The 241851-nt window shown below is 40.3% G+C and overlaps 6 protein-coding genes across 22 annotated transcripts in view; 3 read left to right on the forward strand and 3 right to left on the reverse strand.

Annotated features, from left to right (window-relative positions):
- MACROD2 (mono-ADP ribosylhydrolase 2) overlaps positions 1-12513 on the reverse strand; it is a 1339842-nt gene extending 1327329 nt beyond the window's left edge. For 2 of the 3 annotated variants that reach the window (XM_070732608.1, XM_070732606.1), the window contains exons 1-2: positions 12236-12476; positions 9433-9549 (exon numbers count right to left, since the gene is read on the reverse strand). In XM_070732608.1, coding sequence (XP_070588709.1) covers positions 9433-9549; positions 12236-12281 — 163 coding nt within the window. In that variant the 5' untranslated portion in view covers positions 12282-12476. Of the gene's footprint in view, positions 1-9432; positions 9550-12235 lie in introns of all 3 variants that reach the window. The other variant, XM_070732607.1, reaches the window with a different exon arrangement.
- A 5613-nt stretch (positions 12514-18126) lies between these two features.
- SEL1L2 (SEL1L2 adaptor subunit of SYVN1 ubiquitin ligase) lies at positions 18127-68835 on the forward strand. 8 transcript variants are annotated; one of them, XM_070732609.1, is made up of 20 exons: positions 18127-18425; positions 21723-21772; positions 29215-29278; positions 40585-40666; positions 43397-43559; positions 46552-46605; positions 46696-46755; positions 46851-46932; positions 48567-48715; positions 50028-50084; positions 50905-50973; positions 51167-51244; positions 55066-55128; positions 55396-55483; positions 55584-55732; positions 59336-59501; positions 59588-59662; positions 62582-62751; positions 64818-64946; positions 68639-68835. In XM_070732609.1, the coding sequence occupies exons 1-20, from the start codon at positions 18371-18373 to the stop codon at positions 68756-68758; spliced, it is 1923 nt and encodes a 640-aa protein (XP_070588710.1). In that variant the 5' UTR covers positions 18127-18370; the 3' UTR covers positions 68759-68835. The 8 variants fall into 8 exon arrangements, with proteins under 8 accessions (XP_070588710.1, XP_070588711.1, XP_070588712.1 ...); XM_070732610.1 differs by having other exon boundaries at positions 48570-48715; XM_070732613.1 differs by lacking the exon at positions 18127-18425 and adding an exon at positions 18448-18669.
- A 7534-nt stretch (positions 68836-76369) lies between these two features.
- On the reverse strand, positions 76370-112555 carry LOC139156693 (uncharacterized). 4 transcript variants are annotated; one of them, XR_011557368.1, is made up of 18 exons: positions 112417-112555; positions 103375-103502; positions 103043-103169; positions 101091-101176; positions 100171-100331; positions 98738-98833; positions 92739-92838; positions 92335-92439; positions 91841-91911; positions 90811-90906; positions 87524-87623; positions 87120-87224; positions 86626-86696; positions 85596-85691; positions 84106-84280; positions 80383-80587; positions 78212-78246; positions 76370-76631 (listed from the first exon to the last, which is right to left on the reverse strand). XR_011557368.1 is itself a non-coding variant. In XM_070732619.1 (17 exons), exons 1-17 carry the CDS (start codon positions 112509-112511, stop codon positions 76512-76514), a joined length of 1794 nt encoding a protein of 597 aa, XP_070588720.1. In that variant the 5' UTR covers positions 112512-112554; the 3' UTR covers positions 76370-76511. The 4 variants fall into 4 exon arrangements, 3 of the variants coding, with proteins under 3 accessions (XP_070588720.1, XP_070588719.1, XP_070588721.1); XM_070732619.1 differs by lacking the exon at positions 84106-84280 and having other exon boundaries at positions 103375-103499; positions 112417-112554; XM_070732618.1 differs by lacking the exon at positions 84106-84280 and having other exon boundaries at positions 112417-112553.
- Positions 112556-114154: 1599 nt separating this feature from the next.
- Positions 114155-227043, forward strand: ESF1 (ESF1 nucleolar pre-rRNA processing protein homolog). 4 transcript variants are annotated; one of them, XM_070732622.1, is made up of 14 exons: positions 114155-114235; positions 171688-172291; positions 179693-180099; positions 183745-183858; positions 185684-185784; positions 186967-187119; positions 190256-190370; positions 193717-193861; positions 200196-200354; positions 206952-207073; positions 218910-219003; positions 220892-220962; positions 223655-223801; positions 226447-227043. In XM_070732622.1, the coding sequence occupies exons 2-14, from the start codon at positions 171718-171720 to the stop codon at positions 226732-226734; spliced, it is 2490 nt and encodes an 829-aa protein (XP_070588723.1). In that variant the 5' UTR covers positions 114155-114235; positions 171688-171717; the 3' UTR covers positions 226735-227043. The 4 variants fall into 4 exon arrangements, with proteins under 4 accessions (XP_070588723.1, XP_070588724.1, XP_070588722.1 ...); XM_070732623.1 differs by having other exon boundaries at positions 114219-114231; XM_070732621.1 differs by lacking the exon at positions 114155-114235 and adding an exon at positions 167654-168256.
- On the reverse strand, positions 138927-166584 carry NDUFAF5 (NADH:ubiquinone oxidoreductase complex assembly factor 5). 2 transcript variants are annotated; one of them, XM_070732627.1, is made up of 11 exons: positions 166250-166584; positions 163013-163053; positions 160802-160865; positions 159859-159906; positions 159654-159757; positions 158488-158527; positions 155200-155397; positions 150429-150489; positions 148734-148817; positions 146168-146250; positions 138927-140069 (listed from the first exon to the last, which is right to left on the reverse strand). In XM_070732627.1, exons 1-11 carry the CDS (start codon positions 166496-166498, stop codon positions 139980-139982), a joined length of 1062 nt encoding a protein of 353 aa, XP_070588728.1. In that variant the 5' UTR covers positions 166499-166584; the 3' UTR covers positions 138927-139979. The 2 variants fall into 2 exon arrangements, with proteins under 2 accessions (XP_070588728.1, XP_070588729.1); XM_070732628.1 differs by lacking the exon at positions 155200-155397 and having other exon boundaries at positions 139646-140069; positions 166250-166580.
- On the forward strand, positions 140303-143314 carry LOC139156696 (tigger transposable element-derived protein 1-like). Its single transcript, XM_070732625.1, has 2 exons — positions 140303-141124; positions 141868-143314. Exons 1-2 carry the CDS (start codon positions 140332-140334, stop codon positions 143286-143288), a joined length of 2214 nt encoding a protein of 737 aa, XP_070588726.1. The 5' UTR covers positions 140303-140331; the 3' UTR covers positions 143289-143314.
- Positions 227044-241851: the final 14808 nt, after the last annotated feature.

Raw genomic sequence — 241851 nt, forward strand, 5'->3', positions numbered from 1 at the left:
CCGCTTGATCTTGCTGGCGCCCTGGGCGACGAAAGGACTGCGTTTTGGTAGCCTTTTTTGTGGTTGGACCCAAAACTTTCTTCTTATCCGTGGTTTCCGTGAGGAGTGGATCCAGAAGATCACCGAAGAGAAGGTCGCGCTTTAAGGGACCCTGGGATAACTGCCACTTCTGGCGAACTCCCGCTTGCCAAGGGCGAATCCATAGGAGTCTTCTTGCCGTTGTAGAAGCTGCAATAGACTTAGCAGAAAATCTAGTAGATTGCAAGGTGGCATCAGCCACGTACTGGGCAGCTGCAAAGACCTTGTTGAAGTCTTGTTGACCTCTCAAGTCATCGGGAGGAATATGCTGTTGAAGTTGGCGAAGCCACAGCAGCATGGCTCTGGAGAAAAAGGAAGCCGCTGCAGAACTTTTAATGGCCCAGGAATCAGCGGTGAATCCTCTTTTGAGCATTTGCTCAATGCGCTTGTCCTCTGGGCGGAGGACTTCCTCCGCCTCGCCTGGCACAGCCGCTGCCGAGTGAAGGATCTTGACAGGTTCATCCGGTTTGGGAAAGGATAGAAGCTCTTCATAGGAAGAGGAAAGTTTGTACAACTTTCTGTCCTTGGTGGAGGGATTAAGGCCAGAGGCTGGAAATTCCCACTGTTTGAGTAAAGCATCTTTAAACAATTTAGGCATAGGAATTACCTCGTTATCCTCCTGTTCCTCTGTGAAGTAGGGTAAATTCTCCTCCGGGGGATCAGTGGAAGTGGAGGCTTGTTTCTCCTGGGCCGCTAATCCCGTAGAAATTCTAGCTTTGAGGAGGAGAGATTTGAATAATTGAGAAGGAAAAATAGTAATTGGAGAAGGAACCTTTATTTGGGATTCCTCATCATCTGATAAGCCTTGAAAAGGATCCTCATCATCCTCCATATCCTCATATTCGTCCTGGGAGGAATCTGAATCATCCTGAATAGGAGCTCTGACCGCTGGGGAAGAACCCAAGGGGCGGGAGGGACGAGAAGGAGGAGGAGGTAAGGGAAGCTCATTGATGGTGGAGAGTTTGGCATCAATGGCTTTGGACAACACAGCAAAAATAGATTGGAACTCAGGAGGTAAACTGGAAATATCAGCAGAAATGGCAGAAGAATCCCTAAAGGCCTGGGAGGATCCTGGCTGGGGGGAATCTTCAATAATATCTGGTTCCTCTGGACCTATGCCCCATAGGTTAGGTTGGGGTCTGTCTAGGTTTGGCTCATCCAGAGATAACACAGGGACCCCAGAAGGAGGTAGACTAGAAGCCTCTGGGGGGTCTTGACTACTGATTACTTGGGCCTGCACTTTCAAACGTTTTGCTGATTTGTCATGAATTTTTTGTAGGGCTAGGTCCCTTCTCTTCTCGGCCCTGGTGACCTTGGTCGAGGGGCGGGCCCCTGGAGAAGAGGAGGAAGAGGCCTGGGGGATACTAGTAATCTCATCGCCTGTAGGCCTGGCCTCTCTGGGACCTTTAGTTGTGCCTCTCTTGGGAAAGGTAGCCATAGTCTGACAATTAACAGAAGACAAGGCTGAGCCAATAACTGAATAATAAGGAGAAGAATTTCAAGGACTTCCCAAGAGGAATGGATCCTGCTTCGAGGCCTCGAAGCTGCTGAAACTTGAGGACAATCTGGGCAAACCCAGAGTTCGTGCCCCCAAATCCAGCGGGGCCAGCCTCCCTAAACTTTATATTAAGTAAACCAAGGCACTCTGGTTGGAGGCTTAGCCGGTGGAGAATTTAGCCTGGGACCCCCAAGGCCCGCTCCGGGATCCACGCGGTGGACTGAGGCCTACGCGGCTGGCAGGAGGCCAACACGAGAGGCCTAGATTTAAAAAGGGCGCGAAGGCCTTCGCGCCGAAAAAATCGCTCCGTAAGATTTCTTAAAGGGGAAGCGATCGACTAAGTCCAGGAGACTAGAAGGCGTCTCACTCCGCAGGAGGTATTTATTAAGCCCTTAAATATTTGTATACAATAAATAATCAATAAATCGATAGATTAATACTTGCACCAGGACCTCCAGGCCAAAGGATTAGAAGAATCCACAAGCGGCCGCTGGGATCGTAACCGGCAAAACCGCCGGGGGAAAACGAAACCGCAACTTCTCCAAAGGAAAAAAGCCGAGCCGCAAACGGCTGGCGCTATTAGTGCAAGTAAATAATAATGATAAAACAAATCTTACTACTTTTGAAGAAAAAGATCGAAGGGAAGGTGTTAGAATGTTGAACGAGCTATCACAATACAACCGCAGGATATGCGAACTGAGCGAATTCTGGGGAAGGGGCGGATCCGGCAAGCTTTTTAATACTAGGCTCAGTTCCACCGGATTGGACATGAGCAACCCATGTGACTGCTGGACCCGCTCCTTCAGTACGGAGAATTGAGGAAAACAGCAGTAGTCAACGTAAATGAAGGATTAGCAAGCACTGGAGGCTACATTTCTTTAGTTGCATTGGCAGGATAGAGTTTGTCACACCAGAGTTCTGTATTCCCTGACATGTGAAGAATGCCTGTAGGTATCATCACTCCCGCTCTGTCACTTTTGTTTCAAGTGAAAGAAAGGCAGCATTCTGTAGTAAGGGAAAAGATAAAGAGGTTCCCACATATCTTAAAATGAGTTTTTCTGCTGTTTAACAGTGTTAGAAGTGATCCCCCTCTTAAAAAAACAAAGCAAAACAAGCTTCTATGTAAGTTAATCCATGGTACTTCACTGTCAGTTTATGATTACTCTATTTTAATGTTTCAGTCAAGTGCCACTTTCAATGCAAACATACTTTACAATACTGTCCCTAATACTTCAGTGCCTCAGGCATTAAATCCTGAATGATTTTGGTCATAAAAATGTACACTATACTTTTATAAAGTGGCAAGTAGCAACCATATTGAATGCATGCATACGTATCTGAAAAAATAGGTTTCAGGTACTGAAAAATGTTATTAATGGAGAAAAATACCTATATGGAACAGTATTCCAAAATACTGTATTTCCATTCCTAAGGGACTCAAACTCTAAAATTTGAAAATTCAAGCATTTCAAAAAGGTACTGACTCCATCCTATGATTAATTTGTAATTTTCAGCCCATGCCCCAATCCATCTTAATTCCTTGTCATCACTACCATTTTAGACAGTTTTTCTAGTGAAGTTACAGTATCAGTAAGCATATTGCTCATCTTCATATGAATGTATTATCATAAACCTGGTAATCTAGGACACATCTTCTCACTAAAAATCACAATAGTGACCCCACAATGCCCCCAAAGGCTGAGGGTGCTAAATTTCACTTCCAAAGTTTTATCACACAATGAAATCCAAAATGGGGAAGAAAGAAAAAGAGATAGTTGCTATCCAGGGTATGCTTTAAAGGATACAGTGATACCTTGTCTTACAAACTTAATTGGTACCAGGACGAGGTTTGTAAGGTGAAAAGTTCCTAAGACGAAATAATGTTTCCCATAGGAATCAATGGAAAAGCGATTAATGCCTGCAAGCCCAAAATTCACCCCTTTTGCCAGCCAAAGCGCCCATTTTTGTGCTGGTGGGATTCCCCTGAGGCTTCCCTCCATAGGAAGCCCCACCTCCGGATTTCTGTTGCCAGCGAAGCACCCATTTTTGCGATGCTGGGATTCTCCTGCTGGGATTCCCTTGCAGTATCGCAAAAACGCGGATGTCTGGAGGTGGGGTTTTCCATTGAGGGGAGCCTCAGGGGAATCCCACCAGGGCAGAAACGGGCGCTTTGCTGACAACGAAAGGTCCAGAGGTGGGGTTTCCAAATGAGAGGAGCCTTCGCCTGGCAACGGAAGTCCGGAGGCGGGGCATCCCAGCGGTGGCGGCGGGTTCATAAGGTGAAAATAGTTCAGAAGAAGAGACAAAAAAATCTTAAACCCCAGTATCTTGAAAAGTTCGTATGACAAGAGGTTCGTAAGACGAGGTATCACTGTATATTCCTTCTGAAAAACAAGACAGTTAACTAATCCTGCCAACCACTGTCTTGAGATACCCAGGTTAATGTTTCCATCTTTTCAGAATACTCTTTGCATAAAAGTTTCTTTTGCTTCTGATCAACTTCCTTGAGGTTGATAAATAGTACAATAATACAATTCTGAAAAGTTAAGGAAAGCATTAAAAAGACATGTGTGAAGTAGAGTAGCCTAGAAGAAAGACAGAGCAATGGTTACATTCTGACCAAGATTAGAACAAAAAAAATTGAAAGAGTTGTAAAGAAGCAAATTACAGCTATAGGATTGGATGCTATCCTATAGCAATCATTCTTAAAGCTAAATTGATTTTAAAGTAGTGATTGTCTAAATTGGTAGACATCAGAATATTACACCCATCCCTCACATAATAACTTCATCAACTTAAGTGACCATTCACAAATACAACACTAATAAAAATTTTACTTTCCAAACAACCAATGCAATCATGACCAAATTTAAGACACCTAACAACACACACTGGAGTAATAGTACCATGACTTTACAAAACACCTTTTCCGGTAGTCCTTGATTTACAACAATAGTGCCTGCCCATTATGGCAGTAATTAGTGATGGTCAAAAGGCAGATAATCATATGAGCAACCTGATTTTATGTATTTTTGTACTGTGACCATTAAGCAATTCACCATGGTCATTAAATTAATCCATAGTCAATAAGTGAATGCCACAATCATTAAGCAAACCCATGGTTTGCTACGGGATGTTCTTCCTAAAGAGCAGATATAAATGCACAGTTTTGGCAAAAATGTAGTAAATCAGATATTTAACCATGAGCCGCTCTAAACAGCTGTAAATTCAGGCTGGTTTCCAAGCACCTGCAATGCAGTCACTTAATGGGGGAGGGGGGGAGAGAGAGAAGGAAGAAGGTGGCCATCAGAAACTGATCATAAGTATCTTTTAGAGGGTCCATTTTAACTTTAAATGGTCACTAAAAGATTACTCATCAGAACTATCTGTAGCTGAATGAGATGGCAGAAGCCAGTGATCTTTGTAGCATCCCTTTTTCATATGTTCACTTAGTGACCGTTTTGCTTAATGACCTAATTGACAGAACAGAATATCGAGTATATGTATATGTATATACACAATTCTGAGCTCCATTGTGGGGAAAAAAAGAACTGATGTGTTGTAAATATGATAAAGCACAGTAGGTTTTCTGGAAAATTGACTTGATCAGAGTGACCTGAACATAGTATAAAGCATTTGGATGGAGACTCTCTGGCTGACTCTTTATACATACGACATTTATTTATTTATTTATTTATTTATTTATTTATTTATTTATTTATTTATTTATTTATTTTATATATATATATATATATATATATATATATATATATATATATATGTCACATGTTTAAGCTGAATTTGAAAATTAATTGATATAATTAATATATATAATTTAGATTTGTATGCCACCCCTCTCCGCAGAGTGGTAAGTTATCAATCACGTTGACTATTAGAATATTGAATGAATTTAAGTCATAATAGTTTGTTTTGGTTTAGAACACTGAACACAGCTTCATGATATTTGGTCTGACCTATTAGTTCAACATTTGAAGGGCAAAAACTACACAGCTCTCAACCTAAACAATGTCCACATATTGCACAGGAAACCATGAACAAAGCTGTCTGCCTCTATGACCTACAAATATCACTGTTCATTTACCGTGGGCAGTAACTGTCACATCTTTACCACGTATCTAAACAACCGTGCACAAAGAAAACTGCTCAAAGCAAAGTTTGTACATTCCAGGATTAAAAGGATGGGTAAAAATGCTGATAGTTCAATGTAAGCTAAGATGACAGAAGTTGGCTTTAAGCTAGAACCTGGATGTTTAAAATCTGGACAAAGAGATCTAGTACCAGGGGAAGCACACAAATATTAAAAACACCTTATAACAATTTTTCGAGTAAAAAGCAATATTAAAATAGGGGGGGGGGAGTCTTCTCAACTAAATACTTGATGTTTTGAGAGCATCTATCAGGAAAGAATAGAAAGTCTTCATATAATTACTGTTTTACATGTGGATTGTAAACATGTAAAATTGTACATATCAATGGAGATGATCAGTTATCCAGGTCATAATTGTCTCAAAGTGTCTAAAGGCAACTAGACTGATTTTTCCTTGAAGAAGATGTTTTGCTTCTCATCCAAGAAGCTTCATCAATTGTGATTAGATGGGGAGTGAAAAACTTGTACTATATGTTTTCATATAAGGAACTGAAACATGTCCAGTAGCCCTCAATTCCAGAACTAAGAAATAGCAAATTAACAAAATGTATATGAATTATTTAAGCTGAATTCACACATCAAAATAAGCCATAGCAGTTTCTTTAGTTTTGATTAAGTATGATATGTAAATCCATACATGGCCTAGCACTATGTACGAATCAAGCTAGTATGGATTATTAAACTACATTTTACAACATGACTTAGTATGGTTAGTATTGCATCTTTACCATTTTCTTTGGCCTCTGGTCTTCTCCAAGTTCTGTTAGGGGCTGCATAGAATATTAGTAGCAATAACTAAGTACTGTTGCTAGGTTACTGTCATATCAACATTAGATCATCATCCAAAAGAAGCCAACAGAGGCTACTATATTCACTACAAAAACACCAAACTGTTTAAAAAAATACTTTCTTCCAGCCTTATTTTTACTCTTCCCAAATACTACTGAAATTGCAGAAGCCACTGGAGCAGTGGTTCCAAAAGTGAGGCCCATGCCCCATAGGGGGTCAATTTGATTTTTAATGGGGACAATTGGAAACTTGTTTAAACCAAGTAAGCGGCCTTTTAGGTTTTCTCCACATGTGAGTTGTAGGAGTTCATTTTTGGAATAGTAATAATTTTATGTGACAGGGGTGGGGATAGAATTTTAGGGATGTTTATATGGGGCATTGCCAAAAAAGATTATGAACCACTACACTAGAGTCAATGACTATGAACATCTAACCAGAATTCAAAAAGTAATTAGGCACTTGTCCTAAAGAGGCTAAAAAGAAGAAGAAAGGATAAACTATCTTTAAATAGCAGTGATACTTTTAACATAATTCTCTCTATTTAGTCAACTAATGACAAAATATCTTTTGTTTTATTTTCAGTTTATGTTTGACTGTCATACTGTAAGATGTTAGTTTGATAAGCATTGATACCAAAGACATACTGGTAGTGTGACATTTCCACAGGATCGAGCAATAATTCAGCTTTTGAATAATTATCACTTCTTTTCCACTCTGATCTTAAACATTTGACTGCAATTCCTGTCAATACTTAATGAACGTTAAGGTATATATCTATATCTATAGATCTGGAACGGTATCTATCATCTATCTATCATGTATCATCTATCTATCTATCTATCTATCAACCTATCAACCTACCTACCTACCTACCTACCTATCTATCGGGTTATCTTCCCAATAAAGGAGAATATTTGTAGCTCAGAGTTGACATAAGGGGTCCTTAGCGCTTTCTGTGCTTGTTTTCTTGCATATGTTTCATTACCCAAACTCAGTAACATGATGTTACATGATCTTACCAAGTTTGGGTAATGAAAAGTCTACAAGAAAATGAGCAAGCTCAAAGAGCACCAAGGACCTCTCAAAGTAGTCCTTGCTGGGAAAAAATAAGCAGTAAAATTTTCTAAACAGGAATTTCTTTATTGAATTTTGTGAATGTGAGCATCTTCTATTTTATGTATTTATTAAATTTATACACCAGCTATCTCATTCTGCAAAGCGATTCTGGGCAGCTAGTAATATTCAATAAAGTGTTGCAGTATGGCAAACCACTTTTACTTTATTGCCAAGAATACAACAAGGATATGTCCATCTGGTACAAGGCTAGAACATGACTCAGAGGACTTATTCAGTGGAAATATAGAATTCTCCAGCAAATATTTATCTATTTCCCTAATGAAAACTGCTAGTTCTGGGTAATCTGTGCAATTCCTATATAATAACAGCAAAAATAGAACTGATGCTTCTCTATCTAGAGTAATCTTCTTTAGTTATCATTTCCTTGAATGCAAGATTGATATCAAAATTGCAGGTTCCTGAATATACTAAATCTGCAGATCCCAACATAGGTCCATAGACATCTTGCTTGCTAAGCCTCATCCCTCTTCGTTGTTTTATGGCTTCTCAAGTATCATCACAGCCATAATGCTTTCAGTAACCACTCCAACCCATAAGATAGCAAACTCCTGTACTGTCACATAAAATCAAAATAAATCAAATTGATCATAAATACTACAGCATTGAGATATTGAGTCATTTGCAATTTTATCTGTTCTCAGCTATTTTATTCTGGGTTATTTTTAAAACTTTTTGGGATCTCCAATTCAAGCAAAATACAAGAAGAGCTGGATTTGATTTAAAAATGTATTATATACACAGTATAATGTACTATATATAGTATAATTACTTATTATATCCCATCCAAAAATTATATACACCATCAAAATTGAGAATATTAACAATTATAAATAATATTAATCAAACCCCTGACAAGACAGACTCCAGTGACAACCGGGGCAATATGATGATGTGTGTTTTGGCACTCAATTGTCCTTTTAGACTTGCATAAACAGGGATATATTATTAAGAGACAAAAAAAATTAATCAGTGTGCTAGCTCTAACTAAAGTTTGCATTACAAGAACAAGCAGTAGCAAATTTGCAAATATGCTCCCTATCCCAACATAAAAGCAACATATGTGCTGTCAGTTCATTGGTTATTAGTTGAGACTACTTCATAAACATGATTTCATTTCATAGCTGCCAATATTTGATTGCAATCACAGTTAGTCATAGTTATTCACACCTCTGTCCACCAGCTGCCAACCCACCAACCTTATATTTTAAGTAAAAAAAGCAAAGCAAAGCGCTAGCAGCATTATTTTTATTTCCAGGAATGCTGCTGTGCTTTACGGATATAAAAAGTGTTCTTAGAAAATAAAGAGATCGATGAATAAAAATTAGCTTTGTTTCTTTGGTTGGAAATATGCCACCTGCCCAGAAACTACACAAAGGGAAACGAGTAATCTATTGGTAACAGATGGAAGTGATGGTAAGAGTCATTTAGTAAACTGAATATATCTTTCACAACAGTTATTTTAAAACTTATCAAGATTTCATAGAAGTTATTTTGTGAGATTCCCAAAGTACTGAATAGATGGATAAAATTGGGGAGCCCTAGACTACAGTAAATTAAGTAACAAAACCTATTACATCTGTTTCAGGTTCAACTTCACAAGACAGCTTTTGTCACCTTGGTCCCCTCAAGTTGTATTGGATTACAATTTCTTCCACCAGCCATCTATGAATTATGAGATGTTTGATAAAATATACTTAGAAGCCAATACATTGATGAAGCTGTAAAGCATAAGTGCAAATGAAAATGTAATAAGATGTCTTACCGTCACTTTGGGCTTTGTTTTTCATTTCTTCCTTCCATGTTGGAATATCTTTCAAGGATACATAATCCCGTAAATATTCTTTACGTCTCTCTTCCAATGTCATTTTCAACAAACGTTCTATCAGAAAGCACATGAATATGTTTTAGCAAAATTATGAAGCAGATTCCTGTGTAGCATGAATCAATTATGGAGTTTACATGCTACTGTTCTGTAGTAGATTAAATGCTACTGTTCTGTAGTAGATATTAACACAATTTTTAAATTACCGGTATATAAGTTATTATAAGCCATTTAAGCATGATAATCGTCATTCCTCACTTGCAATGCTACCAGAGACAGTTCCTGATACTATGGTTAACAAATCCCACAAGCTATTACATCATGTTACAACTTGAAAGAGTTTTTGAAATTATTTTATTAATGGTTATTTCATAATTTAGAACTTATCTTCCATTAGCATTAGACATTTAAATATTTGTCCAAGAAATAGCATATAGTACCTACATTAGTAACCTCCACTACTGTATCAAAGTGATTAAATATATGTGTAGCACTTATGGAATTAATAAAATACAAAAACTACCACTTGAGTTATCAGTGACATTCATCATAGACGTTGCTATGGAAGCATGAATACTGTTTATCTGTACTGGCAATCCCATTTCTAGCATTAATAAACTGTTTATTAAAGCAATCCTAAAGGAAGCTCTAGTGTTCAAGATTAGATTTTCTTCAAAACTACAAGATAAATTTATCACACCAGAAACATATAAAACATAAAACTTGTTGTAGCCTGAGAAAGATAGTTTAACCTGAAAAGTTTTACTTAATGCAAGTAACTAATAATTCTTAATTTGGGCAATATTTTATGTATATACATTTCAATTTAATCTCTAATTATAAATACTTAAAGTTTAATGCATACAGTGTTATATTCTTATAAGTATCTTGTAACAATGTTTAGAAATCAACCAAATTTCTATACTAAGTGATACACTTCACACAGCATGACTTAGGATAGTTATGTGGAAAAACAGGTATTTCCCATGCCCACAAAATATACTTATCTGTGATGAAGTTAGGGGCTTCAACTTTAGAAGTACAGAATGTAAGGTACTTTAAAAGATTTTTAACAGCACTAATGACATACTACAAAAGGACTTTTTTAAAAAGCTCACAGTGCAAAGATCTAGTTTCTGTTAGTTTAATCAATATAGATTATGTAAAACTGACATACCAGTTTATATTATGCATTTCAAACAGTCTAATCTAAATCTACAGGTAAGGGCATGAGAGATGGTCAATCCCAAACAGATAAATACTGTGAGTAAAAATATGTCAATAGTTCGGGGGTTTTCTCCTTACGGATAGATGGACATTTGAACTTCACATCAGTCATTTTATTCTTCCATGTCTTTGATATTATCTATACAGCGTAAGAATTTACACTGTACATTTCATATGAAACTCACACCAAAAGTTCACTTTATTTATATGTCAAATTTAAAGATCCCCATCTTATGGAGTGACTCCAGTTTAACCAAAGAATGTTTATCAAATATTGTATTAGGAAAAGGTAATTACCATTTAACCATTAGAAGTTCTGGTATTTTACCAAGTGAATCCTCAAAATTTAAAATGACTGGGTAAAGTTGATCCAATAGATGTTGTCAACTCTCACAACTTTCACACAGTACGCAAACAATACCCATGCTCTTTTTGTTTTGCAAATACAATACGTTTATCTTCCCAAAGGCCCAAAGATCCAGGCTTTAGCAGTCCTGTCACATTTTTTTAAACCCCCTTCACAATAGGCAGCACTGGAGTGAGAGGCAAGTTGAAATTCATTCAGCCAGCAATAGGGACAGCAGCTTCCATCCCAAGCATTTTGAAACCGATTCACAAGGCGAGCAGACAAAAGAGAAACCTCACTTTCATTTCCAAAGTGGCACTTCACAACAACTCTTGAGATACGTCAAGCGCACAATTTGCAACCGGAACTCCCGTGGAAAGTGCATTCCAGATTGACAGCTTTGCTCTGGGTTAATGCACCCCGGGACTAAGGGGAAACAAACTATGATGACCTGGCAGAAAATAACTTTTTAAAAAAGAGGGGTACCCAAGGAATAAACAAAAGGTTCACCAAGCGGTGAAAAGGAAGTTAAGAGGAAGGTAACCAACTCTGAAACAGAACAGACTTAAACCAAAATACACACATGCACACACAAAGGAAAACAACCTTCCCCATTGATCAGCTCCTATCGGGGGGGGGGGGGGTGTCCTGGACCCGTCTAGGTAAGGCTGACCCAGGAACCCTTGCCAAGGTCGCAGCACCTGAGTAGCAAGAGAGGCCTGGGCCCGTTAGGATTACCCTAAGCTGCCCTTCTCTTGGGTGGGGTTGCCCCCCTAACCAGGCTGCTGCGAGGGGTGTTCAGAGGATGCCGTCCCTACTTAACCCCGGAGAAGAAAGGGACAGAGAGAAATGGGGAGGGGGGGACCGCCAGCTAAAGTCAGGAGGATAAGCGTTGCAAAAGCAAGGGGAGGAGCGCGGCTGTCCTGCCAGGGTATCGCGGCGGAAGCGGGAGAAGGAAAGCAACGTCGCTCAGGTGAGAGCAAGGCAGACTCGCGCGGAGGAGGAGGGGGAAAGGAGGGACGGCAGCCTTTTTTATTTTTGCCCGCACGCCTCGCGAAGGAAACACGAGTGGGAGAGGCGGCGTTGTTGTTGGGAGGGGGGAGGACTGCCCGCCCCTCACACCCTCCGCTCGCCCCGGGAGGCGCTTGTCCAGGTGAAGGAGGTCAGTACCTTTCTCCTCCCGCCAGAGCTTTTTCCGCTTGTTCCCGGGGTACATGGTGCTGTGGCTAGCGGCGGCTTTGAGCTGCAGGTTCCCCAGGCTCACGGGCGGAGGGAGAAGCACGCTGACCCGGCTGGGCGACGGCACCGCTGGGGGGGGGGGGGTAGCGAGAGTGGCGGCGTCGGCGGCTGTTTGGCACCTCTGCCTCCTTCCCCACTACCCTCGCCTTCCAGCGCGCGTCAACTGGGTCACGCCTCGTTCTAACCCGACAGACACCCCCGCAACGCCCGCCTCCTCGCCCGCCGCCCGTTGGCCTTGCGAGACGCCGTTCAAGCGACGCGCCCCGCCCACTTGCGCTCTGGAGTTGGCGGGGAGGGGGGGAGGCTTTTTTTTTTTAAAGGGGCAGGAGGACGCGTCGAACGGGGAGGAAGAAGCGCGCTAAAGGGGCTCGGGGCGGAGCACGAAGAAAAATAAACGCCGCGCCCCGGGCGGAAGTTCGCTCCTGTGTTGATTGAGAAGAGAAATGGCGGGCTTTTGGGAGGGTTTTGTCACCTTGGAGTGGGTGGCTCCTTTGGGGCATTGCTTGCTCGTTCGCTCTCGTGTAAGTTTCAACTGGTGTGTCCCAAAGGTGCTTTTTGCAGGAGGCAAGTCGACTTTCTAGTTTCCTGTCAGAGCTGAAGAAGCCTCTTGGATGAGGAGCGAAACGTCTTCAAAAGAAAAAGAAACAACAACAAGAAAGTCCAGTTGCCTCCTTGAAAAAGCACCTTTGGAACAGCTAACTGGATTACTTGAGAATCCCTACGGACTTTTATCTATACAATTTCGGGTAAACAGCTTTGGAATTGAATGGGAGTTGGAATGGATTTCCAGAGAAAAACTGCAGCTTACAGGTGCCAGGAGATTCAGATGACCCTGAAGATATAGATAAACCTCCAAGTGCTTCAACACCCCCTAAAAGCATGCAAATGACCAGCTGTCTGCAAGGAACATAAATCCTTCCATTCCCCATGATCCTGTCAGAACTGAAGAAGCTTCCTGAATGAAAAACAAAACCGTCTTCAAGGAAAAAAACAAAGTCCAGTTGCCTCCTGAAAACGCAGCTTTGGGACAACTATGACCTAGATGACTGAGAATCTCTACAGCAATGATTCCCAACCATCTTTTGCCCATGCCCCATCTAAGCATCTCTAAAATCATCCCCGCCCCATTACACATAAGTCTTACTATTCAAAAAGTGAATTCCTACTCCTGGAGGAAGCCTAAAAAGGCCATTAACATTTAAATAAGTTTCCAATTGTCCCTATTAAAAATCAAATTGCCCCCCTGTGGGGAGTGGGCCTGACATTGGGAACCAGGGTTCTAAAGGCTTTCTACTGTGTGGGTCTCCTGCTTGGGCATGGGGAGGGGTTGGACTAGATGACCTACAAGGTCCCTTCCAGCTCTGTTAATTTGCTTGCTCCAAATCAGCGTGTGCCTGCAGTTATTGGAGGGAGGTGACAGACCCACTGAACACCATGGGACTTTCCTCAGTTTCTTGTTGATTAATAAAGCTTTCTGTGGGTACAGTGTAGGGTGGTTTTGCAACTTCTGAATAAATGTGGTTTGCGCTTTGCTTAATTTTATCACCCACACTCAGTGTTTTGAGTAATGTTTACCTGCATAAAAATCTTCCCCTTAAGGGAAGTTTAAGAACATTAAGAAACATAATAACACCATTATCAATAATATTATAAGTAAAACACCTCTGGGAGCAGGTTTACATTTTTCCATTCCATGGGATGCTTTTCATTCACCTTCCACTCCAGATTTTCTCTGGTACAGTGGTACCTCTACTTACAAACGCCTCTACTTACAATCTTTTCTAGATAAGAACCGGGTGTTCAAGATTTTTTTGCCTCTTCTCAAGAATCATTTTCTACTTACAAACACCGAGCCTCCGAAACTTTAACCAGAAAAGGCAGGGAGAACCCTCCATGGGGCCTCTGTAGGAATCTCCTGGGAGGAAACAGGGCCGGAAAAGGTGGGGGAAAGGCTCCATGGGGCCTCTCTAGGAATCTCCTGGGAGGAAACAGGGCCTCCACCCTCCCTGCCCTTTCCCTAATCACACACATTATTTGCTTTTACATTGATTCCTATGGGAAAAATTGCTTCTTACAAACTTTTCTACTTAAGAACCTGGTCACTGAATAAATTAAGTTCATAAGTAGAGGTATCACTGTATCTTTTATTCCCAATATAGCTGAACCTGCGCTAGGTACATTCTCACAAGAGCCTTTGGGGGGTAAAGTTTGTATTTGGTGATACATTCACTATATTTGAAGGGTTAGGAGCAGCAAAGTAATGCAAATGTTTTTTTGTGGATCTTAAACCAAGTCCTTTCAGAAATTTACCAACAATCTTGCTTTGCTCAGTTGCTCAGTTTATTAGCTTTAGCACACTTGGCCAGAGCCCTCAGTCTCTGTCTTTCGGGAACACATAGTCCTTGACTTAGAACAGTTAATGACGTTTCAAAGTTACAACAGCACTGAAAAACCATTTTTCACACTTATGACCACTGCAGCATCCCCATAATTAACTTAACCGCAGTGATTCACTTAACAACTGTTGCAAGAAAAGTCATTAAATGGGGCAAAACTCACTTAACACTTTTCACCTAGCAACTGAATTTTGGGGTTCAATTGTCATAGTAAATGGAGGACTAACTATTCATTTCTGGCTATTTCTGTGTGCCACTGTAGAACATGAACTATTGTTCAACTTCTTTTTTTTTTTTTTTTTTAAACCTCAATATCTTTCAGTTTTTCTGAATTATTTCTGGATAAAAAGCAGTGATCTCCAAACCAACTTTTCTAAGCTAATAATAGACAGATTGGAAATGTTGAGAAGATTTTGTTTTTAATCTACCATACTGGATGCCTGTTCATTCAATGTTGTTAAAATGATGTAATTCTCTCTTTCTCTCTCTCTTGCTTTCTCTCTCACACACACACTCTCTCTGGGATATCTAAAATTATTTACACTTTCTTCTGCATCAAAATATGATACAATAAACTTGAATATTATGTCAACTCAATCAGTGTGATTTATGGTTTCATCTGCTGTGTGATACTAGCTAATTGTGGTTTACTCAATAATAAAACATGATTTCATAGAATATGGTTTAGCGTCCTATTTAAACTCTGCATGACTGTTTGATAAACAGGCCCATATATCTGGAGGGTCTCATCATGACTTACAATAATCTTTTCTGTTAGTATTGATTGATGTTACTTTCATAAAAGAGAGACACAAGTTACTTTTGTGGTCATATCTTCTTCATAAAAGATTAAGAGAATTTGCATAGCCATTATTGTCTGTGATAGAAGTTCCTGAAAAGAAATAAAAGAAATAGTACTAACATTTACTTGAACAAACAAATCAGGAATAGAAACCTATATGAACTTTGGATATAAATGAGTTTTGATTATTTAGTTTAATTTTCTGAAGTTGTGTCCATTCTTATTTTATATAGGCAACCTGTGATACTCCATATGTTTTAACAGTAGCCAGAAAAAAACACTCTCTCTAAATTAGATCATTAAAATCAAGGAGCAAAGGATGTAGGGGTATGTATCCAAAGGGATATTGACTTATATTTCAATTCTGGTACACAAGTTAATTAACTCTTCAATTGACTGTTTTTTCCAGGTACATTTTTCTGTTTTGCTAAATAATATACTTGTTGGGCTGACCATTACAGAAACACACTTATATTATACCATGAATCACACTGAATTTAAACATGTTCATTTATTCATTCTATTTCATTGCTGCTCTGTTCCATATCTATTTTGAACAATTCACATTGTCATCTTAAAGTATATTTAACAGAACGTCTGGGTATCAATTCAGAGGAACTTATTCTCAGATAGATGCTTAGATGTTCTAGAATCTAGAATCCATGTTGTGGATTCTAGATAATGACCATAGAATTGTTATATGGAAAATAATGAGGAGGAAGGATTATTAGGTATATTCTGATCTTGAATTATTTAAAAGATAAATTATTTAAAATATAATAGAATTCTTTATTGGCCAAGTGTGATTGGATACACAAGGAATTTGCCTTTAGTGCATATGCTCTCAGTGTACATTAAACAAAAAGGATAACAAAGATAAAGATGGAATAAAAATTAAACTAGTAGACATCTGAAATATTTTGTCACTATTACAGATAGAAATAGGAGACAGGAATCTGACCTACAACAAGTCAGATTCAGCTGTTTCTTCTGACAACGCCTAAAACAAATGATTTACAGGCCCTAAACCTGAATCACTTTTCAATTGCCTCTTCCTTTATATTGCTTTTCTGGGTTAATTCTTCCAAGGTGCTGGAGCATTCATGGATCCCACTGTCCTCTATCAATATATATCATACTGCCATTCCCTCTTTCCCTAATACATTTAAGGAAACACATTTACTGATGGAAGGAAAAAAGAGCAGGAAAGGTTGTTATAAATGGAAGAAAATATTGTTTAACCCTCTTCCTACCCCTTTCACAAATGATAACGATAATCGCACAATATATCATACTGAAGTATCCCAGATACATGAACTAGTTTAACCAAACCACTGTCATCTAAATACAAATCTAAATAATAATAATAATAATAATAATAATAATAATAATAATAATAATAAAAATAATAAAAAAATTGCATTGGCATCCTTCAGTCTTGAAAGACCATGGTATCATGGTATCATGCTCTGGATTCCCCAGAGCATGAAGCCTGGATAGGTATAATTGATTAACTTTGAAAAAAAACAATGGAAGAATAATGGAAGGCAACATTCTTTACAGAACCTTTTATTTCACCACATTCTCAGTTGTTTTTCTTGCCATGAAAAATCATTTAAGAAGGGAACAATAAAATGTTTTATTTAATTGATAGCACTAGGGTCTTCTGTGAAAGAGGTTTAAAAGTTCATCTACCTTTTGGTATCAGAGGCCATAGACTACCTATAGTCACATTTTAGCTTACCATGTTGCATGAAACCATCCTGTGTAGCTCTTTGTGGCCATTGTATCAACCCAAAATATTGATTTAGGAAAGGCACAGTTCCATTAATCATTGGTAACCATATTGTGCGAACAGTCAAATATGCATTTGGGGTGCTTTATATTCTCTCCTTCCACTCTAGATTTTGTCTCTTATTATTTATATTTCACTCCAAATATGTCTATACTGTACCTGCTTTAAATACATTCTTATAAGACCAGCTCAACTTCTGGTTCTACATGAATAGTTTCATGTTTTCCTGGTATTACAGTGAAGTAGTTTGCCCTGCTTCAAGATTTTTCTTTTAAAACTTTTCAATCTTATGCTCATCTTTCCAAGTACTGGGCAATTCCAATTTAAAAGCCCCCTGCTAGGCTAATTGCAATTTTTGTTTTCTACAGCCAAATTTCAAATACTATAGAGAAGAAAAGAAATTGATTCCTAATGAGATGAAGAAAAGACAGGGAAAAGACAAGAGCACATGAGGAAAAAAGATTACAAGCAGAAGGAATGATTTTTTTTTTAAACTTTTTAATATATCCTGCACGTTCATCTATTGACTTCCCTTGGAGTCCCAAAGCTGAAGCTCCCTAAGCTATCTTTAAAAGGGGCATATAAAAAATGATCTCGCTTAAGATGTTACAACAGGGAGAGGAGGACACTGAGCAATTCAGGTTTCGACTGAAAGTAAGCTGCTGCTGCTGCTGTTATTTGTGGCCGCAGGTGTTCCTGCCCAGGAATAACTGCGAAGGCTGAAGATCCTGCCTGCTTTTTCCGGGTAGCGGTTCAGCAGGAGACTGAAACACATGATTGGCTAGCTGGTGTATAAAGAAAAATAGTTGCTAGGTAACCGCATCAACTTGGAGAAAACCGAGAAGCAAAAGGAGGCGCTGCGTAGCAGGGACGGGACACGAGAGCTCCTAGTAGAAGTCATTTCCCAATATGCTATGATAATATTGAGGAATCGCTTCAGGTGGTATTATGTATATGGCGCCGTATCTCATTACTTAAGCAATCGGGAATTCTAAGATCGTCCCCGATCGCGCCTGTTCAAGGAAATTCCCTCACCCCGCCCCTGCAAAGGCTTACATTGGGATTCATTTGAGATGAAGACTCAGTTTTTAGTGCTGTGTTTGATGCACTTCTGGATCGCCGTTTCTAGTATGTATCTGGGATTCGGCTTCCTCCTTTTTGCGAGCGTGGGGAGCCGGGAGGGTTGCCGATTGCCATTAAGTGTTTATTCGCAGAAAGAATGAGGTAAACGGCCAGGCTAGAAAGCAGGAGACGCTGAGTTCAAGTTCTTAGCCCTGAAAGTCAGCTTGGGTGACTTTGAACCAGTAGCTCTGTCCCAGCTTAATCCACCTCACAGGGTTGTTGTTGTTGTTGGGAAAATAGGAGGAAGAAGGTATGTTATGACCACCGCCTTGACTTTTTTGTGAAAATAATAGGGATGTAAAATAATAAAATCAAGAGAGGCTATTACACTGTTCTCATGGATGTCCATCAGATATTTGTTTTAAAAAATCAGATGTAACACATGGTCCATGGTCCATCCACAAACAGATTGTCATAAGAACATAAGAGTATAAGAAGAACTGTGATGAATCAGGCCAAAGCCTATGGAGTCCAGCATTCTGTGTCACACAGTGGCCCACCAATTGTACATGGGGATCTTGAGCAGAAAGAGAAGCCAAAACCCTCCCTTTCCCTTGACCCCCCCAACAAATGGTACCCAAGGGATGTCAGTCATGATTTTCATGGATCAAAAAGCCTGGTTTTCATAATAAAACATTTGAAACAGATTCCAAAATATATTTATCATTTGCAGCATTTTTCTAGAAGACCTCCAAGGCCCCTTCCAATTCTGTGGCAGTATTTTGTTTGTTTCAATGTAATGAAACAGGCTTCATTGTCCCCAAGATAATGTCTTAGATATCTAGTTCGTGACTCTGCCAGCCATATGTAAATAAATAAATAAATACATCTCTGATTGTATTTTATAATGCTCTACATCTGCCCTCAGGTTCATATTGTCCTGAAATGCTCTGCAGAGTTAAATACATGTTAGTGCATAAGCTTTTATTTGTGTCAGTACACAAATGAATAAATTCTTTTTTTGCTTCCTCTTTGAAAGCTGAATGTTTTCCCTTCTTACCCTGCACATGTTATGGCTTGCAACTTCAAGTTGTAAACGTTTCCTACAAATACTGGGAAACTTAATCAACATTGTTCCATTCCAGTGCCATTCCTTACATATATTTAATCAGACATTCTCATGAAAGTGTGTAAAGAAACTTTCAGAAATTTATCTGGTACCCTCCAGATAAATTGCACAACAATTGACATATTCATACCTTCACCAGGCTAATTAGAAATAATATGATTTATCAAAACACCAGATTTGGAAGGTCTGGCATATAGGATTGCAAGAGCGGAGTTTTAACTGTATTTTTTCAATGGAGAATTTCAAATAAGTGATGGTTGCAATAATTTTGTTCTGACCTTTTCCTGCTTAATAGTTGAAACCTCCCCACTTATTTCTTACTCTCCTAGTAGAGTCAGGAATTGGGTCAGTTATAGTTTCCTTGTGAACCACTCATTGATGTGAACAGCAGGTGATTTTATAGCTTTTGCTTTTATTTGGCTGACTCTCAGTAAATTGTCCAAAGGACTCCATTAATAGGTCAACCTTATTTTTGACTGAAGTTAAAAGTTTGAAGATGGAGATAATCAGCTGTGCTTTTAGTAGGTATTGTCTAGTTGTAAAGTCTCTACATTCTCTCTTTTTAAGTTCATATAATTCCCATCTTAAATAAGCAACACGGCTTTTGAACAAACGGCAGTAGGGGAGCATCCTCCACTAGGAAAAAGTCCCATAAGCTGTTGATTTTCAATCTCTGTTTATAGAATCCATTCCAAAGAGTTATAGAAGTTATAAGTACCCGGAGGGTTAATAGAGTGAGTAGAGTCAGAGTTACAGGTACCCTTTGCTTTGCAACCTTTCATTTAGTGACTCTTCAACAACATTGTAAAAAATGACTTATGGCCATTTTTCACACACACAACCCTTGCAGCATCCCCATAGTGATGTGGTTAGAATAGAATAGAATAGAATTCTTTATTGGCCAAGTGTGATAGGGCACACAAGGAATTTGTCATTAGTGCATATGCTCTCAGACACTTGGCAACTGTCATGTATTTATGACCGTTACAGTGTCCCGAGGTGATAATCTTTTGCAAACTTCTGACAAGCAAAGATAATGGGGAAGCCATTTTTACTTAATAATCATGTTAGTAACTTAACACCAGCAGTGATTCACTTAACAATTGTGGCAAGAAAGCTCATAAAATGATGCAATACTCAATGACTTTCTTGCTTAGCAACAATTGAGCTCAATTGTGGTCATAAGTTAAGGACTAATTATATTTTATGTTGAAAAACCAAGCAATTGGATCAAGGTAGTATTGAGGTGAAAAACCATTGGGAAGTCCAAATGTTCTAGATTAAGTTGGGCACAAATAATTTTTTTAAAGTCCTAGAAGGCAATGCCATATCATTTTTGCACTGTTGTTAAGAAGACAACTTGGGTGTGTGTTAGATTTGTTACATTGTCATATTGTTATTATTGTTGTGAGCCACCCCGAGTCTGCGGAGGGGGCGGCATACAAATCTAATAAATTATTACTATTATTATTATTGATGGATGCAATGTGATTCAGTGTTCCAAATTATACTTGCTTCCTATGTAAATATCGTATACCTTAGTCTTTTAAATATGGCTTTGGTTATGTCTACTAATGTTTAATCGTTTTGAAGTATAGCAAAAAACAATGAACTTGGTTGCTGAGAAACTGGAAGTCTCCTATAGGGCAAATCACTAAATATTCCTACTTTTGTGTTATTTGTGGATATATCATTCTCTATGTTTTGGAATAAATATCCTAAAACTAATACTTGATTGCTGTTCTAAGTTGAATATATTCTATAGCTGAAGTACTTTAATGATAAATTTGACCTTTCAGAGGATGAAATGACTATCCATTCATTTCACATGTATGGGGTTTTATAAAAATGTCCATAAAAGCTAAATACATAGTGCAGTCCTAATATATAGACTTTTCACTGATATGGAATTTTCTTTTCTGGCAAAGAGATAAGGCTTACTTATTCAAAGTCAAACTTAGTTCTTCCATATTCTTAGAAATCTAATTGGAATATTCTTTTCTCTCAGTATGAATTGATACATAAGTGGGAAAATGTCTTATATTTTAAGCATCTATAGTCAGGCAGTTCTTTTATTAGAGTCAAATAATAAAATAATCTGACATTCAAGATAGTTTGTGGTCAAAATTATATTGCCAAACTGTAGATTATGAATTGTTTTTACTTATACTTCAATTTGGCTTCCTTTTTGAGAAACTTGTAATAGATTAGAGGAGTATGTTTTCTTCTTACAGAAACAGAAGATAATCCCGATGATCAGAGAGAAGATGACTTTTCAGAAGAGGTAATTAGCACTGTTTAAAATGTATCAGTTTTTATATATCATTTTAATTACGGTATTAAAAATAATATTAATGATCAAGTAAAAATAATTTTATGGTTATTTCATATGCAAGGGCAATAAAAATTTCATTTGATCTGGAAAAATATAACATTGTATAGGGCATATCATTCTTGAAATCGATACATTTTAAAATAGCCACATGTTGAATTCTAAGTTTACCTGAAAAGCGAATATTCTGAATTGCATTGGCATCCTTCAGTCTCGAAAGACCATGCTCTGGATTCCCCAGATATTCTGAATTCATATAAGGTGTTATTCAGATCTATTCTGAATAAGGTGTTACAAATTGATGCTCAGATACAATCACACTCTGCCATCTTTTCAAAGCTATAAGCAAGTGTTTAATTGTTCTTTCAGGTTTGTTTGTTTGTTTGTTTGTTTGTTTATTTGTTTATTTATTTATTTATTCAATTTTTATGCCGCCCTTTTCCTTAGACTCAGGGCGGCTTACAACATGTTAGCAATAGCACTTTTTAACAGAACTAGGCTATTGCCCCCACAATCCGGGTCCTCATTTTATCCACCTCGGAAGGATGGAAGGCTGAGTCAGCCTTGAGCCGGTGATGAGATTTGAACCGCTGACCTTCAGATCTATAGTCAGCTTCAGTGGCCTGCAGTAAAGCACTCTACCTGCTGCGCCACCCCGGCTCAGGTTCTGGAATGGAATCATAAAATCAGAGAACGTTGGCTCTTAAAGACAATCTAGTTCAAGCCCAGGTCCATTGGAAGAATCTACAATTGAACCTAAAACACACATGTTTTTAAAACTGCATTTTTTTTCCTAGTGCCAAAAAAGTCTTCAATCATGGGTCTTTATTAATTATTGTCAGGTTGCACTTACGTCCATCATTTTGAAAGACTGATAAAAGACTTTGTTGTATCCAGCCTCCTTCCAGCATTTGACTCACTTCAGTTTGCTTACCATCCGAATGGTTCCACAGAGGATGCTATTTCTTCTGCTTTCCATCTGAACTTGGTGCACTTCAGTTCGGCATTTAATACGATCGTTCTTCAGCATTTAGTAGACAAACAGGTCCTTTTAGGCTGTAATACTCTTTTGTGCAAATGGATTCCTTAATTTTCTCACAGATAGGTCCCAGTATGTGTGAGCTGGGACTAATATTTATAACACTGTTCCTCAGGGCTGTGTCCTAAATCTGCTGTTGCTCAGCCTGTTGCCCCATGCGGTGCAAGATTCCCCACCAACTATATTATGAAGCATGCAGATGACACCACAATAGGGGACCTTATTCAGGATGACAAGGAGGGTGCTTACAGAGAGGAGGTAGAGGGTTTGGTGGACTGCCTCTTCTAAATGTAGGAAGAACAAAAGAGATCATTGTCAATTTTAAAAAAGGCAGGGACAGCCACATACCTCTGTGTATTAATTATTCAACTGTGGAGGTGGTTAGAAGTATCTAGTTTCTGAGTATGCTGCTAATGAGTAGATTAGCTTAGTCACTCAACAGTGAGACACTGATGAAGTGTGCACAGCAGTGGCTGCATTTTCTGTGTCATATGAGAAGAGCAGATCTTCCTACCCTTGTCTTTACTACTTTCTATAGAGGGATGATTGAAAACATCTCGTTGTATTGTATTACTGTTTGGTTTGGAAGTACAGTGATGCCTCATCTTACAAACACTTCGTCATACAAACTTTTCGAGATATAAACCCGGGATTTAAGGGTTTTTTTGCCTCTTCTTACAAACTATTTTCACCTTACAAACCCACTGCCGCAGCTGGGATGCCCCGCCTCTGGATTACCGTTGCCAGTGAAGCACCCATTTTTGTGCTCATGGGATTCCCCTGAGGCTCCCCTCCATGGGAAACCCCACCTCCGGACTTCCATGTTTTTGTGATGCTGCAGGGAAATCCCAGCAGCACAAAAATGGGCGCTTCGCTGGCAATGGAAGTCCGGAGGTGGGGTTTCCCAGCGAGGGGAGCCTCAGTGAAATTGCAGCATCACAAAAACACGGAAGTCTGGAGGTGGGGTTTCCCATGGAGGGAAGCCTCAGGGGAATCCCAGCAGCACAAAAACGGGTGCTTAGGCTGGCAAAAGGGGTGAATTTTGGGCTTGCACGCATTAATCGCTTTTCCATTGATTCCTATGGGAAACATTGTTTCGTCTTACAAACATTTCACCTTAAGAACCTTGTCCTGGAACCAATTAAGTTTGTAAGACAAGGTATCACTGTACTACTTTTTTCAGGCAGGAGGGCTGTGCAGAGAGTGGTGAGGATGGAAGAAAAGATTTTTGGAAGTTCACTTCCTTCTATCCAAGACATGGCACATAAGTGCTGCTTTGACCAGGTTCTGCAGTATTGTCAGGGTCGCTAAACATCCTCTCCATGACCAGTTTTCTTTGTAACCTTCAGGGAAAAGGCTTAGTGGTATCCAAGGCAGAATTAGATTATGTAATGGCTTTGTACCATATAGTATCAACTTTGGTAACTCTCAAGACTCTTTCCTCTGCTATGTATTCAAAATAGTACTACCAATAGCATTTAGACTTACTGCATATACTGCTTCATAGTGTTTTACAGTCCTGTCTAAGTGGTTTACAGAATCAGCATATTGCCTCCATCCCAAAAAAAATCTGGGTCCTCATTTTTACTGACCTCAGAAGGATGGAAGGCTGAGTCAACCTTAAGCTGGTCAGGATTGAATTTGTGGCAGTAGAATTCAGAGTTTGTCTGCAATACTGCATTGTAATCACTACACCACCATGACTCTGAACTGTTTACAGCTGTTTATAAATTGTTCTCTGCTCACAAAAAAGCTGAACTGTTTATATATACACTGGTGTGTGTGTGTGTGTGTGTGTGTGTGTGTGCAAAGGTATACAGGATGTGTTCCAAAAGTAGTGCAATTATTTTTTTTAAAGTAATTTATTGAACAGATTTTCACAAACACTTAAAATTCTTCAAAGTACTGTCCTTGGGCCTCTACACATTTTTTCCAGCAACTCTGCCATGACCGGTATGCACTCTGAAAGGCGTCTTTGGGGACCTCTCACAAGGTCTTCGTCACGGCTGATTGGATCTCTTCTATGGACGAAAAACGCACCTTGCTACGAGTCCACGAGTTCCTGGCCAAACACCAGGTACCAACGCTGCCCCACCCACCCCTATAGTCCTGACGTCACTCCAGCAAACTTCTTTTTGTTCCCAGCCCTGAAAGGAACCCGTTTTTTGTCCATAGAAGAGATCCAATCAGCCGTGACAAAGACTTTGCGAGAGGTCCCCAAAGACGCCTTCCAGGGCGCGTATTGGTCATGGCAGAGTCACTGGAAAAAAATGTGTAGAGTCCCAAGGACAGTACTTTGAAGAATTTTAAGTGTTTGTGCAAATCTGTTCAATAAATTACAGTGATCCCTCGAGTATCGCGAGGGTTACGTTCCAAGACCTCTCGCGATACTCGATTTTTCGCGATTTAGTGGTGCGGAAGTAAAAACACCATCTGCGCATGCGCGCCCTTTTTTCCATGGCCGCGCATGCGCAGATGGTGGAGCCGGGGAGCGATGAAAGTGCGGAAGCCGACAAAGATTGCTTTGAATGTCGGCTGCCCCCACCCCCCCAGCGTGTCCGGCGCCCTCGCTGCTACTGCCCGCTCGCCGCTCACCCGCCCGCCCGATCCACCCCTCTCACCGGCTTTCGGGTCCTCCTGCAGCAGCGCTGCCGAGCAGATCAGCTGCTGGGCGGCCGAAGAAACCTTCCCTGGGTCTTCCCCGCCGCCCACGCAAAGGGGAAACCCCAATCTTCAGCTCCTCGCTGCTGCCGCGCTGCCAAGCAGATCAGCTGCTGGGCGGCTGAAGAAACCTTCCCTGGGTCTTCCCCGCCGCCCACGCAAAGGGGAAACCCCGATCTTCGGCTCCTCGCTGCTGCCCACCCGCCGCTCGCTCGCCCGCCCGCCGCTCGAGAGCAAGAGGGGGAGAGATAGAGAAAGAGAGAGAAGGAAAGAAAGAGATGAGAGAGGGAGGAAGAGAGTGTGAGAGAGGAAGAAGCAAGAGAGAGAAAGAGAGAGAGAAAGAAAGATGAGAAAGGAAGGAAGAGAGTGACGTCATCGGGTGGGAAAAACCGTGGTATAGCAAAAAAACCGTGGAGTATTTTTTAATTATTATTTTTTGAAAAATCATGGTATAGCCGTTTCGCGAAGATCGAGATTGCGAAAATCGAGGGATCGCTGTACTTTTTAAAAAAATGCATTATTTTTGGAACGAACCCTGTATATATCAGGGATGGGTTCCACTTACCTTCCCTACAGGTTCGCATTGCATCAGGGAAATGACCCTCTGTGAATGCAATGATCAGAGAAATGGTTCAGGCACATGGCCAGTATTGCTGGTCCAGTGAGCGGGTGAAAATTTCCACCACCGGTACAGTTGAACTGGTCTGAACCAGTAGCAACCCACCACTGATATATATGTATATGTACATGTACATATATACCTACACACACACATTATTTTGAGAGTGGGCATCAGAATTTCACTTTTAATGTGTGTCAATGTGTCCACAGAAAAAGTGACAATGAAGATTATTTTATCTACTACTGTATCTTTCTTGCCATCTGCCCAAAATATCTTTGTAACTTCAGTTCAGGGAACTTTACCTATTCCATTAATAAAATCCAAGAATGTCCTACCTATCAGTCCTGCCAGGTAGTCCAGACAAGAAGCACACCATGGAGCACTAGCGCTATTTTTATTGTAAGATTACATTAACAGAGTTTTGCAAATTGGAAAGTAACTTTTGTATCCTTTATTTTTACCCTTCCAAAAGCAGGTCCCTTCTGAGAAGTTTTTGCACCCCCCTTTTACACTCAAATTTCATTTATTAAACTCCTGTCTAGATTGGCTGTTACTCTTTGAATTGTGACCAGGCTTTCCCAGATATGCCCATGTCACATCAACACTCCGCAGTCTGCATTGGTTGCTGATCAGTTTCCAGTCACAATTCAAAGTGTTGATTATGACCTATAAAGCCCTTCATGGCATCGGACCAGAATACCTTCGGGACCGCCTTCTGCTGCACGAATCCCAGCGACCGGTTAGGTCCCACAGAGTTGGCCTTCTCCGGATCCCGTCGACAAAACAATGTCATCTGGCGGGATCCAGGGGAAGAGTCTTCTCTGTGGTGGCCCCGACCCTCTGGAATCAACTCCCCCCAGAGATTAGGATTGCCCCCACCCTCCTTGCCTTTTGCAAACTTCTCAAAACCCACCTTTGCCGCCAGGCATGGGGAAATTTATTCCCCCGGCCCTGTTTTACGTATGGTCTGTTTGGGTTGTATGATTGTTTTTTAATTAAGGGTTTTTAACTGTTTGTTTTTAATCGTTGGATTTGTATTCTGTATTGTTGTTGTGAGCCGCTCCGAGTCTTCGGAGAGGGGCGGCATACAAATCTAATAAATTATTATTATTATTATTATTATTATTATTATTATTATTATTATTATTATTACTCCTGCTTCCCGTGGTCATTCCCACATACCATAATACTAGATGAAGAGGGAGACAACTCAAAGATAACATAATAAGCAAAGATAATTTGATTTATGTGTAATTGTTATTTATATATATATTATATATTTTATTCTGTCTCCTTTCATACTTAAAATTCACTGGGTTTCTATGAGTTGAAGTTCAGCAATAGAGCTACAGATTCAGGAATTCTAATAACAGTGACTCTCTTTTTCATTAGTAATAAAAAGTGGGTTTCTTTCATTTCTTCCAGACAAATTAAGAATACAGAACATCCATTATCTAAAAATGGTATTATAACATTGTGCTGCTGTAAATCAACAATCAGTCTCACTTTTGTGGTTTCTTTATAGATTACTTTCAAAACCATCTGAAGAATATGTTTTTAACTCCAGATGTATTTTGATTTTAAAAAATTTTTCCCCCATAGATGAAAAGATGAGGCTATATTTCCTTAATCCTTTTTCCACCTGCAAATCCCATGAACCTATATGTCTTGAAACCTATTTCCATGGAGGACAAAAGATCCATTGGAAAAATGAAATTAGCATATTAAAGGGAATATAGTTAGATCACTAAGTCTCGCAAACAAAAGGTTATGATTGAATTCCGTCTAATTTATTATCACTGAGGTTTTCAGGCTGATAACTAATCCACATAAAAGGAATCACTTATTTGGCCAAAACCTCTGAGTTTCCAAAAATGTATGTCAAAATGGTAATGGCAAATTTGTAAATTTGTTTCATTGCAATTCCATGGACACTACCATACAATAATGTTTTTGAGAAGTTTTTTGTGGGGAGGAGAGCAATTTTTACTGAGATGGTTTCCTACCCTTCTTTTGAAATGCTTTTGACTTCCCAGTCCAAGCTTCAGATCTTGAATTTTCTGGTGGTGTCCCAACTAAATACTATTTACAGTACAATAATGAAGTTATGACTATTTAACCTCTGAGCTTAGATGTGAATGGCCTGCTGCTGCCATCTGTTGATTCAAGTGAGTCCAGTAATAATTATTTATGTCAAAGGATTGCAGAATTTACTCAGCTTAATTGCTTAAATAATTGTCTTATTCATTGATTGCAATATCTTTTTTTCATTAAGAATGGCCTTTTCTTCCTATGGTGAAGTTGGTTTTACTTTTTCCCAACCTAAATGACAGATGATGCATCTAATGAATGGGAGGCTTGGTTTTTATCTTATTCTGGTACATTGTTTCTACTTCTAGGAAAAAATAATCTGCTGCAAAGTGAGTCATTTCATTCAAAGAAGAATCTAAATTGGGGATAAAAGATGCTTATACTGTATGTGTTCTTCCTTGAGTTACTTAAATTAAAAGATAGGAATATACCTTCTTGTGTAATTGTGAAAGGCTATTTATTTTTAGAGGTAAAAATGAAGTAAAGCCCTAAAAAGAGTTTATTTTCTGAAAAACAAAAGGGAAGCAATCTTGGCAGGTATAGTTTACACAAATAGCTAGGCAAACAATCTTTTGCAAAGATGTGAGCAGGATGTGATAGGTCAGACCATTGAAAACCTATTTTTGTCATTTGTGTAGAAAGCTTAGTATTGTAATGACCACTTAAAATCAGTTGAAATTATTGGGGTCAGTTGGAATTGTTAAATTAACAAAAAAAACCCATTATTTGTCATTGGTAATGTGACACAATTATTTTCTAAATTTCAATGCCAATAATCAATGAACTACTGAAACATTTTCTCATGCCCCTTAGCCTAGCAGACTAATCCCGTGTATAATGTTCTTTTAAAAACAAACTAGTTTGTGTACTATTATGTGGCACCCCACAGTCGGTTACCATCACCTAAACATGTACCATAAAACAATTTCTAGGTCAATTTCTTTCAATATTGAAAAATGGTTTAATTAAACTATTTTGCAGGAGTTGCTGAACATAATCCAAAGAGGACTAATGCTTCTTAGAAAAGTTTCTTTTCCAAGCCAAGGTAATAATCTCACTTCAAGGGTAGTGAGCTTTAATTTACACTTTTACGATACAGTGAGCAGACCTTCGTTTACTGGAATTTGGATGCAGCAGGGAAAATCTGTTCTTATACTCTGTGCCTATGCCCATGCATAAAATGTATAAACTACATAAAATATACATACATAAATTTCCATTCCCATTTATGCATGCATAAACAGTGTAAAAATGCATGGGTAAAATCCCATTTGGATTTAACAATATTCTGCTTGAACAACCTCTTTATTTCACCATTAGTTTGTAAATCAAGAATGTGCTGTATTATTAACAAGTGTTAAATAATCAAAGCCATAACAAGTGGTAGAGGACTCTATCTAAGAGTCTATCTGGTGATGGAGATGGCATTTGAACAATTGTGTCTTGAAATATAAGAGGAATACATGGTAAAGAGCATGAATTAAGAAATAGGTAAGTTATCTCTGAAATTTAAGAAAGGGATAGGAGGAAATAAGTCTGAATGAAGGTGGGCTGTTCTCATAGAGTTGATGAATACATTTATTTTATTCATTATTAATTGTCACTCATATATAAGATACAGTAAGAATATAAACATACAGTATATACATGGGATGATTTTGAGTACATGGTGACAATTTTGAGATTGAGTACTTGCAGTTATCATTCACATGATTGACAGTTGAGTGCTACAGGGCCTATCAGGTTTCTTTATCTTCTAATGCATGTAATTAGATGGTTGTATGTATTGAGAATCAGAGGTGAAGACAAGGATGTGAGCTGGAGAGACTAGTGGGGTGAATAAGGTGGATCATAGTATCTCAATGTTGTCAGGTATGGGGAGATGTAATTGTGGGAGACAGCAGTCTATTTATTGGAAATACAAGTGCCCAACACTTGTGTTCCCAAGAAATCCCTTATATTACTGTGTTTGCATTCCATCTCCTTAAGTTCAACTCATTTGTCCAAGTTTTAAACTGGTGTATTTAAATCCCAGATCTATCTGTAATATGGCTCCTCTTATTGTCAGAGGAAGGGGTCCCTCCCTCAGAAATGTCCTAGCTGGGTATAGTGCCTCATCCACACGCACTACAAATGCAACATGCTTACATCACATCCGGTGGGCTGGGTCACCCGCAATCAGCGCTACTAGTTCACCAATCCAGATAGAACCAGCCAAATACCACCAATGCAGCAGACCATTACCTCCTAGCTATTGGGAGTGATTGGAAGGGAAAGACTAGGAAAATAAGAGGAACAATGTTAGATGCAATTAACTAATAGATGGGAGACAAAATAATTAATAATATATTTCATGTGGAAACTGATTCAGACAGTAAAGAGCTCTAGAAGAAATTAAAAATATTCAAACAGGTCCTATCTTAATGAACTCAGTAAAATGAGGGCCGGAAGTTCCTAATATAATATCCAAGATCTTGTACTTTACCCCTAATCTTTATATTAAAACTTTCTTATTGGAATCTGCATGTAGTGCACTACAGTGAGTAATGTTAAAAGTGAGTCTTGGAAGAAATCAATATGGAAGAAAAAGAATACAAGTGGTGAAAATATGACAATAAAAAAACTGCAAGAAGAGACAATATCCACGTATTAAGGAGTAATAGAAAAAGGAAAGGAAGAAAGATATGAAAAGAGCAAATGCAGAACAATTCTCATGTAAATTAAAACATAATTTTTTAAAAAATATGAAAGAGGGCTAAACAAGAAAACTTCAGCAGAATGAATGGAATTGAAAAAGACAAAGTAATTAAATGATTTGCGATAAAATTGAAGTAAGTACAACAATTCTAGAGACCTGCATTGAAATAATATTAACATGTAAAATTGAAACTAATGCTATAAGTATTAGTTTCTCAGAGAAATACAGGAAATCAGAAAACGTAGGAATGAGTTTAATAATTAAGACTGGATGGTTTAAACATGTTAAAATATAAATTCGCTTAGGAATGGCAGTGACATTTCTTTATGCATGTAATGTATGCAATGATTGTGCTTAACCATTGGAAGAAATGCAATTATGTTCTGGTGTAAAATAAAGAGAAAATTATCAAGAACGAAAGCAAAAATAACAGGGATTAGCTATTATCTATTCCTAAAAAGAGGTTACCGTATATACTCGAGTATAAGCCGACCCGAGTATAAGCCGAGGCACCAATTTTTGCCACAAAAACTGGGAAAACGTATTGACCCGAGTATAAGCCGAGGTTAGAAAATGCAGTGGCTACTGGTAACTTATAAAAATGGAAAACAATAAAATTACATTAATTGAGACATGCTTTAGAATATTTATTTTAAAGAAAACCAGTAAACTAGCTCTGTAAATTTAAAAGAGGGTAAACAAATTAACAATATTAACAATAAATTAAAAAGTAAAAAAAGTAGCTCGATCAGGAACAAAGCTAAAACCTAAGAGTTAAAATCCTTCAAAACTGGATTCCTTCTCATCATTAATTGGATTTACATTATTGTTCTGTTTTTATATATGCTGTGAGCCACCCTGAGTCCTTGGAGAGGGATTGCATACAAATCCAATTAAACAAACAAACAAACAAACAAACAAATAAGTGTATCCAAAGAAGAGCTTCAGCATTAGCTGCTGTGAGGTTATCAGCATAGAACAGTGTTTCCCAACCTTTTTTGAGCCGCGGCACATTATTCGTATTTTCAAAATCCTGGGGAACACTGAAAGGGGGGGGGGGGCGGGCTAAAGAAAAGTTTGGACAAAAAAACCCTCTCTCTTCCTCCCTTTCACTCTATTTCTCCCTCTTTCTCTCTTTTCCTTCCTTCCCTTCATTCTCTCTCTCCATCCCTCTTTCTTTCTTTCTTTCTTTCTTTCTTCCTCTCTTTTTTGCTCTCTTTCTCTCTCCCTCCTTCCCTTCCTCTATGTCTTTCTCTCTCCCTTGCTCTCTCTCTCTGTCTCTCTTGCTATCTCTTTCTTGCTTTTTTCTCTCTCTCTTGCTCTCTCTCTCTCTTTCACTGTCTTGCTATATGTCTCTTTCTTTCTCTTTGCCTCTCTTGCTATCTCTCTTTCTCTCTCTGTCTCTCTTGCTATGTCTCTCTTTCTTTCTCTTTCTCTCTCTCTCTGTGCCTCTCTTGCTAAGTCTCTCTTTTTCTCTTGCTATGTCTCTCTTTCTTTTTCTCTCTCTCTGCCTCTCTTGCTATGTCTCTCTTTCTCTCTCTCTTTCTCTATCTCTCTTTCTCTGCCTCTCTTGCTGTCTCTCTTTCTTGCTCTGTCTCTCTTTCTCTGCCTCTCTTGCTATGTCTCTCTTTCTCTCTCTCTCTGCCTCTTATATGTCTCTCTTTCTCTCTCTCTCTCAGCTGACTGCAAGCGGGAGCCCTGACGGCGGCAGCTGGACGTGGTGCTGGACACCGCATATGCCAGGCACGCAGCGCCAGCATGTACGACGTCCAGCAGAACATCCAACCGCCACCGTCAGGGCTCCCACTTGCAGTCAGCTGAGAGAGAGAGAGAGAGCGATCCCTCTCGCCGCCGCCATCTCCCCCGACGGCCACCACCACCCCCGCTCCCATCGGACACTTGCCGTCGACGAAAGAGGAGCTCCAGCTGGGCGGGGCGCTGCCGGTACTTCCGTCCTGGGGCTCCCGCTCGCAGCTGTCCCCCGCCTCCTGCTCGATGCCGCGGTTTTCGGCATCGAGCAGGAGGCGGGGGACAGCTGCGAGCGGGAGCCCCAGGACGGAAGTACCGGCAGCGCCCCGCCCAGCTGGAGCTCCTCTTTCGTCGACGGCAAGTGTCCGATGGGAGCGGGGGGGCGGTTTTCGGCGCTCTCCTGCTGGGCCCCAAAGAAAGAAGGCGGGAAAAAGGTGCGAAGAATGGAGCTCTCCTTCTTCCTGCCTTCTTTCTTTGGGGCCCAGCAGGAGAGCGCCAAAAACCGCGGCATCGAGCAGGAGACAGCTACGAGCGGGAGTAGCGGCAGCGCCCCGCCCAGCTGAAGCTTGGCGGCACACCTGGCCATGTCCGGTTGGGAAACGCTGGCATAGAAAACCAAATAGATAGATAGATAGATAGATAGATAGATAGATAGATAGATAGATAGATATAGATAGAAAGATAGACAGACAGACAGACAGACAGACAGAAAAATAGATAGATAGATAGATAGATAGATAGATAGATAGAAATAGATAGATAGATAGATAGATATAGATAGAAAGATAGATAGACAGACAGACAGATAGAAAAATAGATAGATAGATAGATAGATATAGATAGAAAGATAGATAGACAGACAGACAGACAGATAGAAAAATAGATAGATAGATAGAAATAGATACAGATAGATAGATAGATAGATAGATAGATAGATAGAAAGAAAAATAGTTAGATAGAAAAATAGATAGATAGAAATAGATACAGATAGATAGATAGATGATAGATAGATAGATAGATAGACAGATAGATATAAAGATAGACAGACAGATAGAAAAATAGATAGATAGATAGATAGATAGATAGATAGAAAGAAATAGATACAGATAGATAGATAGATAGAAAAATAGATAGATAGAAAAATAGATAGATAGAAAGATAGACAGATAGAAAAAGAATTCCTGTCTAGCTCTGCCTCATAACACATTATTAGATCCTATCCAAGCAAGGACAGCAACTACCACAAAATACCATTTTTTAAACAGTTTAAATCCTTTCAAAGGAGGGGGAGGAGAATCTGACAGCAGGGGGCTTTTTTAATCCGACTCACCATTGCAAATGGCTGCCTTCTTTGCTTGAGCTAGGGAGAGGAACTACGGCGTGCCAGAGGGGACAAAAGCTGGTGCCTCCTCGCTCTGGCTCAAGCAATGGCGCCCTCGTGTGGTGACTTTGTCAATGACCCGAGTATAAGCCGAGGCTGTGTTTTTCAGCCCATTTTTGGGGCTAAAAAACTCGGCTTATACTCGAGTATATACGGTAACTTTTTTTTCTTAAAAAAATGTAAGGATGGAATGAAGAAGCAGATCAGATCCTTCTTCCAGAAGGTGACTAATAAATGTATGTAAGTGAGAAAATGTATTATGTTTGTTCATTGCCTCATTGAAGAGTAAAACTTCTTCAACCAGTTCCTGTTGAATTGTCTGCATTCTTCATCAGCTTCGGTTCCTAAGCCCCTGTGTCACACATTCCTGTGCCTAGCCAGTATCTTTCGAACGTGTAACTCGGACAGAGACTTATAAAGTGGTGCTCAAGGGGACAAGATGTGCGTATCATGTTGCCTTGATTGCATCTGCAGAATCCTGCCCAGCCGCCCTGTTTAGGGTGACTCCCTCCCTCCTTAATTGGGGGGGCAGAGGGGTTGATGAACCCTTGCAAGGTAGTGCTGAGGATTTTGATGTTTTTTGCAGATAAAATCACCCCGATCTGGACAGACCTTGACTCCAATTGGAATGCGGTTTCGGCTGACAGCGAGTCAGTCAAGGTGACAGGGGCATGTCTTAGTCCTGTTGTGTGGGAGGAGTTTAACCTGGCAGATGCCTGATGAAGTGGACAAGGCCATGGGAACTGTCAGTTCCACCACCTGCTTATTGGACCCCGTGTCCCTCCTGGCTGGTTTCAGAAATTTTTCATCTGGCTTGATTGTATGTGATTATTGCTTACAATATGTTCTAGTGTGATTCTAGACTCCTTTCCAGCTGCTATTGGGTGTCAATATAGACTCAAGGCAACTTCCTGGAGAAGTTTATGCTCTTACGATGTAACGAATTTTCAAAAGTGTTTTGCCATTGACGCCTTCTTCCTAAGACTGAGGAAAACTGGCCCAAGGTTATGGCCCAGCTGGCTGAGGGGACTTGGAAAACTAGATCAATGTTTCAGTGTTATTTGGTGAAAGAAGCATTAGCCTTTCAGTTAAACAACCTTAATGAAAAAGTTCAAGCAATTCACAGAATCCCTCTTAATTTATGGATAACACTGTACAGTACAATAATTTTTCCCCTAAGTTTTGCTTCTTGAAAAACTTTTGGTGACTATGATAGACCCCTTCAAACTGAACACAAATATAATTTCAGTATGACTAATACTTATGTATTTTTTTTATTTGTCAAAAGTGTACAAGATAATAAAAAGCAAAGTAGATACTGTATAGATAAATTTGGTCAATAGGACAGTAACAGTGGGCACGATGGTACGCTTATCCACACCCTTTACAGACCTCTTAGGAATGGTGTGAGGTTGACTGTAGACAGTCTAAGATTAAAGTTTTTTGGGGGTTGGGGAAGAAACCACAGACTCAGGCAGTGCATTCCATGCATTGATTACTCTATTGCTGAAATCGTATTTTCTGCAGTCTAGTTTCGAGCAGTTTACATTGAGTTTGAATCTATTTTGGGTGCATGTGTTGTTGTGATTGAAGCTGAAGTATTCATTGACAGGTAGGCTATTGTGGTAGATGATTTAGATCAGATCAAATGTGACATAGCTCTAGATTATCTAAATCCAAAATTTCAAGTCTGGTGGAATAAGGTATTGTGTTGCAAGTAGAGGAGTGGAGGACTCTTTTTGTGAAATATTTCTGGATTTTAAAAAATGTATTAATGTCCAATATGCAGTGCGGATTCCAGACAGGTGAGCTGTATTCGAGGATTGGTCTGGCAATATGTCATGTAGGAATCTTGAGAAATATGAAATCAATATATCAAATCAATATATCAAATACAGTATATATAACATACAAACACACACACACAATATATATATTTAATATATATATTATTATATATATACATACACACACACATATATATAAAACACAAAATATAAAATCAATATATCATGTAGGAATCTTGAGAAATATGAAATGAACTTTAATGACTTTTTAATATACCGTATTTAATTGCCTAAAGTATCTGACATGTCACATCAGTTCAACAGGGACAAAAGTGTTTTGCTGCTCATTTTCATTTGCAGTCAGTTTCTTATGCGACTCACTGCAGGGTCCAATAATAGTCAGCTAGCATTGATGGATTACAGTTGGCACGATACCATTTTTCTATTGTGGCAATGTCCTAGGGAAAACTTTCATTATGTTCGACACTGACTGCACTTAGATTTTCAGGAAAGAAGTCCAAATGTGAAGGCAGAAAATGAATCCTCAGTGACATGTTGTGTTTCCTGGTCTTGTATGCTGTAAGCAATTTGCCAACCAGCTCAATGTATATTGCTCAAAAAAATAAAGGGAACACTCAAATAACACATCCTAGATCTGAATGAATGAAATATTCTCACTGAATACTTTGTTCTGCACAGAGTTGAATGTGCACAACAGCATGTGAAATTGTTTCTCAATCAGTGTTGCTTCCTAAGTAGACAGTTTGATTTCACAAAAGTTTGATTTACTTGGAGTTAAACTCTTGTTTAAGTGTTCCCTTTATTTTTGTGAGCAGTGTAGATTATTTTCTCTGGCCTCGTTAACAGATCTTTGAAGCATTTATCATTGATGATGCATCTGATCCATGGACCAATAAAAATTCCTTAATTGTGGCATCAATTATAACACCTTTCTCTTCATTGTGCATCACTTTTATGAAATTTTCATCAATCCGATCATTCACAACAGAGGCAAAATTAATTTTGTTGAGTCAACAAGTGGTCCATGTGCCACAAAATTTTCTATTGCTGAGCGAGACATTTAATGAGTTTTGACTCATTTTACAGCCTATTTTGCCACAATTGTTAAGCGAATCCCTGCAATTATTATTACTGGTAAGTTTTATTATTAGAAGGTTGTAAATGCTGATCACATGATCCCAAGACACTGCAACTGTCATAAATATGAATAAGTTGCCAAGTGTCTGAATATTGATCACATGACTATGGGGATGGTGCAATGGTCATAAATGTGAAAAGCGGTCATAAGTCAATTTCTTTCAGTGTCATTATAAATTCAGACAGTCACTAAATGAACTGTTGTAAATCAAGGACTACCGGTACCTTTAGATCACCACAGATATTCCAGTTATACTTGATGTGCTGGCTGTAATTCACTAACAGTCCCATGTTTTTGTATGTTCCTTTCATATGTGCAGCATAGTCAACAAATACTGAAGGATGCATATTGCCATTGTGTAAAAACAGACAATATGATGGTTAAAGGTTATTTTCAAGAGTACAAGCCCAAAATTTGTTAAGATACATCCAAAAGTGTTCAGGAAGCAAACTCTTTGTGGTTCAATATAAAAGGGGACTGCAGTTTTACCTATTCATTTTCCAAGATTCTGTAACCTTGCTCTCTCTTTCTTTCTCAGGATTAAACTTGATTAATGAAAATATGTGTGAATGTTACTCCTCTGATAGTGTGTGACTCTTTAAAAGTTTGTCATAATGTAAGGATCAAGATCAGACATAAGGAGCCTGAGACCAGACAGGTCTATTATTATAGTAATGCACAAATTTTAACTTCTCTTCCTAATGAGAAACAGTTGGCTCTCAGTGTCTACGGAAGTTCTTGGTCATCCAGGTCATGGTTGTCCCAAAGGTGTTTTTTCCTAAGGCAACTGGAGTTTCTTGTTTTGCTTTAGAGATGTTTCGCTTGCCATCTAAGAAGCTTCTTCAGCTCTGACAGGATGGTGGGCTACAGAAGGATTTATATTCTTTGCAGAGAGATGGTTATTTGCATTATTTTAGAGAGTTGTTGAGGCCACTTGTGTATTTGTCTGTGTCCTCAGGGTCACCTGTGTAGTGCAAATGGGTGTGTGGCGCCTTCTTGGAACTGCTGAAAAGACTGCGTGTGGCGCTGTGCTTTCTGCAGGATGTTTTCTTCCCTGTATCCCTTCATTGTTGAATATGACATAGACTGTGGGGATGAATCTGTGTTGTTTGCCTCCCAAACTGAAGTGCAAATGGTTCCTGTAGTCTGATTTCAGGGGTGGGGTGGGGGAATCTGTTCATACCCCCACACCATTCAAAGGGTGTTCATCCCAAAGTACATAGTCAAAAGTCAGTAGAGATTCTTAGCATAGTTCCCTCTAAGCTGAGCAGTGAGCAATCGCTCACTTAAAAATCATCATCAACTCAGAGTTTTTCAAACCTGCCCAGAAGCCAAGAGGGAAAGAATGAGAGGGAAGGAGAGAGAGAGGAAGAGAGGAAGAGAGAGAAACAGATAGAAAAAGGAGAGGAAGAAAAAGAAAAAGAATGGGAGTAAGGAAGAGAGAAAGAAAATCAAAATCTAGTTTGAAACTAGCTCAACTATTTAAGTGGCATTTTGATATTGATAGAGTTGCCCTATTATGAGCTCACTGTTATAGACACACAGTACAGTATTTTATTTTGAAATTCTCTGAGGCAAAACAGGGTGGGGGTTTTTGTTTGTTTGTTTGTTTGTTTGTTTATTCTTCTATGCCGCCCAGTCCCAAAGGGAGTCGCTCAGACACTATACTTTTTCGCCCACACCGGAAAAAAATTAGAGAGTACATTGATTCTTAGTCATCCAGGTCATGGTTGTTCCAAAGATGCTTTTCCCAGAGGCAATTAGACTTTCTCATTTTTCTTTGGAAAAGTTTTGCTTCTCATCCAAGAACTTTGACTCAGACAGAGATTAGATTAGGATAGTAAATAGGTGATAGGCACATATTCCATCCTCTAGATTACTTCTCCTAACCCAGTTGAAGTTTTTGTAACTGCAGCGGTTTTTTGTTTTTAAACAAAAGAGAATGAAGCAAAGTTGGGAAAATTTGATCATAGCTTTCTCGTGTCATACCTTTTTGGCTGTTATATATAGAGCGAAAGCTTAGCAGATGTGGAAGGGGAAATAGGCCCTAGAAGAATAAGAAGAATTATCAAGCTAAATTTAGTTCACTGAGTGAAATGGAGGTCTATGGTTCTAAGAGTGACTCTATGATACACATCATTTGTAGAAGGGGACATGTATCCAAAGAAGAGGGCATGGCCATACTGTGTGTGAGGAGTTGCAAAAACAATGACAGAGCAAATTGTGAGATTAATGAGTAATTAGAGAAACTGGACAGTAGAACTTCTTGTTATTACAGTTTTAGAGAGTGTTAACCTCTGGGTAGGTAGATTAAAAGACTGGGGTTTTCAGGAAAAGATCTTTATAAATATTTCATGGGATTCTGCAGTGCAAGCTATCTTTTGTAAGCACAAACTGCCTGACTCTGAAAGCACCACATTTGAAATATGTCTCAATTAATGTGCAAATTTTACTTGAAATCTATATTTCAATTCCATTCTAGTCTTCATTGGAATAGGGCAGAAGTAGGCAAAGTTGGCTCTTCTATGACTTGTGGACCTCAACTCCCAGAATTCCTGAGCCAATCATGCTAGTTCAAGAATTTTGGGAGTTGAAGTCCACATGTCATACAAGACCCAATTTTGCATATCTCTGGAATAGGATAATAGTAATAACTAGCAGCCACGACAGGTTTGTTAAAAATAGATCATGTCAAACCAATCTTATTTCATTCTTCAACGCTGTGACTAATCAGTTAAACGTCCAACGTATTTAGATGATTATGTATGCTAATTTATACACTGAACTAAAAGGGAAGGTATATTATGTCCTGAGAAGCTGGGAAGTTTTCATTCCAGTCTGACAAGGAAGCGGAGCAGGGAAATTCTGATTGGCTCCTTCCCAAAAGCGCTCCCTATTTAATCCCCTGCCAAAAGCAGGTATGGGCTGATGTTTGCTCACTATAACCAATAAAGAGATGAAGTCTCACTGCCAGTCTCCTGCCTGTTTAGTATCTGAACTGAACAGTCACCACATTACAAAAAATATGTTGAGAGGAGAGCAACCAAGATGATCAGGGGACTGGAAACTAAAACAAATGAAGAACCATTGCAGGAACTGGGCATGGACAGCCTAGCAAAAAGAAGGGTCAGGAGAAACATGATAGCTGTGTTCCAATATTTGAGGGTCTGCCACAAAGAGGAGAAAGTCAAACTGTTTTCCAAAGGATCTTAATGACAGACAAGGAATAATGGATGGAAATTGATCAAGGAGGAACTTTCTGGCAGTGAGAACAATCAAGCAATGTAACAGCTTGCTCTTGGAAGTTGTGGATCTTCATCACTCGGACTTTTAAGAAGAGATTGGACTGCCATTTGTCAGAAATGGTGTAGTATCTCTGCTTGATCAGCAGGTTGGACTAGATGACCTACAAGGTCCTTTCCAACTTTGTTAATTTATCTAAGGGTCATTAAATTATAACAGATAGATATTCATTTAGATGGCAAACATAAGAAAGATTGCTATGATGACCAAAATGGCATTTTTTTCTAAATCTGATTTTATTTTTATTTTTTTCTGGTCAAATTTCGAATAAAAGAGGACGTTGGAAAAAAGAAGAGTATTTCTCAGAGTAGCCAGAAAATACTGGGGCGTTTGAAAAATGGCAAAGATAAGGTAGAGTAAGTATCCATTCATTTGTTTTGATGGCAGAACAAACACGTATCAGTAGGAAATATGGCACATCACTGATTATTAAAAGAACCACAATTCTGAAATGTGCACTCTTCACTGCCTATTTCCACAAGCAAAAAGTTATTGAAATGATTGAATAATAATACTTTATTAAATAAACAATTTAATGGTAGTAAATTGTTTTAAATAATAAATTATTTTAGTTCAGGGGAACCACACAAATCAGTGGGAAAAGATGAAAGTGAAGTCAGCTTTTGAAAATCACCTAGATAAATTTCTTAAGAATGCCTATATACAACTATTATATGAATAAATCTGATACTTCGGTCCACTGGATTAGTAGGTAGAAGAGGACTTACAACCTGTCAAAATTTATGTATCAGAACAATTTGACCAAATCCTTGTTTTGCCTTTTGATGCAAAAATCAAATAAAATCAAATTAATTTTGGTCCACAAGAAAATGTTGGTGGTACGCAGAAAAATTATTTGCATTATTTATATTGCACTGAATCAGGGATGCTCAAACTACAACCCCCTTGGCTGGATACCTGCAATGTATCATGTTTGCGTTGCTACTAGAAAGTCCCCCATTTGGGGTCTTTTTGTACGGGGCAGAGGGGGACAGAAATTCCGACTTGGGGTCTGCTTCAGCCTGCTGGTATGGGGCTTTGGGGCTGGAGGGCAGTGCCTCTGGTGGCGAAAAGCTGAAGGACTTATTCCAGTGGGATTGCATCATGGCCTGGAACTGGCTGATCATTTCAGCCTGCTGAGCTTCCGGGCACCAGTACCTGGCCTTGCCCTCCCGCAGGTCTTCCCTCTGCTTGGAAAGCCTATGCTCCTAGTCATCAGTGAGGTGCTTCTGCTGAGCTTCCTCCTCGGTCTGATCCAATTTGAAATGAGCTGTTTTGCCAATTCTTTCTCATGGTAGCTGCTTGGCTCCAAGAGCTGCTTCCTTTTGGGGCACTAAGAAGCTTGGGTGGGCAGGTAGGAAGAGGCAAGTAGAGGCCGGCAAGGCATACCTCAATATGAATGACATTGAGTTGACTACTGTATGTCCACTGTTACATGATCACCTAGCTACAACCACCCAACCGGTCATTAGACGGATCATATTAGTGGTCTGCGGGATTTAATGAATTTAGTAGTCCCTGAGGATTGGAAGGTTGGTGACCCCTGATCTAGGCAATACACATGCCACCTGTTTATTCCTCTTTGGGATATATCAGTGATATGGAGAAATCACAGGAGGGCCATGGGACAAATTTACATTTCTAAAATAGTATGCTTGCAAACACATTGAATTTATATAAATATGTACTATATAGATATATGCACACAAAAGTAATAAAGTGTTGGATAGCTGAATTCAGCAGGAGCTTTGATTAGAAGATGTGCCCTGAACCAAAACAGATACTGGGTAATTAAATACCAGAACATGTTAATTAAAGGTGAAATGTTCATAATAAGATTGCTTTGGATGCAGAGCTAAGGCTTAACCCAGCTATCAATGAATGTTAATTGACATTCTTTAATTTGAAGTAAGCGGTAGATTAATTAAGAAATATATAGAATAAGAAATCCTCACGGATTCTAAATTACATCTTGGAGAGAGATAATAATTGGGGGTGACGGGTCGGGACAGAAAGCTCCATCATCTTTAAAGCACTCTTCCCTTATTTGCTTTTTGCCCAATACAGATGTTTCAAATATCAAATATGGGTTAGACCAGCTATCAATTGAGATTAATTATATATATATATATATATATATATATATATATATATATATCAGCTAAAAACATTTGATTGAGATATATACATACATACATACATACATACATACATACATACATACATACATACATACATACATATATATATATATTATGTCGGATCACCCTGGTATATTGAAGGAACGTCACAGCTCCTTTTTGCCTCTAGGCCCAACCCAGGACCATTTCAAGGCAGTTAATTTATTTATAGCCGACAACTATATTCTGTATGTGTCCAGCTAAAAACATTTAACATATATATATTTAAAGAGATGGGAGTATGAGAGACAGGCAGACAGACAGCAAATTTCCTTTTCATCATAAATACAGATTTATCTAATTAACAATAAACTAGATCGAAACTAGACCTAGGGACTGCTGAGGTGAAGAGACTTCTCTACATCTATGTCTTGCCGTTTTTCCAGTAGTCAAAATAGCTCATTATACACTAAGTTGACCATCATCAAATTCTAAATGAGACAGTGAATTTGTAATTGACCCAGTTAGTACACATCAAGAGGTAGGAACTTCACATGGCAGCAGAGGTGGTACTCAACAGGTTCTGACCAGTTCTGGAAAACTGGTAGTGGTAATTGTGAGTAGTTAAGAGAACCGGTTAATAACACCTCTGACTGGCCCCGCCTCCATCTATGCTCTACCTCCTGAGTCAGCAAATCCGGAGGAAATAAGGATTTTGCAGTAACCTTCCCCTGCAGTTGGGAGGGAATGGAGATTTTACAGTATTCTTCCCCTGCTATGTGTACCAAGCCACACCCACCAAGCCACACCACGCCCACTAAGCCATGCCGATGAACTGGTAGTAAAAAATGTTTGAATCCTACCACTGCATTGCAGCTACTGTTTAATATTTATATTCATGCTTTTATATATATGGGAGAGACTAACACAACTGATTAAATTTGAAATGTGTATATTTTGAACCAGAAATCACCAGCGTCATCTTGGGGCAGCAGAAAAACAAAGCCAAAAAGTTATGGAACAACTGGCAGCTGATATGCTCTTCGGATATAATGGTCCCCAAAATGTAAAAGCAGCTGTATCACTGTACAAGCTTTTAGCAGAAGAAGGGTCCCATAGAAGCCAGACTGTATGTGGTTCTTTAATTAACTGCAGCTTTAAATAATTAGTAGTCTGTTTAAAATGAATAATGAATAATTGAAAAGAAATAAACATGAAACAAAGAGATCTCAACTAGGTGGTAAGTAAATAATGAATTCAGTTGACTAATTTTACAAGGGTGGTTGCGTGTATGCATAAAATATACCCACAAATTTATTGACTGATCAACAAGTTAGGGAAAGATCTAAGTCTGAATTCTCTGAAGACAGTGTATAGTTGGAAATAATTTCCCCAAGCTAAATGTATATTTATAAGAATGTTAAAAAGCCAGCTGTACATTCCCTCCCCAAATGATATCAGAGAAGATGGTGTTCAATCTATGTGTAATGCTAGAGGACTGGTGAAGGAATAAAATTTAGATTGCATAAATTTGAGAAAGATGGAGTTTGAATGGTACTGAATACAGGGATGGAGAAAGCTGGAATGTAGAGTTGGCTTGGAAGTCTACTATTTTGGTAAGACTACAAAAGCAGTAGAGCCACTGGAGAGGGTTGTTTGACCTACAGACAGTTGCATGATGACAGGAATGGAGCTTTCAATCTGGAGCAATGGTTGTTGTGATAACAACTCTGCTACAGTAGTAGTCATTACTAAAGGGAGCAGTCTGGGTTTAGAGTGGCAGCAGCAATGGCCAGGCATGGTGGATACCATTGCCACCATTGCTGGAGATGTTGGAGTATTAACAAGGAATGGCACACAGGTGGATTAGTAGCAATTGTGTAGTAGGGTTGGCAATGGAGAAGTGCAGAGACCGCTGCCAATAAGGACTTTCAGCTGGTGCTGGAATGACATTAATAACAGTAACACAAAGAGAGAAGTAGAACATGATAGCCATTGTTGCAAGGATTGGCAGAAATAACAGCAAAGGAAATTTGTAGTGAAGTTATGGTCAAGTTAAGAAGGATAGACTAAAAGGTTAAAGAATGGATTTAAGAATCATCTGGGAATGTGCTTTCTAATAGGGCTGGAGATGGTGTGAATGATTTACCAGAATGCTGTGTTCCACCTGTAGGGTGGTTGTAGGATATAATAGGGTTTGGAAAGTGGAGCTTGATTGGTAAGCTTAGACAATAAATAAATTTATTGTCACTTAGAATGTACATTAATGGGCATACATTAAAATGAAATTTCATTGCATGCAGCTCTTAAAGGGTCTCCATCTCTAATATACACTACATAAACATGACAACATAAATAAATAAATAAATAAATACATACATACATACATACATACATACATACATACATACATACATACCCACCCACATACATATACCCAGAAACAACCCAGTCTAGTTCAGGTGTATACATGTACATGGCGAGAGAAATGAATCTTACAAATTTACCACATATTGACATCTATGCTGGTTGAATAGACAGATTGGATTATGGAAAGCAACATGGCTGTCCTATTGAATAGTCAGAATGAGCTTGCACTAGTTTTCTTCTATGAAACCATGTCATTTAGTGGGACCCAGGAAGTATGGTCCGTCTCTTATGTGCTTGACCTATTGCACAATATCACCCTGAATCTAGATGGCAGCAATCCTGTTAGTTTTCTGGAAAGCCTTGGATCCAGTTTTTTTATCAGACATTGGGGCCAGGCTGTTAATTGAGCTCTACATGGGTGGAATGTTCATTATAAGAGAACTTTTTGAGAACCTTGGTTCCATTATGATGTTTTATAAATATGTTTGTTATTGTGAGCTACAATGTTTTGAATTGCAAAGTTGAGATAGGCAGCTGTAATATTTCAATCAATAAATGATCCCAGATATTTCTATTTAGCTTCCACTAGAACATCCATAGGGAAGGAAAATTCACTGCCTCTCTAGGCAATTGATCCCATGGTTAAACTGTTTCCCAAACACTCATCACCGGCTCAAGGTTGACTCAGCCTTCCATCCTTCCGAGGTGGGTAAAATGAGGACCCGGATTGTGGGGGCAATATGCTGGCTCTGTTAAAAAGTGCTATTGCTAACATGTTGTAAGCCGCCCTGAGTCTAAGGAGAAGGGCGGCATAAAAATCGAATAAATAAAAGAAAAATAAATAAATATTTCTACGTAACAGATCCATGAGTCCAAGTTATGAGCCCTGGAATGAGTGAAACAGGATATTTTTTGCCCAAATGTTTGTATTGAAAAATAAGAATTTATTTTATTGGCTTTGTGGGTGAGCGAAGATCTCACCCTTTTGTCTGTGGCAAAATAATTACTATTTGTGTGATATTTATTTGTTTATTCATTCATTCATTCATTTATTCATTCATTTAGTTAGTTAGTCTAGGATGTATTAGATAACAGATATAGGTATAAACATGGTTATTAATACATGACATGGATTTGAATAAAGGGGGATTTTAGGACAGGGACGGTAGGCACGTCGATGCGCTTATGCATGGCCCTTGGGAATTGAGTGAAGTCAACAGTAGATAGTCTAAGGTTAAAATTTGGGGGGGCTGGGGAAGAAACCACAGAGTCAGGTAGTTTTCTTTAGCTTTCCCTTCAACTGCCAAAATTATTCTTACTTTCCTTAGCTTATCCTTTATCTATTACTGAATAGGTTGTCTCCTCTTTCAGATTCAACATGATCTAAATTAGGACATCAGAGAAATTTAGATGAACCTGATCCCAAGTATCAGTAGGGGGAGGCAAATTGCTTATTGTCCAACTTTAAAAAGTTGTCTTTGCTGTAGTAAAATCACTTACGTGAAGAAGCATTTGATCAGAAATAATATAATTGAGTTTTACTGTGCAAAAACTTTCCCTAAATTTGCCATAGTAAGGTAAATATGCCAATTAACTTTTTACTTTGGAATAAATCAGAGCTAATCATTGCAGTAAATTCTGATAAAACCACATCAAAGTAACTTTGTCATATTAAGATTTTAATTTAACAAATTTTGTTAACAAGTTGGTTGGTAAAAGGATTTTTTGTTATTGCTGTCTTGGTTCTATAGGCATTAGGATTCTTATCATCATATGGAATAGGAGTGGAATATAACCAGGCAAAGGTAAAAGGAAACTTTCTGGTCTATTAAATGTAATCTAAAATGGCATTTGAAATGTATTTCTATCATAATAATATTCATTTTTTTCCTTAGGCACTGGTATATTATACATTTGCTAGTATTGGAGGAAATCTTGTATCTCAGATGATCATGGTTTGTAAAACATGTACCGTATTTCAATTATTTCCGGTTCTAAATTCCTAAATAGCAAGGAAAATAATTTAGATTTTTCTTTTTTCTTTTTTTAGGGTTATCGTTACAGGTTAGGAATCAATGTTCCAATGAATTGTGAAGCAGCGTTAAATAATTATAAGAAAGTTGCAAAGTTCGGTGAGTGCTGTTGATCTAAAACTGTGATGGCGAACCTATGGCACGGGTGTCAGAGGTGGCACACAGAGCCATATCTGCCGGCACGGGAGCTGTTGCCCTAGCTCAGCTCCAGCATGCATGTGTGCACCAGCCAGCTAATTTTTGGCTTGCACGGAGGCTCTGGGAGGGCATTTTCAGCTTCCAGAGGGTCTCCAGGGGGATGGGGAAAGGTGTTTTTGGAGCCTGGGGAGGGTGAAAAACAGGCATACTGGGCCAACTAGAAGTTGGGAAATGGGCTGTTTCTGGGCTCCATAGGCCTCCGGGGGGCAGGGGAGCAATATTTGCCCTCCCCAGGCATTGAATTATGGATGTAGGCACTCAAGCAGGTGCGATAATGTGTGTGCATGTGTTTTTGGCACCCGAGGGAAAAAAGGTTCGTCATCACTGATCTAAAATGTATCTACTTTAAGAGGCTTACTGGTCTTGGGTGGAGGATCTCACTTTACACAATATAAAAGGGGGAAATTGTTTAAAAAAAAATTGGGATCTGTTTATCCCAGGGGTGGGTTCTTTCCGATTTGGACTAAATGGCCTAAACCAGTAGCGACCCGCTGGTGATGTCACTGAACTGGATCATCTGGTACCAGTCTGTGGGTGCCGCCATCTTTAAAAAAAACATTTTGTGAAATGTTTTTACTCTTTTGAAGGTTTTTCCTTTTCTGCTACTTGTAAAACAGCCCTCCCGCCTGCCCCTGGGTTTAAACTGACATTTATTCCTTCACCCAAAGCATAGCTGATCAGATTCTCAGCTGTGTTTTAGGCCGATTCCAGCTACTGAGCATGTGCAGAAGCCAAATTGCATGAGGGAACATGTGCACACAAGCAGAGCAAGTGCTTCTTCTTAATTCTAAGTGTGTGCGTGCAAAATGTTGCAATGCAAAACGGTGGTGAAGGTAAGTGGAACCCAATTCTGATTTAGTCATAATACAAAATGGTACTTAAAGGCAGTCATAAGTTCCAAGAAAGAATGGAAAATTCTCACTTCTGAAATGCCCTTGAGCAGAACAGTTTAAAAAAGCTTTTTTTTTTTGCACATCAATTATCCAATGATAGCTTATCCAGAAATTCTCAACTTTGCAGCCAGAATACAAGAATATAATTCCTTCCTTCCTTCCTTCCTTCCTTCCTTCCTTCCTTCTTTCCTTCTTTTCCCATCTCAATATCAAGCAACTCTGGACATTTTTATTTACTTTAAATCATTACCCTCAAAATTATGTAACTCTGGCATGTATTCTACTTTTGGTTTAGTTAAAATTCTTTGAATATTGCCTTCCAATATGGTATCCCATTTCAATGTCCACCACATGTTCTTTTCTGATTGCAACCCATTCAACATTTTTGATAACTATAGATTATTTGTGCTAATCTAGTTGGAATTAAATGCATGATGTAATGTGTTCCAGATCACCTTTTGTATTGAAACTGATTTTAAAAAGCACCTGATTTCCAAAGTATTGTCAATTTTTTTTCCTTCCATTTGTTTTACTAAATCAACAGTTGTTCATTTTCTCTGTCCTTGAAGGATGATTTTGTAGCATTTATATCTTACAAACTACAGTAACTGTTTTAATAATGTGAGTTATTGTTATCAATAGTAGCTAACGAATTAGAAAAAAATGAAGACATACCAGTTGAAAGAGTGAACTTAATGCCAGAAAATCTGAGTAATAATGAAGAATTTGTGGATTGGGACTTACATCAATATTTAAAGTTTTTGGCTGAAAGAGGAAACACAAAAATACAGGTAAGAAAATTTTCCTATATGTCTTACTCCTTGGCTTGCTTCACATAAGAATTAATTCACTTTCTGAATTCACAAAATACAAACAATCTAATGGTCTGGGTTTCCACAATACACTAAGATAGGTAGGTAGGTAGGTAGGTAGGTAGATCAATTGATCGATCAATCGATTGATTGATCGATCGATCGATAGACAGGCAGACAGACAGACAGACCAACAACAATAATAGTGTTCTGTTGGACTCTCTGGTAGACTCCTCCCAAAAATTCACAGGTACAAATTTCAGACACACACACACGTTTGAAAATTCAAAACAATGTTCTTTATAATAAAAATTCACTTAAACCAAGCCCTCTTTTTGTATAGCAAAAAGCACTGATCTCCAAACAAACTGGTAATTTGTACAAGTCCCTTATCAGTTCTGTGATACTTAGCTTGCAGCTGTGAGGCAATTCACAGTCCTTCTTCTTTCACAAAGTGAAACACACTTTGCTCTGGTTTATTTTCAAAGCGGGGAAAAATCAGCACACAAAAGGTCAAAGTCAGTAAAGCAGTCACGAAACACAAAGATCAGATAATCCTCCACAACGGCCAAACCCACAGGCTGCTATTTATAGCAGCCTCACTAATTACCACAGCCCCACCCAACCACAGGTGGCCTCATTTTCTTTGATAATAATCTCTCAGTTGTTGTTGCCTATGCATCGCTCTCCGCATGCGTGGCTGTATCATTAACTCTTGTTCTGAATCCAAGGAGGAAAGAGATAATTGATCTCCTTCTGAGCTGTCTGCCACACTCTCCTCCTCCCTGTCACTCATGTCTTCTTGGTCAGAGGAGCCTTCATCAGCAGATTCCACCGGGGGGGGGGGGCGCAAAACAGGCCTGCAGCATGTGGATGTCTCCCCCACATCCACAGTCTTTGGGGCAGGAGCTGGGCCAGAGCTAACCACAACAAATAGTAATAATATCAAATGCACACAAAGCCAGAATTAAGAAGACAGCAATAGATAGGAAGTGCTGCCTATACAAAAAAACTGAAGAAACAGTGATCACCTAAGTTACCATATTTTTGGGACTATAAGATTTACTCCCCTCCTCAAAGTGGGTGGAAATGTCTGTGTGTCTTATAGAGTGAACTATATAAAGCCCTTCAAACTTTACAAATTAATGATCCATGAAGAGATTACTTAGTATAATTGCAGGATATAATTGCTATGGGGATTTCATACTTCTATATAGTTCTCCAAGGTCTTATTCTTTTGCCATTATGTATAGTTCATTCACTTTGCATACCAACAATTCCTTTTCCCCAGCTATATCTTGGACAGCTGCATCTTTTTGGAAGAAGAGGACTAGAAAAAGATCATGCTGTATGTATATTTGGATTTTAGGGATGAACGCTGTTCCTTTAACATTAATTAATATGCACATTCTCAATTTTCAGTATGTTTAAAAACACTTTTTTAATCCCAATATCCTAAAGTTAGATTAAAAGTCCAAGAATTACCACCTAAAGGCTATCCTGTCTAAACATTTTTAATGAGTGGTAGTTGGAATGTAGCAAACATGTATACAGATTATTTTAAAGTTCTGTTCCTTTTTAAAATTCTTGAATGTTCCAAATGCAGTTGAAAAAGTTGATGCTAATTTTTTTCAAATGGAGTAATGGCAACGTAAGAAATGATGGCAATGTGGGAATTTCATCAGCATTATCTGAGCAGAATAAACCTTGGCTTCTCTTTTGGGATCCCACCTAGGAAACATTGTGCTTTTATTTTCATATCATATTGCAAGTTGAATTTTTCAAACGGAAATGGGATTTCCTAAAATTGGGAGAGAGAGAGAAAAACTCAGAATCAAACCCCAACTTTCTTAACATTACAAACAGATCCCAGTGCACTAACAGCATCTGAAACCGCTGTCAGTTTTAGAATCATTGAGGATTAATCTGATCTTGTAGTACTTTTTGCTAAATAATTAAAAACTACTTTTATTCAAATCCATTTCATTAAAAACTACTGCCAGAGAAGATACATTGTTTCCAAGAACTTTTTAACACTTTTTTAAAAAATTCTCATTTTCTCAATTTTTTTCTCTTTCTATATGAAAGTAATAAAAAAAATTCTAAAAGCTCAAATTAGAAAGAACTGTTTTAGACATGCTAATTTTTCCTTGCTGTTTTTCCATCAGAAAGCTTTCTACTACTTCCTAAAAGCAGCAAATGCTGGCAATGCAAATGGGATGGCATTCATTGGAAAGGTACATACCGTTATTTTGTTTCTTGAGATAAGTTTGGGCTCATATTATTTTCTGTTCCTCCCTATAAATAAAACTAGGTCAGCTACAAAATACAGAAAATAAAAAATAGAACCATGCATAACAGTTCCTTTGGGAATTTTAGTTAAGGTAGTATATATCCATCAGCTGAACTGTATTCTTTTAATATATGCAGATGTATTTAAAAGGAAGTACTGTTGTGACTCAGAGTAATATTATGGCTTTGAAGTTCTTCACCATGGCAGCAAATAAGGTAATGTACTAATTTTTTAAAATTTTGTTTGAACTGCATGGATTTCAAAGAACTTGCAAAAATGCTCCTTTAATTTAGCTGAAAAGTCTTGCAGAAAGAGAAGGAGCAATATGAAAGTTTGAACTGCATGGATTTCAAAGAACTTGCAAAAATACTCCTAGCTGGGAAGTGTTGCAGAAAGAGAAGGAGAAATATGAAAGTGTATGTGAATGTAGCACTTGTACATTGACACCATGAGCACACAGTTGAACTTATATAATACCATACCAATAATCCTATTGGTCTATCCTCCATACTAACCTACCTGGGCTTCATGCTGTGGGGAATCCAGAGCAGGATACCATGGTATTTTGAGACAGAAGAATGCCAATGCAAATAATACTGAGATTAAATGGTATTGGGCCAGAAATGGATGATGTAAAAGGAAAATAGTTTATTTAACTTCGGTGGGCAAAAGTTAATTGAAAACTAATATGGAGGAATTTGTAAAATAATTAAGTTTAGGATCAGAAGAAAATGCGATCTTAAGAAGATCACATGTAGCTAAAGGAATTGGATCAATGTAAAAGTTGAGAAGTTAGAAAACATCAATAAATTCTGCTTTTTAAGTGACAAAGATCTTTGTTGTGGGACATCCAGTCATTACAGTTTCTTTTTTGTTTTCTTGAGGAGGTTATGAAAATGGACAGGATATGGCACTTTGTTTTGTTTTTGTTTAATTTTTATTTTCTCCACTATACATCCAGACCTATAATTTGTAACAAAATACTGTATATATAATTATATATTTCTATTCAATGAAACATCTGTATCCATATTTATATATATACCTTGTATTTTCCTAGGTATATTAACTACTATCTCAATGCTGCCTCCTCAACTATCTAACTTTGTCACCAGGATCTACCACCTTCAACTTCTCTAATTTTCTACAATTTACTCAGTGTTATTTGTCTTCATATTCATTTTCTAATCAATCTTTTACTCATATTCATCACCAATCCTCTAATATATGCTTTTGCTGTGTCCCATACAATTTGAAGTGAAATATGACTCTATTTTCTTTAAAGAAAAAGTCAATTTCTTTTCCTATAAGTTGTTGAAATTCTTTTTCATTCATTATTTCTTGATTTAAAGTCCATCTAGTTCTTTTCTTTTGACCTTTCCAAATAGTTGTAATCGGGTTATGACCAACCCACATACCAATTTCAATGCTTACATTTTGACATTTGCTAATAAGTCTGTTGACATCCACAAAATAATAATAATAATAATAATAATATAATGATGATGATGATGATGATGATGATGATAACAGAGTTGGGAAGGATCCTGGAGGTCTTCTAGGCATGTCTCCCCTGGTCCTTCTTTTCTATATCATGTCTCCCCTGGTCCTTCTTTTCGTTAAACTAGCCATGCCCACTTCCTGCAACTGTTCTTCATATGTTTTAGCCTCCAGTCCCTTAACCATTTTTGTTGCTCTTCTCTGCACTTATTTTAGAGTCTCAATATCCTTTTTGCTTCATGGCAACCAAAACTGAATGCAGTATTCCAAGTGCCTTATAAAGTGGTATTAACACTTCATGTGATCTTGATTCTATCCCTCTGTTAATGCAGCCTAGAACTGTGTTGGCTTTCTTGACAGCTGCTTATCTATATACAGTACAATATATTCTTATATACATATTCTTCACCAGGACATATGGCCATCTCCACCCCCATCCCTGTCATAAGTGGCGTTCCCCAAGGAAGCGTACTAGGTCCTACCCTCTTCATTCTCTACATAAATGACCTCTGTGACCATATCGAAAGCAACTGTGTTCTTTTTGCCGAAGATGTGAAACTTTTCAACACCACTGACAACACACTCACTCTCCAAAAAGACCTGGACTTTGTTTCAGACTGGTCTAACACCTGGCAACTTCAAATATCAACCAACAAATGCTCTACACATTGGCAAAAAGAATCCAAACCGCACATACGAACTGAATAAACAATCTCTCACTGCCAACCCACACTCAGTAAAAGACCTTGGAATACTAATATCGAATGACCTAAGTGCTAAAGCTCATTGCAACAATATCGCCAAAAAATCTTCTAGAGTTGATAACCTGATCCTACGCAGCTTCTGCTCAGGCAATGTCACACTACTCACAAGAGCCTACAAAACTTTTGCCAGACCCATCCTAGACTACTGCTCATCTGTCTGGAACCCATATCACATCTCAGACATCAACACCCTTGAAAATGTCCAAAGATATTTCACCAGAAGAGCCCATCACTCCTCCACTCAAAACAGAATATCCTACGAAAATAGACTAACAATCCTGGGCCTAGAAAGCCTAGAACTATGGCGCCTAAAACACGATTTGAGTATTGCCCATAAGATCATATGCTGCAACGTCCTACCGGTCAATGACTACTTCAGCTTCAACCGCAACAACACAAGAGCACGCAACAAATTCAAACTTAATATTAACTGCTCCAAACTTGACTGTAAAAAATATGATTTCAACAATCGAGTTATCGAAGCGTGGAACTCATTGCCGGACTCAATTGTGTCAACCCCTAACCCCCAACATTTCTCCCTTAGACTCTCCACGATTGACCTCTCCAGGTTCCTAAGAGGCCAGTAAGGGGTGTACATAAGTGCACTGGTGTGCCTTTCGTCTCCTGTCCAATTGTCTTTCCTTTCTCTCACTTACCATATATATTTTCTTTCTTTCATATATCCTCTCCTCTAAGTTCACTTTACCCTTATATATATTACTACATGTTTATTTTTCTTCCTATGTATTTGTGCATTGGACAAATGAATTAAATAAATAAATAAATAAATAAATAAATAAATAAATAAATAAATAAATAAATAAATAAATAAATAAATAAATAAATAAATGTTTATTGGACATAAAATGTATATTGTTTCTTTGATGGAAATTTCCCCCTCCATGTTTCAAATATATTTAATTCCTCTACTATAATAAAAATGATTTTGGTAATATATTTTTAATGTAGGGGAGGGCCTTCTCTGTTGCTGCCCCAACTTTATGGAATCAACTCGCCCCTGAGGTCCGTATGGCCCCCACCATAAGGCCACAAAGACCTGGCTATGCCAGCGGGCTTGGGGGCTCTAAATCAACCACTAGCTTGTCCATGTGTCTGAATTGGTATGAATATTAGTACGTTTGCTGTTGAACTGTCTGACGTTTTAATTAGGATTTTAGAAATTAGTTTTTTTTCTTGATTTCTTTTTATTCTGGTTGTTATTTGTAATTTTATACTGTTGTAAGCCGCCCTGAGTCCTTCAGGATTGGGCGGCATAAAAGTAAAATTAAATAAACAGACAGACAGACAGACAAATAAATAAATAAATTCTTATTCTTTTTTGACGTTTTATAGTCCAATCTTTCTTGCTTCTCCTGCAGTTTTTAATGTTAAACCATGGGTATTACCTCAGAGGCAAGTAGAGACAAACAATTACCTCAGAGGCAAGTAGAGACAAACAATAAAACAACCATTGTGACATCATAGAGCAAACTCTGCTGCTTTAATATATGTATGTGTTTTATTACATTGCATGCATTTGGGAAAGGAGTAGATTCTTTGTATTCTGACACTCACGATTGGTTGGCTGCCTCTTTATTGCACTGTGATCTTAGTCATGGACCTTCTGAATAGTTTGTACTTTGGACATTACTGTCGCTTCAATATTACCTATTGTGGAAGGTAGAACTGTGAACAATCACTTAGTATTTCTGTCAGTTTTATTGATGAAGATTATCCTATGTCTAAATGGAGCTATCTCTCCTATTGTTTAGGGTAATTCTATCGGACTCTGGGGGCTTGGTATCCTTTCTTTAAAAGGTAGAGGTGTCCCACTGGTAAGTCTTAATTTCATTAGGCCTCTTTCATATCCTACATATTAATGGGTAAAATCATGGGAACAAGTTCAGTCTAATGTAGGGTAACATCCCATAAGAGTTCAAAAACAGTCAACAGGTGCAGACTTTGAATATAAGACTGAATCCTGTTATAATCAGTTTTCTAATAATTTTGCTTTAAATAGTTTTTGAGGCATTGATAGAGCAATGCAAAACTGGAGAAGAATTAGAACTGCTGTGAATCATCAAAATTGATTCACTTTTCAGAATTACACTGGAGCTTTTCAGTATTTTCAAAAAGCAGCGGAGAAAGGATATGACAATGCCCAATTTCAGCTAGGAGTCATGTATTACGGTAAGTCATAAATCCTTCTTTCCCTCGTCCCCTCCCCTCCCTCCCTTGCTCTTTCTTTCCTACTGAAAATCCAAAACTCCCAAATTAAATTTTGTTTCAGATGGTTTAGAAGTGAGGAGAGATTTTAAACTTGCCTACAAATATTTTTACTTGGCATTTGAAAATGGCCATCTTCTTGCAATGTACTATTTGGCTCACATGTATGCTAAAGGAACGGGGGTGTTTAAATCCTGTCAAAATGCCGTTGAAGTAAGTAGCAGCAATCATCTGCTTACGATGACCTCTATCTATCTATCTATCTATCTATCTATCTATCTATCTATCTATCTATCTATCTATCTATTATCTATCTATTATCTATCTATCTATCTATCTATCTATCTATCTATCTATTATCTATCTATCTATTATCGATCTATCTATCTATCTATCTATCTATCTATTATCTATCTATCTATCTATCTATCTATTATTTATCTATCTATCTATTATCTATCTCTATCTATCTATCTATCTATCTATCTATCTATCTATCTATCTATTATCTATCTATCTATTCATCTATCTATCTATCTACCGTGTTTCCCCGATAGTAAGACAGTGTCTTACTTTCTTTTTACCCCCAAAAGCCCCACTAGGTCTTACTTTCGGGGTATGTCTTACATACCCCCCCCCCACCGTTTCCCGCCTCCACTCACCAAATTGACAGGGTGAAGTCGGGAAGACCCAGGGAAGGTTTCTTCGGCCGCCCAGCAGCTGATCTGCTCGGCAGCACGGCAGCAGCCCTGGTGGCGGTTCCCTCTGCTTTGACGGCGCTGGTCCGCTCGCTCGTCCCCGCAACCGACCCGCTTCCCCGACACGCGTCTGGAGGGGAGGAGCCGCTCTGCGCAGTTGGGCAGCCCTGCCTGCCGGAAAGGAGGCGAGCGAAGGAGGGCGCAGCTCCGGCCGCCCGCTCGGCTCGCTTCTACAACTTCGGACCAGCGCCGTCCTTCGCCTCGCATTTCCGGGTTGGCGAGCCTGGATTGTTTTTCCTGCGAGCGCTGGTCCCCGCTAAGCCTTCTGAGCCTGACTCGGTGAGGCGAGAGGGAAGAAGGAGAAGCGCAAGTGGATGTGGAGCACCCGGGAGGCATTTATCCTTCCTTCGCTCCGCATCCACTTGCGCTTCTCCTTCTTCCCTCTCGCCTCGCCGAGTCAGGCGCAGAAGGCTTAGCGGGGACCAGCGCTCGCAGGAAAAACAATCCAGGCTCGCCAACCAGGAAATGCGAGGCGAAGGACGGCGCTGGTCCGAAGTTGTAGAAGCGAGCCGAGCGGGCGGCCGGAGCTGCGCCCTACTTCGCCCGCCTCCTTTCCGGCAGGCAGGGCTGCCCAACTGCGCAGAGCGGCTCCTCCCCTCCAGATGCGTGTCGGGGAAACGGGTCGGTTGTGGGGACGAGCGAGCGGACCAGCGCCGTCAAAGCGGAGGGAACCGCTGCCAGGGCGCCGCGAACTGCTCCAATGCTTCCCTCGCTTTTAGTACCGTGTTTCCCCGAAAGTAAGACATATGTCTTACTTTCGGGGTATGGCTTATATTAACCGACCCCCCTGAAACCCCCCATATGTCTTACAATCGGGGGGGGTCTTACTATCGGGGAAACACGGTATCTATTATCTATCTATCTATCTATTATCTATCTATCTATCTATCTATTATCTATCTATCTATTATCTATCTATCTATCTATCTATCTATCTATTATCTATCTATCTATTATCTATCTATCTATCTATTATCTATCTATCTATCTATCTATTATCTATCTATCTATCTATCTATTATCTATCTATCTATCTATTATCTATCTATCTATCTATCTATTATCTATCTATTATCTATCTATCATCTATCTATCTATCTATCTATCTATCTATCTATCTATCTATCTATCTATCTATCTATCTATCTACTGCCCAATGTCCGTACTGCTCCCACCCTGCTGGCTTTTCGTAAAGCCACACAGACCTGACTTTGCCGGCAGGCCTGGGGACCATAAATTTACATCTTTGATGTCCAACTGTATGAATGGTATGCATGTATACGATTGTGACTGTCCTTTTTATAATAACTTTTTTCATGGTGTTTTAGTTTTAGTTAATGTTTTAGTCTTAAATAATGTTTGACTTCTTTTTATCATTTTGTATCTATTTATATTGTATTTATATTGTTGTTGTAAGCCGCCCTGAGTCCTTCAAGATTAGGCTGCATGGAAGTCGAAATAATAATAATAATAATAATGACAACAACAACAACAACAACAACAATATCTATCTATCTATCTATCTATCTATCTATCTATCTATCTATCTATCTATCTATCTATCTATCTATCTATCTGACGTATCCCTTCTACGAAGACCCAAAGCAGCTCACAACATATAGAAAATACAAAACAATTCAAAAAGCCCAATTTTAAATGATCTAAAAACCCCAAGTTAGAAACCATCCAACTACATTTATATACACCACAGTCATACTGATGGCCGGAGCAATATGTTAAAGCTCAATGGCCCCAGGCCTTCTGTCGGCATAGGTGAGTTTTAAAAGCCTTCTGGAAGGCCAGGAGAGTGGGGGGAGTTGGTTCCAGAGAGTCGGAGCTGTCACAGAGAAGGCCTTTCCTCTAGGTCCCCCCAGACAGTATTGCTTGACTGACCGGACCTGGAGAAGGCCAACTCTATGGACACATGAGGCTGGAGACATGAGGCTGAAGACCATAATCTGGTCTTTACCAGTAATTGAACGACAGCTGTTGTCATGTTATCCTCTTATTGTCCTGTAATCAATTATTCGGGAGAGGGGAGAACTGATTTCACCAACATAAGACTATATGAATACAACACCATACAACAAAATCAGATTATTGTAACAGGATCAAAAAAGCTGGAAGATGCTTTGGGATGTAGGGAGAATCCTTCCTTCCAAATTTAGTCCTGTAATGTTCTTTGAATTGTTCTATGGTGTCTAATGCAATGTTCAGGAACAGGAACACTAAACACTACAGCAATCAAGGTGAACATATTTACACTGTGCACCTGCATATGCATTGGGAAATAAGCCCCATTCCAACTTACACAAATTCCCTTTATAGATGTACTATAGGAAAGGGCATTTATTTTAAGCAGCTTCCTTTATCTTCTCCATATTTCTCATGGTGTGGAGCAGTGTTGGGAAGGCTGTACTACTGGACTGAAATATTAATTGAGAGAAAATATACTGACTGTACTTATAGTTGGTTTTTTTAGGAGTAATATTCAGTTTATGCAGTGACATATTTTTTCCTCTCCTTTTTTTCCCTCTCCTTTTTTCCTTTTATTTATTTTATTTATTTTATTTTTTTTATTTTTTTATTTTTTTTATTTTATTTTTATTTTATTTTATTTTTTTATTTATTATTTTTTTATTTTATTTTATTTTATTTTATTTGTTTATTTGTTTATTTATTGGATTTGTATGCTGCCCCTCTCCATGGACTCGGGGTGGCTAGATTTCCAAGATTCTGTTACTGTAACCTTACAATAAAGGTAATGTTAATAGCCTATACTCATGGTTGGTGCTTCTTATCTGAATTACCTTGAAGCTCTGACACAGCGACATCTTCACTCAAATCTTCACTTCCAGTGTATAATTTCCAATAGATCATCACTCTTTTTTTCAGTGTAACCATTTGCAAAGCGGGTTGTATGCCATTTATTTGATCTCAGGTCTCTGCAAGTAAGGTAGGAAATGAACACAAGATTTCTTAATCAAGACAGGAGAGGCCAGATACTCCAAGGATTATTTGCTCGATTTTTAAAAATAGATTTCTTTGTGCTCCTCAGCTTTATAAAACTGTATGTGAGCTAGGAGGATGGTCAGAAATGTTCCGGACAGCATATTTTGCTTACCAGGCTGGTAATATAGACTCATCTCTAGCCCAATATGCCTATCTAGCTGAAATGGGCTATGAAGAAGCTCAGATTAATTCAGTTTACATCATGGAATCTGGTAAGGGAATTTCCTATTATGCTCATTCTTGCATTCTGGAAAAGATGGGCTGCCTTAAGATATGTGACACCACAATTTTGTTACAGAAAAAGTTAAACTTCTACATAGAAATCAAGTGTATCCATTGGCTCTTCTCTTATTGAAGCAAGCTGCAAGCCAAGGTATGTACGGAGTTAATAACAATAACTTTTATTAACATAATTTCCTCTCTTTGTGCTATTAAAACTAAGTAGCAAGAAATTCTTACAGAATACAGAATAACAAAATTGGAAGGGACCTTGGAGGTCTCCTAGTCCAATCCTCTGTTCAGGGAGGATACCCTATACCATTTCAGACAAATTGCTGCCCAATTTCTTCTTAAAAACCTCCAATGAATATTCACAACTTCTGGAGGCAAGGTCTACTGATTAATTATAGACTCTTCTCTTGTGCAATATGCCTGTATCTATCTCTCCTTGATTACGAGTTTCCATCCATTACTTCTTGTTTTCCCCTCAGGTGCTTTGGAGAATAGCTTGACTCCCTCTTCTTTGTGGCAACTCCTGATATATTGAAACACTGCTGTCATGTCACCGCTAGTCCTTCTTTTCATCAAACTAAACATACCCAGTTCCTGCAACCATTATTTATATGTTTTAGTGTCCAGTCTCCTATTAATCTTTTGCACTGTTATGTTATTATGTTAAGCCCATCCCAAAGAAACATGTAGTGTTTGGGATACAGAATAAGCAGATAACACTAAAATAATATTAAGATGGCATTTTCGCACACTCATTTTATGTTAAAACTCTTATATTTTTATTTGTTTATATCAGTTTTGTGTCTGCTCAACTCTATAGTGAGTCTAGGCTGCTTACAGAGAAAACTTAAATAAAAAAAATACAGCAAGGAAAAAAATATAAAAGAAAAAAACCCCAAATGCCTATTGGGGCTTCATTCCTCCTTCCTTGTTTTTGTTTGGCCTATTTTCGTGATTATAGCCATTTTAACCAACAGTTGAAATCAGTTCAGGGAGAAAAAAAAACACAGTTCCAGTCAATTTTCACTTAATGACTTTCTTATTGCCTCCCATTTTATTTTTAGTAGGGAGAAGATAGTCTTAAAAGCTTTAAATTGCTTTACTTTATTGTTATTTCAATCATGCAAGTCATTTCATTCTATCAGAAAAAAAGAATGTTTTGTTTGTTAGATAAAGTTATTTATTCAGTTCCTTGACCTGCCTCTTAAACTTACTGTGTGAGTGTTCAAAACACAGAAATAAACATATGGAAGAATGAAGAGTTAGCTAGGTACTATAATATGTCTCTTCCTTTTTGGTGTCCTGATGATAACTACATTTTATAAAAGGTAAGCAGACAAGTGCTATAAATCTGCCACACTATCTTAGATTTAATTTATGCCAGCCTGCTTGGAAGAAAGAGATGGCAAACTACTTCCATATTATTGCCAAGAGATTTCATGGTTTTCTCGTGTAATCAAGAGATGTCCAACTCCTCATAGTAAGGAACCCATTTCATTTCTATTACCAGAGAGAGAGAGTATGTCAAATTTCATTCCCCCTCCCTAATGGACTAGAACATTTTAACAATGCTCTCTGCCTAATAGATTTTATATTAATAACATTGCTTTAGAACAATGCTTCATCATAACTATTGAATCATTTCTCTTTATAAAATAGATAAAATCCACTCTCCACTCAGTGTAGATTCTGTGAATTGCAAGTGGTAAAAGATGACCTCCTTTGCATAAATGAGTTGAATTCTACAAATTGCTGATCAAAACTATCACATGGATTGCAATGGTTGTACTTCATGTAATGACAAATTCTGTTGAAAGTTTGCAACATAAATGGAATGCAATCACTCTGCTTTGAAAGCCTAACATTTTCAGAAATCAAATGTTTGAGGATTTTATGGATTTAAATGGAATTGAATTTTATATATGGAGAGACAATAAGTCAATTCTACTCCCTATCAGAAGGCCCATCTTGATTAATAAAACCTAAGATTATAAGATCAGCCAGCAACCTTAAACAGTTTCTCACCTTCTGATTCGGAGGTCTCCCTGTTGGTGCGTGGAGGAGATCCTCTTCCTGAATTGCTTCCATCCACGAGCTCTTAGGGATAATTGTGGAGATATTCACTGTTTTTTTATCAGTATTTTTTTTATTTTTCTCCACCCTAAAAGCATAGATAAATAACAACATATATACCTTCAATGAATAACAACATGTTTGTAAAATCTGTTATATAAAAAAATAGTAAAGTATCCTAAATCGCTTTTCAAATCACAAATTATTCAGTCTGTCTAAGAAAAAAAATGAAATACGATTTCAGTAACTAATTTTAATTTAATAAATGACAGACTAAGCAATTTTTCTTTACTTTTCAATTCTAATAATCATATTCTTAAATCTTTAATTCCATTTCCAACCTGTTCTAGTTTAATTTGAAGTATATGTTACATAAATATCTAATGCTGCCTCCTTTTCTCTTTTTTTCAACCAGGTTCTCTCAATCATATTTCTCATTTCTTTATCTCTTTATATTAAATTTACATTAACTTTTTTATCCATTTTTGTTTTCAATCCATTCATAAAATATCCCCCAAATTTTATAAAACTCTGAATCTTCTTTATCCTTAATTTTCCTTGCAAGTTAATTCATTTCTGCATAGTCCATACTCTTCCTGAGTACTTCTCTTTCTGTTGGCATTCTATTCAACTTCCAATTTTGTGCCTGTTATGGAGGTATTAGTTTTATATTTCAAGTGTTTGTTTTATGTATTTTATTATCTTTAGCTGTCCTCAAATCCTTATGGATAGAATGGTAGAATATAAATAATTTAAAATAAACATGTAGGATATATGTTTGCATTTTTTCAAGATTCTTCAAAAGACAGTGGAAAAAGTGACTTTGAAAGGTTTATTGTCACATTTCAAGACAATGTGCAAATAAAATCTCCTCCTCCTCCTCCTCCTCCTCTTCTTCTTCTTCTTCTCCCCTCCTCCTCCTCCTCCTCTTCATCTTCTTCCTCCTCCTCCTCTTCTTCTTTATTCCTTCCACACGTTTGTTTTTCAGGCAATGCATTTGCCAAAGTTAAAATTGGAGATTATTACTTCTATGGCTTTGGAACAACAAAAGATTATGTTTCAGCAATAACTTATTATACTCTTGCTGCAAATCAACTCAACGCTGAAGCCATGTTCAATCTGGCCTACATGCATGAGAATGGTTTAGGGGTTCCTCAGGTAAAGTAACCAATCATTAAGGTTGTTTCAAAAACTAATGTTAAAAAAACTAATGTCAAAACAAAACAATTTTAGTGATGTGCTTTAAGCAATTAAGAACCAACTGGCTACTTTTGTAAGTTAAAATGTTAATGATAACTTGTGGACTATAGAAATTATAAAACATTAAGAAATAAGTGTACCATGACATTTGCAAGTTCAGTTATAGAATACAAATTAGTAGACTGTAGAGTGCAAATTAGAATTGAAAATTCAGAAAAATCCAGATTTGGACAAGTTATTCTAGCCCATTCCTGGCACAGTGGAGTGACTAAAAATTCAAGGCTTTTTCATGATGCCTAAAATGTGTTGCCTGAGTATAGTGCTTCATTTTGTGTAGAAGCATTTTTGTCTCCCAGACAGGAATCACTAATTTGGGTCCTGGACATTAGCAATTGGAAAACTATCACATAAATTAGAACAAATTATATGTAGGGCTTTGGCTTTTGATTTCCTTATCATACCATGTCTAGAAAATAATGATAGAATCCAAGTAAGTAATGGCTCATAACTAGAACCGTCTGCTGTCTGATGTTTTTCAACATTAAACATCTGAAGGTCTTTGGTTCATATTCAATACTGACTCTTCAGGACATTCAAACAAAATGACCCTAAAAAGCTCTACAGTTATGTTATCTCTAGAAAGTTCAGGCATATGTCTAGCAAAAGCGTGCTTGGAGGATGGGCAGCAGGTGGCCGCTCACTTAAGGAGGGTCTTTGGACATGGCTTCTCTCCTGCCCTAAGGATCTGGCCATTCCCTTGCCTTGATGTGTCCCATCCTGTTCCCCACCCCACAGCTCTTCAGCCAAGAGGGGTGAGCTCCAGCCTGAAGTGGCAGGAAACAAAGACTGCCTTTGCTCTGGTGATCCTCCTCCCACTCCTTGTCCTCCCGTGCGGGATTGTGGGGGGGGCAAGGCGATAGCTAGATCCTTAGGGCAGGAGAGAAACAGCCCTGTACTTGCCTTCGCATTACATTTGTGTGAAAGGCAGCCTTCACTTCCTGCCACTTTGGCCTGGAGGTCACGCTCTCTGTTATGTATCTATATAAATAATAATATGTAAATAGGTTATGTAAATAGGTGTTTAAACTAGCTCATATACATACCAGCCACGGGAAAATCCAAACAGCTGTCAAAGCCATGCCTACGATGAACAAGCCCTTTAAAAAGAGAGAGCCGAGCCGCGTACCTTGTTTTTTGCCACGAACCTCAAATATACACTTCTTACTTGTTATACCTTACAAGAGATGATTCCTAATAAAGAAAAATCAGGTAACCATGTGTCCTTCCATTTATTCAGATCTAACACCCTTCACCCTCGGTCTAAGAGCTGCAAGGGGGTAGTAGGAGATGGGACATGACAAGGCAATGGCTGGATCCTTAGGACAGGAGTGAAGCCGTGTCCAAAGACCCTCCTTAAGTGAACAGCCCCCTGCCACCCACTCTCTGCGTGCACCTTTGGGCCTTAAGGAGGGTCTCCCCATATGCACCACAGCCAGCCAGGGAGTTGCAGGAGGGGGAGGGGGGTCACCCGAAGAGAAGCTGTGAGTGGAGATCATTCCTCAGCACACACACAGGAGACAGAGGGAGAAAAAGAGAGATGGGAGAAAGAGATGAAAGAAGGAGGGAGAGGGATGGGTGTGGAGGAAGAGAGAGTGGGGAGGGAGAGAGGGAGAGAGGAAAAGAGAAAAAGAAAAATGAGAGGGAGAAAAAGAGAGGGAGAGAAAGAGATGGAAAAGAGAGACAGATACCCTTTTCTCATAGAAAACAGACCCACAAACCCTGGATAGGCGTAACTGGGGGGACTCAGTGGGAGTGACGTTGAGTTGCCAAGCCTACCTAGGCTTTGTGGCTCCAGCTATTTTGTTTTCTTTGGGAAATGGGTCCAAATGGCTCTTTGACTTTTTAAGGTTGCCGATCCCTGTTCTATATAGAAGTAAAGCCTAACTAAGATTAGTTGCAGTTTCTAGTTGCTATATTTTACTAAAGCAATTTGCTATTTTTAGAAATTATTTTTTTATGTTTAGGATATACATTTAGCTAGAAGATGGTATGACTTGGCAGCTGAAACCGCTCCAGATGCTATCATGCCAGTGTTCCTAGCATATGTAAAACTTGAGACTATGCATGTGCTTACATGTGTGCCACTTCTCAATGTAAGTCTGGTTTATATAACTTATAACATTCTAATAATGTTAGCTAGTCTTAGCTGTTTCAGAATACGTTGTTTATGAAACAGATGTTGCTTTACATGTATAATCAGGGGCGGGCTACTGCCCAGACAGTGGAGAACACAGTGGGGTAGTGGAAAAGAGCTCCACCCCAGAGCACCCAATTTGCACTGAAAGATGTTGAAAGAAAATGCAGGGCATCCTGCATAAGCCACGCTCACACAGGAGAGGCGGGGCAGGCATTCCCAAAGCGCTCGGAGAAAGCGCTCTTGCACTGCTTCGCTGGGAGCGCTTTCTCCGAGTGCTTTGGGAACGCCTGCCTAGCCCTCTCGCAGCCCCTTCGCTGGGATCGCTTTCGTCCAGGGCTGTCAGCAAAGGGGCTGCAGGAGAGACAGGGCGGGCATTCCGGAAGAGCTCGGCGAAAGTGCTCCCAGCGAAGCAGCTGCAAGAATGCTTTCCCTGAGCGCTTTGGGAATGCCTGCCCCGCCTCTCCTGCAGCCCCTTTGCTGACAGCCCTGGATGAAAGCACTCCCAGTGAAGGGGCTACGAGAGGGGTGGAGCGGGCATTCCCAAAGCACTTAGAGAAAGCGCTCCCAGCGAAGCTGCTGCAAGAGCGCTTTCTCCAAGCACTTTAGGAATGCCCACCCTGCCTCTCCTGCAGCCCCTTCACTGACAGCCCTGGATGAAAGTGCTCCCAGCAAAGGGGCTGCGAGAGGGGAAGGGCGGGTATGCCCAAAGCACTCACAGAAAGTGCTCCCGGGGAAACGACTGCGAGAGTGCTTTGGGAATGCCCGCCCCGCCTCTCTTGCAGCCCCTTCACTGGGAGCGCTTTTGTCCAGGGCTGTCAGTAAAGGGGCTGCAGGAGAGGCAGGGCGGGCGTTCTGGAAGAGCTTGACAAAAGCGCTACCAGCGAAGCGGCTGCGAGAGCGCTTTCTGCGAGCACTTTTTCTGAGCGCGGAATCCCGGCAGGGGCTGTAATCAAATGGGAAATCCCGGCGGTGACAATCACAAGGTAGGGAAATCCCTGCGGCAGTCAGAGAGCGCACGTGCAGTACAAGAGCACATGCACACTAAGAGAGCACACGCCCCAGGCTCGGTTTGAAAATGAAAATGGTTCTTAAGACAAGGCAAGCAAATCGTAAACCCCAGGTTCATATCACAAAACGTTCGTATGAAGGGGCGTTTGTAGGATGAGATATCACTGTATTTGGCATATATGCAGACATCCACCAGCTGTGTTGAACGTGTATAAACCAAACTGAAACCTACCGATAGACAAAAACCTTTCGTTTTCATATTTTTATTAGACTGCTGCTGTAGCTTCTTCTTTATACCATTTTTCCTTTTTTCTTTTTCAATTGCCTGCCTCTCTTCCAACTTCCATGATTATATATATACAATAATTATGTATGTGCAATAATTCAAAACCCTTAGCTTAATAAAAGGAAGGCTGCAAATGACACCAAAAGCTTGAGAAAACTGCATTCCAAATCTGCATGGCTTACCACCTATATATACTAGCAGAAATTCATTGTTTACTAATAAAAAAAAATCACTGAACGATATTCAGGAAATATGCACTTTAATTTTTAATATCAATATGGCCTTTTTTGTTAGTGTATTTGATTACTCAACATATAAAGTTGATACTGTTAGACATTATTGTTTAATATTAAATCAGTGTGTCAGATTGTTGTCAAAACAGCAAGCAATGATGCCTTTACTGTTTCCATTAGATACCCAGAAGGAAAGGCAAGGAAGGAAATTGACATTTATACTAGATTAAGCTGAAGGGGATCATATGAAGGATCAAGCAAGGTTTTAACATTCATTAACACCTTTAATTAGTAAATGAATTCAGGGTGTTAAAGGGAAAACAAAAAACCTGAGATTATTCCTGGCATAAGCAATAGCTTCAAGAAAGATGGTTAGGATGTAAAAGCACTGAGGCTAGTGTCAATGTCAGTGGCAAATTACACAGTATATAAAGATGATTATAGGAGAAGAGAATATTATCAAATTCATATTACAAACATTGACTTTAACACAATTCCTCATCTGTGTTTTATGCATAGCTTGGTTTTTATGGTTTGTAGACCATGATTTATCTAGTGCATTGTCCAATGTTCTTAAGCATGGATTAACAAACCATGACTTTATATTATGCTAAGTCAGGATTGGAAAGATATTTGTGGAGTCACTGGAGTGGTTCATACATCAATCTGTTATGTATCTTTCCCTCCTGGAAATTGGTGGGTGGAAGGAGTTGCAGGAGAGGTCCTTTCTTACAACCCAAGATTTGACAGTTCCTTTGTAGCACAGAAAGGAGCAGTCACTAACTGTGGGTAATGATGCATACAAAGTAAGCAGATGATGCATTTCGAAGGAACTTGAAAACTTGTAAATGCCCATGGGTTGGCAGAGTCAGCATTACCAGGGGCTGATTTCTCCCAGTTTGGACCAGATTAGCTGAACACATAGCGACCCCCTTTGATGTCATGATGATGTCACCGACCCGGTCGGTATTGGTCCGTGGACATTGCCATCTTTGGGGGGGATTTTTTTCCTGAATTCTTTTACTGTTTGGAAATTTTTTCTCTGCTGCTGCCTGAAAAAGGGTCTGACTGCCCACCTTTATTCCTTTGCCCGAAGCACAGCTGATCAGCTCCTCAGCTATGTTTTGTTTTGTTTTGTTTTGTTGTATTTATTCATTTATTTTGTCAAGTACATATTGGTAATAAATAGATATACCGTTGTTTATATACATGAGATGGGTACTGATAAGAGGGAACATTAGGACAGGAATGGTAGGCACGTTGGTGCACTTATGCACGCCCCTTACTGACCTCTTAGGAATTGAGTGGATTATAACACTCTTTAATTAATTATTTAATTAATATATAATTAGTATAACAGTGGATTTTGGGCTGATTATAGCTACTGAGCATGCATGGAAACAGAATTGCATGAGGGGATGCGCACGAAATGTCACAGTGTGAACTGGTAGCGAAGGTAAGTGGAACCCACCCCTGAACATTACAGTTATTCCGTCATTATTCTATATACATAATCATGGAAGTTGGAAGAGAAGCAGGCATTTGAAAAAGAAAACAAGGAAAAATGCAGCAGTCCAATAAAAATATGGAATTGTAGCCAGAGTTTTAGTGAAAAGAATAAAAAATGAGTATACCTTGAAAGGAAAAGGGGAAAAAAAGAAAGATATTGCAACCAAATAGTTGTGGGAGGAAAATTAAGAATAAATTCCAAAACCTCTAAATCAGTGCAAGCAAGGGCATTATGAAGGTATTAAAATGCTTCTGGAAAGATATTACACTGCAATCTTAGCATGATCTACACAAAAAGAAGACTTATCGAGGCCATTGGGAATATATATTCTCAGCAAAAGATTGCATTTAACCAGTTAACCAGTCAGAAATATATCTTGCTGGGTTTCCACAGTATCAGTAAAGTACTTGTAGTAGCCGGGATGGGTGGGGAGAAAGGCTTTAGTACAAAAGATATCCATAAGAAGCACTTTTTGTATGTATGTATGTATGTATGTATGTATGTATGTATGTATGTATGTATGTATGTATGTATACAGTATATGTATCTGTATGTATCTATGTATATCTATGTATCTATATATTAAGGTTTTTTTTTCTTTCCTTCAACAGCTTACTGCAGTCTGGAAACTGACAGCATTTGATGGTTTGCCAAAAGTACATTGGGATCTGTTTATCATTACATTCATGTTAGCATTAATGATATTGTTAAGAGCCAATCAGCAAAACTGAATAGTATTAGTTTTGATTATCTAAACTGATTTTAAATTCCAATTTTCTAAAGGTAAAATAAAAGGCTTTAAACCGTGTCAAATTCCTCTTTTTATCCTACTTTATAAACTGAAGTATATTCAGAACTTTTGCTCGAAAGCCACATGATTCAAACATAAGGTGATGCTTTTCCTTCCTTAGCTTTTTCGCACAAAGACATCTTCATAAAAGTGTATCAACTTTACCTGTAATATTTTCTTATACTGTATACATTTTTAGTTTATGTCTTCCAATTTCCTTGGCAGGAACATCTTTCAAACTCTGAAAATACCTTTTTAAGTTTATTTTAATCTATAAAGTTAAAAGTACCACTCTGGTCCTGAAATTCAACAGTAACCTACTAAGTGTTGTGGCCCGTCTGCGTCCTGCACAGCTGATCACGGATTCTGAGGATCGAGAGACGGGCATGGGTTGGTATCCTAGGCCAGTGTACTTGGAACTCCAGTCTGATAGCGAGGAGGGTGGAGAGGATATAGGGTCAGAGGCTGAAAGCCAACCAGAGCCTGTTGCACATCCAGAGGAGCCTATGAGTGACTTGGGAGAAGAGGAGGGAAGGAGCCGGCATAGTCAAAATCACAATTTCTTTCGTTTCTTTTTCTTTCTTTCTCTATTTCTCTCTTGCTCTTTCATTCTTTTTTCTTTATCTTGCTTTCTTGCTTTCTCTTGCTTTCTCTCCTTCCTTCCCTCTTTCCATTTCTTTCATTCCCCCCTCTTTTTATTGCTCTTTCATTCTCTTTCTTTCCTCTTTCTTTCTTTCCTTCTTTCTTCTTTCTTTCATTTCTTTTTCTTTCTTTCTCTCTTTCTCTCTTGCTCTTTCATTCTTTTTTTCTTTCTTTTGCTTTCTTCCTTCCTCTTTCTTTCTCTCCTTCCTTCCTTCCTTCCATTTCTTTCATTCCCCCTCTCTCTTTTTATTTCTCTTTCATTCTCTTTCTTTCTATCTCTTGCTCTTTTTCTTTCTCTCTTTTACCTTCCCTTCCTCTATTTCTTCTTTTCTTTCTCCTTCCTACCTTCTTCCCTCCCTCCCTCCCTTCCTTCAGTCCTTCCTCTCTTACTCTCCCCTTTCATAAGCTTCCTTCCTTCCTTCCTCTGTTCCTGTCCCTTCCCCCTTTCTTTCTTTCTTTCCTTCCCTCCCTCCATTTCTTGCTTTCCTTCTCCTTCCTCCTTCCTCCCTTCTTTCCTCCCTCACTCCCTTCTTTCACTCTTTCCTCTCTTACTCTCCCCTTTCACATCTTTCCTTGCTTCCTTTGCACCGTTCCTCTGTTCCTGTCCCTTCCCTCTTTCCTTCCCTCCCACCCTCCGTCCATTCATTCACCCATTTCTCTCTTGATCGCCCCTTTTACCATTCCTTCCTTCCTTCCCTCCTTCCTTCCTTCCTTCATAGCTCGCTCTCGCCTTTCTTCCCTTCCTTCCAGATGGGAGTGCCCCCTCAAGACACCCGCCCGACTGCTGGTACCCTGCTTTTTCTCTCCCCTCGTCCTTTCCAGCTCCTCGCCGGTGGCTGCCGGGTGTGGGATCCCCCTCCCCTCTCCCCTTGCTAGAAAGCACATGGTTTTGTCAACAAGGCCTCTTCCAAGAAGGGAGAAGTGCCAAGGAGCCGTAAATAAGCCTCGCTCCGCCTGACCGATGCCAGGAGGATCTTTCTTTCCCTCGCTGCTCCCGCTTCTTTCTTTCTCCTGGACGAGTCCACACAATCGGCTTAACCCAGTTCCTGAAATAGCCTATGGCAGTGCTTCCCAACCTTGACAACTTGAAGATATCTGGACTTCAACTCCCAGAATTCCCCAGCCAGCGTTTGCTGGCTGGGGAATTCTGAGAGTTGAAGTCCAGATATCTTCAAGTTGCCAAGGTTGGGAAACACTGGCCTATGGGACCGCCTCGCTTGGCGTAAAGTGGGAAATGATCCCCAGGGGATGGAGTGGCTTGGCGACTTAAAATAGTTTTAAAATGGCGGGGGGGCCCAGACACTTAGGCTGTATGGGGCCCCAAAATTCCTGATGGCGGCCCTGGGGACGGTAGGCACAGTGGTGCACTTATGCACGCCCCTTACAGACCTCTTAGAAAGGGGGAGAGGTCAATTGTAGATAGTCTAAGGTTAAAGGTCTTTGGTGACCTTTTTCTAGAACATTCATAGCCCCCACCTCTTGTGGTTAGCTCTGGCCCAGCTCCTGCCCCAAGGACTGTGGATGTGGGGGAGACATCCACATACTGTAGGCCTGTTTTGCCCCCGGTGGAATCTGTTGATGAAGGCTCCTCTGACCAAGAAGACATGAGTGACAGGGAGGAGGAGAGTGTGGCAGACAGCTCAGAAGGAGATCAACTATCTAGCTCCTCCTTGGATTCAGAACAAGAGTTAATGATACAGCCACGCATGCGGAGAGCGATGCATAGGCAACAACAACTGAGAGATTATTATCAAAGAAAATGAGGCCACCTGTGGTTGGGTGGGGCTGTGGTAATTAGTGAGTCTGCTATAAATAGCAGCCTGTGGGTTTGGCCATGGTGGAGGATTATCTGATCGTTGTGTTTCATGACTGCTTTACTGACTTTGACCTTTTGTGTGCTGATTTTTCCCTGCTTTGAAACTAAACCAGGGCAAAGTGTGTTTCACTTTGTGAAAGAAGAAGGACTGTGAATTGCCTCACAGCTACAAGATAAGTATCACAGAACTGATAAGGGACTTGTACAAATTACCAGTTTGTTTGGAGATCAGTGCTCTTGGCTATACCAAAAGAGGGCTTAGTTTAAGTGAATTTTCATTATAAAGAACATTGTTTTGAATTTTCAAACGTGTGTGTGTCTGAAATTTGTACCTGTGAATTTTTGGGAGGAGTCTACCACTGAATGACTCAAACCATGGCTATCAAACATGAAAAACATCTGCTAGAATATCCCATCTCCTTTACAAGGATGATCTGAAACTGAATGGAAAAACCCCATCTGAAATAGAATTGTTGCTCAACACTGTCCATATATACAGACAATGCATTGTAATGAGGTTTGGTCTGAACAAGATGTACCCTTACAATCAAACTGGGGAGAAATAGTGGAAACTGATAGAATCAAGATGTCCATGGAAATAAAATCAAAAGTTGAAGCAAAGGGAAAAAAGGGACACAAAAGAAAAAAAGCAAAAGAAGAAAAGGGAAAAAGGGGGGGAGGCAAAAAAAAAATAGAGATGGTTCAGTGGCTCCACAATTCTGTAGAGTCGTTTGCAAAAATGAACCCCTCAAATGAAAATTCATGTATACTATAAGCCAGTGATGGCGAACCTATGGCATGGGTGTCACAGGTAGCACACAGAGCCATATCTGCTGGCACATGATCAGTTGCCCTAATTCAGCTCTAATGTGCACATGTATGCTGGCCAGCTGATTTTTGGCTCACACAGAGGCTCTGGAAGAGCATTTTTGGTTTCCAGAGAGTCTCCGGGGGCATGGGGTAGGGCGTTTTTACCCTCCACCAGCTCCAGGGAAGCCTATGGAACTTAGGGAGAGTGAAACACAATGTCAGGTAGCTTCATCGGAATTTAAGAAAAATAAAACTCAGAGTCCATTTTGAACTTGAAATCAGTACTGTTACCTTAAAAACCCCAATTTAAAGAACCACTCATACATACAAGCATACCATGTATACATTCTATAAGCCTAGGGGGAAGTGAAATTTCAGTTCCCCCATGCCTGACGACAGAGGTTTTTCATATTTTTTAGACATTGGCTTTGTTAAACGTTAAGCGTATTTTAAATACAGATTGATAATTTGGGCGTTCTCCCACCCCCCACCCCCAGAAGCGCATGGCGGGGCACATAAGTTTTTGTGAGAGAGAGGGAAAAGAGAAAGAAAAAAAAGGAAAGAGGGAGGGAAAGAAAAGTGGCAAGGAAGGAAGGAAGGAAGGAAGGATGGATGAAATGATTGGAGGGACAGAGGAAGGAAGGACTGTTTTGGGGGGAGTAATTTTTTTTCCTCTTAACATACATTCAAACAACACAGTGTACCATCTAATTTTCCATGAATAAAATGCAGTATTTTGTTAGTAACTAATATCAATCATCAAAAATGTTGCAAAAGTTTTTTTTCTAATTTTGTCATTCAGTTACATTCATTTTCTTTTAATTAAATTCCCTCCTTAGTGTTCCTTCAAAATGTACAGCACCAATTATATTTCTAACTTATTAACCATTATGCCAAAGTGCTTCCTTCTTTCTTTATACATTTTTGTATAAGCCAAGAAAACCTTGTAAAGCCAATCAGATGTTAACAAAAGAAAATTAAAAACAAAACATAAACATATATGAATTTCAGACTTCTTCCCCCCCTCTACTAATTAATATGTTCCCATTTTGTTTTTTACTTTAAAATAAAGTATGTGCAGTGTGCATACGGATTTGTTCAGAGGTTTTTTTTTTATAGTCCGGCCCTCCAACAGAGGGACAGTGAACTGGCCCCCTGTGTAAAAAGTTTGGGGACCTGTGTTCTAACTCTTTTACAGTAAGATTGTTGATGTTATATTTCTATATCCCTTCTAGTATGTTAAACTATTTCTTCTACAGTTTTCAGTTTTCAATCTAATCTATCATTAATATCACATTTAAGTATATATAGTAACTCTAGTCTTGCTATATGTTCACTAAACTCTATACTGTACTATACTCACTATAGGACACTATATTTGTCCTATCATATTTATTCTTTTCTATATCTATAACTATCCATACCTCTATCTATTTCTATCAGTATATACACTATATAGATTCCAGTTCTATCAGATGTGTAACAATATTTTACTGTTATTTATTGCTCACACGTCATTCCACAATCCAACAGGACTCTCGTTGATTTTATGGAAATATACAAGCAAATATCCACAGTCTATTTAGCAATGCTTAATAAAATGGAAAGAAATGGGCAAAACATCCAAAGGATGTTTTTAGTTGCTTCTAGGGGGCAGCTAAAGTTGGAATTAATCTAAAATGTACAAGGAACCAATCCATGAAGATTGGTGCTGCTATAAAAAGCTGTACTTCCAAACTTTCCAAAAGCAAATCCCCTATTCCTCCTGAAACTGAGGAACTGCTAGCTACTTTCTCCAACAAGATCTAATTAGTTCCAGTGGGCAAATGCTCCTGATAACCTGGGCCAAATCATAAAAGGCTATAAATTAAAGCAGTCATTTAAAATCCTCGGGGAGTCCAGAGGGAGCCAATCGAGGGGTAGGTATCCCCATAGCAAAGCTATCATTTGCTCCCACCAGTAAGTATGGGATAATATGGTATAATTCTGAGTGGTCTTCAAGGGCAGCCCCATGGCGTACATAAGTGCACTGGTGTGCCTTTCGTCCCCTGTCCAATTGTTTTTCCTTTCTCTCACTTATCATATATACTGTATTTTCTTTCTTTCATATATCCTCTCCTCTAAGTTCATTTTACCCTTATATTTATTACTACATGTCTATTTTTCTTCCTATGTATTTGTGTATTGAACAAATGAATGAATGAATGAATAAATGCATTGCAATAATCCAGTAATATTCTAGTAGCATCTCATCCGCGAATTTCTTGTATAAACCTCAGTTAACATGAATTTACAGTAGATCTTGACTTAAGATCACAGTTGGAACCAGAATTTCTATTGCTGAGCAAGGTGAGTGAGTCATGCTTGGTACAACCTTTTTTTGCCATGTTTGTTAAGAAAATCCTAGTAGTTATAAAGCGAACCAATGCAGTCATTAAATGAATTAAATGCAGTTGACTCCAACTTCCCCCATTGACTGCTTGTTTGAAGCTGTCTGAGAAGGCTGCAAATGGCAAATCATATGACCGTGAGGATGCTGCTGTGGTCTTAAGTGCGACTTCATAAGTAACTTTTCAGTGTAACTTTGCTAAACGCAATTGTAAAGCAAAGAGTACCTGTTCTTACCTTTTAAACTACAAGTGCAGTTTCATGGTTCAGCCAGAAGAAAGCACTGTTTTTCAACAAACTTCCAACTTCGCCACTCATTCTGTAGACTTGGGATATCTGAAAGAATGTCCCATAGAAGAGTACTGTATTATCATCCAGAGGCATGGGGTGAGGTATCATCAGTACGCTGATGATACCCAGTTGTACATCTCCACCCCATGTCCAGTCAACGAAGCAGTGGAAGTGATGTGCCAGTGCCTGGAAGCTGTTAGGGTCTGGATGGGTGTCAACAGACTCAAACTCAACCCCGATAAGACGGAGTGGCTGTGGGTCTTGCCTCCCAAGGACAATTCCATCTGTCCATCCATTACCCTGGAGGGGATTATTGACCCCCTCAGAGAGGGTCCGCAACTTGGGCATCCTCCTCGATCCACAGCTCACATTAGAGAACCATCTTTCAGCTGTGGTGAGGGGGGCAGTTGCCCAGGTTCGCCTGGTGCACCAGTTGTGGCCCTACCTGGACCGGGAGTCACTGCTCACAGTAACTCATGCCCTCATCACCTCGAGGTTCAACTACTTTAATGCTCTCTACATGGGGCTACCTCTGAAGAGTGTTCAGAAACTTCAGATCGTGCAGAATGCAGCTGTGACAGCTATCATGGGCTTTCCCAGATATTTATTTATTTATTGGATTTGTATGATATGCCCATGTCACACCAACATTCCGCAGTCTGCATTGGTTGCCTATCAGTTTCTGGTCTAAATTCAAAGTGTTGGTTATGATCTATAAAGCCCTTCATGGCATCAGACCAGAATATCTCCGGGACCGCCTTCTGCCCCACGAATCCCAGTGACCAGTTATGTCCCACAGACAGGGCCGCTGATAGACTGGTACTACTGGGAGTGGCGTCACGGGTCCGGCCAAATTGAACAATTAGGGGGGCCCGCCGGCCGGCCTCCTGGCGCCAAGTCAGCAGCTCCTTGCACATGCGCAGACTGTACCCACCCTCTTTTGCCGGCCGCCTACCTCAGCAAAGTAAAAGGCGCGCCCTCTGCTCTGCTCCTCGTCGCGAGGCAGAACTCGAAGCCCCGATGGTCACGGTCCTCCCGCTCCCGCAATAAAGCGTGCCGTGCGTGCGGCGAAGCAAGGTAGGACCCCTTTCGGGGTGGCGGCGGCGCGGCGTTGGGAATTGGAAACGAGGCTTTTGGGCGGCTGGGCGCTCGCCTCATCTGGGCCCTGGCCGGCACGCGTGGCATGAATATTGGGCGTCCCTGCTTTCCACCCCCCCATAGGCATATCTGCTGGAATACTTGATAGGGCTCAGAATTTGAGAAAAACTGTTTAAAGCAGTGTTTCCCAACCTTGGCAACAAAACAAAACAGGCAGAGCCTGAGATAGGTATCCTCTCATGTGCCAGTTCTGGCTATTGACTCTGGCACTGCGGAGAAAAGAGATGGACAATGACTAAGACAGAAGAAGCAGGGTTCGGCATTGTAAAAGGACCCCACCGCTGCTATTCACCAAAGGACCGGTACTGATGCACAGACATTTCCAGCCACTTTTTTCTTTGGGCGGGGGGAGGGGGGAAGTGTGTGTTATGGAGTGAAAAATATGGCACATATGTGGAAATGGCTGGAGAAATATTGTAAAACCCAAATAAAATGCGGATACAGATCTAGGTTATAGAACTTTAATAATTGTGTTTATACACTAAATCGGACATTTAATTATTAAAATATTTAAAAATATTTAAAAGGCATCAGCCAAATACTCTTAACTAAACCTTATGGATTCCCAGATTAGGATTTTAAATGTAACTTATTTCTTCTTTTCCACAAAAGAAGAGAATTCAATAAGGTTTCTGCATGAATCAACTGAAATACGTTTTTCAGCATTGTTTCTCAGAGGAGTGAAGAAAATGCTGATATCCAGATTTAGCTGTGGGGACAGAAGAAATACATTTAATGTACAGTTAAAATGCAAGTCTTTCCAAATCCCTTCAAGCTGTTTGCTTGTGGCTGAGCTTTCAGATAGAAATATTTGTTGCCATTTTAAGTCAATTTAACGCCACCCCTCTATTCCAATTTTAATAAGAATTGAATAAATATTTCCTTATAATGCCAAATTTAAAACTTAAAAGCGCCCAAGACCAGACTAACAAGATGTGCAGTAAATAGACTGACATATGTAAAAAAAAGTCTCCCATCTGAGTTCCATTGGACAGATGTGTGAATCTATGCACTCATCTCCAACCATAAGCTGACATAGCAGTGAAGATTCTTTGACTCATATTTATTTATTTGTTTGTTTGTTTATTTATTCGTTGGTTCATTCATTTATTCATTCGACTTCTATGCTGCCCAATTGCAAAGGACTCAGGGTGGCTTACAACAGCGGTATAAATATAAGAATAAATACAAAACAGTAAAAGAAGTTGAATACTTACCTGAGATTAAAACATAACAAACTAAAAAACCCTTTAAAAAGTTATTAAAAAAAGAAAAAAGAAAAAAAACACACTCATATACATACACGCCATTCTTACAGTTGGTCTTATACTGCTTCCTAACCAATACTCCATGGTGGAATCGATATCCTGATTCTAATACAGTTTTGTCCCAAGTGAAACTGTCATGTGTGCTCATACCCATGTTATTTGAAAATACTGAGAGCCGTAATGCAAGATGGATGAAGGATAGCAAATAAGGGAAAATTATATAAGAATTGTTGCTCAATTTGGTTCCAATTATATTTCTGTGCTCCCTTTTTCCTCTGATGTTGAGATTCAGAATGTAAGCCTTTCTGGGGATAGACCCCAGCCCTTTTTGATGACGAAACGATCGTATTTCAAATGCACAGGCAATAAATAGATGCTACTGTAAGAAAGGATAAAGCTAGATAAGACTAGCTAGACCATTTCCTATCCTGTTTCTCCGAAAATAAATCACCCCCGAAAGTAAGACGTAGGAGACGTTTCATTTCGCAGCATTCCCGAACAGAACATATATAACACTGCTGTCCATAAATTGCATCCCAAAATGCTGCATCAATCAGATTTAAAACACATCCACATGCATCCAACATGTGGCTGGCTGCGTGTTTGGATGCGTTTTTGCTGCAGTAGGATACAGGATTCGCACTGCCCCCACCCTCCTCGCGTTCCGTAAAAGCTTAAAGATCTATTTATGCCGTCAGGCTTGGGGCCATTAGACCCTAGCCCCCTGGCCGACGAGTGTAGTATGTTTTGCTGTGTGAATGGTAATGAATGTTTTAAAATCTTATTAGAGTTTTTAAAAGTTTTTTAGTATATTAATTAGATTTTTAGATATGTACAGTATATGGTATATTGTTTTTGACATGTTGTGAGATGCCCCGAGTCCTTGGAGAGGGGCAGCATACAAATCAAATCAAATCAAAAAATAAATATGTTTATTTAAGGATGCATTATCTCCAAAATGTAATTCTTTACAGTTTAACTAACATCTAATGGTGCTTCAACTGACTTCTAGCAAACTTACCTGGGGTTCAAATACTTCATCATCGCAGGACGAGCCTGGAAAATAAAATCTCATTTTCAGAGAAGTATTTTTGAAATGTATTATTAAATAATACATAGATATTAATTATATTATCTGGAAGCTCCCAATTGAAATAAATGATACATGCAGACAACACAATGAGCAGACTTAGTTAGTACTGCTTTCACCTTATATATCTCTAACACGTTATTTAAAATTTTAAAGGTTTCTATATTGATTGCAGTGAGGACATACTTATATAAAGGCATGCCCAAATTGCAGCCAGCAGCTTTTATCAGTAGCCTGAAGCAAAGTAACTTAGACATCTGTGACAAAACATGCAGACAGCTCTGAAAATTTGATTCCCAAATAATTCTTACATGATCTCAGATTATAAGATCAACCAAAGAATTTCTTTCTTTGCTTAAATTATTTGCTGCCATCTCATTTTGAAATGACTTTGTACCACAAGAAAATCCACACCAATTTTACTTACGTTCTGGAATATACTGTACTTGATCACAGGTTTCTGCAGCCTGTGAATTGTACCTGGTTTCTGGGGACTTGGGCACTGTAGGCAGGAACCAAATCCTGCTGAAAAATTTAAGTCACCATCCCCGTAAAGCTTGCATGTGGATGGAAGCATGGAGCACTCCAAAATCTCCTGGTAGACAGCTCTGTTGACTCTGGACTTAATGAAGCACAGTGGACGAATACCAGCAGATGACATGGCTCCCCAAATCAACACAGACTGTGGAAACTTTTACATCTCATTTGGCAACCAAGGACCCAAAGTATAGAGGAAGAATGGAGGCACACTCTGCAAGATGCTTGAGGTCCAGTGTAACATTTCCACAGTATGTGTTGATTTGGGGAGCCATATCATCTGCTGGTATTCATCCACTATGCTTCATTAAGTCTACAATTCATGCCATAGATTCACTATCATGGACCAGGGAGTGGGATCTCAAAGTGGGTAACCAAAACAATATAAAACAAAATATTAAAAAATAATATATGTATTAGGGAAGCGACAAATGATATAAAATGTAGAAGGCTACATACTGTTGGATGCCATAATCATACAACAATGTTGTTGTGGCATTGTGCTTGTTGTCAATTGGATTTTGAATCCAATCAGAATGTTATCTGTGAAGCGCCACTGTTTGGATTCAGAACAAGAGTTGATGATACAGCCACGCATGCGGAGAGCGATGCATGGGCAACAACAACTGAGAGATTATTATCAAAGAAAATGAGGCCACCTGTGGCTGGGTGGGGCTGTGGTAATTAGTGAGGCTGCTATAAATAGCAGCCTGTGGGTTTGGCCATTGTGGAGCATTATCTGATCGTTGTGTTTCATGAATTTTTGGGAGGAGTGTACCAGAGAGCCCGACAGAACATGTTGTAAACTACCAGGAACTCATGTGGAGTTAGCAAGGTGTAGCTACTGCAATAATTGTCATAATACAGTACAGTGGTACCTCAAGATACGAACAACTCGTGATACGAACCCGGGGTTCAGCAAAATTTTGCCTCTTCTTACGAACTTTTTTCGAGTTATGAACCGGCGTTCGGAGACTGCTGAGAAGCCGCGCGGCTGTTTTAAAAGGTGACAGCCGGGCGGCAGGGCTTCCCAGAAGCCTCCCGAACGCCGGTTCGTAACTCGAACAAAGTTCGTAAGAAGAGGCAAAATTTTGCTGAACCCCGGGTTCGGTTCGGGAGGTTGCTGGGAAGCCCCCCAGGCCGGCTGCAACCTTTTAAAACACCCGCGCCGCTTCGCAGCTGTCTCCCGAAGCCGAAAGCGGAAGTTCGGCTTTAGCGTTCGGCTTCAGGAGACAGCTGCGAAGCGGCGCGGGTGTTTTAAAAGGTCGCAGCCGACCTGGGGGGCTTGCCAGCACCCCCCGAACCCCGAACCTGGGTTCGGGAGGTTGCTGGGAAGCCCCCCAGGCCGGCTGTCACCTTTTAAAACAGCCGTGCGGCTTCCCAGCAGTCGCCGAAAGCCGTTTTTTTGCGGGGGGGGGGGTTCGGTTGCACGGATTAATTGACTTTACATTGTTTCGAACCTTTCGTCTTACGAACCTCCTCCTTGCACCAATTAAGTTCGTATCATGAGGTATTACTGTACATATATTCTTGCGCAAAGGCTGTGGTCTGGAATCTGGACTGACCTGGAAAGGGTTTGGCATGAGATTCAATTCTGAAAAACCCTCCATCAAATATCCGTTCTGCTCCTTGGCCTGAAACCTGTGCTGCCAACCCTTCTTTTGCCTTGTTCTTCATGGCTGCTTTTACAGATGCAAGGCGTTTTCTGGCTGCTCTGCTTTCGGCAGACCCCCCTGCTGCTTTGGCTGTCCTCCGAAGGATGGGCTTTTTCTGGAAATCAAAAAATACCTTGACAAAGCTGATAATCCCTAGCCTTCAAAAACTCAGGGCACAGGGAAGGAATGCAACCAGACCTCTCTAGAGATCCTGCCTATATCATAATAGACCCAATGACATGCCTTGGCAGCACCCTCTCCAGTGCAGTGACAATTGATATTGAGGTCAACTGCAGAATCGCCAAGGCAAGCTCTGCATTTGGCAGACTAATGACCAACGTGTGGAACTGACGTGGAATAAGCCTAGCTACAAAGCTCAAAGTCTACCAAGCAATAGTTTGAAATTTCCCTTCCCCCTAGGCTTATAGAATTTATACATGGTATGCTTGTATGTATGAGTGGTTGTTTAAATTGGGGTTTTTTAGATTGTTTTTAATATTAGATTTGTTTACATTGTCTTTTTATATTGTTGTTAGCCGCCCCGAGTCTTCGGAGAGGGGCGGCATACAAATAAAATAAAATAAAATAAAATAAAATAAAAAAATAGTGCTAACTACCCTGTTCTATGCCAGTGAGACTTGGACTGTATACAGGAGGCATGCTAGGCAATTGAACCACTTCCACATGACCTGCCTCTGTAGAATTCTGAGGATCTGGTGGCAGGATAAGGCGCCTGACACTGAGGTCCTTTCCAAAACAGGCCTGCCATCAATTCCCATCCTGCTGTTGAAAGCCCAGACACGCTGGGCAGGCCATGTTGCTAGGATGCCGGACCATCGCATCCTTAAATACCTCCTCTGTGGTGAGCTGCTAAAGGAAAGTGATCACATGTGGGACAAAGGAAGCAATACAAAGACCCGTTGAAAGCCTCCTTCAAGTCCCTCGATATCACCACCACCTCCTGTGAAACCCTGGCACAAGATCGACCAACATGGCGCATACTGATCCACCAAGGCTATCGGAGGCCAGAAGAACATTCAGAGCAGTAGAGAAGCGAGCACCCTGCAAAGCCAGGGCTGCAAATGCAAATGCTGTGACAATGGTGCCCATACATGTCTGCCCAACATGTGGCAGAAAATTTTGTGCCCGTATAGGCCTTACCAGCCACTTGCGGACACATTGTGTACAGCTCACAACCCACTAGATGTCAAGGTCCTCCTCAAACACGATGGATAAACATCACATTATCAAGACATTGGAGTACAATCTTGAGTAGTCTACAGAGTATGGGGCACAGTTTCCCTAACTGCGGAAACTTGAAGATGTGTGGACTTCAACTCCCAAAGTTTCTTACTCAACCAAAATCTTCAAGTTGCCAGCATAGCAAAACACTGGTATAGGGCATATGATCCAAAGAAAATAAAAACAAAACCCTACGCTCCTGATGCTATTATTATTACAATTGTACAACCACACAACTCATTTAACCAACTCTGGACAACTCACAACAGGTTAAAAAAATAATCCAATAAAATAAAGTTTAAAACATGTAAAAACCATTCACAATCAATTTAGAACCGAAAGTCTTTGCCGACAGCTTTGCTAGGAAGTATGGCCTCCTGCTTAGATAGATGATAAAGTAGTAAAGAACAGCCAACAACAGTTTGATTTCTGGGAAAATCAGTTTTGTGAGTAGGCAATTCATTCATTGCAGCCATTGAATTAATGTGTGACTCTGTCCCAATTGGATGCCCCAAATATATTTTCAAAATTTAAGATGTGCCTCCCAATCCAAACGGTTTGTCTCTCCCAGGGGATATCTAACCAGAGAAGACAGTATTTCAGGTAGGAAATAAAAAAAGGTTACTTCTATTTGGGGTTGTCAGAGGTTGAGGTTCTGACTCAGAATTGCAATATATGAAAGTTAAAATATACCTCCAACAGGACATATTCCTCTGCCAACACCTCTCCTGACTATTGAGGCAATACTGTAGAATGGTAGCAAATAGAACAGAAAAAAACAGGGTCCCCCCCCCCAAATAAAAATATATTACAATTCCAAAGTTGGAACTGCTTGCCATGGTATATTTACCAAACCCTACTTTCTGATTCACAAAGATGTCCAGTACTAAGCCCTCTAATGATAAACTATGATATAAGATGGCTTCACTTCTAGGAAACATTGAAAGGTCACCCATCTGAAACTGACTATAATACTGATACATTCAGCACCAAATATTGAATTATTCAGTTCCCTATCAGATTCCACACAGTGTCAACCTGTTCTTAGCAGCTAGCAAAAGTCAAGAATGTCAGGGCTAGCAACCTAAGGATCAGCCATGGGTCTATAAACACTTTAAAATTCACTGAAAATATAAAATGTCAGATGTCAGATATTAGAAGTTTAGATCAAAATCCAAATGATCAATGTACCTATTTGTTTACAAGAAGAAAACTTTTGGTGCTTACAGGAAATTGGGTGGAGAGGGGGGGGGGGATAGAATGCGTTAAAAAGAAAACCTGAAGTAGGCCAAAAGCCAGGAAGTAGCTACAAAAAAGAAAGTTGGAAAACAAAGGGATGCTTCACTACAGCTGAGGGTCAGCTTAAATATAGGTGGCAATGCAATTAACATAGAAACATAGAAGTCTGACGGCAGAAAAAGACCCCATGGTCCATCTAGTCTGCCCTTATACTATTTTCTGTATTTTATCTTAGGATGGATATATGTTTATCCCAGGCATGTTTAAATTCAGTTACTGTGGATTTATCTACCACGTCTGCTGGAAGTTTGTTCCAAGGATCTACTACTCTTTCAGTAAAATAATATTTTCTCATGTTGCTTTTGATCTTTCCCCCAACTAACCTCAGATTGTGTCCCCTTGTTCTTGTGTTCACTTTCCTATTAAAAACACTTCCCTCCTGGACCTTATTTAACCCTTTAATATATTTAAATGTTTCGATCATGTCCCCCCTTTTCCTTCTGTCCTCCAGACTATACAGATTGAGTTCATTAAGTCTTTCCTGATATGTTTTATACTTAAGACCTTCCACCATTCTTGTAGCCCGTCTTTGGACCCATTCAATTTTGTCAATATCTTTTTGTAGGTGAGGTCTCCAGAACTGAACACAGTATTCCAAATGTGGTCTCACCAGCATTCTATATAGCGGGATCATAATCTCCCTCTTCCTGCTTGTTATACCTCTAGCTATGCAGCCAAGCATCCTACTTGCTTTCCCTACTGCCTGACTGCACTGTTCACCCATTTTGAGACTGTCAGAAATCACTACGCCTAAATCCTTCTCTTCTGAAGTTTTTGCTAACACAGAACTGCCAATACAATAGTCAGATTGAGGATTCCTTTTCCCCAAGTGCATTATTTTACATTTGGAAACATTAAACTGCAGTTTCCATTGCTTTGACCATTTATCTAGTAAAGCTAAATCATTTACCATATTGCCGACGCCTCCAGGAATATCAACCCTATTGCACACTTTAGAGTCATCGGCAAATAGGCAAACCTTCCCTACCAGACCTTCCCCTATGTCACTTACAAACATATTAAAAAGAATAGGACCCAGAACAGACCCTTGTGGCACACCGCTTGTAACCTGACTCTGCTCAGAATACTTGCCATTCACAACAACCCTCTGGTGTCTATGCTTCAGCCAGCTGCAAATCCATTGAACTATCCAGGGATTAAGTCCAATCTTCACTAATTTATCTATCAGCTCTTTATGTGGAACCGTATCAAAGGCTTTGCTGAAGTCCAGGTAGGCAATATCCACGGCACCACCTTCATCCAACACCTTTGTGACATAGTCAAAGAAATCAATGAGATTAGTCTGACATGATTTGCCTTCAGTAAAGCCATGCTGATTTGGGTCCAATAAGTTATTGTTTTTTAGGTGCTGATTAATTAGCCATCAAGATGCATAATGTTTTATAAAGTGCATCTCCACTCCAAATAATTCAATACTGAAGAAACATAGAAGAGGCAAAGGAGGCAGAAAAGCAATATTTGATTGTTTCACTCATATATGCTCAGTAAGGCTAGGCATGGGTATGTTTATGGCACCTGAGGTCACCTCCTTAAAGAAGCTCTGCCTTTCAGAGTTCAAACAATGCTGACAGAATTCCAGGACAGTATCAATCTACATTGAGGAGGCACCAGTACTTTAATGTCTGGGGCTCCACTGATGCCATGCCAATTTAGGAAAACGCAGAGTCATTCAAAAAACACCCCTGACAAGGTGCAGCAAATATGCCCATGCCCTTACAAATCACATTTTCCAATTTTTAAAATCTGAATTGCTGTACATCCTTGGTTCTCGGACATGGTTACAGGAGTTACAGTTCTCAGAAGATTAACAGGTAGCTTAAGTTTAGTAAAATTCTGCTCCACGAGAAACTTAATTGTACCTTTTTGTGCAATTGCCTAAATCACTCAATAAAGTTGCCTTTCAGAAATAGTCTCAGTAATTTATTTATTTATTTGATTTATATGCCGCCCCTCTCCGAGGACTTGGGGCGGCTTACAGCATATAAGTAACAATACAAAATATCCTAAATCCAATTTTTAAAACTAAACTAACCAATCTAAAACCCCAATTTATTAAAAAAAACCTCTAGTCACTCATTCTAACAAACAAACATACATTCCATTCATCGGCAGGGGCTGATGTCTAATGTCCACAGGCCAGTTGGCAGAAGTGGATCTTCAAACTCTTGTGGAAGGCAAGGAGGCTGGGGATGGTACAAATCTCTGGGGGGGAACTGGTTCCAGAGGGCTGGAGCCCCCACAGAGAAGGCTTTTCCCCTAGGCCCCGCCAGGCGACATTGTCTAGTTCAGTGTTTCCCAACCTTGGCCACTTGAAGATATTTGGACTTCAACTCCCAGAATTCTCCAGCCAGCTGGCTGGAGAATTCTGGGAGTTGAAGTCCAGATATCTTCAAGTGGCCAAGGTTGGGAAACACTAGTCTAGTTGATGGGACCTGGAGAAGGCCGACTCTGTGAGACCTGACCGGTCGCAGGGGCTCATACAGCAGAAGGCGGTCCCATAAGTAATCTGGTCCAGGCAAAAAATCATACCCTAAAAGCAGAGCCAGCAAAGAGTTTCATACCTTAGCAGGTTTGTGGGGCTGAACATCATCCACCATTTGCCAACCATTCGCTTCAAGTTTCTTCAAGTTCTCAAATTTTTTAGTTATGTTTTCTACCTATTTGAGGAAGAGAAAGGTTGAAGAACAAAACTAAAGGGGAGCCGGTTACCAACCCTCACCCCTTTCTTACATTAAAAAAAATAATAATTAAGTGTTAAAAAGCGCAGCAAGCTTCCTTAGAAAATAGCTTCAGCAAGAAATCAAAGAAAAAGACACACTTAGCCATTTGTTAGGAATATCTTGCAACATTGCCTTGTATCTTGCTGCTTTGGATGAGTGGGAATTTAATATGGATCGCTCAGTTTAGTGCATTCCGGAGAACTCTAAATTTTATTATAAGATGCAAGTTTCAAGTTGAAAAGATGGCCAAAACAAACTTGAGTTTTGTGTGTGGAAATCAGTATGCTCTCAGCAGCCAAGAGACATGCACGTTCAAGGTGAAAAGTGATAGTGATCCCTCGATTTTCGCGGGTTCAAACTTCGCGAAACAGCTATACCACGGTTTTTCAAAAAATATTAATTAAATATTATAAATATTAATGTCAAGAAAGGCCTTCTGTTCACTGCTTTCAGCAAGTTGTGGCACCAACACTTCTTTCTTTTGTTCCATTAGAATATCTTGATCTGTATTGTGCGCTACCTGCTAAAACACACAGTGATTTCTTTATCATTTAAACACACCTGTACATAGTTTCCCCCCCTGAAAAATATTAATAGATAACATTCCAATTTCATATGCCTCTAGCTCATATTTGAGAATCTGATCCATTTTAAAACTAACTTAAAAAACACAAGCAATTGAGGAATATTTCCATCATCATGATTTGCCTGAACTCAGATTAATTTGAATCAGGAAAACTTCCATTATTTCATTTTAGGCAAGTTACAGTTGGATTTCTGAGCTGCCGTTAGGGAAAATAGCACCATACCTATGATACTACAATATAAATGAAAAAAGAAATACAATTATACTGTGAAAAAGCACACTTACTGTTATCTTTTCCTTTCCTATCTCTTTCTGTGGCTTTTCTTTAATTTTAATTCTTTTCTGTGGCAGATTACCTAAAACAGAACAGACTGAACATTATTCCAGAATTTTTTTTTGCCACAAGGAACTCAAAATAATAACAGAAAGCAATAAAAGACAATTATTTCATAGAAGTAGAGATAAAAATACATTGGAAGTGTAATAAAAATCAGAATTCAACTCCACAAAGCCTACAGCAAAATTATCAAGCAGATGGCATCAACTAGATGATCTTATTTGCACTTAATAGGTCATGCTCAATTATAAATTGGATAGAAAACCGTCAAAAATACACAAACACAAACTGAAAGCAAAACTGAGAAATTGAAATAACATCCCAGAAGTAGGCAATGACAAAACCAAGAAAATTGCATGGCTGTGCTCGTGTTATTAGAATTCGAATCTGAATAAAGGAAAGGTTTACCTTTAATTGTCCATGTAAAGTATATTTCACCCACCTGAAATTATAGTTGGTTTTGATGGTTGTGGTATTCTTGACATAGCTGCCACTTTTGCTCTTGTCATTCTTCCATGCGTGATTTTTGGGATGGCAGACTGCACCTCTGAAAAATGAGAAAGCTAAAATCTTAGGTGTTCTGTGTATAAGGCAAGGACAGGTGTCTTTTTTTTTTTACAGGACAAAAATGAAACAAAATTGATTGGATCATTTTATGCAATTGGTCAGGGCTGGGATTTTCTAGTTATTTTGGTATTAAAACTACTGCAGAGCTCATATTATAATTACCATATATTTCCTGCTCTACAGCGGTGTGAAACTGCCATACCAACTTCTGGTTATTTCCTCATTAAAATTCACAAGAATCACCAAAACCCTTTTTAAATAAAAACAAAGAATGGAGACCTTTATTCTCTTTTTTGGAAGGCTTGTCTATGTAGATCTGCTTCTGTTCTTGCTGAGCTACCTGCCGATTGCAGCCCTTGCTGGTGTAGCTGGATGCAACCTAAAAAAAGAAATATAAATATAAAAACACACCTCTTTTTAAAATAAGATAATAATCACACTGTTATTCATTTAATTCCAACCAATAAGCAGATGCTGACTAGCCATTTACTCCCTCAGTGACCTGTTTTTGATCCAGCCTTTTAAAAATCTCTGTTTAGTTATCTGGTGTGTGCCCTAAATCTCTACCATCAAACCACAAGCATTTTTTAAAAATGCTTCAGTAACAAGAGTGAACATTTTAAAATGTGTCCCTCCAGGACCCCATTTTCAGCAGCAAGGGCTTTTTGCAAAAATGATTGGATCCTAGAGGGAAATAGCAAACTGGCAAGGCATGTCCATCCTGTTCTCCACACTCTGCTTTTGGAGTGTGGGGATTCCTAGTTGCTGGGAAGCCCCCCAGCCCGGCTGTGACCTTTTAAAACAGCCGCGCGGCTTCCCAGCCGTCTCCCGAAGCCGAACGCCAAACCCAAACTTCCGCATTCGGCGTTCGGCGTCTGCTGGGAAGCCCCGCCGCCCGGCTGTCACCTTTTAAAACAGCCTGGGGTCTTCTCGGCGGCCTCCCGAACGCCGAACCTGGAAGTTCGGGTTTGGCGTTCGGCGTTCGGGAGGTCGCTGAGAAGCCCCCAGGCTGTTTTAAAAGGTGACAGCCGGGTGGCAGCGTTTTTTTTGCGGGTTTTTTTTGGGGTTGCACGGATTAATTGACTTTACATTGTTTCCTATGGGAAACAATGTTTCGTCTTACGAACCTTTCGTCTTACGAACCTCCCTCTGGAACCAATTAGGTTCGTAAGACGAGGTATGACTGTATTTGTTGCCATTTTAAGTCAATTTAACGCCACCCCTCTATTCCAATTTTAATAAGAATTGTATAAATATTTCCTTATAATGCCAAATTTAAAACTTAAAAGAAATGCAGGTTTAATTATCCTGTAAGAATAGCTTTTCATAGTCCACAACTCTTCTAATCACACTATGGGAAAGCATCAGGTTGAGGAAGGTAGCTCAGAATATTTGCCTAATCAGGATGAAATGTTAATGAGAAATATACTAAATATAACAATTTAAAAAACTAATAGAAAAATTATTGGCTAATGAATTAATATTCTACACAGCCCTCCTACTTAGTGTAATAAATTAGGAATTCTTGCCATAAGTCTATTTGGAGTTACTTTTTTCATATTTTTAGATTATATTTTTACTTTAAACTCAAGAATATAGTATATCTAGTTTGCTAAATAACTATTGACAAATAGAGGTTCCCTTTAAATTTCCTAGTGCTACAACAATTTTGTTTAAAATCCAATACAAAAAAATTAATCTATAACCCCCCCAAAAACCCCCCAATCTATGTTAGTAATTTAACATATAATCTCATATTGCTGTATGTTGCAGAACATACAGTCTCATGCTGTATAACTAAGCTCCATTTCTTGCTGAATGAACTAAACTATTAATGTATCTTAAATAGAAAACTATCTTTAGATAGATTTTTATTCCAAAAGCATTTTATAACAATAAATTTGATAAAAATCAAAGAAATCTGATTTAATTTTTAAAAAAACCATCAATTTAAATAAAATAATCCAATTTGTTTGATTTTTTTTTAAAATCATCAATATTTATCCACTCTGCTTTTATCACAGGATAGTTGCTACATCTTTGATAATTATAGTTACTATTTTAGTTTATTTAGTAAATTTAGTTACTATTTTCTATGTACCTCTAACAATCTAGAACAGTAACTAGACAATTGGATCAAAAGACCTCCAGTGACCTTACCAAGAAATGCCAAATAGCTAGTGGCAATGAAAAGCACTGGACCCATGCCCCCACGCTTTTATGAATGCCCCCAAAACACACGGACTAGATATACATTGATGACCAATTGTATCATTACCAATGCACGGATGAGGTTACTTAAGTTTGATAAGGAAACATCTGCAAGAAGAGCACCAAACTCAGAGAACATCAAGGACCCCAAAGTTCAACCCTGAGTTACAAATAATCATCTTCTACCACTGTCAGGTCTGATCGGGATTAGCTGCCCTAAAGCATCTTTCAGAGCCTATCTGGAACTATTGGTGAGCATTTTAACTAGGACGTTTTTGTATTAAAAAAACATTCAAGTACTTTCAATTACTGTACCCATTCTTACATTTTTTTTAAAAAAGTAAAGGCTCAAGATCTAGTAATCTACTGTAATAGAACTGAATGTAAATAGTCTCTTTGCTTTCTAACATTCTAAAATTATTAAGCATTTTCAAGATTAAAAACAATACAAAAGACCATCATTCAAAAAACACCCCTGACAAGGTGCAGCAAATATGCCCATGCCCTTACAAATCACATTTTCCAATTTTTAAAATCTGAATTGCTGTACATCCTTGGTTCTCGGACATGGTTACAGGAGTTACAGTTCTCAGAAGATTAACAGGTAGCTTAAGTTTAGTAAAATTCTGCTCCACGAGAAACTTAATTGTACCTTTTTGTGCAATTGCCTAAATCACTCAATAAAGTTGCCTTTCAGAAATAGTCTCAGTAATTTATTTATTTATTTGATTTATATGCCGCCCCTCTCCGAGGACTTGGGGCGGCTTACAGCATATAAGTAACAATACAAAATATCCTAAATCCAATTTTTAAAAACTAAACTAACCAATCTAAAACCCCAATTTATTAAAAAAAACCTCTAGTCACTCATTCTAACAAACAAACATACATTCCATTCATCGGCAGGGGCTGATGTCTAATGTCCACAGGCCAGTTGGCACAAGTGGATCTTCAAACTCTTGTGGAAGGCAAGGAGGCTGGGGATGGTACAAATCTCTGGGGGGAACTGGTTCCAGAGGGCTGGAGCCCCCACAGAGAAGGCTTTTCCCCTAGGCCCCGCCAAGCGACATTGTCTAGTTCAGTGTTTCCCAACCTTGGCCACTTTGAAGATATTTGGACTTCAACTCCCAGAATTCTCCAGCCAGCTGGCTGGAGAATTCTGGGAGTTGAAGTCCAGATATCTTCAAGTGGCCAAGGTTGGGAAACACTAGTCTAGTTGATGGGACCTGGAGAAGGCCGACTCTGTGAGACCTGACCGGTCGCAGGGGCTCATACAGCAGAAGGCGGTCCCATAAGTAATCTGGTCCAGGCAAAAAATCATACCCTAAAAGCAGAGCCAGCAAAGAGTTTCATACCTTAGCAGGTTTGTGGGGCTGAACATCATCCACCATTTGCCAACCATTCGCTTCAAGTTTCTTCAAGTTCTCAAATTTTTTAGTTATGTTTTCTACCTATTTGAGGAAGAGAAAGGTTGAAGAACAAAACTAAAGGGGACCTGGTTACCAACCCTCACCCCTTTCTTACATTAAAAAAAATAATAATTAAGTGTTAAAAAGCGCAGCAAGCTTCCTTAGAAAATAGCTTCAGCAAGAAATCAAAGAAAAAGACACACTTAGCCATTTCTTAGGAATATCTTGCAACATTGCCTTGTATCTTGCTGCTTTGGATGAGTGGGAATTTAATATGGATCGCTCAGTTTAGTGCATTCCGGAGAACTCTAAATTTTATTATAAGATGCAAGTTTCAAGTTGAAAAGATGGCCAAAACAAACTTGAGTTTTGTGTGTGGAAATCAGTATGCTCTCAGCAGCCAAGAGACATGCACGTTCAAGGTGAAAAGTGATAGTGATCCCTCGATTTTCGCGGGTTCAAACTTCGCGAAACAGCTATACCACGGTTTTTCAAAAAATATTAATTAAATATTATAAATATTAATGTCAAGAAAGGCCTTCTGTTCACTGCTTTCAGCAAGTTGTGGCACCAACACTTCTTTCTTTTGTTCCATTAGAATATCTTGATCTGTATTGTGCGCTACCTGCTAAAACACACAGTGATTTCTTTATCATTTAAACACACCTGTACATAGTTTCCCCCCCTGAAAAATATTAATAGATAACATTCCAATTTCATATGCCTCTAGCTCATATTTGAGAATCTGATCCATTTTAAAACTAACTTAAAAAACACAAGCAATTGAGGAATATTTCCATCATCATGATTTGCCTGAACTCAGATTAATTTGAATCAGGAAAACTTCCATTATTTCATTTTAGGCAAGTTACAGTTGGATTTCTGAGCTGCCGTTAGGGAAAATAGCACCATACCTATGATACTACAATATAAATGAAAAAAGAAATACAATTATACTGTGAAAAAGCACACTTACTGTTATCTTTTCCTTTCCTATCTCTTTCTGTGGCTTTTCTTTAATTTTAATTCTTTTCTGTGGCAGATTACCTAAAACAGAACAGACTGAACATTATTCCAGAATTTTTTTTTGCCACAAGGAACTCAAAATAATAACAGAAAGCAATAAAAGACAATTATTTCATAGAAGTAGAGATAAAAATACATTGGAAGTGTAATAAAAATCAGAATTCAACTCCACAAAGCCTACAGCAAAATTATCAAGCAGATGGCATCAACTAGATGATCTTATTTGCACTTAATAGGTCATGCTCAATTATAAATTGGATAGAAAACCGTCAAAAATACACAAACACAAACTGAAAGCAAAACTGAGAAATTGAAATAACATCCCAGAAGTAGGCAATGACAAAACCAAGAAAATTGCATGGCTGTGCTCGTGTTATTAGAATTCGAATCTGAATAAAGGAAAGGTTTACCTTTAATTGTCCATGTAAAGTATATTTCACCCACCTGAAATTATAGTTGGTTTTGATGGTTGTGGTATTCTTGACATAGCTGCCACTTTTGCTCTTGTCATTCTTCCATGCGTGATTTTTGGGATGGCAGACTGCACCTCTGAAAAATGAAAAAGCTAAAATCTTAGGTGTTCTGTGTATAAGGCAAGGACAGGTGTCTTTTTTTTTTTACAGGACAAAAATGAAACAAAATTGATTGGATCATTTTATGCAATTGGTCAGGGCTGGGATTTTCTAGTTATTTTGGTATTAAAACTACTGCAGAGCTCATATTATAATTACCATATATTTCCTGCTCTACAGCGGTGTGAAACTGCCATACCAACTTCTGGTTATTTCCTCATTAAAATTCACAAGAATCACCAAAACCCTTTTTAAATAAAAACAAAGAATGGAGACCTTTATTCTCTTTTTTGGAAGGCTTGTCTATGTAGATCTGCTTCTGTTCTTGCTGAGCTACCTGCCGATTGCAGCCCTTGCTGGTGTAGCTGGATGCAACCTAAAAAAAGAAATATAAATATAAAAACACACCTCTTTTTAAAATAAGATAATAATCACACTGTTATTCATTTAATTCCAACCAATAAGCAGATGCTGACTAGCCATTTACTCCCTCAGTGACCTGTTTTTGATCCAGCCTTTTAAAAATCTCTGTTTAGTTATCTGGTGTGTGCCCTAAATCTCTACCATCAAACCACAAGCATTTTTTAAAAATGCTTCAGTAACAAGAGTGAACATTTTAAAATGTGTCCCTCCAGGACCCCATTTTCAGCAGCAAGGGCTTTTTGCAAAAATGATTGGATCCTAGAGGGAAATAGCAAACTGGCAAGGCATGTCCATCCTGTTCTCCACACTCTGCTTTTGGAGTGTGGGGATTCCTAGTTGCTGGGAAGCCCCCCAGCCCGGCTGTGACCTTTTAAAACAGCCGCGCGGCTTCCCAGCCGTCTCCCGAAGCCGAACGCCAAACCCAAACTTCCGCATTCGGCGTTCGGCGTCTGCTGGGAAGCCCCGCCGCCCGGCTGTCACCTTTTAAAACAGCCTGGGGTCTTCTCGGCGGCCTCCCGAACGCCGAACCTGGAAGTTCGGGTTTGGCGTTCGGCGTTCGGGAGGTCGCTGAGAAGCCCCCAAGCTGTTTTAAAAGGTGACAGCCGGGTGGCAGCGTTTTTTTTTGCAGGTTTTTTTTGGGGTTGCACGGATTAATTGACTTTACATTGTTTCCTATGGGAAACAATGTTTCGTCTTACGAACCTTTCGTCTTACGAACCTCCCTCTGGAACCAATTAGGTTCGTAAGACGAGGTATGACTGTATTTGTTGCCATTTTAAGTCAATTTAACGCCACCCCTCTATTCCAATTTTAATAAGAATTGTATAAATATTTCCTTATAATGCCAAATTTAAAACTTAAAAGAAATGCAGGTTTAATTATCCTGTAAGAATAGCTTTTCATAGTCCACAACTCTTCTAATCACACTATGGGAAAGCATCAGGTTGAGGAAGGTAGCTCAGAATATTTGCCTAATCAGGATGAAATGTTAATGAGAAATATACTAAATATAACAATTTAAAAAACTAATAGAAAAATTATTGGCTAATGAATTAATATTCTACACAGCCCTCCTACTTAGTGTAATAAATTAGGAATTCTTGCCATAAGTCTATTTGGAGTTACTTTTTTCATATTTTTAGATTATATTTTTACTTTAAACTCAAGAATATAGTATATCTAGTTTGCTAAATAACTATTGACAAATAGAGGTTCCCTTTAAATTTCCTAGTGCTACAACAATTTTGTTTAAAATCCAATACAAAAAAATTAATCTATAACCCCCCCAAAAAACCCCCAATCTATGTTAGTAATTTAACATATAATCTCATATTGCTGTATGTTGCAGAACATACAGTCTCATGCTGTATAACTAAGCTCCATTTCTTGCTGAATGAACTAAACTATTAATGTATCTTAAATAGAAAACTATCTTTAGATAGATTTTTATTCCAAAAGCATTTTATAACAATAAATTTGATAAAAATCAAAGAAATCTGATTTAATTTTTAAAAAAACCATCAATTTAAATAAAATAATCCAATTTGTTTGATTTTTTTTTAAAATCATCAATATTTATCCACTCTGCTTTTATCACAGGATAGTTGCTACATCTTTGATAATTATAGTTACTATTTTAGTTTATTTAGTAAATTTAGTTACTATTTTCTATGTACCTCTAACAATCTAGAACAGTAACTAGACAATTGGATCAAAAGACCTCCAGTGACCTTACCAAGAAATGCCAAATAGCTAGTGGCAATGAAAAGCACTGGACCCATGCCCCCACGCTTTTATGAATGCCCCCAAAACACACGGACTAGATATACAGTGATCCCCCGCTCGTTGCGAGGGTTCCGTTCCAGGAGCCCCCGCAACGAGCGGGTTTTCGCGAAGTAGCGATGCGGAAGTAAAAACACCGTCTGCGCATGTGCAGACGGTGTTTTTACTCCCACAGCGCTAGCGAGGAGCCGAAGATTGGGGGCGGCGCGGCTGTTTGCCGCCGGCATGGGGGGCTTCCTAGCAGCCCCCCAAACCCGGGTTGGGGGTCCGGGGGGCGCTGTCTCTCGGCGCTTTCGTGCTGAGTCCGGGAGCGAACTCGCTCCCCGACTCAGCTGGAAAGCGCCGAGAGACAGCGTGGACAGGCCCGTTCCTTGGCGCTGTCTCTCGGGGCTTTCGTGCTGAGTCCGGGAGCGAACTCGCTCCCCGACTCGGCTGGAAAGCGCCGAGACAGCGTGGACAGGCCCGTTCCTTGGCGCTGTCTCTCGGGGCTTTCGTGCTGAGTCCGGGAGCGAACTCGCTCCCCGACTCGGCTGGAAAGCGCCGAGAGACAGCGTGGACAGGCCCGTTCCTTGGCGCTGTCTCTCGGGGCTTTCGTGCTGAGTCCGGGAGCGAACTCGCTCCCCGACTCGGCTGGAAAGCGCCGAGAGACAGCGTGGACAGGCCCGTTCCTTGGCGCTGTCTCTCGGGGCTTTCGTGCTGAGTCCGGGAGCGAACTCGCTCCCCGACTCGGCTGGAAAGCGCCGAGAGACAGCGTGGACAGGCCCGTTCCTTGGCGCTGTCTCTCGGGGCTTTCGTGCTGAGTCCGGGAGCGAACTCGCTCCCCGACTCGGCTGGAAAGCGCCGAGAGACAGCGTGGACAGGCCCGTTCCTTGGCGCTGTCTCTCGGGGCTTTCGTGCTGAGTCCGGGAGCGAACTCGCTCCCCGACTCGGCTGGAAAGCGCCGAGAGACAGCGTGGACAGGCCCGTTCCTTGGCGCTGTCTCTCGGGGCTTTCGTGCTGAGTCCGGGAGCGAACTCGCTCCCCGACTCGGCTGGAAAGCGCCGAGAGACAGCGTGGACAGGCCCGTTCCTTGGCGCTGTCTCTCGGGGCTTTCGTGCTGAGTCCGGGAGCGAACTCGCTCCCCGACTCGGCTGGAAAGCGCCGAGAGACAGCGTGGACAGGCCCGTTCCTTGGCGCTGTCTCTCGGGGCTTTCGTGCTGAGTCCGGGAGCGAACTCGCTCCCCGACTCGGCTGGAAAGCGCCGAGAGACAGCGTGGACAGGCCCGTTCCTTGGCGCTGTCTCTCGGGGCTTTCGTGCTGAGTCCGGGAGCGAACTCGCTCCCCGACTCGGCTGGAAAGCGCCGAGAGACAGCGTGGACAGGCCCGTTCCTTGGCGCTGTCTCTCGGGGCTTTCGTGCTGAGTCCGGGAGCGAACTCGCTCCCCGACTCGGCTGGAAAGCGCCGAGAGACAGCGTGGACAGGCCCGTTCCTTGGCGCTGTCTCTCGGGGCTTTCGTGCCGAGTCCGGGAGCGAACTCGCTCACGGACTCGGCTGGAAAGCGCCGAGAGACAGCGTGGACAGGCCCGTTCCTTGGCGCTGTCTCTCGGGGCTTTCGTGCCGAGTCCGGGAGCGAACTCGCTCCCCGACTCGGCTGGAAAGCGCCGAGAGACAGCGTGGACAGGCCCGTTCCTTGGCGCTGTCTCTCGCCGCCTTCGAGCCGAGTCCGGGAGCGAACTCGCTCACGGACTCGGCTCAAAAGCGCCGAGAGAGAGCGTGGACATCGCCCGTATCTAGAAGAAGTTGCCACCCGAGCGCTCTTGCCCGGCGGGAGGCGAAGCATATGGGTGGGGGGGCTGTCAGGACACCCTCCCACCCCAGCACTTTGCATCCCGCCGGCAAAGAGCAATAAGGCAGCAGCTTCTGCCGGACACGGGCAATGGGCGGGACAGAGAAGCAGGAAGAATCAGGAGGTTCCTTTGGCGGCTGGAGGCTGCCTGGCACCCGCTGCAGCCAAAACAACAAAGCCAGGCAGCCCCCAGCTGCCAAAGGAGCCTCCTGATTCTCCCCGCTTCTCTGTCCCGCCCATTGCCCATGTCCTGCAGAAGCTGCCTCCCGTGCCGATGTTCCCCGCCAAGCCCAGTTCGGCTTCCCTGGCTGCTTGGCCGGAGGGGGGGGGCTTGGCCAAAAGGGGCTGGAGACGCAGCGATTTGCCTCCCGCCCCTCGCCCCTGTGCCACCGGCACGTCATCTTCCCTCCCAGACAAAAAGGCCGGCCTTTGGGGATGAAGGGGTGTGTTCAGCTCTGCGTCTCCAGCTCCTTTCGGCCGAGCCCCCCCCCCCGGCCAAGCAGCCAGGGAATCCGAGCCAGGCTTGGCAGGGAACATCGGCACGGGAGGCAGGAGACGATCAGGCGACCGGAGCAGCAGCCAGGGAAGCCGAGCCGCGGGCGGGACCAGGTGGGGGCTGGAATTTCTCCGCCAGGGCGAAGGGCGGGCGAGCGGGTGCTGGGGAGGGCTTCTCGCCCTCCCGACAGCAAGAGGGGGGAGCGAACGGCGTGGGCAGGCGAAGGGCGGGCGAGCGGCAGCGAGGAGTTTGCGTGGGCGGTGGGGAAACTCCTCGCTGACGCCAGCAAGAGGGGGAAGACCCAGGGAAGCCGCTGCCATCTACGCATGCGTGCCCGGCACGCATGCGTAGATGGTATTTTTGACTTCCGGGTTGAAAAATAGCGAAGTACCCTGTTCGCAATGGTTGGGGACGCAATAAACGGGGGATCACTGTACATTGATGACCAATTGTATCATTACCAATGCACGGATGAGGTTACTTAAGTTTGATAAGGAAACATCTGCAAGAAGAGCACCAAACTCAGAGAACATCAAGGACCCCAAAGTTCAACCCTGAGTTACAAATAATCATCTTCTACCACTGTCAGGTCTGATCGGGATTAGCTGCCCTAAAGCATCTTTCAGAGCCTATCTGGAACTATTGGTGAGCATTTTAACTAGGACGTTTTTGTATTAAAAAAACATTCAAGTACTTTCAATTACTGTACCCATTCTTACATTTTTTTTAAAAAAGTAAAGGCTCAAGATCTAGTAATCTACTGTAATAGAACTGAATGTAAATAGTCTCTTTGCTTTCTAACATTCTAAAATTATTAAGCATTTTCAAGATTAAAAACAATACAAAAGACCATCATTCAAAAAACACCCCTGACAAGGTGCAGCAAATATGCCCATGCCCTTACAAATCACATTTTCCAATTTTTAAAATCTGAATTGCTGTACATCCTTGGTTCTCGGACATGGTTACAGGAGTTACAGTTCTCAGAAGATTAACAGGTAGCTTAAGTTTAGTAAAATTCTGCTCCACGAGAAACTTAATTGTACCTTTTTGTGCAATTGCCTAAATCACTCAATAAAGTTGCCTTTCAGAAATAGTCTCAGTAATTTATTTATTTATTTGATTTATATGCCGCCCCTCTCCGAGGACTTGGGGCGGCTTACAGCATATAAGTAACAATACAAAATATCCTAAATCCAATTTTTAAAAACTAAACTAACCAATCTAAAACCCCAATTTATTAAAAAAAACCTCTAGTCACTCATTCTAACAAACAAACATACATTCCATTCATCGGCAGGGGCTGATGTCTAATGTCCACAGGCCAGTTGGCACAAGTGGATCTTCAAACTCTTGTGGAAGGCAAGGAGGCTGGGGATGGTACAAATCTCTGGGGGGAACTGGTTCCAGAGGGCTGGAGCCCCCACAGAGAAGGCTTTTCCCCTAGGCCCCGCCAGGCGACATTGTCTAGTTCAGTGTTTCCCAACCTTGGCCACTTTGAAGATATTTGGACTTCAACTCCCAGAATTCTCCAGCCAGCTGGCTGGAGAATTCTGGGAGTTGAAGTCCAGATATCTTCAAGTGGCCAAGGTTGGGAAACACTAGTCTAGTTGATGGGACCTGGAGAAGGCCGACTCTGTGAGACCTGACCGGTCGCAGGGGCTCATACAGCAGAAGGCGGTCCCATAAGTAATCTGGTCCAGGCAAAAAATCATACCCTAAAAGCAGAGCCAGCAAAGAGTTTCATACCTTAGCAGGTTTGTGGGGCTGAACATCATCCACCATTTGCCAACCATTCGCTTCAAGTTTCTTCAAGTTCTCAAATTTTTTAGTTATGTTTTCTACCTATTTGAGGAAGAGAAAGGTTGAAGAACAAAACTAAAGGGGACCTGGTTACCAACCCTCACCCCTTTCTTACATTAAAAAAAATAATAATTAAGTGTTAAAAAGCGCAGCAAGCTTCCTTAGAAAATAGCTTCAGCAAGAAATCAAAGAAAAAGACACACTTAGCCATTTCTTAGGAATATCTTGCAACATTGCCTTGTATCTTGCTGCTTTGGATGAGTGGGAATTTAATATGGATCGCTCAGTTTAGTGCATTCCGGAGAACTCTAAATTTTATTATAAGATGCAAGTTTCAAGTTGAAAAGATGGCCAAAACAAACTTGAGTTTTGTGTGTGGAAATCAGTATGCTCTCAGCAGCCAAGAGACATGCACGTTCAAGGTGAAAAGTGATAGTGATCCCTCGATTTTCGCGGGTTCAAACTTCGCGAAACAGCTATACCAGTTTTCCCCACCCGATGATGTCATACATCATCACCAAGAGTCACCTCTCTCTCTTTCTCTCTTTCCTGTCAATCATTTTCTCATTTCTTTTTTTCTCTCCCCTTTTTTCTATCATTTCTCTCTCTCTCTCTCTCTCTTCCACTCTCCCCCCTTGCTCTCTCTCTCTCTTTCTCCCTCTCTCTCCCTCTCTCCTTTCTATCTCGCTCTGTCTGTTGCTCTCTCCCTGTGAGAACACCTGCCCCGCCTCTCCTGCAGCCCCTTCGCTCTCAGCTAAGGAACTGCGAGAGGGGCGGGCATTCTCAAAGCGCTCAGAGCGGCTAGCAGCTGAATGAGGATGAAAAGCCGTAGCCGCCAGCGCTGCTGCAGGAGGACCCGTGCCCCAAGAAAGCCGGTGAGAGGGGCGGATCGGGCGGGCAGGGGGTAGTGGCGAGGGGACCGGAGGCGCTGGGGGTGGAGGCAGCCAACATTCAAAACAATCTTTACCGACCTCCGCACTTTCGTCGCTCCCCGCCCCCAACTTCAAGCCCGGCGCCTTGTGTGGCCTTGGAAAAGGGTGCACGGGGGTAGTTTTTGGCTGTCCATAGCCAAAAATGGTGTTTTTACTTCCGCATCTTTACTTTGCGGAAATTCGACTTTCGTGGGCAGTCTGGGAACGCAACCCCCGTGAAAATCGAGGGATCACTGTATTTCCTTGTGGTATATTTTTTATAAGTTTCATTTTCCTCAGTTTAGGATATTTCTTCTAATTTACCCTTTTTAATCAACCAAAGAATCTGCATTATCAGGTTAGGATTGATTTACTGTTGATTAAACAAAGGTCTGGCCAGTAAGTGAAGGTAAAAAGACCAAGTCAGCTGAATGCAAACAGAGGTTTAACAGTTTAAAAAAATCTTACCTGAAAGTTTACCATCTCCCAGTATCCAAGCAGATCTGTGCAAGCTGTCTCTTTCTCTCCACTTTTGAATTCACAGTGATTTATCAGCCCTTCAAACTGTTTGAATCTTTCTGCCATCAACAATCGGGTTTTCCCAATGGTTGTGCGGACAAGATCTTTTGCTGGAAAAACAGTAGTATCTTGTTGCATTAAATAGTATATAAATTAAAAACCACATAAATATGAAGATAGGCTTCAATTCATGAATGTTTGAATGTGATATCCAAGTTAATGCATATGGAAAATGAATTCTAAGTCATATTTACTGTGACCTGCAATTCAGTTAATGCAAAGCTAGCAGGTGTGCAATTGAGGCTAGTGCATACACAGCTGCAGCTTTAGATGATGCTAATCTTTGTGCAAAATGCAGAACAGTAAAAAAGTCCAGTTAACATGCAAGTGAAGAAGTTCACTCTCAACAAATCTGAAGGTATCTTTCAAGCTATAGAAGTGGTGAAGCAAAAAATTATGAACACAGGCTCTAACTGTTTAAAGCATGAATACTCGGTCTGCCAATATATCTATGAAGATTTAAAAAGAAAGAAGTTCTCTTTAGCAGTCTACCCTGCTAAATGTTTTGATCAGGATAAGTTAGCCTTTAGGAATGATATTTAGATTTATTTTTGTTTTCATTTTCCTTTTAGTAGTTTTGTTAAACATAAATCTTTACAAAATTTATGTTTAATTTTCCCCCCATCATGCTGAAACAAATTACTATATTTTCTATAGAAATATCACTTTGAAGAGTGTGAATCTGAATAATGCAACAATTTTATAAGAATTCATTAACCACACTAATCAAGATCAATCTATAGGTGAAGATATATAGGGATACCAGAGTCATAGTTAAACTCAGAAGTACTTTGTGTTTTCTCTCTTACCCTCTTCTGGAATATCCATTTCAATACTTTTATCCCATTCAAGACAAAATGATGTCAGTCTCTCTGTCTCAGATTGAAGAATGTTTCTTTTAAAACAAAAGCAGATTTAGGCAATCTCATTATTTCAATTAATGACCCATTTTTTACCCATAAAATACTCAAAGGGATTAATGTATAAAATTATAGTGCTTCAAAACCTACAGTAGCAGTTAAAATATTAATTTAAGTAAAAAGCAGCAACTTACACTATAGTGGTACCTCTACTTAAGAACGCCTCTACTTAAGAACTTTTCTAGATAAGAATTGTATGTTCAAGATTTTTTTGCCTCTACTTAAGAACCAGTTTCTACTTAAGAACCCGAGCTCGGAAAAATTTCCCAGGAAATTTGAGAGCGGCACGAAGGCCCGTCCAGTTTCCTGCCATAATTTTCACAAATGACTTGCTTGGAAAGGTATGTAGCCGTGAAGGTGAACTTATGGCACACTGCCACAGCCAACACATGGAGCCCTATCTGCTGGCACACGAGCAGTTGCCCTAGCTCAGCTCCAGAGTGCATGTGTGTGCTGGTCAGCTAATTTTTGGCTTGTGCATCGGTTCTGGGAAGACGTTTTCAGCCTCCAGAGGGGCGGGAAAGGGCATTTTTGCCCTCCCCAAACTCCAAGAAAGCCTCTGGAGCCTGGGGAAGGCAAAAAGCGGGCCTACTAGGCCCACCAGAAGTCAGGAAATGGAGGGTCATGCATTGGGTACAGGGCAGCATGGGGGGAGGGGGGAAGGATTGCCTGCGCATTGAATTAGGGGGGTGGGCACGCATGTGTGTGTGATAGCACACATGCACATGCTTTCGGCAGCCAAGAAAAAAAAGGTTCATCATCACTGGTCTTTGGTACACAATAGCACAAGTAGATACAATCTCATTTTAAACTTCAATTACAGCAGCAAGTAAATGTATCCCTAAGGACAGACATGGGCAAGCGTTGTCCGCAGGCCGCATCTAGATCGCCCGCTATCTGTGACCGGTTTTCTGGGGGAGGAAGCCATGGAGTGGGGGGGAGGGGGAAACAAGCGCCTCGAATAAACAGGACAAAAAAAGCACCCACTACCAAGGCTCTCTTAGAGCCCCACCGTCGCAGAACAAATCGGGGTCACCCTTTTTAGTCCCTTTTTGCCACAGGAAAGCAACCATCCCTCCGTCCTCATGGCCCTCTCCTCTCTGCGGTGCCAGACAAAAGACAGCGGATTGGGGGGGAATTGCTGAGGCTCAGGACGGCAGCAGCCCAACCGCAGCGGGAACAGGCAGGGTAGCCAAGACCGGGCGGGTGGGGAGGGGGGAACGGGACGGACAACAGCCCAGAGGATAGGATGCAAGGGTGGAGGGCTGTTGGATGAGGCGGCGGTGGGCCAACAGAGGGGAGGAAGGTAGGTGGGCGGCTTCATGCCATATTGGGTGTTATTGTGCCATAAATGAGTGTTATTGTGGAGGTGGGGCCAGCCAGGAGTGGGAGTGTGGGCTGCTGGGGAGGGGCAGCATGAGTGAGGAAGTGAAGGGAGGAGGGGGAAGAGAGCGGAGGGGCAAATAAATAAATAAGGAACAGGGGGGAGATTGAGCTCTTTGTGTGTGTGTGTGTGTGTGTGTGTGTGTGTGTGTGTGTATGGGGGGGTAATTTGGGACAAAGAAAACAAGGAAGAGGGTGGAACTGAGTTAATTATACTAGTCTGGCCCTCTAAAACCATCCCAATTTCTCATGCGGCCCCATGGTAAAATTAATTGCCCACCCCTGCCTAAAGAGGCAGAATGGATTGGTTACCATTTTTATCTCACAGTATCCATGAATAGCTAATCTGTTGATTACTTTAATACAGAGGTGAATCTCTTTGAAGAAGATATTTTAACAAGCATCCGTATTAACCAGGCAGTTTATTACAGTACATCCCTTTGATCTTGTCTACAAACCTGAAATAGGGCACATCTTGCAGCGTTGTTGTTGGTCCTGATATTTCAGTTCCTAATAGATCTGGTTGCTGCACACTGCTCTCACCTTCAAATGCAATATTATCCCCCATCTCATTAGGTACCCGTTCTGGAAAAAGAATGGTTTTATATAGAAAAATGGTAGAAACTGCATTAAATATAGGAAGAATATAGTCTGCAGCTAAATAGGTCATAGGGGCTCTTTTTTAAGTAATTATCAATTAAATTTAAATCATATTAGCCAAAGCATCAGTATTTTGTATATTTAAAATTGTCTCTTAGCACCAGCAGTACAGACATTTTCTTAGATATACCTTCTTTTAATTCTTCCAATAAATTCAAGGCACACTGATGTCCTTCAGTGGTTTGCTTTGTGACTTCTGGGTTAGAGGACAACTGTGGATCACAATCTTGTGTTTCTTCTATGTAGACTTTACTACTACTAATACATAATAATAATAATAATAATAATAATAATAATAATAATAATAACAACAACAACAACAACAACATTGTGAAACACTGGAAGTTGCAGATCACAACTGAATATATATTATATTATATTACAGTGATCCCCTGATCATTGCGAGGGTTCTGTTCCAGGACCCCCCGCAATGAGCGGGTTTTCGCGAAGTAGCGCTGCGGAAGTAAAAACACCATCTGCGCATGCGCAGATGGTGTTTTTACTTCCGTCGCAGCAGCGAGGAGCCGAAGATTGGGGTTTCCCCGCCGCCCACGCAAACTCCTCGCTGCTGCCGCGCCCGCCGTTCCAAGGTTGGGGGTCCGGGGGCTGCTAGGAAGCCTCCCATGCCGGTGGCGACGTTTTAAAGCACCCGCGCGGCTTCCCAACTGAGCCCTCAAGCCAAGCTCAGAAGTTCGCCTTTGGCGCTTGGCTTGAGGGCTCAGTTGGGAAGGCGTGCGGGTGTTTTAAAACGTCGCCGCCGACATGGGGGGCTCGCTAGCACCCCCCCGAACCCCCAACCCGGTTTTGGGGGGGGGTGCTAGCAAGCCCCCCATGTCGGCGGCAACGTTTTAAAACACCCGCGCGCCTTCCCAACTGAGCCCTCAAGCCAAGCACCAAAGGCGAACTTCTGCGCTTGGCTTGAGGGCTCAGTTGGGAAGGCGCGCGGGTGTTTTAAAACGTCGCCGCCGACATGGGGGGCTCGCTAGCACCCCCCCGAACCCCCAACCCGGGTTTGGGGTGGTGCTAGCAAGCCCCCCATGTCGGCGGCGACATTTTAAAACACCCGCGCGCCTTCCCAACTGAGCCCTCAAGCCAAACGAACCCGGGTGGCCGGGCGAGCAGCGAGCGAAGGGCGGGTGGCCGGGCGAAGGGCGGGGCGAGCGGCGAATGCCAGGTGCTGGGGGGGGCTTCTCGCCCTCCCGCCAGCAAGAGGGGGAAGACCCAGGGAAGCCGCCCAGCAGCTGATCTGCCCGGCGCCATCTACGCATGCGTGGCCATAGAAAAAAAGGGCACGCATGCGCAGATGGTGTTTTTACTTCCGAGTTGAAAAATCGCAAATTAGCCTGTTCGCAATGGTCGGGAACGCAATAACCGGGGGATCACTGTATATCCATTATATCAAATGTGATTGTAGCCCTCAGAGCAATACTTAAAGAACTTCCTCAATGTCTGGGAATATTCAAATTTTTGTCAGATTTGGAACATCCTAATTATACCAAATCCTCCCAAAAAAAAAAAGAACCCCTACTAACCTACTTGAAACTGCCTATATTCTTAGACACTGTCTTAATAATTCTTTGGTCTTTGGTTAGAAGTTGAATTACTGTATTTTTCAGAATATAAGACACACCTTTTCCCCCCTAAAAGAGGCTGAAAATTTGGGGGCATCTTACCCTCTGAATGTAGCTTTTTTCAAAGCTTTTCCCCCCAGCTCTTCCCGGCCTGCAGGATTCTTTCATTGCTACTCTGAAGGTTTTTTCTAGCCCTAAGTCTTTGCAGGCTAGTTTTTATTGCTATTCCTTCCTAAGATGATTTTTTTCAGCTCTAGCTAGGGGATAAAATAATAAAATAATAATAATAATAATAATAATAATAATAATAATAATAATAATATAATAAAATAAAATAAGGTGACCAGACTAAAGATGCTAGCCAGATAAATATCTGGTAGGTAGATTTTTTTTCTCCTATTGATCTCCCCCAAAGCTAAGGTTCATCTTATATTCTGAAAAATACGGTATTAGATTTCCACCAGTCTTAAGACTGTGAATTTAACTGTGGATTAGCTACACATTATAATATCATTTAACACAAAAGGATCTAATGTTGGGAAAGGTAGAAAGAAAGAGAAATCCAGCAGAAGATGGATGGACTCATACTGGGGTGAATAGGGAAAATTGAAAGAACAGGCTAGAGATAGATCATCACAGAAAAGGCTGTAGGTGTTCAAAACAACTTAATGATACAGAATGAAATCAATGTTGTAGTCCTATTTTTGTATGCCTACTTGAATTCAAAGTTTGCTCCTTCTCTCTGCTTAGCTTTAATACAGGTATACTCCCAAAATTAGGTTAAATAACTGCACCATCTGAGAAACCAATACTGTTTTGATTTGGTATCTCCATTTGAAAGACATCCTCATATTTCAGAGATCTCTAAATAGAAATCCACTATACAGTGGAACCCCGACATACGAGCTGCTCTACTTGCGAGCAGCTCGAGATAAGAGCTGGGAGGGGAGCGACATTTTTGTTCGTCTCCCGAGCTCACATCTGGGATACGAGCCGAGAGGAGCCGCGCCCCCCTGACGCTTTCGGCAACTTCCGAAGACGCTGGAAGGAAGGAAGGAAGGCAATCCAGCGCCCGGCTCCTCTCGGCTCGTATCCCGGCACTTGGTAAGCGGAGAGGCGTTCGCCTCCCCTGCCGCCCCACTCTGGGGGTCCTTGGCTTCTGCTTGAGGGTGAGTGAGAGAAACTGGGGAGAGAAAGAGATAGCAAGAGAGAGAAAGTGAGAAGAAGAGATGGAAAGAGGGGGAGAGAGAGAGAAAGAGAGAGGGGGGAGAGAAAGAGAGAGGGAGAGAGAGAGAGGAGATAAAGGAAGAGGAGAGAGAGAGAAAGGAAGAGAAAGAAAGAAAGAGGGATAGAAAGAGAGAGAGAGTGAGAGATGCTCAGTGAGCCTTTCTTTGAAGTTGCCTTTCTTTCTTTCTTTCTTTCTTTCTTCACCGTGTGTCGGTGTGTCACGGCTCTCTCTCCATTCTTCTCTTTCCCCCTCTCGGGCTCCGAATGCGGCGGCGGGAAGAGGAAACGAGGCAGTCCCGGATCGCTTGCTTCCCCGGCCAGCAAGCCGGCTGCCTGGGAAGCAAGCGATCCGGGACTGCCTCGTTTCCTCTTCCCGCCGCCACCGCATTCGGAGCCCGAGAGAGGGAAAGAGAAGAATGGAGAGAGAGCCGCGCGTGTGTCAGTGCGTCGCGGCTCTCTCGCCATTCTTCTCTTTCCCCCTCTCGGGCTCCGAAAAACGGAGGAAACCCATGGAGATCCAGAGGGGAGAATGGGGCAGGAAAGAATGGAGAAAAACGGAGGAAACCCATGGAGATCCAGAGGGGAGGATGGGGCAGGAAAGAGTGGAGAAAAACGGAGGAAACCCATGGAGATCCAGAGGGGAGAATGGGGCAGGAAAGAGTGCAGAAAAACGGAGGAAACCCATGGAGATCCAGAGGGGAGGATGGGGCAGGAAAGAGTGGAGAAAAATGGAGGAAACCCATGGAGATCCAGAGGGGAGAATGGGGCAGGAAAGAGTGCAGAAAAACGGAGGAAACCAATGGAGATCCAGAGGGGAGGATGGGGCAGGAAAGAGTGGAGAAAAACGGAGGAAACCCATGGAGATCCAGAGGGGAGGATGGGGCAGGAAAGAGTGGAGAAAAACGGAGGAAACCCATGGAGATCCAGAGGGGAGAATGGGGCAGGAAAGAGTGGAGAAAAACGGAGGAAACCCATGGAGATCCAGAGGGGAGGATGGGGCAGGAAAGAGTGCAGAAAAACGGAGGAAACCCATGGAGATCCAGAGGGGAGGATGGGGCAGGAAAGAGTGCAGAAAAACGGAGGAAACCCATGGAGATCCAGAGGGGAGAATGGGGCAGGAAAGAGTGCAGAAAAACGGAGGAAACCCATGGAGATCCAGAGGGGAGAATGGGGCAGGAAAGAGTGCAGAAAAACGGAGGAAACCCATGGAGATCCAGAGGGGAGGATGGGGCAGGAAAGAGTGCAGAAAAACGGAGGAAACCCATGGAGATCCAGAGGGGAGAATGGGGCAGGAAAGAGTGCAGAAAAACGGAGGAAACCCATGGAGATCCAGAGGGGAGGATGGGGCAGGAAAGAGTGCAGAAAAACGGAGGAAACCCATGGAAATCCAGAGGGGAGAATGGGGCAGGAAAGAGTGCAGAAAAACGGAGGAAACCCATGGAGATCCAGAGGGGAGAATGGGGCAGGAATGGGGCATTTTTTGCTGAATGAACTAAACTATTAATGTATCTTAAATAGAAAACTATCTTTAGATAGATTTTTATTCCAAAAGCATTTTATAACAATAAATTTGATAAAAATCAAAGAAATCTGATTTAATTTTTTAAAAAACCATCAATTTAAATAAAATAATCCAATTTGTTTGATTTTTTTTTTTTAAAAAACATCAATATTTATCCACTCTGCTTTTATCACAGGATAGTTGCTACATCTTTGATAATTATAGTTACTATTTTAGTTTATTTAGTAAATTTAGTTACTATTTTCTATGTACCTCTAACAATCTAGAACAGTAACTAGACAATTGGATCAAAAGACCTCCAGTGACCTTACCAAGAAATGCCAAATAGCTAGTGGCAATGAAAAGCACTGGACCCATGCCCCCACGCTTTTATGAATGCCCCCAAAACACACGAACTAGATATACATTGATGACCATTTGTATCATTACCAATGCACGGATGAGGTTACTTAAGTTTGATAAGGAAACATCTGCAAGAAGAGCACCAAACTCAGAGAACATCAAGGACCCCAAAGTTCAACCCTGAGTTACAAATAATCATCTTCTACCACTGTCAGGTCTGATCGGGATTAGCTGCCCTAAAGCATCTTTCAGAGCCTATCTGGAACTATTGGTGAGCATTTTAACTAGGATGTTTTTGTATTAAAAAAACATTCAAGTACTTTCAATTACTGTACCCATTCTTACATTTTTTTAAAAAAGTAAAGGCTCAAGATCTAGTAATCTACTGTAATAGAACTGAATGTAAATAGTCTCTTTGCTTTCTAACATTTTGTCCTCCTGCAAAGTAGGACAACTAAGTAGTTGATGCATGGAACTCACTACCAGACTTTGTAGTATCATCACCTAACCCCCCAAACTTTACCCTTAGACTATCCACTGTTGACCTCTCCCTATTACAAAGAGGTCAGTAAGGGGCGTGCATAAGTGCAACAGTGTGCCTTCCCTCCCCTGTCCCAATGGTTTTTTTTATTAGTATCATGTATATAAATATTATTATATCTTTGTATACCAGCAATACTTACTTGACAAAACAAACAAATTAAAATAACTCTTTGGAATTGCTAGGGTTAGATCAGTGTTTCCCAACCAGTGTGCCGCGGCACACTAGTGTGCCGCGGGACATGGTCAGGTGTGCCGCGAGCCCGGCCTGGCTGGAGCTTCCCGGTGATGACAAGTGAGCTTTTGGGGCCCGGTGGGAGGGCGCCGGCCACTGTTGTTTCTAAGCTGCGTGGGCATGCGCCCACACAGACATTATGAAACCCCCCCTCCCGCAGAAATTTTTGAAGTGGCGCAAAGCCACGCAGTCCTGAATCGCTCCCTTCTCCGGCCAGCAAAGCCGGCTGCCCAGGAAAGCGCCGCATTTTAAAAGCGTGTGTTTAAAAAGTGCGCCGCTTTCCCAGGCAGCCGGCTTGCTGGCCGGAGAAGCGAGCGATCCGGGACTGCGTGGCTTTGCGCCTTGATGCCAATAACGGCGCCGTGGTGGCCTTCAAGCGCCCCCCTTCGTGGTGCCTGGCCACCCGTTCCTGCAGGTAAAAGTCGGGCGGGGTAGCGGGAGGCAGAGGTGGCGGCGGCAAATGGCTGGGCGCTGAGCGCCATGGACACCTGGGAGGGCGAAGGGGTGAATGTGGCTACTGCCTCTTGGGCGGAGGCGAAGGCAACCGCGGAGTCTGTGCTGGGGCCATGCGGGGCCGCTGATCTAGGGGGCCGCGGACCGGCAAGCCGCCCTCCACTCTCTCTCCGCTCTCGCTCTCTCTTTCTCTCTCTGTTGCCGGCGTGGTGCACGAGAGAGAAAGAGAGAGAGAAAAAAGAGGAGAGAGAGAAAGCAAGAGATAGGGAGAGGAAAGGAGAGAGAGAGAGAGAAATGAGAACAAAAAGGGGAGAAAAGAGGAGAAATGAGAAAATGATTGAGGCAGAGAATGAGAGGAGAGAGAAACAAAAGAGAGAGAGAGGTGATTCTTGAAGCATATGGTAAAAAGCACCCAAATAATAAGAAAACCCCCCCAGCCCTCACCTGTTTTTGAAAAGAATAAAAGAGAAAAAAAAACCCAGCCCTCACCTGGTTTTGGAAATAGTTTGAGTGTATATACACACACACACTTAAGGGGGGGGGAGAGAGAGAGGGATGGAAAAAGAGGAGAAGTGAGAGGGAGAATGAGGGAAAAAGGGAGGAAGAGAGAGAAATGAGGAACATGAGAGAGAAAAGGGGGAAAGACAGAAGTACCCAGAAATGAGACAGTGGTATAAATTTGCGGAGGGATGATTGATGATTGACTGTATTTATAAGGAGATGTTACATGGGATTGTATATATGAGGGGGTTATTTATTTATTTTATTTATTTTATTTATTTTATTTATGTTATTTATTTTATTTATTTTATTTTATTTATTTATTTAATTTATTTTATTTATTCATTCATTCATTCATTCATTTATTTATTTATGTCATTTTGGTTGGTGGTGTACCCCAGGATTTTGTAAATGTAAAAAATGTGCCGCGGCTCAAAAAAGGTTGAAAATCACTGGGTTAGATAATGCTATTAAACAAAGAAGTTGAGAAAAGAAATCAATGTTATTTTTAGGGTCTGCTCTGTTAAAACATCATACAACCAAAATTATGCCTGTATTATTGTTAATAATAGAAGGAACTCAATTATATCTTAAAGCAGTGTTTTCCAAACTTTTGACATATGTACTGTATACCCCCTCTATAATTTTCGTAATGCTTAGTACCCCTGGTCAAAAAAGTGGATGTATTTTAATAACAATAAAATATATATTTATTTTTTCCTTTTTTTGGTACATACACAAAATAATAACAAAAATTAAAATTATTTATAATAAAATATAAATAAAAGTTATATTATAAATAACACATATGGATCATTGAGAAGGATGAAATTGTTTGTGCTGAGATGACAAATCTGGTCTGGTTCTGGTCACCGCACCTCAAGAAGGATATAATGGAACTGGAAAAGGTGCAAAAAAGGGCAACAAGAATGATCAAGGGAATGGAGCATCTCCCTTATAAAACCAGGTTGCAACACCTTGGTCTCTTCAGCCTTGAAAGATGGTGTTTAAGGGGTGACTTGAAGGGTCATTGGTTTATGGAATTCACTTCCAGAAAAGGTCGTGACAGATTAGACAGATTCATGGATGCCAAGTGTATGGGTGGTTATTGAAACGGATGTCCATGTGCCGCCTCTATGTTGGTTGAGGCAGGCAAGATTCCCTTGAGTGCCATTTGTTGGGGGGTCAAGGGAAAGGGAGGGTCTTGCCTTCTCTTTATGCTCAAGATTCCCATGGGCAATTGGTGGGCCACTGTGTGACACAGAATGCTGGACTCGATGGACTTTTGCCTGATTCAGCATGGCTCTTCTTATGTTCTTCTGATTTTAATTTTAATCTGAGATGGGGTTCCACATCCAATAGTCTGTTCTTTTTTCCCGACTTAATGTCTACGATTGCTGAAAACGCAACTTCACATAAATATGAAGTTGGAAAAGGCAAGGTGTATTTCGGAGCTTTTTCTGAACGCGTACCCCCAACAAACTCTTCCCTACTCCTACACCCGCCCCACCCCTCTTGCTCGTAGTCCGGCCTGGCTCTGCTCTGCCCGCCGCAGCCTTCCCATTCCCCAGGACCACATGAGCTCCGCCCGGCTGCTCTTGCCCGATTTTGTCTCCGCAGCGTTTGGGAGCCGCCGCCTGCCTGCCCTCGTCCTCCTGGCGGAGGCTGCTCCAGAAAGGCCCCCGCTGCTCTCGCCCGGGGCCTCCAGCCTTGGCAAGACGGCAATGGAGAAGCCGGGAAATGGGCCGCCTGTGGGTGGTGGTGACCTTCCTTCCGCCCGCTCGCCCTCCAGCAATTCCCTTCGGTTGCAGCCGGGCCCCTCTGGCAGCCCCCCCCCCTGTGGGAAGCTACCAGCGCAGCCCTCCTGCCCGCCAGCCCCCCTCACCTCCCGCTGTCTCCCCCCCGTCCCGTCCCGTCCAGACCTCCCTCCCCCCGCAAACGTCACCCGTACCAGTGGCCCCTTGGGAGGATTGCCTTACCGGAGGAGGGTCCTGTGTCCCGCGGTAAAGGCTGCCTGGCTGCCGCCTGTGGCACCTCAGGTCTCCGCGCATCTAGTCCCCGCACCCGCCTCTCCTGGGGGGGTCCGCCGCTCCGTCCCTTCTCCGTCCCTCGGTGGGCCCAGGCTGCTCTCTTTCTCCGGCGGAGCAGATGGCAGAGAGGGTCTCCCGGCGGCTAATTGAATTGTTCTGGGCGAAGGCGCCTCAGGGCACAATGACTGCTGCGGGCGCCAGGGGCCGGCACACGGTGGCGGGCCAAAACCGCCCCCCCCCATTTTTCAATTTGGCCGCCCCCCTGACGCCAGTACCAGTAATACTGGCCTATCGGCGGCCCTGCCCCTGTGGCTATGTGTACCACACTTTGGGAAAGACTTAAAGACATGATCAGGTGCTTACTGTGGAACAAACCATAAACTACTTCAAATGCAAAACACATGACTCAAACATCAGAAGAATGCAATCGCTTGGAATTACAGTTTATCGAGCTGAGCCTCTTTCTTGCCTCTCAGAGCAAAGCAGAATGACAGACCCCACCAAAAAGTGATGTGCAGCTATTTATGTTAAGTGATAAATTGTCTTTAATCCCGGAGTTTCCTTATAGTCTTCTCCTGCGTGAGCAGAGAATCGGACTTAGAAGACCACCAAGGTCCCTTTCCACTCTGTCCTTCTCCAGAAAACATGGTCTTCCTCCGCCCCGACTCCAAAGCCCATCCCCACGTTCCCCGAACCACGTTTCCCCAACCCACATGCCCTTCTGAGTTGTCCCTGGGAGACGTCGCCATACCTCACGGGCACCCGCAAACTCCGCTCTCCGTTAGATCCAAGACCGACCAGGCAACGCGTGGCCAGAGCTCCGGTTTTAAATTTTTTTGTTCCCATCTCCGATTGGCCGTTGAGACCACAGTGTTTGCTTTTTCATTGGCTAGATTCTTACTCTCCCTGACGTCAGTTCGTCTCCCATCGGAGAGATGCGATTGGATGACGCTACGGGGCTTTTTATTGGCGTTCTAATTAAAAAGGTCCAGCCTCCCCAGTGCCCGGATTGGTTGGAAGATTTCATTATCTCGATTGTTTTGCTGCTTTTCGGGTTATTATGTTATTTCTTGTTTTTTCCTGCGAGCAGTAAAGAAAGTGAAGGCGGGAAACGTTGCGATACTATGTTACTATGACAGTAACACTCGTAAACTACAAAAAGCAGAGGGAGGGACTAATAAGTATTAAGTGCACCTTTATGCCTACCGTTCCTGTCCAAATGTCTTTTTTATCTTTTCTATCTCTACTTTAGACTTATGTTAAACATATTACTACAATACAATGCTATATTTATAAGACAAATAAAAAAAAAATAAATAAAAAAGTATTAATAAGTATTAATACTTATTAAGTATTAATAAGTATTAAAACTTATTATTATAATAAGTATTAATAAGTGTTAAAAACTTGTAATAATAAGTATTAAGTATTGTGAGAAAGTTGCAGCCCATCAATTTTCTCCTTCCTTAACTGGAGAATAGTATTTCAGCCCTCTGGGAAGGGTTTTTTTTGGGAGGGGGCATTTCTTATACTGTACTCTTCTATTGAGAATTAGCACTTGGGGTCGTTCTGATTGCTGAAAAAAACACACTGTTCAGCCCCTTGGTTCCAATTCTGCTCGATTAATTTTAGGGAATCTGATAAGGGCTTTATGATTCCTCGCCATCGGAATGTCTATGGAGATTTTCAGTCACCCAGGTCATGGTTGTTCCAAAGGTGCTTTTTTTCCCCTTCAAGACACAGGTGGACTTTCAGATAGGTTTTTTTCAAAAATCAGAGAGTCCAGTTGCCTCTTGGAAAAAAAAAGCAATTTTGGATCGTCGTAGGAATGGCAGATTTTTTCCCCTTGCTTTTGTTATCGTGCTTGTTTATTGCTTGCCCCTCGAAGCTACCTAACGATTGGAACGACCTTTCGTAAAACTTGACAAAATAATCACTCCACCTCCCAATTGCTTCCCCAAAACAGATTCTAGGCTGGGGATAATGATTTTTTTTAAAAAAATTATTAAGCATTTTCAAGATTAAAAACAATACAAAAGACCATAAAACAAACACGTAATTTTCCTCATTACAAGCGAGTTCCTACCACTATCACTAATAACAGTTACTTATCTAAATTCTATTTTTTAATCTACTCTATTATTACATTATTATTTACATTACTATTTACACACATACAGTATCTCTTTTTTTACATTCTCTTACATACATGCATATAGATATCTATATGTTATTATCTAATTTTTATTTCCATTTTCTTACCAAGATACACAATCTACTCCAAATTTTGTAATATTCTATGAATAATGATTTTAATAGAATTGCAGTAAACGTTCTTTCAGCCTTTCTTGCTTTCCCCTTGGCTGCTGTTGCATGCTAAGGAAAATCGCAATGCAACCCGGAAGTGATCGGTGTGAATCCCATCTCCTTTGTTTCATAAGTCTATGCTCAGAAAACACGGGGGCTTGTCTGCTTTGCCGGGACCGGAACAAGAAGCCGTTGCTGCTTCCTTTCTCCCGAGTGGGAAACTCGTGTTATACGTTCCGGCTCTGCGTTATATTAACGAGTAGGTAAGTAGAATTTGATGAGCAGATGTCCCTTTTTGGATAGGCAAACACGGAGGGGGGGGGAATGCACTCGGAAGTTAAGGGAGCCCACTCCCAAAGAAGCGTGTTAAGTATTGTTTGTTTGTTTATTTATTTTATTATTGATTGATCTTGTCCATTACACAATGAGGGTTTTAGTGGGTATACACATAGTAAAATACATAATGAAAGTTATAGAGGATATACTCATAATAAAATATATCTAAGAAAAAATAGAAGAGAAGATATAGGAATAAAATATATCAATGAAAGAATAGAAGAAGAGATAGGAATAGAAGAAAGGTATAGGAAATATAGGAGAGCAATAGGACGGGACGGAAGGCACTCTAGTGCACTAAACTGCATTAAACTGCTTCAACATCTTTTCAAGTAAGGTTTAGTGCACGTATTTTCTTTCTTAGCTTTAACTTATTCTTATATTGATTAATTGATTGATTGATTAATTATATGCCTCTCATTTCAAACGGACTCAGCTGCTAACAAGAGACATAAATTACAACAATGGTAAAAATGCGATCAAAATAGACAATACAATCAATAATATCAATATTGATATTACAACAATCAACAATGATATCATAAAATAACCATACATACAGTACAGTCAATCTAATTCCAGATTTTGTATAAAATCTCTTAATTTTTAAGGAAATGGTAAATAGCCATTTTAAAGTGTATACCAATGATTAAAAGATAAAGCAGAATCAACCTTGTTAAAGATATGCCACAATAAATACAATTTAGTTAACAATATTATTAACAGTCTGTTCAATATAAGATCTTAATTTCAACTGAAGTCACTCAAGTGAAGGTTAAGAGGGAGAGAGGAAGTAGTTTTTGAGAGGGTAGTGGAGTGGAGAGAAGAAGGAAGGAAGGATGGATGGAGAAAGGGAAAGGAAGATAGACAGGAAGAATGGAGCGCGTAGATGGGGAGTGAGAAAGAGAAAAATGAATACAGACTGATAACTTAATAAGATAGGGATGTTATGAAAGATTTGTTAAGAAACTTGCAATTATGAATATTTTTGAGATGTGTGTAAGGTATATGCATTGATATTTGTATGAATTTGAAGTGGAAAATAAAATAAACTTTAAAAAAATCTCTTAAATTGTGATCTGTATGTAAAAAGTGGAGCTTTTTCATGTTGTTACAAACGGTCAGCTGCATTGGTCGAAACCTGATCACTTCTGGTATCGGGTTTATTAATTGTGAGCAGCATCTATTCTTTATTTTTATTTTATTTTAGAACGTGGTTCTCTTCCTTAACTTAGAACAGTCTTAGTTTTTGGGAGGCGTGTGGTAGTGTGTAAAAATAGTTAAATGTGTTTATAGAATAGTAGATATGAGATATAGGAGAGACAATAGGACAGGGGATGGGAGGCACGCTAGTGCACTTATGCACGCCCCTTACTGACCTCTTAGGAATCTGGAGAGGTCAACCGTGGATAGTCTAAGGGTAAAATGTTGTGGGTTAGGGGAAGATACTACGGAGTCTGGTAATGAATTCCATGCTTCGACAAATCGATTACTAAAGTCGTATCTTTTACAGTCCAATTTGGAGCTGTTAATATTAAGCTTGCATCTGTGGTATGCTCTTGTGTTGTTGTGGTTGAAGCTGAAGTAGTCGTTGACAGACAGGACGTTGCAGCATATGATCTTGTGGGCAATACTTAGATCATGTTTAAGGCGTCGGAGTTGTAAGCTTTCTAGACTCAGGATAGTGAGTCTAGTTTCGTAGGGTATTCTGTTTCGGGTGGAGGAGTGAAGGGCTCTTCTGTGTCCAGGAGAGAGTTCATGGGTGTTTCCCCGTCCTTTCATTTGCATGCTTTCAAAAGCACCCAAATCTTAATTGTTTCATTGTTGTTTGCACTGATGGCTTCTTGTTGCAAACAAGCACATTCTAAGATTAAAATAGCTTAGTGGCGATAGAACCTTGGAGTTCAGCCCAGAAGATCTCTGAGAATATTGCTGCCATGTATCTCCTTGCTTTCTCTTAAGTGCTTGCTTGAATACCTGGCAGTTTTATCAAAACTGATATAAGGAAATGTTGTGCTCTTACAGTGCCTACAAAAATGGCTCTTTTGGGTTCTCTTCCTTGAACAAACAAGCCTTGTTCTTAGTTGGACAGGTTTGTATGATTATAGATACAAGGGTGTCCAATCTTGTCCATTTTTAAACTCATGGACTTCAACTCCCAGAATTCCTCCTGCCAGCATGTGCTGGCTGTGAGAATTCTGGGAGTTGAAGTCCACAAGTGTTAAAATTGACAAGGTTGGGTCCCAGTTCTAGAAAACTAGAACAAAGGTAGCATTGAGCCCTGGTTGGGAGCAGTGTTCCCTCTAATTTTTTGGGGAGGTGGGCAGAAAAGTATAGTGTCTGAGCGGCACTAAATAAATTAACAAACAAACAAACAAACAAACAAACAAACAAACAAACAAACAAACAAATAAAAAACCCCACCCTGTTTTGCCTCAGAGAATTTCAAAATAAAATACTGTACTGTGTGTCTATAACAGTGAGCTCATAATAGGGCAACTCTATCAATATCAAAATGCCACTTAAATAGTTGAGCTAGTTTCAAACTAGATTTTGATTTTCTTTCTCCCTTCCTTACTCCCATTCTTTTTCTTTCTCTTTTCCTTCCTCTCTTTTTTCTATCTGTTTCTCTCTCTCTCTCCTTCCCTCTCTCTCCTTCCCTCTCACTCTTTCCCTCTCGGCTTCTGGGCAGGTTTGAAGAACTCTGAGTTGATGATGATTTTTAAGTAAGCGATTGCTCACTGCTCAGCTTAGAGGGAACTATGGTTGGGAGTAATTGCCTGTTTCACTGATCAACGAACTAGTAATTCATTGTATAATGTGTAATTCACACTAGTAATGTGTGGTGTTTTGGCAATTTTCCATTACCCAAGCTAAATACTGTGTTTTCCCGAAAATAAGTCCTTCCCTGAAAATACCATTTCCTCTGGTTAAGGTTAGGGAGACATCTGGAAATCAGGTAAGATAGCAAGAGGAGCCCTGTTTTGTTCCATGCACCCCCAAATAATAAGACCTCTCTGAAAATAAGGCCAAGTGCTTATTTCGTGGTTCAAAAAATATAAGTCAGGGTCTTATTTTAGGATGGATGGATTTTCTGAAGAAGGGCCTCTTAAGTTTTTAATGCTTCAAAGTATTGAATGATTTGAGGAAAAGAGAGCAAGAGATTATGGGAGAAAATTATCAGAGAATAAAGAAATAATATCGAACCAGGTATATTGTCATTTTGTTGTTGTTAATCGTGAAGCCATGTCCACCATGGGCAACGTGACCCCACCATGGGCAACGTTCCTCCAGGCCTTCCTGTCCTCTACCATCCCCTGGAGTCCATTTAATCTCACGCCGACTGCTTCAGTGACTCCATCCAGCCACCTCATTCTCTCACCTCAATCATTCCCAGCATTGGGCTCTTCTCCAGTGAGTCCTTCCTTCTCAATAAGTGGCCAAGGTATTTGAGTTTCATCTTCAGGATCTGGCCTTCTAAAGAGGAGTCAGGGTTGATCTCCTCTAGGACTGACCAGTTTGTAAAATTCTTAGATATTACAAAGCAATTAGTGGTTGTATATACCAGTGTTTCCCAACCTTTTTTGAGCCGCGGCACATTATTCACACTTACAAATTCCTGGGGAACATTGAGTGGGGGAGGGAACGGGGGGGGCTAAAAAAGTTTGGACAAAAAAACCCTCTCTTCCTCCCTTTCGCCCTATTTCTCTCTCCCTCCCTCTTTCTTTCCCTCTCTCTCCATCCCTTTCTTTCTTCCTTCCTTTCTTTTTTACTCTTTCTCTCGCCCTCCTTCCCTCTCTCTTTCTTGCTTTCTCTCCCTCTCTTGCATTATTTCTCTCTCTTTCTCTCTCTCTCTTTCGCTGTCTCTTGCTATCTCTCTTTTATTCTCTCTTTCTCTCTCCCCTGCTTTCTCTCTCTCTCTCTCTTTCTCTCTCTCTTGCTTTCCTTCTCTCTTCCTCTTTCTCTCTTGCTTTCTTTCTCTCTTGCTTTCTTTCTCTCTTGCTTTCTTTCTCTCTTGCTTTCTCTCTCTCTCTCTCTTCCTCTCTCTTTCTTGCTTTCTTTCTCTCTCTTGCTTTCTCTCTCCCCTCCTTTTTCTCTCTCTCTCTTTCTCTCTCGTGCACCACGCCGGCAACAGAGAGAGAAAGAGAGAGAGAGAGCGGAGAGAGAATGGAGGGCGGCTTGCCGGTCCGCAGCCCCCTGGATCAGCGGCCCAGCATGGTCCCAGCGCGGACTCCGCTGTCACCTTCGCCTCCGCCTAAGAGGCAGCAGCCACATTCAACCCTTTGGCCTCCCAGGTGTCCATGGCGCTCAGCGCCTGGCCACGCGCCGCCTCCGCCTCCCGGTACCCCGCCCGACTTCTACCTGCAGGAACGGGTGGTGGGGCGCCATGAAGGGCGGCGCTTGGAGGCCACCACGGCACCGTTGTCATCACGGCGCAAAGCCACGCAGTCCCGGATCGCTCGCTTCTCCGGCTAGCAAGACAGCTGCCCGGGAAAGCGGCACGCTTTTTAAACGCGCGCTTTTCAAACGCGGCGCTTTCTTGGGCAGCCGACTTTGCTGGCCGGAGAAGGGAGTGATTCAGGACTGCGTGGCTTTGCGCCACTTCAAAAATTTCTGCGGGGGGGGGGGGTCCTAATGGATGTGCGGGCGCACGCCCATGCAGCTTAGAACCAACAGTGGCCGGCGCCCTCCCACCGGGCCCCAAAACTTCACTTCCCGTCACCGCCAGGGAAGCTCCAGCCAGGCCGGGCTCGCGGCACACCTGACCATGTCCCGCGGCACACTAGTGTGCCGCGGCACACTGGTTGGGAAACACTGGTATATACAGTGCAAAAACAGAACTAACCTGATGCTCTGGGTTTAAAATCCTGTCAGATTTGAGCAGCATGCCTCATGGCAAGTAATGTATGGCAACTCTATTTTAGAAAATCTGAATGGGAATTACAGGGTTGCCTGTCTGATTTTCTGTACAAGTAGTCCTCAACTTACAACAGTTCATTTACTAACCATTCGAAGTTACAAGATTGGGAAAAGTGATTTATAACCATTTTTCACACTTACGACCGTTGTAATATTCCACATGGTAACGTGGTCAGATGCTGGGGAACCGATTCATATTTATGAGGAGTGCAATGTCTTGGGAACACGGGATCACCCTCTGTGACCTTCTAACAGGCAAAGCCAGTGGGGAAGGCAGATTCCATTAACAACTGGGTTATTATCTTAACAACTTCAGTGATTCACTTAACAACCATGGCAAGACAAGTCATAAAATGAGTCAAAACTCATTTAACAAATGTTTCACTTAAGAAGCAAAATGTTGGGCTCACTTAGAGAATTTTAGAAAAAATTGAGTGTTTGGCCTTCCTGTGTCTTCTTTCTACCATCAAGAAAAAAATAATGCCGGACTTCCGGGGCGGGGCAGGGCCGGTGCGATGTGCAAACTTGGGGCTCCAGGTTTGTACTCGAAGTTTTCGTTCGTTAGCCGTGATAACGGAGACAGCTCCTCACGGTCGAGGGTGCTAAAGAAAGGGGAAGTCTCAAGGAAGGAGGGGTACGCAAAACCCCCCGGGCAGAGAGGCGGATCCCCGTGAACGGGCGGGAAAAAAAGTTGGGGTTTACCTCAACCCGAAGGCCTAAAGGCCCGCCACACTAAATTACCACCAGGGAGTCGAAGCTACACGCGGTGTAATCAGCGAGAATCAGCAGAGCGCAGTAGCAACTTTCCGTTATTTAAACCAGAAGGTGTTGTGGTTACCTTTGCATTGAGTGTTGTGAGTCTCCTGGAGTGCGGTAAAGCGGCGATCGTTGTGTTTGGAGCGTGAGTTAAAGAAAGCAAAAGGAAGTCGGAGTGAGTGAGAGGAAGTGAATGGTGGGAAGGTGGAGAAGAAGGAAGTGAGGAGAGAGACGGCCAGACTTGACTTCTGTGTGTTTTGCCGGCAACCGGAGCAATAAATGGAGGAGCAGCGTTTGTAGCGTCTGTTCGGGAGGAAAAGTGGCGAAACAAACACACACAGAAAAGGAGAAAGGCGTGGTGACGTGGACGAGGAGAACGAAGGAAGGTGGAGAGGCGGTGCGGCGGAGCAACAGCGGACGAGTGGTGGTGTGAAATAGAAGGAAGGAGCGGAGAGGGTGAGCGGAGAGGGTGAAACAGAAGAAGATTTGCTGATTTATTTGCTGATTTATTTGCCGAGTCATTTTGCCTCTTTTGAGGCCGGGAGAGCAATCGGGGGGTTGTGAATCAGTTGTGCAGCGGAAGGCAACGGAAGTGACGCAGAGGGAACGAGAGCCGAGGAAACAAGAAGACATCAGACGCCGAGGAACGAAGAGAGACGACGAAGAACGCACGAAAGAAGGAGGATTAGCACCTTAGCTCAACCTGGAAAGTGGATTTTTATCAATTACTCCTAAACCAGTTTTTTTTTTAGTTTGTAGCTTTTCTTTTCTTCCTCTTTCTCTCTTTCTTTTTCTTCTTTTTCCATTTCTTACCCTTTAACTGCTACCAAAACTTGCTTACTTATTAATTAGAGCATCTTAAACAACCTATATATTGTATATTTCAAATATTGTAAATTATAAATCTTCTTAATCTTAATCCCTTATTACTAACTGTTATTTAACTGTGATTATTATTAACTATTAATTATTGGTAGACTTAACAGATTTGAGAGATTTAATCAATATATATGATCATTTGATATTTAAACAACCATTTTATGAATTGTATTTATGACAACATTTGTTAACATTTAATATTTAATATTTAATATTTATTGAAGATTAATTTATTTCTCATTAATAGTTAGCAGAAGGTATATAAGTATAAGTATAAGCATAAGTACATAAGTATATTAAATATATAAGCACAAGTAAAGTACATAAGTATATTAAATATATAAGCACAAGTAAAATTTCTAAGATTACAAAACCATATTTAATGTTACAAATTGATATATAAGTTATACAACCTACGAAGTCTAGTACTTTAGAAGAAACTCAATTAACTATTTCATGCATTCAACTTGTTTATAGTATATGCTGTACATCTAGAAGATTTGAAAGACAGAACTGACTGGGAATAGCGGTTTATCTGAGACCAGAGGGTGTTTTATTGATTGAATCAAAGTATTTATCAGTGTTAATATAAATTATACATAAAACTATTCACTTAGTAAATTTTATCAGAAATTTGGGATTTAGGATTTTAGTAGTAAACCATTTAAACATTTTAAACATTTTAGGATGAAATAAAAAGGAAAATTTAGGTACATGGTCTGAGGGCAAATGGAGAAGTGACTTAAACTTGTAAATTTGCATAATAGAAAAGAGTCAATCCAATCCATAACTAAATACTTCTAGATAATTGCATCACTCAAAAACGAATCTTGTACTATTAACTCCACAAGTAAATCCCTTTCAAGTATGTCAACAACCTTTACTAAAACATCTAAGAAAACAAATATTGCAGGAAGCCCGAACACCCTCAACTTGAAACAGACCACAGAGATGGCCTCTATAGAAAAACAAAGCCAACTACCGACCTTGCAGTCAATCCAAGCCTCTCTGGATCTCATTCAAGAATTTATGGCAAGAAGTCAAGAAGCCTCCATTGCAACACAGGAAACAATGGTTAAAAACCAAGAAGAAATCAATAAAAACTTTGAGAAGATGGCAGACAAGATAGAAGGCCTAGAGGCAAAAATAGGATCTGCCCAAGAAACGGTTAACAAGCATGAACTTAGAATTAGAAGCATGGAAGCCAACATAACAAAAACGGACAAAAACATCGTTCTTGCCGAGGGAAGATTAAAGGCGGAAAATAAGGAGTTGGAAGGGGCCGTAGCGGTTCTAGAGATGGAGAAAGCCTCTTATTACCTTCGTTTTCAAAATGTCCCTGAACAGGCGGATGAAGATCTGACCTCCAAAATGGTAAAGATTCTATCGGAAAATCTGCAGGTAGATGAGGAAGAAGTGAAAAACCACATAGACGAGGTTTTCAGGATCCAAACTAATTACGCCAAAAAAAACAAAGTTCCAAGGGAGGTACATATTCGTTTCACGAAAAAAACTGCAAGAGACGCGATCTACAGAAACACCAGAAACGAACAAATACTCTATAATGATAGAGTATACTGAACTATACTGAAACAGGTACCCAAGAGAATTAGAGAGAGGCGAAGAGAGTTCCACTTCTTAACCGCCAAACTGATGAGGAGAGAAATTCCCTTTAGATGGCTGATCCCAGAGGGTCTGTTGGTAACTTGGAAAGGCAAAAAGTATAAGATTGACTCTTTCGAAAAAGCTGATAATTTTATTTTACAAAACTTGGAAGGAGAAAACACATTTTTCCCTGAAGGAGCCCCTCAGACCAGACTAGAAGAAAGTGAGCAAGGACAACAAAGTGCAGAAAGTGAGAAAGATCTCAGTTCTAGAGAAGAAAGTAGAGTGACAACAAGAGCAACAGCAAAAAGGAAGTAGAAAGGAAAGTACACAACACCAACTACAACAGAGCACACACTTAGATATAGATAAACAACAAACAATAAACACAGAAAGGGAACTTCAGCGAACAAGCAAATAAAAAGTTAATTAAAAAGAGCTTTGTTCGGGGGGTTTTTTGTTTGTTTTTTTTCTTTTTTCTCTTTTTTTTCTTTTTCCCTCTCTCTCTCTTTCTCTCTCTCCGTATTCTTTAAAATAAATATGAAATTACTAAAAAATGTCTCAGTTAATATAAATGGACTAAACTCAATTATAAAAAGAAAGCAAACGATGATTAAACTTAAGAAAGAAGAAGCAGATATAATCTGCTTACAAGAAACACACATTAGATCACAAGACCAGAACTTACTTAAGAATAAAAAATTAGGGAAATTGTTCACGGCGCTAGCAGAAACAAAAAAAAGAGGCATAGCGGTGTATGTAAAAGAGAGGCTACAACCAGAACTAATCTATGCAGATCCAGACGGAAGAATACTCAATCTGAAAATCAAAATTGGTCAAAGTCCTGCAGTCTTGATGGTGATATATGCCCCAAACACAAACCAATCAGAATTTTACCAAAAAATAAACGATCAACTAACACAACTAGAAGGGAAAAACATGTGTATATTAGGAGATTTCAACGCGATCCCTGACAAAAAAAAAGACTACAAAACAACAACAACAAAAATTCAGGATAGGAAAATTCTACCTAACAAATTTTTTGAACTAACAAGAGAATTTAATCTTTTGGACCTATGGAGAGAAAGACACCAGGGGAATAGAGAATATACTTTTTTTTCAAACCCACACCAATCGTGGTCAAGAATAGATATGGCCTGGGGTGACCTGAACATGGACAAATGTATAGAACAAGTGGAGATCGGCCCCAATATATGGGCAGATCATCACCCAATTATAATTAAGATAAAAGAACCAAAGAAAAACTTCCAAAAATGGTCCCTAAACCAATCATTACTTAAGGAAAAAAACTACACTGACCAAGTAAAAAGAGAATTAACTTTTTTTCTTAAAGATAACTGGAATGAAGACACTTCTATACAAAACCTATGGGACACCTTAAAGGCATATTTAAGAGGAATCACTATTTCATACTCCTCTAGAGTAAAGAAAATCAAAAACCAAAAAATTAAAGATTACCTAGCTAGAATTAAACAATTAGAAACAGATTTACAACAAGATATTTCAAATGAGAAACTTATAGAGGAAAAGGATAAATTAAATCACCAAATTAATTTAATGGCTCAGGATGAATTATCATGGAAACTAAAAAGGGCTAAATTAGACTATTTTGAAAATGCAAATAAGCCGGGTAGATGGCTAGCCTACAAACTTAAAAAAGAAGAAAATGAACGATATATTCATTCGCTAGAAGATAGCAGGGGAGAAAGACAATCCACGGTAGAAGGGAAAAAACAAATTGCCACTGACTATTATACAGAATTATACAAAAGGGAAATAAAAACGTTAGAGGAACAAAAGAGATATATAACAAAATCTGAACCGGGAGAACTGACTGATAACGAAAGAAAAAGGTTGAACAAAGAAATTACGATAACTGAACTGGAGGAAACAATTAAAAACCTGAAAAACAATAAAGCCCCAGGTCCAGATGGTATCATTTGTGAATTCTACAAAGAATTTTCCACTGATTTAGGAGACCTCCTACTAACACTTTATAACGAAGTCCTAGAAAAAGGCTTAATGCCTAACTCTTGGACGGAGGCAATTACGAGTTTAATCCCTAAGAATGAAGAAGAGAAGCATAGAATTCAAAATTATAGACCCATCTCTCTGCTAAATGTGGACTACAAAATTTTCATGAGTATAATGGCAAACAGACTAAAAACAGTTTTAAATAACAAGATACATTCTGATCAAAATGGCTTTCTACCCGGTAGACACATCAGAAACAACACGAGGATAATATTAGACGTTCTAGAATTCTATGAAAAACATTCAGATAAACAATTGGCTCTCATCTTCCTAGACGCCCAAAAAGCCTTTGACAATCTAAATTGGGGATTCATGATAGAATTAATAAAGCATATGAAATTTGGCCCCAAATTTATTAAAATGATCGAGACAATTTACTACAAACAACACACAAGAATCACAATTAATGGGGATTTAACCGACAGACTTCAGATTGAAAAAGGGGTTCGTCAAGGCTGCCCATTATCCCCGCTATTATATATCCTTGTTACAGAAACCATGTTAAGACAGATTAGAACCAACTCTAAAATAAGAGGATTGAAAACCAAAGGGCAAGAGTTCAAATTACAGGCTTATGCTGATGACTTAGTCTTAATATTAGAAAACCCACTGGAATCGGGGAAATACATTATGAAAGAGGTGGAGGATTTCAGCAAGGTGGCAGGTTTAAAAATAAACACTCAAAAAACTAAAATTATAACCAAAAATATGACCAAAGAGCAAGAAAATAATTTGGAAGAAATTTTGGAAATTAAAATAGTTAAAATAGTCAAATATTTGGGGATTTTACTCACACAAAAATGTAGCACCATTAAAGAAAATAATTATGAAAGATTATTAAAGACAACTGAGAAACAACTAAAAGATTGGGATAAGCTGCAAATTTCACTACTAGGCAGAATAGCGACAATCAAAATGTCAATACTGCCGAAATTCTTGTACCTCTTCCAAACAATCCCAACAAAATTAAATAATCACTTCTTCAATAGATTGAATAAAATTACTTCCAAATTCATATGGAACAACAAAAGGCCCAGGATAAGATTAAAATGGCTACAAGATAGAACCAAACAAGGAGGTTTGGGATTACCAGACTTTAAGATATATCATTTAGCATCTAATTTACTATGGATCAAAGATTGGATAGAGCTTAAAGCAGAGAGAATACTGGCACTAGAAGGCCATGACATGCTCTCTGGTTGGCATAATATGCTATGGAACCAACACCAAAAGATTCTGACTTATTTCAAAAATCACATGATCAGAGATGTCTTAATAACAACATGGCTCAAATTAAAAAAAGATCATTATACAAAAATACCTAGATGGTATTCCAGTCTGGAAGCTCTTACCCACCCGAACATTACAGAATTAAAAAACATGATAACCTACAACCACTTACTAAATACAGAAGGAAATATAAAAACAAAGGAAGAGTTAGCAGAACAGAACATAATTTTGGACTGGTGGCCATACAGGCTAATATTTTCAAAATGGCAAAAAGACACTAAAAACGAAGGAATATTGGCACAGGACACACCCCTTGATAAACTAATATTAGGAAGGGAAAAAAATTTTATTACAAGAATATACAGCTACTTAATAAATTATGAAATGGAAACTGAAATATCAAAAGACCCAATGACCAGCTGGGCAAAGAACTTTGGCTACAATATTCATATAGACCAATGGGAGACAATCTGGAATAAGAACTACAAAATCACTAAATCAGTATCATACAAAGAAAATATCATAAAAATGTTCTATAGGTGGCACATGTCGCCATCAAGACTAGCACAGATTTTCCCCAAAACCAGACCAAACTGTTGGAGATGTTCAAATCCCTCTGGAACCTTCTTCCATATCTGGTGGAGCTGTCCAAAAATAAAAAAATTATGGAGCAAAATAAGGTCCTGGATATTCGAAATTACGGACATTAATCTCTCATTCAAACCAGAGACCTTTTTATTAGGAATAATAGACACAAAAATAAAGAAAACAGATTACTATATAATCCAACACATTATAACAGCAAGCAGAATATCAATAGCTCAAAACTGGGAAAGGGAAGAGGTACCATCAGACAGAGAATTGATTAAAAAAATACTCGATTGCGCCGAGTATGACTCCTTAACACAAAAACTGAAAGACAACAAGGAAACAAAAAATATAACCACATGGGACAAGTTCTATAACTGGATCAATGAAAGGGAGAGAGTTACAGAAGGGAAGGGAAACAAAATACAATAAAACAAATTATAAAAAGATCAAGAACGGAGGGAGAGAAGGAGAAGAACAAAACATGGCGATTTATTTGCTTGCTCGCTGACACCCTTTTTCTTTTTCTTTTTTTTCTTTTTTTTCTTTTTCTTTTCTGGATAGAAATAAATTAGAACTATAACAATCACAATACTAAACACACTATTTAGAAAAGGAAGTTTTAGACCAACGATTAAGCAAACTTTAAGAAATATGATTCCGCTGACTGAATAGCCGGGAAAATAAAAAATAAATATAGCTGCAGATTGGCAGCGGGGGGGGGGGGGGAAGGGGCTGTCTTATGCTCAATGTTATTGTTAAATGTGGTTCGTTCGACCCTATTGGAAACAATGATCAGATGCTTATGATATGAACACCTTGTCTTGTCAACACTGTTTTGTATTGTTTCTTTGCATATATTTGTATATAACCAATAAACATTATTTTATTAAAAAAAAGAAAAAAATAATGCTATATTTTAATTGGCAATGTATCGATTCATTGGGGTCACCAAAACAAAAAAAGAGCTGTGGGCCAACAGCTTTTCAAACTTGAAAGATATCCCGTCCGATGTCATACTGCGTCCATAACAGGCGTGGGTTCCACTTATTTTTGCCACTGGTTTGCATCTCAATGTTTCGCTATGTTTGTGCGTGCGCACATCCCCTAATGCAATTTCAATTCCACACATGTTCGGAAAGTGGATTCAGCCCGAAACACAGCTGAAGAGATCATCAGCTGTGCTTCGGGAGAAGAAATAAAGGTGAGTATTAACCTGGGGGCGGACGGGAGGGTTTTTAGATCAGAGAATGAAGAGAAGACATCCAAGCACATTGATTCATTGATTCATTGATAGATAGATTTAGATTCAAATTTAGATTCAGATTTATATTTAGATTTAGAAGCTGCCCTTCTCCTGACGGACACAAGGCGGCGTACAACAATAAAACCAAATTTAAAATTTAAAAACCCAATACAGGAAAACACATATCCATCTATCATTCATACTACTAGCTGGAGCAAAGTGTAGTCGCTCAGCGGCCCCAGGCCTGCCGGCACAGCCATGTTTTTAGAGCCTTTCAGAAGGCCAGGAAGGTGGGGGCGGTATGAATTTCTGGGGGGAGTTGATTCCAGAGGATAGGAGCTGCTACAGAGAAGGCCCTTCCCCGCGGTCCCACCAGTCGGCATTGCTTGGCTAACAGGACCCGGAGAAGGCCAACTTTGTGCGATCTAATCGGTCGCTGGGACATGTGAGGCAGAAGGCATGAAAATTCACTGAAAAATCAGGGGAAAAATGACAGAACAGGATCCGTGACGCCAACGTTACATCACCAGCGGGTCACTAACTGTTCGGGCTATCTTGTAAAGAGGAATTCATGTGTGTATATGAGAGCTCTGTGTTGCTTTCAAGAAGAAGAAAATTTTGTGGTATAATTGATGGTAGTCTGGTCCATTGCTTTCTCTGTTGAACTTTGTTCTTCAGGGTGTGATGTGAGTCCAGTGACTTTCCAGATTCCTGACTATGAACTGGGAGGATCTGTTTTGAGTAGCAGTAATAAAAACAGCAGTTCCCAGCTGGAAGTTAGTCAAAACTCCAATATCAGCACTGTAGATGCCAAAATGGAAAAAAACAAGTTTCTTAGCCTTTGTTTTCTCTCCACCTCTTGGAGGAAAGTCAGAGGATCACTTGCTTGACATCGTGCAGAATTTTAGTGAGACAGTGAAAGTGTATGGCTTTTTATTTGTAGCCTCCATTGGCTGTAATAAAGCATAGTGGGAGATGTAGTTCAATATAGAAGTCTCTGTGCTGCAGATAAGACCTTGGAGAAGGCTGGATTTTCTTATTTAACAGCATGTGTAATAAATACATCGTTCACTGACTTCCTTGGTTAGTGGGTTTTATGTACCACTAAACTTTTGATAATTCTCTTTTTAACAGTGTTAAGGTTAAATACAATATAATAAAATGACAACACTAATCACTAATAATAACAAAAATTACTAAGAGAGAAACTAAGGCCTCCAAGAAGAAAGCCATCTAAAAACAGCCGAGGGTGGGGATTCTAATTTATTCTCGATCCCCTCCCAGGACTTTCTTTATAGGCCATGGGTGATGATTCATTATATGATGTAATGAACTAATAATTGGCTTGAGCATTTTGTGCAAACTTCCACTATTATACTTGTGAAGATGAATTCTCCCTCTACTTGCCTACGGTCCTAATTCATTTCAGTATTCCCCAGATTTACCGTACTTTTTAGAGTATAAGACACACCTTTCCCCTCCAAAGAGGGTCTGCAGGCACTCTGCAGGCTTCCCAAACCCTCTGTGTGCCCCATTTTTTGCAAAAACAGGTGGAAAAAGCGGGACACACAGAGGGTTTGGGAGGCTTGCAGAGTGCTCTTGGGGGCGGGAGAGGACAAAAACTTTTTTTTCTTACTTACTTACTTGAAATGTTGGTGCATCTTATATACCGGTGTGTCTTATAGTCCGAAAAATACGGTGTATGTGGAGAAAGAGCCATCCAGAAGATCTGAGCATAGATCTTTCCACATTAATATCTCTATGAGGATTGTAGCCAGACCTAATCTTTTTGGAAACATTCTGGCCCAGCCAACAAGGGACCCTCCAGTTCCTCAATTTTTTAATGCTGCTTTAATTTGGCAATAAAAATTGTAAATTAGGAGTTAATAATCCTACATCTGGAAGGCCCAAGGCTAATCTGGTTGGTCATTAACAGAATGTTGGACTACAGGGAGTTGTTGGATCAGGCCTTTTCTGGTTTTTCTCGGACAGCAAAAGGTCTGTACTGTTTCCTCAAGCAACCAGTATGAGGTATAACACCAGAAAAGAAATAGAGAAAAAAAGGCTAAGTGATTTTTAGATTCTTTAACCTGTTCAGTTGTTTCCGCCTTTGAAGAAAATTAAAAACTTTGGTGTCAGTTTGCTATTTCTTGTTTCAGTCAAAGCCTGTGATCTTTTTGGGAGTTGGGCAAATTGCAGTTTTACTGTCTTAGTTTCCTAGCATTCTATAAGCTTTGAACTTAGTTAAAATTGAATCACAAAGAATTCGAGGTCTATTTGAATGGCCTTTCAGCTTAAGCGTCTTTTATTACTACAACAGATAGACTTCTGAATTTCCTGGTTGGGCATCTTTGATTTACCACATCAATCCGCTGTTACTCCCCGATGCATAATTACCTGCATCAACAAAAAATGCACTATATCTTTGGGACTGAAAATGGGTCACTCTTCTGAGATTAGACAAAGATATAAGATGGCTTCTCAAAGGAACCATTTCTTATATACAAAGTTCCTTTTACACAGAATAGTTCAGCAGGAACTATTCACAAAACATTTTTTTTAACCTGTAGAGTTCATCTCTTTCAATGGCAACAGTGCCTGGTCCCGGGGACAGAGACATTTAAAAAAACAAGTTGCGTGAAGATTGGACACTTCGCTGTAGGTTCAACCAACTATCCTTCTTATCCATCTTGCATTTTGATGCAAAGATGGTAGTCATCAGGAATCCTCCATTTTTATACATGACAGTTCAGTTGCTCAGAGCTCATCTTTCGAAATTATCTATCTATCTATCTATCTATCTATCTATCTATCTATCTATCTATCTATCTATCTATCTTTTATTTATTATTTATTTATTTATTCGATTTTTATGCTGTCCTTCTCCTTAGACTCAGGACAGCTTACAACATGTTAGCAATAGCACTTTTTAACAGAGCCAGCATACTGCCCCCACAATCCGGGTCCTCATTTGACCCACCTCGGAAGGATGGAAGGCTGAGTCAACCTTTTTGCAGTATTCGACAGAAGAGTTTATTTATCTCATGTTTAATTTTTTTTAATGATAATTTGATTTTATGGATTGCTTCTTCAGATTCATTATGGAGTTTTCTTACGGCTTTTATATCACAATTTTTTGTTTTTTTTAAATGTGTTGTTTGGTTTATTTCTTATTTGCAGAGTGACCAATTTTAGCTTGCATGGTTTTGTTAGCATTCTTGGATTTTGCTAAAAGCAATGCTAATCACACAGAAAGCTCCCCTCTCCCGCTGAAAAAAAAGCTTTTAAAAGGCAGTCTACACCCAGGTTGTTACTGCAGCATGTATGGATCAAATGTGGTTCTGCTACCCTAAAGATCTACTGAGCAGCCATTTGCTTCAGGGGATTCTTGCATGGCTTCCAATACCTGGCGTTGTGGTTTTTGAACTTGCTGACATCAATGTGACTTCTTCAGGCTGTTACTGTATAGCGTTAGAGAAATATCAACAATCCAATACTGTTGACTGGATTCACCATCACACTGAACCAGCACCAAACAGATCTCATTATGCTTTACTATATATCATATGATCCCAGTCATTAGATACATACACTAGCTTTCTAGATTGGCTTTTGTGGGCTGGGTTTCATACATATTAAATTAAAATGAGGGGTTCTAGTTGGCAGTTTGGTGTATTGTGCAATCCCTGGCAATTGGATTAAAAAGAATGAAAAAAAAATCTAGGTGAACAATTTGTCTAGTTGTTGGAAAAAAACTACATTTGAAACTGTGGAGACAGCTCTGTAGTGTCAGAGAAAAAGTCTGCCATTTATGCAAGTTTGCAAAAGTGAAGATTAGACCACAGAAGTACTAAGAGAAATCTATCCACGGCTGACCTTTCCAGATTCCTAAGAGGTCAGTAAGGGGCGTACATAAGCGCAATAGAGTGCCTTCCGTCCCCTGTCCTATAGTCTCTCCTATATCTCCTATATCTTCTCTACTATATCTCTATATGCTTCATTGTATATTATTGTGTATTAGACAAAATAAATAAAATAAATAAATAAAAAAAGAGAGAAATAGGCTGTGTTCTTTCCTCTTTTTGTAATAAGTAGCCTGAATTTTTTGTATCAATAATTGAAATTTTTAGGTAAAACCCAAAACTATTCAAGTTTAATCTGCTATTGATAATCTAATAGGTGGTGGAAAACAAAGGTTAACTCAGATGAAAAATACTGCAGTCAAAAGGCAGATCGGAAAAGATCCTAAACCTAGGGTGATTTCATGGATTCATGAAAAGGATCCATGGAAAGGATACTCTCATTTTGTCTTGTTTCAGATTCTAATATCTGCTATGGATTCTACATTTATCCAAATAAATGAAACTACATACACAAATGTTTATAGCCTTATTTACCTGTCTTGGTAGATGATTTGGACGAGTTTGGATTGTTATATGTGTTGGTTCTGATCTTCAGGTGTTATGTGAATTTTGTTGTGTAGGTATACTGTGTATATACATACAATGACAATAATAAAGTATCTTATCCTATGATATGATATATAGATCAAATGTCCAGATGATTCTTTTATGAGATATGCTATTTGAAGGCTGACTTTCTCTCTACCCTACATATATTGAACAAAATTAATGTCTATCTTATGCTTTTTTAGTTTCTTGGGACTGTTGATTTTTTTTCTCCCCCCATGATTCATTGCTCCTTTCTTTTCATTCCTTTCCCGAGGGCAGTTCTGCATTGTTTTGCACTAATGGAACAATTTTGCTTTCATTACATGCTTAATCCAATCCCTAACTCAAATCTGATCTTATGATCACTGGTTCTTTTCAGCACATGGTCACAGGCTCAGTATTCACTACAATATTCAAGGAATACGTAGAAGTGGTTGGCGAAAATAAGAGAAAAACAAGAAGGAAACTTGCAAGCTCCAAGATACACAGGATCTCCAATTCATCCTCTGGGTCTGTCTTGTTGACATTCTTCCTTTTAGCAGCTCCTTTCGTACTCCATCTTGACATTCAGCCTGATATACTGAAATGGCTGATGAGGAGATAAACATGCTTATACTATTAACAAGGAAAATTAATTCTTGCAGCCACCTGGCTGACATGCAGAAGACCCAAAGAGCTTTGTTTATTTAAGGTGTGTGAGTGCATGGAGATACTTTCAGAAAGAGAACCTACTGTGGCTAGTTGCTGACTCTTTCATTCTAACATATTAATGCATCTTGTTTTAACCTGGCTTCCTGAACAAGTCACAGAAGTTGAGTTCATGTTGCATTCTACTGTAAATCATAGTCTTCAACCTAGAATAACTTGGCTTACAAAGCATGCTAAGAAGGGTTGGGTTCTAACTTACCTCGTGCCGGTTCGCTTCCTCCCGTGCTGTGTGGGTGTGTTGCATGGGTGCGTCACATGGCCATGCCTGCACTTTTCACACATCTGCAGTGCCAACCCCCCCCCCCCCAAAATCAAAAAAAGAGAGCAGAAAACAAGATGGTGATGCATGCACAGTGCTGAAAACAGCTTCTGTGCATGCGCAGAAGAAAAATAAAAAAATTCCTACAAAAAAATTCCAAAAAAGAGATGGCGGCACCCACAGACCAGCACCAACCAAATTGGTTCTGTGATGTCTTTGTGACATCACAAGTGGTTTGCTACCAGTTTGGGCAAATCGGTCCGAACCAGTCCAAACCTACCTGTGAGTCCACTCAGTATAAACGTCACGTATTAGTGGAACTGACGTTTCATTGATTAAAAATATTAAAAGGCAAGCCTTAGCTTTCTATATAAAAGAAGTGGAGAGAGTAGTGGCTACATAAAAGAACAGAGACTTATTCTTCTTTGGAAATACAGTACTGTATAAGCTTGAAATCTAATGATTCCAGACGTCATCCTGGAAAGGGACTACATGCGGATATACATTTCAATAATGTAGTGAAATTTCAAAAACCAGAGAAAAATTCAGGGATGACTTCTTGAGAGGCTCCTTGACATACTCAATGACTTGTGGAAGTATATGCAGGATTTTTTCTAATTGAATAATTTATAAAGCTTATAGTTCTGCCTTTTTGACATTTTAACTCATTGTTCTGATTATTTAATGTAACTATATATGTTCAGTATATAAGTTATTTGCAGATTGGAATTAATCTTGATTTTATCTAACTAGAGTAATGTATCTCTGAAAGCAATCAATTCCCCAAAACTGGAGCAATAGCCTTTATATGATTTCTGCACTATATTTGAAGGAATAGGACAATGTTGTGTCCCAGTGCGGAGTCCCATTAGAAATGATGCACACACCACTTTTGGCAAACAATCCTATTTACTACAAATAAATCATCTTATTGGCTATGATAGAAAGTTCACACAAAAACAGAAAGGTTGTTTTTTCGGTAAGTCAAAATGTTGCTTTCTCTTTTTAAGAGCTGGCCTAATATCAAAACCCCAAAGTAAACAGGCAATTAACTCCATAGTTATCAAAACTCACAGAAGTTGGCCGACAGCCTGGTACTAATTATTTTCACAGAGCGATAATCCAGAATCAGAACCCAACAAAGCTAGGTATAATGAATCAACCATGTTGTCTCCAGCAAGTGACACTATGTACTTATGCCTTAAATATCCTCAGGGCGTAGCCAATTAGCCTGCAGCTCTACTCACCAGGAGACCCCCCTCCTACAGAGCCAGTCATGCCTGCTAGCTGCCCTGCATGCCTTAGCATCAAGCAAAGGCTCCTTCTCTTCTCCTGAGTCACTCAGCTCAAACTGAGGAGGTGCAGAAGGCCCTAGTTGGCTTTCAGCCTCTGGAACCGAGCTCTCCTTGCTATTGGACTCAGGTGCCAGGTGCATGGGATTAACTAGCCATGCCACAATCATCTCCTGGTCCTCTGGATCCATGACCAGCTGCAGGACAATATTTATTTTATTTATTTATTTATTTATTTTATTTTATTGGATTTGTATGCATACATATAGCATACATAAGGTTGTAAATTAATTAAAAATTGGACCAACTGATATTAAGATATCATTTTCAACTGTAACACTGGTGGCATGAAGGTTCACACATTGCATGGAATGTTATTAACCATAGTTTGTTGAACATACCACAGTAGCCTGATTTGTATATAATATAAAGCTATAAGAGAGCTTGTGTATCATGCTGTCAAAACGTGTAAGCTCTGTTGTTAATTGTTTTAGTTTTATGTAAACTAGGCCACAGACATTTGGGCCAGTCTGTTTAATTAAAGGATGGAAGAAGAATGCACATCTCCTGAGCTTAGTTGTGCAAAAGGTGAATGAAAGGTATTATAGCAATCAAGCTAAGCAACCATGTCCCGCTAAAGATAATTCTTGCATTTAATTTCATTTTGCTAATATAAGACAGCAGTCAGAGTCTTCCACAGATAATTATCAGACTGTTATATTTCTTTCTAGTTCAATTTGTTCATAATTCTTTGGTCTTTAATAAACACCAGATCAACAGACTGAAATTAAGGACAGAAGAATGTTACCATAAAAACTGCACAGTAATAGGATGGGCTAATAAGGAGTACTGAAATGTAGTCTTGAAAATGTAAAAATGTAGTTTTGAAAATGTAAAAAGATCAAATACTTGGCTCAAATGGATTTGAGTGTTTAGACACCTATTTCTAAATGTTTCTTCTGTGTCGCCTTATTCCAGGCTCAGTAGCATTAACTGGCATTCTGCACCATTAACTTAAATACAATTGTTAGTAAGCTATAACTTACTAACTATAACTAACTAAAAACTACAAGGGCAGGATTCACACAATATACTAACTTTCAAATAAGCAAGACTAATTTTCAGTGGAAAACTTTTTGAATTTGAAAAAAAGTATTCCATCTGTATTCTTGGCTTTGATAGTCTTGATAGAATCATATCCATCACCAGAATCTTTCCAATAATCTTAGAAGGAATTTAAAGCTTGAATTGTTTAGGTTTGTTTATATACCTATAATATTGAGTATTATTGTGAGAGTATGGAAACTCTAAACAGGCAGTAATAGATGCTCAGGACAAGTGTATGCAATTGCATGTAGCCATCTTGAGGTATGATTGGTTCATTCAGAGTACAGCAATACAGCAACTTATATACTGTATTTTGAACAGCTGAAGAACTGCTTCACTGAATTCCTTTCAGCAATCTCTGAGTATTTAGCTTTTCCATACATCAGTTTCCCCATATCATTATGTGCTTTTGTAAGAAAAAATATGGATTATTATACATCTGGAAGTATGAACAAACCTGATAGATCACAACTTGCCATGCACAACAAAAGTGAAATGGACCTCCTTTTTAAAGCAAATTAGACAACCTGTTACCCATTGGGTCATTGCTTTAGATATGTATTTTCTTCCCAAATCCCTCAATGCCTTCAATAATTTATAATGTATGCTTCTACTGGAAAATTCAGGTAAACATTTTAGTTATATCTTCACTTGAATATAGCCCCTTGTTCAGCTGCATAGCATAAACATATGATCATAGGGAATGTTTTATAACCTATATTATATTACTGTATTATGTCACACAAATGTTTTATGGTTATTTTTATGTCATTAAATGTTTTATAAATTTGCCAAATTCAATTACATGGCTGTTATGTGTTTTGGATTTTGGACACAATCTATAAGTTAGACGATTTGAGGTGCCTTGGTTCAAAAATTGTTGCTCTACGATGCACTGTTTCACCCAGTTAAAGGTTACAGACACAAGAGTTTTGATAGTACAGTATATACATCAGTTGATTAGCTCTTCCAAATTATCCCTCCCCACCTGGGCTGGATTCTTACAACATAATAGGCTAAAATGTGACTGGCTTATTTGTAGATCACATGTGGAGTTAATTCTAGTAAACCATGGTTCAGTGAAGTGTGCAAGCACAAGATTTATTTTATACACAATAGGCACACATGTACATATATCTGGGATCGACAAACCCAGGCGCCTGGTCGCCAGTGGCACCTAGAAAATGTTGTCTGGCGCCTAGAAAATGTTGCCTGCTGTACTGTATGTATACAGTATATTTTTCCCGCCTTGTGTTTACGCCCAGAAATGGTACATCTTGGCTTCCGTAGCTCCGCCCATCAACCTCGGAGCGAGCTGCTTTCCCAGCGTCCCCTGCGCTTGCGTGCGTCTCTCCCTCCCCCCTTGCCTCCATTCCGCCTCCTACTCGAACCCCTTCACTCCCCCCCACCGCACACAGACGCTCCGATCTTGGCCGCTCACCCGCCTTCGGAGAGAAGCGGAAGCCCCTCCCCTCCCGGCGTGAGGTTTTGTTCATTCCTCCTCCGGCCGCGTGCGCGGTGACTTCCGACCATAATGCACCCTGCAGGAAGGTTAAGCAACTTGTTCAGTTAGTAGATTGCATTAGATTTTGCGTGAATAATTCATGCCATTCTATATGTAGATTTTGTTTGCAATTCTGTAGATTAGAAATTAATTTTAAATACTTTTTTCCTCCTAAGATTTTAAACTCAGAGTAGGTAAGGCTACAAGTTATCTGTTGTTGGCCCAGCAAGCTCAAGGAATGATAATAAGCTATATACCTGCCTGGAATAGCAATTCTGATACCTGAATGAAATGCTGATGTCACTGAGCTGAGTGGGGAGGTGGTTCTTCATTTGTCTATATAGAATGCAGTTCCTAACAGTACAACTAATAGGTGATAGTTTTCGCATATAGTCAAAATCAAGTTCAGAAAATAGTTGCACGGTTCACCCTGCTGATACAATAAACTTTGATCCAATGAAGTTTTCTGTCAGTGTAACAATGAAAGGTATTTTTTGGTGATTCACACCTGCATCCTTCCAGAACTGTTCAAGGGAATTTTTTTTCTATATTAATTTTGTCTAATAATGGATACCATAATAAGTACATTTTTTATGTTCTACAACCAATTAATACATTTTGTCCTGCATCAGAAACTATTGCATGTGAGTAATTTGTACCAATTTCAAAGATTTGTTCACTGATAGCAATTTTCTCTCTATTACATGTGTACTTTAAGAGCTTTTTATATTAAAACTTGAAATAATGTAAAAGTTATTATCTGAAGATATTTTCTGCAAATATTAATACTACTGCTTATATGTAAATAGTAATGATACATTCCACACAGAGAAAGTTTATAATAGTGGACTGCATATTGAAGAGAAATAAAGTCAGAAGACATTCTATGTGTCTTAAAAAATATTAAAACCTTTACTCCCTTTAGAAATAATACTAAACAGTTAAGATAATTAAGGTCTTCTTTCTCCACTTCTTAATACTTTTTAATTCTGTGTTTTTGGTCTGATTCCCCCCCCCCCTAAATATTACAATTAGAATTCTCTAGGCTACACTAATTTATTCCATTCAGTTTATGTGGCAACCAGCTCACCATTGTGATCCTAGGTGGCTAATAGCAGTTAAAAATATACAATCAAGAATAAAAATAATTAAGAGGAATTCACTTAAAACCCGTTATTTTAAAAAGAGACAAAATCTTTGATGCAAAGCCTATACTTTTGTACTTGAATCCTGATATCAAGCACAAGTTCAGTGTATGTCAGGTTTTGTGTTGTGATGTTACAATATATTTCATAACTTAACAGCCCCATGCGGGTACCAATGGTTGTAACCATGGCTCAGAGTAGAGTAACATATTAATATTAGAGATCATAAAAAATCCTAGGTGGCATAGTGTAGCCTTTTCCCACTCTTAGGAAACTAGGAAAAGAGAACAATGAAAGGAGAGTAAAAAAAGTACACAACCTTGGGAATTGAACAGCTTGCATTCAGAAGTTGTGGGAGCTTCATCACTGGAAGCTTTCAAAAAGAGAATGGACTGCCATGTGTCAGAAATGGTATAGGGTCTGCTTGGGCAGGGGGTTGGACTAGATGACCTATAAGGTCCCTTCCAACTCTGTTAATCTGTACCTGTACTAATGTCAGTTGACATTCCTACTGCAAAGATTTTCTGAAGCTTAAAATATGAAACTAGTTGTGATAGAATAGGATTGCCAACTGTTCATGTGCATCAGTTGGAGATTAAATGCATTATGATGGTATAGAGAAATAATGCCATATAACTTTGTTACTCCATTGCGATATTGCATTTAAAAGTAAAATGTTGTTTATAACGTTTGTAATGTTTTTTTTGTTAAATTAAAAACCAAGTTTGCTTAAAAAAAATTCTGGCTCCTAAATTTTTTGGCTGGCTCCTAGATTCTGAACAACTTTGTCGACCCCTGACATATATGCAGTAGGAGGAATAAAGTGTAGCAGATCTGCAAAATCACTGAAGTCATAATATTACAATCAAACTATTGTGGTTAGTGATTTTTATTGGGGAAAAACAAAAGTTTTAACAAATGCAAAAACTAGAAAAAGAAATAATAGTAGATCTTTGGATAATTTTGCTACAAGTCAGCATACATACATTTGGACCTTTGTTATTTTGGTTGGCATTTGAATGTCACCAGGGTGGCCAGGTGTGTAAATGTCTCTCTGTGCATTATATTCCACAAGTGGCTCAAGTTAAAAGATGTCATTGTGCAATTATACATTTCTCTAATGATAGCATAATGCATGTGATGTCATTGTGGCTTGTAATAGTAACCTATGGGATATCCAAATAGAAACCGACCATTCCTTTATTCTTAGCGTATACCTACTGCATACCATCACATTTCATCTAAAGTCTTCACTGATGGGCCTTGGGATCCTGGCCAACTATTTTAGATCCTACAAGAATGTGGCCTGGCATAGCAGGATAACATGACTTTCCTTTCATCAAACAGCCCACTTGATAACAGAGGGCACATTATCTCACAGAAGGTACAAGAATGGCAGCAGTCAAAATTAGACCTTCCAGGAATCATAGGAGCAACTAGCCGTCTCTTCTCCATCATTTATTTAGTTTCAAGTTTCAAGTTTTATTGGATTGATATGCCGCCCCTCTCCGAAAACTCGGGGCGGCTAACAGCAATCATAGACAATATACAATAATAATCCAATACTAAAAGCAAATTAAAACCCCTTAATATAGAAAACCAAACACACATTTATTATTTTATTGAATAGTTGAACCTCTCATATTTTCACATAAGCAGGCAATATGTGTACAGAAATACATATTATTATTTCTCTGCATGTATCCAGATCAAATTGGCAATTTCACTAGTATTATTTGCATATAAAATATGCAAATGGTAATAATAAAATATAGCAATTGATAGGGTAAACCGGAATATAGTCCCTCTTTTTTTCTAGGCACCAAAGTAGTTTTGGGGAAAATAATATCATTTGTTTGTTCAAGTTAAATGATAACTGTTACATATCCAACAGGCTATGTACAATTTGTATTACTATATTTCATGTCAAAGGTTTTTTTTGCCTGAAACAAGTTCATTTATTTTTCTCAGATCTCCAAATGATGCTGTTGCAGAACCTCTCTGTGCTGGTTGTGCCTGAAAGGGAGAAACAAATTGTCATTTTAAATATTAAGAACCCAGTTTTAAGTAAAATAATACAGTTTTAGTTTTTTATAAAAAGATCAACTAAAAATCCAAATACAGTGAACCCTCGAGTTTCGCGTCCTCAAGGATCGCGAAAGGGCTATTTCGCTATTTTAAACCAATTGTTACCATCTCGATTCTCGCGAGCGCTACATCGCGATTTTCCGGAAAAAATTTAAAAAAAAAAAAAAACCTGCTTGGTTTTTCCCGCCCGATGACGTCACGCGTCATTGCTGATTGGCCGAAATCTCGGCCAATCAGCTTTGCAATTGCAATCAGCTTTGCAATTGCAATCGGTTTTGCAACTTTTGCAAAAGTTTTTGCAGCCGTTCCTTCGAGCCTTCGAGCCGTTCCTTCCAGACGTTTCTTCGAGCAGTTCCTTCGAGCAGTTCCTTCGAGCTGTGTCTTCCATCTGTGCCTTGGAGTTGCTGTGGTTTGCATCTGTGTCTTCCATCTGTGCATCTGTGTCTTCCATCTGCCTTGGAGTTGCTGTGGTTTGCATCTGTGTCTTCCATCTGTGCATCTGTGTCTTCCATCTGCCTTGGAGTTGCTGTGCTTTGCATCTGTGTCTTCCATCTGTGCCTTGGATCTGTTTGGATCTTCTTTGAAGATGGCACCTAAACGTTCAATCCGGAGTGGAGGCGATGCTAAAAAGACCCGGAAGATGTTGACAATCAAGGAAAAGATTGAACTGTTGGACATGCTGAAAGCGGGACATTCTAATGTAGAGGTTGGTCGCCATTATGGGCTCAACGAATCGACTGTGCGATACATTAAGAAAGATGAGAAGAAGATAAGGCAAACTTCTCTGATATCATTCAACAAGGCTGCCAAAAGAGTAGTGACGCCTAGAAACAAAAGGCTTATGAAGATGGAAGCTGGTTTGTCTGTGTGGCTAGAAGACTGCCGAAAAAAGAGCATTGCTTTGGATACGAACACTATCCGAACCAAGGCGCAGCAATTGTACAACCGTCTTGAACACACAGATGCAGATGGGGTAGACCGAGGTAAGGAATGGTGTTTTTTATAAGTGTATTTAAGTGTTTTTTAAGGAAGGAGGGAAGGAGAGAAGGGAAGGAGGGAGGGAGGGAGAGAAGGGAGGGAGGAGGGAGGGAAGGAAGGAGAGAAGGAAGGAAGGAGGGAAGGAGAGAAGGGAGGGAGGAGGGAAGGAAGGAGGGAAGGAGGGAGGGAAGGGAGGGAGGAGGGAGGGAAGGAAGGAGAGAAGGAAGGAAGGAGGGAAGGAGAGAAGGGAGGGAGGAGGGAGGGAAGGAAGGAAGGAGGGAAGGAAGGAGGGAAGGAGAGAAGGGAGGGAGGAGGGAAGGAAGGAGGGAAGGAGGGAGGGAAGGGAGGGAGGAGGGAGGGAAGGAAGGAGAGAAGGAAGGAAGGAGGGAAGGAGAGAAGGGAGGGAGGAGGGAAGGAAGGAGGGAAGGAGGGAGGGAAGGGAGGGAGGAGGGAGGGAAGGAAGGAGAGAAGGAAGGAAGGAGGGAAGGAGAGAAGGGAGGGAGGAGGGAAGGAAGGAGGGAAGGAGGGAGGGAAGGGAGGGAGGAGGGAGGGAAGGAAGGAGAGAAGGAAGGAAGGAGGGAAGGAGAGAAGGGAGGGAGGAGGGAAGGAGGGAAGGAAGGAGGGAAGGAGGGAGGGAAGGAGAGAAGGGAGGGAGGAGGGAAGGAGGGAGGGAAGGAGAGAAGGGAAGGAAGGACTGTATGCTTTCATTCAAGTCACTTCTCTCTCCCTTTCCTGTCATTCTCTGTAGATGAAGGCGCTGATGACCCTGGAGACCCCCAGCCGTCAACATCTGCTTCTTTAGCCTCAGCCCCAGCCACATTCACAGCAAGCAAAGGGTGGTTTGAGAAATTTCAACGGCGCTATGGCCTGAAGAGTGTGTCATTGCACGGAGAAGCTGCCTCAGCAGATACAGGTGCAGCCGAAAACTTTGTCCAGGGCACGTTTAAAGAGCTAATTGCAGAAGGGGGCTACCTTCCAGAACAGGTGTTCAACATGGACGAAACAGGCCTGTTCTGGAAGAGGATGCCTTCAAGGACTTTCTTGATGCAAGATGAAGCCAAAGCCCCTGGCTTTAAGGCCATGAAAGATCGGGTGACTTTGATCATGTGTGGGAATGCAGCAGGCTTTTTGCTGAAGCCAGGGCTAATCTATAGGTCACGAAATCCAAGAGCCCTCAAGAACAGAAACAAGAATTCATTGCCAGTGTACTGGATGCATAATCCTAAAGCATGGATTACAAAACCCCTCACGCGGGACTGGTTTAATCAGTGCTTCATCCCACAGGTGCAGGTTTATTTGGCTGGCAAAGGACTCAATTTCAAAGTGCTTCTCCTAATGGACAATGCGGGAGGCCATGATGACCTGGAACATGAACATGATGGGGTGCAAGTCGAATTCTTGCCACCAAACACCACATCGCTTATCCAGCCGATGGATCAAGGTGTTATCCGCGCATTTAAGGCACTGTACATGCGCAATTCTCTTGCAAGCATCGTGGCAGCAATGGATGCTGATGCAAACTTCACATTGAAGGCCTACTGGCGTCAGTACACAATTGCATCTTGTCTGACGAACATTCGGAGTGCCTTAGTGGATATGAAGTCGCAGACAATGAATGCCTGCTGGAAGAAATTGTGGCCAGAGGTGGTGCATGCTCACAGGGGGTTTGCTCCCGAAGAAATTCAAGATGCTGCAGTCCAGAACTCTGTGAAGCTGGCACAGGCACTGGGTGGAGAAGGCTTCGTTGACATGACACCAGAGGAAGTCAATGGTTTGCTTGATGAGCATGGCCTACCGCTGACAGACAAAGATCTGGAGGAGCTGACCAGGTCAGCGAGTGAAGAAGAGGAGGAAGAGGGAGCTGAACAAGGTGAGGAACAAGAAGATGTTGGCCTAACGCTGGAGCGGCTTGCAGAAATGAACAAAGCTGCTGCAAATCTCCAACGCATGGCGGAACTTTGGGATCCCCACATGACTCGCTATTTTCAATTTAAGGCCTCCCTTGACAACACCATTGCACCATACAGAGCCTTGTTAGCCAAGGAAAAGAAAAAGCGCCAACAACTGCCCATAACTATGTTTGTCACGAGAACCAAGAGGTCTGCCACAACATCACCTGCAGCGTCCATTGTAGACATGGTGATAGAAGAAGATCCCGATTTATCCTAGTTATGCTAACCCCCCCCAAAAAATGTAAAAATGTAAATAAATATTTTTGTTATTTCTATCAGGATGACTAAGTGTGTTATTCAATGTGTACAGTACAGGTACAGGTAGAGGTACAGTACAGTACATTAAGGGGATGGGAAATGGTAATTTGTGGGTTGACAGTGTTGGGACTGAGTGGCATAGAGAAGAATGAATGAATGACTGAGTGAGTGAATGAAATTCAAACACAGGTGAGGGCTGGGGGGTTTTATTCTAGCAACTTGGTTGGGCAGTGCAAGAAACCAGATTTGAAATGAAGTCTGGGATCAAAAAGGTAAATTTCCTCACTGAGGACTAGCATAGTGGTTGGGCAGTGCAAGAAACCAGATTTAAAATGAAGTCTGGGATCAAAAAGGTAAATTTCCTCACTGAGGACTAGTAAATTGGTTGGGCAGTGCAAGAAACCAGATTTGAAATGAAGTCTGGGATCAAAAAATAAATTTCCTCACTGAGGACTAGTAAATTGGTTGGGCAGTGCAAGAAACCAGATTTAAAATGAAGTCTGGGATCAAAAAGTAAATTTCCTCACTGAGGACTAGTAAATTGGTTGGGCAGTGCAAGAAACCAGATTTGAAATGAAGTCTGGGATCAAAAAATAAATTTCCTCACTGAGGACTAGCATAGTGGTTGGGCAGTGCAAGAAACCAGATTTAAAATGAAGTCTGGGATCAAAAAGTAAATTTCCTCACTGAGGACTAGTAAATTGGTTGGGCAGTGCAAGAAACCAGATTTAAAATGAAGTCTGGGATCAAAAAATAAATTTCCTCACTGAGGACTAGCATAGTGGTTGGGCAGTGCAAGAAACCAGATTTAAAATGAAGTCTGGGATCAAAAAGGTAAATTTCCTCACTGAGGACTAGTAAATTGGTTGGGCAGTGCAAGAAACCAGATTTGAAATGAAGTCTGGGATCAAAAAATAAATTTCCTCACTGAGGACTAGTAAATTGGTTGGGCAGTGCAAGAAACCAGATTTAAAATGAAGTCTGGGATCAAAAAGTAAATTTCCTCACTGAGGACTAGTAAATTGGTTGGGCAGTGCAAGAAACCAGATTTGAAATGAAGTCTGGGATCAAAAAATAAATTTCCTCACTGAGGACTAGTAAATTGGTTGGGCAGTGCAAGAAACCAGATTTAAAATGAAGTCTGGGATCAAAAAGTAAATTTCCTCACTGAGGACTAGTAAATTGGTTGGGCAGTGCAAGAAACCAGATTTGAAATGAAGTCTGGGATCAAAAAATAAATTTCCTCACTGAGGACTAGCATAGTGGTTGGGCAGTGCAAGAAACCAGATTTAAAATGAAGTCTGGGATCAAAAAGGTAAATTTCCTCACTGAGGACTAGTAAATTGGTTGGGCAGTGCAAGAAACCAGATTTAAAATGAAGTCTGGGATCAAAAAGGTAAATTTCCTCACTGAGGACTAGTAAATTGGTTGGGCAGTGCAAGAAACCAGATTTGAAATGAAGTCTGGGATCAAAAAGTAAATTTCCTCACTGAGGACTAGTAAATTGGTTGGGCAGTGCAAGAAACCAGATTTAAAATGAAGTCTGGGATCAAAAAATAAATTTCCTCACTGAGGACTAGTAAATTGGTTGGGCAGTGCAAGAAACCAGATTTAAAATGAAGTCTGGGATCAAAAAGTAAATTTCCTCACTGAGGACTAGTAAATTGGTTGGGCAGTGCAAGAAACCAGATTTGAAATGAAGTCTGGGATCAAAAAGGTAAATTTCCTCACTGAGGACTAGTAAATTGGTTGGGCAGTGCAAGAAACCAGATTTAAAATGAAGTCTGGGATCAAAAAATAAATTTCCTCACTGAGGACTAGTAAATTGGTTGGGCAGTGCAAGAAACCAGATTTAAAATGAAGTCTGGGATCAAAAAGTAAATTTCCTCACTGAGGACTAGTAAATTGGTTGGGCAGTGCAAGAAACCAGATTTGAAATGAAGTCTGGGATCAAAAAATAAATTTCCTCACTGAGGACTAGTAAATTGGTTGGGCAGTGCAAGAAACCAGATTTAAAATGAAGTCTGGGATCAAAAAGTAAATTTCCTCACTGAGGACTAGTAAATTGGTTGGGCAGTGCAAGAAACCAGATTTGAAATGAAGTCTGGGATCAAAAAATAAATTTCCTCACTGAGGACTAGCATAGTGGTTGGGCAGTGCAAGAAACCAGATTTAAAATGAAGTCTGGGATCAAAAAGGTAAATTTCCTCACTGAGGACTAGTAAATTGGTTGGGCAGTGCAAGAAACCAGATTTAAAATGAAGTCTGGGATCAAAAAGGTAAATTTCCTCACTGAGGACTAGTAAATTGGTTGGGCAGTGCAAGAAACCAGATTTGAAATGAAGTCTGGGATCAAAAAGTAAATTTCCTCACTGAGGACTAGTAAATTGGTTGGGCAGTGCAAGAAACCAGATTTAAAATGAAGTCTGGGATCAAAAAATAAATTTCCTCACTGAGGACTAGCAACTGAAGACTAGCAACTTGGGCAGGGCAAAAAAACGGGGCGAATAGGGGAGAGGGGCGAATCGGGGCGAATCGGGCGGGCGGCGAGGAGCTCGGAGGCGCTGGTGGGGGGTGGCCGGCATGGAAAGTAAACATTGCCAGCCTCCGAACTGCCGTCGCCCCACCATCTGCGCATGCGCGGCCATTTTTTTTAATTTTTTTTAAAAAAAAAAGAGATCACGCATGCGCAGATGATGCTTTTACTTCCGCGCCGCTACTTCGCGAAAAATCGACTGTCGCGAGGGTTCCTGGAACGGAACCCTCGCGAAACTCGAGGGTTCACTGTATATACTCTTATTTAGCCACCCTATTTATTACAAGGAAAGTAAATATCACCTGAGATTTGTGGAATTTCCATCCTATCATATAATATATTTGAAATGTTGCTGGTATTGTCCCATCATTATTTCCATACAATTCTATAAAGAGAAATATTTTGCAATTATTTCATTGCAGCAACATGAAATTCAACAGAAACCTACCTAATTTATTATAAATTAAGCTATTTATATCCAATTGAAGGCAGATTGGTGCTTCCAATGCATTGGTTCAACTCCCTGTGCCAGCAAATTTATCAATTATAAGGAACTATCAAAAAAGAACTCAAGGAAATGCAATGGGTTCATTGGAACTACACCAACCCTCCAATTCTTCTCCCTTTCCTGTCTCTGAGCTGAATACAGGTTGTACCAGCCAAATGGAACAGTGATAACAATGGCAGACTGTGAGAAGAATCAACAAAGAATGACAACTTTATATCATAATTGTGTTTTACTGGCTGTAGCTTTCCATTCTTTCTTTAGTATTAGGGCAAGTAGATCAGGGGTGGGTTGTGCATCCCTTTGCTGCTAGTTTGCTCACGGTTGCGCCAAGCACACGACTTCAGGAATCAAAAATAGCTTCTGTGCATGTGCAGAAGCAAAAATTAACTTCTGCATATGCACAGAAGCAAAATCCAAGAAGGTGGCACCCACGGACCAGAACTGACAGAACTAGTTCCATTATTTGTTTGTTTGTTTGTTTATTTATTTATTTATTTATTCAATTTTTATGCCACCCTTCTCCTTAGACTCAGGGCGGCTTACAACATGTTAGCAATAGCACTTTTTTAACAGAGCTAGGCTATTGCCCCCACAATCCGGGTCCTCATTTTACCCACCTTGGAAGGATGGAAGGCTGAGTCAACCTTGAGCCGGTGATGAGATTTGAACTGCTGACCTTCAGATCTACAAGTCAGCTTCGGTGGCCTGCAGTACAGCACTCTATCTGCTGCGCTACCCCGGCTCATGATGTCATTACTGTTTTACTAGCAGTTCTAAAGAACCCGTTAAAACCGGTAGGAACCCACCTCTGCAGTGGATTACATATTTGTGCTGGAATGGTACATTCAATGGTACTTAAAGATTTGTGAACCTTTTTGAATTTTCAATAGTTCTGCACCCTGTTTCTAAATGTAACTTAAAACCTGATTTGTTCAACACAAATCCTAAAGCTGATAAATAAAATCCTATTAAGGAAATTAGTCCAAAATGTTATATTTGCTCATCGATTTACTGAGGAAAATTATCCAAAGCTACATATTTGTGTATGGTAAAAGAATGCGAGATGTTTTTACAGGTAGTCCAGAACTTATGACTGGTTTTTTTTAAAATAATGGTTTGAAGTCATGACAGCCTCAAAGTGACTTACAACCTGTCCTCAAAGCTATGACTGTTACTCCAACCCATGGTCAGTGATTGCAATTTGGGCACTTGAAAACTGACTTGCATTTATAACAGTTGCAACAAGTTGCGGTCACATATTCACAACCTGGATTTTCCCAACCAGCTTCTGACAAGCAAATGAAATGAATGAAATCCATCTCATATAAGGCAGACTCTGAGTCCCTCTAACCAAAAAAATGTTTATTGATAGAAGAGAATATTTATAGCTCAGGGGTGAACAGTGGGGTCCTTGGTGCTTTCTGAGCTTGATGGTTTTCTTGCAAATGTTTCCTTACCAAACCGAGTAATATCAGCAGTACTAGAAGAGTGTGGAGTTTGCTCTTATTTTCATATACTAGAGCAGTGTTTCCCAACCGTGGCAACTTGAAGATATCTGGACTTCAACTCCCAGAATTCCCCAGTCAGCGTTCGCTGGCTGGGGAATTCTGGGAGTTGAAGTCCAAATATCTTCAAGTTGCCAAGGTTGGAAAGCACTGTACTAGAGGCTTATCCTGTTAGTGTTGATCAGTTGCTTCAAAAACAAAACTGTGTTTTGATTGGTGCCAAGTCTCTATAGCCTCAGGCAGAGAAGGCACCCCTCCTCTCAAATGTTCTTCAAAATACAGAGTTTCACAGCATTCCTTTAAGAACCTCCAACATGCAAACTGTGGTTATTCATCCTAAAACGAAACCTTTTTACCTGGAGCTTCAAAATTTGATGCTTTTTGAGAAGATGTGTAGCTAAAAGTCTATACTTAGTGTACATTTGACTTTGGGGATACTTCTTCATAATCAAATAAAAGCATATTTTTTGTGTAGTTCGCACCCCTTGCTTGCTGGATCTAGATGTCACATAGCCCAAATTTTGTAATTAACCCCCGCATATCGTTTTGACTGGAAGAGTGCTGCAGGAGTCCGAGCACTGTCACGCCCCTTGGCCATGCCCACCTAGCCAGTCAAAAACCAGGGCAAAAAAAAAAACAGTTGTTAAATTATTTGAATCCCACTGGGGGGGGGGCAACCTTTTTGGAACTTAGTTGTGGAGGTGATGAGTGAGTGCGTGCATGCGTGAGAAGTTGCTTTTGTGAAAATGGAGCACGTGGGCGAAACCATCCCTTCTCCCTCCCTCCCCCTCGCCACTTATGCCAGTCCACGAGAAAGGTTGGAGGCCACTGTGTTGCTTAATAGAAAGCTCATACCCTTATATACTGCTGCAGCTGCCAACATGGTCGCTCTGTGTATCATAGGTTTCCTGTTCCAACAGCAATTACTTTCTCCCATACCTAAAAACAGTTTTAGGCTTTAAAAGAAGATACAGCACACACCATCAGTTGAATATTTTTTCAGCAATATGAATAGGATCAGATGAGCGCAAGTGTTATTTCTGCTTACTCAAAGACGAATTTATCCATCAACAATAAGGTTAATGTGCAGGACTGCAGCCCCAGTAAGTAGTCTTTAGCCCAAAAATCTCCTTATAAACTTATACTAAGATGAATGAACTCAGTGAAAACTAAGACCTATACAAAAAGTACAATTTATATGATTTCCCAGTAAACAATTTTCTGTGAAAACATCTTCAGAACACCTGCAGCATAAAACTTCCAATATATACATATATTCCTTCCTTCTACAACAGAACAATGCTTTATATGTCACCTGGGAGATAAGCTCCACTAAATTCAGTGGAATTTATTTCCAGCTAACTGTGCTTAAAACTGCAACCTATGTTTCTCTTTAATGTTCAGATTAATCAAGACAGATTGCAATCTAGCATTTCCTTAAACAAGTTAAGGGAAGAAAAGGTGTAAAAATTCAGTGATTGAAAATTACTCTGGTGAATCAAGTCTGAGCAGAAATGATAAGCTACTCTACTTGATGAATGGTGGTAGCTCTGTTGTATTACACACACACACACACACACACACACATACACACACACTTAAATGGAACCCGCAAATTGGCCTTCAACAAATCTATACTTTAGACCAGGGGTCCCCAACCATGGCCACTTTAAGACTTGTGGACTTCAACTCCCATAATTCCTCAGCTAGCAAAGCTGGCTGAGGAATTTCTGGGAGTTGAAGTCCACAAGTCTTAAAGTGGTCAAGTTTGGAGAGCCCTGCTTTAGACCCACAAAATGCCTATTGGAATGTATGGGTCACTGCTATGGCTTATTTATTTAGAAAATCACTCTGGCATACCCTCGGTCAGAGGTGAGCATCTTTTGAGGGAAGAGACTTTTTTCAATTCTGTTTGTAGAGGAAGGAAGGGAGTGCTAACAGTGCCATGATGTGGCGCTGCAGGGTACAACATTTAGGGGGCACACATGCAATGCTGTGATGCATGGAGAAAAGAACCAGGGGTTATGTACCAATGATGTTGTAGTCCTTTGCCATTCCCCTCCAGATGTGGGCTGGTTAGCAGGGAGAAAGGCCTCTAAGAGATAAATAGCTATAATTCTCATTTTTAAAACCCTCCCCAAACTTGGAGGATGTCCAAAATAATACCTACCTCCAAATTTAACCACTTTATATTAACCTCTTTAGCATAATTTCAGAATTTACCACCTATTTTAAAAATATGAGCATTGCATACAGAGGTTTTTGACTTTGAATAAGTTAAACACAATATGCAGAGCTGTATACTATCAATCTTAAGAGGATAAGAAAAAGAAGACTGCAAGGGTAAATTACATTATGCATCTCTAAGTCCTGAAATGTATATTACTTCTTTATTTATATTACTTTTCATTAATTTCTCCTGAAAGAGTGTATTATTCTCATCAATATACTTCACAGTTCAATAATAAGGTAATAAACACTAATTTATTTCTCCAAATGAAATCAAATCATTTTGGTAGCTCAGTTTTTTAAAAAAATCCTGGAACTTGCCTTGTAGATCAGCCATAACTTCAAACATTCCTGGATAATTAACTTGAATTTCATCTGAATCCTGGAAATAGTAAACAGATTTTTTACAATTACCAGAACAAACCACATTAACTCTAAAAATGGGAACTTAGAAATACTGTAAATAAGTGAGATCAAACCCAATATTGCTAATTATGCTTTTTCCATTCTACATATTGCTGCACATTGTAGAATACTTTTTAAAATTGAACTGGAATAGCACTTATCAATAAAATGCTAACATTGCAGTGATGGAAGAATAATCTGTATGGATAAGAAAAAAAAGTACAGCAACCCCTAACAAATGGTAGTTTTATTCCAGGTTATAGAAAGAGTAGTATCCAGCAAGCTAGTTAAACAGAAACCTAAGGAGAAATGCTGGGCTTGTATATCACACTAAGCCTTGTCATGGTTTGATTGGCTACTATGGTTGGTAAATCAAAGACTGGGATTTGATGTTGCGTATAAATTTAGACAATGTAATTTATTTGACAAACCATGGCTTATTGAAATGTGTTGCTGCAAATCATCCCCTTCCCTGGTTTCTTTCAATCCCCAAAAGATGATTAGATAGAAAGTTTATACAAAACAGAAAGGCTGCTTTCTCAATAAGTCAAAATGTTACTTTCTCTTCTTAAGAGCTGGCCCAATATCAAATCCCCAAAGTAAATAGGCAATTAACTCAGCAGTTATCAAAATTCACAGAAGTTGGCCAGCAGCCCGGTACTAATCATTTTCAGAGCGATAATCCAGAGTTCAGAAAGCAGGAAAATCAGAACATGATATAGTATAGTGAATCAACCATGTTGTATCCAGCAAGTGACATTATGTTCTTATGCCTTAAATAGCCTCAGGGAATGGCCAATTAGCCTGCAGCTCTACTTACCAGACCTCCTCCTATAGTTCCAGTCATGCCTGCTAGCTACCCTGCATGTCCTAGCATCAACCAGAGCATCCTCCTCTTCTGAGTCACTCAGCCCAAACTGATGAGATGCAGAAGGCCCTGGTTGGCTTTCAGTGTCTAGCACCCAGCCTCCTCACTATCGGCTACAGGTGCCAGATGTGGCCGTGCCACAATCATCTACTGGTCTTCTGGATTCATGACCAGCTGTACAGACATGGGCGGGCCACAACAAGGAGCCATTCAACTATTTTGGTTAAATGAACAGGATAGGGAACCTTGAACAATGTGAGACTTTGAAGTCCTTCGTTAATTTTCAGCATCTTTCGGGAACTTTATACTTTTCTGCTAAAGTCCAGGAGACTTCAGCAGGGAAAACTCTTCTCCCTCGGATCTAGATCCATGGAGAAGCCTATCAGACATCCACACTGAAGTTCAGCCAACTCTCTATAGATCAGTTGCCCCAGTTAAGTGCAGGTAGTCCTCGACTTAGAACAGTTCATTTAGTGACAGTTCAAGGTTACGACACCACTGAAAAAAGTGACTTCTGATCGTTTTTCACACTTATGACTGTTGCAGCATCCTTGTGGTCATGTGATCAACATTCAAATTCTTGGCAACTAAACAGTCAAATTTATAATGGTTGCAATGTCCCAGGGGATCACGCGATCGTCTTTTGTGATTTTCTGACATACAAAAATTAATGGGGAAGCCAGATACACTTAACATAACCATGGTGTGTAATAACCATATATTAACCATGTTATTAACAACTGCAGTGATTCACTTAATAGAATAGAACAGAATAGAATAGAATTTTATTGGCCAAGTGTGATTGGACACAGAAGGAATTTGTTTTGGTGCATATGCTCTCAGCGTACATAAAATAAAAAGATACATTTGTCAAGAATCATGTGGTACAACACTTAATGATTGTCATAGGGGTCAAATAAGCAAGAAACATCACAAAATGGGGTAAAATTCCACTGAACAAATGTCTCATTTAAGAACAGAAATTTTGGGCTAATTATGATTGTAAGTGAAGGGCTACTTTTATATTGTTTCCAGTTCATGGTCTAGGCTAGAGAAAGCCAGGGTTATATTATATTGATTATATTGACCCAGACCCCGATGGAGATGATTAAAGGTATAAGAAATATTCTACAAAAGTTTAAACAGGAATCAGGATTGTCGGTCAATATGGAAAAATCAGAGATTATGTGTTTAAATATAGGTCCGAGAGAGCAGATGGAAATCAGGAAAGAATCAGGGTTGAAGTTAGGACTAAAGAAAATTAAATATCTGGGAATTTGGTTATGGAGAAATCCAGCGAAAATTGAGGAGGTGAATTATAGATTAATATGGAGGAAAATGTTGAAACAGATGAAGAGCTGGAAAGAGAAAAAGCTAAGGAGAATCTCTAAAATAAGAGCCTTGAAAATGATAATTCCCAAAATGATGTATCTGTTTCAGGTACTGCCGGGGGAGGGGGGGGCTATCAGCATCCAAGTTTAGAGAGTGGGACAAAAAACCTTAATTACTGGGTTGAAGAAGATAAGAGACCAAAAACAAGAAAACTGTGGTTAATAGCGAACGAAAAAGAGGGTGGATGGGGAGTCCCTTGTTTGGAGCTGTATAGGGAAGCATTTCAAATTGAAAGATTAATGGAGTTGCAATTATTTGAGAATAAGTGGGTGAAACTGGAAAAACAATAAATGGGATGAAGAATAGAGAATTAATCTGTATAAAGTGGAATAGGAGCAACTTAAATAAACTAATGAAAGGGACTATGGAAATTTGGAAAAAATGGCAGGGGAAAATAGGATTATATAAATCAAAACTGTCATCGATTTATGTAATAAATAAAGATAATGAAATAAATTTAAATAGGGGTATAGGAGAGTTGAAGGCAACAGGGACAACTAAGATAGAACAGTTATATGAGAAGGATGGGAGGCTAAATAGAAATTGTATAGAATGGTGGTTGGGTAAGGAAAGATGGCTACAAATAAATGCAATATGTAAATATCTGAATGAAAGGGAGAATAAAGAAGCACTATTTAGGGAGGAGATAGAGTTGGAGAAAATAATAAGAGAAAAAACTGAGGGTACTAAGGCGGAAACAAGCAATACAGTATATATAAGATGTTAGTGAAGTCAGACAGGGATGTGATCCAAGGATTGACTAAATGGTGGCAAAATGAGATACAAGTAGAGGTGCAAGAGATGGAAAATACAGTAGAGAATATAAGGAAAATCAAGACTACAAGAGTTAGGGAAATGAGAAGGAAAATATTACATAAGTGGTATTACACACCCATTCAACTTGCACACTTTCAGCAGAACGTTAAAGGCATCTGTTGGCATGGGTGAGGTAGATAAGGAGTGTTTATGCATATGCTAAGGAGTGTTTATGCATATGCTCTGGGAATGCCCAGTGGTGCAGAACTTTTGGCAAAAAGTGCAAGAGGATATTAATAGGATATTAAATATAAGATGGACGATTACTAAGGAAATGGCAGCATTAGTAAAAAGTAGTGAGATGGGAGAATACAGAGAAATAAAACAAGCAGCGATATAAAGCGCTCAGGCGGTAATAGTCTTGGGGTGGAAAGATGCAACAAAATGGACAATGCAAAATTGGTATAGGTATATGGTGGACCACATTCAATTCGAGATTATGGATAGAAAGATGAATTTGATTAATGAAACTGATTTGCAACAGCTGATGGGGCGATGGGACAAGGTAAGACGATATATGGCGAGTAGGATCCGAGACCAAGCTATAAGAAACAAGTTGGAATCACTCTATAACATGTGAAGAAATATTTCACTCTTGGGTTTAAATGATTTATACAAGAAATACCCCCAACTGGTGGTGGGGTGTGATTGATTGTCTGGTGGTGGGATCACTGAGTACATGTTATATGTTATATGCTGTGTGTGCGTTTTATATTATAAAAATCAATAAAAATATTAATTAAAAAAATAGAGAAAGCCAGGGTGGCGCAGCAGGTAGAGTGCTGTACTGCAGGCCACTGAAACTGACTGTAGATCTGTAGGTCAGCGGTTCAAATCTCATCGCCGGCTCAAGGTTGACTCAGCTTTCCATCCTTCCGAGGTGGGTAAAATGAGGACCTGGATTATGGGGGCAATAGGCTGGCTCTGTTAAAAATTGCTATTGCTAACATGTTGTAAGCCACCCTGAGTCTAAGGAGAAGGGCGGCATAAAAATCGAATAAATAAAAATAAATAAATAGTTCTTATATTTGCTTGGCATAAGCTATATATTACAACAGTGATGGTGAACCTTTTTTCCCTCGGGTGCTGAAAGCACTTGCAAGGTATTGCGCATATGCGCATGCCCAGACACCCATAATTCAATGCCCCCATGCGCCCTGTCCCTCTACACATGTATGCACGATTCTCCCCATGCTGTCCTGCCTCCTGCGCATCCATGCATGGCCCCCTCACCAATCCCCCATTTCCCAACTTCCAGTAGGCCCGGGAGGCCTGTTTTTTGCCCTCCCCAGGCTCCAGAGACTTCCCTGGTGTCTGGGAAGGGTGAAGACTGCCTTCCCCGTCCCCCAGAAGCATTCCCAGAGCCTCCACGCAAGCTAAAAATCACACAAGCTAAAAATCAGCTGACCAGCATGTACATGCGTGCTGGAGCTGAGCTAGGGCAAGGCTTGTGTGCTTACCGATATGGCTCCACATGCCACCTGTGGCACGGATGCAATAGGCTCATCATCATGGTATTACAACTAAAAAGATTTCTTTCAGTCAAAGCAAGTAGTGATTAACATCTATTGTAGTTTTACGGAATGCTCCTTTCTTGTAATGGATAATTACCACTGTCAGTGTGTTGAAGCCAGCTCTTCCCAGTAGATGTCCTAGGTCACTCACAGCTGTAAAAGGAGACACGTGTGGCGAAAATCCACCTTCTCTTTCTAGTTCTGCTAGTTGCAAAGAACAGCGAAGCTCAAAGAGAGTGTCTCCCCCAAACATAGAACCAATAAATACTCCATCAGGTTTAAGGACTCTGTGTACCTAAAATAAATCATAATTAAACCAGTCATTAACAAAGATCTAAGATATCCTTACCTACATTTGGATGGTAAGGTCTTACTTCAGAGTAAACTCCACCAATCTCACTGTAATGCAGCATGCCATTTAAATATTTGGAACTACATTTTTAAATTCCTCAAAATCGCATTGGACATATAACCCATGAAATATTTAACCAGTGCATTTACAGAAATTGATAGAATTGGGAAGGGCCATCTAGTTTGATGTAGGGATCCAAATTAACATATCTTAATTGTTATGAAAAAGTATTTTATTTATTTATTTATTTGATTTGATTTGATTTGATTTGATTTGTATACCGCCCCTCTCTGGAGACTCGGGGCGGCTAACAGCAACAATAAAGCAGTGTACAATAGTAGTCTGATGTTAGAAACAATTAAAAACCCATTAATATAAAAAACCAAACATACATACATACATACCATGCATAGAATTGTAAAGGCCTAGGGGGAAGAGGGTCTCAATTCCCCCATGCCTGATGGCAGAGGTGGGTTTTAAGCAGCTTACGAAAGGCAAGGAGGGTGGGGGCAATTCTAATCTCTGGGGGGAGTTGGTTCCAGAGGGCCGGGGCCGCCACAGAGAAGGCTCTTCACCTGGGTCCCGCCAAGCGACATTCTTTAGTTGACGGGACCCGGAGAAGATCCACTCTGTGGGACCTAACTGGTCGCTGGGATTCGTGCAGCAGAAGGCGGTCCCTGAGATAATCTGGTCCGGTGCCATGAAGGGCTTTATAGGTCATAAGCAACACTTTGAATTGTGATCGGAAACTGATCAGCAACCAATGCAGACGGCGGAGTGTTGGTGTAACATGGGCATATTTGGGAAAGCCCATGACTGCTCTCGCAGCTGCATTCTGCACGATCTGAAGTTTCCGAACATTTTTCAAAGGTAGCCCCATGTAGAGAGCATTACAGTAATCGAGTTTCGAGGTGATGAGGGCATGAGTGACTGTGAGCAGTGACTCCCGGTCCAAGTAGGGTCGCAACTGGTGCACAAGGCGAACCTGGGCAAACGCCCCCCTCGCCACAGCTGAAAGATGTTTCTCTAATGTGAGCTGTGGGCCGAGGAGGACGCCCAAGTTGCGAACCTTCTCTGAGGGGGCCTGTGATTCTCCCCCTAGGGTAATGGACGGACAGATGGAATTGTCCTTGGGAGGTAAGACCCACAGCCACATATGGAATAAGTTCAGCAGTGAATTGCCCTCAAACATGTGGATTCAGAAATGAGCAATATTTTTGGCTCTGAAAATTACATGTAGAAGAAGCTATAAGTCAGGGCCATGTATCAATAATACACACACACATATATACGCATGCAAAAAGAGGTGTCCCCGAAAACAGACAGCAGGCTCTTTTTCAAATGAGGAATAAATATCTGGTTGGGACTCCTCATGTCTCTCACTTCAGCCAAGGTTTTCTAGTAGCAACAGCAAAAAGCACTTAGGACTTATATAATGCTCCACGAGGTTTTACAAGACTCTCTGAAGAGTTTGCAACATCACCATACTGCTGCCAACAATCAGAGTCCTCATTTTACTGACCCTGGAAGGATGGAAAGCAGGATCGAACTGTTGGAAGTAGGCAGAGTCAGCCTGCAATATTGTTTTCTAACCACTGCGCCAACAAAGCTCCAATGTTATTATTATACAGGGAAAAAGCACAAACCTTGAGACAGGATGGGAGAGTAAGAAAGGAGTAAAAAAAATGCACTTCTGTTGTTGCTGCTGCTGCTGCTAGTAAGCTGTCAGAAGAGCAATCTTTTCCTTCCCATCTGGTAATTAATTGGTAGCAAATAAAAGAATGTGGGCCATCTGGGTTGCATGGAGTGACTATGGTTACATGTAGGTTACGAATTACCAAATTCTGCCCTGGAGTGAACTTTATCCACTTTGCGGTATTAACTGTGAGTAGGTGAGTACATTACAGGTAGACTGAATTTGCAGGCAGTCCTTGACTTATGACTGTTTGTTTGAAATGACAACCTTGAAAAAGTGACCTACAAGCTGTCCTTGAAGTTACAACTGCCATACTACACTTATGGTCATGAGATTGCAATTTGGATGCTCGACAACCGGCTTGAATTTATGAGGGTTGCAGTGTCTTGTGGTCAGGTAACCACAATTTGCAACCTTTCCAGTCGGATCCAACAAGCAAATTCAATTGGGGAAGCCGGATTTGCGTAATGACTACTTGATTCACTCAGCAACCATGTGATTCGTTTAACAACTGCAGTGATTTGCTTAACAAAAATGGTTGTAAAATCAGATTGGAACACATGATTAGTTGCTTAACGACTGCTTTGCTTAGTAACTGAAATTCTGATCCCAATTGTAGTCGTAAGTCAAGGACTATGTGTATAGAAAGTAAGAACTGTACAGTGGTACCTTGACATACGAGTTTAATTCGTTCCAGACCCGAGCTCATATGTCGATCAACTCACATCTCGAACAAATGCCTTTAGACTTTGTTTTTCGCGCCGAGATAACCGGAAGCAAGGAATTCTTGCGCCACCTAGTGGAAGCTCAGCTCGTATCCCGAATTTGAGCTCGCGTGTCGAACAGAAATTTTGCTCGCGTCTCGACTCGTAACTTGGAATACTCGCATGTGGAGCAGCTCGTATCTAGAGGTACTACTGTATTGGGGTATTATAGGTCAACCTGATTTCTGTTGGAAATAAGCTCAATGAGGCTACTTTACTCCACCCTTTTTCGATTTGCTTCTGTCAATACACACTCAACAGCTATTAGCCATACACAATTCTTGCTGAGTTTAGGATGCTTGCTTTGACTATTTTGTTGTTGCTTTAGGAATACACTGATGTAGTTTCCTTGGCAACTGTAAGACTGCAGCTTATTACTGCCACCTTCTGGGATGCCATTTCAACGTCTCAGTCTAGTACCCAGTCTTCTTGTCCCTCTCTCATCACAGAACTAACTGGGCCTGAACCAGCTTAGCTTCTGAGCGCAAGCAAGGTGCTAAAATGAGAGTTAGGATGAAGTGTTATTGTCTCCACTATATCAATACTTTATAGGGAAGGGACAGGTGTACTTACTTCATGCAAGGCTTTGGGAAGATCATTGACCCAATGCAAACTAAAAAGTAATTACAATAGAAAGCAAGTTAATAAAAGACAAAAAACCCTCTCTCACCAGTATAAATTTTAGATGACAAACTCAGATTGGTATATTGGCACAAGAAAATATACCACATCAGAGCTGCATTTACATAACGTACTGCATTTACATAACATACTAAGACAGTAGTTCTCAACCTGGGGGTCGGGACTCCTTTGAGGGTCGAATGACCGTTTCCCAGGGGTCGCCTAAGACCATGGGAAAAGACAAATTTCCCATGGTGTTAGGAACTAAAGCTTCTATTCTGGCGCCTTGGAATATATTTTTACAATCTGACCAATCAGGCGTTTACAGTGGGGTTGTCCCTCTGACCTTCCTGCTAACTAGCTTAAAGCTCAGTTGGGAGAATTGGGGCTAGGCTTATGGTTGGGGGTCATTACAACATGAGGAACTGTGTTAAGGGGTCGTGGCATTAGAAAGGGTGAGAACCACTGTACTAAGAGAATGACCTTAAGTATCATAAACACATGCGGCATTTCTGCTGTGCGTTTTACCCAAAATTTCAGTTTCACTATACTGTGCAAATTGAAAATAGACAACATCTTGGATCCCTTTAACTTAAATGCATAATGATGTAGAGACTAGTATTCAAAGTTTCCTCATTTTTTAAAATTGCAGTTAACACACCACACTTCCTAAAACAGTGTTCTGGAAAGGTTGCAGGAATACATGTAATAAAGTCCATTTTCTTCATATTCTGGCTTCTCAATTATAAATTACACTCGCCTAGCTTGTTCTTGTAGCAGACGTGATATTGTATAAGATGACCAGGCTGAGCCCAAGGAAGGGATCAAACGTGACATGAGTACCTGCACCCACACAAGAGATCTAAGTTCCACCTACCTTGAATTCCTTCCTAACCCCTCCTTATTTTCTTTGACCATTAATAGTTCAGATTCTTGTTGAGGGTTTACACCCATTTCAACGGCCCAAATCTCTTGATTTCCCTGGTGCTTGACAGATATTATACTAACACACAAAACTGCAACCTCAAGAACAGTTTTAGAACCTAAGGCATCCAATTACAAAAATCACTATTCTCATTATAAATGTTTTGGTCTACATTAATTCAATTGTTAATTACCTCAGACTGCTGACAACAAGATTAAATGTGTTTTCTTTGAAAGGAAGAAATTCTTCATCCGCTATGATATTGACTCTTGGAATTTCTGAATCTATTGTGTTCTTCTAAATCGGATTAGAAGAAAAACAATTTAGGACTCCAGTTAAGAAAATTCCACTTTTCAGTAGCACAAGTTAATATCTGACAAACAGTATGCAAATCTTACCAGAGCATTTTCAGCGACATCTGATTGAAAAAGCCTTTCAACAACATCCTGAAAGAAAAATAGATGGTCAATAATTTACAATTATTTTATTGGTTTTATTTAGGAAACTTAGTTAAGTTTGTTTGACTAACCAGAAGAAAAATGAGAGTAGCATGTTGTATGTGATAAGGGTGTTTCTTCACTAAATATTGTATATATGCACAATTAAACTATTTATTTGTGTTTGTTATTTTATTAAAATAATACTTCTAGAAGATTATATTTTAAATAATTGATCTATGGAACTACAGTCACTAGTCTAAAAGTATGCAAAAACATTTTGGAAAAGCAGGTATTTGGGGAATCAAAACATACTTGAAACTACAGACCTCTGTTTCTTTATCTGAGGAAAGCCATTTTAATTAGCTGAAAGAGGCTTCTGATCAGACATAGAAAAGGAAACACAATTAGGATTCTCTGCCTGTCCCAGAAAACCCCACATATTCTAAATGACAATTAATTCCAATCTTCTACATAATTACTTAAAAATTCAACTGAACCAATGAGGCATACTTCTTTGTGACCATACAGTATATCAAAAAGCTGAGACTATAAGTGTTTAAAATAATTAAACAGGAGTGACATTTGTTACATCTTATTTTGAGCATGCAACAAAGGCTTGGCCGATTGCTTAGTTCATTGTCTAATTCAAATTTACAAGGCTAAGCAGATTCCTACAATATATTAAGACATAATGTGATCTGTCTAGCTGCAGCTTCATGCGTTGTAAAAACCCAAGCATTCTGGTTTATAACCCATGGTTTATTATTTTGATGTATTGTGCAAATCAGTCAAGTGTAAGTTCAGTAGAAGAGAATATTGTTATTTATTAAGCAAAGCACAATGTAACAGGTTGTACTGCACGAATAAAACCAAACTGGAAAAGAAAAGAAAAGCGTAATACCTTGTTTAAATGCTGAGCAATGTAGCTTCGCCCACACCCAAGGTCCAAGGCAAGGGGAAATGTCCTTAAGAATGAAAAATAGAATAGGATTAAGGTGCAAAACTGCAAATCAATCATCTACTTTAGCCTAAATTTCAAAGATGTACAGTATTGCCTCCTTGAAGAGGCTGTTATATAGTTTAATCTGATAGCTGCAATAAACGGAAAACGGAATGCTTCTTTCACTGCAGAAAACTTTTCTGCTTTTAGGATTATTACGAAATTTTAAATTCCCTCTAAAACTATATTAAGCGTATTTTAGGGCTTATACTATGGTTATGTTTCCTAGGTTGAGAAGTGTGAGGAAATTTCCCAACTTTTGTTTGGTGACGGTTTCCAGAATCCCAAAACCAAATGTGGTATGTAGCTGGAGGTTTCAGTCTCACCCAGTTCTGTTTGAGATGCAGGGTGAGAACAATGAGTAGTATTTAGAGTGAGATCTGAGCTTCATCTAAGTCAGGAGTTGGCAACCTTAAATACTCAGAACCATAAAGGTCCTAACCGGAAATCCCATGTTCCGATTCTGGAGCCAACCAGAAGTCCGGTTTCTGGAGCCAACCAGAAGTCCAGTTCCCACACCATAGAGTTTCCTCCTAGCATGTCCTTTTTCCTCTACTTGTCCTAACTGAAAGTCCTAAAAATTGTAGAGCTGACCAACAGAGAGCTTCAGGAGAAGGATAAAAGAGTCACATGCAGCTGCACAGCTGCAGGTTGCCGATTCCTGATCTAAGTTGTATGAATAGACAGAGATTCCAATTAAATAGAAACACAGACAGAAGCATATCTTGTCATGACTCCACTCAACAGCCTGAGCCAACACTATTTTTATAGGAAAGGGGATGTGAGGTTTTAATCACTGACTGTACCTTTGGTTACTTCAATCAAATACCCCAGCAATGGTTTTCCAGTTCTTTTGAGCTTCAAGAGCATCAATTTTTTTTTGGGGGGGGGGGGGGGGGATTAGATCTCTATTATTATTATTATTATTAATAATAATAATAGAGATCTAATCCCCCCCAATAAATAATAATAATAATAATTTATTTATTGGATTTGTATGCCACCCCTCTCCGTAGACTCAGGGCGGCGAACAATAATGATAAAAACAGCATGTAACAATCCAATACTAAAACAACTAAAAACCCTTATTATAAAACCAAACATACACACAAACATACCATACATAAATTGTAAAGGCATAGGGAGAAGGAATATCTCAGTTCTCCCATGCCTGATGACAGAGGTGGGTTTTAAGGAGCTTACGAAAGGCGAGGAGGGTGGGGGCAATTCTAATCTCCGGGGGGAGCTGATTCCAGAGGGTCGGGGCCGCCACAGAGAAGGCTCTTTTGATAGGGGCATGATTCACTTCTACAATGCTGTGTCAAGAAGACCATGTTCTGAGAGTGGTAACCAAAGTGTGCCCCTTTGTACAGGAAAAGCACCTCAAATCCACATCCGGTTGACTCAAATGAGCTGATTATCCTAGAATTTCACATAATTTTAAAACATTGCCTTAATATTTACAATGCAGGCTTGAAACAGCACATGTATGTGCTGTATGCGGTTTGTTTAATCAGAATCTTTTTATCTTACAGACAGCTCTGATTGCACTATAGGTCACAATACTTCAAGATTATAGATAATAGAATAGAATAGAATTTTTATTGGCCAAGTGTGATTGGACACACAAGGAATTTGTCTTGGTGCATATGCTCTCAACGTACATAAAATAAAATATACATTTGTCAAGAATCATGTGGTACAACACTTAATGATTGTCATAGGGGTCAAATAAGCAATGAAGAAGCAATATTAATAAAAAATCTTAGAGTATACGCAACAAGTTACAATATTGAAGAGTTCACAATTTCTTTTCTCCTGTTCCCATATCTGCAAATAGACCTGTCTGCCATTTAAAGGACAGGGCTTCAAGTTGGGTGAGAGACATCTGACCAGTCTTCTGTTCAGAAAAAGACAGAGCAACCTAGTCACATCTGCTTCATAGATCAGAATGCCCTTGTCCTCATTTTTCAATACTGACAAGATAAAATGTAAAGAAGTTAAATTAACAAACAAAATAGAATAATTTTACATTATGCATATAAATAAAATTTATATTATACAGGTAAGGCACCTCATTTTGTAGAAAAAAAATACAAGATAAACTCTTACCTGGCTATGTCAAAGACACGATCAGCCATCCTACCACCAACCTAAAATACAGAAAAAAAAGTCTATTAGAAGAAAGACAATGGAGGCTTTCAACAGGAAACTGGACAGTGTTTGTTAGTATATTATAGGATTTCCTGCTCGAGCAGAGGATGGGACTAGATGACCTCCAGGGTCCTTTGCAAATTTGTTATTCTATTTTGCTTTTTGGTTTTTTTTGCAATCTTAATATTTGGCATAGGATTTGGGGGAAAATTTGAAACTATTAAAGAATTCAAACTTTGGGCCAAGTCACAGCATTAGTGCTACTAGATGTACACTGTAATAATCAAGATGACCACTAGAGCTAATATTTGTTATTCTTTGCTGCCATCACGTTGTCCAAAAAAGGTTTGCATCCTTGTTCTGATAATTCTAATACAATAGAAAGAGTCCACAGTACATGTACAGTGGTACCTTGATATTCAACTGCTTTGAAATTCATCAAATTTGGTACACAATGCATTTTGAAACTTAAAATATTCTTCTAGTACTCTTCGTTTGTTTGGTATTCAACACACAAGCTAGAACATGTTGGTGTTGACCACTTGTGACTCACTACATTATTCCTTATGGGGGGAAAAATGTTTGATACTCATCGTGTACTTATTATGTTGCATGAATTCACACCAGCAGTTTTGTTTAATTGTACATCATGAATTTTGTGAATAATCTGATAGCAATTTACTCAACAACCTACAAAGGATGAACAAATTGTGGCATCTAATCAAAATGCAAATTTATAAACATTTTTGGTATCAGGCTTATTAATTTTAAGGTATCTTTCATTTTGTTTTTGTGGCATTGTGTGTTTTTTAGTGTGATTGATACTTTGAGTTAGTGTTGATTCATGGCAATTACTTGTAGTTTTCTTGGCAAGGCTTTTCAGAAGTGGTTTGCCTTTGCTTCTTTCCTAGAGCCAAGCACGAATGAATGGCCCAAAGTTAGCCAGCTGGCCTTGTGCCTGAGACAGCAATAGAAATCAGTCTCCAGGTTTCTAGTTTGGTGCCTTAACCAACCATAAGTAATTCTTGCTTTATGTCTACAATGGGGACCAGTCTTTCTGTTGCTAACCAAGGCAGTTGAGTTGTGACAAATTTCACTATTTTACCTTGGTTGTTAAATGAATCATAAACACATGGCAGTTGCCAAGCTCCTGAATTTTAATCACATGACTTTGGGAATGGTAATCTGGTCATTTCATATATCACTTTTTTCAATACCTTTGTAACTTTGAATGGTCATTAAACAAATGCTTGTAAGTCAAAGACTACCAGTCTAGGACACTGGCTGCTTTTGAGTTTTTGTTTTCATTTTAAGGGTACACAAAACTAAAGAGTTACTTTAGCACAGAGGTTACCAACTGGTGGTCTGCAGACCATTGTTGTTCCATGAGAAAATGTTGGTGGTCTGCAGTGCACCTGGGTGGAGGAACTGCTCTGAGATGACTAATAGTCAGTCCTGTGACTACAGTTCTGGAATATGGGAATGGCCAGGCAGGTCAAGGTGGGGTTGGAAATTTCTGACATAGAGGGAGTTACATGAAACTTGCAACTCTGCAGCACAGCCCTTGCCAGGCAGAATGATATAATGGTCCAGGGAGGGAGAGGCACAAGTGGGCTGAAGCAATGAGTGTTGGCAACCTGCAGCTTGTTCTTCCCCCTGGTTTGGTTTTCTATCGGCTGAACCCATCAGTGGGTTTGCCTTCCCCTCCCAATCACTCCTGGCCTGGCTTGAGAAGGGAACAGTAGAGGACAGATATTTGCTCCAAATTCCAGAGTGGGAGTGAAGCATCCAGCACAAACATAGGCTGAAGGAGCACCCGTGAAACCCAGAGACCGCCGGAGAATCAGAATGGAGGGGGGGGGGAGAGATGAGAGAGAGTAAGAGAAAGAGAGAGATAAAGCAAGAGATGGGAGACAGAAAGAGACGAGGACAGAGAAAGATAGAGGGAGAAGAGAAATAAAGATAGAGGGGGAGACTGGGAGAGAGAAAAGACAGAGGGGGAGAGAGAGACGAGAGAAAAAGAGAGGGGGAGATAAAGAGTGGGAGAGATGAGAGAGGGAGGGAGAGAGGGGTGAGAGGGAGGGGTGAGAATGTCAGAGAGAGAGGGGGAGAAAAAAGATAAGAGAAAGAGAGGGGGAAGAAAGATAGGGCGAGAAAGATATATATGTCAGAGAGAGACAGATAAGAGACACACATAGAGGGAGAAAGATGAGAGAGACAGAAAGAATGAGAGAGGGGGATAGAGATGAGAAAAAGAGAGGGAAAGTAAGAGATAGGGAGAGATTAGAGATGAGAAAGCGATGAGAGTGAGAGAAAGAGGAGAGAGATGAGAGAAGATGAAAGAGATAAAAAGGGAGAGAGAGAGGTGGATAGGGAGCAAAAGAGGGAGAGAGAGGGTGGGGAGAGAGAAAGTGTGAGAGAGCGAGAGAAAGAAAGAATGCATCCTGTTCCCGGGAGTCCAGGAGCTTCAGCAAGCGAGCTGAATTTGTATTAGTGTGGTCCAGGGGGATTCAAAATTATGAATGTAGTGGTCCCTGAGGTCCAAAAGGTTGGGAACCCCTGCTTTAGTAGATCAAAAGTTTTGACATTTCATGCACATCTCATTCACCAAAGGAAAGGCAACATCAAAATGACCTTGAATCTAACCCCAGCCATTTATTTAATTAACTTTATAAGGGTGATTAACCAATACAAGAAAATTGTTATTCAAATATTCAAAATGTCCCAAACCAAGTCGACAATGTCAGAATAGTTAAGCCACAAAAAAGACTAAAAGACAGTATGACATACTGTCTTTTAGTCTTTTTTGTGGCTTAACTATTCTGACATTGTTCGACTTTGTTTGGGGACATTTTGAATATTTGAATAACAAGTTTGCTTGTATTGGTTAATCACCCTTATAAAGTTAATTAAATAAATGGCTGGGTTTAGATTCAAAGGTCATTTGATGTTGCCTTTCCTTTGGTGAATGAGATGTGCATGAAATGTCAAAAACTTTTGATCTACTAAAGCAGGGGTTCCTCAACCTTTTGACCTCAGTACCACTACATTCAGAGATTTTTGAATCCCCCTGGACCACACTAATACAAATTCAGCTCGCTTGCTGAAGCTCCTGGACTCCCGGGAACAGGTATGCTTCTTTCTTTCTCTCGCTCTCTCACGCCCTGCCCTCTTCACTCTCCCTTCGCCTCTAACCTCTTCCCGCAGATACTCGCAGCGTTCCGCATGAAGCTGCCCGGCTGCCCAATTCTTTTGCTTCCTCTTCATCTGCCGGTCGAAAGGGCTGAGGGCTCCAGGGCCCGTGGCGGGACGAGACCCCACAGCCCCGGGCGCCGAAGGGGTGAAGCGGCGGCGGCACCAGAGCCCGCCTGGTGTAGCTCTCGCCGCCGCCGCTGTCCGCAGACGGCAAAAGCACGATGCCCGCAGAAACGCCTTCGCTTCCATTGCTCCGCCGGCGCCCGCTTTGCAGAGACAGCTAGAGCTAGAAAAGAGAGAGCAACAAACGCCTGTCTTGGTTCGCAATATCCGCCTGCGTCGAGTTCAAGTCACTTCTACACGCTAGCTTGGAGGGAAAAGGGGAGCGGGCAAACTTATTTCAAATGAACGGGAGGAGAAGAGGGTTGCTCATTCATACTGCGTATTTCTTTAGTGGAAAACAGTCGTATTTGTTTGTTTAAAAAATAAATCTGAAAGGTAAATTTCTTAATTTAGGGGGCTGGACTAGAAGACCTCCAAAGCTCCTTCCAACTCATTCTAGTCTGAAAGTAAATATAAGATATTGCTTTGGGGGGGGGCATGGGAGATTTATGTCAGATTTAAACAAGCTATTACTATCCTATACATGTTTGACAAATAAATAAATAATAAACCCTTCACAGGACCAGCTTCTTTTTATGGCTTTATGCTATTTCAGTGTGACGATCCTTTGAAAAGTAGAGAGAGGCTAAAACCAATGCCCTTGAATAGAAGTTGGTGCAAGGTTGCTATGTATCCTAAAAGCTTTATGGGTCAAAGCAAGCAGATTAAAATTCGGAAGGAACAGGAAGCAACAGGGAACCAAAAAAGCAATAGGTGTCTGTATCAGTTACATAAAGGGTTTATTCTAAACCACTAATGTCCCTGTCCTACTGTCTTATTTTCCTTTCTATTACTACGTTCTACTTATGTTAATATGTACTATAATACTGTACTTCTTTGACAAATAAATAAATAAAAATTATGTGCGAAACCAACCCATTGCTTTATTCAATTAATTGTAAACAAGGGTTTAGTATGAAGTGTGAAATCAATCCTAGCTTGCTATTGCAGAACTGCCCTTTACCTTCTAGGAAGAATATTAGTTTGCTATTTCTGTTACTTTCACCCCAGGGAAATAATACAAATACGAGTCTGCGGAGAGGGGCGGCATACAAATCTAAATAAATAAAATAAATAAATATTATAACAGAAAAATGACTTAGAAGTTGTGTTTATCTTAGGTATTTACACATTTAATGTACTGTAGCTTTTGAGCAAAGCCAATTTGCTAGGATAAACAGTTTTCATTGGCTGTTTACATGACATGCTGAGCTCCAAGTTACCCAATCACAATTTTATAAAGGAATACTAATTCAGGTTAAGAAACCTAAGTTGTGATTGCCTTAAGGCTTCTCTTTCAGCATCATTGTAATTAAAATAGTGTAGCACTGCTTCTCTGAGCTCCAAGATGAATGGTGAAATGCACTACTTTACAGTGTTGTTGTATCGTGCCCCCCCCCGTTGTTATACAGGAACGGGAATCAAATTACAATTGCATTTCTAAGTCTTTCTCTGCTCCAGCATTCAGTGCATAGATGACAGTGCTGGCCTATGCTAAAGGATAAATTCATGGGTGAATGGATCTGTGTTATGAAAACAAAAACGATAGTGAGGAAGTTTATTAAGATCCAGATTTTTTTTAAACGACCCAAAATAGTACGGACTGGAATTTCCGATCAGCAACTTCGTTCTGATAGCTTCCAGTCAGACAGTACTTCCTCTTTTCTCTCCTCACCTCCCGCTGTACCTTTAGTTAAGGTAATTTTGTCCCTTTCCAGTCGCCGTAGGAAATGACGTAAATTTTCTGCGCACGGAAGTCTTCGATCCGTGGTGATCAACGTGGGGCCCGTCTAGGCGAGTGGAAATACAGTATAGGTAGAGCAGTGCGATTGACACCGTCATTAAGTAAGTGGGATTTTGTTTCGCTGTGGAACTTTACCCGGTTGTGAGATTCACATGAGGCTGTTTTCTTTCCTTCTCTGTTGTCTCGTGGCTCAGGTTTGAGATAACCGGAGCTTAATTTTCATTTCTCTTCGCATTGGACGTTGTTTGTGCCAAATCTTTACTAAGTGAACAGTGGGTTCAGTTCTGATTCCCGCAACGTGATAAATTAAAATGTACTTGTTTAGCTAACGAAGATTAGCTGCTTTGTTGTCAAATTCTCAATTAAAATAATCCTGTTATTTCCGTGCATGGTGTATTGGTTAGGATCCTGTCTTCAAATCTCAGCACTAAGATTTACTGCTTGGTTTTTGCCACTGTTTTAAGTCCTGGCCACCCCACAGTTTATCTGTGGAAGGTAACAGCAATAGCATTATAACATTTACAGCTCTCTTTAAGCCAGTGTTTCCCAACCTTGGCAACTTGAAAATATTTGGACTTCAACTCCCAGAATTCCCCAGCCAGCAAATGCTGGCTGGGGAATTCTGGGAGTTGAAGTCCAAATATCTTCAAGTTGCCAAGGTTGGGAAACATTGCTCTAAGCAATTTACAGAATCAGCATATTGGTCCCAACCATCTGGGTCCTCGCAAAGATGGAAGGCTGAGTCAACTTTGAGCTGGTGGTGAGATTTGAACTGCTGAACTACAGCTAGCTGTTAGCGGAAGTAACTTGCACTGTTCCACCCTGGCTCTAATAGGAATATGAGAACGATCTTAAGTGTACTGCTTGATCTTCTAATTAAAGAATATAACATACACATTGATAAATGAATAGCACATTTATTCAAGTCTGTTAGGTTTGGTATGCATATAAATGGAACCAAGGCAACTTGAAATCTTTTTTCAGTGTTATTTCAATTTATCTGCCTCAACATAGGTGGGTGTAGCATACTACCTAATCCCAAAGGTGCTTTTCCCCCCAAGGGGTAACTGGACTTTCTTACAGGGTGTCCAGCAAACATGGAAATCGGAATTTTCAGGGAAATCTGCGGTTCGGGAAATATCAGGGAATTCCTTTTAAAAAATGGAATAAACAGGGGGGGAAATAAACTAATAAAATGTTTAAAAGTCAGGGAAAAATCATGTTTTTAAAAAAAGGGTTCATGTTTCCTGGCAGAGTCAAGCAAAAATGAACATAACTGTGGCAACAACTTGCTTCTTCAGCTACCGATATTTCTCCATGGCTTAGCAATATGGTATGATGTCATCTACGACCGCTCCTTAAGTAGATTGCAAGTTACAGGAAAATGTCAGGGAAATATCTGGGAATTTCAAAATGCTTCCACCCCTGGACATCCTGATTTTCTTTGAAGATTTTTTGCTTCTCATCCAAGAAGATTCTTCAGCTCAAGAGCTGAGCCAACCAAGAGCTGAAGAACCTTCTTGGATGAGAAGCAAAACATCTTCAAAGAAAAACAAAGCACCTTTGGGACAGCCATGATCTGGATGGCTGAGAATGTTGGATGGCTCTAAGGGTAGCATACAGTTCCTCATAGGGCCTAGAAGATATTTAATTTATTGCATCCCTAATTTAAAGCATCACAGATAATCAAGTCTGTGAGGATGTTTATGTAAAAAAAATTGGCTACATTTATTAACTGAATATGTTTTATATCTATAGCATATTTATAACATAAATTACACTATAGTCACACTATAATTTGAACTCTCAGTGATTCTCAACCTTTCTAATGCTGTGATCCCTTCATACAGTCCCTCATGTTGTAATGACCTCCAACCATACATCTAGTGCCAATTCTCCCAACAGAGCTTTAAGCTGATTGGCAGGAATGTCAGAGGGACATCCTCACTGTAAAAGCCTGATTGGTCAGATTGTAAAAATATATTCAAAGGCACCAGAATAGAAGCTTTAGTTCCTAACACCATGGGAAATTTGTCTTTTTCCATGGTCTTAGGTGACCCCTGTGAAACAGTCGTTCAACCCCCAAAGGGGTCTGATCCCCAGGTTGAGAACCACTAGTTTAGAACATACACTCAGTGACTTTAGAAGCCACACATCTCAGGAAAAATATCTGAAGACGACTGTGTTATGCTGGTGAAGAGTACCATGGTTCCACAGACCTAGAATGGTAGCATTCTGACAAACTTTAAGGATAGTGCTGGGTCAGCAGGAAATACAATAGTTGCATGTATTATTAGTTTCAAAAGATTTTTCCCAGGCAATACTATTCTATCTGTCATGACTAGACCAGCAGAAGGGTAAGCTGAAACCACTCACAATTTTTGCATCTTAATTTGCTGTATGGTTTAAAACATGAAAATTAGTGAATCTCACTGAAAGAAGCATTTCACATCAATATAGCAGCCATTATGAATATTCAGTTTTCTGTTGTTACTTAAAGAGACTCTTTTGAAACTTTGACTTCCATCACAAGGTATGAATATAGCTGATCCCTCAGGAAATTTTTATTTTACAAAATAATGTGGAATATGGCTTTTTTGTTTTTTATAACTTTAAGTTTCAACAAAAGATAAAATATAAGGAATTAGACAAAGAAAAGATGAAAATAGCAAATTATCACTGCAGAAAAGAAAAAAGGAAGAAATAGAAAAAGAGTAATTTCCACTTTTCTTCAATAGAGATAAAAATTAACATAATTAAACTCTTAGTCTGAATTTAATAATTCACAATATTTTTATAATAATAAACAATTCTAATACTCAAATTCAAAAATCAAATTCAAAAATCCATTACGTATTTCAGTTTCCAAAAATGATTTCCAAACAAAAACAAAGCCAAAGACCTTTCCTAAACCAAAATAGTTAATTTCTCCATCTTAGCCAACTTGATCAATCTCATCCATTCTTCCATTGTAGGGATTCTTCGACTATAGAAATCTCACTGTTATTATATATAGAAATAAAATCCCATACTTACTTTCAAACTATTTTATTCATTACATCTTAAAGGAAAATCTCTGGTTTAATTGTACATTTATTTTAAGAATTCTCTAAACTAAAGTACATTACTGATCCCAATATTTCTTAGTTTTGGTACATGTTCACTAAAGATGATAGTTGCTTTCATATTAATTGCATTTTTAACATACTTTTGATATTTTTTGATACATATTTGATAATTTATCAGATTTCAATTATATTTCATCATAAAAAGTTTAATAGGATTTGTATATTGATGGTGATCATGTTATTGCTTACGATGTATAAACATTTATTACAAATGAATATAGAACATGAATGAACATGAAAGACTATATGAATAATTGGGCTAAAATTTTTGGATACAGTATAATGCCTGATTTATGGGAGAATATGTGGAGTAAATTTATATTGAATTATAATTTGAACTATTTCAAGTTTAGAAGATAAGAGTTTCTTATTTTACAATATAATATTTTTTTCTTTATTTTCAGGTTTTTTGCTTTTTTTAAAAAAAATCAAGAATGGCATCTAAGAAGGAACTCACGAGTGACAAGCGGTTTTCTCGCATCACAAAAGACCCTCGGTTTTGGGAAATGCCAGAAAAAGACCGCAAGATCAAAATTGATTCAAGATTTCGGGCTATGTTTCATGACAAAAAATTCAAGTTGAAATATACTGTGGATAAGCGAGGTCGCCCAATTAATCGTACCTCTACGGAGGACCTGAAACGTTTTTATGACCTTTCTGATTCAGATTCTGATATTTCTGAGACCGACAGTAAGCAAACTGAAAAGAAAACAAATCAGAAAAAGGTCAAATCTAAAGGAGGGAAAAACTCCACAAAGCCTTCAGTTGGTAGGCAGACAAGCAAGCAGGCAGATGAGGTTTCATCTGTCTCACAGTCAGATACTTTAAAAAGTGATGGTCAAAAAGACAAATCATTTAAACCAGAAAAGGATATAGAAAGGAAAAAAGCAACTGAATTTCCACAAGACCTTGCCTCAAAGCAGAACAATTGTGATGAAATTTCTAAAGAGACCTTATGTAAAAAATCTTCAAAGAAGACTGTAATAGAAAAAGCCATCGGAAAATACAGTAAGTAAAATAATTCAGGCGATTGAAACGTGATTAAGGTTGATTGAACATACTGTAATTGTCATTTGCTTTAGCTTTATTGCTCCTTGGAGATACGCTTCATTGCTTTTGATAATCAAACGTTGGTAAATTAAGCCAGGATATATACTACCTTCTCTCTGCATACAATGCCTTGTCTTCTAAAAATAGAATAGAATAGAATAGAATTTTATTGGCCAAGTGTGATTGGACACACAAGGAATTTGTCTTGGTGCATATGCTCTCAACGTACATAAAATAAAATATACATTTGTCAAGAATCATGTGGTACAACACTTAATGATTGTCATAGGGGTCAAATAGGAATGTCATAGGGGTCAAACAGGAATGTTATGACGATTATATATATATATATATTTTCAAATCTTTTTATTAATTTTCTTTAAAATGACAAACAAACTTACAAACATTTAACATACATTGTAGGGATGTATCATCCCTGCTCTTCTCAAAAGTATAATTGCAGATACAGAAAAAGGAATACACAGTTGAATATCTAATTCAATGCTACTAATACAAAAAATATCTAGTAAAAAAATTAACTGTCATAAAAATTTCTAATTAATTTCAAGTCAAAAAAATCTTTAGAAAAAACAAATTTCTATTCTATCTATGTAAACTAAATCTAATATAAATCTTAATAAGAAAAGATCATCTAAAATATCTATACTTATTACTACTCTTCTTTATTTTTTTATTCTTATCTATCCATTCATAAACATTGTTCCATGTTGCGTAAAATTTAGTTTCTTCCTGTTCATTCAAGCGTCTTGTCATCATGTCCATTTCCGCGCAGTCTAATATTTTTGCAATAACTCCCTCTTCTTTGGGGATATCTTCCCCTTTCCAATTTTGCGCGTATATAATCCTTGCCGCTGTAAAAATATGTATAATCAAGTACAAAATTTCTTTTTTATAATTTTGGTTAGTAATTCCTAGCAAACAAAACTCCGGGGTGAAATCTATTTTCTGCTTTGTAATTTCTTTTGTCATTTTTTCTATCATTTTCCAATACATTTTAGCTTTATTACATGTCCACCATTGATGGTAATAGGATCCTATTTCTTTCTTACATTTCCAGCACAGAGGTGATGTCTTTGGGAACATTTTTGCTAATCTACTTGGTGAAAGATGCCATCTATAAAACATTTTAATTTGGTTCTCTTTCAAAGAAACTGATTTAGTCATTCTCCAATTGCACATCCAAACTTTCTCCCATGTATCTAAATCAATTTCTTTACCTATGTTTCTACACCAATGTATCATACTATCTTTTAATGTTAATTCAATATTCTTGTGGGTAATCAAATATTTATATATTTTTCCAATTACTCTGTTGTGGTTTTTAGTGATTAACTCACTTAACAGGTTTTTACTTTTGTTAAATATATAGAGTGTACTATCTTTCTGGTATCTGGATCTAATCTGTGCGTAATGCCACCAATCAATTTGTATCCCTTCATCTTGTAGTTTAATTCTAGATTTTAATTTCATTTGATTGTCTAACAAGTCTTTATATCTTATATTTCTTGAGTCATTAATGGAATTTGGATGTATTATTGCGTCCAAGGGGGTAACCCAATCTGGAATTGTTAAAAAGTGGTTTTTCTTTATGTCTTTCCAGACATCAAATAAATATTTTCTCAGCGTGTGTCTTTTAAAGTAAGAATGGTTTTTATCTTTATCGTACCACACAAAAGCATGCCAGCCAAGCATGAGGTCATGTCCTTCTAATATTGATGTTCTCATGTCCTCTAAAGTTATCCAGTTTTTAATCCATGTTAAAGCGGCTGCCTGATAATATAGTTTCCAATTTGGGAGCGCAAAACCCCCCCTCTCTTTTATGTCTTCTAACATATTTATCTTAATTCTTGCCTTTTTCCCTTGCCATAGAAATTTTTTAACCACATTTGTTAAGTTTTTAAAAAAGTTAGCCCCTGGATTTATTGGGATCACTTGAAATAAAAATAATACCTTAGGTAAGATATTCATCTTAATCGTAGCAATTCTTCCCAAAAATGATATTTTTAGATTGTTCCATATTTCTAGATCCTTTTTAATTTCATTAATTAATTTTATATAATTATCATTTTTTAATGTTATTGTTTTGGCTGTTAGCCATATTCCCAAATATTTTACTTTTTTAACTATTTGCATTCCAGTAATACATTCTAAATTGCTTTCTTGTATTTTACTCATGTTTTTAGTTATAATTTTTGTTTTATTTTTATTTATTTTCAAACCTGCCACCTTGCCATATTGTTCTATTGTTTGGATTAATCTTGGTGCTGTGATTAACGGATCTTCCATTATAAAAGTCAAATCATCTGCAAAGGCCTGGACTTTGTATATCTCTTTTCTAACTGTTAAACCTTTTATCTTTGGATCTGATCTTATTTTTATTAAGAGTGCTTCTAAAGTCATAATGAAAAGAAGAGGTGATATGGGACATCCTTGCCGCACTCCTTTATTTATTTTAAACGCTTCTAATTGTTCATTATTTAATATAATTTTTGTCGTTTGTTCTGAATAAATAGCGTCTATTAAATTAACAAATTTGGGGCCGAATCTCATTTTATTTAATTGCATCTTTATAAATATCCAATTCACGTTATCAAAAGCTTTTTGCGCATCTAAGAACATTAAAGATAATGTTTTATCTGAGTGTTGCTCATAATACTCTAATACATTAATAATTGTTCTAAGATTATTTTTAATTTGTCTACCTGGAAGGAAACCATTTTGGTCTGAGTGAATTTTGCTATTTATCACATTTTTCAATCTATCTGCGTATATTGCTATAAAAATTTTATAATCTACATTCAATAAAGATATTGGTCTATAGTTTTTAATTTTTTCTTTTGGTGTATCTGGTTTGTGAATTAAAGTTATCAAAGATTCCGACCATGATTTAGGAATTTTACCATCTACTCTACATTCATTAAAAATTTGGAGCATATTATTTCTTAATACTTCATTTTCTATTTTATACCACTCTGCCGGGATATCGTCCGGTCCCGTGGCTTTGTTGTTTTTCTGCTTTTTAATAACTATAAGGAGTTCTTCCATCGTTATTGGACTCTCCATCTTTTCTTGTTGCTCTTCTGTTATTTGTGGTAACTCTGCACTCTCTAGGTATTTAAATACGGCTTCTTCTTCAATATTATCATCTTTATACAATTCTTTAAAAAAGTTTTGAACTATATTTGCTTTTCCCTCTGGGTCATATTTTATTATTCCATCTTTATCTTCTAATTTTCTAATTAATTTAGATTGTCTCTGTTTTCTCAGTTTATATGCTAACCATCTACCTGATTTATTGGCATGCTCAAAATATTGTTGCTTAGCTTTCTTTATTTTTTCCAATAGCTGATTTTGTTCTTGTAATCTAATTTTGTGTTTAATTAAATTTATTTTTTCCCCCAAATCTTTATTTTTCACATTTTGTTGTGATAGAAACTCTAGTTGTTTTAATTCATTTATTAATTGTTCATATTTTCTTTTTCTTTCTTTATTATATTTTGCAGTATAGGATATTGTTAATCCTCTTATGTATGCTTTAGTTGCATCCCACAAGTTCTGAGAGGTGGTGTCTGTATTTTTATTAATTTCGAAAAATATTTTTAATTCCTTTTCAATCCATTCTTTATATTCTTTCTCTTTCAAAATATTTCTATTCATTTGCCAATTACGATGTTTTTTAATATTTCTCATATAGACTATAACTGGATTATGATCTGCCCAAGTATTAACATCTATTTCTACGTCTTGTATGTACTCTGCTGTTGTTTTGGGAGCCCACACCATATCTATTCTAGTCCAAATTTTGTGGGGGTTTGAGTAAAAAGTATATTGCCTGCTATGAGGATGCCTTTCCCTCCATATATCATTCAATAGCAATTCTGCTTTCATTTTTTGAAAAGTTGAGGGCAGTAAATTCTTTTTTTTCTTTTTACAACTTTTCTTCACCCCCGTATGGTCTAATTGTCTATTTGTTATGGCATTAAAATCTCCAATAATTAACATATTTTCCAAATTTAATTCTAAAATTTTTTGATGTAATTTTTCATAAAATGCAATTTGGTCATCATTTGGGGCATATATAGAAACAATAGCAAGCGATTTGGGTTCAATATCAATCTGGACAATCAAAATTCTACCTTCATCATCACTATATAGTTGTTTGGAATTTATAGAACTCTCAACATACATTGCCACTCCTCTTTTCTTTTGGTCTGCTAACGCAGCATACATCTTTCCAATTTTATTATTTAACAATAAATTCCGATTACTTTTTTTTATATGCACTTCTTGGAGTATCACAATTTGAGCTTTTTGATTCTTAATTTTGGAAAACATTTGTTTTCTTTTTTTTGGTTCATTAAGTCCATTGACATTTACTGAAAAGATTTTTAAATCTCTCAATGTAGTCATTTGTTGTATTTCTTGGTTTCGCGTTGAGGTTGCTTTCTTCTGGCCCCTTGGTCCTGGTCCTCCACTTGTGCAAGTGCCCCCATGGCTTCGGCCTGCATTGCTTCCAGTTCTTTTGTTATCTGTTCCATTTCGCATATTCCACTGTTTTCATAAAAGTCTCTTGCTTGGTCTAGATTCTCCAATTTATATCTCGTTGATTTCCATGTCAATGATAGACCTTGTGGAATAAGCCAACGAAAAGTTATGTTTTCTTTGATCAGAAGTTTGGTCAAGAAATGATAGTCTCTTCTAGTCTCTCGAACACGTCTTGGGATTTGTTTTAATATTTTTATTTCTTTGCCTTGGTGTTGTAGTTGTCCCGCTCTTGACCAATGCAATATATCATCTCTCATGCTTTTTCTTACAAATTTGATGTGAATCTCGCGTGGAAGATTAAAACGGCGAATATAGCTGTTAGAAATTCTGAAGACTTCATCGATTTCTCTTTTTATGTCATCTGGGTCCATCTGGAGGATTTTCCCAATAATGTCAGCCATAATGGCCTTTAAATCTTCATCTTTTTCTTCTATTACGTTTTGAAATCGAAGTCCGTATGACGCACGTTGCATTTCCAGATGTGTAATTGATTCATCATACCCTCTGTAACGTGAAGCAGCTTTGTCCTCCAAGTGACCAATTCTTTTCTCCACCTTTTCCGCCTTTTCTTCCACTGCCTTCATTCGTACTTCATTATCTTGCAAGGCTTGCTTAATCTCCTTCATCTGGTCTTTCATTTCACCTGTGTCAACTTTCATTTCCGCCATCTCTGCTTTAATTTCATCTCTCTGTTGTGTTGCGTCTTGTTGAGATTTTAGCATAAAGTCATTTAATGTTGTTAATGTCTCTTGGATTGAAGCCAGAGATGGTTGTTTCTCCCTGTCCTTTTCCTTGGTGAACATAGTTGCAGATAAAGTCTGCTGTGCGGGAGATGGATGTGGTGAACTTTGCGGGGAAGAAATAACAGTTGTTTGCTTCTTGATTGTTTTAGTATGGGTGGAAGAACTTGACATTTTCAAATTTAAATTTAGTGTTATTTTATGTTAGCAGTATGTAAAGAGATTCTATAAATTCCAAACCCACAGTAACAGTTATACTAAATCAATAGCAATTAATTAATAGCAATAAAAGTTCTAATTCAAATAAAAGGCTAAATTTCAAATACACTTAAAATTTAAAATATATCTAATTAATGCTCAACTTATTTATTCTTATTACTCTAGTCAAAGTTTATATCAAGAAGATGTGAAGAAGAAGAGGGGGAAAGGGGGAAAAGGTTAGTTTAACACAGCTGCAAAGATAAGGAGGAAAAGTCAGCAAAGTGAGAAGGAGGGTAAAAGCATGTGAAGAAAGGGGGCAATCAGAGTTAAAGACTATTATTCAATTAGGAGGAACAGGGGACCAAAGACCAAAAGAAAATTTAGCAATGCATAAACAGAACCAATTGTAATATAATGTAATATAGAATTAAAATTCAAAAATTGAAATTATCAAAGGGAAAACGCAAGAAAAAAACAATTGATTGAAGATCTAATTTGTTGTCAGAAACACCTTAATGAGTACTGCAAAGGTATTCCGTTTTTTGAAGAAGGGTATAGTCTTTAGAAAATTTATAAAACTTTTTCCAAGCAAATGCAGTTTAATTTCACGAAGTTAAAATGAAGTCGGTCCGTCTCTCACAGCCCAGGAAGAAATCTCTCCGCAGTAAATCCAACGAAAATGCTGTTAATCCACAAACCGCTATTAATCCAAACGAAATCCAATGGAAATAGTCCAACAGAATAATCCAAAAAAACCGTCGATTAAATAATCCAAATTTTAAAGTTCTCAAATGTAGGAAATGTAGGAAAAGAGTTTTTTTTTTCCCCTTTATAAATGTTTATTCAGAATTTGTAGGTAAATAGTGAGCAGTCTGGTCCTTCCGCTAGAAAAATCCCAGCCCGGACTTCATTTTTCAACTTTCGGTAACCAAATGTTTCAAAAATGTTTCAAAAGAGGAAAAAATTTTTTTTCAACCAAATAATGTCATTTTGTAAATAATAAATCCTTTAATGTCTCATTCTAAAATCTTCTAGATCTCCTTGTTTGCAAAAATTTAACAGTTCAAAACAAGTGAAAGTGGTTAGAATAAGTTCCGGCTGTTAATTCGCGCCTGGATACAATGTTGTTTTAACAACTTTCTCTTTCGCCTTCGTTTAGACTCCGATTCAATTTTCTTGTTTTTTAAACTTCTTGTTTAACATGGAACATAGAAAAAACTTTTACCTTAATTGTAGCTTCTTTGGCAATATTCCTTTTTCGATTAGGGTTGTTCAGTTTCTCTGCTTTTTACTCTCTTGATGTTTCTTGCTTCCCACTGGTTAGGTGGGATCGCAATGGCCGTGTCCTCTTGGGAGAGGACCGGTGCTCCCTGCACCAGAGCTGCAGGATGAACCCTCTGTCCTGGAGCCTCGGCGATGGCTCCCCGGGCAGAGGGGAATCCCCTTTTCTAGGATCGAGCCATCCGGACTCGATCCGATCGCGCTGGGGCGACCTCTGGGAGGGTTGGAGGGGTCTCGAGGCAGAGCCCTGCCAAGAGACTCCGCTGCGATCCTCAGCGAAACCGGAAGGTGTTATGACGATTATAAAGTGACACTTTTATGGGGATTTCTTTTAACCGCTCAGAGAAAATGGTAATTATCTATGGCAGTTATGATAAACATACTATTTATAAGTTGTTATTGGGCAAAAAGTCATGTTCAGTTTTTCAGAGCTTCCCCCACTCTCTCTTTTACAAAAACACTAGACTACCATGGGAAATACGGAAAATTACTGTTGTCATGAATTCTTTTGCAGAAGAATTACCATGCGAGTACTGTACATGAAATATCTTGTTGGCTTTCTTTAATTTAGTGAATGATTTCACTGCCAGCCATGTTAAGGAAGCATATGTGAAAAATAAAAGTTGTGAAATTGAAGAGAGTTCTAATCTGGAAGAATCAAAAAGCAGTGGTGAAAGTGAAGAGGAAGATAAATTGGAAGATAATAGTGATCTGCAAGAGGAAAGTGATTTGGGAGATGAAGGAGCAATAAGAGAGGAAAGCACTTCAGAAGAGGATGAAGAAGATTCAGCAAATGAAAGTCAAACAGAGAGTGATGAGAGTGATGACAGTGGGCCAGATTTGGCTAGGGGGAAAGGTAATCTTGAAACCAGCTCTGAGGATGAAGAGGAAAATGATTTCTTGGAAATATTTCCCAAGGATCCAGAAGTTATACATGAATGGGGAGAACTGGGGAAAGATGCCCCAGAAGCAGATCAGGTAAGTTTAATGATTCAATAAGCAATCTGTAATCTTTTAGGATGTTGGGTTGAATCAACTATGGGTATGCGAGCCATTTATTTAGCGCTACTGCGCATGTGCACGTGTCTCCTGCCAATCAACTAATCAGGTCTCTGCTGTCCCGGGGGGGGGGGGGAAGAGTTTGGGAATACGTGCACTTTGGGCACTTGGTCCTCAAAAGGTTAGCCATCACTGGATTATACCAACCACATTTAGAGGACTACTGGTTTCTTGCCCTCTTTAATAATGGATTTGAAGGGCCAACTATTTTAATGTGCTATTTCATTGCTATTGGCAGTATCCAAAATACTTTTCTTTTTTCTTCCGTTCAATCATATCCAATTCTCAGAGACTGCCTGAACAAATCCTTGCAGTTTTCTTGGCAAGGTTTTTCAGAAATGCTTTGCTTGCTTGCTTTCTAGAGCTTAGGAAGATACTAAGCGCAATTTCTCTTGCACCTGAAAGATTCCACATGATTGGTATATATGAAACTACCATACAAATCATCTCACACGTGTAGTTCTTTGAGTAAGTTCTATTTGCACTGTTACTGTGTACACCAATCATGTAGAATCTTACAGTCCAGTCTCTCAACCTGCATGATATTTACAGCTGGTACAACCTGCCACTTCTAGGTACCACTGCATCTTCTTAACCAAACGAATCTGGGGTGTCTATCAAATAATTTTCTCTTTGGGTATATTAATGAAGCACTCCATCCATGCATCTCTCTGTCTGTAAATTGGGTGGAGAGAAAGTGAATCTTCCACTATTATCCCAAGACACGTATCGTGTTTCCCCGAAAGTAAGACAGTGTCTTACTTCCTTTTTACCCCCAAAAGCCCCACTACATCTTACTTTCGGGGTATGTCTTACATTGGAAAAAAATTGAAAGGGTCGCGTTCCCGAAGGCATCTCCCCAGAGTCCAGAATGGCAGCTGCGGGACAGGAGCCTCGTGAGCCCTTTTCCAAGTTCAATCTCAGGGCTCCAAGTGGCGTGCACGCATGGAGCCACAGACGCGTGTCGGGGAAGCGTGTGTCTGGAGGGGAGGAGCCGCTCTGCGCAGTTGGGCAGCCCCACCTGCCTGCCGGAAAGGAGGAGGGCGAAGGAGGGCGCAGCTCCGGCCGCTCGCCTCGGAGCTGGTCGGCCTCGCGGGCCGCTTGCAGCTGAGCCTCGGCAGGACTCGGTTGCTGGGACGAGCGCCTTCGCTGCAAGCTGCCGCCCGCTCGGCTCGCTTCGGACCAGCGCCGTCCTTCGCTTTGCCAAGCCAGGAAAGAGGCGGTGGCGCAGCGGCGAGGCGAAGGGCGCGCGGGGAGCTTGGAAGTGACGTCATCGGGCTCCCCCCCCGGCAATACCCCCGTGTTTCCCCGAAAGTAAGACATATGTCTTACTTTCAGGGTACGGCTTATATTAGCCGACCCCCCTGAAACCCCTGATACGTCTTACAATCAGGGGTGTCTTACTATTGGGGAAACAGGGTAGATATAGCCTGAATATCATGTAGTACAGTGATCCCCCGATCATTGCGAGGGTTCCGTTCCAGGACCCCCCGCAACGAGCGGGTTTTCGCGAAGTAGCGCTGCGGAAGTAAAAACACCATCTGCGCATGTGCAGATGGTGTTTTTACTTCCGCAGCGCTAGCGAGGAGCCGAAGATTGGGGGCGGCGCGGCTGTTTTAAAACGTCGCCGCCGGCATGGGGGGCTTGCCAGCACCCCCCGGACCCCCAACCCGGGTTTGGGGGGCTGCTAGGAAGCCCCCCATGCCGGCGGCGACGTTTTAAAACAGCCGCGCGGCTTCCCAACTGAGTCCCGAAGACAAACGTCAAAGGCGAACTTCCGCGTTTGTCTTCGGGACTCATTGGGAAGCCGCGCGGCTGTTTTAAAACGTCGCCGCCGGCATGGGGGGCTTCCTAGCAGCCCCCCAAACCCAGTTTGGGGGTCCGGGGGGTGCTGGCAAGCCCCCCATGCCGGCGGCGATGTTTTAAAACAGCCGCGCCGCCCCCAATCTTCGACTCCTCGCTAGCGGGCAGGCAGGCGTCGGACAAGCCGTTCGCTGGCGCCGCTCGCTCTCGCCGCTTTCCAGCTGCAGCTGGGAAGCGGCGAGAATGAACGGCGTGGGCGGGCGATGCGCGAGCGGGCGGCAGACAAGCCGTTCGCTCGCGCTCGCTCTCGCCGCTTTCCAGCTGAGTCCTGAAGCGAATTCGCTTCAGGACTCAGCTGGGAAGCGGCGAGAATGAACGGCGTGGGCGGCCGATGCGCGAGCGGGCGGCGGACAAGCCGTTCGCTCGCGCTCGCTCTCGCCGCTTTCCAGCTGAGTCCTGAAGCGAATTTGCTTCAGGACTCAGCTGGGAAGCGGCGAGAATGAACGGCGTGGGCGGGCGATGCGCGAGCGGGCGGCGGACAAGCCGTTCGCTCGCGCTCGCTCTCGCCGCTTTGCAGCTGAGTCCTGAAGCGAATTCGCTTCAGGACTCAGCTGGGAAGCGGTGAGAATGAACGGCGTGGGCGGGCGAAGGGCGGGCGGCAGCGAGGAGTTTGCGTGGGCGGTGGGGAAACTCCTTGCTGATGCCCGCCGCTCGCCCTCCCGCCAGCAAGAGGGGGAAGACCTAGGGAAGCCGCCCAGCAGCTGATCTGCCCGGCGCCATCTACGCATGCGTGCCCATAGAAAAAAGGGCGCGCATGCGCAGATGGTGTTTTTACTTCCGGGTTGCAAAATCGCAAATTAGCCCGTTCGCAATGATCGGGAACGCAATAACCGGGGGATCACTGTATCTCGATCTTTACAGTTATTTTATTCAATCACTTATTAGAAGTAGGAAACACACATACACATGCAATCCCACTCTTTATACATTCTCTGTGCTTTTGTCTGTCTGCTTTTGTGCATTTATTTGGTGCCACCTCTTTGTGCCAGTCTACTTTTTGGACTTTGTGGGATTCATGTTTGTTCCTCCTGTGTTTGGGTGTGCTTTTCTTTCTGACTCTGCTATCTCCTTTGCCGTGTCTGTCCTCTGTATGTCTTTCCTGCTTGTCCATTTCTCCTTGTGACAGTTTCTGTCTGAAAGAGAATAAGAGGTGAGGGTGGGGATAGGGATGCTTTCCCTGTTTGTCTTATGACTGTATTTCCACTGGGGTCATTTTGTAATCAGCATTGCCAACAAAATAGTTGCACTCACAAAACCTTTAAAAAATACCATATGTAAACATTGGATTCAGAAACATTGGATTTATACTTGTCCTACAAGTATGTGAAATTAAAAATAAAACCCAATGTCTTAATTCATTGACACAGAGAAAAATAGCATCACCAGATAGGATTTTCTTCTGTTTTTAAATAAACTACCATAGTCTTATCTGTGTTATCAGTCACTGTTGTTTTAAGGAGCGACTGCAACTGACTTGGAAGTGATCTATATTTCTTCAATTATGGACTTGTTTGAAAGAGCAGAATCAAGTTCTGATTTTAAGACTTCCATCTTCTATGCTTGTTCAAGGCAAGAGGTTTTGTAACTGTGTTTCCCACTGCTGGACACATACCTACATTCACCGCTGAATTTTGAATGATAGGCCCACTGTTTCTGTGCATCATATAGTCCTATTACAAATTACCTTTTTTTTAAATGCAGGTCACACGCAGACTGGCAGTTTGTAACATGGATTGGGATCGACTGAAAGCAAAGGACCTGCTGGCTTTGCTTAACTCATTTACACCCAAAGGTGGTGTTATTTTTTCTGTAAAGGTAAGCACTTGCAATAAATACCTATTCAGATCAGGAACAGCCAGGGAAATAAATGCCTTGGTAAGAGACTAGGAGGAGTTTTGAAAACAGAACTTTCTTCTTTCTCTTTGACTGGAGCACTGGCAAGACTGCAGCCACAGCATCCAGATCAGAGAGGGAAATAAATGGATTGAATATGTGCCATCAAATTAGCATCAACTCTTAGCAACCACATACTGTATATAGATTTCCCCTGTTATCGTCTGTTTCTATCCTAGACTTTTAGATGACTGTAATTCAGTCCATCCACCTTGCTGCTGGTTGTCCTCTTCTGTTTTCCTGCACCTTTCCCAACACTAGAGCCTTCTCCAGAGAACTCAGTTTTCATAATGTGTTCAGAATAGAAACAGTAGGCAAATGAAAAATATCCTCAGTGGACATTTATCCTTGTATGAATGCTATATGAAGTTAAACTTCAGAAATACTGTATTTTTGCATGAGTGTGTTTGTGTATTCATTCAGACAGCAGTAAAATCTACTTATCTTCCCTACCGGTTCAGACGTTCATGCTTTGCGTAGGTGCATGCGTGCTTTATCCCTGTGCTCTGCTCACTCGTGTGCTATTTTACCATCTGCATATGTGCAGAATTCTTTGTGTATACACAGAGGGTTAAAAAACCAAAATGGTGGCGTCTGGGTGAGTGGGCAGAGCCTCGCGCTGCCATCACTACCTGTACTCCAAACCACTGGCTGCCTTGCTACAGGTATGCCCGGGCTGAACCAGCAGCATTTCACCCCTGCATTTAGATTCAGACAACATATTTTCCTTTTTTTTTAGTTGTGGCCTAAGTATACTTGGACCAGGAGGCTCTCCGCACAGTCACTCAGGCCCTCATCACCTCCTGTCTTGATTAGTGCAATGCGCTCTACATGGGGCTACCCTTGAAAAGCGGAGACTGCAAATAGTCCAGAATGCAGCCGTGAGAGCTATCATGGGTGTACCGAGGTACACCTACATAACACCTTTGCTCCGCGAGCTACACTGGCTTCCCATTAGTCTCCAGGCACAATTCAAGGTGTTGGTTATTACCTATAAAGCCCTACATGGCTCAGGGCCAGATTATCTACAGGACTGTCTCTTGCCGCATACCTCCCGAAGACCAGTAAGAGCCCACAGAGTTGGCCTCCTCCAGGTCCCGTCGACTAAGCAATGCAAGTTAGTGGGACCACAGGGGAGGGCCTTCTCTGTGGTGGCCCCGGCTCTATGGAACCAACTACCACCTGATGTCCATACTGCTCCCACCCTGCAGGCCTTTAATAAGGCCACGAAGACCTGGCTCTGTTGGCAGGCCTGGGTGCAATAAATTTACTTCCAACTCTTAATGGCCAACTCTATGAATGGTGTGCATGTGTACGATTGTGAGTGCCTTTTTAAATACCTTTTTAATGGGGTTTTAATTTTAGATAATGTTCGACTTCTTTTTTATTGTGTTGTATCTATTTATATTGTATTTTTATTATTGTTGTAAGCTGCCCTGAGTCCTTCCGGATTGGGTGGCATAGAAGTCGAATAAATAAATAAATTAAATAAATAAATTATAATCTAACTAGCTTTTCTTCCAAGGTATTCATACCCTTCCTCTGAATGTGTGTGTGTTAGTGTATACAAAATATAAATGGAGATTTCCTTTTTTGATTAGTCTTTCATGGATTTGGAGATGGGATGGTGGAGGGGTTGTAAGTATTCCATGTGAATTTCTTTTTATAATCCTGGTGGTTTAATAGCAAAGGAAATATAAGAAGTTACTATATGGTGTATATCTTTTTTGTTGTTGTTACTCTTTAGATTTACCCTTCAGAGTTTGGAAAGCAGAGAATGAAAGAAGAAAAATTAAAAGGCCCTGCAGAACTGTTAAGCCTTCCTGAAAATGTCACAGAAAAAGACAGGTATTTCACGTTGAATTTTGGATGGTTCTTTGCATACCCTTTTCTCTATGCATTAAAGGTCTGGTACCTTTTACATAGTCCATAAGGATTTCATTTCTGAAATAACTCTGGAATTTTGCATAATGTGTTTCACCACTAGGTGGAATCTTTCTCCAATATATAGAGGCTTTCTAATTTATTGGTATGTGTGACTACAGTGTTCCCTCAATTTCCGCTGGGGATGTGTTCCGAGACCGCCCGCGAAAGTCGAATTTCCACGAAGTAGAGATGCGGAAGTAAATACACCATTTTTGGCTATGGACTGTATCACAAGCCTTCCCTTAACACTTTAAACCCCTAAATTACCATTTCCCATTCCCTTAACAACCATTTACTCACCATTATTACTGGTACTCACCATTGAATAAGACACTTAGTGATCCTGATATTTATAAACATAATTATTTATTAACAATAATTATTTTTTTTGTTATTTATTTGCAAAAATTATTAGTTTGGCGATGACATATGACGTCATTCGGTGGAAAAAACGTGGTATAGGAAAAAAACTCTGAAATATTTTTTAATTAATATTTTTTGAAAAACCGTGGTATAGGCTATCCGCGAAATTTGAACCCGCGAAAATCGAGGGAACACTGTACTCCATAATAAAATGGAAAAGGTGCATATGGTGAGAGGTTTGTTTTTTAAAAAGGTATAGCATAGGCCAGGGGTAGGCAAAGTTGGCTCTTCTATGACATGTGGACTTCAACTCAGAAATCTGAGCATGATTGGCTCAGGAATTCTGGGAATTGAAGTTAGGGAATGCTATTTAAAGGAAGAATGTTGGGTGTGTGTGTGTGTGTGTGTGTGTGTGTGTGTGAAATCCTTTGTGTGATTGTAAGTTGCAGATAAATTGACTCTTTATATCCCAACTACAAATAGAGGATTACTAAATAGATGCATAGTATTTAGGGTATAGAAATATTGCAAATTCTTCACTTATCTCTGCAAATACCAAGAGGGCTAGGAATATCTATTATCACCATGCTTTAATCCTAGCAAATGCTTTTTCCCTTTTAAGTTGGAAATTAGATGATAGTATATTGCTTCTCACTGCCTCTTTTTCTTTGATGTTTATTTATATATTTATGTATCAAACTTCTTAACCTCACTCACCTTCATTTTTCTCATTCCTTGTAGCCTTTATAAGGAGAAATTGAGAGACTATCAGTTCAAACGCCTGAAATATTTCTACGCAGTAGTTGACTGCGACTCTCCTGAAACTGCCAATAAAATATATGAAGAGTGCGACGGACTGGAATTTGAAAGCAGCTATTCTTTTGTGGACTTGAGGTATCATATATTTATTTCTAAGAAGTAGTTTGGTTTGTCCAACTTCTAATTATCATTCTCATTACCAAGCAAGAAGAATGTGACAGTTTGCTGTCAGGACTTTGCTTGTAACCTGGGTTCCCACCTACAGATATATATTTAATTTCCTCATGTTTTCTTGATGGTGTTTTTGACCAAACTGAGTTTGATACGTGTGTCTCAAATCCATGTAAAACACTAGACATTTGGTATGGTTGCTATCTGTGCTTTAAAGCGGTTTATCCAAACTGCCAGTTATACTAAGTTACAACTCTTGCAATTTCTGCCAGTAGTGGTCCCACCCATCTGGGACGTTTCTACACATTGTTGTTGTTGTTGCTATTGTTATTATTTATTAGATTTGTATGCTGCCCCTCTCTGGAGACTCGGAGCGGCTTACAACAACAATACATAGTACAAATCTAATGGTTAAAAAACAGTTTAAAACCCTTATTATAAAAAACAGTCATGCATCCCAAACAAACCATACATAAAATGAAACAGCCCAGGGGAATCAATTTCCCCATGTCTGATGGCAGAGGTGGGTTTTTAGGAGTTTGCGAAAGGCAAGGAGGGTGGGGGCAGTTCTGATCTCTGGGGGGAGTTGGTTCCAGAGAGCCAGGGCCGCCACAGAGAAGGCTCTTCCCCTGGGCCCCGCCAGACGACATTGTTTCGTCGACGAGACCCGGAGAAAGCCAACTCTGGGACTCACTGGGATTCGTGCGGCAGAAGGCGGAAGTATCGTGCGCACAAACCAGTAGCAGCCTAATTTAGAACCCACTACTGGCATGCTGGCTAGGAAATATTGGCACTATGATCAGGCATAACAGGAGGGCTGCAGAAAGCTATCAAAAGGGGTGGTTGAAGACAAAATTGTATCTGAACATTGATATGGTCCATACCTGATGGATTAATGTATGGATTGGAAAATAGTTTCCCACGTTCTTTTATACTTTCTGAGTATAGTCAATTGAATTTTCAAATTCTTAACAGAGAGATGATGCATATTAGAAACTGATATTGGGTGAAAGAGAATCCTGCAAAACACAGGTCACCAACTGGTGGCCCACAGACCACTGGTGGTCCGTGAGAAAATTTTGGTGGTCCATGGGGATGCAGTGGACAGCTGCCTTCTGGGGTCAGCAGCCCTTGGTGGAGATACAGCTACTGCTGCTCTGGGACTGAGAAGGGGGCCAGCAGGAGTAGCAGGACTCCGGAAGGCAAGCGTATGTCCTGGGGCTGCACATGCACTCTCAGACCCCCCCTCAGAACCAGTGGAGTAGCCGCAGCACCTGACACCAGCTTCTCAGGGTCCTCGTAGTGGTGGGCTTAGCTTTGGGCTTCCCCCACTTCTCTCTCTCCTTTCTGCCACCTTTGCGAGCCTTGCCTGCCCCCCCCACTCCAAGTTTCTGCTGCCTGAGCCCTAAAGTGCCTCTCTGTACTTTTCCCGCAGACTCCTATCCTCCTGCTTTCCCCACGCAGCCTAATTTTCAGACTTTCCTGCCTCCTAGTCCCTTCCACTCTGTGTGCACGTTTTCCCCATTTTTCTCTCTCCTTTCTGTTGCCCATGCGAGCCTTCCCTCCCTATCCTATCCTAGCCCCGTGTGGCTCCATGTTTCTGCTGCCTGAGCCCTAAAGGGAGAAGAAGTGGGGAGGGAAGACAGGAAGAAGGGAAGAAGGGAAGGAACAGAAAGAAGGAGGAAAGGAAGAAGAGGAAAGGGAAGGGAAGGGAAAGGAAGGAAGAAGCGAAAAGGAAAGGAAAGTCCTTCATGGCATTGGACCAGAATATCTCTGAGACCGCCTTCTGCCGCATGAATCCCAGCGACTTGTTAGGTCCCACAGAATTGACCTTCTCCAGGTCCCGTCGACAAAATAATGTCGTCTGGAACCAACTCCCCCCCCGGAGATTAGGATTGCCCCCACCCTCATTGCCTTTCGCAAACCTCTTAAAACCCACCTCTGTTGTCAGGCATGGGGGAATTGATTCCTCAGGACCGTTTTCGTTTATGTATGGTTTGTATGAGATGTATGATTGTTTTTTTTATATTGAGGGTTTAAAACTGTTTTAATTAATGGATTTTTACTAGTTTTTGTTGTGAGCCGCTCCGAGTCTCCAGAGAGGGGTGGCATACAAATCAAATCAAATCAAATAAATAAATAAATAAATAAATAAATGGAAAGGAAAGGAAAGGAAAGGAAGAAGAGGAAAGGAAATGGGGCGAGGAGAGGGGAGGGACTACAGCTCTGGAATATGGGACTGACTCCCAACAATATCAGCAAGCCATTGTCAAATAAGCTTCAATTATTTTGTAATAATTACCCTAACAATTTTGTTACAATTAAAACAACCTTTAAAGATTTTCTTATGACTACATAAGCATTTTTAATTTTGTTATATTAAATAGGTGCATTTTATATTAATAAAATGGAAGTTCTCTGGTCATTATTTTACAAATGTATTTATCTTTTTTAAAAAATCGTATCGGTGGTCTGCGGGACTTAAAATTATGAATTAGAGTCCATGAAACTTAAAATTATGAGCTTGGGGGTCCCTGAGGTCCAAAAGGTTGGGGATTCCTGCTTTAAAACATAATATAAATAGGATGAACACATGGTAATGCAACAGCAATGTAAAGCTCGCTGCTAATCTTTAGATTTAAGCTGTTTCCTCTGTCACTGAACTGGAGTCCTTCGCTCTGCACTAGAGAGAAAAAAACTTGAACCTGGGAGATGGTTAGGATTGTCCCCCAGATTAAGTGTTTTTAGCATTAAGGATAGGATCGGACTATTATGAATTCATTATTATTAATGATTGGAATGCTGCAAATGATCAAAATGACTGGAAAGGACTTGCTGCCCAATGTGCTCTGCACAGGATATGATGATGACGATGATAATGATGATGGGATGATGATGATGATGATGGTACTGATAGGATCAGTATCAATTTTCAGCTACTGCTCTGAGTAAAAGGCTAACACTTTCAGTTTGTCATCCCTCCCTTCTCTTATCCAGTCATTGCTCTTTTTCACAACTAATACTAGTTTGAAACTAGGCCTATCAATTTTGTCCCTTTGAAGCATGTTTAATAATGAGTTATTTTCTTCTGGCTCCTAAGATTCATTCCAGATGATGTGACATTTGATGACGAGCCAAAGGACACAGCCTCTGAAGTGGACGTGGCTGCTTATAAACCAAAGTACTTCACATCCGCTGCTGTGGCAACATCAAAGGTACCTTAACAATGTTTTTATAGCAATTTAGAATGTTGTTTAGCTTTGTGCATTTCATTTGTAAATACAGCAGTAGTCAGAGCATAGCTGGAAGGGGGAAACAACCCATATGTGTTGCTGCAATATAAATTGTTCTTGCAAAAGAGGCCCCTTCCCCTGCCCTTCTTGGAGAGGATAGGAGGGTTTATATCATGAAATAATAGGGCAGCAGTTTATTATCATTCTGATTTTATGAAGACATCACGCAAACTGTACATCTCTTATTTTTTGTAATTGAAGGACTGCCTTTGAAAGTCAAGTAAAAAAGTCTAGAAAGTACAGGTGGGTATTCTAAGCAGGGTGGTGGTGGTGTTCCATTCTTCTGCAACAATTCACAAAGAGCAACAACTTTATTAAATCTCTCTCTGTTTCTCTTATCACTATGTACAGGCAGTGCTCGAATTACGACCATAATTGATCCTCATATTCTTGTTGCTAAGTTAATTTTGTCTCATTTTTTACAACTTTTCTTACCATGGCTGTTAAATGAATCGCTGCAGTGGTTAAATGTTGTTAAGGTGAATCTGGCTTTCCCATTGATTTTGCTTGTAGGAAGGTCACTAGAGGTGATCACATTGCAACTGCTATAAATAAGAATAAGTTGCCAAGCATCTTGACTTTTGATAACCTGGCTATTGGGGTGCTGCAACAGTCTTAAGTATGAAAAATGGCCATAAGTCACTTTTCAGTGCCATTGTAACATTAAACATTCACTAAGTGAAGTGTTGTAAGTTGAGGACTACCTGTATATTTGAACAAAGATTTCAGTCTATGGGAATTGTGGTATTTGCAGCTCCCTCTTTGTATCTATGGGTTTCACACATGGCTCACAGCTTATCCCGTGGGATGCATAATGATTGAAGCAGCAGCAGTAGCAAATTTATTGACGAGACAACCTAACTCCGAGAAAACTTGCACAACTTATGCTTACATAAAAAGTCAGTGTGATTTTTGGGGAACACATGGAATAACAGAAAGCCGCTCAGACTTGTAGAACCCATTGATGCATGAAAATCTTTGAGGTCTGATCTCTGCCAAGTTTGGATAAATTATACTGCATATATCAAGCCTACTTGTATTTCCTTTTTAGTATCTCCCCCCTTCCAATTATTGATAGAATAGGGCAGTGATGGAGAATCTTTTTTCCTTCAGGTGCCGAAAGAGCATGCACATGCACGAGTGCCCACATCCATAATTCAATGCTTGGGAAGGGTGAAAACAGCTTCCCCCCGCCTCCCGGAGACCCTCTACAGGCCAGAAATGGCCTGTTTTGCTCAGTAGGCTCATGTTTTGCCCTCCCCAGGCTCCAAACACTTCCCTGGAGCCAGAGGAGGGTAAATATGCCCTCCCCCATCTCCCCGGAAGCTCTCTGGAAGCCAAAAATACCCTCCCAGAGCCTCTGTGCAAGCCAAAAATCAGCTGGCTGGCACACACATGCACGATGGAGATGAGCTAAGGCAACAGCTCACATGCCAGCAGATATGGCTCTATGTGCCACCTGTGATACCCGTGCCATAGGATTGCCATCACTGGAATAGGGGATCATTTTTTAAAAGTGACAAGCGTGGATTCATTGCCTTAGTCTTCAGTCCATTGAATCTGTGATGGAATCTTCGGTTCTCCGGGTGGAGAGCAGTTCCCATCCTTTCTTATCATTGGCCACCATGAGCCTCAAGTTTGAGAAGTCCTGTCTCAAATTATAAATTACAAATGAACCATCCATCAATAGCTGCAAGCCTGATACTAGAGGAGCCTGAATGTTTAATTTAAAAATGGAAGCTTGTTTTAGAACTTCTTTCCTTGGACTGAAATAACTGAATGCCTGCAGTTATTATCTGGAAAGACTCCATAACAGGAAATGCTTTGGAGAAACCTTTCTATGGTTTAGTCTGTTGTCCTAGTAACCAACTTCTTACCTGTCTCCAACGATCATAGCCATTGTTCTCATTTCAATCCCAGTTACTGTTATTTTAATAAGGCCCAAGTGACTGAAACATTCCAATATCTTGATAAATCTGAAGAAAGGAAAATAAGAAGGATGAAGTAATGTGTGCAGTTGCTGGCCATCTTCTCTCACTAGTATGAGTTGCTGTATTCTATCCAACGTTAGTGCTGCTCTGACCAGTGTTCCCTCTAATTTTTTTTTGGGGTGGGCGGAAAAGTATAGTGTCTGAGCAGCAGTCCCTTCGGGACTGGGCGGCACAGAAATAATAAATAAATAAATAAACAAACAAACAAAAAACCCACCCTGTTTTGCCTCAGAGAATTTCAAAATAAAATACTGTACTGTGTGTCTATAACAGTGAGCTCATAATAGGGCAACTCTATCAATATCAAAATGCCACTTAAATAGTTGAGCTAGTTTCAAACTAGATTTTGATTTTCTTTCTCTCTTCCTTACTCCCATTCTTTTTCTTTCTCTTTTCCTTCCTCTCTTTTTTCTATCTGTTTCTCTCTCTTCCTCTCTCCTTTCCTCTCACTCTTTCCCTCTCGGCTTCTGGGCAGGTTTGGAAAACTCTGAGTTGATTATGATTTTTAAGTGAGCGATTGCTCACTGCTCAGCTTAGAGGGAACTATGGCTCTGACAATCTATAAAGAAAGGCAGACATAACGTTCCTCATTCATCTTTAGATTTTTGTTCTTTTTTCCTTTTCTTTTTACAACCTTGAATCTCTTGCTTTGGGATGGGGTCAGGGCAGCTGAATGGAGCTGATCATTTATTGGCCGGATGCCCTTCCTAACACCTATGCGAAGTTCACAGCAGATATTTTCTCTTTGTGCCCTGATAAAACATCTGTCACTACATAGGATTGAACTCTATACCTTCCAAGTGGGAGGCAAGCGTCTTCACTTCTAGGCCACCACGCCACTCATAGATTTCTTTCTTACTCAGTTCAGTAAGATTGAGTAATATTCTGCCAGTGCTTGAATGTAGGACTTTGATGGATTCTCTTTGGTTGTAAATTGCCATTCTTAGCACTACAGCTGAATATCTTATGACCCAGAATTGGAAATGGCATTTGTATGATGATTTCTTTGGAATAAGCAAGCATGCATGTAAATTGTGATTAGAAGTTATTTCAGGTGCTAAAGCAATATGTCTTGGTTTTTGCTCAGCATGTTGCACAAGCTTAGCCATTGTAATTGATGGTTTTGTATCATGTGCGGGAATACTCATTTGAAGTTTATACAGTAAGCTATTGTTAATCACAATTGTTGACAAAAGTGCAGGAATCAATTTTTATGTGGTATCCAATGTATCTTTACAATAATAAGCTGCAGCATATTTATCTTGCCTATTGGTAAGGTAGACATTACGTGGGACGAGACAGATCAAGAAAGGGTGACTTCTCTGAGCAAAAATTTTAAAAAAGATGAACTTCTCGACATGGACTTCCAAGCTTATTTAGCCTCATCAAGTGAAGAAGAGGAGGAGGATGAAAAAGAAAAAGGTATTGCCAACTAATAAAGGTTCAGCTAAGCAATTCAGGATGTTAAAACAGCATTGTACTAACAATGTTCACAATCTCTATTAAAAGTTACTAAATTACATTTTTCATATATCAAACATTCTGCTCTTTTTAAAAAGAAAATCCTCACCAAGACCCATGCTGTATCCAATTAGGAGTTCCATGTGAAATATCTGAGGCACAAGAATAGGAAACTATATAATTTCCTAATAAACCTGTACAGGCTTCTGATTAACAGACTCTGCCCCCCCCCCAATTATTTTGTGAATATAAGGAATGGGGAATTGTTCCCCCTTTCATTTTAAAGCAAACTACAGAGCCTTATGATGTCTGAACTCAGATCAATCAAAATAGGTAGTGAAAAGTAGGCCTTTGACTTGCCACCACAATGGAGTCCAGAAACTTGGTTGTTGAGCAAAGCAACATCAGTGAGATGTTGTGCGACTGTTTCACTTGTTTCACTCCCAGTTGTGGTTGCTAAGCGAGCGGGATCCCGGATGAAGAAGCCTATCGTGCCTTCGGGTGAGGAGACCCTAGGAGGCTTTGCACAGGGATTGAAATCCTCCAGGCCAAAATCAAAGCAGGATTTTCAGCCCTTGAGTGAGATACTGGTACATAGCCTCCTCTGAGACTTCCAGAGCTTCCCTCACTTGTTTGAGACATCTGACACTCTTTTTTGTGGTGCCTCTCCACTCTCTACTTAGATTTCAGCTTCCTCTTATCTGCAGGAGCTGATCGAAAGAGCTGCCTGCCAAAAGATGCCAGTTCCCTTATGTGTGGAAGAGAATGCCTTTGACAGGATGCAGGAATGGAACTCAGTCTTCATGATCTGAGCTCCATTTCTCCACCCCTTGTGAGATGTCAGCTCTCCTCTGTACGCAGAAAGAAAGCAGGTCCAGCAGAAAGGCTATTCTGTAGATCTCCAAAGAGTTCTGACAGGACCCAGGCAACATGCATTTTCTGCTGTGTCCACACACTCCAATACCCCTGGAACAAGATAAGGTTAGCCCTATCTGTTAACCTTCTAGAAGGCCCTTAAAACATGGCTTCTCCATCAACTGTGGATATCCCATGGGGAACTAGCAAGATGGTCAAGTCACATGGCTTTTATGTTTTAAATTTTAGTTATTTTTCATTGATTTTAGATTGTTAGGTAAATTTATGTTTTCGTGAGGTAGCTATGTAGTATGCTAAACAAATAAATGTTTAACAAACCTCAATGTTAATGCTATGATCACTACACAAGACTCATTCATTCATTCATTCCTCGGTTACCCAACATTCTTTAATTGCTTCTGGTAGAATTAAACCTGGTTCTTTCTTATTATAATCATTTCTGCCTCTTAATAGTTATACAATGTAAACTTTTAAATCTGTGCACAAGTATAGCAGGGTTCTCCACTTCCTGCTAATTGCTTTCCCCCCATCAGAAACTTTTGTTTAGTTCTATATATATATTCAGATTTATTTATTCATTAATCAAATTCATTAATTTATCACGGTTAACACTGGTTTTGAAAATACTTTTCCTGCCTTATTTTCCTGTTGTAACAAATTACATGAAAGTTCATTGCTAATTATAGTTGATACCCTGATTAAAGCTTTATCATGAAACGAGATATATACTGGCATGTTTTCAGCCTGGAATGTTCTCAGATTTTGAAATTTTAAGGTTTTTTTAATAGAAAATGTAGGGCCATTCATTCTTTTAGCATGTTCCTTATGAATTATAAGATCTTGTACAAAGCCTTTTAACCAGTATATTTATTGGGGACTAAGTAAAAACAGCAAAAGAGAAAGAATAAATCTAGGTTGTTTAAAGAGCAAAGTGAAAAGTGTAATCTGATGGAAACAGCAATGTGTATTTATTTTCTTCAGTACAGTGATACCTTGTTTTACAAACTTAATTGGTTCCAGGACGAGGTTCTTAAGGTGAAAAGTTTGTAAGACGAAACAGTGTTTCCCATAGGAATCAATGGAAAAATGATTAATGCGTGCAAGCCCAAAATTCACCCCTTTTGCCAGCCGAAGCGCCTGTTTTTGCACTGCTGGGATTTCCCTGAGGCTCCCACCATGGGAAATCCCACCTCCGGACTTCTGTGTTTTTGCGATGCTGTGATTTGACTGAGGCTCCCCTTGCTGGGAAACCCCACCTCCGGACTTCCGTTGCCAGCGAAGTGACCATTTTTGCGCTGCTGAGATTCCCCTGCTGGGATTCCCCTGCAGCATCACAAAAACACGGAAGTCCGGAGGTGGGGTTTCCCATGGAGGGGAGCCTCGGGGGAATCCCAGCAGTGCAAAAACGGGTGCTTCGGTGGCAACGGAAGTCCGGAGGCGGGGCATCCCAGCGGTGGCGGTGGGTTTGTAAGGTGAAAATAGTTTGTAAGAAGAGGCAAAAAAATCTTAAACCCCAGGTTTGTATCTCGAAAAGTTTGTATGACGAGGCGTTTGTAAGACGAAGTATCACTGTATATTTATTGAAAGTATTGCGTAGGAGAAAGCCAGAAACAATTTTTTTGACTGAAGGTATAAATTAAGTCATTGAATTTCCCATCAAGTGGAATTCATGAAAAGTGTCATTGGAAAGTGTTCATTTCCAAATCCTGGAATAGATATCAGAACAATCATTTTCATTTAACTTGAAGATCAGGGTGCAGTGCTTAGTTGTCAGATAGTTGTTTATGGAGGGGGAAAAACTCCAGACTTCATCTGAAGCCCGCTCCGCTGGTTTTGGAAATATTTTTGGAGTATAAAATGCACCAGAGTATAAGACACACCTTAGGTTTTGGGGAGGAAAATGGGGGGGGGGGGGCAGGAAATCTGCCTACCAGGTATTCATCTGGCTAGTGTCCTTAGTCTGGTCAGTTTCAGCACATTATTTTATCCCTTGATTAGGGCTTTAAAAAACCTTATTCAGAGCAAGTAGCAATGAAAAAAAGTCTGCAAGCCTGTAAGGACTGGGAAGATTTATTTATTATTTATTTATTTATTCTTTGTCCAATATACAATACATATGGAAGAGAGTAGGCATTAAGTAATATATATAAAGATAGAAGGAAAAAGAGGATATATATTATATAAGAGATAAGGAGAGAATATATATGATATATGTATATATATATATATGGATGGATAGATAGATAGATAGATAGATAGATAGATAGATAGATAGATAGATAGATAGATAGATAGATAGATAGATAGATAGATAGATAAGGTAAGGTAAGGGAAGGTAAGGGAAGGTAAGGGAAGACAATTGGACAGGGGACGATAGGCACATCAGTGCACTTATATACGCCCCTTACTGGCCTCTTAGGAACCTGGAGAGGTCAATTGTGGAGAGTCTAAGGGAGAAATGTTGGGGGTTGGGAGTTGACACTATTGAGTCCAGTAATGAGTTCCATGCTTCAACAACTCGATTGTTAAAGTCGTATTTTTTACAGTCAAGTTTGGAGCGGTTAATATTAAGTTTGAATCTGTTGAGTGCTCTTGTGTTGTTGCAGTTGAAGCTGAAGTAGTCATTGACCGGAAGGACGTTGCAGCATATGATCTTGTGGGCAATACTTAAATCGTGTTTTAGGCGCTGCAGTTCTAAGCTTTCTAGACCCAGGATAGTTAGTCTATTTTCATAGGGTATTCTGTTTCGAGTGAAGGACTCTTCTGGTGAAATACAGTGGTACCTCGGTTCTCGACCACAATTCGTTCCAGAAGTGTGGTTGAGAACCGATTTGGTCGAGTACCGAATTAATTTATCCCATAGGAAATAATGGAAATGGGTTTAATTGGTTTCCAGCCCCTATTTCCTTTATTTCCTATGGGATAAAGATCTGAGGTCTAAGCACTCCAAGCTGTAGTAAGGGTGGGGGCAGCTGCAATACCGGCAGTTTCGGGGGGGGGCTCCTTTCCTCAGTGGTTCGTCTTCTTCCCTTTAAGCAATTACACCAGCTTTCTCCTTCCCGGCGGTGGTGACGGCGGCGGAGGCTTTCCTTAGAGCAGCAGCAGCGCCGGGAATGTGACATGAGACAGGCAAGCCGCTGACGTTCCCAGCGCTGCTGCTGCTCTAAGGAAAGCCGCCATCGGAAAGGAGAAAGGAGAAAGTTGGTGTAGCTGCTACACCAACTTTCTCCTTCCCAGCAGGTTCGGGTCCCTGGGAAGGCAGCGAGCAAGCAGGCCGGGAGAGATCCCGAGCGGCGGGGCTGGGTCGGAAGAGGGAGCGCGAGTGAGAGAGGCGGGAAGCTGAGAGATCCCCCCCATCGCCCTGAAGCCCCCTCAGAACCGTCGCGGCGCCAACGTTCCAAAAGCGAAGCTGGCAACGTTCAAAATTGGAACGTTGGCGGCGCCTACATTGTTTCCCTTTCTCCGCCCCCCCCCCTCCATTTTCGCTGCCTTCTTCTTCTTCCCCCGCCCCGCGCCAGGGTCCCGTCGCTCTCCCTCGGCCTCGATCTCTCGCAGACCCGGGGGTCGCGCCCGCCAAAGCCCCCCCCTATTGAATGGAATAAGCCCAGCCAGCGGACCAGCGCTGGGAACGTGAGATGAGAAAGGAAAGCCGCTGACGTTCCCTGCGCTGCTGCTTCTCTAAGGAAAGCCTCTGCCGCCGTCAGGAAGGAGAAAGTTGGTGTAGCTGCTTAAAGGGAAGACGAACCACTGAGGAAAGGAGCCTCCCCGAAACTGCCGGTATTGCAGCCGCCCCCCCCCCTACAGCTTGGAGCACGACTGGGAGGCTGTTTAGTGGGCGGCCAGAATGGGTTGGATTCCGACTCCCATTCCTTCTCACCCCGTCCCCTCATTTCGGATAATAAACAAAATTTTCTGTGGCTGTTCGGTATCCGAATTTTTGTTCAGATACCGAAGCAAATTTTTGCCGAAAATTTTGTTCGGTATCCGAAATGTACGAGAACCAAAGCGTTCGAGTACCGAGGTACCACTGTATATTTGGACGTTTTCGAGAGTGTTGATGTCTGAGATGTGGTGTGGGTTCCAGACAGATGAGCTGTATTCGAGAATGGGTCTGGCATAGGTTTTGTAGGCTCTAGTCAGTAGTGTGAGATTGCCAGAGCAGAAGCTACGTAGGATCAAGTTAACAACTCTGGAAGCCTTTTTGGCGATATTGTTGCAGTGGGCTTTAGTACTTAGGTCATTTGATATTAGTATTCCAAGGTCTTTTACAGAGTGTGGGTTGGCTGCTAGAATTTGTTTATTCAGTTCATATGTGAGGTTTGGATTCTTTTTGCCGATGTGGAGGGTAGAGCATTTGTTGGTTGATATTTGGAGTTGCCAGGTGTTAGACCAATCTGAAACAAAGTCAAGGTCTTTTTGGAGAGTGAGTGTGTTGTCAGTGGTGTTGAAAAGTTTCACATCGTCAGCAAAAAGCACACAGTTGCTTGCAATATTATCACAGAGGTCATTGATGTATAGGATGAAAAGAGTAGGACCTAGTACGCTGCCTTGGGGAACGCCGCTTATGACAGGGACTGGGGTGGAAATGGCGCTTCCGATTTTGACAACTTGTTGCCTGTTTGACAGGAATGCAGTAATCCAGTTGTGGAGGAGTCCTGAGATGCCGTAGGATTTGAGTTTTAGGAGAAGTTTGTCGTGAACCACTGAGTCAAAGGCTTTGCAGAAGTCGATATAAATTGCATCAATGGGTTTTCCTTGATCAAGGTGGTTAGTCCAGATGTTTTTGCAGTGAAGTAGTTGTAGGTTGTAGGATAGTTTCTTTCTGAATCCAAATTGTTTTTTTGATAGTAGGTTATTAGATTCTACGTAAATGGTGATTGATCGATTTATAATTGATTCCATGATTTTACAAGGGACGCAGCATAGTGATATTGGTCTGTAGTTGTCAACTAGTGATGGGTCTCCTTTTTTGAAAATGGGGATGACTACTGCTTTTGACCACAGCTTGGGGAGAGTGCTGGTCCTGAAGGAATTTTGGAAGATAATGCTTAGGGGTTCAGCTATGGCAGAAGAAAGTTTTCTTAGGAAGTAAGCACAAAGACCGTCTGGTCCGACAGATAAGGAAGGTTTGAGGTAGAATCAACACCTCGTTAGGGCTGGAAAAAAACTCATTCTGAGTGAGTAGTAAGGAAAAAAAGATAATTAGCACCTCATTAGGGTGGAAAAAAGAGCTTTGAAAAAACCACATTCAGGTGCGCCCAAATTTTTAGTCTCTTTTAGGGAGGAAAAAGGTGCATCTTATACTCTGGTTTCCCACCTTCCCCCCCCCCCCAATGTTCCCCCTCCAAATATGACTGACTGAATTTCAATTTTTATAAAGCAATTTTTGGAAAGATTCTCACTTCCCTTTTATTTAAAGGTAATGATGAAACCATAGCGGATGGCAGTAAACCTAAAGAACATTCCAAAGATGATGAAGACCAGATAGTGAAATACAGAGAGCTTCTAAAGAGTATCCAGGAAAAAGAAAAGAAGCAACAAGACACTGATATCGAAATGGAAATTAAATGGGTTCCTGGTAGGTGACTCTTTCTTTTTTTCTAGAACTGGTGGACCATTTCTGATCTCTCCACTGGGGGGGGGAAAGGCTAAATTACTTAAATGTCATGATTAAAGTGTATACCGATTGCAGCCTCAAATTATGGATTAGTTAATATTAAGTCAAATTATTGTGCTTAAAAGTATTTAAATACCGGCTTATGGAAAAGGAATACGAGCATAAAAGAGATTTTGTGTTACACTATGTCTGTAGGGCTTTGTTTTGTTTTGATTTTGGTTGTAACATGAATTTCTCAACCAGGAGCTTGGTTCTGTGGTACAGAGTGGTACAAATTGAGGGTGAAACCTTTACTGATTCTTTTTTTTAGGGATAGCAAGGTCTTTCTGCCACCAAAACAGTTGTGGAAGACAGCTGTTTGACTATTCCCAGCTTGATGTATTAGAGCAGTGTTTCCCAACTGTGGCAACTTGAAGATATCTGGACTTCAACTCCCAGAATTCCCCAGCCAGCATTTGCTGGCTGGGGAATTCTGGGAATTGAAGTCCAAATATCTTCAAGTTGCCAAGGTTGGGAAACACTGTATTAGAATTTAGCAAACAGGTCTTCAAATTTGACAACGTTAAGACTTATGGAGTTCACAAATGCCTTGTGGACTTCAACTCCCAGAATTCTGCGAGTTGAAGTCCACAAATCTTTAAAGTTGCCAAGTTTGGGGACCCCTAGACTGTAGCAGCTGCAGAATGATTATACTCACAAATACTGTACTATATTTATCGTTCTGAGATAGTGAGTAACCAGACAGATAGCTCTCAACTTGTAACAACTGATTTAACAACAGTTCCAAATTTATGACAGCCTCAGAAAAAAAGGGACTTATCATCTGTCCTCTAAGTTACGACTGTTGCACCTCACCCTTGCGGTCACATGATTGTAGTTTGGGCGCTTGGCAGTCGGGTGTGTGATGGTTTTGCAGCTTTTTGTAGCCACTTGATCCAGTCAGCTTCTGACAGACAAAATGAACCAGAGAAGCTAAATTTGCTTAATGACTGTGTGATTCATTATACAACCACTGTAAAAATGGTTGTAAATTCAGGTGCAGTTACACTGAATGACTGCATTGCTTACTGATCAAAATTCTGATCCCACCCAATAGTAAGTCAAGGACCACCTGTACCAGGTCTGTAGAGTATTGCTTTTGCATATGCAGAATCCTTATGCAGAAAGAAAATGGAAATAAGCGGTCCTGGCTTTTTCTTGACATACCGTATATACGCGAGTATAAGCCGAGTTTTTTAGCCCAAAAAATGGGCTGAAAAACACAGCCTCGGCTTATACTCGGGTCATTGACAAAGTCACCACACGAGGGCGCCATTGCTTGAGCCAGAGCGAGGAGGCACCAGCTTTTGTCCCCTCTGGCACGCCGTAGTTCCTCTCCCTGCCTCAAGCAAATGAGGCAGCCATTTGCTCCAACCGAGAGGGGGGAAAAGCAATGGTGAGCAACTATTCTTTGCTCTCTCTGCATTGTCCTTAGTCGGATTAAAAAGGCCCCCTGCTGTCAGATTCTCCTCCCCCTCCTTTGAAAGGATTTAAACTGTTTAAAAAATGGTATTTTGTGGTAGTTGCTGTCCTTGCTTGGATAGGATCTAATAATGTGTTATGAGGCAGAGCTAGACAGGAATTCTTTTTCTATCTGTCTATCTTTCTATCTATCTATTTTTCTATCTATCTATCTATCTATCTGTATCTATTTCTATCTATCTATCTATCTATCTATTTTTCTATCTGTCTGTCTGTCTATCTATCTTTCTATCTATATCTATCTGTCTATCTATCTATCTATCTATCATCTATCTATCTATCTGTATCTATTTCTATCTATCTATTTTTCTATCTTTCTATCTATCTATTTTTCTATCTATCTATTTTTCTATCTATCTATCTATCTATCTATCTGTATCTATTTCTATCTATCTATCTATCTATCTATCTATCTATTTTTCTATCTGTCTGTGTGTCTGTCTATCTGTCTATCTATCTTTCTATCTATATCTATCTATCTATCTATCTATCTGTATCTATTTCTATCTATCTATCTATCTATTTTTCTGTCTGTCTGTCTGTCTGTCTATCTATCTATCTTTCTATCTATCTATATCTATCTATCTATCTATCTATCTATCTATCTATCTATCTATCTATCTATTTGGTTTTCTATGCTGATAACCTCACAGCAGCTAATGCTGAAGCTCTTCTTTGGATACACTTATTTATTTGTTTGTTTGTTTGTTTATTTATTTAATTGGATTTGTATGCAATCCCTCTCCAAGGACTCAGGGTGGCTCACAGCATATATAAAAACAGAACAATAATGTAAATCCAATTAATGATGAGAAGGAATCCAGTTTTGAAGGATTTTAACTCTTAGGTTTTAGCTTTGTTCCTGATCAAGCTACTTTTTTTACTTTTTAATTTATTGTTAATATTGTTAATTTGTTTACCCTCTTTTAAATTTACAGAGCTAGTTTACTGGTTTTCTTTAAAATAAATATTCTAAAACATGTCTCAATTAATGTAATTTTATTGTTTTCCATTTTTATAAGTTACCAGTAGCCACTGCATTTTCTAACCTCGGCTTATACTCGGGTCAATACGTTTTCCCAGTTTTTGTGGCAAAAATTGGTGCCTCGGCTTATACTCGGGTCGGCTTATACTCGAGTATATACGGTATTTTTATTTCTTCTGCTCTACATCTCATAATCTGCCTTTTCACTTTGGAAAACATCTGTGTCCCATCTTGCAGTGAGGTATCATTGCTTAGGTGAAATCTAATAAAAGACGAATATGTGCTGAAGATGTGCATTGGGGACAAATGTTTCATTTTTTTTTTTTAAGTAACAAAATTCTAGGCCAGTGATGGCGAACCTTTTTTGGTCTGTGTGCCAAAAGGTGTGTGTGTGTGTGTGTGCTAGCATGCATGAGCGTGCCCACATCCCTCCCCTTCCTCCCCTATGCACGCACAGCCCTCCCACGCTGCACCACGCACATATGCACAGGCATTTCTGAAGCCTAGAAGTTCAGGAAAACACACTTTAGGTTTGCCATTGTGCTGTTTTTTGCACTCTGGAGAGTTTAGGGAACCTTCCTGAAGCTCTGGATTGCAAAAAGAGCACAATGACAAACCAGAAGTGCGTTTTTCCGAACTTCCTGTTTATCCGTTGGGAGATTTTTTTGCCTCCGGGGCTTCAGAGAAACTTTCCTGAAGCGTCTGGAGAATGAAACGGCCTTTCCCAAGGCCGAAAATCAGGTGCGCTGGAGCTGATACTGGGCAAAGTCTAGTGTGCCCTCCGATATGGCTCTGTGTGCCACCTGTGGCACGCATGCCATAGGTTCACCAGCCTGGTTCTAGGCCATGATGATGAACCTCTGGCGTGTGTACGAGAGGTGGCATGCGGAGCCCTCTCTGTGGGTGTGCATGCGGCGGCCAGCTGCTCTTTTGGGTTCACTTGCGTGCCAGCCAGCTGCTTTGTTCTGGGTTCTGGCATGCACATGTGCACTGCATATGCACACCAGAAATCATTAGAAAGCAGCTGGCCGGTGCGCAGGCACATCGGATCAGCTGTCTGGCGTGCATTTGCGTGAAGGAACCCAGAAGAGCAGCTTGTGCACCAGCCAGCTGTTCTCTTCCAGATTCTGGTGTCCTGGCGCGCATGCATACGGCACTCAGTGCTGAAAAGATTAAGCATCACTGCCCTAAGGAAATCTAGGGTGGGAAAAACTTTACAGTTCATTTTTTACAGCGCTTTAGTTTTGTGGCAGATCCGTTAGAAATATATGGTTCAAACATTACAAATGAACATGTTAGAAAGAAATATGGCGTATCCTTCAACTTCTCACCATTTTTTTCTTATTTCCTCTAAACAGTGCTTCAGCTTTGCACATTGTGGTTGCTTAGACAAATGGGGAAATTGTTTGGCAAGTGGCTTGTTAGACAATCTAATTTGTGCCAGAAATTCATTCCCTTTGTGCTTCATATTACATCCAAGTTGTCTTCTTCCAAATGGAGCGGTTGATTCCATTCTCTGGAAAACTCTTTCAAGTTTTTTTTAGAATTCCTGCTATGGAAAAATATGCTTCAACACCTAACCTTGTCCTTTTAAAATAACACTTGCAATCAACATGCAAAAAGTCCATTTGTTTATGTAGTTTTCTCAGTGATCTCTTAATTTGTTAGCCATGCTTGTTGCTTTTTTTACAAAGAGCAGATAGGTTAGAACAGGCTGATTGCATTTTCGCATGCTATAAGCACTGATCCAAAATTGTCTTAGCTTCTACATTACATACCACATTATATTTCTCATACCTGATATGAGAGAGCTCTATTTGCTGGGATTGAAAAACCAGTAGCACAGAAGCATAACCCTTTCCTCCTTTTGTCTGTTCAGATTAGCTTTAAAGAACAATTTGTGCTTTCAGAACATAGCTGTTGACGAGATCATTTTTGCAGAGTTCCATTACAGTTTTAAATAGTCATAATTGTTCTTAAAATAAGTCTGAGAAATGAAAGTCTGGATTGCTAAATATCAGTTGCTTATGCATCCACATATATGTTGCACTTTTGTTTTCAAACCAAGCTTATTAGCTATCCTGGTTTGGCTCCCTATTGCAAGTTATATTTTCCCAATTCAGATACTGAGGTAAATAGTGATTTACCTCAGAAAGAAAGAAATTACTGTGCTGGAATACATGTGGAGAAGAAAAGCCTCACATAACAATTTCTACAAAAGACAACTTCTCAATTCCGATGAAAAGGGTAATTAGGCTAGACCAGTGATGGTGAACCTATGGCACGGGTGCCACATGTGGCACGCGGAGCCATATTTGCTTGCACGTAAACTGTTGCCCCAACTCAGCTCCAATGTGCATGTGTGTGTTGACCATTTGATTTTTGGCTTGCACAGAGGCTCTGGGAGGGCGTTTTTGGCTTCCAGAGAGCCTGCAGGGGAATGGGGGAGGGCATTTTTACCCTCCTGGAGCTCCAGGGAAGCCTTTGGAGCCTGGGGAGGGCGAAATGCAAGCCTACCGGGCTACCAAAAGTTGGGAAACTGGCCATTTGCAGCCTCCTTGTGAAACTACCCCAGCCTTGTCCGAGTCCTCTGGCGTTGTGGGCCCTTCAGCCACCCTGAATCCTCAATGAGCAAAGCCAACCACATCTGTTTCTGTGCCCCCTACATCTGGTACTCAAGTGTTCCTTACGGAACACCCAGGGGGGTGGGGAAAGCTGTTTTCGCCCTACTCCGGCATTGAATTATGAGTGTGGGCACTTGTGTATGCGCAATAGCGTATCTACATGGTCTTACGGCACCCGAGGGAAAAAATGTTCGCCATCACTGGGCTAGACCATATTTTAATATAGCCATTTTAGAATGATTTGTTGAAACTGGTTGCTTGCCATTTTTTTCTTAACATATCAAAGCTTTGCAGCCTGAATTTCCTCTTATATCAAAAGCTTTTTGTAAGTAAGCCTTTTCATATGCCCTTCTGTAATGAAAGTACTTGTAAAGGTATAACCCAAGGTATAATTAATATTACATAATGGCTGTGGCCTGACTTTGGAGTAGGGTTTTTTTTAAAAGAAAACCCCCCTCTGTACTTACATATCCATGGGTATCCTGCTTGGTCTTGGTTGGTTAATTATCCATGTAAATATAAATCTAAAATATTGCAGTCTGTGAAGTAAAAATACATATCACACAAAACAAGGTTAACAAATTTAAATCTAAAATTATGAATAAAGCGTGTTTATTCCTGTGACCAGTTACGCCTTATTTTCATGGTCACCCCCTTAAAATATGCCTAGAAAATGGAAGGGTTTAATGTAGAAGCCAAAAAAATACTTTTTCTGGCAAATCATCCAAAAAAGAGATTATTACCTCCTCAACCATCTGAAACGTAGTAGTTTCTCAGAGAAGTCCCAAGTACAGGCCACTAGATCTGGCCTTAATTAAAACTCTATGAATGACATTTTCTAGATTTTAAACCAGGAGGGAAAAATGCAGCCTTTTCTTCTGAGGGAATTTTTTTTTTTCATGATTTTATCTGGATCCCTTCTGAATTCAGCTGCAAGATAAGTACTTCAAAACTATTAATGAGGTGTAAGAGAAGACTGCCTTTATGTTTAAAAAAAAACGACAGAGCTTCATTTTCTCTGCTTCAGGCCTTTTCAATACATTTTCTGCTATCTGTTTTCATGCCATAGTTAACTAACAACATATTGATACCAAGACTAGAAAGAGGGTGATTGTGTATACTGATTCCTATTTACATATTGGAAACCCCAATCTTCCTGCAATATACAGATTGGATAGACAGGAAAATTGGGTGGAATCCAACAAAATGTGGCAAGGAATTGTTCAAAAGGACTAGTTTATCTGGCTTGCTAAATAAATAAGTGCCAATCAGACCACTCAGAAGAAGTCAACATTGATAGATTTTTTTTTAGTTTTGTTTTTTGGCCTGTTAGTGAAACTTCACTCATGCAATATACTATCCCATTCAGATTTTTAAATACTGGTTTGATGTAAAGAGCTGCTGCCTGTGTTCTCTCATTGGTTACAGGTCTGAAAGAAAATGCTGAAGAAATGGTAAGAAACAAGCTAGAAGGCAAGGATAATCTGACTCCCTGGCAGCAATTTCTGGAAAAGAAGAAAGAGAAAAGGAAAATGAAGAAAAAGCAAAAGGTAATTTATGAGCTTAGTTGCGCAGTTTTAAAGGTTTATAATCTTTGGAAAACCCTAAAGAACTTGTACTTATTGTAGTACACAGAAATCTTTAACCTAGAATCCTTATGCTGGGACTCATTTCAGGCTCAGCTTATTAGGAGGTAAGACTATCTTTAAGAACATTCCCAATATATGGGAATACCTTCACCACAGGTTCGCATTGAAAAGTTTTACGCACACGCGTGTTCCCTCGTGCAATTTTGCTTTTGTGCAGGCTCAGTAGCTGGAATCTGCCCAAAACAGAGCTGATGAGCTGTGCTACGGAGAGGGGCGGCATACAAATCAAATAAATAAATAAAGAAAGAAAGAAAGAAAGAAAGAAAGAAAGAAAGAAAAAGTCAGTATTAACCCGGGGGCAGGAGGGTACTTTTTCAAGCAGCGAATGGGGAGAAACCATCCAAACAGGGAAAAATTCACACACACACACACACACACACACACACGCAAAAAAGGCACTAGCAGACCAGCAGTGACTGAATCGGATTTGTGACATCACTAGTGGTTCAGGAGATCTGATCCGAACCAGGAAGAACCCACCCCTGAAGGGAACCCATGGGTATTAAGTGCTGTCTCTCAGGAAGCTTCATTTGTTTATCATTTATTTATTGCTCATGCATGTATGTATGACCTTCAGAGAAAAAAGAAAATCATGGCTGATTTGCAGAAAAAAAGAAGAAAGATATACATAATAAGAATTTCAGTTGATAAAAATTAACAAAACTTAAATTTTTAGCTACTGTATAATCTATACAATGTTTTCGGAACCAGATCTGTGTTTTTATCTATCAAGGGCTACATTCATTCATGGAAAGCCTTTTGACAGTATTGAAGCAAGCAGAGCTTGAATCGACAGATCAACTTAGGTGGAGATAACCAGTGGTATACATTCTTGCAATGACAACTCTTTCCCCCCCCTCTTTCAGTGATACTCTCTTTCTCCACTGCACTGCTCAGAGAGTCCAAGGTGGGTTATTATTCAGCCTGATTGGCAGGGACTGAGTTAAAAATTAGCATAATTGTTATGTCCCGCCCACCACTACCCTCCTTAGGTCAGTCTAAAAAACTCAGTCATAGTGTAGGGACCCTGAGTTTCTCCTCTCTATGGAGAGTAAAATTCCTTTTTAATAAATGCATGTGTTTTTCTAACTTTTTCTTCTGTTTCTGTTTCAGGAAGAAGAGAGAAAGGACTTTCCCTGAGAGCCTCTTCCCTCTGGGGTACTGCTCTCCGACGCTTCACCCCTGAGAGGCCTCTGCTCTCCGGAGCACTGCCTTGGAGACAGGGAGGATACCTATGGGGTCCCTGACGTTCGCGCTCAACCCCCCCCCCCGTCGCCGCCGCCAGATTACCGTTCTTCAGCTCGGCTGTCCTGAAAAAAGGAGATCAGCTGTTCGGCGGCCTCTCAATCGGCCGCGGAGACGCTTAGACCGGCGGGGAAGCCGCAACGCTCCCCGAAGGAGGCATCAGCTGTTCGAGCCGCAGGTGGCCGAAATAGCCGCAAGCCGCAACGGGGGCTCCCATTAAGGTCACATAGCTGACCGGGACCGCAGGGGGCAATATAGCTGTAAAGCCACAACGGGGGCTCCCATTAAGGTCACATAGCTGACCGGGAGGAAGATCGCCATTTTGGGGCGGTAACTGAGCTGCCGGCAATGAGGCAGGGTGAGTCCTCAAGCCACGAGGGCAGGAGAGCTCCGCCCCCCCGCCCCCCTCCCTTTTCCAGGGACGCCATTTTGGAACAACGGTGGGGGCCATCAGCCAGTGAGTCAGCAAATGCTAGCACTCCACGGGGCCATTTTTCCTCCATGGAAGGAGAAGGGCGTTACCATGGCAATTTAGGAGACCAGTCTATCCCAACCACCTGACAGGAAGTTGATGACTAGTTCCTCCTGGGAATGAGATAGCATTCTCTCTGATTGTGCTTTCCAGTTCCTGCTGTATTGAGCCTTTGGTGTTACGGTATCGTGAGTGTTGATCATTAATAATGTCTCAACAACAGAATAATCCGGCTGACCCGGTTGCCCCCTCCACTAGCAAGGGGAAGGATAAGAGCCAAAGCTCTAAATCCAAAGGGAAGTCTTCCCAATCTTCAGTGGCCTTTAGGGAGGCTGAAAATAAAATCAAGGCCCTAGAGGCCCAGTTGGAATTGAATAGGCCAAGGCAGGGTCCTAGTCCTTCTGCCACTTCTATTCCTCAACATCATCAAAGCCCCCTAGCCTCTGCTGTTCCCTTTGAGGGACCCCACCTTTCTGCAGCTGGGGAATTATCTCCTGATCGCCCATTGAGTGCTCCACCTCCATCGGAGGGGATCCAGAGAGCAGAATGGCCCAGACCATCCCAATCATGGTCTCAATCTACACAGCCACCTGCAGCCACTTTTACCCCGACTGCAGCGGGTCTCAGGGGCCCCATGGACAACTGGCAGGCGATGTCCCCCTCACTACAGGACATGATAGCGTCTGCATATTCCCAGGGCATCGCAGTGGGTGCCCAGCAGCGCCCATCACCTCTGCCAACCCGAGCCAGCAGATCAGACCCTTGGGCAGCTCCTGCTCCTGCTCCTTCCTTGCATGATTCCTTTCAGGAAGACTTGGATCCAGGTGAAATGGCCTCAGATGCAGAGGATGAGCTCTCAGGGGATGAGGCCAACCTACCAGAGCAGCCCCCTTTAGTAGGTCTGTTCAGACACTCCTTGTTCAGAACCCTTTTGAATAAGGCCAAGGCCACACTGCTGCCAGATAACTCATCAAAACCAGCTGGCCAAGAGGTGGGCATCATGCCAGCGGCCAGGCTCATTAATGAACCCCAGAGGGAATCAGAGCATATCCCTGCAGTGCCTATCTTCGCAGAAAATATTAAAAAGCCCTGGCAGAACCCATCAGCAGCCCTGGGTCCATCAGCTATTGACAAAAGATTTTATTCCTTTGACCCAGAGGTGGAGGACTTGCTCCAGTACCCTTCAATGGACACTCCTGTCACATCACTGATGTCCAACGCAGTAGTGCCTTCAGAGATGGCAGATGGCCTGCGCCCAGAGGATAGGAGGGCTGAGAACTTGGTCAAGAGAATGCACCAACTTTCTGCCTGGTCCCTGAGGGCTGCCTCGGCGGCCTCCTTCTTCAATAGGGCCTCCATTTTGTGGCTCCAAGATATGCTCTCAAGGCTGGGACCAGAGGACGCTCGACTTTGCCAGGATGTCAACAAACTCATTGCCACTGCTAAGTTTTCTGCAGATGCCACCCTAGCGTCTGCAAGATTTTCATCTCGGGCACTGGCAACTAACCCCTCTGCCAGACGTTTGATTTGGCTTCGGTCATGGCAGGCAGATGTAAAATCGAAATGGCGCCTAGCCACTGCACCATATCAGGGTGCTAATGTCCTGATCGAGGACAGAGATAAAAGAAAGGTGTTGCCAAGGTCAGCGAGGAGGCAAGATAGGCGAGGGGCTCCGTACTTTCGCAGACAGCCCTTTCGGCCGGAGACATCCTCAACTTCATCCCCAGCTGCTCGAACTTATGGACAGGGAACCTATACCCAGCCGTCCTATCGATCTGACAGAGGCAGATACGGAGATAGGAACCGCCAGTTTCAGCAGTCTCGCAGGTCTTACAGAGGTGTCAACAGAGGGGGATTCCGCAAGCAGAAGTGACTCTGGCCACAACCCGCCCATAGGTGGACGCCTGCAATTCTTCACCGAATTTTGGGAATCCATCTCCACCGACGCATGGGCCTTGGAAACTGTGAGTCAAGGTCTGCGGATAAACTTTTGGCAGACCCCTCCAGTCAGATTTGTACAATGCCCCAACTTAAATCATCCTCAAAAGACATCTCTTATTCTTCAAGAGGTCCAACATCTCTTAGACATTGGGGCAGTAGAACCGGTTCCGGCAGAGCAGAGAGGCAAGGGGTTCTACTCTATAGTATTCGTGGTCCCCAAATCCTCCGGAGGATGCCGCCTGATCTTGAACCTCAAACAACTGAACATTTACATCCGGTATCAGAGGTTCAAGATGCATTCATTACAAACCATCCTGGCATCCATCCGTCATCAGGATTGGATGACCTCCATCGATCTCAAAGAGGTGTATTTACATGTTCCGGTTCATCAGCAACACCGTCAGTTTCTTCGCTTTTGCCTCCAAGACCGGCACTTTCAGTACAAAGCCATGCCCTTTGGCCTGTCTTCAGCACCCAGGGCCTTCACCAAGCTTCTGGATGCATTAACAGCCAATCTCAGGTCACACTCCATACGGCTGCTAGCTTACTTAGACGATATAATCGTCCTCTCCAGAAGCCCTCAGCGGGCCAACCGGGATTTGGCCCAAACGATGGACTGTCTTCAAAGAGCAGGATTTACAATCAACCACGACAAGAGCCACTTGCACCCAACCAGGTATCTGCTTCACCTGGGTACGACAATAGATTCTTCATCAGGCATGGTCTTTCTGTCATCAGAGAGACAGCGGAAAATACGGACACTGATACACTCAATATCACGCCGCACCAGAATCCCCCTGGCACTGCTCTCCCAACTGCTGGGAGTCTTCATTTCATGCATCAATATCGTGCCATGGGCTCAGCTACACGTCCAACCCCTGCAGTGGCTTCTTCTTCCATTCCAAAGGGCTCGGCTAAGCAATTCCAAGCATCAAGGGCACCTGACCACAGCAGTTCGGCTTTCCCTTCCCTGGTGGACATCACCTGCAATAGCCAAGGATTCTCCCTTCTTGTTCCATCAGGAGGTGACAATCACCACGGACGCAAGTCTGTCCGGATGGGGGGCGCATTCCGGATCCCAGGTTGCTCAGGGCAGATGGTCAGCCTTAGACCTGACAGACCCCAACATCAACCTCCTGGAACTACGGGCAGTTTTCAGAGCACTGCAGACCTTTTCAGAGACTGTGACGGACCATCACAGACAATGTGGCAACAAGGGCCCACATAAATCACCAGGGGGGCACATGGTCGGACCGCCTAATGCAGGAGGCGCATGCCCTGATGTCATGGGCATAGATTCATCTAGCCTCCATCCATGCAGAACATATTTCAGGAGTGGACAATACGCAGGCGGACTGGCTCAGTCGCACAACAATAGACCCGGGGGAATGGTCCCTGAATCCAGAAACCTTTCAACTGATAGTCCACCGTTACGGCATTCCAGTAGTGGACCTGTTTGCTTCGCAACACAATCACCAGGTCCCACGGTTCTTCTCCCGGTTCCCAGCGCCGGGAGCCGAGCAGACCAACGCACTCCTATCGCCATGGCCGGCCGGTCTCCTATACGCCTTCCCTCCGGTCAGTCTGATACACAGAGTAATAGCCAAGATCATCGCGGAAGGAGCGGACATACTTTTAGTAGCTCCTTTCTGGCCCAGGCGCCCCTGGTTTGCCGACCTGATGGACCTATCAATGTCTCCCCCATGGAGGATTCCGTGTCATCATCTGATTCTGTCACAAGGCTCAATAATTCACCCGGACCCACAGTGGTGGAAGCTTGCCATGTGGCGATTGAGGGGAACCGCTTGAGAGAAAAACAAGTTCTGGATAATGTCATCCACACCATACAGGCGGCTCGACGTCCCTCAACCACCCGCATATACCAGGCGACCTGGGCAGCGTACTGTTCCTTTTGTAGGACACAAGGAATCTTACCTTCTGCCTCCTCAGTCCTTAACCTCCTGGAGTTTTTGCAGAAGGGCCTCGACAAGGGGTTAACTCCTAACACCCTTCGCAGACAGGTAGCTGCCATTGCAACTGTACTCCGGCCAGACCCACTCTGCCCGGTCTCTCACCATCCTTGGGTTAAGGATTTTCTCCGAGGAGCAGCGAACCTGTCCCCACCGGTAATTCACCATTTTCCATTTTGGGACCTGCCTTTGGTCCTCCAAGCCCTCACGGCTCCTCCTTTCGAACCTTTGAGGGAGGTTTCCCTTCGCATTCTTTCTCTTAAGGTGGCCTTTTTAGTGGCCATAACCTCCGCACGCAGGGTTTCCGAACTAGCAGCTCTATCTGTGCGCTCAGACCTATGCGTTTTCCACCCGGACAGAGTGACTCTCCGCTTGGACCCTAGTTTCATGCCTAAAATCAACACTAGGTTTCATAGGTCACAGGATATAGTTCTACCGGACTTTTGCACCCACGGCTCCCATCCATCGGAGCTCCGTTGGCATAAAGTGGATGTTCGCAGAGCAGTGAAAATATATGTTCGCCGTACAACTGCATTCAGGAGATCTGAAGCTCTCTTTGTTTCCTTCCTTTCCGCATCAGTGGGGAGGAAAGTTTCGGCTAAGACTATCAGCAGATGGATTCGTTCCTGTATCATTGAGGCATATAAGGCTAAATCAACTCCATTACCGGACAGGATTACAGCCCACTCGACCAGGAGTGCAGCCACCTCAGCGGCTTGGACCACACAAGCACCAATTGAGGACATCTGTAGAGCAGCCACTTGGGCTGCACCCACAACCTTTATCAGACATTATCGTTTGGACTCGTTTGCTTCTGCTGAGGCAGCCTTCGGGAGAAGAGTATTACAAAGAGTTTGTGTTCTAGTACCCCTGGGCCAGCCTAACCCTCCCTAAGGTGTTGCTTGGGTATATCCCACCTTGGACTCTCTGAGCAGTGCAGTGGAGAAGGACTGTTGAACTTACCTGAACGGTCTTCTCGCTGCACTGCGAAGAGAGTCCAAACCCGCCCGGCTTTTGCCCAGGTGCACAGTTCAGTTTAAGTTCTATAGTAATGTTTGTTGAATAAATTTGGCTTATTTCACTATTCCTTCATTTTTTATTGACTGACCTAAGGAGGGTAGTGGTGGGCGGGACATAACAATTATGCTAATTTTTAACTCAGTCCCTGCCAATCAGGCTGAATAATAACCCACCTTGGACTCTCTTCGCAGTGCAGCGAGAAGACCGTTCAGGTAAGTTCAACGGTCCTTCTCTCTCTGGAGTTTCAGAGAAGAGACATTTTATTAATCTCTTGCATAGGAGATGTGAAGTTTGTCCAAGCGATGCAGGTTTTAGAGCTTAGAAATGAGAGTTCTTTGGAATGGAAAAGACAGCAGTGGGAGTGTGAAGTGATCAAATCTAAATAGAGCTATCCATTAGTAGGGTGTTGCTCTGAAGAGTTGTGTTTCCCCAATCGCCACTTGTCATGCAGTGGGATGCTTGAGAATCCCTCCAAATGACCTCAGTAGTCAGGCTGGTTGATATGGAACGTTTTCCTCAATAAGCCCCTTGATATTTCTAAGCAAGCTAGAAAGTTAATTTGAAAGCCCACAGTTTTCTTTTTACTTGTACTGCAATTAACAAGAGTACAACATCAGGCAAATGATTGATCATCAAGAAATCAAAACACTATTTTTCTTTTGCCTTTGGTAGCCTTATGAATGAAAGATAAATTATGATTAAAAGAAAAATAAATGTATTTGCTCTGCAGATACATCTCCTTTGATACTATGTCCTTGATAAGTTCTCCATCGCTAAAGGGAATGTTCATTAGTATTGTTGAAAAACCATCTTGAACTGCCAAGACCTGAATAAAAATGATGTCTTTTTTTCAAAAAAATCTTAAGTAATGGACAGATTTTCCCTGCTGATTTTTCTTTTCTTTTTAACACTGGAAAGCTCATCAAAGAAATAAACATTTTGGCAAACTGATTTCAGAATCTCCATGATTCAGTTTTCTCACTGAGAAGTCAGAAGTAGAAATTGCAGACATGCCTTTATTTTAAGATTAACCATCTTCTCTGAGGATGTGTTAATTCCATATGGATTTATTTCTTCAGAATATGTCAGCCTAAGTAAGTAAGTAAGTAAGTAAGTAAGTAAGTAAGTAAGTAAGTAAGTAAGTAAGTAAGTAAGGAAAGAAAGAAAGAAAGAAAGAAAGAAAGAAAGAAAGAAAGTAAGTCTACGGAGAGGGGCGGCATACAAATTTAATAAATAAATAAACAAATAAATAAATTTCTATAAATTGAGTTTCAGAGTGTACTTTGTTTTGGAAAAATTGATCAAGAAACTTTTATGACAACATTAGATAACCCTCTGTTTGAAGATACAGTGCTTGAATTTGTGTGTATGATTATTATGATTTTGAGTTATTTGTATGATCTCTGTAATTAAGAAAGTGGGCTATACATTATCTTATAAAACTTGTAGAAGGATCAATGCCTCATATCAGACGGTTATGCCAGGACACATATCTCAGACATAAAATGCATATCTTCATGAGCGAGAAGAGCATGTTCTCTGTGTGTATACAGTCAGATTCTGCCAGTCCCACCCTTTTAACTGATTAAACTGAAATGTTTAATCCTTTTAGATCAAAGAGAAAAGTTGAGTAATGGGGTCAGGAAAAAAGAGAAAACTAACTCTCCTCTTTTGAGCTCCTGATTAAAGGTTGGAATCTACAAGAAGCTGAAAAAGTCCAGGAACGCCAGAGAAGAATTTTTGCTTCAGCAACCCATTCACCTCTAAGGAATAAATAGTCTAGCCAGTAGATAGGATAAGAATTTTGATTTTCTAAAAATGTTTGTATGTGGTGCTAGTTAAGCCTTTTGTATTGTGGTATTAGTTAAGCTTTCTAATTTCGTACGTTTGTTTCTCTATATAAATATGTAATTCTCAGTCATAGATTTTTACCTCACACTGTTTGGCTGCATAGCTAGAGGTATAACAAGCAGGAAGAGGGAGATTGTGATCCCTTTATATAGAGCGCTGGTGAGACCACATTTGGAATACTGTGTTCAGTTCTGGTGACCTCACCTACAAAAAGATATTGACAAAATTGAATGGGTCCAAAGACGGGCTACAAGAATGGTGGAAGGTCTTAAGCATAAAACCTATCAGAAAAGACTTAATGAACTCAATCTGTATAGTCTGGAGGACAGAAGGGAAAGGGGGGACATGATTGAAACATTTAAATATATTAAAGGGTTAAATAAGGTTCAGGAGAGAAGTGTTTTTAATAGGAAAGTGAACACAAGAACAAGGGGACACAATCTGAAGTTAGTTGGGGGAAAGATCAAAAGCAACATGAGAAAATATTATTTTACTGAAAGAGTAGTAGATCCTTGGAACAAACTTCCAGCAGACGTGGTTGGTAAATCCACAGTAACTGAATTTAAACATGCCTGGGATAAACATATATCCATTGTAAGATAAAATACAGGAAATAGTATAAGGGCAGACTAGATGGACCATGAGGTCTTTTTCTGCCGTCAGTCTTCTGTGTTTCTATTGTGTATGTGATTAGTTTCAGCTTACGGTCAGTATAGCATATGTTTTTGTAAATTTCTTAAAGGTAAATGGGTTTCATGTGCCACGTCTTTTCTTGTTAAAGTTTGATTTTATCTTTTGTGAGAGTGATCTGTGATTCCAAAGGAAGGCTATAAAACACCTAGTCTCACACCTTTTTGCTATATAAACTCTGTGTGTCTATGTGTCGTCCCCCACCTCATTTTTACATTTTAATAGTCTCCATCTCACAGATACACCAGGTGAGGGGTTTCCTAGAAGACAGGTAGTGAGAGCAGGAACTAACAAACTGGTACAGTAAGGTATGAATAAGATCAGAGTCTGAAGTTGCAAAATGCTTCTGGGAGAGAGGCTTGAGACCTCTAGCCTTCCATCCTATACACAGATTCATGCTGCTACATGTTTTAAGACCTATTTATTGACCTTCATATCAATGACCTGTTTTTCTTCCAGTGAAGTACTAGACCTTGTAAACGGATCTGTCACTAAAACAAGAAATAGCGACTTGCTTGCAGTCATTTAGTAATCATTAAGTCAAGTGTTTCTTTAATCCAAACTTGTGCTATAGTCATTACATTCCGCCACATGATCATGTGGTGATTATCTCAGCATAACCTCAAACTTAATCAGTAACTTGCTTGCAGTCATTTAGTAATCATCAGAAAGAATTATCCTACCTTTCCTTCTCCAAGTCTCCAATAGTTGAAATGGTTCCTAGCTTTAGAAAAAATTTCCATTCACTGGAATATTCATTCTGAGAAGGAGCTGTGATATATTATTAATAAATGGTAGCTTAGACTAAGAAAGGCAGAAAATGTTCCTACAAATACAGTGCTACCTCTACTTACGAACTTAATTTGTTCCGTGACCAGGTTCTTAAGTAGAAAAGTTTGTAAGAAGAAGCAATTTTCCCCATAGGAGTCAATGTAAAAGCAAATAATGTGTGTGATTGGGGAAACCACAGGGAGGGTAGAGGCCCCGTTTCCTCCCAGGAGATTCCTAAAAGCCCCATGGAGGCTTCTCCCTGCCTTTTCTGGCCCCGTTTCCTCCCAGGAGATTCCTAAAAGCCCCATGGAGGCTTCTCCCTGCCTTTTCTGGCCCTGTTTCCTCCCAGGAGATTCCTAGGGAGGCCCGCGGAGGCTTCTCCCTACCTTTTCCACCCTGTTTTCTCCCAGGAGATTCCTAGAGAGGCCCCACAGAGGCTTCTCCCCACTTTTTCCGGCCCTGTTTCCTCCCAGGAGATTCCTAGAGAGGCCCCATGAAGGCTTCTCCCTGCCTTTTCAAGTCACAGTTTGGTAGGCTCAGGTTTGTAAGTGGAAAATGGTTCTTGAGAAGAGGCAAAAAAATCTTGAGCACCTGATTCTTATCTAGAAAAGTTCATAAGTAGAAGCGTTTGTGGGAGAGATACCACTGTATCTCGGTGTCTTGTTTACCAGAGTTTTCATTCACTTAAAAATAGGGAATTGGTTTTTTTATTGTAGATTCTCTTACCATTCTTGGCAAGAGAATTTATGAACAATCAAAATGTAGGGCAAAACAAAAATCCAGTAATAAATTCTTGTCCTCCATAAATGAGACCTTTCTAAATAAGGTGCTTGTTCTTGACTGATGTCTATGTGAATTCATAGTATGCCATAAGTTCTGTTGTTCCCCAGTTCTGTAAACCTGCTCTCCCCACATTTCACATCAAAATAGTATGAAGACAAATTTATTTTATTGCATGGAGATCAACTGACATCTAGTTTAATAGTTAATAAATATAGGTAATGGGATTCCCTTCTGATGTTTTGATTTGTGAACTAAGATATTTGCAAGGTATTCTATTCTTTGCCCATAGATTCTGACAAGACTAAAGAGATCCAGGATTGTATTTTATGCAGATATAAAATTTATTGCATGGTGTTCAGCTGCCTCAAACTTGTTTTACTGAATTGTTATGAACATTGAACAAGACAAAGAAAACAAAGAATTTAAACATAATAAAAACCTAAGTTTCCCTGAATAATATCTTGGTGTGTTTTAGAACTTCAGGATTATTGTAGGGCTTTGAAAGCCAAGGAACATTGAGAAATTAAATACACAAATTTGGCCTGTGCAACTTTTTTGATCCTTGAAAATTACTGGATTACCAACATTTCTAATAAAAATGAATGAAATGGATTATACATTGTCAACTAACAAAACTTATTATAGTCATGTTTTTGCATTGCTACATATATTTATACACACACACAGACACACACGTTTGAATTTTGTTCAGTTTTCTATAGGGCAATCCTGCATCATTTTGTGTTAGCAATTCAATTTTTATCATACATTTTCTTATAAAGCATTTCTTAAACTGTCCTTTGGAAGTCTACATAGACGTCTATGATCCTTGGTTGTCTTAATCTCAAGAAAATAATTGTTTGAAATCCTTCCTCTATGAAGGGTTTGTGCTTTAGGATTACTTCCTGAAACTTGTTTTGAACAATTTATGCTTGATGTTTTTAATTATATTACTAGTATTTAATACTGAAAATAATAGTATATTTTGTTTCAGGCTGCTGCCGTTAAGGAAACACTGAGTGGAGATGAATGCCCATCTGATGTTGATTTGAATGATCCATATTTTGCTGAGGAACTTGGGAAACCAGGTTAGATATCAGTTTTTCCCCATATTGTTAAATATAATATAGTACATGTCAAATGTTTTAACCAAGATGCTCTGACATAAGCAGTCACTTGGTTCTCCTTTGGCAGTTTGCACTTAAAAAAAAAGTGCACTTAAGTATGCACTTAAAAAAAAAACGTGTTTAATCATTTTTGTTAATTAAAAGTAGGAATAAGAGCAGAAAAAGTACTGAACCATTTTTACAATGAATGTGGAAAAAAGAGAATTATCAGTTTTGTCTATTGTTACTGTTGCCATTGGTTCATTTGAAAATGCTGGAGAGGAATTGTATTAGTAAATCAAATCAAATCAGGATAGAAAATAAAATTACAAGAGAAATAGTATTATATTCTAAAAATACTTTATAATACAGCGATGAGGCAAATTTAGCACTTAACTGCAAACAATCTCAATCTCTGGATGAAGCTGTTAATAGAATTCATAAGGTATAGCCAGCAGGGTTCCGTAAATTTCAGAGATGGTGACCTTGCATTTTATACTCTGGAAGCTGCTTTGACCGACTCCTGATTTCAAAAGTAATTTGCCTTGTCAGGAAATTGCTTCTATGTAAAATAACACCAAGGTAAGTACATTACAGACATTGTGCTTTTAATGTTTTTAATTATTGAAACCTACCCATTAAACAGAGCTAGATTTTATGTGTGTTTGCTTGCTTATTTGTAGCCCCATGTACACGGTTAGGATACAGCAATATCAGAAGAGAAATAGGATGTGTGCATGTAAGTGTTTGCGCATATGCACAGGTGTGTGTGTGTGAACAACAGAAATCTAATATAGCTACTATTCAATTAAATTAATCTAAAAGTGAAATGCCTACTGGAACAACACTAATTTGGATGGCTTTAGACGCACCTTTAGAGTAGGAGCTTTCCATACCTGCAAAAAAATAAACTTCCATGAAATTGAGGCCACCACTGAGAAGGTCCCTCTTCTCGCCCACATCTGGTGAAAGAGAGATACCTGCAACAGAGTCTTTTTAAATCATCAACTAGATGGGGCAGATTTGATTTTTGAAGCTGCTGCTTGATGTATACTGGTGTATACCTGGTATGTACTTCAAGGAGCTTTAAAGGTGATAACTGGTATCTTGAATTGGGACTATGGGCAGCCAATGATTTCAAAACAAATAGACTTATAAACTAGAGGTTACAGAAACTAAAGAGGAATGAAAGGAGTCAGATGGTTTTGTATAGTTAATTTATTCAGCTTTCTAGAAAAACAAAAAATACCATCTGCAAAATGATGAATTTAGTTTTTATTAGCCTTGGAAACCAAGTCTCTATATGTTGGTAGACACACAGCATTGCGGTTTCCTTTTTTCAAAAGGTTTCCATATAGCTTTGATACAGGAACAAGCGTCTTGAATGAATTACTTACAGATATTTCCTATGTGCTTGCCAAGGGAAAAAGAAAGAAAAAACAGCTTTTACATAATGTTTACTGCATATGATGTTACATTTGCTTATTTTACTTCCTGAAACATGGTTTGAGATTTTTTTCCCTATGTCCAGCATGCATCTCCCTCTCTCTTTTTCCTTTTTCTCTTTTCAAAAGACTTTGAACTATTGTGAGATCTATATTTGTATGCCCCAAGAATCTCAGAAATTTTTAAAAAGTGCTATTGGGGGTGTTATCCATTTAAAGTACTTCTTTATAGCAGGAGTCCTTTTTTTGTGGAAAATAATCTCTAACTAAACCTCCCCCCCCAAATAAAGATGATTTGTATCTTATTTTCCACAGATAAATTCTATTCTGTTTTTAAAGCCTGATATTTCAGAAAGTTTTCTATTATCTCTATTAGGGACCCTTATTTATGTCTGTTTTAATACTTAACATTTATTTTTGCTTAGGTTTGAATAAAACGTTAAAGAAAGGAAAAGTTATTGAAGAAGAAGAAGAAGTTGATGTTGAAAAGCAGAAGGTTGGAGAAATACTAATGTTAGATATAGGAATTAATACTTTTAATAGTACGTGTGCTTTGTGGGGTAAACAGAACCTGCCTTTCATTCATAAGATACCAATACCTCAAATATGAAATCAAACAATTGCATCACTAAGGCTGAAAATAGATGTGAAACTCTTAAAAGAGAAATGGGTGATCTTTCTCTCTTTCTTGCTGTCCCAATCCATGTCTAAGAGGGGAGCAGATGTCGACAACTCCCCCCCCCCTTTTATTTTTCTAAAACCAAGCTGTTTCTATTGCAAACGTTGTTTGAGAAAATCAATATGTGAACTTCTTGTAAATACCACAATTCACGTTACTTTGCCAATGATTTATTAATTTATGCATCTGGCTACTTGGCTTTGTATTGATACGATGAGCTGCATGTCATCATCAGGCGATTAATGTGCATGAATATCACCCAATGTACTGAAACAAAACACAGGTTATGTTGCAGGAAATGCAACAGGATGACCCCCTAATTAAAATGAAAATTAGTGGCTGGGGAAACCTAGTACAAAAATAGAATTTATTTCTTATTCCTTAAAAAAGAGATGAGATGGAAGTTCCATTGGAAGAATGGATGTCACTTTGTGAAATAATTTCTCTTCTATTAGCCAGCATAGCAAGATTTGTTGACAATATGACTTTCTCAGAAATTTAGCTTTTCTCCTCTTGTTTTTGAAATGGCTGTACTTGCAAGATGTTCCAAGGATTTGCCATGTAGTCTGAATCAGTTTAAACATCACCAGTATCCGTGTGAAAGGCAATGGAAAATGTTTCCTCAGGGACATTCCACATAATGTCATGATATTGCATATGTTTGGAACAATACATGGCAGCTTTGAAATGTCTGTTATTTGTGATCATGTTTAAGCAGTTGCCAGATGTTGACTGTCATATTAAGGTACTGGTGAAGTCTGAATAGAGCTTCACTTCACATCTAGTGATTTGAGGAAAAACTCCATATTGTATTTCTGCAGCATTGTGGAGTTTGCTGTACTCTTTTTTCCAGAGTGATTTTTCCCCCAGCGAAGCTTGCAATCCTAATGTTTCCTGGTGGCCTCCCATTTAAAAAATAATAAAACATTGATTAATTGTTTAGGACTAGCCAGGGTTTGCTAGATTCTATTTGTATTCCAATTAGATTATAGCAGTGGGATATGCATTGTTGTCTTTTTAAAAAATGTTTCAAAAAAGTGATTATCTGAAACGGGAACATTACGACTTGGGAATATTTTGAATATATAGAATAAACTACCTAATTTAGATCTACCATGTGTAAATGCAAATGCTTAATTTGTATATATATAGCTATGCCAAAAAGCATGGCACTTTCAAATTGCTAAAAGGGGTTAGCTACTTGTTCTTACTATTAATTCATAGAAAATAATAAGACCTTGCTTGCTTGCTTGCTTGCTTGCTTGCTTGCTTGCTTGCTTGCTTGCTTGCTTGCTTGCTTGCTTGCTTGCTTGCTTGCTTGCTTGCTTGCTTGCTTGCTTGCTTACTGACAGTAAGATATAGAAAAATAGATGGTTTCAACTGTTAGAATTCCCATAGTATGAGTGCTGCCATCTATATATCTGTAGAACATGACACCAACTATTAAACTTCAAGTAGTCTTTGAATATGTTAAGAGATTCTTAGATGATTGATATTTGAGTTAGACTTTGCTTAAGAGTTTCAGACATGACATACAGTGATACCTCGTCTTACAAACCCCTCGTCATACCAACTTTTCGAGATACAAGCCTGGGGTTTAAGATTTTTTTGTCTCTTCTTCCAAACTATTTTCACCTTACAAACCCAAGCCGCCGCCACTGGGATGCCCCGCCTCCGGATTTCTGTTGCCAGCGAAGCACCCGTTTTTGCGCTGCTGGGATTTCCCTGAGGCTCCCTTCCATGGGAAACACCACCTCCAGACTTCCGTGTTTTTGCGATGTTGTAGGGGAATCCCAGCAGCGCAAAAACGGGTGCTTTGCTGGCAACGGAAGTCTGGAGATGGGGTTTCGAGGACTTCTGTGTTTTTGCGATGCTGCAATTTCGCTGAGGCTCCCCTCACTGGGAAACCCCACCTCCGGACTTCCGTTGCCAGCAAAGCACCTGTTTTTGCACTGCTGGGACTCCCCTGCTTGGATTCCTCTGCAGCATCACAAAAACACGGAAGTCCGGAGGTGGGGTTTCCCATGGAGGGGAGCCTCAGGGGAATCCCAGCAGCGTAAAAACGGGCACTTCGGCTGGCAAAAGGGGTGAATTTTGGGCTTGCACGCATTAATCGCTTTTCCATTGATTCCTATGGGAAACATTGTTTCATCTTACAAACTTTTCACCTTACAAACCTCGTCCCGGAACCAATTAAGTTCGTAAGACGAGGTATCACTGTATTACATTTTTCAAAAGAAAGACGGGTTAAAGCATAACCAATAAATTACAGAGATTAGAATTCTTAATCTAGTCTTACTGCAGCTAGGGTGATGCTATTAATTGCTTTTTGTTTCACTTTTTTAATAAAGCGCTAATAAAAATATTTTGTAAATAGATCAGCTATTGTGGTTGTCCTGGTCCTACATTAGCACTTCAGTCTTTGACTGAGAGATAGAGATATATAGAATCTGTACTACTTGAAGTGGGATACAATACAAACAGGGCCTTTCTGTTCTGTTTGTAATAGGCTGAAATGGCTTTGTTGATGATGGATGATGTGGAGGACGAAAAGAGTCACTTTAATTATGACAAGATTGTAGAACAGCAGAACCTGAGCAAAAGGAAAAAGAAGCTGCTAATGAAGAAGGAGGAACTGGTGACAGATGATTTCCAGGTAAACACAATGGGCTTTCCTTTTCTGAAATGTAGTAAACAGACTGATCGTTTTGAATTAATATACACTAATAAGCATAAGGCTATTAACATGAAAATATGTATTTACTATTATCATTCCCAACGTTTCATCAATTGCCCCATATCACTTAAATCCCAAGTAATCTTGAACTCTGAAATCTTATTTGGGCATAATAGGAATGAAAGGTACATATTCTTCCTTTGCCCTTGTCTTTTCATGAATATGTAGAATGTAAGTAAGTGGAATAGAAGGAGGCTAATGCTAATGATGATATATCACTCTTTTTGTAGTCATGGTGGTGAGCATACCTCATATTCTTTCCTCCTCCTATTTTAACCACCACCATCCTGTGTACTGTATCCAAAGTTACCCAGCTGGCTTCTATGTGTAAGGGAAGCCTAGAACTCACAATTCTCTAGGCCAGTGATGGCGAACCTATGGCACAGGTGGCACACGGAGCCATATCTGCTGGCACGCAAGCCATTGCCCTAGCTCAGCTCCAAAATGCATGTGTGTGCTGGCCAACTGATTTTTGTCTTGCACAGAGGCTCTGGGAGGGTGTTTCTGGCTTCCAGGGAAGCCTTTAGAGCCTGGGGAGGGCGAAATACGAGCCTACTGGGCCCACCAGAAGTTGAGACGCAGGCCATTTCCAGCTCCAAGAGAGTTTCTGGGGGGTGGGGGAAGCTGTTTTTGCCCTCCACGGGCATTGAATTATGGGTATGGGCACTCGCGCATGCACAATAGCGCACGTGCACACTCTTTTGGCACCTGATGAAAAAAAGGTTCACCATCACTGCTCTAGGCCTACCCAAGTGGTTTTTTTGCCATTACATTAAACTGGCTCTTTATAACAGCGTATGAACAATTGATCTAGCTTTTGCAGGTTGTTCAGTAATAGGCCTAATAAAAGGAACTCCATCACTTTTAATTGATAACACACGGTTTGTAGTTACGAAGAACAAATCCAAGTTTGATTTTTTTTCTCCACTTTTATTCTTGTTCTCATCCATTTTAATTCTGTCAATCTAAATATATAGCCACATAAATCTTTTCATGTAAAAGTTGTTTGTTATATGCTTATATGCTTTTTCTTGCAATTTTTTTTCCTTCTGATGATACCTTATTTTCATAGTACCAATCTTTCTCATTCCCTCACATTTTCTATGTGAAAATGTATTGTTGAAAAATACTTTCTTTACACATTTGAGGTTGTCTCACATAAATAGTTTCCAAGAATATTTCACGGACTGTTGGCTCTGTGATTCAGGTCTCCACAATGTTTCCATCTTACCAGAAGGAATGTGTATTTATTTTTAAAAAATAGAAATTGAAGCATACATCACAATTTTTTGCATAAGAATTCTATTGCTAATATTTTAAGAAGGTCCTTAATGTAGTTGTGAATAATCCTGCTGGAATGCAGAAAAGAGGAATAGGGGCTGCATATAGAATGAATTCAAAAGTTTATTGAACATGGCTTCTCTTGACCATTTCAGATCAGCTCTTGGTCTATGAAATAGGAGAATAAGATTGATTGGAAAAGTTGCTCTTCATATGTTTTCAGGAGACCAGCATGGGCTTGGTTTCTATTTTGTTCTTATATAAGACTCAGAAGAAATTGTAAGACGGTAAACAGAATGCATAGGCCAGTGATGGCAAACCTTTTTTTCCTCGGGTGCCAAAAGAGCATGTGTGTGTGCTATCGCAGATGGACGAGTGCCCCCACACATAATTCAATGCCTGAACAGGGCAAAAACAGCTTCTCCGGAGGCCCTCTGGAGGCCAGAAACTTTCCCAACTTCTGGTGGCCCAGTAGGCTCGTGTTTCGCCCTCCCCAGGCTCCAAAGGCATCTCTGGAGCCAGGGGAGGGTAAAAATGCCTTCCCCTATCCTGCCCGGAGGTTCTCTGGAAGCCAAAAATACTCTCCCAGAGCCTCTGTTCAAGCCAAAAATCAGCTGGCCGGCACACACATGCACATTGGAGCTGAGCTAGGGCAAGGGCTCGCGTGCCAGCAGATATAGTTCTGCGTGCCACCTGTGCCATAGGTTCGCCATCACTGGCATAGGCAGTCCTCAACTTATGACTGCAATTGGGACTAGAATTTTGGTCATAAGTCATAACAGACATAGGTTGAGGCATCTACATGACCAGATCTGACTTTAATGATTGTTTTTACAGTGGTATTTATGTGAATTATGTGGTCATAAGTATGAAACCATTCTTCCAAATAGGGATTTATTTTTTTTTGTCAGAAACAAGTAAAACAAATAAATAAATTACCAACTTCAGGCATATAACTGTGGGACACTGCAACCAGTCGTAAATGTGAGATGGTTTCCAAGGGCCAAAATCCGGTCATGTGACTGCAGGGGATGAATGGTATTTTTATGTAGGATAAGACATGCTTCAATATAATTAGCATACTGTATTGTGAAATACATGGTCTCTTGGCAGATTCTTGGTCTGTGTATTTAACATTCCTCAGAACTGCTCCCACAGTCCGAAGCTCATTGCATGTCCTGTCAAGCAACATCTATCTTGCATGATATAGTTACAATTTTCTCCTATTTCTCTCTCTCTCTTTTTTTTTTGGCAAGTAAAATTTCCTTTATTGCTATTCGCAGGTAAATGTTGATGATACAAGATTTCAAGCCATGTATACTTCCCATTTGTATAATTTGGATCCTTCTGATCCAAACTTTAAGAAAACAAAAGCAGTGCAAAAGATTTTAGAGGAGAAAGCTCGCCGAAGGCACCAGGGGTCAATTAAAACAAAGGGAGAGCAGGACAATATGGCCGAGAAGAAACCTGTTGACAAAAAAACACTAGATCCTGCATTGTCAATGCTAATCAAATCCGTCAAGAATAAAACAGAACAGTTTCAAGCAAGGAAGAAACAAAAAGTTAAGTAAATTGACTGAAGAGTTTGAAGATGAAGTAGACTTTCAAAGAAGACACAATTTATTTTAGGTTTAACAAATGGATCCTTGAACCTTTCTTCACCTTTTCTTCCAGTTCCAGTTCAATGCTTATAAAAATCTTGCCAGAGGAATTGCAAATGAAGCTATCCTAAAAACAAATGGAACTTATTTTGTTTATATTAAAAAAATAAGATTGTTTTCTTTTCATAGCATGTTATGGAATTGGTTCTTGATCATTTTTAAATGGGGAAAATATTTTGGATTTTTGTAATCATGTGAATAAAATGGATTAAATAGAAAGCATGTGACTGTTATTACTGTGACTAGCATTGAATAATAACATGGTGCTTAAAGTTGTAAGATTCAATTCTCAAAAATTTTCAAAGATCTATCCAAGTTTATCATGGGTTTTTTCAATGTTACATTAGTTCCCTTCACAGATAAAAATTGAAATTAAGAATCTGACAAGCTGTGTACGTTACGAAATTGCTTTACAATTCAGAGTTCTGGCTAATCATTCATACACAGATTATTCCTTCAAAATATGTTCTTCTTTAATTTTACAAGATGTGGTAAATGGCTGACAATACAAACAAGAATCAATATTCTCTCAGATTTAAATAATTCAGTATTTCCTTTCTGAGAATTTCTAGATGCATTATATCTGCACTCAAAGACTTGAATGTCTTAAGTGATTAATTGTTCCAAAAGGACTGAATTTATGAAAAGGCTTGATTGCCAAGCATAATAGTACAATCACCACCATCCTCTATTTCTAAAACAAATTAAGAGCCGCTGCTATATTCAAGTCTTTGTGGACCAGGTTGCTCTATGTACTGGTTGAAGTATTATCTCTTCCCCTCTCATGCTAGAAGACACAACTGGGGAACACGCTTGTAAGGAGAGCATATTACTTTTAGTGTAGCTAAACTTCCATGTGACATTTGGTTCATTTTGAACCCATAGAGAAGGAGTCAACATATTATTATTTGGAGCTAAGTATGATAACAATTATACCCAAACTTAAAAATGAGCTTAGGCAGACCCTACCTTTCATTTGAACTGCAGCGCACAGAGTAGAAACGCTGACCACTTCTTTTTCCATCTCAATTGAATGTATGTGTGTGTGTATGTATATATTCAAACTTCCAAAGAAATGATAAAGAAATAAAGGGAGACTAGTATAGATCTATTTTGAGCTATTTAGCTTTCATCACCTAGCCATAACCTTCTAGGATTCGAACCTCGGTTGTTTGCCTAGCTAGGCAGTGCTTTTACCCTCTAAACCACAAATTCTCCTCCCTTATCAGTTGAGCCAGGGAAATATTAAAAGAAGCAATATGCTCCCTCCCATATTTGGGTATTTGAGGTGAGTTGACAGAAAAGTATACATACATACATACATACATACATACATACATACATACATACATACATGTAGATTGTTCTGAGTTCGGGTTTTGCCCCGTGTAATATTTTGAGTGTCTATATGACGTTTCAGTGAAATCACATTCACCATCATCAGGCTGAAGTTGTAAGCTTCGTGCTGCTGTAGATATAGTTTATATATCTATAACTATATATAACTATGTATAACTATATCTACAGCAGCACGAAGCTTACAACTTCAGCCTGATGATGGTGAATGTGATTTCACCGAAACGTCGCATAGACACTCAAAATATTACACGAGGCAAAACCCGAACTCAGAACAATCTACATACATATACCCATGAAAATCTACGAATATATACCGTATTTTTCGCTCTATAAGACGCACCTGCTGATAAGACGCACCTAGATTTTAGAGGAGGAAAATAGAAAAAAAATATTTTGAGCCAAAAAGGGGAGAGGAAGAGAGGAAGGAGTGAAAGAAGGGAGTGAGGGAGGAAAGAAGGGAGGAAGGAAAAGGAAAGCAAGAAATGGAGGGAGGAAAGGAAGGAAAGAAAGAAAGAAAGAAAGAAAGAAAGGGGGAAGGAACAGGAACAGAGGAAGAAAGCAAGGAAACTTATGAAAGGGGAGAGTAAGAGAGGAAGGACTGAAGGGAGGGAGGGAGGGAAGAAGGTAGGAAGGAGAAAGAAAAGAAGAAATAGAGGAAGGGAAGGTAAAAGAGAGAAAGAAAAAGAGCAAGAAAGAAAGCAAGAAAGAGAGAAAGAAAATGAAAGAGAAATAAAAATAGAGAGGGGGAATGAAAGAAATGGAAGGAGGGAAGGAAGGAGAGAAAGCAAGAGAAAGAAAGAAAGAAAGAGAAAGAAAAAAGAATGAAAGAGCAAGAGAGCAAGAGAGAAAAAGAAAGAAAGAAAGAAAGAAAGGCAACTTCAAAGAAAGGCTCACTGAGCATCTCTCTCTCTCTTTCTATCCCTCTTTCTTTCTTTCTCTTCCTTTCTCTCTCTCCTCTTCCTTTATCTCCTCTCTCTCCCTCCCTCTCTTTCTCTCCCCCTTTCCCTCTCTCTTTCTCTCTCTCCCTCTCTTGCTATCTCTCCCCCCTCTCCCTCTCTCTTTCTCTCCCCCCTTTCCCTCTCTCTTTCTCTCTCTCCCCCTCTTTCTCTCTCTCCCTCTCTCTTTCTCTCCCCCCTTTCCCTCTCTCTTTCTCTCCCTCTCTTGCTAGCTCTCCCCCCTCTCCCACTCTCTTTCTCCCTCTCCCTCTCTTTCTCTCTCTCCCCCTCTCTTTCTCTCCCCCCCCTTTCTCTCACTCTCTCTTTCTCACTATCTTGCTGTCTGTTGCTCTCACTCACTCTCGTTCTCTCTCCGTTCTTCTCAGCGGTGACGCGCGCACGCCCTGCCCGCCTCACCTTTGCCGAGAGCTCTCAGCAAGGGGGTTGTAGGAGAGGCGGGGCCGGCGGCAAAGGTGATATTCAATGTCGGGGGCGCACGGGCGGTTGCACGCGCTCCCTATCTCCCTGCTAGCCCACTCGGAATATTCAAAATAAGAAAAACCTTAACCGGCAAAGGCTTTTCTTATTTTGAATATTCCGAGTGGGCTAGCAGGGAGATAGGGAGCGCGTGCAACCGCCCGTGCGCCCCCGACATTGAATATCACCTTTGCCGCCGGCCCCGCCTCTCCTACAACCCCCTTGCTGAGAGCTCTCGGCAAAGGTGAGGTGGGCAGGGCATTGAATATCGCCTTCGCCGGCCTCCGCTGAGAAAAGCCTTTGTCGGCATTTCCTCTCGGCGCAGCGGCGGGCGGAGAGAGGGAAGGGGGGGCAGCGGCATCCCTCCTGGCCTTGGCGGGCCGCCCGACCCTCCCCACCTCCTGCAAACGCGGCAGGCGGCGGGTGGAGAGCGAGAAGCCGGTTCCGGCGGGCAGGGCTTGGCTGGCTGGCTGGCGGGGGGAGCGCCGCTGGTGGTGAGGAGGGAGACCCTCCTCCGGGAGGGAGGGGGCCAGGCAGCAGCTAGCCAGCCAGCCGGCGGGATGGCGCTTCCGACTTCGCAGCCTCCCCCCCCCCCCTGCCTGCATCTTCGCTCCATAAGACGAGGCTGATTTTTCATCCTACTTTGGGAGGAAAAAAACTGCGTCTTATGGAGCGAAAAATACGGTATATAGAGAGAGGGAGGGGAGGGAGAGAGAGAGTGAGTGAGAGAGAGAGGGTAAGCAGCTGAGCTTCAAGCAGATGTAAGATGCTTGAAGTCCAGTGTGATGTTTCCACAGTCTGTATTGATTTGGGGAGCCATGCAATCTGCTGGTGTTGGTCCACTGTGCTTCATTAAGTCCAGGGTCAACACAGCCAGAAGATTTGGACCACTTCATGCTTCCTTCTGCAGATGAGCTTTATAGGGATGTTGACTTCATTTTCCAGCAGGATTTGGCACCTGCCCACACTGCCAAAAGCAACAAAACCTGGTTCAATGATGGTTGGATTACTGTGTTTGATTGGCCAGTAAACTCGCCTGACCTGAAGCCCATAGAGAATCTATGGGGCATTGCCAAGAGAAAGATGAGAGACATGAGACCGAACAATGCAGAAGAGTTGAAGGCCGCTATTGAAGCATCCTGGTCTTCTATAACACCACAACAGTGCCACAGGCTGATAGCTTCCATGCCACGCCACATTGAGGCAGTAATTGCTGCAAAGGGGGCCCAAACCAAGTACTGGGTACTTGGTTGCATGCTTATACTTTTCAGAGATACGATATTGTTCCACGTACAATCCTTGTTTTATTGATTGCATGTAATCTAATTTTCTGAAATTGTGGGTTTGGAGGTTTTATGAGCTGTACGCCATAATCATGACAATTATAACAAATAACTGGTACTATCTTGCCGTGCATGTAATGAGTCTCATATATTAAGTTTCACTTTTAAGTTGCATTATTGAAATAAATGAACTTTTGCAGGATATTCTAATTTTTTTAGTTTCACCTGTATATATAGCCTCAGAAGAGAGAGAAACAAAACAAATGACTATCATACAATTTGGCTTGAAATACGTGTTTGAATCGCACCATTTGACAGCACAGAGCTGACCTCTTGGAGATTTCATTCTAAAAAACATTGGCTTATGGAAACGCCTAGGGAAGATTTAATCATTTGGATCTGACATATGAGCATGCTGGAGGAACCACAGGTATTTGGACTTATCCAACCTGGGACTTACTTGGAACATTTTCATGGCAGAATTTCTACTGTCTTCACTTTAGGAAATGCATAAAACACATTGGTTTACTGTCTGTCTGCCATAAAAATAGTTTGCTTTCCCGAGAGCATTTAACATTTTTATTTGGAGCCCTGCTCTCTCATACTATTGATTTCCTCCCTGTCCTTCTTTTATTAAAGACACAACCAACTAGCCTACAGTCAACAATGATAAAAGAACTATTATAACAATGCAAGTTGTCAAAAACCGGAGAAAAGTAATCTACAAAAATAATATGTTGAGTTAAAGTAATCATTGCTAGTGTGAAGTTCAACCCAGCTAGGGCCAGAAATCCTTGTCTTGAAAACCTATTCCAAATTTTAGGTGCTACTACACAACCTGGGCTGAGAGGGTAGTGTGGGAGGGAGAGATGGAAGCTGAAGTCATATAGTCAAATAATGCTCAGTTTAGGGGAGGCACACATGAGAGTAATTCCAGACTAATCCCTGTTCTTGCAATCTTTTATTTTTAATCTAATCTCCAGTTGAACAGTTGTTAGAGGGATGAGGACACTATGGATTTATGGATACTTCTGCAAAATGGCTGTCACTGACTTAACAAATAAAAGCTACAACCAATTACATTAAAGATCTAAATAGCACATTTAGATCTCTTGACCAGTCATCTTGATTTGAAAGAACATTTCAGCTGTACCTTCTATCACACAGCTTTTGCATAATGCTTCTCACTATTTCCATGGGACTTTGTTCCCTTTTGGGGTTGTTGGATATACTGTACTGCCAGACAAAGCACTAAGTTGCAACCAGAAATCATTTTCAAGAAACTTTTGGCACCAATGAGGCCTAGAGGCAGTCGTGAAAATAAATATAATGCTCAAAATTGAAGTCTATATACAGGGGGTGGACAAAAAAATGGAAATACTCGACATTTTGGCATCATAATGTTTGAACATGTTCAAATCAATCAAAACTTGACATATTTTAATGTTTTTTTAAAAAAATCTGTTATTTGATATGTTTTTTAAAACTACCTTTTTTTTACAGAAATTTAAGGAAATTGGTTATAACCTTCTAGAAATGGCAGACCTCTCAGACTTTCAGAGAGGCCAAATTGTTGGTGCTTGAATGGCAGGCGCTAGTATAACAGAAAGTGCCCTAATGTTTGGCGTTTCAAGAGGTAATGTCTCAAAAGTAATGACTGCTTTTGAAAGAGAAGGGAAACCGTCCTCAGCCAAGCACAGGTCTGGTTGAAAGTTGAAGTTGTCTGAGAGAGACCGTCGGACGAATTGTTAGAGCGGATCACAAGAACGCAGCTCCTAAAATCACTGCAGAGCTCAATAGACACGTACAGAACCCAGTTTCCACAAAAACTGTTCAAAGTAGTAGATCCTTGGATCCTCGAGTAGTAGATCCTTGGAACAAACTTCCAGCAGACGTGGTAGATAAATCCACAGTAACTGAATTTAAACATGCCTGGGATAAACATATATCCATCCTAAGATAAAATACAGAAAATAGTATAAGGGCAGACTAGATGGACCATGAGGTCTTTTTCTGCCGTCAGACTTCTATGTTTCTATGTTTCTATGAAGGGAGCTTCACAAATCTGGATTCCATGGAAGAGCTACAAGGTGTTTCCATTTTTTGTCCACCCCCTGTATCTAGAGGCTGAGTGGCTGTTTTGCAATATCTGCTTTCTAGTTCTTTCATTAAAATGTTTGTTTTTAATATTTTTTTAAAAAACCTGTTGATGCCAAAAGAGATCTCTACAGACACATGGGAACCAATGGATATCAAATGAATCTAATGTTATATAAAGTCAGTGGATTTACATTGCTATCTTAGTGGTTGCTGTAAGGACTAGATTCTAGAATCAAAGAACTTTATATTAATTAAATTATAAATGATCTGTGTTCTTGAATCTCTGCTCCTAGTCCATGTGTAAGAAATGGTTTGGGTGAAGCATGACAAAAACATTTCTATCTGTAATCTGTTGCTGACTATTTACCACTCTATTTATTATACAGCTGATATCTCCTCCTGACCTAGGGCTTTTATACACTTGCAGCCTGCAGGTAACATACAAGTAGTATTTTTTTTGGCTATGTTGTCAACCTAAAAAACTAGAAGACATATTAAGAATTTCTGGTCTAACATAAAAATAGCATTTAGACTTACATACCATTTTACAGTGCTATGCAGCCCCTTTTTAAGTGGTTTACCCGAGTAAACCCAAGTAAAGCCCCGAGTCTGCAGAGAGGGGCTGCATACAAATCTAATAAATTATTATTATTATTATTATTATCATCATCATCATCATCGTTATTATTATTATTATTATTATTATTACATCATCACCATATTAACATCAATAATTTGGTTTTTCATTTTATGCACCTTGGAAGGATGGAAGGCTGAGTCAACCTTGAGCCTGGTGAGATTTGAATTGCCAAATTGCAGGCAGCCGGCAGGCAGCAGAAATAGCCTGTAGTACTGTACTCGAACCACTGTGCCACCTTGGCTCTTGCCTTACTCAGGATCATGATGAGCTGATTTGGTGAGATATGAATGAGCAATAAACTGTAAGTCAACCCTGTGCACTTTATGGCCCATGGGCCATATCTGGCCCTTCGGCAGTCCCGCTTCAGGCTGCAGTGTTGGCAGCGGAGTGGTGGCTCCCCACAGCAGTCCCAGTTTCTTATGCAAACCCATGAGAAAATACAACCCAGTTTTAAGTTATTTCACTCACAATGCCATAAATAGAAACTGCACTCTCATTCCCCTTGAGGCATTAGAATGGTGGAGAAAGTGTTCTTATTTAAGCAACAAATATTTCTACTTACTAAATTTGAAAAGAAAATAATTATATCTTAACCCACCGTTTGCTTCAATTGCTTTTTCGTTTTCCTTGCCTAGAGTATAAGTATAATTGAAATCAAGCAGGATGCAGAAGATAAATAACAATTGTCCAAATTGTCCTTTTTCCCCATTGTATTTGGTTAACCTGTCCCTCTGCTGCTAGAGAATCAATAATGTGATAATGGCTTAAGGATTTCTGTGATAGGTTTGATTCATTAGTTACTGTTTCATTTTGGTGAAAGGAAAACCCTTTGTGAAAGGTTTTGGCACTGTTCTACTCCTTACTTTAAAAATGATTAAAAATGATAACATATTAAATAATAGAATTGGAACAGAACTGCATTACAAATATAAACAATCCCTTAGACTCATGTTTGCTCTCATGTTTAGTCTGGTATACATTTGTTTATTCCAACAGAAATTTGGATTTTAAAAAAGAAAGGTAGCACACTGAGTGATATCTATGGAAAGACATTTGAATTAATCATGAAAAAATGATTACCTTTCTCTCGCACTTCCAGAGGTTGAATGTCTTTACACCCAAGTCTTTACAAAATATTACAGGGTTACATAACTTTTCTTCACTACTACATCATAGAAATGCTTTTCACAATCTTTTTTTAAAAAGAGAATTCACTTAGTTTATTATCTTGTTTACATGAATAGCTATAAATGTTTAGCAGTATTGTGCTAGATTACATTGTTGATACAATCACGTCTAACATCAGCACTGCAATAGATACTCTAGGATTGGAGTGTAATCAAGGCATCTTTCTGGTATCTCGCTAGTCATTCATACATTGGTTAGCTCACAGTTGGACTACTGCATTTGGTTCTGCATAGGGTGCCCTTGAAGACCATTTGGAAGTGTCAGCTGATCCAGAACACAGCACAGTGATAGACAAGCTTCACTTTATCCATGTAACAACCCTTTTAAGTGAGCTGTACTAATTGCCAGTTAGCTTCTGGGCATAATCTAAGAAATTGGTTGTTACCTATAAAGACTTACTTGGCATAAGATCTACCTATCTGAAGTACCATCTATTTCCCATGATGTCTGCCCTAACCTGTGTGTTCTGGTAGGATTGACTTGCTCGGTTTCCTTAATCAAATGACATCACCTAATGGAACCTAGAAGGCAAACTATGTTGGGGCACTTCTAGAGATCCACGTGGTTCCCACCTTGCCCATCTTTAACTACTATTTAAAACCTGGCTTTTCAAAATAACAGAGGTGAAATGGGCAGTCTTCTGCCTCAAGCAGGAAACCCCATACCATTTCAGACAAATAGTTGTCCAATCTCTTGTTAAAAATCTCCAGTGTTGGAGCACTACTTCCATTGGGTTAGGTGGATGAATGGGCACATGCATTCTGACGAATATGGACATTTATGCTTCCTGAGGGATCATTGTTTCTATTAGTGTGGTTGTTTTCTCTTGCATTGTTTTAATTTTGGCAAAGTTGCCCGGAGTCATTTGGAATGAGACAAGCAAATTAAATCAATCAATCAATCAATCAATCAAACAAACAAACAGAAAAACAAACAATAGCAATACAAAGCATCTCACAATAATTGGAGGACTGTGGTCAGCTCCGTATGTGCTTATTCACTCACCTATTCATCTATTTCATTAAATTGACAGCTTTAGATCCCAAGTTATCAGGCATTCATTCATTCATTCATTCAGTCAGTCAGTCAGTCAGTCAGTCAGTCAGTCAGTCAGTCAGTTCAACTGAAATTTCCTCCCTATAAAAGGAAGATTCTTTAATAGTCCTTTAAAGGGGGGTTCAGAGAACCAGAGAATGCCAAATCTTGCTTGCCCCCAAGGAAAGCAGAGTAATGATGACGTGAAAAGGAACTTTATGCTATTTTCAGCTTGTCTTTCATGTATGGAAGCTGCCCTGTTTTTCAAACCCTCTCACAGAATCTTGTTTATAACCCAGTACTTCAAAGCCTCATTAGTCCTGCTTTAGCTGAATTGTGCTATCAAGTTAACCAATAGAGGCAACATTTTGTTTAGCAGGAATGTTATGCTTCTGTTCCCCTGTTGTTGCAGCCATGATAAAGCAGATTGTTTTCTAAATTGAGGAAACAGAGAAAATCTGCATGCTTATGCATTTCAAATGTGATTTAGCATCCAGTTGTTTCCTTTCAAAGTTGGCAGCCGTAATAGTGATTACTAAATATGTAAATCAGATGCTTACAGATGTTATGTTACGGTTGGAACCACAAGAAGTTTTGATTTATTTAGTAACAATATAAAGAAAAAGACCAGACAAGCAGAGATAAATAGGCCCACATGCTTTTTATTAGCCTGCCCTCCAGAATTAAATGTATTATTTCCAATAAATTGCGACAGTTGGTTTTTATTCCCTTTCATATTCCCCCAGCCTCCAAAAACAACATGATTAAGCCACACTGACACATAGTTCAAATAAATAATGGTACTAAAGAATGAAATGTAAAATATAAAGTGCTAAAAACATTATAGGCTTTGCAACCTGCCCTTTCTGCTTAAAAGTTTTATTTGAGATGATTAAAATAGTGTTGCATGTTGACGTTATATGTTCACACTTCATTTTTAAATAATTACAGTAAACAACGAATAGTAAGTATGTAAATGACTGCAATCATGGCAACCAGCTGTAGCCACAGAAATGATATTGAAAGAACTTGATATTTTTTTCAAATTGCAGGCATATTTAGTTATACTTTAGTTTCTGCTAACTCCTTTAGTGTTGGCATCCCCTAAGAAAAAAGGGAAGCCAGATGTAGCTTGCATAATAATCCATTGCAGTCAATATTATCTCCTGCATACAGCTTTTTCATATGTAGGAATCTTGTTCACCTGAAAGTGATCCCTATGGGCTATGCACACCATTAAAGATGGATGTTAGAGATCCCTTTCATTGCTCTTGATTCCCAAACTGAAGAAGGTTTCAAATAAAAGGAAGCCAAAATATGCTGTACCAATTCATTCATCCATTCAGATGGGCTGTTTAACCACTGAAAATTCTGATGTTAGAAGTATAGGTCAGCCCCATATAAATCCAAATACATACATACATACATTCATACATAATAATAATAATAATAATAATAATAATAATAATAATAATAATAATAATAATATTATTATATTATTTGAATGAGGAGTAGTAACAGAAGTTCTTGCTTCATTTTGTCCACTGTATTAGCAATAAAAATATCCTTCAGGAGCATTGATTGTTGTGAACAAAAATAGTTGCATGAAAGCTGAGCATTATATGTTGAGCTGTTCATGGTTAGAAGTTGAGGCATGCAGCTGCTTTTGTTAAGGTTAGTGAACAAAAATAGAAAATTCCAGCCTTGGCCTTTATCTTTTGGGGTTTAGGTCTCATAAAGCTAAAATTGAGAAAACAGTATAAAGAAAGCCACATATTACTCCGAAAGTCACTGCCATGCCACTGAAAAGAATAGTGAGCCGGTGTTAGAAAACCAAGATTAAGAAAGAATGCTATTTTGACTGATTCAGAGAAATCTGGCTGTAGCATTTTGGTCATGTCAAGAAGGTGATTAGCTGAAGAAAGCATTTTGTGCTGGCAGAATATCAGGAAAAAGGCCCTTTCATGTAGTAGAGCATGAACAATTACAAACAGACCTGCCCTCCAGGTTTTTTCAAGTCACTGGAAAGGTTCACTTTTGACTTTTGGCAACAAGTGAGAGCTTCTTTTTTCCCCTCTCCTCACTCACAGTTGCTGCTTTTGTTTTTCTTCTTGTGATTTTGTACTTCTGGTCAGCTTCATTCCAGCTCTCTCTTTAAAACTGTGCAAACAATTGTTCAACGCTTATGGCTGGCCCAGTAGAAGGCAGCCACACGTACTATCCCAAAGGTGCTTTTTCTTTTAAAAAAAAAATGTTTTAATTTTAATACTTTTCATCCTTAACCCTCCCCCTCCCTTCCCTCAGTTTTTCCTTATTCATAGTCCCAGCCAGGTCAGAGTTCTAGACAATTTCTTCTTTATGTCTTCATTGGCCTTATCCCTTTCCACCCATGAAAAATAAAGTTTCCATTTTTTTCTTATCCTTTCAGCTTTTTCATCCCATGAACAGTTCAGTGAGATAATATGAGTTATTTCCATTTGTACTTGTTCAAATATATAATAATTCCATTGTTTTAGTGTCCATTTACTTTTATCCTTCCATTCATATACTATACTCGCATGAGCAGCTTTTATCATAGTCCTTAATACTTCTTGTTCTTCTGTCTTCATTCATTGAGTTTCTTTAATACCTCCTTCTATTATGTCTCATCATAGAAACATAGAAACATAGAAGTCTGACGGCAGAAAAAGACCCCATGATCCATCTAGTCTGCCCTTATACTATTTTCTGTATTTTATCTTAGGATGGTTATATGTTTATCCCAGGCATGTTTAAATTCAGTTACTGTGGATTTATCTACCACGTCTGCTGGAAGTTTGTTCCAAGGATCCACTACTCTTTCAGTAAAATAATATTTTCTCATGTTGCTTTTGATCTTACCCCCAACTAACCTCAGATTGTGTCCCCCCTCATCCTACTTGCAATTCATTTTTAACTATTTCATTTATATTTTTCAGTATTAAAGTCCAGAACTTTTGAATCTCCTCACATTCCCACCAAAGATGTGTGCTTTTTCAAAAGACAACTGAACTTTGTTATTCATCTAACTCATTTACAAAGATATTGAGGTGTACTGGGCCTAAGATGGAACCTTGTGGTATCCCATTATTTACTTCCCTCCATGTAGATGTAGTATTACTAAGGACTACTTGTTGAGTATGGCTTGTTAGGCAATTGCAAATCCATCTGATGGTGATGCTATCTATTCCACTTTTTTGTAGCTTACCAAGAAGTAGGCTGTAGTCTACTTTGTCAAATGCCTTGCTGAAGTCTAAGTATATTATGCAGAAGCAAAAAAAGAGCAGAAATTACTGAAATTTCACTTGCACGAGCGTCTTCATGCAATATTTCGTTTGCTGCACATGCACAAAAGCCAAATCTCATGCAGGGCCATGCATGTGCATGTTGGGGGTGCACAACTGCACACGCATCCCAAAAAATCGCTGCCAGAACATAGCACCTTACCGTTCCAGTAGCAGGCCATCACTGACCAATATATATTCCAGGAGGGTTTTGGTCTTTGTTTCCATGCATTTCTATAGCAATGTAGTAGTCCTTTACATACAACTCAACTGCACCTCCTCTTTTATGGGGTCTGGATTTTTTGAACAGTTTGTATCCCTCTATCTCCCATTTGATATTTAAGTTTGCCTTACATGCCATCCCTCCTTATCTCATTATTTATTTTCTAGGGGGTTTTGCTTGGAATTAGCTCCTGGAGATCAGAAACCTTCCCCCCTCAAGTTTAGTTTAAAGTCCTCCTGGTAAGTTGAGCCAGTCGTTTTTATTTATTTTATTTTATTCATATGTTTTGTCAAGTACGTATTGGTGGTATACAAAGATATAATAATATTTATATACATGATACTAGAAAAAGAAAAACATTAGGATAGGGGACGGAAGGCACTCTGGTACACTTATGCACGCCCCTTTTCCAAAAACATTCTTCCCAGTCTTTGTGGGGTGCAGCCCATCTCTTGTCAAAAGGTGATCATAGAAGTAGTCCAGATCATGGTCTGGGAATCCAAAGGTTTTTTGGCAACTCTAATACTTTAGCCAGTGGTTCACTTCTAAAATCCTTTGTTCTCTTACCAGAAGTTGACCTTTCATTGGCAGATGAAAAAATTACTTGGGCACCTAACTCCTTAACTTTCTTGCCTAGCTCCTCATAATCACTTACTATTTTTTTCAAGTCCTTTTTTGTGTCATTTGTCCCCTACATGTAGTAGTAGATAAGGGTGGGCCCTAATTATTTTCCTTAGGTTCTCAGCCAAATCCTTGATTTTTGCTCCAGGGAGACAACACATTTCCCTAGATTGTATGCCTAATTTGCAGATGGCTGGTTAATTCCTTTCAAAACAGAATCTATCACCAACTCTCACCCTCCTTTTTTAGGGAGTGCAGTTTGGGGTGCCTTTCTGTTTATCCCAGGTGAGTTTGTTGATGTGACTTTTTAAGGGATATTTGATTATATCTCTTTTCTAATTGTTTGCATGGTTGTTGTTATTTTTTTAGGGGAAGGTTGTGGGTCTGAATATTTTCAACTAGATGGAGAAATTCATTGTTAAGTTTTAATGGGGCTGGTTCTGACTGGGTTAGATTGGGCAGGAGGGGTTTGTTAGATGTGTGCTGCTTCTTTCTTTGATTATTGTGTTTCCTTCTATGTGTGACATACCTCCATTTGTCTTCCTCCAAAGGTTTATCAGCAGGGTCAAATCCTCTGGGAGTTATTTTTTCATTATATGTTCAATTTGGGCACAGCTTTCTTGCATAGGTTGGAGTTTGGCTAGAGCTGCTTCTAAACCCATTACCTTTTCCTCTAGTTAATAGTTCACATAGCTTATATACATTTACATACATGTATAATTTGGGTATTTTATGGGTATAAGCACATACATGGAACATATAATGCATACCACAATGGTATCAGTCACCTGTTCCAGGAATTTGTTCCTTTTAAAGTTTTGTATCTTTTTACTCTATCCTTTTTTCTGCCTTGTCTTGAGGTTAGAAATTGAAACTGTTGTGTCCGGGATGTGAGGGGATCTGTAGATGTTTTCACAGTGTTGTACAAAGCATTCTAATCACTCTTTCTTAAGAGTGGGCCTAGTCCTGTGATGGCGAACCTATGGCACAGGTGCCAAAGGTGGCACACGGAGCCATATCTGCTGGCATGTGGGCCATTGCACTAGCTCAGCTCCATCGTGCATGTGTGAGGGCCTCAGGAGTGGGGTGGGGTTTACCCCCCCCCCGGCTCCAGGATAGCTTTTGTAGCGTGGGAAGGATGAAACACAAACCTACTGGGCCTACCAGAAATTGGGAAACAGGTCCAGAGGGCCTCGGGGGGGCTGTTTTTGCCTTCTCCAGGCATTGAATTATGGGTGTGAGCACTTGTGCATGCACAATAGCGCACACACATGCTCTTACAGCACCCGAGGAAAAAAGGGTTTGCCATCACTGGCCTAGTCTATGCAATTAACAATTAGATGTAGGGAACTATGGTTCACTGAATCAATTTGTCTGGGTTTTGAACACAGTGCACCACGAACTAAATATCCATTATAACACTATATTACCTGATTCACCTTTCCTACCCTCCTTTCATCTCTTGCCAGGTAGTTTAGATCAGTGTTTCCCAACCTTGGCAACTTGGAGATATCTGGACTTCAACTCCCAGAATTCCCCAGCCAGCATTCACTGGCTGGGGAATTCTGGGAGTTGAAGTCCAAATATCCTCAAGTTGCCAAGGCTGGGAAACACTGATTTAGATTGTAAGCTTGGGCAGAGTTATAGCTGAGCTGCTTCCAAAGCCCCTTTTGGCAAAAGAGCTGGGGGGGGGGAGTACTATCAACACGAGCTTTTTCACTTCATTGGTCAGCAAAATTTAGGCAACATACAGAAAGTTCAACAGAAAGTCCTCATGGGCTTATGACCGGAAAAACAAGTATTGATCCATCTACCAACTGCTTTCCTTAAAAACAACAACTCCAAACTTATCCAACAACAGTCC

This window comes from Erythrolamprus reginae, chromosome 1, assembly GCF_031021105.1.
Source record: "Erythrolamprus reginae isolate rEryReg1 chromosome 1, rEryReg1.hap1, whole genome shotgun sequence".
NCBI lineage: Eukaryota > Metazoa > Chordata > Lepidosauria > Squamata > Dipsadidae > Erythrolamprus > Erythrolamprus reginae.

Bases quoted from the DNA above. Each gene is read 5' to 3' on its own strand.
- LOC139156696 (XM_070732625.1), top strand. From the start codon at position 140,332: ATGACGTCACGCGTCATTGCTGATTGGCCGAAATCTCGGCCAATCAGC. The intron at 141,125-141,867 runs GTAAGGAATGGT...CATTCTCTGTAG, and splicing joins TGCAGATGGGGTAGACCGAG to ATGAAGGCGCTGATGACCCT.
- NDUFAF5 (XM_070732627.1), bottom strand. From the start codon at position 166,498: ATGGAAGCGAAGGCGTTTCTGCGGGCATCGTGCTTTTGCCGTCTGCGG. The intron at 163,054-166,249 runs GTTAGAGGCGAA...TCTGTATTTTAG, and splicing joins GCGAGTATCTGCGGGAAGAG to GTTGGTGGTAGGATGGCTGA. The intron at 160,866-163,012 runs GTAAGAGTTTAT...TTCATTCTTAAG, and splicing joins CGTGTCTTTGACATAGCCAG to GACATTTCCCCTTGCCTTGG.
- ESF1 (XM_070732622.1), top strand. From the start codon at position 171,718: ATGGCATCTAAGAAGGAACTCACGAGTGACAAGCGGTTTTCTCGCATC. The intron at 219,004-220,891 runs GTTAGATATCAG...ATTTTTGCTTAG, and splicing joins TGAGGAACTTGGGAAACCAG to GTTTGAATAAAACGTTAAAG. The intron at 220,963-223,654 runs GTTGGAGAAATA...TGTTTGTAATAG, and splicing joins TTGATGTTGAAAAGCAGAAG to GCTGAAATGGCTTTGTTGAT.
- SEL1L2 (XM_070732609.1), top strand. From the start codon at position 18,371: ATGAAGACTCAGTTTTTAGTGCTGTGTTTGATGCACTTCTGGATCGCC. The intron at 21,773-29,214 runs GTAATTAGCACT...ACTATTTTGCAG, and splicing joins AAGATGACTTTTCAGAAGAG to GAGTTGCTGAACATAATCCA. The intron at 51,245-55,065 runs GTAATGTACTAA...CCTATTGTTTAG, and splicing joins TCACCATGGCAGCAAATAAG to GGTAATTCTATCGGACTCTG.
- LOC139156693 (XM_070732618.1), bottom strand. From the start codon at position 112,511: ATGGGAACAAAAAAATTTAAAACCGGAGCTCTGGCCACGCGTTGCCTG. The intron at 103,170-103,374 runs GTATATCTAAGA...TTCTTTTTCCAG, and splicing joins ATTGGAAGAATTAAAAGAAG to AACGGGTACCTAATGAGATG. The intron at 91,912-92,334 runs GTGGGTGAAATA...GTTCTGTTTTAG, and splicing joins AAAACCAACTATAATTTCAG to GTAATCTGCCACAGAAAAGA.